Below are 288,358 nucleotides of genomic sequence, written 5' to 3'. Positions count from 1 at the left end.
TTCTGCTTGATAAGTCCACCCTGACAGTGAACTCAACTAACAACTCATCAGAAAGGAGGTGATTGCTCTCTTCCCAATATGAACTCGTCATTTATTTTGAGTAAAATTTGTGTGAACTTGGTGTGAAGAAGGCTAAATTCAGGCTGTGTTTCTTTTGGTGTTTGCATTTTGGTGGTTGGAACCACATGTAAATCCAATGCCTGTTGAATGAAGGAGTGACATATGGGGCATCACTAATGCTACTTAGGAAAACTGTTCATTTTTCTTGGACGTAATTTAATTTCCTTTCAGAAAGCTTTGATATTTATTAGTTCAAAGTCAGTGTTAGACCTCCCTGCCAGCACAGCAGGACACCAACAGCAGGGAAAACGACCTTCTGCTTGCCAATCTGGCATGCAGTATTTGTCCTAATGTCACTAATTATGGATATTGTCAGCTAATGAGTAGATGAAATAGGAGAATTACAGTTCATTGCTAATGAGTTTACCTAATTGGAGCATTCATTAACTCCAGAAGAGGTACGTCAGGGCAGGAACTTTGTTGCACGTGTCGTTTATTAGAGACAGCCAAAATAAAGTTGGGCAGAATGAGAGGGATGCATTAGGATCCTGTGTGACCCCCTTTAACCACACACCTGTTTCCACCTTAATTACTAAGCCACTTTATTAGAAGTACATGTAAATATACAAACAACTGCTTTTAAGATGGTGCTGTCTGTGAACATCATGTGAAGAAGGTGATAAAGGTGCTGTTTAATAGACAACGTTCAGTTGTCAAAGGTTGGTCCTCTTCTATGTAATGACTAAACACTGAATGAGGGAAAATCAAAAGCACAGACTTAAAGCAAAAGCTAGTTTTTTTTTTTCAGATTTAGTTTAGTATCCTCAAAATTAACATAAAAGTTGTGGAAGTTTTTTTTTCTTCCTGACATATTTAGATTCTCTTGAGCGTTTTCACATTTTGTCAAATTAAAACCACAGGCTTAGTATGTTAATTAGCCTTTATCCAAACTAACACATAATTGTGAAGTTTCAGAAGAAAGACAGAAGTTTGCAGGTTTACAACAATTTGATAAAAGTATTTTATGTATTTGTATCTTTAGAACCACACTAAACCATTTCACATCTTGAAACAGTTTTTTTGTCCATCTGCCTTTTCAAAATGGCTCCAGCTCAGTACAGGTTAATGTACAGACTTAGTTTTCCACCACGCAGCATTTTGGTGATTTTGTTCTAGAAGAAGAGCCACACTTTAGCCATGTCTGGCTAAAAATGGGACTTTCTCCTCTCTGGTCTTTAATAAAGATCAGATTTGTAAATTTTAGGTCTTGACATTGATATTTTATTCTGTTTTTAGAAATTTCTGTTAAAAAAAAGAAAACTTTATTCTCTTGAGCAAAACATCACAGGCTTAGACATCTATACAATTTGACAAAAAAGATGCAGAGCTTTCAGACCTCAAATAATGCAAAGTTCATATTCCTTTATAAACAACAAAACTAATGTTTTAACTCAGGAAGACTTCAGAAATCAATATTTGGTGGAATTTACATGAGATTTTCAACGGGGTTCAGTCTCTTAATTTTTTCCAGAGCTTCATATCAAATTAGCGTTTGCATAATTTGTGTGTACAGCCATAATTCCTCCACAATACACATTTATAAACTTGCATAACAATTCGTCAACCCTTTTCTTTGTCTGGAAGGCTTGATAAGTGAGGAAGGATTGCAGATATCGAATGAAGGGTCAACCCTGTTCTATCATTACCCTGGCTTTAATTGAATGGCAAAAAGCAGTTAATTAAATGATCAACACTGAGAACATGGGGGCTATCGCAGAACAAATGCTTCTCTGTTGTTGCCGCTGACCTTCCCTGGGGAAAAACTCTTTCAGCTTCACAACATGCGGGGGTCCGAACCACTGCTGACACCAAAAGAATACCATTCTTCAGATCTCTTTTGTGAAATTTTGATTTAAATTCTAAATGAAATGAAAGAATGAATTTGTTTCTTTCTTACTGTAGGCATGAGTAAAAAAAAAAAAGCTGAAGATTTTAAGTGATCAATAATGCATGACGTCAGGCTAATTTGTGCATTTGATGTATTTGTAGATCAAAGTGTCTTTGTGCTTTTAACTGAGAGCCGACTGAGGTCACTCAGTGCATGATCTTAACTCAGTTTCTCCAAACATGTAAATAAATACAGTCAGAAAAAAAAATCTAATTTTATTAATAAAATCAAAACAAAACAAACAAACAAAAAAACCCAAAACGGTTATAATTTAAAAAGATGGGGCTTAACTAGATTTTTATTTCTGTTTTTGTTTTCCTTCTTTGTGCTCACATTTTCAGACAAAGTAGACAGGACAAAGCTTCAGTAACTCGCTTTAACAGTTGCTGTTGCTGTTAATGGTTGCTTAAAGGTATGACAACTAAAGAACTAAATGAGATTTTAGCAAAACTGCAACTTTTTTCAGCTGTAGTGGGGAAAGTTATGGAGAAATCCTTCAGAAAGTGGGTTTCTCTTCCCTCTCTTTTTCGGACTCAAAGGCAGTGGACTCTTGCTGCAGGCAGTTTTATGCCACTCGCTACATCTCTGTAACAACTGTTGACTAGATGCAATAACCAGACTATAAACTGTTGAGTTCACTGCAAAAAAAAGGTGTGAAAAGCTCATAATAAAAAACCAAACATAAACATTATCTTTGATCACAGGAATAAGTTGAAACTATAATTTTAAATTCAAATTTAACCTATTTTTAAAAGGATAAATGCATATCTAAAAACATAATGTCACCACTTCAGCTTTCTCGTGAAAAATAATACGACATAAACCTGGAAGTGTTTAGATGTGGGAGGAAAGTGGGGCACCCAAAAGGAATCCACGTCAACCCATGAAGAATGCATGAACCCCTGACGGTGAGGTGGCAGTGGGGTTTGAACCCAGGAACTTTATCATGTGAAGCGCTGAGCCACTGTGCTAAAATTAAACCTCAGACATTTACTACAAAGGTCATCCGGAGCAGCAGTGAGAACGCTCTGTTCAGAAAAAGTTTGATGCTACGGAGACACTTTTCGGTAAGCTTTGAAACGCCAGGCAGTTTAACAAACCGTGTCTAGTTAGAAAAGCTGCAAAACACAGATTTTCTTTGTTTTCTTTTTATTTGAATCCTGCAACCAGCTGCTCTAATCAGATCAGTTTGTGTACATCGTGAAATGAACACTTTACACCCAATCTGTTTATATATACATCAAAGGTGACTTTCAGTTTGCTTGTGTTGACTCGCCTGGTTTGAAGTTCACTTTCTATCAGATAAATCATAGTAAATGTAGAGCTGGAGCCACAAAGTAAATGGTTTGCATCAAATTATATTTATATTTAAGTGAGCCAATCAGAGCCCAGACCTAAATTAGCTTGAGAATATTTGGCAAAAACGTAAAAATGAATGAGATAACCTTAACTTAATCTGAGTTACAATGCAAAGTAGAATAGGCAAACAAATCACTTTACATGTTCAAGGCTTGATGAGACATTATAAAAAAGTATTGAGTCAACACAAACCAGCTTGACATCATTCATTTTACTGCAATGTCCAACTTTATGTTGATCTGCCACAACAAATGACATGGATTATATTGAGGTTTGTCCTTTAAATGCAACAAAATGTAGAGTAGAGATAGTTACTGCATGGATAACCAGCTGGCAACTAGTTATTTAACCCTGGATGATGCAATGAGCAGCTTCTCATTTCTACAATCAGTCATTCTGCATGGGATCAAAGAAAAACAAACATCTTTACCATCAAGAACAGCTTGTTAATCCTGCTCCCAGTTGGATCAAATCAAAAACATAGGACTTGCATCATGTGTGTATTTTGACGGGTAATTGAATCGAGTCAACACTGCTGTTGATATAACCAAATAATTGATTGATAGGGCCGTCGTCAGAGAGAATTGCAGCATCAGATCTCATCTGGTTCCTCTCCTCACAGACGTGGTACTGCTTTACTCCGTTGGATTGTAATAGTTCTGTTTTAATGCCAGGTAGAAGAAGACAGCGGGTTGCTGTGAGCTTTTCGGTAGGACACACATGGGGTGCTTGTCGACCCTGGAGCCTGTCACCATAATGAAGCATCAAGAGAGAGGCTGTGATGCCATTATACCAACAGATGTGAGGGATGGGGGGGCGAAACACGCTTTGTGAACATGTGAGGGCGATGGGCGGTGGAGCTGCAGTCTGTTACCAAAATGGCATCAAGCAACCAGTGTGTCAGAGTTGAAAGATTGCATTTGTATTCTCTGTCTGTCATGGAGCTTTCATGACTTACTGTGGGTGGGAAAGAGGCATCGTTATTCGGCAACTAGCTTTGTTCAAAAGAAATATGTCGCTTTTGTTTTATCCTGCTTTGGCATTCAAAGTTTGGTCAAGTTTGTTATCCTGTTTATGTTCAGTTTCTATAGAAAACGGCCGTATTAGTTTGATCAAATTGTGTTCTTTGCTCTTAATTTTGTGAAAATATTCTGTAACAGCCATTGGATAGATTTTTAAGTTTGGTAGCTGTTTGAGTTTTTACTACTACTAAAATATTTGTGTCACAATTTCCCGCAACTCACTATTTTGAGTTATGAGATCATGAAGAGGCGCCCCGACTTGTAAATCCAAAGAACAAGAACTGATTTTTATTTACATTGAAAACCAGGAAAGATGCCACCCACCTAAAGATTTCAGTATTTCCTAATTTGTAAGACTCGATTTAAAACCACAGAATCAGGATTTTTATAGAGCTACAAATACTTTTTCAGCTAAATAGGTGAAATTATTCTGTACTTTTGGACAAATGTTAGCAAGATACACATCATTTAGGGTCATTCATTTAAGCACCATGCAAGCACTCTTCATTTTCCAGAAATCTTTCCCTGTCAAATTTAAAAACATATGCCTATACGTAACCTATAGGTTCTTGGAAAGCACTTTGTAAGTAACAGAAATTTCTTTGTAACTTGTTTTCATGAGAAGTAGCAGATCAGTATCTGAGACGTTTGCTATACTTAGTCTTACAAAAGAAAGAAGTGGCACTAGTTTGTTTCTCTTTTAAAGTGGATTCACACAATCTTTTTTTATGATTTTTACAAACACAACTCCACAAACTCTGTCCATTAGCAGCTTAAGTTCACCAAAAGTTGCAAAACCAGCAGTAAGGCTTCCAGGTCCTGCAGCACATGCAGCGCGTTGTACATCCTCAGACTGAAGGTCACCATGGAGTGACGAGCTGCTTCCGGAGATAAATGTTGGTTCAGAAAGTGACAGTTCTGGTGACAAGTTTCCCTATAAATCAAACTGAGGGGGAAAGTCAAAGCAACAGAGTGTGAAGAGGAAGGACTGATTTTGGAAGTTGGGCTCTAATCATTTTTGTTTGTCAGTTAATTAAATTAGCACCACAAGCTTTTTTATATAAAAAACCCTCACATTTCCTGTTTAGTGAAAATTGTATCACTTCAGTTGAACGTTTGGAAACATTTATGCCAGATGTTCTTCTCGCAGCTGTCAGGAATAGCAATGCCTTATCTGTTTGACCGCATCATTTCTCAACGCATCGCCCTCCTCTCTTCTCTAATGATAATTAATAGAACTCATCCTTCATCCGGCTTTAATTTCTGAGATGATGACGCACACGCCATGCACTTTCCACAAACTTTACTTCACTTTTCCAGCAGCCTGAAGCATGACAGTGACTGATGCTCGTCTTCCTGGCTGTGACTCGCCGTGTTTGATTGACACCTGTATCCTTCAACTGAAAATTCGGTTTCTGGTAAAGCCCGGTTTACATGTATAATTAATTAAGCTCATCTCGCAGCTGAGGCTTGGCAGGTAATTATTAATGACAACTGCTATTCTGGAGCGTTTAGGTGACTGAAGGAGAGGGACTCTGGCACATCACTCGCAAACATTGTACGGATAAATAGGGGGAAAAAAAGCTCAGGGATGAAAGGTGTCATCTTTTTGAAATCATTAAACAAGGTTTTCATTTTGTGCGGATGCTTTTTGGAGAATTTTCTTTTGAGTTGTACTCGGCTCAAACGTTTCACATGACTGGGTGTTGTAGATTAAAATCTCTAACAAGTATTCTCAGGACAGCCTCACATCTTTTGCCAAGCCATCTGAGTGTGGGTGAGCATGTGATGGGGTCTGCCTAATTAGACGGGGAACATCCTATTCATGTTGACTCTAAGCTGGAGCGCCTGTGTCTCTAAATGTCTTACTGAATGTGCATGGGATCTGTGGTGTGAACAAGTTTGACCGCTGTAACACATTTACCCACTAGCAAAGTCCTGTTTGCTCCAACAGATCCAACAAACTCTACAATTACTTCTGTATGTTCTTACAGAACCGCGCAAAAATATTTCACGCCTGTTGAACTTTTTCTCACATAAAAATCAATAACTCCGTTTCCATTGACCATAAAATTGTGGAATTTGGGATTATGAAGATAAATTTGCTTAATGGAAAGACAGCAATTTTGAAAAAAAAAAAAACCTCATGTTTTTATTCTGTTTAATCTGAGGAGACACTCTTAATAGACGGTAAATTTCAAAAATATCATGCTAGATAATGAAAGTTACAGTTGTTATGGATAAATGGACATATATACTTACTCACAGGACATTTAAAGGACTTGGTACAGTTAAAATAAGCAAAAATATCCAGGCAGGGATTTGAAACTTAGGCCTTAAAGGGTTAAGGAGCTTTTCGCTCCAATCGCCTGAATAAGACGCCAACCTCTCCTTTGATGAACGCTATCATGGCTAAAATATGAATACGCCTCATGTAAATGTTTAGATTTTTAATGACTTATCATGTGAACAAGATTGCATTTCTTACTCAATGGAAACCTCACAATTACAAAATTGTGCTTTTTCGACAGTATTCCTGTTGGTTCTCCAACGTTTGTGGACATTTTCATTTCTACTGAACGATTCTTAGGCTGTACTGTGATAAAGTGTGGAAAAACTTCATGAAGTCTGAGTACTTCGACAAGTCTCTGTACATTCATAGCACATGTGAGATAAACATGAGTTGCCATTTAATCACAGGTTCATTGAACATGTGTGGAGCAGCAACTGTTTTTCATGCCGCTGCAATCAAGCGTCCCACAGCGTTGGATCACAAAAAAGAAACTCCATGACTTTATGCAATCTATTAGTGAACTGAAAGGCAGTCTGATATTTGCGATGACATTGTGTGTTGGTGTTTTGCACGGCTGCATCACAGCATGAAAGCTGATGTAAACCCTGACTGGGATCGTTCTCTGTGAAATTAAATTAGCATGTTTTCCCTATGCATGAATATGTTTCTCTCTAGGTAACCTTGCCACTGCACAGAGAACAACAGATCTGGGAGTTATAAAACTAGGAAATGCAAATTTATTTTGTTTCCAACAAAGTATAAACAAAAGAACATAATTTAGAAGGACATAAATTAAAATCAGAACTGTTGAACTCTCTTTGAAGGAGCTGTCAGAGCATAGAGATCAAATTAATTGTAATTTTTCTAATTCTTAGAAAGATTTTATCATTCATATTTATTGGGCAATTATTTTTTTAGGATTTTATTCCCACAAAGTGCTTGAACTACCTGTTCCAACCTTTCCTTTAAGTTAGCGGAATTACCTGCAGGGGATAAAAAAAAAATCTCCCTGCATAACCCCCCCCCCAAAAAAGCCAAATCCAGTTAATTCAAAAATTTTGGTCACAGAAAAAAAAAAAGTTTAGTATCTATTAACACTAACTGTTGCAACAACGGATTTAAAGTAATAATAATAATTTCAAAACTTGAAGCTTCAGTCTGTTCTACAAAGATGCCACCACTCAAGCGAGGATAAATCGAGGTTAAAGGAATTATCTTATACAAGTCTTATCCTTCTTTCATTTTGAGCTATAAATTAATTTCTTTGAGAACAAGGTTTGTTCAGGGTCACACTCCCCTTTTCGTGAATAACAGACGAGTTATTAAATGGCTGCACCACAGAAAAACAGCCCACTCATAAAGGAACTGTTTGAAGTTACATTGTGATGCTCTCTCATTGTTATTTAATGAACTCAGTTCATTTTTCCTCCAGCAAAATCCATTAAAATCAATCATTTTTTTGCTTCATTTTTTTCCCCCCACTGCTCTTTTTCCTCTTGCAAACCAAACTCTGGCACAGGAGATGAGAGAAAACTCTGAGGCACAGAGTCAGTAAATCAACTAATCTAACTGCAGCCTTCATTCAGATCCAATTTATTTGCACATATTGAGAAGAGGGAACACTACGTACATCAACAAGTCCAATCATCACCAACTCAAACACCTATGAATGTGTAAGACGAGGCGATATGAAAGGAGGGTAGATCACAGATACCCTTTACCTTTGTTGTAGATACCAAATGCCATTTGGATAAATGCTTGACACATGGTGCTGTTTTAACCCAAATTACCACCGTGCCTTAGATCTCAGAATTGCCTAATTAACAGAGAGAATCCAAAAGCCTTTCAAGGTTTACACTTTAAACAAAGCCGGTGATCAGCATCAGGAGTCTGTTGTTCTTTTTTTGCACCTGGAGGCCTGAATGAGTGGTGACAGGAACATTGATTGTAGCAAAGCAAAACCTTCTTCCTGTTCACTGCCTCGTTTCCAACCTTTCAGAAGCCAAAATGTGAAACTTAATGGTTCCAGAAAAAGACTCACAAAGACACAAGTAAGATGAGAGCTGGACTTTTGTATCTGTGTAAGTGTTGCAGAATTGCTGAGGAGGTCATGAGAGTATGCTTCTCCGGCGGATTGTGTGCGTTTTGTGGATCAGGAGCAGGCCTACGACCGATCTCTCTGAGGTGTTTAGTTGGGGATCCTGCAGGAGTATGGGGGTATGACACTTGACATTTTGCTATATATACGTCAAAGTCAGTCTAGGCAGGCGTTGAGAGGAGACTCCTTGGCATATGTGTCCCTCAAACTCTTCCACCGTCTCCTGCATATTTTGTCTAAATATTTAACGCTTATTTAACGTGATTCAGCGTTTTTGCTGGGCGGATTTGGATAGATCAAATGCGGGGAAATATTTTCAAATAGTAAAAGTTAGAACTTACTGGACATTCCAACTTCCTCGCTGATCCTCTTCAAAGCAAGATCCTTCCATTCCTGTCTCTGTAGTTGTGACTTGATTGGTCAGAGATTATAGGACCAGAGCAAACAGTGACAATTAGTTTAGCCTCCATAGTGTTTATTTCCCCAGAGGATGTCAGAAAATACAAAACTGCAAGTGGCAAACGTTCAGATTTTCCAACTCCAGTGTTGGACGCATCAAACGCTCCAAATGCTTCAAATCGCACTGCGCTCGACGCACTTCCGCTTTGACTTTGAATGTGAACCAGACGCGCCTGGTGCTCAAAATGCATTCAGGCTGCGTTCACACAGCAGGCTGAAGCGACCCAATTCCGATTTTTTTTTGAGGTAATGCGACCTGTATCTGATCTTTTCATGACAGTCTGAACAGCACAGGTCCGATTTTTTTCGAATGCGACCCGGGTCACTTGGGTATCCGATACGTGTCCGATTCAAACACGACCTAACGACCGAACGTCAGTGACGTTCAGTTCATCCGAACTGAACATCACTGATACTGGACAAATCTCACTATCCTGCGTCCTGGTACACACAAGAGGGAAGAACAACAGCAAACACGACGGACTATAATGATGATTAAGTTGTTAATATGCTGCTCCGGTTGGACAACAACTTCAAATGTGTTGAAGTTAGCCTCCATGTTTACTTCCCCAAACACTTCTTCTTTTTATGGCGGTTGGCAGAACACTGAGAACGCTGACGCTATTGTGCCCTCTACTGCACATGCTGGACACTTTCAGATCGTTTGCCCATTCAGGCTGCAGAACACATACAGGTCGCACATACAGTATGTGGCAGTGTGAACGGCTCCAGCAAAAAAATTTAATTTGACAAAAAATCGGATCATTTCAGGCTACAGTGTGAACACAGCCTTAGTGTGAAAGCACCATCACATTTACTTCCTTTACTGTTGGGTGGAGTAACACCGGTGGGTTAACTTTTACTCCTCATGCCACTTTAGTACTTGTATAAACCATACAGAGATGGCATTAAGACAGCATCTCAGGTCTGTGATGTCTAGTGAAAGAAGCCACTGCCTCAGGTGATATTTTACCTTTTTGGATCAGAGTGCATGTTGAAAAACACACTAGTTTCTCACACAGAGACTGAAATCACTGCATACCTTCTTATTCTTCTGGAATGCAGAGATGAAAAGTGTGAAATGAAAGCGAACAAAGGCAGAGGGTGAAATAAAAGTAAAATACCCCTTGGCTTCAGAGGACACATTTACAAAAAGCTTTGATGTTTGGAAAAAAAAAAAATCTCATTCTCTCATCCTCCTCATCTTTGCTCACCAAGTTCAGATGATTTCTTTTTCAAGTGCTATTATATTTATTCCCTGCACCTTGGTCTCTAGCGGTTTCATCTGATAACAGTCTGGCTTTACCTCAGAGAGAGAAAGAGACGGCATTAAAGTAATCAAAACCAGCCGAGCAATGCATGCAACAATGCGAGAAGAGGTAGAAATCAATCCAGCATTTCAACTCATTCCCCTCAAGGATGTTGGAAAAAAAGAATGACTGGTAGCAGCAGGAGTCTTAACATGGAAGAGCAACCAGTTAATTGAAGGGAGAAAAGCTCAGCACCTAATTCTATTATCAGGCTGTCCCTGTAGCAGACAACGTGTGCGTGAACTTTGAAGTATTGAGGGTGAAAGAGAAACACTTTTTATCACCATCTCAAGACTGAATAGTAATATGTTTTCAACATTAAAGAATCAAATAAATACGTTTTTCTTTGATTGCTTGTGGTTGGATCTTTTTACATACAATTATACTCTTGTGTTTATCTAACTTTCCTCGTGTCTTAACATCTGAAATGGCTGATAAGGAAAATAAACTACAGATGATTAATCAGAGAAAGATTTTCCACCATTTTATATTGGGTCCCATTTGTTGTCAGTTCTGTTGTCTCTGACTAACTGATCCTTCATGAATTTGTTTGTTGGAACCCAACTCCTTGTACTGTATCTTTACAAAACAGCTATCTAAAGCTACTTCTGCTAAGAAGAATGACGAGTGTGTGTGTGTGTGTGTTTCTGCAACAATGTTTAGTTTTACAGTAAAATTTTAAGTAATGTCCAAATGACTTGGTGGGAAGAGGCAGCACTGGTGTAGTCCAAACCCAATGGGAACCAGACCGGTACTTTATCCCACAAATGAACATGTCTCACTGACTTTGGCTATAGCTGACCCTCAACGCTCCACAAAATACATCCAAGGACAGGATGTTTAGTTTTCAACAAAGGGTGGGCTGTCAGACTTCGATGTTTCTATCGACGGTTCAGTGAGAGTAAAAATCTAATCTTCTGTTCTGTGGCCAGGTAAAAAAGCCAAACTGCTTTGTAAGAATTCAGAAGCTCGGTTATTTCTCAAAGTCTCATTCAAGGACAATACAGGAACTTTTCCAGGGAGATTAAAAGTTAGTCTCTGCCATGGTTTACACTTAAATGACCCAGTCATGAAGATTTAAAGGCCTAGTCATGGAAGAACTTCTGGGTTTTGTTGTTTTTTTTCAAGCCATGAACTGAGCATGAAGTGGCTACGATGTCTGTCATCAGCTGCAAGTCTATGGAAACTGGTATGGTTCTCATATGGTAGAATGTGGACTGCTTCCTCCAGAACCAGAACTTGCTGATTGCAACACTGTGGCTAACGGTGTATGTGTAATAAAACATAGTGAGCTTTGATTCCGATTGGACTGAATATCTGCAAATTACTTTCCAATTACTCAAATTCACTCATCAATAAATCCTGCATATATATTAAACTATCAGACATTTGAATATTCTCATCTTCATTTTGACAGGCAAGAATTCAATTCCAATGTCTCAAACATTTGATCTAAAATTATGATTAAATCTTTTCTATTTGATTTAAAATCCATGTGGCACCATAATGAGCCTCGGAGGGTGAAGCTTAAGCTGTGCATAAACATGCATTTTTAATTTTGCAATCTGCTAGAGCTTAATTAAATGTTTTGTTGCTCATTAACACGTCTTACTGCTGACTGGAGTGTTTAATGGTTTCTCAATGCATATTTTAATCATAAGAGTTTCATTTTCAGTTGCAAAGAAATCAGTTCGCCACAATCTAACAACTTTATTCGCCCCACCATAAATTTTACTTGTGGCACTTTAGTCCATATATTTGCAAGTAATATAAACCATTAAAATGAACACATACAAATAAAGAAGATAATATAAAATTTGATCAAAAAAGTGAAGAAAGTTAAGATGCTGTACAACAGCTGTACTTTTTGTCACATTTTGTCACAGTAAAGCCACAAACTTTATTCCAGTTTATTGGAATAAACAACACAAAGAAGCACATAATTTTGATCTGTAAGGAAACAGACTTCAAAAATGGTTATAAGTAAAATGTGGAAGATTTATTTGAATCCAGTAGAACCACTTAAGCCTCCAAGTCATCCAGGACATGACAAGTACTTAAATACGAGTCAACTGTACTTTTTTTCTCTTATCCAAAAGGTTTCTTCAGTTCTTAACATGGTTGGAAATCAAAGGCTAATAATCTGCTCTGCTTCGGCCTCAGAGGTCTGTTGAAGAATAGTAAGCTGCATATCTCACTATGTATGATGGCATTTTAATTGTTTTATGGATCCTGAAGAGGTTTTCCCTATGTAATGATCATATTCTGAGTTGTGCATGTAAACTGGGATCAAATGTTTGTTTTTAAACATACACAGAAGCCGTCTACAGATATTTTCCAGCCTCAATGAGGCCAAGCCATATTTGCAAAGAAGAATCAGGTAAACCTTTCAGTTAAAAGTACAAAGTATTGACTGAATTTTAATAAAATGGCATCAGACGTATGTAGCGCTTTTTTAAGACACTCAAAGATGCCTGACAATAAATTCAGTCATTCACACATAAGAAAAAAAAGATACGATTGTACTAAAAACAACCACTAGGACGCTACTTAATTATTACGATAATCTAAAGTTTTTTGAGTTTTACAAGAGACCACTTTATAACAGAGCCCTCATGACATGTTGTAATAACATAATGCCTCTCACGTTGTGCAGAGCTTTGTGATATAACACAACATTGGCCACATGTGAGTGAGTGCTGACAAAGTAGAGATGACAAAATGTCACACGGAGAGTCACGGTGAAACAGCATCTCTCCATTTCCTCTCTCTCCCTCAAAACAAGCTAAATAAATCCGTAAGCACCATGTTGGAGCTCACTTTTCTACTGTCACCATCATTTTATTCCCCCGTTAATATTTCCCCTCCTTGCGCCTTGTCTCGCTCTCGCTCTCCCTCCCTCCCGCAGGCCCTGCTTGCCACATTTGCTCCACAAGCATAATATCCACCTGGTCCTGTCACAGCGCCTGACATTTCATTCCCACAACGGGGCAGATAGGCAGGTATGGGTCGTAATTTAAATTCCCAACAGAAAAACTGGGCGAAAAGGTGCAGTACAAGTGGAAAAAAATGCCTCTTTATGAGGAGTATTACGCCGGTCACATGACTCCGAATTTATGAAGTATGCAGAGCTTGTGTAGCGTATGCCACCGACTACTTCTCTCTCTTCAGCTGTAGAGAATGGGATGACTCAGCGATGAAGGTTATGAAGCGATCTGCTATGGCAGAGAAGAAAAATGACAAGGAGGCACAAAGCAATCAAGCTGCTTCTCATCAGAAATAGAAACAGAGCTCCAAATAACGTGATCTTTATGGTGCTGCATGATAGAACATGACGCTTTATCAAGTTACATTCAATATTTTGAAGTTCCACTTTGCAAAAAAGGCTGAAGTGGTTATGTGTGTGGATGAACCTTAATAGGATTAGTCCTTAGATTTTCCAAACTAACCTAGTAATGACCCTTTGATCATATTTTAACGTATGGACACATATTAAATATTACATTCACTTTATTAGCTTAATTGACAATCAAGAATGCTGGTTCCAAATAAAAATATAAAAAACTTAACCATGTCTTTACATTGTGGTTATGTTTGTTTTGTCTTGTATTAGATCACTTTTGGAGAAAACTTTTACAATGCTAAATCACTTTTAAAAAAGCACATTGAAGTAACAACACATTACATTTTTCAAAAAATATTTATCAGATTAAACAATTTCAATTAAATGTATTTTATTGGGGGTTTTGTTATAGAACCAAACAGATTTGCACATACTTATGAACTGTTGATGTATAGTGAAAATTGACCAAATCTAATACTGAATAAGGAAATAAAAACAGGCAGTTATACTCTGAGAACAGAAATGGAATAGATTAAAGCTTTCTAATGTCAATTGTCTGTTTTTGTAATGACTAATAACACCTGATTATCCCTGTTTTCACCATTGGTTAATCCCAGACCAGGAGTCCCAGTCAAGTCTCAAGTCTTTAGGGAACAAATCTAAGTCAAGTCTGAAGTTTTATAAAAATAAAACTTGTAACTTAAGCGTTACCTTGAGTCCGATTCTCAAACTCAAGATCTCATGTCGTCTCGTGTAGCGATGGTTTAGCAAGGAACGCTATATTATCATAATCATGGATGAACAATTTGGAGATGTCTAAGAGTTTCACTGGTCTTTTATGCAGTGGCGTTTAAGGGTTTTGCATTTGGGATCCACCTTTTCTTCCTTCGCAAGTTTCTTTCTGCCGTCTTATGGCCTTCTATGTAAAAACCTCTGGAAATGTTTGACATGACTTATTTCAACTGAACAGCTTGTACTTATGTTTAGCATATGCTTAAAATTGAACAGGTATTGATCGGTGTTTTATCTGCAATCCTGAACTGCAGAAATGGCAACTTCTCTGTTTTATGTTTTATTGGCCCAGACATCGTGTCTTTTAAACCACGATGCCGGTGACAGATTTAGGCCTAAACTCTTCTTACACACAGAAAACTTGTGAGGCTGTTAAAAGTATGACTTGTCTCTTAAAAGCACTGAGACCTGACCTTGAAGCAGTTAATTTGACTGATAAGCGCTCCCTCTGGGTTGTGATTGCCTCCTAATCCTTATCATCTCATGTCCACCTGATTGTTTCAAGACGGCTGGTTGCTTTCTGTGATTGAAGGGGAGGGAAAGGAGGGACAGTTATGAGTGAAGCACCTTTAAATAGAAGCACGGCTTTTCATTTCCCTTTTCAAGGAATATTGACGACCACTTGGGTGCACCAGCTGCTGATTTAAGACTTTGAGGTTCATAACATGGCTGGCCAGGATAGAAAATGGCCAGGGCAGAAAATGATGCGTTATTTGGTTTTGTGTATGAGGTAAACAGGTTACAATAAATGCTCATATATTTCTGTAATGCTTTGGAGTTTTATGTCTATTTCAGCAGTTGGTTAACTTGTTTTAAAAAATAGCTTGTGCTTCAGTAGGTCACCATATCAAACAGTAGGTTATTGAGTAAGTTACAAATCAACCCTAAAAAGAATTGGGAAAATACCATCACAACTCTGTCTGTCACTCTTCTTCTGTATTCAAATCCCTGCGACAGTGTTAATATTACATTTATGCAAAAATCACATAAACATAACATCAGTTTTTGCCTGTAACTGTTGTCTTTATACATGTGAAAAACTCAAACAACATAATCAGCACAAAAACAGTAAAAATACCACAAAGATTTTTCTGCACAAGTATAGATTTGTACATTATATGGAATTTTCTAACCGCCCCCCCAAAAAACAAACAAACAAACAAAAAAAAAAAAACAGGTATATGTGTTTTTAAGCTCTAACTGTAATGTGAGGTTAAAGGTCAGATAAAAATGCTTGCAGGCAGAGCCATTTATCAACTTCACTTTTATGACTGCTTAAACAGCTCAAAGGGCCGTGACTTCAAAACAATAAGCATTACCAGTTTGAAACCGCAGTCTGTTGGGAACGAGGCCGACCGGCGAAGCAATGATATTTCATGGAGCTTTTTTTAAAAAATAAGGTTGATGAAAATGCAGGAGCAGGGGTTTAGGAGGCGTAAATTATGTGAACCCCCTCTGGCCTGAGCTGCCATGGCCCAGAGCTAGCTACTCATTACTGTCACCGGATAACACTGGGCAGGAAGAGAGTTTCACAACCTGCACAAATTATTAAAAATAAATCAAGATTCAAAAACACTCCTCTGGCCTTCCAACTGGATAGTTTTTCTAAATACATTCTCCATCTTATGATGCAGAAATCCAGAATCACTGTCCTGTTCCCAGCACACTCTAAACTAACCCGACTGCTTACTTGGAGCTTTGATTGAATCCACGTCTGCACTTTCTAAAGTTAGCTCAACTTCCATTTTCCAATCACAGACGTCTTCGTAGTGGTCTTCACTCAATTTCCTTTCAGACTTTATCTGGTACCATGACAACAGAAAATCATGAAGGTCGGAATAAAATAATACTCTGGGATGTCATTTGGTTGCGCTTTTCGTCCTTGTACACAAAGCTGGGGGAAACGTGCAATACTGTGCAAAAGTTTTAAACCAATCACGGTTTCTTTATGTGTTTTAATTTTAATGAAAGAAACGGTAACCGCTTGTCTATGACGACTAGAGCTCGTCATGTTGGTTTGTGAGAAGAAAACATATTCAATTTGTCAGCAAAAGCAATGAAACCCAACAAAAAAAATACTATTTTGGCTAATTGAGGCACTAAAAAGTTTTATGTCATGGGGCTGACTTAATGTTTTCTACAGCTGTGATTGCAGGTCAAATTTATATTGTTGGATAAACAGAAACTATGGTTCATTGTCTACTAAGGTGTGAATTAGTGGCTCCAGGCTAAAGAAATGTTGCCTGAGACAGCTCAGGTTCCTCAGTAGTAAAATAAAACCAAACATTTTTTGATAAGCTGTGTAAATTCTATTATGTTCTCAATGTTTCATTGTTCTCTCTTATTTAGTCTCTATGAAGACGCTGGAGTGCAGTTCATTATCTGTAAACTCAGCCAGAGATATTTGAAAAACCACGCTTACTGCCGTTCCACAAATCGGTTCAAGGAGCACCAAATTAGCTCCAGCGGCACAACATTCAAGCATCTGATCATGGTTTCGCTAACAAAAACAAACAAATAATAAATCCACCCACAGTAAGTCTGGATTTGGATCCCTACAGCAACACACTGTCTTTCAGACTGCCAACCAATGGAGCTAATCAAACTGTGCCGCCTGAGAAAATGGCTTTCATTTGCCAAGTTGACCTCAGGGATGGTAATGTTCATTCAGAGATATCTAATTGTTGACTTCCCTCCCTGAAGAGTCTGCAGCACTCCTCTAAGAAGAGCACAGGGTTAGCCACAGGCTGAGCTTAGCATATGTATGAAATCACTAATGTGGCAATAAATGCTCTGACTGAAAGTCATGAGAGCAGGAAGTCCTGAGGAAGCAGAAACAGCAGCACCTCTGTGACTGCTACACTCTGTCTGCATGAAATTATTTCACAATGACCGTTTATGGCTCAGCTGTGACTGCAAAAAATACAGCAGCGGCCTCAATCACTCACTGTCTCAGTTTATGGTTTAAAGCATCACAGGAAGTCGCTTTGATCCCTTTTATTGTAGACAGTTGAAACTAAATACGTGAAATTTGTTTTTAAAATTCAGACTAAACATTTTCTCTTAGATCAGTTTGGATGACCCAGATTGCTAAAATAAGGAGTGACTGTATGAGTGAATGTATCACGTCGCTGCTGTGATTGGAGCTTAAAAGCATTTGAACAACTTAACCTTGTTCAGTGGCAGATGAGTTTGTGTGGCATCGAAAAACAGAAAAAGTCAGAAAAGAAGCCAAGTGAGCCATTGGAGATGGAGCGTTTCTGCAACAAAGCAAAACCAGATGTTTTACATTCTCTAAGAGTCACGTTACATAAAACGCTGTTGAGATTTGCAGCTTGAGGTTTTATTTTCCTGTTTAGGTTGCTTATCAAACATACATATGGGCGTCACAAGCAGTTCTGCCTGCAGCTGTTCCAGAGGAACCCATCATACCTGCTACTTGTTTCAATGTGGAAGCCAAGATTGTGACTGTTTCCAGGGTGTGAAAAAGGCCCTGAAGCTTTAAGTTATAGCAGCATTATTCCCTACTTCTTTTACAATCTGTAGATATTTTAGTGCAATTAATGATTCAGCAAGTTCTTGAGAGGACTTTTTTTTAGAGGAGTAGGCATTTATCGTATCATTTATTGTTTTTCATTAGAAAATGTATTTATTTTTGACGAATAAATTCAAATTGATGACGTTTGAAAGTTGAAATGGAGTCAACAAAACCCCCCAGCTCACAATAAGGTTATGTTGAAATAAAAATAATTAACCCCCCACCTTCCAGAAATTCAAAGAAATTCACGACATTATTTTGTTGCTTGATCAACAAGGACACATCAGTTTCACACAGCAGAAACAGACTAAAAGTTTTGAAAGGTTAAGATTCAGTTAATTGTAAGGGATCAGAAGCAGAAGTCGCAGAAAAATTAATTTGAGTTTTTCAGGAAGTGACAAACATAAAACGTCTGCCCCAAAAAGCCCTGCACTCCCAAAATACTAAAACAACATAGTTGACAGTCAGCAGCAGGATTGCTATCGGGGCAAAACATTTTGAGAACGAAGAGATGACAAAGTTAAGTTCAGTAGACCCTACTGCTACTGGACATGGGTAATTGTGATATATTGCATACACTTCTATATTCTAAGATTTTTTTGAAATATTAGCGTTACAAAAATGTCACAATTTTAATCAAACAGCAGTCACTAGTGACCAATGAATGGAGCACTGAGTAATAAACCTTTGGACAAAGCAGTGGAGTGGAAAGCTTCATTTGGCTTCACTAGCGCAGGGAGTCTACAGGAAGAGTTGGCGCCCCCATGAGGAGAACTGCATAGACTGCAACAAGGAGGTGAACACAGAAACACAAACTAACTCCCTGGATCATAGCAGATTTTCATGGTTTATATCTGGAGGGATCATTATTCCCATTGGTTTTAACATGTATAGTCCTGTTTCCAAGCAAACAGAATTTACACTTCAATTATGAGAGAATAAAAGAGCAGAAACACAAGTACATATTCAGAAACAATTATGCAACTCCTGGACCTTCCAAAGTCATTAATGCATTGACCATGAAAGAGTTCATTCAGTTCAGCTCTCAAGTCAAGATTTGTGTAGATGGACATGGAAGTAGGTTGATTATGAAGAATCCTGGTTGTTTGTTCTGAATGATAAATATGCTGAAAGTAAAGCTGTCTGGTTTGAGTCCATTATTGGGACTTTCTAACTGAGGCCCATCGTCTCCATTAACCCGGATCCAATGAGCGCTCATCCTGGCTGCTGTTATGTAAACACAATGAATCAGCGCCATCAGCAGATTCACCTGGTTTTCCTACATACTGCAGTTAGCAGTTGCTAACAGAAACACAATGGACTCAGCAGATTCACTCGACTCGGTTACTGACTGGTTTGCTTGATATTCAGGTAAGGACTTACTGGAAACACTGCTGACTTGGAGTCGGAGCTCTTTTTCCATCTGGATAATTCACTGCATCTTTCAGGGAGCTCAAGAAAAAAAATATACTGATACAAAATACATTTGTTTTGTATTTTTAGTTTTGACTCAATTGATCCAGATCGACACCCTCAAGTTTAAAGACACAATGATGACTTATTTTTGTCACCAGGATTTACTCCTCTGGTATAAAGTTCATGACAGAATTCATGCCAACAAGGTTAATCAAAGTCTTTTATTCAGACACATACCTCACCTTATACACACATTTTCAGTTGTTTAAACTTTGAAACTGCTGATGTGATCGTAAATATGGACAAGTTAAGAAAATTATGGATTTTTTGGTGCTAGATCAACACTCATCTGCCCCACATGAAAGGCATCTCCTCTCATCTTTCCCCATTTTGTATGAGTCTGTTTATACCACAGAAACACCGTCAGCGTTACTAGAAACTCTGATTACTGTAAGAGTTAGAGTATAAACTGGAAAAAAAAAGCTTTGGATATGTTTTGTAGCAGCAGCAGCTGGTGGCGCCAATAATTGTCAAATCAAGTTGATTTGTATAGTATATTTCAGCAACAAGACAATTCAGAGTGCTTTACATAATAATAGTAAAAAAAGAAACATTACATTGTGGAAACATCAGAAACATTTACTTGCTACCACTCAAAATTTTCTCCAATAAAAACTGAAAATGAATTTTTATGAATGCAGATCATAAGATCATGCCAATACAACAAAAGATCAACTTATAACAAGGCTTTTTATACTTATTTACCATTTATGTGTTCCAATAAATGTGGAGAAAGCTGTGCAAACAGAGCATCCAAGTGAATGTGGCTCCTTTAAAAGAGCAGACAAGGAGGGGTAAACCTCCTGAACGACTTCAATAAATAGTTCAGCTGGTTTGGATCGCAGAAAATCTCTTTATACAAAGAACAAGACTGAAAACAAATATTAAACAGCTTCCATATTTGGGCCATTGGGTGGACCTGCAGTAAAATCATAGCATCGTCTCAGGAAAACCATTAAAATTCATTGCAAACTTGGTAAAGTGACTCGAAAAACTATTCATGCTCCATGAAAAGTTTAATGTTTTTGCACATCACAGCCACAAACGACAATGTTTTCATTTGTTAAGGTATATTTTTGACGGTCTAAATGCAAAAGCACAAAGCCAGATAAGGTACAGGTGAGAAATTTAAAGGATATTTTTCCTGACATTTCTGTGTTTTACAAGCATTTGTTCCTGTTCAAACTGCTTTTAGCTCAGCAGAACATTCTCCCACTCAGATATAATTTTCACTACAGCGTCATGGGGGCAATAATGCACTGGTTTATACACCGTCTACTCAGTGAAGAAGAAAAGAATTGAAAAATAGAGACTAAAGTATTTCCTACACAAAATATTGTTGTAGTTTTGTTCCCCTATAGAGATAAATGATCTAAACTGGTAGAAACAGCAAATTTCTCTTCACATTATTTCTGAAAAACAAAACCTTTGGGGTATTTTCTCCTCATATCCGACATGTTTCTGCTGTGCGTTTGGTGCAATTCTTTAACTGGAAAAAGTACTGCCTGTACTAACTAGGAGGTATGACCTATGACCTTTAGGGCTAGGGGCAGCTGAGCTTCATGATGTCCACACAGCCCCAGAAACATTATGGCAATATAATACAATAATCATCTAAAAGTCATTATTTTGCTTTGAAAAAATATACTCTTATTTTGCAACGTATCCCAATTATTGTTCCTTTTTCTGATGTTGAACAATTAATAGAGACTTTCTGGAATTTATGGGTTATATTTTGGATAATTTTATAATTTACTCTAATGTAGAGTAAATTTATGTTCTTACAGAACGTATGTGGAGGTATGTTTGGTTATCAGGTGAGTTTTCACAGAGGAGCAGAAAGTTGTGGAGGAATCCCTCTAAATGAGACGTTCAGATAGAAATGAGGTAAGCAGCCAAAAATAACTGGAAACTTAGTTCCTACAGCACTCAGTTATCACACTATTGACAACTTTCAAGCTGAGTCTGAATGTCCTGCTGCTCCTTTTAAGCAGAGTCCTTGACGAGAGGATAGACTCCAGCTGGAGAGTTTCACAGCAGCAGCCGCCGCCGCCGCCGCCACACCCACAAAGCCAGCAGCATGAAGAAAACACAGACGAAAAAACAAAAAAGGGTTTTTGGGGGGATTTACAGTGACAGATCAGAGTTTTTTTTAATACGTGTCCCCAAAAGCTGTACATGTTTAGTTATATCAAATGAATAGTTATTTAGGCTGATAACTGTGGAGTATGAATCCTGTCAAAATTGGCAATAAATATAGAAATAAATAAATAAATGACTTTATAAAGTAACTAATGAAGAATATTCCCAATGTGTCATTATGCAGTGAAACATAAGTCAATATTTATGGTATTAATTTGACATATTCACAGTTAAATCAATTTCCATTGTATTTTCAAACATATTGTTTTATTAGTTTTTTTTAAAATTCATAATTTATTTATTTAATGGGAATTTATTGCCACATTTCATTTTTTACCTTATACGTTTTAATTTATCGTGACCTGTTTTTAAAATTATACATTGATTTATTTTCTCCTTTAATATTTCCTCTTTGCATTCTCTCCCCTCCTTTTTGTTCCGCTTGTCCATTTATTTGTAGATTTATTCTTACAATATTTGTACGTTCGCAAAACTTCCTTTCTTCTTACTTTTCCAACCTATTTACTATTTATTTTATTTTTACCAGCGCCCCCTTTCTGACCTTTCCTGTTGTGTTCTCACAGGTGAACTTTACTCGCTAATTAAGTTGTTTGCAGTCCATCTTATTCAAGTATATCTTAGTAAAAGCAACTGAAATAAAACAAAATGAAAATTTGATCTATAAAGATGTAAAATGCAGGTAAGATCAACATTTTACTTTAACATAAAACTCATTAACTACTTTGTATTGCAGAGATGCAGTCGTGATCTGCTAGTTAGAAAATGTGTTTCAATGAAATCACCTTCCAACTGAGATCAAAAGCAAAAAAAAAATAAGACAGTCAGAGCTATTGTACTTTTGGATTATTATATCAAAAGCTGTTCATGAAGACTCCCAGACACCAAATGAACTTAACCATAATCCAACTTTTTTTCAATTCCATTCTTTTTTTGATTCATTGGCAGCGAGCACCAATTAACTTCTGGCCTTCAGCAAGTCATGAACAGCATGCTTGAGCCAAATACTTAGTTATGCACCCATATGGTGTCGGGTTTTCCCGTATTATCACCCTGGGGGACAATAGCATTAGCTAAATGCCTTGAAAGCAAATACTGACACCTTCCAGTAAAAAGCTCAGGTCCACAGATTCATAGGGAGAAGGGAGCCAGCTGGAGGGACGGGAAAGGGGCTAGGATGTTAAAAAAAGAAAGCAAGAAGGAAACGTGTGTCAAGTTATTTCCTCAGACTTCATGGAACTGAAGCCAAGATGCTACAGTAACCAGATGGACTTCCTGAGAGCCATATTTTAGACTTCACACCATAACCAGTCGAGTTTATGAAGCACTGCTTTGACAACATCTGGTGGAAAGACTTGACAGTTTGGAATATGTGCAGATTTTGTAAGTACATTCCCAAACTCTGCTCAAGCATCATATGCTGGACTTAAAGTTCACTTTCTGAGCAAAACTTCTTCTTGCTGGCACATCGTCTCACCGAGGGGTTCTATTTCTGTTTTGGTGCAGAAAGCTCACTAAGCTCATCCTGGCTGGTGACATCCTCAGCCTCACCAATTTACCACTGTGGAGCTATATCGAGGTGGACAGACGGTTGGTCAGCACCAACCTGGATGTTTTCTATCGTTCTGATTGGGCAGATGACACAGATTTGGCAGGACCAGTTTCTGACGACCTGGTGAAAGTACATTTTCTGTCTTTTTTCCCCCCATTTTACTTGGTTGGTTTTTCTTTTAAAGACATCATCTAAAGACAAAGGCGAGCTGCTGTCTCAGACATCAACCATAAACTCCTCTTCTGCTGAGATCACCTGCAGGAGTGTTTTGACTTGTTGGAACAATCTGAGTGATGCTTATTTATGCCGACTTTTTAATGTGGCCTTTCCCAGTCATACTGCTTTGGGTTTGCCCTTCCTTCCTTTTTAACCATCATTCGATCTAACAAGAGATATTCTCTTAAAAACAGATCTCTTGGTACAAACTACTGGTTTCAAATAAACAACTACACTGCAGAAAGCAATATAATGAACAACCAAAATACACAAGAACTTGAGACCTCCTCTAAAAACACATAATGGCTTATTTTATAGTTCAAACACCAAATATACCCTATTATGTATTAAAGCTATTTTGACACTTCTGCACTTGAGGGTAAAGCTAATCAGTGATAAGGAAAATGAATAGCAAAAGAAGCATTGTGCCAAAGGATTTTAGATTCACAAAGTGCATTTTTGACACGCTCCATCAAAAAATCCACAAATTTTCCTCAAATAATTCATTATTACGTTCCACAGAAAAATCCTTATACATGTCTTACTATGCAGTCAATGGGATGGAGACTATGTATTGAACTTAAAATGTTTTTTTAAGTATAATTTAGAGATTACTACTTGATGCTAAATGAACTATTTCACTTTCTTTTAAAGAGCATGGGGATCTTTGTACACCTTTAGCTTAAGGTGAGATTTTAAACCAACATACTGAGGTTTCCACAACTTACAGAGCACTTTTCAATCTATCACCTAAAAAAGTTAAGTTTTTCAACTGCAGACCTCGAAGTGCAGGCTATGGGAATGGGTATTTCTTCAACATGAGCTGAGAGGCCAGACAGAAGAAATGAGAAGATGGATGGAGTTAAGTGCAGGGCAATGCTGAAAGAAAACCTGTTAGAAACTGCAACACTGGACACACAACCGAAGCTCACGATTTAAATCAAAGTACAGTAAAACAGTAAAACAGTCCATTCAGTTTGGATCTAAATCCAATGAGAATCTCTCAAAATTGATGTTCATAAATGCTCTCAGTTCAGTCTGACTGACCTTGAGCTGTTATGCAAAAAACAAAAAAGAAAGGATAAAAGTGTCTACTGATGTGCAAAACTGATAAAACAAACCCCAAAAGGACTGGGGTATCGGTGTATTTTTCCTCTAGGTCACACATAAGAACACACAAATTGCTTTCTGTGCTGTTGTAAAATTGACAGAAAGACAACTGTGAGTTAATTTGGTCGGCGGTTTGCTGCTCAGAGGACTTCAATAGATTTTATTATGAAATAGAAACCATAAAAACCTGTACTTATTAATAATAAGCTGCAACTTGAGTTCCATTAAAGCTTCTGATTTGTCTTCTTCAGCAGTTTCATGTCATCTTGTTTGTTACGAAACCTAAAAGCTACAGAACCTAGCAAGGCTTTATGCGGCTCTGATTACTAATAAACTCTTTCTTTCTTACATCTAAACAATGAAAAAGACAGCAGCATTTTTTCTAGCCACCACCAACTGTTCAAAAATCTGTTTGACTTCTTCGGTGCACTGCTGCTTCACTTTCCCCTTCACTTTGCCCACTGATATGGATTATCATGGCGATATATAAAGGCTGTGAAAATATGAGATTCATCTTTCTTCTGCACATTTCTAATAAAAGTTATATGCAAAAAAGCGTTGTTGCTTATGCAAACATGTCCAAAGTCAACATAATAAAGTGTTTTTGAAGCACTTCTCTTGGTTGTTAGAGTGAAATAATTCTAAAAACACATCGGTTGTATCAATAGAAATACTTCCAAAGCTATAATTAAGGTTTAAACCACAAACTGTAATGTTTTGGGGATGCTGGACCACTGCGCTCAGAGTTTATATTTTAAATAAGTCATTTTCTAAAACTATTTTTGCTCCCCAGAACAGTGGTGGAGGCATGCTAATTGTAAATCCTGTGTTCCCACTTAGTTTTGAAGATGAGGGGTTCCGCAGGCAGCTTCCTCTTGCCATATGTTCAGCCGACTCAGCTCCGTCTTGCAGGAGCCGCCTCAGCCCCTCGAGTCTGCAGAGGAAGCCGACATAACAGCCCAAAGTCATAAATGACACAAAAACTCCCCGAAAAAGACAGAAACTCTGCCAAAACCGCTCCCAGCGTCGGAGGGTTTGTCTGCTCATGCCGTTTTCAAGGTGTTGGTGTCCTAAAATACAACGGCATCCAAATACCTTACGAACTATGAGCTTCATTCCAAATGTATCCACACCTCTTGTAATTTTTCACGTTGTCATATCACAGCCACATTCTCCAGTGCATTTTATGCTGGCTCAGTGTGATAAGCCAACGGAAACTGGGAGGAAATTACAGTTTCTTTTTTTACATTCTTCTTGCACAAGTCCCACCTTTTAAAACCGCTTTTACTGCACCAACAGGTCTCAGTGTCTGGGAGTTTGTGCATTTTGAAACCGGAATGTGTGAACACTTCTTTGATAAAGACCTCAAGCTCAGTCTGATCATATGGACAACATTCAATTTCAATTCAACAGCTGTCCTTTCTTTGCTGAAGAAATTGACTAAAAGCTGTCCTGTCAGCAGTTTCTCACACTTGTGCAAGCCTTCTGCAATAAAAAAGCAAACTTAACATAGCAAATTATGAAAAGGAGGCTTCATAGATGCAGATCAGAAAATGTGGAGGGAGTTCAAATCATCATCAACAGTGTCTCCAGTCAGAGGCTTCTTCAGATTTGTCACAAGACCAACAGCTACTGGAGATCCATCGCTATACCCAATGACTCTTTGAAGATACTTTGATTACACAAGTTATGGCAACAGTTGGTTTCCCTGCAGGATATATAAAACATTTTTGACTTGAATTGAAATATTAAGATGGAGATGTTTGGATCTGTCATCTGCCTTCATAACAGGACAGAAGTGTTGCTGAAGGAGTGAATATCAAGAATGGCTGATCATCTTCATGCAGGCCAGATTGCTGGTGAGCTGAGAGGAAAAAATGTGATAAAAACACGCTGGGTAAATTACAAAGCGCGAGCGTCCATTGTTCCATAATTAGCACCAACAGCTGGTGTTACACAAGGAAAAGTATCTATTCACACTTTGCACCACAACAAACAGTAAAACACTCCTGATTCTAATGAGTTTTGAGACTCAGTGTGTATTTGAATTGATTGTTACCTGGAGATCAGAAACACTAAACACAACAAAAGCTTCTTTATCTGATGGCATGAGCCTGTTTTATCTCTCCATACCGAGCTTCCTCATCGCATCTTCTTACACTCTGAATTGAATAATCCTTTATCAACTCCTCTGCTTATCTATTGTCAATCATGAATTTACTGAGCCGCTATAGCAGGTGACTGTTTGCCACAGTAAAATAATAAGGAAAACTTTGCATCTCAGCAGGATGACAAACTGGATGTTAGTGTCCCTGAGATCGTGACAGCTCAGGGGAAACTAAGCCCAGCTAACAGGCAAGACTTCAGCTGCCAGAGCTGCACAGAGGGGAGTAAATGAGTGCTTAGCCTAATTTTGCATCATTTTATGAATGTGAACATTAAACCCATCTGGACTGAATTTCCTAGCTGTAATATCTTGTGAAGTTTCCACACTTGCACAATGCTTCCATCACGTTACAGCTTGGCTTTTAGATGTGATAATTGTTGTGAAGTGAAAGCAAAAACGATTGTTTTTAAACAATTATTTTCCAAAGTCTAAGCTAAGACGTTTTGTGTCCATATCAATTGAAAATATATACATTTTCAATCAATTTAACTAAACATGAGGTAGCATGGACTGAATACAAAATACACACAACCTTCCTGATTTTTAGCCACAAAATTTGAAAACTTGCATCATTTTCATTCTATTTCATAACTTTTCACTGCTGGTTTTGTCTTCCACATGAATCTCTCTGTCACCTTCTTTTATTGTCAAAAATATAAACGTTTAGTTTCCCAGCTTTGCAGCCTGGATCGTCTTTAAAATTCCTCCATTACAGACCCCGACTCTGAGCTGGAGTTGGGGTCGTAACACTGTAATGCAACATTTACAGAACAGAGCAGCCACATTGCATCTGTTCAGAGGAAATATACGGCGGGGAAATGGCTCCGTGAAATAAGGGTGAACGGCAAGAAACTAGAAAATACGACTCATTTGTTCAAGGAGCAGAGTTCTCAGCACTTGCATGTGATTGTGAATTATAAATGAGTCAACTGCACTCCTGCGTAAGTGTTTGCGGGCGCGCGTGTGTGTGTGAGATGATATTCACAGAAAGGCAGCAGTGACTCTTTTAGAGTGATCAGTCCTGCAACTTGGAGACGTATTGCTGACATAGTGAACTCCTCTACTGTAATGAGGATTCTATGTACACAAAAACATAAGCTTACTCAAAGCATAAGTGTATCTTATGCTTTGAGTTGTATGAAATGTCCCATTACCTTGAAGTGACATCGGATTTATGGCTATAAATGTTCAGAAAGTGAAAGATGAGTAAGGAACAGGTTGGTTAATTCTAAAGGGACGGCAGCGCAGGTTGTCTCTGCCACAGAGGAACGCATCTGCCTTTTGGTTGCCATGTTTCACATCCATGGATTCTTCCAGTGTTGTCCTCAGTTTAGTCATTTCCATTCAGGCGTGTACAAAGGATTGATCTCTCTTCTTAACAATTAGAACACAGATCAGTGGAAATCCTGAGCGGTTTGGAGGTTATGCAGGTAAATTTGACCTAAAGTAGAAATGCATCAGCCACCTGAAACCAAACTGTTTCATAAGGCAGCCTTAAGACAATGTGTGTGCATTTGGGCGGCTGTCTTCCCTTCCCTTCTTGGGATCCAGACTGGGCCGATGCAGAGGAAAAGTGTGAGAAATAACGCTGGTAGGCTGAGATGAAGCGTTTGTGTGCAGAGGCCAGTTGGCAGTTTGCTGTAGCTGCTAGATGAAAGCTGAAGAAGACCACTGATCTGCTGTGCAGCACACTGCTGCAGGAGAAGGATAGCTCCCCTCTCTCTTCTATTTTCTCCCACTTTGTGTTTCTCTCCTCCATACCCAGAAGCAAGTGATGCATCAGGGTCAGGCGTGGTTGAGCTTTGGGGGAATCTAACCGGCCGGCGCCTACTCATCGAAGCTCGACACACATAAGGAGCTCAGGAAAGGAGAAAAAGAGCGATGGGATGCCGAAAAAATGAAATCCGAGTAACACATTGTATGTGACTCCATATTTAGCTTTTACATAACACAATTATGAAAGCATTTAAATTATGGTTAGAATCCGACAGTGGCAACCTTTTCACCTTTTCAGCAAGGATGTCCCGACCCGCCGCATGTAACATGTAATATGACTATAATGGTTACTCCACTTACAAAGTGTACAAAGTCTTTACAAAGATTTGAATCGTTGCAGCAGCAATAAGGAGATATAAAAGCTTTTATGCATTCATCCAGTCTTAATAAAATTAAAAACAGACAATAATTGAAGTATTTTTGACACTGAAGTTGAATCAGTTGTCGAAACATGCCTGCTTTAATGTTTAGTCTTTAAACTTGGGCCTTAAAGAGAGTCCTGTCAACGTAAACAATTCATATTCATTCCATCTGCATGTCAGGTAAAATTTCTGCTCTTCAGTTTGGAGCAGTGTGAACTGTATCCTCATCTTCGGGGCGTTTTCCTGCTGCAGCCCCGTTGCTTCAAGGTGCAACATTTGCTTTTGGAGACGGTATTTCACATGCCCTGGATGTAATGACTGCTTATTTGAGCCACTGCTGCTTTTATCATCTCAACCCAGTGGCCATTCTGCTCTGACATCAGGAAGCCGTTTTCCTCCACACAGCTGTTGCACTGCTCTCTGTAAATCAGGGAGATGGCTGTGTCTGAAAATAACCACATAGATCTGGAGTTTCTACAATACTAAAAGCAGCCATGCAACAAAAGTCACTAACATCCCATTCCATGCTTTTTAAATTTCTTTTTAACAAACTTCAGCAAGTTGTCAAATTAACTAGATGTCTCATGTTTGGCTGATTCACTGATAATGTTAACAAGGAACTAAACAGGTGTACCTAAAACAATTCTAGTGAGTGAATGTGGCATTGTAGTTTTAATGTAGTATCTCATTATTTATGGACAAAGTATGGCCAAATGTCAGATTCTAGATGATTTATATAAGTATTTGGTACTAAGAGCCTTGGTGAGGCATTTTTACTTACATCTCTTCTGTGAATCTAGTGTGCAAACATTGTCTTTACTTACAATGCTTGTTTAAATTTAGACAACATAAATGGTTTCATTAACAGACTAGTAAAATTTACAGTTGGGTTTTAAAATAAAATGTTTTTTTTTTTTTTAAATCTTTATTCAATGAGTTTGGTCTTATTAACTTAACTCTACATCCATTATTCAGTGCTGAAACAGTCGACTCCCAATCGCTTCTTATAACCTATTTTTATTCGTTGGCATTTACTTCAGGCTTGATACTGTGCCAGTTTTCTCTTTTCATCAACATATTATTCTATTGTGTTATTATTTTTGGACAGCACTTTGGAGCAGTTTTAGCCTGTTTTTAAAAGTGCTATATAAATAAATTTAACATTAGTAGTGCATTGAGCCATTGGGTTGCTGGTTTGCAAAAAGCTCAATCCTCCAGATGTAATCATTTCTAAAACATTGAGAACAAACTGTTTGTTCCTTGAATGTGTCCTTATTATTTGGCAGTTTGGGAAAAAAACTATGATATCTTCTGGTTTATTTTAGAAATCATTGTATGAACTCATTAGATGGATGATCTTCTCTCTCTGACTCACTGGCCAGGAAGCTCAGCAGAAGGGGAATGCGTCCTTTCAGGAGTTACTCTACAATACCAGCTATCTTTGGAACGACCAACAAGACGAATGGAGAAAGGAAGAGATTTAGCGGCAGAGATTAGAATCTCTGTGGGTTGGCAGAAGAACGACCTTTTTGCTGTTCAATTTAGGCAAGCTCTGTGGACTTTAATATTTACATTCTTATTTTCAGAGCCTTTGACATTTTTATCTCATTCCTCAGCAGGCTTTTAAAAAGGATGACTTTTCTGGAGAGAAACTTTTTCTGTCTGAGTTTACAGGTTTTTCTAATTCTTCAGGGAAAACAAGAAAAAAAACAGTGTTCAGTTTTGCATTTCAAAGCTCCAACAGAAGGGTAATGAACGGTTCACAATGTCATAGGATCGCGAATATCAGTGACAGGGATCTGTCCTTCCTATTGTTTTTCTCCGCTAATGTCATCAGTCACTAATTAGTAAATAAGATCAGTTGACATGCTGCAGCTTGGTGCTAATGAACACAAGAGGTGCTAAACCACAGGAGATTGAGTCGCAGCTATAATGTGGAGATGGGTGATGAAAAAACTAAGTGGTTGTGTTAAAGCATGGATTGTCATCACGCTTTGCTTTTTATGACTGGATGATTCCGCATAATAGTGCGTAATGTGGCTCTAATGCTCCTCCAGGACGTCAGGCTGACAAAAAAACTCTGATTGAGATAATAACTGGTAAACTGTGCCACGTCCAAGGAAGGAATGTCTTTCAGGAAAGGAGAGCGGATGTTACTGGGGAGGAGGCGGAGGGATATGGGCGGGATTTGGGGATCTGTCAGGTGTAGAAGAGCAACACAGCAGTAGCACAGAATGAGGAACAGGGCTGCCTGGGATTTGAGGGAAAGACATCAGTCCTTGGTGACAAGGACAGAGGCCCTTATCAACGGGCTGCATTCTGCAGGACCAGCAGAGACACACACAGGGGAAATGCTCAACACTTTGTCTACCACCAATGAAGAGACTAAAGACTTTGGTGTGGATCACCTTTGTGGGTTTGCTTTGGATTTGTGTTTTTGGTCAAATACACACCCTATTTCAAGCCCAGAACATGTTGGTTTCACTTTGTTACATCTTTTTCATAATCCCCTTGGAAAATGTGTGAAACGAGTTCTGAAGGTTTGTGACTCGCTTCTGTGACTGAAAAAAACTTTGAGAAAAACGGCGAGTGACTGAGGGTCATTGCGCGTAACACAAACCCTGTAAATTCTAGACACTAACAGGTACCATAGAATTGCACAAAAATCCGTGAGGGACAGCGTAGTCCCTGCTCGAAATTCCGTGAAAGAGTACGGAGCCTGGTGCCAGAAGCCCATTAAAATGCTGTCTACATCATTTTAAACTGTGTGATTGTGCGCGTGAGTGGGAATATAAATAGCAGTAGGTATTTTTGTTCCATATAACACAGTAGGAGTGTAACAGGTAAACCTTTTATGGATGCAAACTCGACTAAAAACCCACCTGTTTAGGATTGTATTTGAAACGTAATCAATTACAAATTTATTGATGGAACCTGACTTAATGTCGTGTTTTGATTGTTGATTCTATGTTGCATTGTGTTTCTGTGTTTTATATGATGTAAAGCACTTTGAAATGCCTTGCTGCTGAAATGTGCTATACAAATCAAATTTGATTAGATTTTGATTTGATTTCATAGAAGAGGCAACCACATACCTCTAAAATATCCTTTACGACCTTTTGAACTCTCTGTGATTGCATCAAATCTGAAAAACTTACTTTTAGAGTCAAGTCAATTACTGTGCTCTTAGTACTTCATCCTAACATGCTGCTTCCTCCACAAGTCAGGTCTGCTCCGTTTCCTCCTTATCTCCAGAATTTTCTAATAAGTAGATGAAGAGAATGGAATATTTTTCCCTGCACAAATCAAAACAATGCTTGAAGCACATTTGTCCCAGGATAATAAAAAAAAACTTTTGGCTCCAAGACCCAAAACTGAGGTGATTTCGTGAATGTCCTTTATGAGGTAAAAAAAAAGTCAATGAGTTTTGAGTTTTTTCTTTTACACTCTCTGAGGCATGTCAACAGACTGCTCTCCTTTACTCACACTCAACACGTTTTTCCTCAGTGCCTGAGCTAAATTAATGAGGAAAAATGGAACTGCAGCTGCAGCCTGATTGTGTGGAATTATTTTAAGGTTCCCAACATCAAACATGTTTAGCATTAGCTTGAAGTGTCTTTCTAGAGCCAGACTTATGGAGTTTGACTGCAGTGACAGAAAATATCTATAGAATAATGTCTTACTCAGCATCACAGTAAAACTGTTACAAGCAAAACACAAACTGGTTATATTAGGCACCCTATAGTTTGCCTAATATAAGAAATACTCAATGGTGACACAGATATTGAATCAAACTTGCTTATTCACACCTGTGAATAACCTATGCAACATAGGTGCTTATTTACCTGTGTTTAATAAGCACAGTAGCCAAAACTGCTTGTCAGTTTTGGCTAGCAGTGCTTATTCAGAATGCTACCCACTTTTAATGCTAGCTAGTCAGACTGCTAGCCAAAACTGCTAATTGCTTTTAACTCCCTGGTTGGGGTGCTTGTTGGTCAAGTCTCCAAGAAATTGCATCTTTAAATTTTGTTGTCCAACTTTGGTGTTCTGCACATATCATCTATCTTTATCATTTTTTGTCTTCAAAATCAGTGTTGTTGTGATCCTTTTCTGTAAGTTATGTTTCTCAGTTTGATTATCATAGTTAATTAAAACTATGATATACTGTATATCTTTTAACTTAGAGTTATATGAAACAAATTCCATCCTTAGTCAGTTTGTTGCATTCCTCACAGCGGTTAACACCTTTGCTACTCAAAGTGACTAATCCTTGTTTTGTTAAACAGACAATTATGAGATATATTTGTTTTGCTTTGATCTCAAAAAGAAAATACATGTAGTAAATTAAGTTATCTGAGAACTGCCATTTTGGCAGAGTTTACATCCTAATGGATCAATGGGTAATGTAATCGTCTAAGTGAAGATTTTTTTACTAACTGCTGCAAACACATCCCTAATCCCGTAAGTGATTTTAGTAACAAATAGTGTAAAATGTCCAAATTGATATGAAAAACCATGTTGATCTTCTTAATTATGACTAAAAGGAAAATAAATGGCAGTGCAACCTGCCCGGTCACCGGGTCCTCGCTGAACCATCATCAGTATTTTAGACGGGTACTTGGCCTGTAAACTGAAGAGCAGCCTGTGTCTGTAATCTGCGGTGAAAGCTGAGTGCTATGAAGGAAACATCTCAAGCGTTCAGCGGGTGACGGCTGCCTGCACCTTTTGCTACAGTCAATCTCTCGCTTGACTCTTTCCTCCTGCTCTGATGGTTATAGTATGTGTGCCAGTGTTTCAAAGAAACACGAGTACACCCCGACTGATGGAACACACACACACACAAGTACAGAAAAACTCTGTGAATCATCCATGCAGGGTGAGTAAACCCGCTATGCTGCTGGTGGGAGGGCGCCAGCTGGATGCCCGTAAGTCGGGCTGGGGTGGAGTGTGAGGGTTGTTCGACTGTAATGATTTGCTTTGGCTGACTCGCCCTTTCAAACTGTTTCAACATCTGATTGATCAGCCTTCAAATGGAGCCTTTATGAGGTCTAATAACACTTATTCAGAAAAAGTTTGAAAGAAGTGGCAAACGGAAAACTTGCCTGAGGGCAGATTTGGGGAGATTTTTCTGCTTCATAGATTTTTCTCCTTGAGCTGACACCTGGGCTTTCAAGTTTAGTTTTCCTGAGTGGTGAAAACATGCTGAACTATGGGAAATTGTAAACTGATGTGCTGCATTGTAATGTTTGGATCTGAACCAGCGACATTTCATAACGTATACCGAGAGGTGGATGGTGACTAGGAACATTTAGTCAGATAAAAATAATTGATTAACTTTTCAAAAAAATAAAATGGTCTTTGTAGAAGTTAATTTACTTTACCATACTTTTTACTTTTACCTAAAACTGGAGTAACTGCAATACACATATAAAAAAGTTTACATATTTGTTAAAATTGCTAATATGTCGTAAAAGTACAATATGGGGAAAAAATAGAATCTGGTATCTCCCAGAGATACAGTAATACAACCAATCAGAGCCAGGGGGCGGGTCTTAGCGCTGCCAATCATGCTCATGTATGTGCAGCTCACAACTCCCCATCTGTCTGCTATGCTACAGCTCCTTTCTGATAGAAAAGTCAGCTACAGGCTCAGGCTAGTTAGCCTTAGCAATGATGGCGGATAACAACACTTTCTCCATGTTAGAAGTCAAATAATCTAGTTGAACTGGAACTTTTTCATCAGTATTAAGGAATTATTGAATGAATGAAAGCTCCTACATCTTGCTGAAGTTCAAGTACACTTGAAATAAGACAAAACTAAGATATTTTGCACTAGAAACTCGGCTAAAATACTTGGTGAGATTTTGTTGTTTTGCAGTGAAGTAGTTTGGGAAAACCTGTGCATGAACAGGGAGAAGTGGAAAAACCAAAGCAACATAGCACAACATTTAAAGGTCCATAAAGTCCGACATGCAAAGGGTAGGAACATTTACATATATGCTCAGGTTCTTTGACAGTTTTTAACAATTGGACAGATGAGTTTTCTAGAAAAAAAAAGCAAGCATGCAGAACTCATAAGCGAGAGCCGTTGAAAAACAAATATGCAGGTACTGAGTGTAAACCATGAGGTATGAAACAAATTCAATGCTGCCTGCATGTGTAAAAATGCTGGCCAGCAGAGAGTGTTGGAGACACCCAGGGGGACAGGCAGGACAGCTGGAAGGAGATCACTGTGTTACATTCACAGCGCAGCTTCTAGCAGCTGGCCACCTCTTTGCTATCTGTCTGTCTCACACACACTCGTTGGCACAGAAGTAAGCTGTGTGTATACTCAAGAGCAGGGAGACAATCTTAAGGAATCAAAATGAGAAGGAGCAGAAGATTGCACAATATGCCTTACAGCGGACACAGATGGTGATGCTAGCACTGAGATGAAGTGTCATAGTTTAGCCTTCTGAAGAAAGGTTCAGCTGAAACCAAGATCCTGAGAAGACGGCGAAGACAGGAGGATGTTAAAAGAACAAAAAGCAATAATACTCCACTCCAATTCTCAGCACTAAACTGAGTGGAGTAATGATTTGTTCATGAAACCTCCATGGAGCTGACATACGCAACCACATGCTACTGAAATCACCAAATGGTTTTCTTTCACCTGTCAACCTGATATCAAAGTCAGCTTCCCGTGTTCATCTTGTCTGAAACGATCTCTCTTATTTCAGTAAGAAGACACACAGAGTGAGCAGCATGTGTTCTGTGTCGACCCTGCTGCCATTTTCAATATGCCTCAACGGGAAGCAACTGTAACTGATAACGTAACTCACTGGTCCTGCTGGGTGTAGACTTCATTTCAGAAAGTGGTTTTAATTTAAGTAAACTAAAGAAAAACACTGAAACTAAGTTCCACATTTGGATAATACTGTGAAAGAAATACATGACATTTTTTAAATATATAAATTTGATAAATGACCTGGCGCAGAGTTTTTAAAGTTGACCTGTTGTGTTTCCTTGAGCAGGTTAGGACAGGTCTGTGGGCTTTACAAAATATGTTCATTATATTTTTTGCACAAAATCAGTCAAGATTTTAGTCTGGTCAGTTCTGCCTTCCAGAGTGAGATGTTTTAGGGCGTCTCGTCACTTTAAATTTAAATAATCCCAACTCAACGTTTACACTCGGACATGAAAATGGCTGCAAACAGATGCACAATTATACAACCGCACATCTTTGAAAAGCAGAAGTGGAGCCTAATGCACAACCAACAAGAATGCAGCAAGTGGTTTCTGGATGGTAAGTCAACAACAAAACACTTTTCTCCAGCAGCCATTGTACAGCGCATGCAGCGGTAATCCAGCTGACCAAATGTGCTAGGTTACTAGGCAACAGACTGGAATTGCTGGGGGAGTGGCAGTGCCTGCTGATTTGTGACATTTTTGAAATGAATTATTTTCTAGAGAGCAAAAAACCATCAACTTATTGCCAAAACTGGCTGGGTGTTGTGTTTTTAAGTGATTGGGTTGTATTTAGAAGCAGTAGAAATCAAAATGGAAGAGCATACATGAAAATATGTGAATTTTACGTCATACTTCCTATTTAATCGTTGTGTACACCATTAGACCCTGAAAACATTACATTTTTACTGAAAGGTTATGAAGCCACAAGAATTTCATGAATGCTCATACATACTTCAGACTTCTGTCCAAGTTTGAAAAGTCTCTCAAAAGCATACACTATTTTTGAGTGGGCTGGTTCTTCCATATTTCTGGCAATGTTGCCCGAATAGATTTTTTTTTAAGCACATTGGATGAGTTAGGCGAATTGCTCTCCTGAGAAAGCTTAAACAAAAATATGCTTAAAAAGTAATTCTGGCAGTAGACTTTGTGCTTGTGCTGCTAAAATCAGTGATGAAAGTAAAGAACGGCTTTTGATTGTATCAGATCTTGATTTCTGAGCTCTTCTGTTCTCTTCTGGGTCATAAGATAATTCATAAAAAAATCATCAAGAAACTCTGGCAGACGCTTTGGCTTTTTGTCATAAACTAAAGGTTCATCACTCAATGTTGTTTAAGGACTAAAGAGAAGAGAGTCTGTGCATAACGGCTAACAGAACACTCCAGTTGAAGCAGGATTCAGGTGTAAATCTCTGGCTTGTCTGAAGCAAGAAAAAGGAGGCTGCAGTTTGTGAATTTAAGGCAAATATCTGATTCTGGGAAGGAGAGATTGAGCTGCAAGGTAGGGGAATGGTAAAGTCTCATTGTGAATCTGGGTATTGCAAAATACAGCACAAGGCGAAGGGAGCAAGTTTTTCCTTGTAGACAGAAGCAAGAAAAGAGTATAAATTGAAGAAATGCTGACAGCACTACTGAAAAGCAAAAAAAAAAAAAAAAAGGCTAGCTGGAGGAAGCAAAAGTGGCCAGGAAAGGCTGGATCCCACAATTGCAGAAATATGGTTGAGATGAGGCCAGAATATACAAAGCAGAAAGCAGTAGCTTTCTTTAACTTACGCTGACGTGTGTGTGGGCGTGCGGGCGTGTGCGTGTGCTGCAGTGAAGCCTGAGGCTGTACCCACTGAGAACAGTCAGACTGGGAATCACACTGCTTGTTGGAAGCAGATCAGCACAGACTGCTAGAGATGTATTCATATAGAAGCCTCAGAGAACATGCATCGTATTGCACGACCACTTAACACACAACATGGCAATAATTTCTCCACATCAAGCAGTCATTTACATAAAGCAAAGGTTTTGGACACAGTATTGCTTACTTCTAAAAATACTCTGTGCTGTGTGTCAGCTAGCTAGCTTGGAAACAGATAAAAACAGGGTGAGGGGATGGAAGAGAAGGAGCAGATGGTGTTTTTGCATGCAGGACTGTGTGCGGATTTTGGGGTTTGAGAGTGTGCAACTAAAAATATCTGATGGGGGTCACTGGTAAATGCATTATTAAAAAACGTGAGCATTAACACCTGTCGCACAGCTAAGTGCTGTAACAGATAATTAGACAATGGTTAGATCCCAGGAGAAGGACCAGTAGACGGAGGAAGTGGTTTTGACTGAGGTACAAGTGAAAGATATTTGTTGGAGAGCTTGGAGGTTCCTGGTGCAGCCTGTGTTTTGAAAAAGTCTTCATACCAATGGGCCATTTTGTAATGTTACAACCACAAATATAATTCTTGTTTTGTAAAATGGACCAACAGACAGTTGTTTATTCATGTCTATTATAAAAGACTGCACTGAACCTCCTGGTTATTCCACCAAATACTGATTTCTGAACTCTTCCTGAGTTAAAATATTACTATTGTTTCTAAATGAATATGCACTTGTTTTCTTTACATTATTTAAATTCTGAAAGCCCTGTACCATTGTCGTTATTTTGACCATTTTTCGTTTTCTGCAAATAAATACTAAATTGTTCCTTGGAATTTTGGAGCCATGTTGTCAGTAGTTCATAGAAAAAAATAATGTTTATTTTACTCAAACGTAAACCTATAAAAAGCAAAATCAGAGAAACTGATCATTTTAACTTGTCTTTATATTCTTTTACAGAGCATGCCAATTAACACGCCAATTTTGAATTAAAAAAAAAATCTTGTTTTTCAATAAAAAGTTTTAGTGCTAGGATAAGGTGGTTTTTTTGGCTGTATTTGTTTATTTTGCAATGAAAACATGTTTTTCACATCACACAAGTCATATGACCAACAACTGGATGTTTCCACTGGCACAAACCACAAAGAAAACGACAGAAAGTTCTTGGAGGACCATGGCGCTGCATGTTTTTTGATAACTTATTGTTTAAACTTATTCATGTTTGATTTAAATTGCCACAGCAATTGCAAAACTTTGTTTTTCCACAATAGGGGAATACTGACAAAGTTGTTTACCCATTTCTAATGGTAATGAAACTTGTGACTGACTTTCTTTGTTTATTCTTTTTTGCAAAATACCTGAAGCTCAGTCATTCTAGGTGGAAAACAAATTGTCTGATTCTTAATTTTCCATTCTCTTTGGATTGCATTGCAGCTCTGATATGTCTTGTTAGTTATGTTGTCCTGTTGAAAAGTCTGAAGATTTTCATTGCCTCCAACTGGTTTCCTTTCTAAATTTCCTGTATTGTAGGCTAAAATATTCAGTTTTGTTTCTGGTGACCAGAACATCTTCTTCCACATGTTTGTTGCGTCCCTTATGTGAAGACCTAATCATTCTTTAAAGCTTCTCCCTGATCTGCCTGTTGTGTCCTTTGTTCTTTGCTGTTTGTTCATTAATATTCTCTAAAAAACCAGAGAGGTCTGCTGGATTTATAATATTAGTAAATTAAACAACAGTGGAACAATTTATCTGTGACTTCAGAAGAATACAGATCATTCTCCATATCTTAACAGCAGCATATGGCGTGGAGTTACGAAGCTATTTTGCTTCAAACCTTAATTTATTACACACTATAACAATCTGGCCACCCTTATAAATATTTTATGAGGCTCTCTGAAGGAAAATATAACTATCACAGAATGAGAAAAGGTGTTAGCAGAAATAAAAGTGGAGGCAGCTCCTCTTCTTTATTTTACCGGTAATTCTGTAGAAATAATTACATGTCCCTTGTATTTCTTTCTTGTACCAATTTGTCTCACCTCTGAACTCTCTGTTGAGGCAATGCCAGTGGAAACAGTGACTCACCACAACATAGAGGTTTAAAAAGAAAGGAATACATGTGTAGCAAAGTTGCTCGGAAGTTGGGTTGACGGTAATTTAGGGCTCATAGAAACTGTATTTTTATTCAAATATTTGGGAAATTCACTTAGTTATGCGGAATCATCCAGTCAGTGTGCACAAGCTTTCTAATAAAAGTAATATATATTACTTTGTATTGATATTCTAAGTCAGAATGCGGAGCTGACAAACCAATTACTGAAAAATGTAAGCAATGACATGGTGTGTACATTTCCTTTCTATCAGATTTTGGCTCTGAGGAACAGATATTTATTATATTTATGCTTTTCTACTGTCTGATCTGCTGGAACTCAAAATACGCAGCATTCCTTTTTGTAATGTCATCGTTAATGGATCCCTGTGGGATCACTCATCTCCCATCGTCTGGATTCTTCTAACCAACGTATAAGGCAAGAAACCAACTGACTGGTCATTTGTAGAGTTATGGGACATGAATTAATGAGAAAAACAATAAAAAAAGCAACAAATGATCAACAATGTGATGTCAGAGTTTACTTGTGCTTAGTGAAACACGACTGCAGGTCCAGCTGAGACCCATTAATGAAGTCAGTTGGGTCAAAATCTCAACTTTCACATTTTAAAGTTTAGAGCTCGAAATAGCTGTTAGAGTTTGTTTGACTTTAATCCCAAAACAAACTCAAAAAGTTGTAGACAATTGAGAAGTAATTTCACTTTTCAACAGTGAGACATTTCCAGTTTTTACCTTAATGAAATCTACTTCATAACTTATGCCTCTCAATAAGTTAGAAAGATGACATTTGTCGTCTTTTCTGCTGATGAAAAATGTCACTTCTGGGCATTTTACTTATTTTGTCTAATTAAGAACCAACTCTTTTCACTGTGGGATACAATAATAAAGAAACAATCCACTGTATTAGAGCCTTTGAAATGAAGAAATCGACATCAACTGTGACACTGTTTGGCTCTACCAGTGCTGCTGTCGCTAACATTAGCTCCACTAATAATGCTAGCAGCATTGAGGCTTGAATTGTTGGCTTGAAGTGCCGTAATGATGCTTGTTTCAGAATTTAAACACAACTACGCTCTCCTAAGCTGACATCAGGAAGTTAAAAAAAAAAGTTTCTGCCTAACAAATCCAACAATGTATTCTGATTTATCGTCAACGTTTTACTGAACAAAATTATATGACAAGTAAGTCAGAGGGAAAGTCTGTGACCTGTGACATTTTATGCAACAAAATGCTGCTGCAAATTTGAATTTAACCTGCAAAATAAAATAAAACATCCTATAAATATCCATTTTAATGACAACAATGTCAGTGGCAGTTGGATTACAGCTGTGTTTAAAAGCCGTTTGCCTCCAGCTGTTTGCTAAAAGCCTTATGAGTTTGTGATTCCCAGTGAGGACTGGACTCGGCCTGAAACTGAATTCCCCTCTCTAACTGCGAGCTCCAGGGTAACAGAGAAAACCATGTGATAACTCCACAGCCATGAATGATTTATCAGCGCACACCGACTTGATTTCTGAATGCCTAAGACTTAAACAGCAACGTTGTGGGAAATATTCATAATAGCATTTTTTTTCCCTATCAATAAATCTTTTTTTTTTTAGCTGTATTGCTTTTGTCACATCTTGATTCGTGTTTAGGCTCAATATATGAAATACTCTCCTTGAGACTAGCTTCAGATTCACAGCTGACTCATTTTTGTCATCCTTTATTACTCTGAATGGTTTGGTACTGATTGTTTATCAGAGCAAGATATGAAAAGCCCCTGTCGTTTTTTTTTATCATAGGCTAATATCTCGCAGCATACAGGCATCCAGAATAATATGCCAATTCTGACCATAATACCCGGATTATTAGAGAATGGAGACCAAACAGGAGATTTATGTCTTAAAGGGCTCTTTGAAGGCCTGAAGGCCGCGAGAGTTTGTCAGTTTATATCGCGCCATTTCTACTGCTAGCATGTCAGAGCGCTGGCTGTCCCTGATGGGCAGCAGACGACAGCGGCTGAAGCTCTGCTTCACTTTAGAAATGAGTGAACGAGTGTTACCGTGCAGAACACGTTTACTGAAATGTCACTACCGCTTTTGGAGAACTTGAGCTTCTTAGAAACAGAATCTGTAAGGGTCTCTATGCAAATGTAATGGCTTCCGGGATTCCAAACATTACTTTACTTACCATGTCGTAGTAGAGGGATTGTAGACAGAATTAAAAGTTAATTTACGCCAAAAAAAAAGGAAAAAAAAAAACCCCTCTGAGATTAAGAAGTTTTCCAGGAAAGACAACAAAATTCCTGAGCTCCAAAAGTTGAAAAATTGCAAGAAAAATTCAGAAATGGATCTCAGATTTAAAAAAAAAAGAAATTTCAAAAGTCAAAATTTTGTAAGAAAAATCTCTGAAATTTTGAGATTAATCTCTGAAATTTCTCATTTTTTTCTTGCAGATTTTCAACTTTTGGAGCTCAGAAATGTTTATGTTTTTGCGAGAAAGTTCCTGAGATGAGCGCAAAATTTCTGAGTCTTTTGGTGCACATTTGCGCCGCCTTTTTATTCTCATCTACAATTATCCAAATATGCTGTCATATTTACCAGCAGAAAGAGTGAGGGCTCCATGAAATCATTCATGGAATCACTGCCACAAATGGCAGTGATTCCAGTGAGCACAGATGAAGGATTTCTAACTGACCTTTTCGTCCATATTTAGACCCTTCCAGTGACTTTTTGAATATTCTTCTAATTCATCCCATTTATCCACCTCATCATTCGTTGCTGTACCTGTTTATTTTGGCAGGTGGATGGGAAGTGATGCCTATCTTCAGCAATCACAAAGCAAATAGTGGGTACAACTGGCATTTTGTTCTTTAGTAAACAAGAACGAAGAATATCCAAAGCTAAAGTCTATAATAAATCATTAGTCTTGTTAGATGGAAAAAATGCCCAAAAGCAGAGGGTGGAATAAACTTTCATGTTTTTCTTTCTTATAATGGCTCTAATTCAGTTGAAACTTGCAGAAGCTGCAGGAAAAGTACTTACAGAAGGATGAGCTTTTGCTCTCTTTAAAAAGTCAAAAAGTTTGGAGCCCAAAGAAAAGATTTAAGCACCAGAAAGCTCCAAAGATGACAAGGGAAACAGAACATTTAAAGGTTTGGTGGAGATGTGGATATGAGAGGCAGAATTCTCCAAGGATTGAAAGAAATCGTCTGTAGCTTTCTGCATTCTCTCTGCGGTTTGGAGATCTTTTGCTGCAGTTCACAGATTTATAAATCAAGCTTGAAAAGCGGAGAACACATTAGTCCTTAACGAAACCTTGGAGAGATGAATTGGCCAATTCTGTGTCAAGTTGACTTTGAAATGGCTCACAGACGAGCGGAAGAGAGCTGGTGTTTCTGAACAGCCATCAAGTACAACACAGAGTTCTTCTAAATGACTTACAAACACTTACTGGAGGGATTTTCATCTACCATCAATTTTTACTAATGCTTATGAATAATATATGAACTTTACACCTACAATCTAACTCCAAAAAATAATCAGCCTTGTATTTATTGTAAATCACTTGAAAAAATAAAGTTTACCCAAGCAAAAATGTCCTTTTCTGGAAATTTTTGCAAGTATTTTTTGTCTAGTTGCTAGTGCAAATATCTTAGTTCAGTTCAAATCAGACAAAAGTAACTTACAAGGAACTTTCAAAAGGAGAAAAGAAGCTTGTTTCAGTCAATAAATCCTTAATCTAAATATTTTTTATTGTAGAGTATAAAAGTGACAAGTCTGATGCCATTTCATTAATATTGATGAAAACATCCTAGTTTCACTAGCCGATTATTTCACTTGTAACATGAAGAAAATGTTTTATTAGAAGTTAAATAATCTGCCACTTATAACAACTTTTTCAGTCAATATTAAGGAATTTTCTACTTACATCAAGCCCCCGTATTTTGCTGGAAAGTTCCTTGTAAGTTAGTTTGGTCTTATTTCAAATGTAGCAAAATATTTGCAGTAGAAACTAGAGCAGAAATACTTGGTGACATTTTGCGTTTTTGCAGTGTATACTTAGTAATTCTGTAGAAGTTTCACCCTAGCTGTGGTTTCTCATGATTGAAATGTTTTTACATTACCAAATGGTCTCCCTTGTTTTGAACCAGACCATTGGCTCCATTTTATGTGGGTTTTATGTTTGCAGCCTCCTACTCAGAAACTAATGGATGAGAAGCTGGCTGTTCCCCACCGAGCTGACGGGTCGCCTTGAAAGGAGCCGGCGAACCCAGGCAGCAGGTCTGAGGAAATAAAGATGATGGTCATTATCTCTTCAACACTTGCCGTAATTGGCAGATGTCCAACGACCTGCTCTGACAGGTGCGCTCTGCCTCACCTACTCTCCAGCTCCCAGCTGTGAAGGGAATGAACTGTGCTTTATATAGTCGCCGCGTATCAGAGAGCCACATCAGACAACACGCTTTTTTTTTTTTTTTTTCCCCAAGGCTGCTGTTTTGGCTTTGCACCATTTGAAATTCACCCTACCAGAACTCAAAATAGATCATGTTATTTTTATAATGAGGCAGTTCCTATTCAGATTCACACTGTGCGCGCCTTTTTGATGCTTCACAACAGTGACAATGCAAGCAGGACTATCAGCGGTAAGAAGATTTCCTTTTGGCCCGCTGTGAGGAATAAACGGCCGTGTGCGGGGATTTTTGCTTCTCTGAAGGGAAAATGAGTCACATCGATAGGAGGAGCTTAATTTAAGTGTTTCAAAGCTAATTCTTCTTTTGTTCTTCAGAGGAACAAAATTGAAATGGTAACAAATGGTGTTGCTAGGAGACACCGGTGGTAGTCCACAGATAGTGTGCCAGAGGAAGAAGTGATGAAAGTTGGCACCGACTTCTGACCAGAATCACCAAGTGATGGGTTGGGAGGATTCATGTCCAATAAGGAGTTCATACAATCCTCATGGGAAAGCATTTCATTTTAATTAAAGGCTTTTAGGTATTTAACTAAGCTGTTTTTCAAGGTTGACATCTTGATCTGCATTTTGTGACATATTTCTTCAGTTGTAATTCAACTTGAAGCTGGAAATTGTTTTCTTTTGGTTGAATTATTATTATTATTATTGTTATCCAAACCATTATGTTTGGATAACATAATGGTTATCCAAACATATATAAATATAAATAAAATATATATATGTTCCCTTTGAGATTATTATATTATGTTTTAGCTAAAGTACAAAACCAGCTCAAAAACTGCTTAAAAAGATCGTACTAGGAAATATGTTATATAGGTCAGGTGTCTCAAAGACCAAAAATGCTATTGATATTAAAATGTATAAATAAGTACACATTTAAGGTTGAGAATGTAAGTGTCATTCAATGTGGGAATAACTTCGAACAACTAATGTAAAATTGCACGTCAATGGGCATCATAAATTGTTTTCATGTTTGTTTTTACTTTTTGTCTGTTCAAAACGAATAAGTTCATTAAATTTCATTTTATAGACTCACCACAAAAGCCACGTGTTTAATGAGATGCAAACTTCCAAAAGTGCAAATAAACAGTTTATTTTGGCCACTTTCACTAATTATTCATGCAAACAGCCATATTGGGTACTAAACTGTTGAGTTCCCATTTTCTTGTTGTGATTCCTCCTTTTATGCTATTCTTGCTTCGTTTCTGACTGGGAAACTGTAAAATCCATCGTTCGAATGTGAAGAGAATGCATCATAAAACGCTGCTCCAGCCCTGAACTTGTGCTTATTTGACAGCGCTTATGAAGTTTCTTGGTTGCTACAAAAAGGCAACGGTCAAAGTGCAACTTGCTAAAAAAAAAAGTCCATCTGTATATATGGAAATTAACAGAAATGTTTTAGCTAAAAGGCGATAGAGGCAAGCACCTGAACATAACGAAGCCGATTCCAATATCTCATTGGTTGTTTCTTGCCGACCAGCATCTCTTAAATCCTTCACTCGGAGGAATCAAAACAAAATGACTCACACGTAATCATTTAATGAGATTTCCAGCCATCTTTCTTGTTCCATTATACCTGGGTGAAAATAAATTCCAGTTTTGACCCAAACTATAAACTTACATAACTTAAAGCTTCTGAAATAATTGATAGCAGCTCATTAGATGGATCTTTATATACGTCTCCATAAAAAAAGGAAAAATGCAAAAGCAGATTATTAAATTATAAGAAAATAAAATTAAGACAAATGTTAAAAATCCTGGTTTGTTTCTGTCTAGCTTTGTTTTTTGGCACATTGTGACTGTTTCAAATTCTGAAACAAAGCTGAAACTGAACAAATATTTAGGAGGATAAATAGTTCTTCATGGAACTGTAAAGTTGCCTTCATAAAGAAAAATATGAGAAACTTTTAGCAGCCATCATGTTGCTATAAAATACATTGACTATAATAAAATTTCTGAATTATTTTTCCTCATCTGTCCACCAATAAACCATGTTTCTCAGAGTACCTTTTGCTCTTAGCACATGAGTTATAAAAAATTCTCATATAGAAATTGTTTAGTTATTGACTAGATCCTTATTGTGTTGGTGCAGAAAAAGGCAGAAAATAACCATACGCCACCTCACCCTGGAAAACATCAATGTGAATACGGGAGGCTTCAGTTTGAGGTGGTCTCTTTATGTTGACGCTGTGGGGAAATCTAAATGATTAATCTCATAAAGTGAATGATGCACGATGGTATAAATAAATTTGCTCTGTTCAGTGTGTTGCATAAGGCTCCATAGAAACAAGATGGTCAAAGGTTGTCATTTTTTGTGACCTCAATAGCAGAAAAAACAGCTTTTTTGTGGTTAAAGGTGTGCTTTATATGGAACAAGTTGCAAGCAGAGAAATTGCAAGCAATTATGTCAGGCTTTAGTGACAACCCTTTCCAGTTTTCTCCCTCTCTCTTTTCTTGAGGGAAACATGGAAGCTTCCAGCCACACACTGACAGATGATCCCCTGGTCTGTAGAGGTGAATCTGCAGGTCTCTTCTGACAGGATACTTCTTCAAATGCCTGAGGAAATTTAGTCTTTGCTGGGTTTGTTTTATGATGTGGTCTGGGTTGATCTTCTATTTCAGTGTGTTACTGTGTGAAAGACTCAGGGATGTTTAGAGAGTCTGTCATGTGTGCAGAAAAATCAACAAGAACGTGGACTTTGATGCCTAATCATCTCCCGGGGTCCACAAATTACTGTACATGACAAAATCTGAAAAAATTCTTGCTAAATTCAGGTCTCGGATGCAGCCTTATGGGTAAATATTAAGCAGAAACCGACTTTTGATCCAATTCGACTGAAATTGCCAGAGATGTTGGCAAATAGAGGAGGCGGAGGTTTGGTTCTGATTAGATGGAAACAGATACAGCAGCTCTTGCTCTTAGCTGCGTTCAGTGTGTGGATAAAATCTGAAACCAGGTTCAAACTTGGCTTTAGGCAGGAAAGGATTCTTTCCAAACTTTTGAAATTTTCCGGGGATGTCAGTCAGACATTATTTTCAGGAATGGCATGGAGAGTGATAACGTGTTTACTTGAAAATTAAACCAAAGACTGCATTTTATCAGAACTTACGTTTTTATTAACCAAAGGATGCAGTTGTATTTTCACATAATACCAAGTTGGTTGGGGTAGCTTTTTCTCGTAAGAAAAAAAGTCATTTGAAAACAAAAAAGGTAAAATTTTATCGTTTAAAGAAATTAGTCATTTAAATATTACTTGTAGATGAAATGCGTCTGTAAAAGCATTTAAGTTTTAATTTGTTTGGGGCTGTACAGAAAAAATCTTCACATTTTGGAGGGGAGCTTTTTTCTCATTAAACTAAATCACAAATCAAACTCGAAGCACAGCAGTGTTAAAAGCTTTCAAACTCGTTTCTACGCCAAGTTAACTGTGACTGGGAATCAATAGAAGGACTTCCTGACAACAGCTTCAAAACATTTCAGTAAATAGATGTGAAAGGATTGTAAAGGTTCCCTCATTCTCAACAGCCTGCCATGCAACGCCCCATCTACCAGAATAAAATAAGTTCAGTTCATATGACAAAAAAAGTATGGAAACGTACGAACTCAGAACGGTTCGTAGCGCTCCAGGCTCGTAGGGAGTTTGGAGCAGAGCCTATCAGCAGCCAAATGGTTAAAGGTTAGAGGTCGCTCTGGGCTGGCCATCACTTTATCGTAACAGTGACACTGAGACAATCAGATTGTTTTCTCATGAGTTTTCTGAGTGATCAGGTAAAGCCTTTATGTTAGCATGATGACGGCTCAAAAACTCTAAAAATAGCAAGATGAGAAACAGTAAAAATGCATTTATTTAGCAATAAGGATAAAGTTACTATTTTATAAAGCGCAGAGTATTTCTTATCTTATTTCAGGTCTTGATTCTTAAAGATTTTTTTCTTTTTTACCAGCTGCGGCCGTCCAAGGTGAAGTCTTTCATGATTCCCTACACTACTTTCTTCCCACACACATAAAAATAACTCGGGTTAAACTAACTTTAGATAAATGTCTCTGTTTTACGCTCGTTATGGAACAGTGATGTCACTTCAGGTCGCCCTTTAGGATTAGGCAGGTGCAACTAATCAAAGGGTGGAAATTATGTCGCAGAAAGGTAGCAGCAGGGTTTTTTCTTGAAATGTGTTTTCACTGATATGAAACCATTACCATCTCTTTTTCTCCTTGAGAACGCTACAATTCATTTCTCTTAATTTTCTCCCACCTCGTTCACTCGTACATCTTCTAGGCGCCTCACATCTTCCTTGCTTGTCTTGACATCCTTCATTTAAGCTTCACCTCTGATGTCTTACACGGCCAAATTTGAAATGCATCTAAATGTGCATCTGTAAACAGTTTGTTCTGCCTTTTGTTAATGTAGATAACGAAACTCATTTTTATCATCTCTTGGGCTGCAGCTTCAGAATCATCCTACAGAATAAGAAAGCTTTTTCCTTCTTTCCCATTGTTCTTGTTTTTAAATCGATTGAAACAGTTTCACTTAAAAGAAGTTTTTAAGCCACGTGCATTTCTCACAGGAGAGTGTAGTTTTAGCTTTTGAATTGCTCTAAGATTTTGAAAGAGCAGATGGAAACTATTTTGGAAGAAATGAGGCAGAATACAATGACAGAAGTTCTCATTTTTACCACCAAGGTATTTGTGATTCAAAGGGATTAGAGCCCTACTGACAATGAGCGCTGAGGTCAACATTACATTCCTTATAGTCTGACATTTTTCTCTACCAACAGACAAAGTGATAAGAAACTGAAGCAACAGATTGTATCTATGAACCTTAGAGTGTTTTAACTAAAATTATTTGACATGGCGTAACCAAAATTTGCCACCAAAGCAGCATATAGTGCTGTGGTACACTTAATGGTTAAGACTGCATTCACACCGGCCCCGTTTAGTTCGCTTTAGTCGAACTCTAGTCCGTTTGTCTAGAAAGTCTGGTTTGTTTAAAAAGTTTGGTCTCTGCGTGGTTTGAATGCAAATGTGAATGCCATGTGGACCGGAGCAGGAAGTGGACTACAGCGCAGGGCATTCTGGGTAAATGCAACCAAAGCAAGGTTAGCGTTATTGGAAGAAATGGCTCGTCGACTTTTATCAAAAACAAAAGAGAAATCCTACAACTGCTAAAATCTGATTCTACATTTTGTTAAGGAAGAAGTTGCACTCATGTCTTCTTCAGAGGTTTTTGTGTCATTTCCTTCTGTGGTTTTTGGTGCAGCGCCCCCACAGGCGATGAGGGGTGTGAACTCCAATTGCTGAGACATTGTATGATTATCTATAGATATATTTCTCCATTTTACATTTTAACAGGTGAAAAAATACTGTCACCATGGAAGAGTCCAACAAAATACCCTGAGCTTTAACTGTCCCAACAAACTTTTACTTACACAGTAATTATATTTCATATCCTCCTGAGACCCAGAAGAAAAAAAGTTTTTGAATTTTTTTTTTTTTTCACTACATGACTCTTTGGAGTGAAAAAACATCACTACAATTGAAAAAGTTTCAAAACATGTTATTATTTATTTATTACAGTATGTCCTTTGGAGAGGACATCGGGACTCTCTTGTGGCAAATATGAACACATTTTGAGGCCCAGGATGTCCTCTCTAAGGACCAACAGGATTTAACACAGTGGCATGTATGGTTTCAGAGTTATGAACAAAAAAACCTATGTCCTCCACAGAGGACAAAAATGTATTGCTGGGTCTCAGGAGGATATCCAGCTTTGTTCCTGGATTTGACATCAATAAGATAAGTGAGAAAGAAAAATTGGATTCACTGAACAGGTTTTTATTTGACATCATCAAATTCAGAAGTTATAAATGGTCCACAAGCGGCTTTGTTAATGAACACATAAAATCACTCTAAAAAGATTACATTAAATGTCATTCTATTCAAACCTTTATCCAATAATTAATTAAATTACATAGTTTGTTTCCTGGCTGGCTTTTTAGTTTGTACCTAGAAGGTCAAGTGTGTATTTAGGAAGCCTATTGGTGTAGCTATTCCAGCAGCAGGTTTGCTACCAAATTTATTTTCTGTCAGGCTTTATTTGAAAGTGATGCAAATACAGATAAAATAGCAATCTTGGCGTTCATAGCAAATGCACAAATTTGCTCCTGTTCCTAATTGAAATTAGTTTAATCTATGTAAAACCAACCAGACAATCATGAGAAACATTTTTCAATTGAATTCAAAGTGAAAACAATTTACTGAAAAAAAAATCTGGGATTTCCACAGCCTAAACAATGGTGAGACTGGCTGATCTACGCTCATGTTCTGCAATGAATAAAATAAAATAATGCTTTTGCACTAAGCCAGCTCCATGTTTTTACACTGCGCAGGTACAGACAGAGAATGGCAGATGTATGCTGGCAGAATTTGATTGTATCCCCGGAAGGCCTTTGAACCTCTCAGCTTGCACAAACACACGGTTTTAAAAAGAAAACAGCAACACCGCCCGGGGAATTACAGAGAAAACATATCTGTATTGACGGTGAGTGGAGATAACAGCGGTGAGCAGGAGAGAAAATCCAGCTATTCAGTTTGTCATTGCACTCAAATGTTCCACTCAGGGAGCGCTGAGCTCAGAGACACACGGCGCTCCGGCCAAAACACCAGCTGCTGGAACCCAGCTAAAGATACAGAGACGAAGGAATCCGGCTAATGGCTGCAGAGCAAGTCAAACAAATAAAAAGAGGAGGGAAATGTTTGACATTAAAACAAGACATCTTCATACAACTGCCTTTCCTTTATCTTCACCGACTATCCAATCAACTTGTGTGAAACTTTTTGATTGTTTTTTTGTTTGATTAGAGACTAGTTCCAACCTGGATTCTGTCTCCTCTGCTGTCCTCATTTAAATTCTCCATTCACCTCAAAATCATGACAAGAAATTTTGTTTAGCTGCTAATCAGGGTAGAACAAATTGTATTGATTTTTCTATATGTAGTGCAAGAAAAAACCCAAAGCACTTAGACAAAACCTTCTGAATAAACATTAGTGATAAAACAAGACATTTGTTACTCCATTATGTACGTCTAATCTATTTTTATCCTTTCTTTCTTCTCCAGTAGGATAAGAAACTCAACCACACAACTGTTAACTGTGTTAAACTTGAACAATGCACCAGAAACTCCCAGCTTTGATTTACTGGAAAAATAACACCTATAATTGCAGAGCATAGATTTTTTTTTGGTGCGTGTGTGTGGGTGTGAAAACTCTTTTAATCATTGCACTGCGGTCGCAGAACGTTGCCCGGTTCCCCTCGACACTAATCATGCATGATTAGCTGATGGCCTGCTTGATTGGTTTCTGTGAACATTTCTAAACCCACAAATACAATCTGTGGTGCAATTCCATCCATTCCTACTATCGGTATAGATTCTTCTTGGCTGCTGCAACTCAGTTTTTGCAGTAATCAGACATCAGCCACTGCTGGACACAACGGGAAATAGACTCACACTGCATTAAATCACCCTGGGTATTGAGTTTCTATTGCCCATTAAATGGGAGGAAATGCACTGATATTTTATAGAATATGCTCTAGTGATGCAGTTCTTAGGGTTGACAGTATAATTACAGTAAATTCATTTTATATTGACACAAAACCTGAAAGAAAAACGTAGAGTACAAAGTCAAACGTTGTTCAAATTATTCCATAGTGAAAATCACACAAACTGCTAAGATTCAGATGAACCAGTTTTAGGAATAAGCCAAGTTTTTCCTCTCTGTAAAACGTCATATCACCTCACTGCAGACATTTGACCTGCACTGTAGCATTGAAATCACTCAAGCAGTTTGATCACTCAGCCTGCAAGCCCTAGTGAGCCGACAGAGGTAAGTACAGAACCCCTGGAGCCAAAATTCAGAGATCAATGCAGGCTCCTTCCACTTCTTGCAGTTTCATAATTTGCCAGCCAGGTTTGATGAAGAGAAGTGATCCAAAACGTTTTCATGTTCCTTTGGCTGGCCAAGAAGGTATCGATCGTGAAAATCTGGGCTGGATTCAAGTATAGTTCTTAAAATACTCGCATGTCTGCTTCACATTAAGATCGGACTTTATCAAAACACTGCACTGCAACATATGACACTGTGCAAAAACAAAGACTGCGCAATGTCAAACAGTTTTCTAAGATTTAGAAGTAGATCATTTTCCCCTGTTGTTCCTTTAAATAATACAGGCATGCTACTTACATAGATTTCATACCTTAGTAAATTAAACACTTTTGTGTTTTTGCTTAAATTGCAATAAGATCAAAGGTTTGACTTCATTTACAAAGGCCTGTTACCATGTAACCTGTTAGTGAGAAACAAACCTTATTATTCAGCTCTGGAAAAAATGAAGAGCCCACTGCACTGAACTGCATTGAAAACCTGCTGGTTATTCCACCAGATATTGATTTCTGAACTCTTCCTGAGTTAAAACATTGGTGGTGTTTCTAAATGAATATAAACTTGTTTTCTCTGCATTATTTGAGGTCTGAAAGGACTGCAGCTTTTTGTTATTTTGACCATTTCTCATTTTCCGCAAATGAATACTACATTTTTGCTTGGAATCGCAAACACGCGTCAGTAGTTCATAGAATAAAATAATGTTCATTTTACTCAAACATATAGCTATAAGAAGTAAAATCAGAGAAACTGATCATTTTAAGTGTTCTCTTAATTTTTTCCAGATCTGTACGTTGAGCTGCACTGAATGTTGCCTCTTACAGGAAAGTTTGAAGTCTCTGCAAATCAATTGAAATCTGTCCCAAGTGGTTCTGTTCACACAGGTATACTAACACTTCTGTATTCAGGATTTCTTCATAATAAAAATGTTTCTTTTATTAACCAGAGTTTATAGAGATAAAGAGAATGGAAACATGAGTGTGGCGAGAGGCAGCAGCAACAGAATCCAACTCTAAAATAATCATCATCACAGGTGTGGATAATCAGACCAATTAAGACAATTAAGTCTAAAACTAGGGCTCTTTACATCACAGCTGTTTGTGTCTGTTAGAAATAGGAGAATAAAAACTTTACAAAGGAAGGTCATCAGCTCATACTTTGACACCGTTCTAATCCCTTTGCCTGTGAGTTTGGTTTTTATGAACAACCGTCTCCTTCTCTTATTTTTTCTGACCAAAACAAAAACCTACATGCTCTTTTCAAAACACGGTGAGAAACTCGACGCGCTGAAAAGGCTCAAAATAAAGCTGTATAGAATATTGCCAAAATACTGTCAAACAACCCTTAACATATTTAATTTAATAACAAAGGCCCATTTAGTCTTTCATAAAAATTCATTGAGATGTGCTGAGGCAGTGCTTAGCTGCAGGCCTGAAGGAAAAGCTGGTAGATACATGAATTATAAACACACTGAGATGAGCCATTTTCTCGAAGCTCCGCAAGAAGAAATGTGAGTTAAACAAACTCCTCTATGAGTTTCACTCCTTTCTTCAGGAGCTGGTAAAGCTTGGGATTCACTCAGTGCTGCTTGGTATGCACATGCTATTCTATCACTTTTTATTATTTTTACTGTCCTTCATGCTGGATGCCTGTAGCCCAATAAGACCATCATGGTAAACGCTGCACAGCGTTAATGTTATATAATCTCCTGCTGTGATAAATGCTGACCCACAGGGAAATTTCAGCATAATATCAGTAATATTTTCCTGTATATGCTTCCAAATAATTGAGGCATTCAGTACATATTGTAATATGCTAATGTACTGTTCAGCAAAAAAAAGTTTGGAACATTGTTATGTTTGCATCACCAGGTTTTAGATGATGCTTCCTTTTAGTCTAGGCACATCACTGATAAATGTATCTTCTTAAATAAAAAAAAAAATTAAATACAAGGCAAATTATTTTTAATTTTATCAGCTTGATTTGTTTTTGCTTTCATTTTAATTTTATAGCACAGAGGAATGCAAACATCAAGAGACGTTTTATTTAAAAGAAAGACGCGGGCGTATGGGTTTTCAAAAGAAAGTTTCCCTTGAAGTTTCTGTAAATACTTGAAAGGTGTAGTAGTATGCAATAAAAAAAAAATTCAGAATTACTATATTTGGATCTCCTCTACAAAAATTTTAATTTATATCCCAAACATATTGTGTTTAATTCCTTGTTGAGCATGTAAAAAAAAATAAAAATAATTCACAATAAAATTTCTTATCTTTTGTATTAGGAAAAATGAATATGGCACTGAATACTTACAACTTTTTACTTTGAGGGGAAAAAAGGGACACCACTGCTCTAATGTTTCAAATTTACAGTTGATAATTTTATAAACATTTGTCTATTCAAATGTTGAGTTCACATCATTTTCAGCCTTTTTTATAGGGAGAGACGACTGAAAAAAGGCTTGGCTGAATGGAGTCGACCAGACACACACATCAGCTTTCCAGTGTCAGTTCTAGTTGCTCAGATTTTCTAAGAATTGTTACACATACACACGAATGTTTGCTCTAATTTGACTAGGAAAATATAAGCAGCATCAACATTGGACGTTCCTTGATTGGTGTTGTACGTTGGAATCAAACAATACAGAATCGAGGGATTGCATGAAAAGACATTTTGTTTGATACATTTACAAATTAAAACAGCAGGAGTTTTCAGTGTTGACACATTTAATTACCAGGAAAAATACCCAACAATATTTCAGTGTTTGATGTGCCAACCATGTAGTCACAGCCAAACGAGAAAAATCTAAAAATCCATGGAAAGTCTAATAATACTTGCATCAAACAATGACTACTTCTATTATTTGTTTAACTTCTGACAAATTGTTGAAAACTACAAGACAAAATCAAAGAGAAACCAAAGACAATCATTTCAGTTTAGCAGAGGATCAAAGAAGAACAAGGTGCTAAATGAGAACTATAAAGCCGATGTTTATTTCTAAAGGATGTAATGACACCCAGCATAAGTACAGAAGAACCAAAATCAATTAATCACATTTATGGACTAAGAATTGCATCAGCACAGAATAGGAGATGAAAACTGTTTCCTTGTTCTAGAATATCATAATAATGAAATGAAAGAATTAACCCTTAAACAGACAGCAAGTTTGTTTTTAGTGGTAGGCTCACATTATGTGCAATAGACTGAACAGTTACCTTATCTATAACAGTTTATTAATGTTGAAATATGCCTCAATGATTCCTGTGGGTGCTAAACTAAAGAACTGTCTAATTGTTTACATAATATACCTTTTAAAACCACCAAAATGAGCATTTAGTGATTTTTATTTAGCATCAAGACCACCAAAAGATAAAGACAAGTTTGGAAACGGTGACACTTACACTTACCAAACCATTGACTAAGTTATAATGGAATGATTATAAATTTATTTAAACGTAATTTGTGATGATGGGGTATAGTCATATTCTGTGGGATGGAAAACCTCTGACATTGTGGTTCCAGATTAACTTTCAAAATCCAAATCGTCCAAAACTGTAATCAGCTGAAAAGTACAAATTTACATCAGGCAGTAAAAGGCTCATTTCAGCACCTGATCTTAAATACAAAATATCTTGAATTTTCAACATTAATCATAATATTAAAATGATTGGTGACCCCCCCTCCCCGTCTTCTATATGGCAGAGTACAGTAGAAGTAGAACCAGGTGTAGACAATGGATCATTATTAATGATAATAAAGCATCAGTTTCCTTATTTAAAGCATTAATCAGATGCAAAGTTAGACAAGAGTACTTCTTATGGTGCAGAAACCATTTAGCTGCTTAACTTTCATGGAATCCAGCAAAGTTATTGAGGTAAAAACCTAAGTCTCACTCAGAATCCGTCCTCTGCCATCTTATCTCTACAGAGCGAGAAGAAAAGATGCACGGTTCAGTTTTTAGCCCTTAAACCAGAACTGAAACTGCATCACAACAATTAACTGTTAGGATGACGCTGATCATTAAAAAATATTGACAAAACTTTGGACAAGCTGCATGTTAAGCTGTTATTACTCACCGCGCTGACTGTAATCATGTGGACAAACAGGAACAAATGATACAAAAATCCTGCAAATTCTGAATGCAAATCCTCAGTGCCAAAATAATAGGAGCAATCAAAAGCTACACATCTGAATGTGCTTTTTATTTTACACATTTATAACTACAAATGTAAGAAAATAAGGAGTACATAGTATAGACTTGCTTTTTCATGTTATTCATATTGATGCACAGATACACAAAAGCAGAGTAAAAGCCTCCACATCCAGCTCTACTCAGCCGCTTCTCAGCCAATCAATCACCTCCTTCGCCTCTCAGTGCCGGCGTGTGGGTGTGTGTGTGTGTGGATGTGGGGGTGTGTGTGTGGTGTGTGTGTGTGTGCCTCTGCTTGATTGCTGAACACAAAGCAGACTGTGTTCTTGATGCTGGGCCACTATATTTTCTTCCTTAACTGTAGATGAAAAATCTTGTTTAAACCAGCTCACAGACTTGGAGAATGTATATTTTTAGTGTCCAGTCTGAACAGAGTCCATTGTGTTTTACCATTTTTATTCCCCAACAAAATTTCACATACGGCTTCCATGTTGCTATATTTACAAATAAACAGGAATTGTTTGACAGGGTTCTATGGAGAATTTTAAACACACAAAAAATACTTTATTGGGCTGAATTTTCTGACAACTCAAGTTTTCTGCAAAGCCTTCAAAGGCAAGTAAAACCTACAGTTTGCTTCTGATTCAGACAGATGAACTGCAAAAAGGCAAAATAAAATGATAATATTGTTTTCTTCTAAGAGTTGTCGAAGGAGAGTCACAGAATAAAAGTTTGAAGCTGAAAACAGGGAGATTAGATTCCCTTTCAAACATGGAGCTCTTATTCTTTTTGCCTAATTTCCCCACTTTGGAGTAAATTACACTTTTCAGGCTACATGGGTGATTCATGCTATTAACTTCACTATTTACAAGAAGGAGGGAGATGAGTAAATCTGAAGTGTAGATAATAGCTTTATGTGTTATTAACATTAACACAAGAGGCACAGCCCTTCATGGACTGCTTCAAAATCTGACTTTATAATTAAAGCGTGATCCATTCTGCAATGTTGTGTAGTCGGGGCAGCCATTTTCAATTTTGTAGACTAAAGAAAGTAGACATGATGCTTTGGCTGACTATTTACACATTGAAGTTTGTTGTTGTAACGAGACTAAAATCTTATGAAGATTAATGCAAAAACTGGAAATTAAAACAACAGAAGAAAAACTAATGCTCCTCTGGAGTATCCATATTTACAGTGTATTGTTCTGTTTAGGGTTGCAGAAGGATTGCCGTCTGTCACAGCGGTCAGCAAGAAGTTCGTCCCTGCTTGATGGCCAGAACATCAGAGAAACAAACACAGACACAAGCTAGCTCCTGCATTTAATACAGGGCTGTAACTTAAGCAGACACCAATGCCTTTAGAAAGCAAGAAGCAGTGTGACAATTATCTGGGATCTGAGTTCAGAAATCACTGCCAGAGCACCAAGGAGGCTCATGTGGTCACATAATGTTAAATCATGTATAGAAGGAAGATTGCTACTTTCCTTCACTTTGTTTGCAGTTCAAAAAAATTAGTTTTTTGTATGCACGTGTTACGGATTAGTCAAATTTCATGTGTATACAGCCTCTACTGTTCGAATGTCAATGAGTTACAATCACACGTTTCTCACAGGAAAAGAAAATGTTCTGCTTTTGTGTACAAAATCTCAGCTTTCACAATTCTGATTTACGTTCTATTGTTTGTTTTTAAGATCATTGTTTTAAGATATCGAGTGTGCTAAATCTAAGTTTTATGACATGTATACAGCAACAAATAATTGGAAAAATTGAGGCTAATAAGTTGCAGTTCAGCCTGCTTCCAATTTCTATTAGCAAAATAAAGTTTTTGGTTCTGAATCAGATTAAAGGACCTTCCTGTCATGATGACTATAGTTCACCTTGACTTATTTTACCAGCATGCAAAGTGAGCAGGATGGTAATGAACATTAAAAAAATCCAGCAGTAAGAAATGGGAGCAAAGAGAAGAATAAAATACTTTAAGAAATCCATCGGACGCCATCTGTACAACAACCAGTTGCTGGGGCAGAATGCCAGAAAACAGTATTTTCAGTCCCATCAACCCCAGATGGACATGTTGATTTTTTACTCTGCAGAAGAAGTAACAGATTTCTAGAAAAATAATGATTGGGATCTGTAATTTTAAAAAAAGACAACAGTTCACTCTAATTGCCTGTGTAGGATTCTGCTCAAAGCGGCAAAGCATGTCTAAGTATAGAGACGCAAACGCCAAACGCACCACAGAGAAACCAATCGCCTCTGTGGATCACCATTTTCTTTCCCCTTTCCAACTTGTTAAATGAGACCTGAGAGGTATGACGAGTGGGTGTGCAAAAGAAAGAAAGACTTCCACATACTGATATTAAATAAAAGGAGAAACTCCACACAAGGGCTGCTTCTACTGGGCCTATATAGCTTCGTTCTAAAATAACTAAATAAAAGCGTTGAGGTAGGAAGGTGTGAAAAGGATGGAATGGTGTTTGAGACTTGTTGCAGGAAATTGGTATTTATTGAAAAACTGTGCAACAATATGTGCTTTCACACCTTATTATGCCATCTCACATTCATCACATCCACTGGCTGGTCAAAACATCTGAAACCACAATTATTAAGCAGCTAAAAAGGTAAATAAAATAACAAAATACTTAAATGAAACATGTTGCCGCAAAGTTATGTTAAAGCCAGTTTATAAAAGCAGAATTCAAAGTATATTTTCATCAGCACTGGGTGAAAATAGCGTAGGTATAAGAAGAAAAGACATTTTTCAAGATCAATGAACAGAATTCGAGTAAAAAAAACATCGATGGTGCCGACTTAATCAAATATTTATTGTGACTGTTTCTGAGCCTTTTCCCCCCCCATAGAAAGAGGAGCTTGCACATTTTACTGTAAGTTGTTTTGTATGTTGCCAGTTAAAGCTGGACCTCAATCAAGCAGGGAGACTGGAAAATGGATGAGCTACAGTACAGTAAACAAACGTGGGCGAACACCAAAACAGACCAAAAGCAACCCAGCATGCAAACAGACTCAGCATGCAGACAGAAGCAGGAATGACCCTGGATCTGTTTTTAGACACGGTTTTTAAAAAAAGAGAGAGGATTTGTTGATAGGTCACAGTTAAGCATAAGCAATTTTCAAAAAATTAACAGGATATGAAGAAATAAGAGCAACTTTCTAATAATCCTGAGCCTTGTTGTTTCTAAACAAATAATTTAAATGAATTTTTGATTTTCTGCAAAGTGAAACTACTAACTTAGAATTTTTTAAATACCACAATAATCTGTCAAATGGATTCTAATATAATGAGCTGTAAAAGAAACCTTTGTCTTCTGGTTTGTGCTTCAGGTAATGAGGGTTCGTTTTATGGTTGAGCAGCCAGACCTCAATGCCCAAATTGCCATGCAAAAGCACAGCAAATAAAACTTTGTGATAAAAGAGAAGAAGAAGACATTATTCGATTTTCAGCAGCAATAATTGTTTATTGAATTGGATCAACTTTGTTTCCTTGTGCAGTAATGACAGATATCCAAATGTAACTTTTCTCAAACATTTTAATCTTTTCTAAAACCCTTTAAAATAACTTTGATTGACCTTTTAGACGAATGAAAACATACCACACACCTATGGCATCACTGAATCTATAAAATATGATTTTTAGTGTAAAGAAATCTTTGAATGTCTATCACGTGCGATCACATTACCAATATGCAGATATCGTTAAAAGAGCATGTCATTGGCTAACTTTAGATATTTATATGTTTAACTCTGAAAGGTGAGTTTGTACTTTTATTGAATAAATTCACTGTGTGAGATGAACTTTATTAGTGCTACTATGACTAAAATGCTTTCTGTATCTACAAGCAGACTTGGTTTACACTGTGTTTAAGAAAATGCAGTGAAAAAAGACCAAATATTTAACCTTTTTGATTCGTGGAACAGCAGAACCATTTCCCACAGTCGCTTTCTGATTGGCTGATCAAAGACTCGGACAGAAACGGGAAAAATAAATAGAGCAGGAAGCGGTTTTGTCCAGTTAAATAGGAACAATTTGCTAGATTACATCTATCAATCCGGGGGAGCAAAAGGCCTCAAGTTTATTTTCAACTTATGCGTTTCTTTTTCTCCACGTCTTCAACATGTTCAGCATCCACCAGTGACGTAAAAAGTGTGTCACCTGATTCCAAATCCAAAGCAGTGCTTCAGACAGTATGTATTAAAGAGTTCTTCAGACATTCAAAAAGCCAGCAGAGGAAGAGGATTGCCTTTTTTAGAAGCAATCCGGCGAAAAACAGAGCAGCTACCACCAAAGCCAAGAGCTGGTCTGCATGTCTCATTGAAATTAAGGTGTAAAATTCAGTTGATTAATAAGAAAATAAGTTTTCCTGTCATCACAGCCACTCAAATTATTTATCTGAAGCGATAAATTATTAACTTAGTTATTAATAAATGAATTAGAAATGATTGTTTCCTAATCGTAAACAGAACATCTGCATGACTTAGCATGAGATTGGCTAACACGTTTGGGCCATTGTCTAGCATTTCAAAGCAGTGGTGGACATGTCCACCGTATGAGGCGTCTCCTTACTGCTTTGTTAAGCTCTTGGATTACGATGACATGTCACAAACTGAGGCAGCCCTGCTGAGAGGGAGATTAAAATACATTCAGATTCAGAAAAATAGAAAACGAATACAGAAACATCATTTACTTGAAGCTACTTCCTCACATTTACCATTGAAAAGCAAAGCAGGAATGCAACAGCATAAAGTGTACCTGTGTCTATTTATGGTTCAGTATTCAAGACTAAATTACTGAATTAAATTTACTTTGATGAGATTCTAATTCATTGAGTGTTGTTTTATTTTTTCAAACAAAAAGTGAAGTGATGCAAACCATTTTTTGTCCTACTTCAAGTAAATCTTAAAAGTTGTGTTTGGCAGTAGTCTCCTGCACCTCTGACTCTCTTCCATTGAAGCTCGCAGCTTTCCCATCGATCTTGTTACTGTGTCAAACTGTTTGCACAATAAGCTGATAAATCCTGCTGGAGTTAATAAAGATCAGAGCTCAAATAGACAGACTGAGACGACAATTCATGGTTTCAAATAAATAAGGAACATGGAGGATTGCATAATGCTGAATGTGGCCCAAGCAAACAGTGCGCAGACCGGGATGGTATCAAAGTATTTATTCTCAGCCAGCAGGAAGCAGCTTGTAAATATGTTGTGTTCTTGTCCAACAGTTTAAAGATGCCAGTAAATATATCTGTCAGCAGATTAAAGAGCAGGTTCGTGTGTTATTCTTTTGTCAGTATTTGTTTTTCTTTTAGAGGGATTTCATACACTGTTCTCGTTTTATTGCCTGTATTTTGTGTTTTTTTTAACCAAAGTGTTTTGGCCATTATAACCTGATCTGAGTGTCTTTTAGAATGAAGAAAGATAAAGCTGGAAAAACATGAAAACGAATAAGAGTTTGCCAAAGAAATAGACTGCTGTGATGATGGAAAGCCAGAATTAAGTCTAGAAGCACAAGTGCTGAAAATACACCCAGAGACAACAGGCAGCACCAATTAGCTCGCTGTAAGAATAATGCCTTTCTCTTGAGTTTTCACATTGGCTTCAACCTTTCGGCCGCTCATCTATAACTTAGAAGCCATTAAGTACCTAACTACAGAGAGCCTCCCTTTATCTCACCCTCATTATTCTGAAATATTCATTGTGGTTGGCTTCTAAAAACAGCCATAGGGTAGGTAGACACTTTTTTATGTCTTATCTACAGAAGTAGAGGTTCCCAACTGCTAGCTTTGGCACAAATACTTAGTGATGGACGTGGGATGTAAACAGACTACAGTCCTGGTGAATCATCTCTCAGGAGAAGCTTTGAAACGCTAACATGTGCAGAGCAACGTGAGAAGTTACGTCACAACTAATTTTTTATGTTGATTCTTCAGATATTCTTCTCATCTTAAATCAGAATCTTGACTTTTTTTTCTTACATTTGGTCTGATTAGGAAATGGAGGCATGGTGATATTTGTGAAGATCTCCCTTGGATATTTTTACCAACATGGTCCTTCAGTTTTAAATTTTTCTAACAATTACTTGAGGCTGGTCTATTATCTACAATCCCAACAAAAAAACTCGTTGGCCCATCCCTCCTCCTCTGAAAGGACTTTGAAAGCTTCAATCTGGATTTGGATTCATAAATGTATCCATTTGAATTGATGCAAACTATCAGAAGGCTAAAGTTTTCTATGTAAACAGAAAGTCTGACATGTCCTAAAATAAAACTACAAAACCATCCGATATTCTGTAACAAGTAGAATTTCTTCCCTTTTAGAACCACAAAAAGGTTGACTTTGAAGTAAAACCTTTCATTAACCTTTCATTACAGCTGTCTTAAATCATGCCTCGACTATTTAACAGTTACATCTAGTAAATGATTTATAATACTACTATTAATATTGTAACATATTAAAAGAAAAGCTGCAGTTTAACGGAGGCAATATTTGCCTGCAAGGAAGAGTAAAAATTAATCACCATTTCCTCCCCAGCATATTTTATACTGAACAGCTTGTCTGTATTTTTAGCTGATTAACTCCCTTTAGAGCTTTGCAAAAGGCATCAGGTATGTTTCCCATCTGCAGACTTTAACTTATTGATGTGTGATGCCAAAGTTGGATTTCTTACACCCAAACCACCTTTGCTGGAGTTCCTTGGCAATTCTGGACTGAACCCAACAAAGATTCACCTTCTTTCAGAGTTTCTTCTCAACACTTGCAGCAAAATGCAGTCAGCTTGAGAGTTTCACTCTAGCAGAGTTTCTGTTGACCGAAAAAATTTAACAATTTGATATTTCAAAAATCAATTTATTTAAGGGAAACCCTTGTTTTTCCATTAAAAAAGTTTGGCGCTAAGACGAGGTGGTTCTTTTTGGCTGAATCAAGATTGATTTATTTTGCAAAACTGAAATGAAAAGACATTTTTTGTATCACAGGAGTTACATGATCAACAACCAGATGTTACTACTGGCGCAAACCACAAAGAAGACAACGGGAAGTGGCTGGAGGATCACGGCAAAACGTGTGGTTTTGGGATTTTGATGCGATTTTATTTGCATTTCTTATTTAATGGAAGAACTGCCAGAATATTTGTGCACATTGGTAATAGAGATGCTACTGAATTGAGTCTACAGTGACGTCCAGTCGGTCAGGTTGCTGGTTCCCTTTTTATCCTGTGAGTGTGAGAATGGGATAAACTGAATTTTGGGGTTCTGAAAAAGTATAGGAAGTCTGGCAGTTGACTTCAGTTTGACAATGGAAAAATATTTATAATTCTTCCTACATTTTTTAAGCTATCCATCCCTCACCCCATCCCTTTTTGTATTTGTAGTTTTTGTCTAAAAAGAGTCGCTTGCACTTTGACATTCTGCGTCTGTAAAGGCAGCACTTTTCACTTGGACAGTTTGCTGGAGCCCTGTTCAGAGGATATTTGGGTTTAGCCTCAGAAAGCGCCGATCAGAAGCTGTGAGTCCGGGGCTCCTCTGGATCGGAGGGAGTCAGCTCAGGCATGTGAATTAGGACCCCTGACCTGCATGCAGATCCTGGTGTCCTCCCTTCTCAGGTTGTTAAACATCCCACAGGGTTGGATTCAGGATTCTACGTGTCACTTCTACCCTGGGAAAACTCCAGGAGGCTTTGGACATCACTCCTGTTCCTAGCCCAGGTTAGCAGTTTTTCTTTCAATTGATCATTGTTTTTATATTCAAATTCAAAACGACATGTTTAAACTATCACCTCTTTAGAGATACAGCACTTTCAGCAGCTGGAAGAGCCATTCAATTGCTACATCTGTCCTCTCTGCCAAATATTCAAGCTCCTTTTCTTCCCCTGCGTTGCAGTCGGTGTATTGGCCCTTTGCCAGCCAGCACTTTGCACCGCTGCCTTTCCTCTTCTCCTTTCACAGGAACCTCAATTGAGCCTTGAAAGGCCTTCAGTGGACTCCTACTGAGTACCTTCCACATCTAAAGGAGATCGCAATTACAGTTTATTTTAAACACCCAACAATGTCATTTTCAGGGACATTTAGGGGATAGAATTTGACATCTATCAGATCTTATCAGTTTGAGAAAAGATCTTTAAAAATACATCATACTTTTGCATATCTATACTATATTTTTGCAAAAGATTGTAAAGTCATGAAAGTAGTCCCCGTCAAAATTCTACACTCTCTTTTAGGTTTACAGAGTTATTTGTGTAAAACAAATATTTATTTTCATCATTTTTAATCCTCCCTTGGGTTTTCTTTTTTTGGTATCATAATCACAGGAAGTTCAGCCAGACATTCATCAGCTGTTCTCAGTTACATGGCTTCTTTTCAGATTGGTAAACTTCACCATTGTTATATAAAGGTCTTGCTCCACTTGGCATAATCAATTTCAATTTCTTATTATTCATAAACAAAGGGATCCGCGCTCGACTGATAATCTTTGATCTGGTACCAGTTTACTGCGCAGTCCTTCGTAATTTGCACCAAATTATGAAGACCGGCCTCCCGGCTCCGTCGCTCTCCTCATTTTGTCGCGCCAGCTGACAGCGCTCCTCACAGGGCCGATTTGATTACAAGAATGAGAGGACTTCTATTAGCTGAAATCTCATTTTGTGAACAAAGCGGCATACACAAGCCCGCCTTTTGGAAATATGATGTGCAAGCCTAATTTCCAAACTCGTTATTAGCACAAGAGAAAGGAAAGGAAAAAAACTCAGAAAACATACATTTGTTATTGCTCAAGCTGCCATGTCTCATATAATCCTCCCTAAACTGACAAGTCATTTTTATGAGTTATTTTTTCAATTGTGTTCTGACTTGTAGCTCACAACAGAAGCCAGAAGTTGCAGAAGAATGATAATTTTATGTACCAAAACACCAAACTGTGTGAGCTTTAATGGCTGCTCATCAAAAACGTCCTGACAGCAAAGTCTCCGACATGGAAGCAAATTCATAAAACTGTATTTACCCAAAATATTAATGACTTAATATTCAGATAGAAATATGGCTGGAGAAAAGCAGAGAAGTTCTTACAGGGTAATGCTGCATTCACAGATTTTATGGAGACAAAAACTTCTGCAACCTTGTGACTGTTTTCCATTCTGATGACTTCACAGCTCATACCCACAGAGTTTTAACTATAATCATACTCTAAATGATAAGAGAAGGTTCCTGTCACAATCAAACAGCTAGACTTGCATTTTCAGCAAATTACACTTCATTGGGGATATAGGGGTGGAGCTGCAATTTTCAGATGTGAAAAAGCTTAGGCAAGAAAAAATGTAAGTTTGTAAAACACTGAGGGGGATAAGATGAATGATAGTTAAAGAAACAAATGTTTAACTTTTAAATATCATCCGTCTGCTCACAGGGAATGTATTTCTGTTCGCTCAAAAGATTTAAAACTTTTAATACGAGTATTTTCACCTCAGCTAGAGGTAACAAAAGGTCAAATTGCCTCTTAAGGCGCATTTTCCTTTTAAATCAAAGCAACTGTCCTGATGAGTTATTGCTGCAAAAGGTTTTCAGATGCTACAAAAACCATCAGCAGAAACAAAATGTATCGGCTCATGGCCGGTGCTTTGCAGTCACAGGTGGACACGCTGGGAAAAGGAACCAGAGTATCTTCGACAGCGCAGACCTGGAGGAGAGCCAAACCAGCAGCCTGTGCAGCTAAGACAAGTGTGTCCTGTTTTCTTTGCTAGCCTTTGTTGTGAGAGCAACGAGAAAGTTGGATGGGTTCCAAGAGAGGGATGACTGACCACGTCCATTCACAGGGAGCCGCTTTTTCAGCTCAAAGGTTACAGATCAAAGCGGCGTGTGCTTTAAGCATCAATGCCCATAATTGATGTTAATTTTGTTCCCATTCAGAGTTGTCACCACTAGAAGTGAAGGCAATTTGTCTTGCAAGAATAAATCCAGAGGTATGCCACTTTCTGACTCAGACCAAGTTTTAGCACTATTTATGTTTTAATTGGCTGATCTTGAGCTTCTCTTTCCTTTCAAGCATTTTCTTTCAAATTTTATTTAGCGATTCTCTGATTATGATGAAAAATATCATCAAATTATTGCAAAGTTGAGTCCAGACTTCTTTGAACGCTGAATTCGTGAATGTTGCCCGTCACAAAAAGCTTCAGAGATGCATTGAAATATTCAGACTGCAGTTTTCGGCTTTTGTAGGCAAAATCTTTTGTTGCGAAAAAATCTTTGGTCTAAATGGGCTGAGTGACAGACTGGCTGACAACACATTTTACACTAAATGACTCACAAGGAAAATCTTATGCAGTTTTAGAAATCTAATGAGGAAAAAATATATATCACTTTCTACCTTCATGTCTTAAGTTTTTTTGATCCCACATATGGACACATCTTCAGTGTCATAATTTTAATCTAATGGCGTTAAAACCAGTCTAACTTCAGTTATTCAAATTACATGAAGCAAAATTCATGACATTAGGCTTTTTCAGGGAAACGACGACACAGAAACCAGAAAAGTTTACAAACTATAAACATAAAACAACCCAAAACAGCAATAAACCATGAGATGCTACCAAAGGTTGCAGCAATAAACAAAAACTGTTTGAAAATGAAACAATAACTAATATTTGTTGAAAACAACAGACAGCAAGACAGATAAGAAAAACTTAAAATACAACACAAATAAAAAGAATTTTAATAGTGACAAATCCACAAATAAATTAAGAAAAAGTCCAGCAGTCATAGCAGTTAAAGATTAATTTGTGTCAGTTTGACCAGAAGACAATAGGAGGGTAATCGCTTCGTATATTAATGCACCATAAATCGTAAGGCGGTTATGAAGATACATAAACCATAGAAACAGAAAATGTCCTTACATTTCAATGGAGTATGAAGATGCACCACAGAAACACAACACGTCATGCATTAGTGTGATTGCATATTGGAGTAGTAAATGATTATTATCCTCTTCTAGACGGAGCAGCAGCATTAATGCGTTTTTTTAGTTAAGTTCTTTTATAAATATTGATTCTTGGTACTTTTATAAATATTTGGCTTCGAGTGCGCAGAAACACTTTACAAATATGAATCAACTGAGAAGAAATGTGATTGTTACTCCGACAGATTATATTCACCATCACGAGGTTATGGTACAGGATCATAATTTATTATATTTAATAAGGTCCGACCAGCTAAAGCAGGAACTGCCACCAAAATTAAACAAAATTTGAGATTGTAACATTATTACAGAAAGTAATTTGTGATACTTTTGCATTTGATAATTGGTCAGAAATACTTATTTACCAAAAGTATTCAATTAATTTACCTATGCTGAGGTTAAAATAATTGAAGAGATAGTAATCTTAATATTTCTTGACACTACGTTTCTGTTTCTTTTAAACTCTGCATGTCATTCTGTCTGCGGTTAACTCCCGTCTCCCTGTGAATGAAGCTGGTTCAGCGGAAAGGTTTGGGTCTCTGAGGCGTGACACACCAAGTCAAATCTTGCTAGTTTGCACAATTTTGCCACAGCTTTGCTGCACATCTGCACTCTGGAACAGCATTCAGCGACGTCGCAATTATCCCACTTATCTAAATAACAAAAAGCGTTTCAGGCAAATGTGTGGTGCCCATCTGAAGCCTTCGCACAAAGAGAGGTTGGAGGCTTTTCTTTTTCCTTGAGTGTCACCATTAATGACATATTCATGTATGCTACACCCTGTGCAAAGGTTTTGATGCTTTGTCCACCAATCCACTAATACCATCACTTCACTTAATTACCCTCAATTAAGACACTATAAAAGAATTGCAAAGAATTGCTAATGAACTAATTTGGAGACGTGGAAACATTCAAAAGCAGATCCTGGATTGAGAGCAATTAACCCCAGGCATTTTAGATAAACCACTTTAATCCCTTTGCCCCTTTCTTTATAGAGAAAAGGTGAGTTTAAAAAAAAAAACACATAGAAAACACCTTCCTTACTCAAAGATAGAAAAATACATTTGTTGTAATGAGCATATAAAATGCCCAGTGGATTAAAAGTAACAGATTTTTACTTCTATTTACAGTTACATGTTACTGTTTGGGGAATCAGATTTATTCAGTAAGCGTAAGTCACGATCTCATTTCCATTTTCAGATTCCATCTTTCTTTTATAATAAAAGTGACTATTTCATGAGACCAAAGTGGAAATAATTTGATCTTATTTGCTCTGAAACAAGCACACTGACTAAGAAGTGGTGCACAAAAAAAAACATTCCAGAAAACTCTTTAGCTTCATTACCATCAAATAGTCAATTTTTACTGGCAAAGACAACGATTCCTATTACATGAATGGAACTGAATCAATATTTTAACTCATACTTCATTTCGCCAACACATATAATAAAAGAGCATGTTAGTTACAAAGTGTTGCATCATAATGTCAGTAGTTGATGCCAAAAGAAAGAAAACTGCTTTAATGTCACAAGCTTAAATAGGTGGAGTTTGTCAAATGTTTCTGTCTCCAACACTTCAGGTGAGTTTAGTATGAAACAAAAAATGTATATGTGGCAAAGAAAGAACTTGGTACCGACCTTTAGGTGCAGGAGGTCTGTGGTGTCGTTTCTCTTCTACATACCTGGGATCTTTGTTCAAGTGATCCAAAGCACCTCGTGGAATCAACACAGCACAAAATCAACATTCCTCCATGTAAATCCAACCGAATCCCTTTGGAAAGAGCAGAGAGAAGAATAAGGGAAAACCCAGAACTCAGAGTGACAGAAAGGCAGCACCAGATCATAGGTTTTGTAAAATACTGTTACCTCTTATTATGAGATATTGTTGGCCCATTACAATTCAAGGTGATCAGATTGTAAGGACTTTCACAGATCTATATCACTCTACACATTTCACTGCAGTGGTCACTCTCATTCAACTCAAAACAACGTCTCACCCTCTCCCACTTTTTTATACTTCAGCCGATCAATCAGTGGAAACTTGTCCTTTAAAACAGATTATACTGAGACTTTATAAACATTTGTAATGCACAAATACAGGAGTTCAAGGTTGCTGTATCTCATGGTTTTTTTGTGTGTTTTTTTTTTTTCAAAGGGTTTTTCTTTTGCAAAACAATCCCATTTCTTTGAATTTGGAAATAGTTTTTCCATGTTTGATAACACTATTATTCAATGTTATTTAAATATAGAAATATTTTTTATCATACTAGCTTTGTGCTCATAGGGGCCCCCTGGTGGTGTGAGGGCCCTAAGAAACTCACAGTGCCTTAGGATGGTCTTAGGTCCAAAACAATCGAGTCAAATGAATTGTTCTCTTCCTTAGCCTGCAATCACGTTCTACAGACTCTGTCTAATGACCAAATTATAATCAGAAATGCATCGAAAAAGAGAGGAGAAGGAAACCCTTTCTCCAGAGGTTTTCCAACAAATTTCTCTGCTACAAAACGAGACACAACCACAGACATTTGGACAAAAGCGGACCAGGAAACCAATCAGCTTGATGTTAGAACTGAAAGCTGGGTAGACACGACGCGCTCTGTGCAAACCATCAAAAGACTTCATGAGATTAACAGCAGAAGTCATAACAAGCTGTACTGACATGGTTCAGCTGAAGAGGAATACCCACAAATTGAGAAATTCCACCGTCGTCTGTTATTTGAACAGACCTCTGGTTAGAAATATAGTACAGTGGTGTGAGAAAGTACTCAAACCCAGTTTCACTGTGACCGTGTGGCGCTGCTTTTCTGCGGCTTGCCCTATTTGAAGGAACCATGAATTTCTCTCTTTGTGGGACAAAGACATTCAAGAAGAACCTGAATGTCAGACACACATGGGTTATGCAGCAGGAAAACGATCTGATGGACCTCAGGAAGACCCCACTCTGACTTCAGATTTAAACCCAACTGAGATGTTTTGTCATGCCCTTCAAACTCAAGAACCATCCAATGTGGCTGAACTAAAACTAGAATGGAAAATGGAGTGATTTACTGCTAAGTACTGTAAATAATTGATTACAATTGTTGCCACCAAGATTGAAAAAAAAAAACCCCAACAGTTTTTCTAAATTTGGGATCATAAAAACTTATCTGTATTCAGAGATAAATTAGATTTTATCTGAAACATTTAGGTGTGACATAAAACCAGAAAAGAAATCTGTAAGAAGGTAAATATTTTTTTTTTCACAGCAAAGTACTTAAATGTTTTTTCTGGATTTTTTTTTTATATTAAAAAGTGCTAAAGTGTTTTTTTACACCACATTTGGTTTATAAGTGACAGACCTTTCCTTAGGAACTGATGCAGTTTCTCCTTTTCACAATATGGTTGTTTAATTTGAACAGTTTGCTGCCACCTTGCAGGTGTTTTCACCCAGTTAGAGACAATAAGAAGTCTTTGACTAACATTTCAAGCTAAAGATAGCACTTCTGTGTTATTTAGCCAAAGCAGCAGCAACCCTGTTGGTTGAAACAAAAACTAAAAAGGAAAGAAATAAGAGGGGTTAAAAGTCATCTCTCATGCTAGTTATAAATGACAAATTTCAAATGTATATACAGTCGTGTATTACAAACTTGAGTAATGTGCAATAGTGGGCTAAATTAGTTTTGGTATTGAAAGGAAAAACGGAGGGAAAAAATGCAACGAACAACGTTTTTAGGAATCCTGGGCGTGTCTGGGTGTCGGGTCCTGATGAAGTGGAGCATTTCCCATGCTAATGGGCCTGCCAAACACAAACATTCAAAAGCTCAGCAAATCTTAGACAAGCAGGAGACAAGTCACCACACTTCAAAATGGCTGATGCGTATACAACACTCCCTTCACTCAAAGGACGGCAAACAGGAAACGGAGGTAAGAGGGAAGATTTGCACCCAATGACGAGGAAAACATGTAATTTCTGAGAGCAAACAACGATGATTATGATTCAGAAAAATGAAGACTGTCATTTCATTGTTGAATCAGGAGGGTAATTAATTAGCTTGCGCGTCAAATTGTGTGACAGTTGCTTGGATTGGCTCTTCTGTCGTCTCAATTGGTTTTGTTTATTGTATTTCACCTCCAATATGTCCTCTCTTTTCTGCATCTGTTTTTTGTTACATTTATCCAGAAAGGATTAAAAAGAACGACAAAAGTGATTTGCTAAAAACCAAAGAGCACAAGATGGCCTTATAACAAAAAATTCTACCTTTTTTTAATCGATCAGTGAAGAATGTTTATTGAAAACGTGTGCTTTGAGTGCTGGTGAAGTTAAGAAGATCCATTTCTATTTGAACCTCTCAGTTTTAGTAAGCATAATGAAATTGATTTTAACTGTTCAGCAGCTGAGAAATAAAGCAACTTTTCTTCTGAATCCCTTGCAGCTAAAGTTCCCCTGAGAGTTTGGTAGTTTTGAATGGACGCTGCGAGTGTGTGGACCGCCACAGATATTTTAAAAGGCCATCTGGTCGTTGTGTAACCAGAGCAGCACTCCTCAGCACAAAGTCCAGCTTGTTCCTCAGAGCTGCTCCTCATGACCTGTCCATCCGCTGAGTGGATGGATGAAAAACTATTTAAATAGATCCATTAGGAGTGTATTGTATAATTTTACATCCAGCAAAATTTTCAAGCGAATGTTTCAAAGTTTAACGCACTATTTTCTGGTTGCTAAAATTTTACATTTACCAAGACAAGATGTAGATAACGTCCACCTTAATAGCATGTAAATGTCAAACAAAAAGATAAAAATATATCTTTGATATCCATGTGTCATAATTTGCTAAGTTGTTGTGACGACGCAACATGCAGCCGGATGCTGGTTGCCCGGTTGCTGACCACATGTGGCACGAAAAACGGGTTTCCATTGCAATTTCATTACGGCCAAAAAAATAAATATAAATAAATAAATAAAATACCTCATCTAAGCATCAAAACTTTTTCCAAATTTAGAATGTTTCCAATATGCAAATTTATTTTTCAAATGTCAAATTGTGCAATCATATGGTCAATGGAAATGCAGATAGTGACAAAGGCAAGAACATATATACACACTGGAGCAATCAAGGAGATAACAAACAGCTGGAACTAATTACAGGTGAAGGACAAGACCGAGAGGAAAATAAATAAAAAAAATTAAAAAAAGACAAACACAGAGAAAACACAAAACAACCCAGAACACTAAGCACATCAAATTCTGGTTGTAAAATTCTTCAGAGCTGTTTGGGCTGAAACTGGACGACGTGAAACGGGAAAATCAAGTCCAACTTAATATTTTAATTCAAGCAAAATTTGGAAACGTACATTTCTAACGTACATTTATTGGTACAATGAGGACAATTACTGACCAGTCTGATTTATTTTTTCTCCAACCAAAGATGCTCCTTGCCAGACGTCAGGACACTATACCATTACTGTTGGAGAGCTGCTCCAAGACATCATGAGGATTATTTCCCGGCATTTAATAAACTGGCACTTCATGCTTTTCAGCCTCAAGTCGGAGCCCCTTGACGGCTGTGCATTGATGGACAGCCCAGTAATCAATAAGCGCTCTAAATTGCTCGTTGTGACTGGCAGCAGACTTTAACTTCACTTCAAGTAGTTAAGCTCAAAGATCAGTGACGTTAATGCAGATTTGAAGTGTAACAGCTTAAATGGAAACACTCGGAGGCGGACGACAAAGAACAAAATGAGAAAATAAAAGTTTGAAATTTGGTTGTAGTTTAAAAAAAACCAAAAAAAAACCAGGTGCTCAAATGCAGGTAGCTTTTACACCACATCATGTTTTATCACATTTAAAACCATAAAATGAGACTTAAATTTCACGACACACCCAATGCTAATTTTCCTATTTTATTCTTTATCCACTAACCTCTTTCTCGTTCAAGTCAACGTCCTGAAGGCAACATTCACAGAGAGCAGACATGATGACAGGAAACGAGTTCACCTGAGGGATTCCTCTAACATCCACCTGATTGGTTCAGACCAGTCAGCTAATTATGAGGGTGGAGGTGAACTGAATCTTTGGTTTGATTTCACTCACTTTTTTTTTAAATTATTATCTGTATTAATTTGTAGCCAGTAGATATTGTTTGTGTAAAATAATTACAGTGGCTCATTGTATTTCTTTATTTGTAAATACACTATTCAGGTACTGAAGCTAAACTTTATCAGAGGTATTTTCCACATCTATTGAACTAAAACTTTTGTTTTTGTAAAAAACTGTAATACTGACAGAACTGCTGATGATGTGACGTTGGTGCCAGAGACCTGTTGAAAATACTTTTTCAAAATTAAAAGAAAAATCTTCGGTGCTCTGGAGAGCTGCTGAAGCCTGTTGTCTTTTTATCCATCATGTGATCCTCTTCATGACCGCTTCATGAAATGTCAAACAAACGGCTCTCCGTTTGTTTGACATTTCCCAATGCTTTGAGAAATCTTCCATAAACCAGGTTGCATTATTTATCGTTAATAAGACACAAACATTTTTTGAAAACAACAAAAGACAAAAGAAGTGTTCGGTCTTCTCTCGACTCGTCTTCTAATAAAACTAAAAGTAATTCTTACAAACAGCTCAAACATCCACAAAAAAAATGTGTTTTAACATATTAAGAGTGTTCTTGTTTTTCAGATTTTTGACTTGTGCAGAGTATCTTTTTGATGGGAACCGTTATGTGGCTTATTATGGCGATAATATAAAGAGATTTTAAACTGCTTGGCTAGTAATTTATTGTGAAAACGTGGTTCCATATCAAAAGAAATCTGTTCATTTTGTTTAGCTTTTTGTTCCTCATGAATCATCTTATTTCCAGAATCAAATCTCAGAATTTTTTTTCTGTTTTACAGTAATTTTAGCAAAGGTTTGGATGTCTTTATTAGTTCCAAGCCTGTGAACTTATTGTTTTATCTATAGCGTCTATTTGTGGTGTTTCAATTTGCAAATGTAAAATGATTTCTGTCAAAGACAAATCTCCATCTCCGCGTTGATGAACAATAAAGACATCACTTTGTCCGGGATGGAACGGCTGGAAAAGATCAAAATCTGCAAGTTGTGAGCAAAAAAATAAATAAAATAAAATAAAATAAATGCTGCTGTCAGAGTTTAAAACAAATGTCATCTAATCAGATGAAACAGTAGCCTCAACAATTCTGATGCCATAAAAGAAAAGTACATTAGCACTTATTTTTACATATGCACATATCCGATGTATTTCCCATTTACATGATAGTGCACAAGATGACTCTTTGTTCACCGTGTCCCTTAATTTAGAAAAAATAGAGTCCATTAAAACTGTGATTTTCTCTAACTAATTGCAGTGCACTCAAGCCGGCCTTTGAGGCCCTCATGTTCATCAGCATAACACAGGAGCACATGATCCATCCACGGCCAATCAGGTGACTGTTTTCAGTACCAACATGCACACATACACACACTTATATGAGTAATGAACATTTTGTGTGCCTAAACAGTGAGTCATGTGCTGCAGATGTATTGTGAATAGGATGTGGTGGGTGAATTTGCTGTGTTTTTGGCTCTGGTCTTCAGGTTTCCGAACGCGAGCAGACAGGTCTTTTTGTCATGTTTATAACATTCGGCGTCACCCTTCCTGGAGCTGCTCTAACGCTGTGAAAACACGTCAAAATGCGTCAAACATCTGTGACAAGATGAGAACAACCTGTACTTTGTGCATTATTTAATTCCTCACTTTTCCCGTTTTACATCCAAGCTGTCTTCATTTCAGAAAACTGAAGACTTAGATTTTGCAACTACATTGTTAAATAGTTGAACTAAAGTATACTTGCAAAACTTAAACAACTTCCACTTAATGCATTCTCTTTTACTGCTGACACAGAATGGCACGTTTCAAAAGACACAGTTTTTTTCTCAAATCTGAATGCATATGAATGTATATTTGTCTATATTTTGGAGCACATTCATTAGAATAAAACAGAAATGTCCCTCAGATGAGCTCCGACTGAGAGATTATTAGTTCTGGTGCTTGAAACTGACTAACTGTGAAAGGTGAATATTGTGCTCAGGAAGGCAAAGCCAGAGGTCATCACAGAGCTCAATAAAAAAAGTTATCTGCTCATTGTGAGCCTAGAAAGTTTCCTATTGCTTTTTTTTTTTGTTGCATTAGTTAATGGAGGTTGGAGCTCCCAAATGAGAACATAATGTTTCAGCTGTTCAGAAAACATGAGGCAGGAACTGATCAGTGGCTTTCATCTTTACATAGGGTGAAACATAGTGGTGACAGCATCATGCTATGGGGATCTATCTGCTGTAAAGTGCTCTGGCCCAGCGCACGTGCCCACTCCTCCACTGCTGTTTCTGTTTGACACACACGCATAGGGGAAACAACAGCATTAGGTTCTCCCCCAGTAGATGTCAGTAAAACATTCTGATTATTTTTTCACTACTAATCTCGATTTGAGCAGTTTTTAAAATAATGAAAAGTAAGCGGGAATAAAAAAATCAAAAATTATATATATATGGATGTGGTGGGTGAATTTGCTGTGTTTTTGGCTCTGGTCTTCAGGTTTCCGAACCGAGCAGACAGGTCTTTTTGTCATGTTTATAACATTCGGTGTCACCATATATATATATATGTGTGTGTGTGTGTGTATATTTGACTTTGTCATAACAACTTAATTAATTAAAAGCAATGTGTTTAATCAAACCAGAGGGAACAATAATATCCACTATGGAATAGAAATAATAAAGCATTAGATTTAAGAGCTTTCTTGTTGGGTGCAGTTTTTTTCTCTCTATAAGTTTAATTTCTATTTTAAAAGGTGAGCAGTGATTGTGATTTTGCGGGCAGGATTTTGACCAAATCTACTTCGCCTTTGAATTGGTTTATTTTAATGACGCGCCGTCTCTACTTCCTTAACATAATAACTGACTCATCGCAGTCTTGGAAATGCCTCCTCACTTTTCACATCTCCCCTCTTTTCCATTGCGCTCTCTCTCTCTGCCTCCAACACTCCCCCCCTCCTCCTCCTCGCTACTCTCTCCTGCGCAGCCGACGCGCTTCTCGTCTCCAGAACCTCGTCTCCACAAGCATGTCCTCAGACATGCAGCCACGGTGGCATGAAGCGACCCAAAAGACGACATCGGGACAGCATATGCGCGGGTAAGCTTCGATCTATTCCCCCTCACTCATGTGCAACAGCCGACCTGCATCCTGACGCAACCAGTAACTGGTTCATCTAAAAGCTCCAAATTGAGCGTTTTTTCCCCCTTTCTGACAGATAGCGTGGATCATTTCTACAGAAGGATTTAAGGGTTGAAGCTCAGACTTTTTAGATGCTGACCGCCACATTTCTAGTTTAATTAGCATCCATGGTAACAATGTCGTGAAGAAATCTTGCAGAATTTCATAAAGTTGTTGTTCTTCTCCGTTTCTCGGTTGTAACTTACCTGAAAAAATACACAAAGGTGTGCAAGTTTTTCCTGATCATTTTACTGATCAGATGATCAGAAAAAACGCGGCAGTTTGTTTGTTTAGCGGTGATGTAAGTGAAATATTTGATGCCTGATCCTCAGCTGCCTGTGCCATTCAGAGCATCTCCGGGACTCCAGTGATGGACGTGGTGCATTTTGTGAATCTGTGCAAATGCGAATTTTCTTTGCTTATTATGCCTTTGCGCTCTCAATGCGCTCTGGATACACGCGCCCTCGCATCTCCAAGAAAAACCAACTTATTTTGTCCTGAACCAATTGGATCAGAATCAAGTTTTCATCTTTTTGTTGTCCGCCGTGTCATTAAACCCAAACCCATTAATGTACAGCAGCCGAACACAGACACAGAAAGCTTAGTGGTGTTTAATAAGATCTTGTTTATATATATATATATATATATATATATATATATATATATATATATATATATATCATTCCAAACAGAGGCTTCAAAGAGACGCGCAGACATTATAGTTTCCGTTTATGCAATTGATTAAATCATCCAAATGTTCGGCAGTGATGGTAAATTTTGTACCAAGAATCGTTAAGCGCGTTTTTTTTATTTATTTATTTATTTTTTTTAAAGATGGGATAAATAGGGAAGATTTGCGTCGCAGCCGCGCCAGATGTGCGTAAAACGGCGCCACAGACTGGATTTGGAACAACATGTCTTTCACATTCGGTTGTACTTGTTTATCATAAATATAATTTCTTATGCTCGGATCTTTAAAGTCACGCACTAAAATAGATGACATGTATTTTTTTAATGAATCTAATAGAGAGCAATATTCATTTTCACTTAGATGTATGTTTTCTTCGTAGCGTCATCGTGTTTGGCTCCACCGCGTTTCACTTCTTTTCTAAACAAAACATCAACTTAGAGCAGCTTGGTGGTTTCTGGCGGAAGGGGGCAGATTTTTCGTTTTCAGTGTTGGCTGCGATCATCAGAGCGGTGGGGTAACTAGTGATGGCTGAGGTAGGTTTTAGAGTCTGACCATTTTATTTCTCTGAGATGCTAAAAGAAAATTGAATTTGCATGATTCAGTGGTTTGTATGGAATTGATGACTCTTGTTGCTGTATGGATGGATGGATGTGGAGAGGAAATCATTTCTGCTTCTACTGATAAGAAGGACAATTATTCTGTTACTCCAACAGCTACTCGGGCATCTGACGAAATGTAAATTTGAAGAATTTGAGGTTATAATGCTTTGCTTAGAAGAGCTGTACAGCAGAAGCAACACAGTATGTTCACTTTTATTCAGTGCTGTGTGTTTAGATGAGCTCTCTGGCTTGACTTTGAGTTCCCATCTGTAATTGGACTTGTTTGAAGAGTGGGCTGGTGTCGCCTTGGTGTCTTACGGATGCATGTCATGTGGGAAGGTCGATTCTGAGTTTCAGTTCTGCAATTTCATGAAAGGAATGATGAGACATTTGTGATTGGAATACAAATTTTATGCTGTTAAGCTGGAGTTTATTGTCAAGAAATCCAAGCTGCTGCAATTTAGAACAATGGTTCTAAAGTTGGGGTTGGGGGGCCAATTATGGGTCATGAATCAACAAGTTTGGGACCCTAGGGGCCTCCTCAGAATTTGTACCAAATACAAACGTGAGATGACAGAAAGTATTTGTTTTTACAAAAGTAAATATGTAGTAAAAAAAATCTGCACTTAGCTAAATAAATTCTAAAAAAGTAGTTGTAAAAAAAAAAAGAAACACTAAAAGTGATCACTTTTATGTGTTTCAACAAATGGAATTAAAGTGTCTAAAATTTCTAATTCTGTTTTCAAGAATTTGTAGTAAGCTTAGAATAATCAACTTCTGGTATTTTTGTGTTTGAACTATAGGTTCACAAGAAATCATAGAAAATCTGATACTTATTACTTTAAGTTGGGTGCAGCACAAATAAAGTTTTAATGTACTTTAAAGTTTTAAGAAATTGATAAATCCAGGATTTATAAATTTCTGAGTAATGGTATGGTGAGAATGTAAATGTACTTTTCTGTACTATTTGGTTAATACTCAAATTGTCAGCCACAATTTTTAATTCCCTTAAAGGTCATTTAAGTGCAAAACAAGTAAACTTATCCACTTACTTTATGCAAGTTAAATTTGTAACCAAAATGACTTCATATTGTAATTTCAAAGCCTATTAGCCTAGCGAGGATTAGCTTTACGAGCTAGCACCAAGGAACTCGTTATTGTTGCTGCTCTTCCTAAACCAAGTTCCTGTATTTACAATCAAATAGATGTATAATTATCTATAGCTGGAAGACATTGGCCACCTAAAATATAGTGTTTTTATGTTTAACTTTTTTTTTATCCTAAGTGCAAAATTTTTTAGAAATATTTTCATCTTTCTTTAAAAAGAATTACCCAAAAATGTTGATGCAACTGTACCAGGAAATTTCATCATTCCCAATCAACTTTTAATCTCAGACATTGGTTGATATCTTTGGATGTTCTGGATCTTTTCTGGGTATGTTCAAGAAAAATGTAGCTTTGCTTTGGTTGGGTTAGAGGAAGGGCTTTGACATCATTAACTAAATTGCCTCTTGGCTGTGATCTATTACTTCTGTAAACCTTTGCTAAACTCCAACCCACGTCTCACCACTGCATTTCATCTCTGCTGCTTTCTCTCTGTGTATCTTCCAATACGTATTCTGGACTTTCTGCTGTCTATTTTCACTTATCGTCCTGTCTTCCACGCTGATAGTGATGGATTAGGTTTGCTTACTGCGTGACTGTAGAGCTGTTTGATTAGTTTTCTGTCTTTGTTGTTACAGACTTTGTAAACCTACTCAGGTTTTCCAAGGACAGCTGTGTGATTTGCCCCAATTCAAACCTCCTCCACCGACTCAACTCATATCACTAAACCGATGTTCTACTCTGAAGATACTTGTGTTAAAAATATTTTGGTCATCACTGATCAAAGTAAGGTGACGATTCTCATCATCTGCCTGTTTATGAGCCAAACATGAATAGAGCCTAAATGTGGAGCACATTGCCCCCTGTGGACAGAACACATGCTGGCAGGTTTGAGTTCAGTTTTATGCAGTTCTTATCATATGAAGACGTCAACCGTCATTGTGCTTCATAATAGCCAAACGTGTAAAGAGTGCAAATTACTTGCTTTCTTGGCAACATTCATATGGAATACAGAGAAAAGAGACAGAAGGAGGAGGCTCATGCCAAAGCTGCTACTTACCATGAATGCACATTGAGCACATATTTCTAAATCTGTGTTTTTGGCAGCTGTGGAATCAGTGTTTGAGACCAGGTTGCTTTTTGCAAAAGTTAAATTTAGACATTATTCCATGGACACGGGCATCCCGGTTGTGCTCAGTGCACATTAGCGAATCTTTGTATCTGGCACTCACAGAAAGGAATGTCTAATTATCACGCTTTCAACCACAGCAGGCTTCTCTATTCGCTACCGAGCTCCTGCTCTAATCGCTTTCTTTTCCTGTCATTACACCCCTGTTTTATTTTTTTACATAATTAAAATGTTATTTTTGCCTTGTGTGGATGAGTTGGGGGGGGTCTGTTCGCTGTCGACTGGGTGTTGAATGAAGGTTCACTTTAGCAGAAGCAGAAGAATGGCTTGACTAATGTATGGAAATTCAAAGGGAGAGATGAAAGGCGATTCTGTGAAGTGGTTTACGTAACAGTAAACATACCATTCACATATATGTGGAGAACTGAATGAGGACGATGAATATCTATCTGCAGTTCCACTCGTTTGCATGCAGAGGTTATGATCAAACACACGTGTTTAATAAATTCCAAAATAAATCCTAAAAGAAAGAAATAGATGCAGAAGAAATCACAGAGTGAGGTACATACAAGCTCAAATACAGACATATTTTTCTATTATTATTTGGTTAAATTACCCTTTAAAAAAGTGTACTTAGATCACATGACTATTATATTTGAGATCAAGAATTTCTAAAGGCTTAATGTTCCCTTACTTTATCTTTTCAAAAACAACCATTGTTCTGTTGGAGAGTCCAGTTTTGTCCAAGTTCCAGCTGGAGAGCCGTAGATTTGAGGTAAAGTTAATAAATTAGCCAGCAATCCTTTTATATTCATTATTTCACCTAGTTTGTGTAATTATTAAGTAACACTGGCAATAACACAGTCCCACAGAATGATGCTGCCACTGCCATGCTTGATTAGACGTCAACAGGTGTGAACTGCCTTCTATTGACTTCTTCATACACTCTTCTCCTTATTTCCGCCAAATAACTCAGTCTTGGTTTTGTCTGATCATCCAGAAGACTTTTAGCCTGTCTTTATAAGTAACTGCAAATTTCACCTTAAATGTGTTGATTCTCTTGAACAGGGACTTTTTGATGGTCTTCACCATCTCAGTTCAGGCTGATGTTAAACTCACTTTATGATGGCTAACGGCACTAGAATTTCAGCTTCTTCCATTTTCTGTAATTAGGTTTTGCATTATTCCAAACAGAAAAATGTAACAAAACTGGATTTGGAGCAGAAAAACACAACCAGAATAAGGTTTTTAGAAGCTCTAACTTGTGTACAATGCTTTAAAGTCAGATCAGTGATAGAGGAACCAACTGTGGGAATGAAATTTACAAATTCTGCCAAGGAGGATAATTAATATCTCAGTAGTTTTTTGAGGGGTACAAAAAGTTTGTGTTTGAGGTGCAAGTTGCTGAAGAGTATTCGACTCGCTGGGATGTTGTGTATTTTTGAGCATATTGAATGTGCTCCAGTCTACTTGACTCTGTGAAAAAGTAATGCCTCACTAAATATTTTAGATGATTATGCTAACTTGGTTGCAACAACTGCTTCAAAGATGAAGGGTGTTTTAAATCGCCATGAAATTTTCACCGATTCTTCTTCAAATAATTGTTTTTACTCACATTTTCTGCTAATCCATCTATTACATCAAGTATTCCAGGTCAGGAACAGCAAATCAGTCTAAAATCATGACCTTATCTCCATCATTTGATTGGGGGCACAATATTTTTTGGAATTACCGTGTTAGGTTTGCATCAGATGTTACGATCTGCCAAAAAGTCCCAATTTTGTCTCACCAGTCCACATACTTTCCAAAAAGTCTGGAATTTCACCAGTATTTTTGGCAAATCTTGAGACATGTCTTTTGTTTGTTTTATTCATTTTTTTGGTAAGCAGTTGTTCTTGCCTTAGGTCTCTCCCATTGATGTCATTTCTGCCTGGTTTCTGTTTCTTATTGTTGAATCATAAACACTGAGTTTAACTGGAGCAAATGAAGCCTGCAGTGCTTTGGATGTTGTTCTGGTTTCCTTTTATGGCCTTCTGGCTGAGTTGAGTCATTTTGATATGCCTGTCACTCTTGGAGTGGTTCGCCACCGTTCCATTAGTTTTTCTGTTTTTGCGTTTCACTGCAGTTCCAGAATTACTTTGTTGCACTTTTTTTTGACAGATATACAGTATGTCAAAAACGTTGTTTTTATTTTGGTCTTTAATTTCCTTTGAAGTTTTTATGCGTTTCATTTTGAGATCATTTAGCACGTTGCCAGTAAAGTTTACGTCAATTCTTGATGCTACAGGTTATGGCCTCATCTATAAATTGTATTTTATCTTAACATTTCTTTGATGATTTCAAACATTTAAGTGCCAAAACGTTTTCATATCGCTGTATATTTATGTTCACATGTTCATTCTTGCAATTAATTGCAACTTTTAAGATTAAACTACATTGTCTGCTGTTATCAGTGTAAAATAAATGTCAAATACATAATTTCAAAACCACAATTTAATATGCTTCAATGATAAATGTCAGAACTGCAAATGGTTTTTTAACCCTAAATATTCACATGGTGAAATTTCCTCACTTCAAAGCATTCAGATTTCCGTATGCTGAGGCCGTTTTTTCAGCTGGAAGGACAAGTGGCCACTGTACCCTTTGTTATCCTCCTTATCAGATGCTGAATGACTGCAGAGCTATGCTATATGAGGTGCCGCTAAACCACTGCATGAAGTGGCATTGATTGGGAAGGATGGGAGGAGGGCGATTCTTCCTTAAGGTCATTATCTTGTAGACAGAGAGCGTTAGATGAAACAAACCCAAGTAATTGCATTTGGAACAAAGGACTTGGGATTGGAGGAATAAGAAGTACTTAAGCACTCAGTCAGCATATTTCACCTTCATATGAATGGTTTCAGTGGCGTAAGAATTGCTCATAAAACCTTTTCGCCATCTGATGAAGTTTGCTGTCAGGATGAGCTCATGCGAAAAGACACAAATCCCCAAATACATGAAGCTCACATTTCAAATGCAACATGTAGAGGCATGTTTGCAAAATGGTGCTTAAGACATGATTCACCATCAGCCTGTGAATAAATGTACAGGTAAGGAACTGGCTCTGTGATTAAACTGGCATTCATGGCTCTGGAACCAATTCAGACGTCGTAAATCAATACTTTCTCATTAATTCAGACCCGCGTTAGCAGATACTAATTCCACATGAGAGCAACAGCAGCAAGTTGTAAACAAAGTGGCCCATTTTAAGCCTTAATGTTGCACTTTCAGAATATTCTTGCAAAAAAGAGACCATATGAACACACTGAATACATTTAGAGGTAGTAATTCTGTCCAACTTGTAGATTCAGATTCGATAATAAAACTTAACTTCAAGTAAATTACATTCTACAGTAATACTTATTTTATACTATATTATCTCCAATTGCTGATTCAGTTTCTTCCTAGGGTGTCTAGGAAATCTGCTATTAAGCCCACGTTCACATTTATGGATCACTGTGGATAAAAACATTAGTGGATATTTTACATTTTTTTGCACATTCTTTATTTGATTTTACCACCATCTGCAGGATAAATCAGTTCCAGCTCCATTTTGTTTCAGTAAAGCTACAGAAAAGACTGATGTTGACACTGTGATTTCACTAATTCTCATGGTTTGTGGAGGTTATGGTGGACCCAAATGCAGAGAGAATGGAGTAGTGAGTAGATGGTGATATATTTAAAGAAAAAAATGATTTTTTACAAGAACTTACATACAGCCTGGGTACCAGGAGGAAAATGACAGGATGTAACAGGAGGAACCAGCAAGGAAAACGGAAGAGGAGTATAAATACAACAGACCAAAGGACAAGTGCTGATTAGCTAATGGATTGCAGGTGTGGAGGGAGAGAGCAGAAAGCAGAAAGAGAGGGAGAATGACACCAGGGGGCGAGGGAGAGTAAACAGAAGATTGGGAAATGAATCGAACACTAACAACGAATAAATATTCAAAGGATCATCATAAAACTTAATGAAAGGAAAACAGAAACAAGGCTGATCTAATCAAAGGAACATAGAAATAAACACATGACCAAAACTACCCAAGACCCTTACACTAATTGAGTCTTGAGCTGTAATATGAAAGCTCAACATATTTTATTACAATACAAGTCAAATTCAAATTTTGCTGTTGGTAAAGATTTTCTTTGCTGCCACAGATCAGTCAGTAAAACTAGTTGTTAGGTAGAAATGTGGTAAAGGGACATAAATTACTTGGTAGGTATATGTAGAGGCTCTTAGTTGAACAATGTACCTACTTTTGTTGAGAACATGTTAAAAAATTTTTTAAATTTCAAAATATCACTTGATGGTTATGCATTATTGGAAGCCTGGAAGATTAATGCCTAAACACCAAATATAAAGTATTAAAAAAAGCAAAAATTAAAACAATAAAAAATAACAATGCCAAGCCTGGTGGGGACACAAGCATAGCCTGGTGGCCGGCCAGACTTATAATACACCGAGGGAAACCCTGCTAGTTCTTTGTGTTGGTCTATTCATAGTAACACTAAAGTTTGAGAAATCCTAAAAGTGCTGTATACAACTAACAGTGAATATCGTCAGAAAACACTGGACATCAGTACATCAGTCTCATTCAGCACCATTTCGTAACACAGCAGCTCCACCATTTCCTGCCAAGTCCATTAACCTTTACAATTTTAATTTTCCACATATTGGGATTGTTTCCACAGTGGCAGCCTGCAATTTCAATGAAAAGGCAATCAACTGTCTCACAATGCAACTTTGCATTCAATCAATGTTCTATGTGCTTGAATTGTCTTAAATATTGTATTGAGCTGAAAGGAACTGCATTATCATGTTCTGTGGGATCATTACCACCACTTAATCCATTAACATGATCCATCAGTTAGAAACACTGTCTACTTCCGCACCATTGTTTAACTAGCCTGACAGAAAGAGATAATCACAATCTTCATATTTATTCATGTCTTTAAAAAAGAAACATGTTTCAGAATGTATATATTGTCAATAAATGATAATTCCATAAACAGCTGTAATAAAATAGAAATACATTGTCAAATTCAACCAAATAATTTTTATATTGTCTTCTATGTGCAAATGTTTATAAATGTAAAGGTTTGGCATCTAAAGAGGAATTTAAATGGTTTAATCACCCATTAATGCTTGATAAAACAACTCATACAAACTGTTTATATTTCTAGAGTGGGTTTATAAATGCATGCATATATACTTAAACAAATCAGGGTGGCAATATTTTGAGAGAACTGTTTACATTTCAGATAGGTTACAGTATAGATTTTTGAAGTTATAAATTACAGCTGAAACATTTATTATGAAACACACATATTTGTGTGTGTGTATGTGTATAAAAAATTGTAGATTTGGTAATGGCTCAAAGAAGCATTTATATCAATGATTAGTGCATGACTGTGCTGTGATATTGAATTGCAGGACATGGAGTGAAGATTCTTTAGCGGTGCCTCGTAGACAAGAACGTAAAAATGTCCCAGAGCTACAAAACATTATAATCTGTTTGTCCTTATTATTCACATCACAGAGCGGGGTTTTCTTTTTAATCAAACTTGATGCAGATCGTCCTTGGCGGAGGAACTTTGCTGAACTGGATCGTCCTTTCTCTGCAGCATTTATTTTCTGTATCTACACAGCATCGAAGCAGCAGCAGAGGCAGGATTCATAGCAACATTCTAAAGATCTCTGGAGGTTCCTCCAAATGTGATGCACACTCCAAAAACCTCAGGTGTTCCTCAGTCTTGCCGCTCATCCGGCATTAATGTTGGGCCTCCATTCCCAGTTCCCAATTACTCGGAGCCTCAGTGCCAGAAAATTCCAGACGGCCACTTCGAGTGTTTGGCTGGACTGTTATCATTTGTTCCATGAAGCATTCAGATTTCACTAGACCAATCTACTGTCACCTGTGCTTGACAGGGAGATGCGATTACAAATTGCCAGAGAGCCAACTACCTCCACGCAGAACATTCAAAAACATTTGGGACCAAAATAACAGCACAGTTTTTAAACAAAGAATTTAAACCCACTTAGGCTGCATTCACACAAAAAGTTGTTTTTTAACAGTTCGACAAGAGTTTGGAAATGAGGACACAAACTCAAGAAAGGATTGGGTTAAGATTGGGATGTCTTTCTGATGTCTAATTTTTTTCCGTTTAAATTTCAACAACAGAAACCCCAACTGGTTGTCGCAGACTCTTGTAACGTAAATGGCACAAACATGACAGAGCGCCTTAATATCTCAGTGAGCCGCTGCAGATGATGCGTGCGTGGGCGTTTTTGAAGTAGCCCTGTGTGACTTTTGCTTCCTGTTGGCCAGGAGCACTAACAAGCAATTAGCCAACAGGGAAAGAGCTCGGTATTTCAGGGGACGAAAGCCAATCATAAAAAGACTTTGGTTACTTTTCGTTCCGATTTGACAGAAGCTTTGGAGTTGATCTTGGAAGCAAGAAATGGCATCAGATACAAAAGATGATTCAGAAGGAAAAACAAGGCAGCAAGGAATCTTGTTGCACATAACATTCGATTTACAAATAAGTTTTGATGATTTACCACAGATTGCCTGACAGTATTTGTGACGCATTGCAATTAAACCAACATCAATCAATTTACTTTTAAGTGCAACCAATGAATTGATTTCTTTTGAAAAGGCAATAACAGTCAAACTGTCTTCCTGGAGGTATTGCTGTTGTAATTACCAGCCTGGCAGAAGCCGATAAATAGGAATGATCACCCAATGAAGGCACTTTATGTTTTTAATGCATTTCTAGGTTCTCATCACATAGATTCGCTTGTTCTGCCTGGATTCTATTGATTTCTTTCTTTCTTTCAGACTGGGAATTTAAGTGTCTTTTGGATAAATTGTGATAAATTTCTGTAGGAATGTATGTTCATGAAGGTTTTGTGCTAGCATCTTATTGAAAACATGAAAATACTAAAAAGGGGAGTAGTAAAAGTAGTTAGTTGCAATAGCTCTATGTGCAATGAAACCATGTACATCAAAACCACTGAATGAAATAAAACTGGGGATTTTTGGTTAGTCACTGATACAATACCACATAAAACTCAAGAAGACTCTATTATAACAGATGAACTTGATTTGAGGTTGATCAGATTCTCTTTAATTTAAATAATTGTGTAACAAGAAGACTGAAAGCACAAACTGCATCAGAAGTTGAATTATCAAAGTATTAGCTTAAGGGTGTGCACATTCATGTGCCATCTTGCTCCAAGAGATTTATTTGTTTTTCATTTCAGTTGTACAAGATACAGCAGGCCACAGTAAAGGTGTGAAAATTCTAAAACAATTCATCTTTTGACCAAAACCTGGCATTTGACTGGGCTGTGCACACTTTTTATATCCACTGTAACTTGTTTCTCGCTGCTTTAGATGATCATTAATCCAAAAAAGTTTGTGTCTTTGAAGTTCAAAATAAGCGTGAGAGAAAAAAAAACACACAGTTGAAATTTTTCCAGGCGTTTAGAAATCGCCCAACACAGTGTGAAACAGTTATGCTTTTCACATCTCCAGTGAAACAATGGAGCATGTGTGATATCAAAGCTGAATTAGAGCTGCTGCCTACAAGGCAGATGACTTGACACAAAGCTTAGTACTGTGTACACACACATCAGATTAACTCCCGCTCTGACCTTGGTTATTGCGGATAAAATCAAACGGCAAACATTCCTGTCACCTTGAGACTTTGGTGCATAATCTTAGACATCTGGTGGAGGAGAGATGGGGTTAACATTAATTAGTCCAGCAACAATCACTGTCACTGTTATTGCAAACTGTGTCCGCTCTTCTTTTGCAAATCAAGGACCTGTTTATGCCCCAGGTGTAACCAAGTTCACCCAGTGTTTGTTTAATAGTCTCAGGTTTTATAAACTATAGTTACCTTTTATGTGGTTGGCCGATTTAATTCATTGACTCTGTCAGGACTGTCCTTTTAAAGTAAACTTGAGACAAAATCCAGATGATGGTAGTAAATACCACTGACTTGTTTGATGGCATTTGGTGGAAGTCTGCCTTTTTTCCCCTTATTTGAGGTTCCCTAGGGACAGTTGTAGACATCACTGGAATAAGAAGATGTAGAGTGTTATTTAATAATGCGCAGGAAATAGGGTCAAGCAACGCGTCCACAGGATAAACAGCACTGCATTGTTTACAAGACAAAACATAGCCTGAGATTACTTGCACACTTGCTAAGGCAATGCAACGAAGTCATCTGAGACCTGGATGTCTCACCTTCCCTCAGGCTTCACTGTAAGAAGTCTGTAGACACTGTACTCAATCCGAAGCTTTGTACATAGACGTTGTTTAGTCTGACATTCTCAAAGACAATCCCTGAAGGTCTGTGGAACTCTTTCCAGGTGAATGATTTGACATTTAGAAGAAATGCCAGCAAAAAAGGAAAGTGTGCACTTTTTATTTTTTTATTTTTTATATAGTCTGAGCCTGGACTTGCCTGTGAGCTGTTGAACTTGCAGGGTTTCTATTTGCATTCTGCTGCGGACATACGCTTAGGTTTGGTGCATTTTACAAGCTCTTTTTGAACCCCTTTGGCCCTCTGTTCACCGTGTCAGAGAGAGAAATGCTTTTATTTGACTTGACAGGAACAGGACTCCTGACAGAGTCCAGAGACAGAGCTGTATCAGTGGAACACAAACAGACTGTGGGATGGAATCACTGTGTGAGGCACCCGCCTCCCCTGTGTTCACACTCTCTGATGGCCTTTTTTGACAGCCTTGTCACAAACAAAGCAAAGCAGAAACGAGTCTGATCATATGAAACATCTTAAAGGTTGGAAAACAAAACAATTTCCCACTTTTTTTTTCCTGTACCCGCACTATCGAAATGGAGAGCTTGATTGTCATTGTACACAACAAGCCCAGCTACAAGTGCAATGAAATTATGAAGGCAACATCAGGATGCTGTTCAATATAAATGTATTAAATAACATTTTCAATGTCCTATTGTGTTTTTGGTACTTGTAACATTTCACTGGAAGACTGTTTTTTAATTACACTCTACACTTCATTACCCAAGTGTGCAACATTTTGATTCCCATACATTATCACACACCAGGGGTCTCCAGCTCTCGTTCTCTAGTGCTGCTGCCCTAAAACCTTTGGATCCATCCCTGCTCCAAAGACACCTCTTTGGCATGTCTTCCAAGCTTCCAAAGGTCTGGCCATCAACCATTCACTTGATTCAGGTGTGTTGGAGCAGGAATGTGTCAAAGGAACTGGAAAACTGGAGTTGAGATCCCTTGTCATGCACAATTTTCAAGCAATAATAGGCATGTGGTAGTTAATGCAGTCAATGCATACAAAGGTTTTACAAATGTACAGTTTTCAAAACTGGTTCCTATTTGACTTTCAATGTATTGGTTTAATTTATACTTCCAGAATCACTGCTTGGATAATTTTTTTTTTTTTTTGTAAAATGTGATTCATACTTATAAAACGTTTTCATATGATGTCATCAAGCTGGGTGTGACCGTGTTGAAGGCATAGAAAAAGCAGCCAAACAGCACTCTGTTCCTTCCTGAAGTCTTATTCTTTTCATAAAATTAAACCACAATTTGAACTACATGCACATGTGCTTAGTGCATTTTATGTCATGTAAATGCTGTTAATATTATTTTTTAGGTTTTAAAGGCAAGGCAAGGCTACTTTATTTATATAGCACCTTTCAGCCAAAGACAATTCAAAGTGCTTGTACAAGAAAATTAGAAACATAAAAAAAAAAAAAACTTAAAAGTGTTTAAGTTGTATGTCTTTACCACATACATGATCTGTGATGCCATGCATCCACTGCGGTCTGTACTGTTGCTCTACTCTCTGCTGCAACTTGTGGTTAAAATGTTTCCATCTCATTATGGTCTGCAGAGGACCCTCATTGATGGGCTGAGTTACATCTAATGTGTCGAAGTAGGAAAAATGAATAAATCATGCAGGAAAGTGTGCTCTTCCTTCCCTATGCATACATGCTTGTAACCATTTGTTTTCCCTGCTGGGGCTTTGGACAAAATTCTTGTGTGCACATTGTTCTACTCTCATGGCATACTCACAGTTTTTTACTTTGCATGTCTGATTTATTTGTTTACATTTTAATGGGCTCCCAATTCTTTAATAAATGACTTCAGGTGCTCTGAGGGGTAGGGAGTTATTAAATATTGGTTAACTGGAAGTAACCAATATTTACTTTCAGGAGAGAAGCTCTGAGTCCAATCAATCTTCCCCTCATATGGATCTTTATTTTGGATAAAATGTGGTCTCCATAACACTGCTCCAGGTGCATCTCAGTTAATCTGGTACTTTTGATTTTGAGCATTTTAAAATATCCTAAAAATTGCCAGTAGTCAGTCTGAAGCTGTTTTACTATTCAGCATTATCGTCTCCAACATGGTGGAGTTGATGTGAAAAAACCCCCCAAAACATTTATATATGTTGGAATGAGCCGTTTCTTGCTCAGCCGTTCATAAAGCAAAAGCCACACCTTGGTGTTTAACCAAAACAGAGCTGCACATTATGCAACATTCAAAAAACTCAAACAACATGACAAAGATGGACATGCAATCCCCAGCAACAAATGCACTCAGAAAGTCACATTCTTTTAAAACTGAACACATGAACACATTAAGATGAATTGAAAGTTGTATATAATACATTGGCGTCTAAATAAATAAAATATTAATAATAAGGAGCCTGATCTGGCGTAAACAGACACTTCTGAGCTCTTTGAAAATAATATTTTATTCAGTTTAGGCCTGGCAGCAGTTCTCGTTAGCTGATTTAAAGAGAAAATATTGCCCAACAAGCTGAAGGATACATATGAAGCTGTTTCATGAGGAAAATACAGAAATAAAGTTAACATCTGAATTAAATCTTCTAAATTAACAGCTAAAAAGTGAAGGTGCTCCTAAAATAACCAATTTAAAAGCTAGAAATGGTACTTTGGGCTTGTATGGACAACAGAACATGCATGCTGGCATTATTATTAGGGGAAACTGTACTTGAAGGAAAATCTATGACCTGTCAGCCATTTGTGGTACTTTAGATTTAATTTTGTGACGTCTATTTGAGTGTAAGCCTTTGATATAATTGGTTATAAAGTTACAGCAAATGTTCTGTGCAAATTTCAGCTAAAACGGTTGCCTCATTGATTAAAGTGATATGGGGCCGTCTTATGAGTTTAGATGTCTGTTACTGAATGTTAGTAAAGACAGAGATGTGCCAAAGTCTCCCTCTCCAGACAGATTCTCCAACTCCTGGTTCATTTTGTCTTTAACGCTTTTAACTTGACAGCCTGACAGCTCTAACAGCCTGCATTGCTATGCAGGTACATCAGTCTCGACTTTGTCAATCAGGACCAGCGTACAAGGTCGTCCCACTTCTCCGCACACACTTTTCTGGTTCGATCAATACCGTTAAAAATAGGTGGAGAAAGAAAGATATTGAGCTGCTTTTCACGCTTAAATGTCCAACATATTTTACAGTTTCTGAGTTCATTATCTGCCTTTTCTAAAAATTGTTACACAAGAGATTTGCTAAAATTAAGGAGTGAAATAAATTTTTTAAAGAAAGCGGGTCATTGTTTTTCTTGTTGCATTTAAGATTAAGTGGAAAATTGACAGCAGACAGGGGTAGCTCGATGAAAAAGGCATTTGTTGAAATAATTTTTAGAGGTCATGCAGAACACCTTACATATTGTGACATTGTTTGTCCTTGATTAAGTACAATTAAATAATAACTTACAATGAAGGAAAATGTCACTTGAAGACTCCAGAGCAGTTTAAATCATTTAAATCTGTGACCCAGTGTCCTCTAAAAAGATTTTATGCCCTTCTAAAGAATGACACCTCATGTTAAATATTATCATATGCTTTGATTTTACACAAAAGGACCTGTTGATTGTCTAAAAATCCTAATATAGAAAACTCTACAATGACCAATTTACAATTGGTTGGTAAAAAAAAGGTATAATGATAACAATGATTCCAGGACAGAGTGCTTGGAAATGTCACGTAGCAATTAGCATTACATTGTCAGTAAAGGTCAAAGGAGCCATTTTTTTATTTTAAAGTTACTCTAAATGGCTTCGATTGTTTCCTCTGAGTGTATCAGAGGGTTATAAAAACCTTATGGTGTTGGAAAGCATAAGTCACTGTGCATATTTACATTTATTTTCCTTAATCCACTCCCTAATTCTGTATGCATAACAAAAAGGAGATTTGCCTACATCCCTTAAACACCTATTCTTTAATAAAGCAGTTTTTGTGCTAAAACCAGGACTTGAGCTAATTCTATAAAGCATAGAATAAAATTTAAAATACTCTATTTTCCCACAGTGGGGAAATTAGGTATTCTATTCACATTCATACTGGTAAGAAATATAAAAACTGAAAATAACAGTAAGAGATTGTACAGTGTGGACAAATTTGCAACGCAAGACAAAAAAGTACAGCTTTTAAAAATAACATCCTGATTAGAATGTGCCACTGAGCAGGATCATTAAACACGTAGAAGGTGTATTAGTGCATAAAAAACTATTACAAGAAGTTTAAAAAATTGCATATAAGAACAGGGGTATTATTTGAAATAAAAAAAATAAACTGCGCAAGTTTGTTGGGAGGAGTGGTAGTTATAGGAGGAAGGATATGCGGTAGCAATTTTTTGGGCATCTAAGATGCAGCAGTTTGTCACTGAAGGATCTCTCCAGTTCTCCAACAGTTTCGTGCACGGGATGGGAGACATTGTCCAACGCTGATGCTATTTTACTACAGATCCAACCAACTACACCAAAGAAGATGCCGAGTCAAAAAAGTTTTGAAGATGGCAGAGTGGAGTTTGGTTTTTCTCAAAAAACAGCTTGAAGCTGCTTCATTATCCCTCTTAAAACGTCTCATCTAGTAAATATTTGATCTTCCTCATGTTCATCTAAGTGCAATTAAACTGTTAAACTGCACAAATCACACTATTTAACTCAGTACCCCTGCAAACAGATGCCTGAATAGCACTAAGCTTTTTATAAACGCTGCTTAAATGATAGACATGTTTATAGATGCTCCTTACAGTCCTGACTAAATACAGTTTTAATGTCTTTTACCGGCAACGCTTCAAACAGGAATTACTCTGTTATGAAAACTGACAATATCAACAGCGTTTATGCATGGTTTTATGATTTTTAATTACAAGGGGAAGTGGTTTGAGCACTTTCAGAGCTCACAATTTGAGAACATTTAAAAAGCTTGATGAATACTTGCTTTAAAACACTTGCGTAGGCTTTATGAAGAATGTGAAATCTTAATGAGGTTGGAAGTAAATGCAGGGGCATCTTTACTGCCTTCATCTAGCACAGCTAGCACAGTTAACAGTAATTGCTAAAGTTTCACTTGCATCATTGACATTAAAAAGACTGTGAGCCCTATTGAGGACACAAAACAAAATTCAATGCTTGTTGAGTTACAGTCTCTTCTGATTCAGATTTTATTTGTGTCCTAAATGGGCAATTTATGTCACAGCAAGTATAAAAAATAAAAGACAAAGTATCAAAGTAAAATAAAAAACTATAAATTATTTAGCTTACGATAACATGAAATCATGCACTCTAGTTTATGGATCAAAGATTTTGAAACAAGTCTGTTTCAACATTTGAATAAAATCTAAATATTGTGAATAAAAACACAAATTTTGTAGAATTTAAATAGTTTGTGCATGTCTCTGGCTGAATCTGTTACCATTTCATGAAAGTTGCCCTACTGAGCGCCAGAGCTGCTGCCAGTGGAGGAACTAAATAGGTTGCATGTACGTGAGGAACTGCAAGCGGCTATCAGTCTCACACAGTTCTGGATGGCTTCGAGATCCCATTCTGAATTCCATCAAATTTCAGGGTACATTATCTTCCTGGAAAAAATGAGTGTCACACATGGCCAAGGCTTTTCACCACCGATTGCTGCTGTAGAGGAAGAGAAGCTGACTTTATTATTTCAGGAATAACTACAATATATAATTAAGGTTTGGCATTAGAACATGCTTTGTTGCTCAACATTCTTTAAAATGTGTACATTCCTGTCAGACAAAAAAAAATAAAAAAAGCATTGAAGGGATAGTTTGGATAGTTAATTGACAATATATGGAATTATATAATTAATCTAGTCTTCTCTAAATGATTAACACTTGCTAATTAAGCATTGCAAAACAGTCGGGCTTTACATAAATCAGATCTAACTTGCACTCTGTTCTCAAAATATTCTTCCATGCCAAAGAAGCTGGAGCAAAAACAGAACAAAGACTACCTCAAACTTCTCATCTAATACATCATTTACTTCATGCAATCCCAATGAACATACAAGTCAGAGAATGTTCAGCAAAACACACGAGAGGCACCGTAACTCACTTCTGCATGCTGTTCACTTTGAGAACAGCTCACCAGACAGTTGTCAAAGCTGCCCAAATTGTGAGAGCAGTCCTGTTGCAGTCATAAATGTTAATTGGTCTGTGTCATTAGGTATTCAGCTCCCTCAGATGTTAAGATGATGCAATGACCAGATAGATCGCTGAAGTGCTGCCCCTCTTGATGCTGCCCACTAATTTCAGCCTCTTGAAATGGGAAATTTAGTCCTTACAGAGCAGCACCGTCACATAAGTTAAACGATAATTATATTTCCTCCAGCCCAACAGATTCATTACAGCAAACATCTTGTCAGATATGAAATTCCTGGAAGAAATCCAAAGGGAACAAAATCCCCATTCCACATCTTGCAGTTAATTGCAAATCATGGTGTCACTTTTCATGGTGCAGCAATCCTCCCTTGAGTGCAGCTCGTCCAATTATCTGCCGGCCGGTGATTCATCTGGTGATTCATCTGGTCACCTCGTTTTCCCCTCACTTCCCACACTGGCATCCGTCATTCACTCTTCCATATTCCCTCCCTCTGCTTTATCATTCTACTTATCCCATACCCTTGCCCCTCTCATCTCCCCATCTCCACTCTGCTCACCATGTTTGGTCTCTATCTCTGGAGTGGTAATGGCGTGGTTCACCATGCCGGGCCTCGGTAATGAAGCTGCTGTCCTAGAAAAGCCATGTTAATGTGGACTGTGGGATCAGATTGTGCAGCAAGATACAGACAAGTGACAAATGGATGCATCAGCTTGAGCCAATAGAGTCAAATAAATAACAGGGAGAGAGCCCGAAATGAGACTTGGGAGATGAAATGGTTTGCAGACCGATTAGTGTCACAAAAAAAAAAAAAAACTCTAATTTACCCATCAGGGAATTTCTGACGGAGCTGTTTTCATGTTTGTTGTGAATATGCAACCAGAATGAGCATATTAGGACATGTCCAACTGCTGTAGTACAGCGTGTTAATAATAATAAAAGTAAAATGCTGGATCCCTGAAGTATTGGTCCATCCATCTGATTGTCAGCAGCACTGACAAGCTGTCTGCCTGCTCCTACTCTGCCACTCTGACCTCCATTGACCCCCATGGTCTGATCTGACAGGAAGAGATGTGCTCTGTTCATGAAGAGGTGTGCGCGTCTGTCCGTCGGCCGAGTGCGGATTGGCGTGCCAATGACCCAGGTTGACGTACATAGAAGAAGAAGAGGAGATTCCCGATTCTGTTGTTCCCACGTTCCTGCTGTCAGTCTGGGCCTATCCAAAGACCGCTGAGCAGCCGTGCATGTCTTACCCCCATCGCAGAGACAGTTCCTATCTTCTTTGCCCACTCATGTCTCTGTAACTAAATGTGTAACCAATTGTAAGTGCTTTGAAACTGAATTAGGGCTGTTGGAAATGCAGCTCCTAAGGCAAACCCTAATGCAAAGCTCCACCATAATGGCTGTTTGGAAAACTACAATGTCCTTTTAGGGGGTTTTCACATTTTATTCCATTACAGCCACAAATGTTATTGAAATTTATTGGGATTTCATGTCAAAGACCAACATAAAATAGGAAACTCTGAAGTGGAATGAAAATTATACACACATTTTCAAATATTTTTACGAATGAAAATTTGAAAAGAGTGATGTGCATTTCTATTCACCCCTCTCACTCTGATTAAATGCTACCCAGAGCAACTAACTGTCTTCAGAAGTCACCTAATTAGCAAATAGAGTCTATCTGTGAGTAATTTAACCTCAGTATGAATCCAGCTGTTTGTTGAAAGCTTTAGTGACCAAACAGCATCATGAAAACCAAAGAACACAGCAGACAAATCAGGGAGAAAGTTGCGAAGAAATTCACCATAAACTTAGGTTGTAAAGTAATACTCCAACTTTTGAACATCTAATTAAGCACCAACCCATCCATCATCTGAAGACAAAGAGTACCAAGACATGATTGTCTACCTAAACTGACAAGAATGGCATTCATCAGAAAAGCAGGCAAGAGTCCCAGTAACTCTGGATGTGTAAAGACACACACCTCACACAGATTAAATTGAAAAGACAAACTAGTTCTGCACTCCACAAATGGAAGTGCGGCTAGAACAAATATACATTATGTTGGAAAAAAAGCAATAAACTGTCCTGTTTTAAACTTAGTCACAAGTCGACTCGCAGCAAATGTGAGGATAAAATGCTGAAGTTAGAATAGAACAAAATCAATCTAGTAAATTAAAGTTTGTGGTTGCACCATAAGAAAATGTGGAAAGATTCAAAAGGTAATATCACCTGAACAAAGGATGTTTAAGCTGGCCTTCATGTTTGCACATGGTTTGTTTTGGATGGTGCCTTATCCAAACGGCTCTCAGGATTGGTTCCTAAGCAGCATGTAAATGTATGTTGACCATTTAAATCAGTATTGACTTGCTGACACCACTCTTAAGGTCTCAAAGTCTGAAGATGTACTGCACTTGGACCTTGCTCTATTTTTTGGTTAGTTAAACTAAATGTTCTGAGATGTACATGTTCCACTCCAAACTCATAGGAGGTGATAATGTGCTGGCTTCTGATACTTCGCCTCAGGAAAGAAGAAAGGCAAACTGAAATGCCGATACACGCTGCAGTTACCTTGTGTGTGTTTTCACTAAGAGAAATAGATGCGATCCGAATAGATGACAAAATTTACTGTACTTCTCTTAGACTTTGTGTTACAGCAGACTGGGAGGTGTGAATTTACCTTTTATTTGCAAGTGCACAGCAAAGTGTCAACTGATATTCCGACAGTGGCTTGAAAAGTGTAAGCGAACAGTTTGGTTAGCAACTGTTTTCATTTTAAGGCAAAACATTATGAAAAATGTCATGTAAGGAATTGCTGGTAATTTCCTAAAATAAACCAATACATTTATATTTACAAATTATTGCTAAACTTTTAAGGTTCATTCTTAAAATTTTAGGGAGAAGAATACCTAAGCAGAAGTTGCACCCAAGTTTGGTGCCAGCTGTCATGAGCCCAAAACGATATTGAGTTATTTCTAGCTGCTGCCTTAGATTCCAGATGTCTTTCTTTGGAATGTCAGATAAAAGGATTAGCAATACTTTTACTGTTTAAAACAAAGGAGATGAGTGGCAGATAAGCAATCAAAGCTCCACCTTTTGTCTTTGAAAGAGGTTACCCAGAACTGCAACTATCACTTGGTCCTGGACAATTTCCAAAAAACAAAACAAAAAACATTTAAAGCGCTGTGCACCAGTTGTGTAATTATTCACATTAAAACACTCAAATTAACAGAATAACTGAAAAAAACTGAAGCCAGTAGTTTATTGTGCTGAAAAAAAAAAGAAATGAAACTTGCTGATGCAGAAATGCAGCACACTGTATGACAAAGAAAATGATTTTTGGGGACATGAAAAAGAAATGCCAGCCAAGAGTATCGTCCTAAATTCTGTATGCAGACTTTGCCGTCTCTGTCTCAGCGGTTCACTCTCACAAGAGCTGGCAACCTACTTATTATGAAAGCGGATGTAAGAAAACCCAATCAAATGCAATCCAGACACATGAAACTTATATTATAGGAAAATATATATAAAACATTATGCTGACTTAAATTGATAAACATATTAAGGAAATTAGGATGCATGTTCCACAAAGGCTTGTTTGCGAGATTATAAGTACTTTTTGAAAATAACTTTCAAGCAAGTATTTAGCATGTTTTCAATTGAGCCAACATTTCTGTATTACAATATATTTTTATTGGCCTTATTCTAATATTAAATGTCCTGTTTTCATTACCTGCATTGAAAAAATGAAAAACACAAAGCAGTGCACAAATGGGAAGTGGATAAAAATGGTTTGGTTTTAGAAAGAGATTAGAAAAGTGTGGTTCTTTTCTAATTAAGAGCTTCTTGTTGTGCCTAACTGCATTTGTAGTTTGGTAGATGTGACACAATATCTCATACTTTGTTATTTTTGTTATTTTTAAAGGAGTGTAATTGGTTGAATTTGGTTTTATTTGGTGCTTTCAAAGTAAAGGGGTCTAAATACAAACATATCCCCCACTTTTTTTCAGTTTTATTCATAAAAAAACAGCACAATGCTGCCACCATTATGCTTTTTTTGTGTTAATCTATTACATAAAATCTAAAGAAATTACAGTACACTGTGCATTTTACTGTAGTTGAAAAGTGATAACATTTTCAACTGACTACTAGACTAACCCCAGTTTGAGACACATAGCTTCTGCATAATTTATCAGTCCTTTGGCTTCAATGGGAATGCTTTATTCTAAACCTGGCCGACACATGGGTAACATTTTAGAAATCAATTGCCAACACTTTTTATAGACATAATGAAGAACCAGGAATCCATCGTGGATAAAAGAGCTGTCGGTATTGAGTAGCAGTTTGCTTGGCATCGAAGCATGAAACGTAGATAGGAGCGGCCTGACGTTCCGTGGCATCCACAGCCAAGAGAGCTGCATCCATCATGCAAAGATCATCTCCACCCTGTCTCTTTGAAGTAACGGTTCAGATCTGCTGTGGCAACACAACTTCAGCCACACCATTTTCTACCTCAGAAAAAAACACAAGCATGAAAAGGTTCTGCTCCTCTGGAGCTGCTTACTGTATATACGTCCCTGTCAAGGGGAATGTAAAATGTTATGAAACCAGGTGTAATATGGCCAAGTCAATCAGTTTCCAATTATGCCAAGCTACTCAGTCACCTATAATTCTTTTTAGCAAGTGGCTTTTCATACAGGAGAGGTACTTAACCCATAGTGGCTCAGTGTAAAAGGTCAGCGGGTGCATGAAGAATTAATTAAAAGAGGCAAAATGTCAAATGGATAATGCTGATTTTCTCTTTTCAAAGTATAGAGTTAATGTATTATAATGTAATCTTTATGGTAAAAAATTACTAACTCTTCCATTAACATCCATTCCACTCATTTACTGTAACCAAACTCCAGAGACTCATTGTGTCCCTTCACTTGCCCACGTTCATAATTTATGACTCAATTCTCGCACAAAGCCTAACCGACTCCCAGTGGAGTCTTACAGGCACTTTTTTTGTCTTTGCTGTCTCCGAGTTTGTTCTCTTCTTTTGAGGACTGGATATTTCTGAGTGCTGCTCAGACACATTGCAGGAAAATCCTTTATTCATCCAGACAAACATGTCTTTGGGATTAACATTTTGCGTTCAACAGAAAGGTGGTCACAATTGCAGGAAAACAAACAAATAAACTGTAGCAGTAGCTACTGGGAGCTAATATTTAGGCAATTTAAAAGCCAAACCATGTATATATGAAAAACAAAAACAGCAGTAGCTGCGCAAAGGTTTGTCAATATTCCCTAATGTCAAAAAATTACAATTTCACTATTTCAGTGTCTCTTTTAAATAATGCAATGAAAATAAGATGTGTGAATAAGATTGTCTACATGACAAGCCATTAAAACATGCCAATCCTTGTACCACTTCCTGTCTTCTTCTTCGTATTTCCCGTATTTCCCATCTGTAGTAACATCTGGTTGTTGATCACATTTGAAAATGCCCCCCCAAAAAAGCCCACCTAATCCTATTCTGTAAAAATGTGAAATTGGCCCGTTTCCATTAAGAAAATTTATTTTCCGCTCTTCTATGGTCAAGGAAAACAAAGCTACTGATAATATCAAAGTCAGTTACACTGAGTGAACTCTTCTCTTGTTCCATCAAATTTAGCCCAAAGCAATCAGTTCTGACAATTTCACATCCTTTTGCACTTTTTTCCAGCCTGCAAACATTGCATATATAAGTGGCAATTTCTCTTGCAGAGGCTCATTAAGTTTCTGCAGGTTGTACTGTGTATTAGCTACACATAAATATAGAGACAAGGAGGTAATGAAACAAGCCGATTCCGTTCTGAAGTGAATCATCAACTTTATAATTTTCACTACAAAGCAGATGATTCATTAGAAGCATTTTTTATGAAATTTAACTACAAAATAGCTTTGCTGAGAAAAATGGAAGGGAAAAAATTGTTCACAGGATTTGGATGGATGTATTGAAATGGTTCATTAGTTGTTACCACAGATAACAGAAACAAGGTCTGAGTTAGGTTATAGAGCACCAGTTTTTCGATTTTCTATTTTGAAAGGTTGTCTCTCAGAGAAATGGAAATACATAATGAAAATGGCATCCAACAAATACTAACATGCTTATGGCTCAGAGGAAGATTGGGGAATAGAAGAAAGGAGAGCAAGAAAGCCAGGAAAAGTGACCAATAACCTACTTAGAAAATCAGCATGCAAGCACTTCATGTTTTTTCTTCTGGTAGCAGCAGGTCTGTGTGCCATCCAACAGGCAGTGGAAATGTTTATTTTCAATCATGACTAATTTATAATAAAACCATTTGAGCACCACAATGTTCCCTGTTCTTCTAAAACCTAGAATCTGCTGACAATCTAGAATAATAATCTGTCCCAAATTGGAGGTAAGCTCTGGTTAAGAATTCACTCAGCTCCAATTCAGCATGACCGCTTCAATTTGTTTAAAGGTAGCAACAAAATAAGATCGCCGATAAGGAAAGCTCATCAATCAGGGTCATTGTCAGCCGCATGCCGTTTATTTTCCTTTCCAAGAGTTTTCACTCCTTTGAAAAAAGAAACTCAAAGTCAATTTAGAACAAATATCTGTTTGGGCGGAAACATCGCTGCATGCTTTCATAAAACCAGCTGCCTGAGCACAATGCGTGGTCAAATGCTGAAGTTATCAGTGGAGTGCAGGAGCCCCTCCACCACTTTCCTCTATTCATACCTGCTCTGAAGGATTTCAGCTCACCGGCAAAAGACTTCTGTGACAACTATTCTGCTGGGTTGAGATAAAATGTAACGCTGGAAAAAGAAAAAAAGCTAAATAATCAATTCCAAAGAAACGCCTGGGTATTAATCTAGAGCAGACCACACAATGGTGCCGCCAAGGGGATTGCAAGATGATTTGCAGCGGGATTTCTGAGATGATTCATGGCCTGTAAAAAGCTACAATGTTCTTTAAAATTATTTCTTTTTACTTCATTGTTAAACTTGTGCAATTACAGATGAGCCCTGAGGCTTTTCAAGTGAAACAACTGTAAAAATAAAGAACTTGTTAGCCTCTACTTCAGCTACAAACTCTTCTGCTGTGCTAACAAGCACATATTTAGTTTCACCATTATTATTAGATGAGTTCTCTCATTTAGAACAAGGCAAAAATAGATTTTATAGTGGCATTTAAGTGGAACCTACTCAGCATCAACATAAAAATGGCATGGTGAAGCGAGTCTACTTTAGCATAGTGACGACTTGGGGGTTAATTATACACTGACCTTAAAGGAAAAGCCAACATGTCATATTAGGTTCACAAGAAAAAGGCAAAACAGATATTTATTTTTGAATATATATATATATCACATCTGTTTTGTTTTTAAAAGTAAGGTTTCACAAATCCAAGTTTATGTGGAATTGTTGTTCAACTTTTTATTTGCAAGTATTAACACTTTCTTGAAGTCAGAATTTTACATGCAAGTTGTTTTTCACTAACCCAGAGTGTAAGAACTATAGCAAAAATAAACAAATAAAAAAAGTTATTGCAAAAATGTTTCACTTATGAAGGTTTGTGTCCTATTTAATCTTTTCCAATTACAATATATACAGTACATGTTGCCTCAGTTTCTGAAACTGCATTTTAATCAGCTCGTCCAGTGGATTCATTTAATTAGGGCTTAATCTTATCAAAATGTCAGTTAAGACCAGCTTTTTCCATAGTGCATATACATTTTAACTGCATTGTTCCTATAAAACATGTTCACCCCCTTAGATAGTTTATCCTTTTTGATAATTTTATAAATTAGTCATGAGCAACATTTTTTTTCACAAAAAATGGCAAAACTTTAAAGTGAGACAGAAAAATACAAACATATTCTTACAAAATAATCAGAAATAAAAATATGTGGCATAAAATAAGTGATTGCATAAATATTCAACCACTTTATGGTGACTGACCTAATTCATCAGAGGTCCAGCCAATTGATGGTAGTATTCTCACAGTGAGTGGAATGGATTTTATCTGAGTGCAGTGAATGTGTCTCAAGTGATTGTAGTATGCAGACAGATGTCTGGAATATGCATTCACTGGTTAATCAGGAATCCTGGCTGCCATTACAGCATGAAGATATCAGAACACTCCCTCTATTCAATAGAGGCAGTGTATTAACTTAGGATTAAAAGGATATGAAAGGATTGCATCTTCACAAGCACACAATGCTTAACTGTAGTTTTTTAAAATCCCTTAATAATGTACCAAAAGATCTGAAAATGTAACACTGCAACTCTAACAAAAGACAAACACAGAAAGGAACCCAGTGAAAGTACATACTACCACACCTTTCTATCGATAATGGCTCTGTTCCTTTTCAATAAAACCTAGCAGCAGTTGTTTTGATGCCTAAAAAGCCTCTGCACTGCAATAAGTGCTGAAGTGCTGCCATTTGGCAAATGCTGAGGAAGTAAAACATTAATACAAAACGACTGAGTTAAAAATGGCATTTATGGTTTATTTAGCATGTAGTTAGTTTGCACAACAGCCTTTGTTAAGAAGTAGCAGAACATTTGCAGAGAGAATTCAGAGTTAAAATGTGTTGGAGAGTTTCTCTTAGCCACAGTGTCATATTGAAGCTCAGATATAAAAATGGTAAAAACCATAATTGTCGAAGAAAACAGCCTTCTTTTGAGTAGTTAATGGAAATTATTATTATTCCAGCTAGTCTTGTTTATTTCCTTCTTAATACTCTCCATAAGTTCAGATTTGTTTTCTTTTTGCAGTAAAGTCTCTTGCAAAGCCACTTTTTGATGCTCTGGGTTTTCCAGTATATTACCAGAAATGTATGACTCCAACGTTCAGTGGCCCCATATGAAAAGGTCCAGTCAGTCGTCTGCAGGATTATTGCTAAATCAAAGAACTGTTGAGTTTCATCTGATCCCTGTTTCTTAGGGGCATTTTACTGTGAACCTTTTATCTAAGCAAGCCTTGCTTTGATCCCTGCCTCCGTCTAATATGAGCCTGCCTGTTCTCAGAAGTCTTGCTCTGTTTACTTTGAAACATTGCCCTGCACTTTTTTCCACAGAAATAATTCTCCTCCTTTGATAGAATTTTGTCCTTGACCAGAAGGAAGATGAACTATAGATTTAAGGAATTGACTCTGTGGACTCCTATATAAGAATAAATGATATTTTTACTCTTTTCACTTAGCCTTTTGACAAAATTAAACATCTTTACATATTATATTGGTGTTTTTCTTGCAATTTGACCTTTAATTTAAATCTCTGTACACAGGTCAAGCTAGGTCATTGGAAGAAATTAGTAACAGGGCATTGCCAACTTAACATTTAATCTCCTAAGGAAAACTGCTGTGATAAAAATACAGAGAAACATGTACATGGACTTTTTGAGTCGAGTAAAAGCGACATTTTTGTCTAGAGATGTAGAAAGATAATGTTCTCATGTCCCAAGATGTGATGGTGCCCATTTGCTTGCCTTTTATTTTTAAATAAATGAAAGAGGAGATGAAACAATGGGATTGTTGAACAAAGTTGGTATATCTAGAGGTGAAGTTAAAATGAGCTGGCAGAATTAAAAACAAATCCAGTCGGCAAGAGATGCAGGTATTACACTGTGGAGGAAGAACTGAGGATGATGGTTCCACTGGGAAACCCTATGCAAGCTCATAAAAACTGTTTACACAGAGAATACACTCATAAACATTGACAATTAGACTACTGACCCTATAGTTAATGCAGGAATAACAGTAGTTGCTGGAAGACCTTTAAAGAGCTGTTTGGTTCAAATTCAGCTCCAGTATAATATTAAAATATATAAAAATAATTTAGTATCCAGTTATGTCGTCCTTACAGTTTAATTTGATCAGGAGATCTGAACAGAATTTGGACAAGTTTGCATTATAAATAACTGCAAAATAACTAAATAACAGTGAAAGTACACACAAACACCTTGGGAATATTTTAACATCTGCTAAAATATTCCCCCCCCCCTTGCAAACATCAGATAAATTTTATTTCATTTTTACTAAGATTTTGGACCAAAACTAATTTTCTTACATACAATTGGACTACAAGTCATTTGAATTTCACCTTACCCTCTTTTTGTGTAAATGTTAAAAACTTAATTTGGCTACAATGAGCAGTAAAATTTGCTTCTTAATTTAGTGTAGGATCCACTTGTCTTGGAGACTCGGTTCAAACTCCCTTTTTCGTTTTGCCTCTGAGGTTCCAGAAGTAATTTATCACAGCAGATACTGCAAGTCTGTTTTATGGCACGAGGACAGTCTTCTGTTCTCAAGAGAAAAGGAAAGTGTGAGCAGCGACACTTTCACAAAGGATGTAATAACATTCACAACTCCGAACAAAAATGAAACTTCTACTTTTAAACTGACCTGCAAAAGTTGTCAAACTCAAATTAAAATTTTTAGATTACAAACACAAGCCTCAGTGTATTATACTGGAAATGTATGCATACATTATTTCAAGAAAATCCTGGAGGAGAGGCTGCAGAAGACTTAGGTGGAGGTTTACCATGAACCCACAGCAACAATATAAGGGTTTACAACAAAGCCTATCCTTGTGTTTGAATGGCCTAGTCAAAGTTTGACTCTGAATCCAACTGAGAATCAGTTTCAACTTTCTATTGGTCTCATGGTATCTCAGCAAATACAGGAATGTTTGTAGATGTAAGATGAAAACATATAGATATAATAGATATAAAAATAGTAAAATTGGTGTGGAGTAAGAACAAATTCCAGATTTAAAAGAATGATTTATGAAGCTTCCTTAAGTTTGAGTTGTGAGGACAAAACCCTTTAAGCAATTCATCAAAATTTGCTTTCATTCAGAGCCGAATAATGAGGCTTGTAAGCTCAGAGTCGCTCTGTTGGGACACAATGTTCAGAACTGCTGGGGGGAAAGGACAAGAGGAAGATATCGCTAAACAAATTCAGATTTAATTCCTGGTCGCTCTGATCTGAGGTTAAACAGATCCACTAATCTCTCGCGTGTTCATTTGAGGCTGTGAATCCATCTGTGGATTACTTAGCGCGTTCAAGCAAAACGTCTTCAAATGTCAACCCACTAAAAACACGAGTGATAACCACAATAGTCAAGATATTGATTTAATGCATGTTGGCACTTGTCCATGCATGTGTCGGTGTTTAGATTTCTTGTCACAAGAAGAAATGTAGAAGAAGATCTTGTCGATAGATCAATCCGCAATATTGGAACCATAATTCTCAGACACTCCAAAGAGACGCAGAAGCAGCAGAGCATTGATGCATCGACTCTTACATGGGCAGCCACTCAGACGGTTACATAATCCAGATTTTTTATCCAGACACACGTCCCCCTGCTGGGATGTTAGCTGGGAGCGGATAATGAAAAGCCAGAACCGATGTCCACTGAGATCTATGACCAGGTTCAGGCTTGTATCAGCAATCCCTCCCGCCTCCTGTCATGATGCTGATGTTGCAATAAAGCAGCGGCCCACTCTGGAACGGCGGAGGGGGGCAAAGCAGTCGCAGTCAAGAGACAAAGACTATGAGGAAACTGCATTACAGATGCTCCCTTTGGAGTTTTAAAAATGGAAACAGTGAAAGGCCCGTTATTGCCTATGCTCTCGATGAGCTCTCTCCAAACGCTTTCGACAGTTCGCAGCAGTGTGAACATGTATTTGTTATTAGACGGTTAAAACAGCGCTCTTTGGGAGATCCTTAGGAGATGCGGAAGTCATCATACATAAAACAGCCATTTCACAGAGGAGTATTCTGAGGGGAAGTTGTGATACGTGAAAGAAAAAAATGGTAGGACTGGTTTCATCTCTGTGGATATCACATAGAGCTAGCACGCACCTTTCCTCATTTTCCATTACCTGCATGCCACGTCCTTCTGCTCAGCTCTCTGCTTAATGGAGTTATATTAGATTTCTGTGCACAAAAGTGTGACATATTCATTAAAAAAAAATCCAGAAATATAGCTGAATCTTAGTTTTGCTGACAACCAACTAAAAATCTGACTACTTCTAATAAATGGCTGAAATTAATGATCCAGTAATGTAATCTATTAAGTGTTTGACCACTAATGGAATGCAGATGGAATAGGAAATATTTCAAGCCAACTACATTTATAAATATCCCTTGAAACAAACATAAAAAGGTGAATAACAACATATGTAGCAGGTGACTAAAGTGTAAGAAAAATTGCACCTGGGTTTTACTGTTCCACTGTCATGGTGGGTTTTAGCCAAATTTCAGACGACTGCTGAAGAGTGGCATTAGATTCATTTATTTTCTCAAAAACAGTGCAAACTTAAACAGATTTGACCTTTGCAAGGAACAGACCTGAACTGAGCTAAGGAGAACAGAGAGTTTAGCAGAAAGCAAAGGAACTAACTAGCTGGTGAATCAGGTGAGTGGCATAATTAAGATGGGGAAACATAGGTGGGTTCAATGGGCTTGATTGATGGGACAATTAGCTGAACTGAGAAACTGGAACCAAACAGATGAACAAGCCTGACAACAATGTAAGAAAATAAATACAAGTGTGCAAGAAGCATAAGACTAAGAAAACCAAAACACACAGGATTATTCCAAGGGGAAAAATTTCAATGACCAGAGCTGAAGAGTGAACTATGAAACTAAACATGGACTGGCATGACAAATCCTGATGAGCAAGGAATAAAATAAACAGAATATGAAAAGACTTAATCTAGAATGAACTACATACAAGAGAAACTATTCAGGAAGGTTACCAATGAAACATCAATAACTCATAAGAAACCAACACACCCCAAAATCACGACATCTACAAATTAAAAACAGAAAAGTGTAATGTGCATTATGTCTTTGGCCTCCATCCGTTCTGTCCATTCTGACTGAATTTCACATACTGTGCAAACAACAATGTTCAAATTGCAATAAAATGCATCAGACTTTGTGGTTGTAATGTGAGAAAACTTAAATGGTGTAGGTGGTGTGCATATATTTTCAAAAGACTGTACATTAGTCAAAAAAGGTTTTTCATGCCTGATAATGTTATATAGCTATAAAACATTTGATTAAAAATGTTTTTTGATTCAATGCTAAAGAAAAAATAGTTTTTAAAAGGGAACTTTTGTTTTTAAATGCCTGAATGCCGACTGAAAATAATTTATATTGAGGGTCACCTTTGACAAGCTCTGAAACATTTACTGCAGGCCTTTGTAAAGAAGATTTTAACAACTGATGCAGTAAAGACAAAAGCATTTCATTTCTGAGGTTATAAGATACAATCTGTCCAAAAAAACCACTTCTTTACAGTTTTAAGGCATTTCTAAACTATAATAATTGTATTCAGTCCTCAAAAACTAATTATAAGGACTTTTTAAAAAAATTTGACACCACTTAAAGTTTGTAGAGAGGAAAAGCAGAAATATTTCCAGCGTTAGTAACGTTATGCCACTAAGATGTGCAGCAGCTTCAGATTGTAAATGTCTGAAAACAAAATCATCACGGTTTACCTCTCTTCAACAATATACCATTTTTCCTATTTTTAAGTTTCTGTCATTGAGCTAATTCTTTTAAACAGTTTCCCATCAGTAATTAATTAAACCCACTTTGAAAAACACATCCATAATTTAAAACTGATTTCAATCTGCTCCAAAAATAGATGGATGTTTTTAGCTTTAAAAACATCCATCTTGATACATGATGATGGACATCAGGTAGCATCTTGTTGAACCGTCTCATATGACTCAGGTTTCCTTGTTTGCACCTTTTCACCTCTATCATCTAAACTTCTATATCCTTATACCGATTCATATCTTTTTAGGAAGCCCTATTTGCACCCAAGATCTTACTTTTGAGAGGTATAGAGATATTCAATTTTATTTTTATCAAACCACAAATATGTCTACAAATACTAAGCTCTTTGTCCAAACTACACTGGGAGACATTCCTCCAGATATTAAGATCTTTGTCCAATCTACAATGTGCCCTTTATATTATTTTTGGATGAATAGCTTCTTCCTCTCTGAGTACAAACTCAGTATTCGGTTAAATATTAAAATATTTAAAAGGTACTATCATTTAAAAAACAAAAATATAAAAGAACATGTTAATACAAATAAAAAACAATATTTGTGTAATATCCATGTAGAATTTGATTAAGATTCTAAAACAAAATTAATCTAAAGCAGTATTCTCTTTTGTTTTTACTTTAGTTTAAAGAAAGCTAATAAAGCATTTCTTTCTCATTTTTTCCTCCGAGAAACATTGAAAGTATGAAACATCTTCAGCAAGTTTGTTAGCATGCTCCTCGCCAAACATTTAGTGCTCTTTAGTGATGACAGTCCACAGTGCAGACTGGACACTTTATTAAATAAGACTTCCTCTCCCCAGAGGCCCTCCTCGTAGGAGATTAAGGTGATAGAGTGCAGATAAAGACAGACGCTTGGGCCTGGCTGCGCCATCTGAGAGCAGCTTTTTTTTTTTCTAAACTTGATCTTATGTTTTCCCTTACCATCACACACACACACTAAATCCAGAGTAAATCCACTGCTTGCAGCACAGAAGATACTCATCTCAGGCCGTGCTACCCAACAGCCAATCGGTCTGAAGGATATCTATGAGAATTAGGAGTAAATGCAGCACATTCGGTCATGAGGGAATTAACAGTCGGTTGGAAAAGGAGATTTACATCCGAAGCTACCTATTAGATATTTTAAGTGCTTATCTTTAGAAAACTTGATGAATAATTTTCATCATCTTGCAACAGAATTGCTGGGAGCTTCTACATCATCCTCCTACATGATTAAAACTCTGAAGTACACTTAAGTTTATGCAGTGTCTGATTAGACTGGCAGCTTTGGGACAATAAATGATTTAGCCCGCCAGAGACAAAGATCATTAGTCAAATTTTGCCCAAGAGGAAATCATATGGACAACGTGCAGTCTAGCTATGTGAGACTAAAGTTAAGTTCTTCAAAGTCTGAATGTGTTTAACCTGGAATTGTACTAGTGTGTAGTACAATTCCAGGTTTCTACAAAACCTTTAATACTATTGACACATGTTTTTGTTGGTGTTCTGTAACTTTTTTACTTTTTCGACCACCCAGTAGTGAGTTACATTGTGTAAAGAGCCAACAGCTCCTGTGCCTACACAGAGCAACATGTCATGAGAAGTTGTTATCATGGCAGTAGATCTGTTCGTCAGCACAGGCCAGCTTAATGCAGTGCAACGCTGTGTGGCCTTAGGGTTAGGGATTTATCCCATTATCACCTGCTCCTGTCTCTCCCTCCTCAGCTTTGGCACAACTTATTTCTCAGTTTGTGCTCAAAAGCAGCTGCAACATCAATTTATTATTACTTGTTTGTTGCGTCTGTTTGCTAGTAGTGTTTTTTAATAACGGGGGGGAAAAAAACGTCTCAAAGATTTATTAAGCTCTTGCAAATGACTTAAAATAGCTCTAATACATCAACATCGCCTGTTGGTGCTTCCTCTGTGAAGATGGAGGGCTGCAACTCTCTGGCATTACAGTTAGATGGCTGTTTCCCATCATGCATGGTGTGTGCTTACAGTGAACCTGGCCCACAAGTGAAAGCTTTCACATGAAACTTGCAGTATATTGAGAGCACGGTTATATTTAGAAGACATTGACTTAGTCACTGTAACATATTGTGGCCATAGAAATATACACTAAAGTTGTGTGTCACCAGTGTATGTATTAAAGGGATACTTTAGTACTTCATAATTTCAAGTAGGAGGAATAAAATGACATTGAAAAAAAGTGGTGAAAGAATAGAGCCTTGAGGAAACCCACATTAGTTTTATTTTCTCAAATGTATAATTGCCCGAAAGCAAAAAAAAAATTAAAAAATTGGCAAATACAATCTTAACCATCTAGAGCGGTATCAGACAGTCCAATCCTGCAGCATAATACTTTGTTTGGGTCAAGAAGATTACTTGTTTTACAAACACTTTGGACTTTTTGCTGTCAATATTTATTTGCCGTCACTTTCTCTTAATTATCACCACTTGTGTGTGTCTTTGCAAGCTAGATATGATTTTCTACATCTAATGAAATAAACTATTTCATCTATATATACTCTCTTTTTTTTCAATAATAAAACAATAAATTACTAAAGTTATTAAAAAGTGAAAACCAATTTCAGTTTACATTTTGGCTGTGCAGCCCTGTTCATTTTTTTTAATCTACGTCTACCTGTTTATTTACATAGACTAACTCATGCCGAATCATTTCAGAAAATGTAATTAACAATAACTGCATTTCTAGAGTTTGCACAGCTGTGTTCCACGGGTCCCTAAATGAAAGCGCTCTTTGTAATCATCTGTGAGACAGATGATACAATTCCTACTTTTTGCCCTCTCAGAATTGTCTTACTTCACCATGTCCTCATTTCTAGTGTTTATAGTAGGCTGAACTAACCATCTGCTGGCTGTTTATTATTCAGAGGCTAGATAAAAGAGCGGTATCAACCTTTTCATCTACATTTCAGTAAGAGCTGATAAGGTAGCACTAACGTCCATGTGTCCATTGCTCATGCTGCTTTATCTCCTTTTCTCACAGTGGCCATGGCTATTAACCATGCGGCTGGAGCCAGATACGCCCATCGTTTCCGTCTGTCAGAGAAAAGTCTCTTTGGTGCTACTCGCAGCGCAGGCCCTCTGAATATGCCAGCGAAGCACAAGAAAATCCTGCGGACTGCTTAATGCTCTCTGTAAGTACAAACACTTCACACCAACAGTCTGTTTACTCATGACACTCAGACCAAGTCAAGTCCCACTAGAGATCAACTCAACCTCATTTTTAATTTTTAAATGAATCTTTTCCCCATTAGGCTTATTTCTCAAAATATTTAAGGCATCCACAACATCTCTACGTTCACAATCATGCAAGATTTTAGTTCTAAAATAGCAACATGTTTTTGATGATGAATAATCTTTGCTACAGTGGGTGAAGATGCACAGTTAATTTCAAGAATCATAGATGTAGTTTTGTACTTCAGCTTCTTTCCCTCCAATTCTGCTCTTTTATGCACTTAGCCTGTAAATAGTTTCCTGTAATCACTATTAAGTCATGTGTGTGTCACATCAACCTGGCACTTAAAAGCTGTTACAAGAGCTCATCCCGATCAGTAGATGCAAATGAGCTCTTTATCATTAGGTGTAAAAGTGAGGTGGAAATCCTAAAGGTTTATCATGTGCTAAACAGAGCTAAAGCTTGATGTGAGAATGCAACCGATGCATTCTCACATCAGATATTTTCCTTTTTACTGTTAACTTTCTTCCACAAAACATGACAAATTGCTGCTTAACACTCAGGCCAGACTATGTAATGTTTTTAGGTACAGATTTTCATCCTGAGTGCTGTTAAAATGAGTGTAATATTCCCAATATAATGTATACTAATAAAATAAGCAGCTCCCGAACATTTTGTTACCTTCTCTCTGGAGGTCAGCTGGGGCCTCTCCCAAAGTTCTGCTTTAATTAGTCAGTTGATGGTTCAGAGATCTGCTTGTACTTATTTTAAGAAGAGCCAAACATTTCCAGTGGGAAAACATTTCAAAACTGTTACTTGCTGATGTTAGCAAGTGAAAGTGGAAAAGTCCAGCAAACAAACAAGCTATTTTAGACTCACCGGGTGTGGTTTCACTGGCGTATGGGGGATAAGACTCCCTTCTCGATTTGGGTTTTGTTACATTCACGGTTTCTGGATAACAACTTGCATATTAAAAAAACACCTGAAAGAAAAATAGTCCCTTTAAAAGCAAGAATAGAATATGCCAAGAGCATTTCTAGTGATGTATATTCTTTTGACTGCTTTCAGTTACAAATTTTTATTTAAAATCGACAGGTTCCCATTGATGTCGATATTAATTCGCAAAAACCTCAAAGACTATATTTCTGCCAGCCTGGATCATTTAGCATTTTTGCATATCTGACTTGACATAAATATGTTCCTGACACTGTGCATCAGGTTCAGATGTTTCAAAAGCCATCAGATCAGATGTCACTCTGCTACACCAGACAATCTCTGCAGACAAAAAGGAACACCATGTATAGCTATGAGCAAACACTTGATATGAACAACCTCACTTCTCACTGGAGGATCGTGTCGTGTGTGGACTTTATCAGCACATGTGGCATCTGCACGTACACTCTCACACCACTGTTTGAAGCTGTTCCACCAACAACACTGTCAAGAGCGCTCCCTCTTCATCATACTAATCCTGTCCAGAGTCATATCTCAAATGGAGCTGCTGCTCTTTGAACTGAGATTTTATGTAGATGTGTGTGCGTCAGTGTTTTTTTCTCACTGCATATCTGTGTCTCATTTGCAGTAGGGATAATGTCACTTGTGTATGTGCTGTTGAATCTGAGTGAAAAGATTAATCTAATTTTTTTACCATATTTATATAGAGATTTTTCTTTTTTCAGTGATACCCCAATGAACTGTCTGGCCAGTTCAGCATCTAGCAAATAGAAACTCCTGGCAAAGACTAACACAAGAGAGCAGTGACTGCAAATGAAGGCAAGAGTGGAGAGAAAACAGTCAGAAACTATGATGATGGGGCTAAGTACTCAAGAGAAGAGACACAGAAATGTCTCAGAATAGGTTCACTGCACACTCACTCTTTATCTGGTAGCCAATGCATATGCTCCATTTCACCAAACATGGGCCTGTTGCAGCATGAGGGAGCTAAGTACACTCCTAGAATTAATAAATATACATGTCCTAAATCTCCAGGGCAATTAATACAATCGTTTTCTGAGCCAAGCTCCTGAATTCAACTCGGTCGACGCTCTCTACAGGCTTCTTGGATGTTAAGGTGCATTAATTTTCAGGCACGTTAGTCAGAGGCTTGCTTTTATGGATTGGCTCTCTTGAAGTCAACGATGGGTCTTTGGGATTTCTCCTCACTGATGTACAAAGCTTCTGGGAGTTATATTTGTTGCAGGAGAAACATGCTCAAAAACATAAAACAATATTGGGCAAATTGAAAAAAATTTGCTTAGAATTCTCTTTGTACCTCTTCAGAAATATTCCAGTCCACCTTTCATAGCAGTCACTAACACTGATTAGATGGAGAATGTCTGTAGTCATTTATTTGTCAGTCTTGTCACAGTTTCCCCAGTGCATTTAGGTCCAGATTAAGACAAAGTCACTTAAGCATATAAATATTCTTTGATCTAAATAATTCCATTGTAGCTTTTGGTGTATTTTTAGAGTCTATATGTTTAGAACCTCTGGCCTCTTGTATCCGCAAACAGGTTTTCTTCCTATATTGCCCTGATTTAGGTCAGGCAATCGTCCCGTTAGCTCCAAGCAGCCTTATTATCTCCATTTTAAAAAAGGTATTCTTACAATAAGATGCTACCACCTCTATGTTTAACAGTCGTTATGGTGTCTTCAGAGGAAAGTGCAAGTTTTGTTGTGCCCAGAGAATCGTCCTCCACAAGTTTGCTGTGTTCTTTCCGGACTAGTGACTTTGAAGACTGACTTTTCTCATAACAGTTTTGCATAAAGTTTTTGTTTGAGCCTTCAAAAACTTAAAAAAATATTATTTTCCTTCTACTTCACCATTATCCACCCTTCTCTCTTAGTCTGTTGCATTAAATATTAGTAAAATACCATGATGTCTGTAGCTGGAGTGTGGAAAACGTTTATACTGTCTAATTACTTCTGAAAGGCATACAATTCATTTCTGTTTTCTTGCTTTGCTGCTCCCGCAGAGTTTGTTGTTGTCTTCAGTAAATTGAAAAGCATTTAATTCTTCCTCACTTTTTTTGTTGTTGTTGCCTCTGCTGATGTGTTTGAGCCTACAGTCAAATATTGATCAAAACGTTCAGCCCCGGTGTGAGGAGAGAGATGCAGTGAGGGCGAGGGGCTGATATTCAGAGGCATTCGGTTGGTGGGGAAGCGGTATTGATCGCACTTAAAGTGACAAGATCGAGGAGGCCCACTTTGACACGTTATCCCTGCTGCTGCCAACAGACAAAGCGTGGGCCCGAGGAGCCGGACCGATTGATTTCTGTGATCATGAATGGCCCGAAACCCGTGAATCAGTCATTCAAGCCAATGCAGCTCGAAAAATAAGTCACCAATTTTTCATAGCGCTGTGATAAGGACTGACAGCCTATTTGATTTAAGATGACAAGTAAATGCTACGGTAATGAATCGGCCTCGTGTACCATCTGACAAGCAGAGGAGTCCTCGCAGCTCTGGCAATTATACCCAGCGTGTGAAGCACACAAAGTGGTAGTTTATTTGAGACGGCAGGTATTGCAGGGCAAGTCGATTCAGGCATCTCTGGGATTTTGTTGTGCATAATTCAGCGGTGAGGCATGAAGCTGATATAGCCTCCCCTGGTCTTATGATCATCCATCAGGTAAAATTGCTTTCTTCTTACATTAGGCTGTCAAAGGGAAATAACAAATGTAGCCATGCAGAGCAACACATGATTACAGGGTAATAATGTCCTGAGGTCAGAGGGATGTGACCTGCTTCTCAGCAGCAAGTGAAAATATTCTCTGAATAAGACAGGGAGCCTTTGGAGAAATCCATCGTCTTTATCCGGCTGGCTGTCAGTCAGGCTGCAAAATCCGTTTTTCCATGTTTCATTTAACTAAAAACAGTGATTTTTAGGAAATTATCCAAGGCTGTCATTTGAACTTTTTGACCACTAGTCCAAACCATCCTTTCCCCCGCAACATCCCGGTATCGGAGGAGCATTTCGAGACCCACATTTGCTCTGATTGATATTGTGTAAATCCATCACTATAATCTTGCAGGAAATTGCACCGGCTTTTTCTTGGTGTAATCGAGATATGGGTGCACTCTCCCGCCGAGTTAGAAGTTAGAACGAGGAGGGAAATTAAAGAATGGCAAGACTGAAGGGAGGAAAGCGACTACACCGCCACACAAAAAAGAGAGAGAGATGGTTCGGGAGATCATGATGCATTTTTGAATGGAAAGAAAGCACAAAAATTAATAAATAAATCAGATGCAGTCACTGAATGAAGGAGAGAGGGGAAAAAAGGTCTGACATGCTTCAGTGATTGCAGTTTCTTCCATCCCCGTGTTGCCTGCAGGTCCCTGATTCCATGGGTTGCATAACCAATTACCCATGAAAATAAGATGGGAAAACTCGGCTGCAAATTATTAATACACACAAAAAAACAAGTACACTGGTCACAGAAATGGGGCAGCACTTGAAAAGACGGGTAGTAAATGAATTTTCATAATGGTGAATGGAAAGAATACGAGAGCGACAATAAACCAGGTAACGGCTTTATTGGAAATTACTTTTCTCCACCGAACGTTCAGATTGCCACAAAAGAAGGACCTGTATAGCTTATCTCAACAAGTACAATATTTGCACATGCAGTTACAGACGCGTTGATTGTATTGTGAGATCTTGGGCTTTGCAAGGAAGGACACAAAAGGACATTTGAATAAATAAAGATTACAAAATGGAGTGGCTGCCTCAGCAAAGTGGAGAACATATTGTGTGCATCAAAGAGCTACCATGGACCTCTTGTATGCTTCACTGATTATTGTTTTCTTGCCCAGTCTGCCAATTTAGGTGAATAGCAATGTCTTGCTAGCTTTGATAAGCTCATATGTTGTTTTGTTGGTTAATCATTTCATTGTATTTATTCATTTGCAGCGGTCGAGAATCTACAAACAAATTTTGTAAGTAGGACAACTTTTGTAATCTTTACTGAAATACAATCACAAATAACATTTACGCTTATAGAATGCTTTCTTGCTCTCTAAGGCAGATTTGTTATTATACAATGGTGATTATCTATAGAGCAAACAATTAATAAATCATGCTTTCACAAGAGCTAAAATCCTCTGCAGCTTCACTGCATCTGTAATCTATCATTTGTATGTTTTTTGCGAAATTAGTCAGCACACTGTGAAAGAAAATGACAAATGAGATGTGCAAAACAGCTCATCCTCTAAAAAGTCCTTTACTCTGAAACAGCACCGCTCATGTCCACTGTTTGCCAGCAAAAGTGAAATACTTTGCTAAAAGGCACATCTGTGTTTGATGAGTTCAATGTGACAGCAGCTTGTTCAGCCCTGGGTACCACAATCTGGGCTGCTGAACAAATAACACCCTGATGTGCAAATATACATGTACTATACTGTCTGTATGTTCTGGTTCAAATTCAGCTATGATCATGTATTTTTGGGAGAGCTCTGACATCTCTAAATTCAAGTAGACATGAAAATTAGCAGATTTTCAACTCTGGTGATGCTGTTGCATTATTTTAGTTGAGTTTAACAACCTGTGTCTAGCGAGAATCTGACCCCTTATAGGTCATTTCCTTTCTTGCTTTTAATTAGGTTGTAAATGTCAACATATGAACGCTTCTCTTCCGCCATGTGCAGCATGGGTGAAGGACTGCTGTTTCTAAGCCTTTGTCACATGTTGACTCGGACAATTAGAGAATGTGGATGGCCCAAAGCTAAGGCCAAGAATAGCTACCTGAGGCGATCCTCACTTCCTGACCTTTATCACTCCCTGAGTGCATTGCAACAGAAGTGGCAAAGGCTTGTCGTGGCAACCAGCAGTTAGGACTATATCACCTGGTAATCATGGCCATGTGAGTTTCCATTGCAAAAATCCTGATATAATAGTAGCATGAAACTACTGTGATGTGATTAATCAAGTTTGAATTGTCATCAGGTTGTATTCATTGTGCTTTCAGCTGGAAATGTGTTGCCTAATCCTGCTTTACCTAAACAGACCGATGCATTTTTGTATTTTCCCAGATCTGTGTGAATTGTGTTGCAACAAGTCTAATGAATAGGTTACAAAAGCAATGGGAATTATTCATGTCATATGATATTGCCCTTTTTGTTAGAAAAATGCTAAAAGCATCACTATACAAGATGGTAACACAAGAAGAAGAACACAATGGTTCTCAATTGGAAAAACATTCAAGTCTACTAATTTACAGTACATTATCTTAATTACACAATTAATAAACCCAGTATGATTGCTTTGAGTTGCTTTAAAATTCCAGTGTAGCTACACTGGAGCTTACATATGAAGCTCCAGTGTAGCTTCATATGTAATGTTCATATGTAATTTTTGAGCAGTTCTATTTTGGACAACTGTGGTGCAAGGGCGATGACGACGTACACTTTTTCATCATGTCTTGTTGCTTTATAATAAATTCTCTTCAGCGCTACTCTTAAATTGATTGGGGGGGATGAGGAAAGAGGAAAAAAAATCATAACTGGAAGTTGCTGCCACCACAATTTTGAAGACAGTTTGTCCTTTTTCAAGTTTCCAAAGTGGAATCCGACTTATACATGTGGTGACCAAAACTGGTCCTCAAAGGCCGATATTCTGCATGTTTTAGTTCTTTCCCTGGTCCAACACACCTGAATTCAATAGCATTGTTAGACTCTGTAGAACTTTGGTATGCTCGGGAGGTAGTTGGACCTACTGGCAGGATATTCGCCCTTGAGGACTGCAGCTGGATCCCCATGGCTCACACCCAAGTGCAAAATTAGATTTAAAGAGGAACTGATCTATTGTCCTGGGTACTTTCGTCATAGAGTTTTCATGTTATGTTCAGAAACTCTGGCTTCCTCCCACAGCACAAAAAATCTTTACTACCAGGTTATTTTGTCTTCCTGTTCACCTAATTACTCTTTGACGTGAGTGTGTGAGCACTTTTGCTTGTGTTTGCCATGTGTGACTGATGATCTGTCCAGGATGTAGCCCGCCCGTTGCCCAAAGACAGCTGGAAATAAGCATTCAGACAGAACAATGACACAGACTGCACAAGTATGGCTTGTTTTAAATGGTTGCCAGGAAAAGCCTATTTTCCTTAAAAGAAAATTGCTGCACAGATTACCTTTGAAAGGCTGAATCTGAATCAGGAGACTTAGGGAACAATACCTTTTGGACAGGAGGGATTACAATAGAGATGTTTGGCCATAATGCACAGTGCCATGTTTGGGGAAAAAACAAACTCTGCATCTAGGCACATATAATTTATACTAGCTGTCAAGCATGGGCACCATGAAGGGCACCTTGAAGTTACTGAGATCCCTGAGCGTGACATCCTTTGTATTCCAGAATCAAATTTGAAGCCATCTGTTTGACAGCTAAAGCAAGCTGGATCATGCAGCAGGACAATCCTGAGCATACCACCAAACCTAACACAGAGTGGCTAAAAAAGAAAAGATTCACTATTGCAATGGCCCAACCGGAGTCCACACTCATCAGATTAACAATATGGCAGAACCTTAAAAAGGAAACTTATACCTCAATAGAAAAGGTAATATTGTTGATCAAATTTCAGCTGGTGTGATGTAACAAATGCCCTTTTCTTTCGGCCCTGTTTAGATCTGTAAAATAAATTTACCAGACATCAAATTTCCTACAATGTCCGGAGCCACTCCTGTGAAAAATGCTCCATGAGCATCAACCAGGAGAGGACATTAGCAGCCCATCAATCTGCACTGCATTCTTGTAGTATAATGACAAAAGGTATTATGCTCATACACCATTTGCCTGCAGGGGGGTTAAGAATCACATAATGTGTGACTAGTCATCTGAGCATTAGCAGTAGAAAGAAAATAAGGTTGCTGTCTCAGATCATTACCATTCATGGGGGCTATTATCAGTCAAATAGATATTCTCAGGAAGAGGCACACGTTACACTTCAGTGTACATACAGTACATTATTATGTATACTATACATATATAAAAACAACCAACAATCATTTACTACCAGCCAATGGTAGAAGCAACCCATTTACAAATTTGAAATGGGTTGCTTCCCAAACGGCATTATTTGCATACATGTTGCAGGGAGTTGGTATGCGAGTAAAGTGTAAAAATGCAATTTTCTGCTCTACAAGAACTCGATATCAGAGTGCGTGCCACTCCAGCTGTAATTGCACTGCTGCCGACAAAGCCTATAATTTTTACTGTTGGTGGTAAAGATTTAAATTTGCTTTTTAAAATGGGTCAAACCTCAGTTGAAAAGACAGTTTTTCTTCAAAGTTTGTTTTCGTGAATAAGAAGTTTTACATTCTTCCATCTTCCTTTTTTCTTCCAGAGCACTTGTATGCCTGATATTCTAGCTATAGAGTCATTGTCAATTGGGAAAGCATATTTTATAGGAAGAAAACTTAATCTCTGAAAGAATGACATAAATCACAAATATAGATACATGATTTCAAAATACCACTTTGGTGACACAAAACTAGCCATTAGAGTCACTAAAATGGAAAGACATTCCTATATATAAATGATGGCATGCCATCTGGAACCACAGAATGAAACCGGCTGTTGTAAACATAAAACAGATTGTTTTCCTGACAAAAAAAAAAAAATCTAATGGAAATATATGGAATGGATGTAGCAGCTTAATGGAAGCACAGAAAAAAAATAGACTGAGCACTATTACTTTAACAGTGTCTCTAATTGAAACACTTTTGCAACAGGACAATGAAAGAAAGCAGAATGACCCAAAATTGAAAAATACCAACAATATGACATGTACTTGAATGTGGACATTTTTTTTTATTACTTTCAAAAGCTGTCTTTCACCACTGTGGTGAATTACAGGTAGATTAGTTCACCACAGAAAGAGTTTTGAATGATTATCAAAGAACAGATAATCATTTAAATCTTTATTTTTCTGAACTTACATTAGAATTGGTGACATTATTGTTACTTTTGTCTTGATTTGTCATCCTGTTGTCCTAGACATTCCTTTTTCACACTTTGACATACTTGTTTAGTTCACTCTGTTTTCTCAAAGTTTTAAGGCAAACCTAACTTAATCATGCTCCTTCAATAAATCAACGTTTTTATTACATCATTTAAAAATGTCAATTTAAATTTAATCTTTTGTATTACCCCTGCATTTCCTGCTTTAACTTACTTATTGTCTTGCTAAATTGATGCCCTTCAGTAAAGAATAGATTGTTGCTCTTTACCCTTTCACTCCCTGTCCTCTAACTCTTTCCTGTTTCAATTATGTTCTTGCAGTGATTGCCAAACAAATAAAAAAAGGGGTTCAAATAACAGCAAAAAGTCAAGAGAAGTCAAGAGAAAATGACTGGAATTAGACTAGAGTCACATCTGTCTTTCGATGTGTCCAGATACTCAACCATATGAAAAATTCATACACTTCAAAGTGTTCATGACAACCCCGTAAATGAAGGACCCCTCTTTCACTGAATTACAATACATTTACATCAGTGACAGACTCTGTTCTTGGTGCCGACAAGTCTTTCTGGCTGCTCGTGTTAGATCAATGTTTTGATACGGATACAGACCCACAGAGAGTTGCAGTCAGCCACACTATGTCCAAGATGTTAAAATTTATGACAGCTCTCACCCCTATGAGGGTTTCGATTCCACACATCAATACTACTCAGTAAATTTCTAAACAATGAATGAGTGGAGAGTGGGGAGTCTAGAACAAGAGATAAAGTCACAATAAGCTTTCTCGCCGCATATCCTATTGCATTTCTGCAACACGATTATTTCTGACAGAGCAACACAGTAAAATGTAACTTTCTTTCTTGTGAGAAAGGAAAACTTATAAAAGCACTTCATTAATGCATTTGTAAAAAAAAAAAAATACCTGCAGTGAAATGGCTAATGTTGCAGTTTGATAAGAAGCTTCAACACACAATGAGCAACATCAGGACAATGACTGGGTTTGGTTGGGGAATAAAGGATACATGTCTCTGTTATGAATGTAAGGTGTCAGGATTTGATTAATGTCTGACATCATAATACATTTCAACTTGAGTAAGCAGCTAAACTGTGAGAGATTACTGGCTACCTTCCTCCATGATAGATCCCATTTCTCATCTGAGCATTCAGGTAATCCTGAAACGTCCTGCAGATTGATTTGGACATTAAACCTTTATGTGTATTACGCCCAATGTCTTGGTATCTATTTCACATTAAATTTTCATGGAACAACAAAGACTGGATGAGAGTCAAAATTAAACAACTAATTAGTACAAGACAAATGAGCAAGGTCTTGTTTAAATGTTTGCATACAATCACCATGAGCCTTAGCGTAAGCCATGTTTCAAGATACTTGGGGACTTTTTATAGTCAAAAAAAGGTGATCTATTGTGCTTTATGACAGAAGACTTAAACACCCCTATAGTCCGATGGGAAGTTAAATCAAACATACATACCCTCACCCATTTAATACATCAATATTGGTCAAACAATACAATTTAGGGGGCTGATAAATGGTGCTTGTACTTGGCTAAAATTGGGATTGACATCTCCTAACTTACATTTTTCAGCCTAATTGTGAGAAATTTCCAAATCGGATTTTTATGTTGATCTATAAAAACTAAAACATATTTGGGATGCCACTCCCACCCCTCTACACATTCCAGTCAGCACAAATTTCTCTCAAGAGAACTTACTGTCACTTTCATTTACCCCAAGGGCACGCCCGTGAGGAAGATTTACCTCATTGTGCTGGTACTTGCAACTGATTTATAGTGATTCCTGGTGAAACTGAGCAAATTAACTGTCAACGTGAATGTGTCACGTTAAGAGAAGCTCAGAGTCAGGGTATGGGGTTATAGTAATATCTTAGTTGACTGTCATGTTTGGTGAAACAGCAAGTCAGCCATGCAAGTCTGGGATCTCTGTATTTATTTTTTTAGAGACTTGACTGACGAAAAGAAAAACACACAAAAAAGCGATCGATAGTCCCAATTTTAGTGAAAATTCTTGGACAAATGTAATGTGCTGTAGGTTATGGCCACAGTCTGAAGGCTCATTATGAAAATAAGCACAGTGGGTATGTTTAGGGCTTTACTTGTGCACGGCTCACCACAGTTCTCCTCCCCTTAATCTCTGTCGCACACCTTTCTCATCTGCTCAGTGTAAAATTATGAGCTACATTCAGACAGCTTGATTTGCTGGTAATCGTGTTAAGCAATCCCACAACTGCAGCAGGGCATTGTTCAGGAAGGTTTTCAGAGACGCTTTGGCTGGCAACACGCCACATATGATCCTATTCAAGCTTTTTAATATCCTAATTTTTGGTACTCAATGTCAGTTCACCTTGATCAGGTCTGAGCAAGTTGACAGCTTGTGTGAAAATTCATGGCCTCTTCATCAGGACAATGTTTTAAAAATAGAAAGGGGAGCTTTCTTCAGCCATTTCAGAAAGACTCACATGAAACAGCACTGCAGTGTAATAAATAAGGAAGCTCCTTAACCTCACTAAACTTTGCTTGTCATTTAATAATAAAATGTGACTAAAATGTTGTCATTAATGCACATTTTATTCATTTTATTTTCTTTTGAGAGAAATCTGTATAATTTCTTAGAAGAAACAAACTTCTTGGTTGAATGAGTATTGGATAGTGTGTCAGGTCTGAAGTGTATGACAAGTGCTTTTATGGCATTAAACCTTGATGTCTAAAAACACAAGAAGCATTTCCATTCATAGGGAAATGCTATTACGGTAGTTATTATTAGCTATTATTAATATAATAATTAATATAATATAATAGCTGTTATTAGCACGAGTTCATCTGCTAATTAACATTTTTTAAAATGTACAATCTAATAGGAACCCTGTATCCTTTGTTTGCTGATTTGTTTGTGAGTGGAACAAGTTACATGACCACCTTCCAAATCGCAATTTTACTCACAAACAGCCCGTTTGTAACATACCGCTGGTCATCCACAAAACATCCCACTGAGATCGGCTATAAAAGTACACAAAACTCATTTTCATGTTCAAGGAACCAGCTTTATAGATTTGAGCGTTGTGACATGGTGAATTGTCCTGCTGGAAGTGACCATCAACAGACAAAGACAACAAACAGATAAACAAATTGACATGGTCCCAGGAATTCCACTTTCATAAAGAGCCCAAAGTATGCCAAAGAATTACCCCATCCCATTAAACTATCATTCCCTGCAGCCTGAACTTGAATGGATCCATGCTTTCATGTTATTAAGCCACAATTATTACCTATGCATCTGAATGTTGTGGCCCTAATCAAGATTCAACTGACGGGGCAACATTATTCCAGTCTGTTACTGGTTCCAAGTGTAGCCTCAGTTTCCTGTTCTTAGCTGAGAAGATTGGTCTGTTGTTCAAGTGGCCAAAGTGCTTCAAGGCTGGACTTATTCGTTCATAAATACAATTTTTCCTCATATCTTACTTTTAAGGAGTGGTTATTTGAGACACAGTTGCCTTCCTAGAAACTCGGCCTAGTCTGTCCGTTCTCCTTTCACCTTTGGCATTTTCATCAACACCACTCTGGCTCACCGGATATTTTCTCTTTTCAGACCATTCATTATCAATCTGATAGAATGTTGTGCATGAAAACCAATTAAATAAGCCATTTCTGAAACTTGTGGACCTTACAGTCTGGCACGTAAACCTAATAAAGTGACTCCTGAGTATAAAATAAGAAATTGAGAGATCAAACCTACATAAATGAGAAAGAACCTTGCTCTGTTCATGTGCTAATTCTAAGTTAAATGCTTACATTAAAAAAAGACAAAGGTGAATCTGGACAATGAAGCACATTTTAGTCTCTGACAGACTTAATTATGCTGATTGTTAGAATCATTAAATCTGATGCTAACATTACCAGCTAAATTGGGTATATCTTAATGGAGAGTTTAACACTTAAATCACTGCCTAAAACATTTGTGTTGTTTAGCATGAGAATAGGAATACTGCAGTATTCTTATGCTGCAGAGGATAAGGTATTTCTTGGTGCCGTTTGTTAGATTTCTGCTGCAGTAGGAGGCTTTTAAGGTTTTGCCTATACTAAACGAACAAGCATGCTGCATTAATTAGATGTGATCAACGTTGCCCAGCTTGGTCATTTCTCACAGGCCTTCCTCCCGTCTCTTTCCTTCAGCATAATGTAAATTACGGTTTCCCTGGCCATTATCCTTACACTCCCATTCATCTCAGCCAATTTAAGGGCCAGCAAAGAGAAGAATCTCCTATCTAATCAATATTCCAAGGGAGGCAGAGAGTGCTGTCACATGTCCACATCTCAGACATTCGTCAGAATAACCTAGCCTGACTTTGTGTCCTTTCCTTCAGAGGAATTGAACATGATCATCACTGCATCACCTTTAATTCCCATTTTCAGAATTTAATTCTCTGTATATTTAATAAGCTAGAGTTCAAAAAAAATTTCTGATAAAGTGATTGTTGAGTTCAGAGTTTCAAACAGAAGCCAGAATTATTGCTTACGGTGATTAATCCACCGGCCTTCATTTCAGCTAAAATTACAACCCCCATTATAAACCCTGATTACGCTCCTGTCAACAGGCCAAAAGTGGAGCATATTTCACATCACTTTGTTACCAACAGTTCAGATAATGAACATTTCACTGTCACCCAGCCTCTGTTTTAAAACATGAAGTCCTCCTTTTCTTACTTTAGCTGTCTTTGGGGTGAATAATTCAAACCACAAGCTGATTGGTGACTTTAATCATTCCGTTTCTGTCAAATTAGTATCAGAGGCCACAGACAGAATCATAACACCAGAACCACAGCATAATTGCAAATTATGATCCTAAATGGAACTGTAAAATTGCCTTCTGTCTGTGACAAAATAGCACCAAAGGGGATGAAATGTTATTAGTGGTAATACATCATTTAAGTATACTTTTATTCCTTATGTGTACTTGGGTTTGACACAAAGGTTTAGAGAGGATATTGCTTTGAGAGAGACCCCATGCTGTTGTGTTTCAACTATGTGGATGTAGAATAGTAAATAAAATGGATTCCAAAGATGAATATGTGGTTAGTGTAATAAGTTTAAAAAATTTTGCTCAAGGTTTTACATAAGCTCTCAGTTTTATTTCTAAATTGGACAAGGAATTGCTCTTGTAGCAGCCTCAAACACAGCAGGCGCATAAATGACCAAGGAGAAAGTTATTACTGTTCTACTGCAAAATCTGTGTTAACCATCATAAATTCTAATCTTTTAATACTATACAGCATCCAGTATAGTTTTAAAAATGACTTAAATTAATGTGTTACTTTTGAATATGGATTTACTGGTCACATTATGGGCACATTATGTTTACATGCAAAGAAAACTTTTTTGTGTCCATGTGACCTTGACATTCAGAGATCAGTCAAAGCAAAGTCATATAGATCCACATCATGCATGCTAACCATCACATTTTGTGCCAGAAACTATGACAGCAGTATTTTTGTGGGTTTTTTCCTACAGCTAACGTGACTTGTCCATGGCCGTCTGAAAAATGAAAACACAAGTCAAAAAAAGGTTACCTCGCTAAGAGGTAAAGTTGTTTTAGTAGAGTCCTATAAATCTAGCCTAACACTACTTTAGCAATGCCCTTTTGAATGTTGAGGTCAATATTGATTTAACACCACCTACTGGGACAGCAGAAGTACTACTAAAAATGAGAATAGTTTTGAGAGCAGGTACAGATCAGTGTGTTAGGACACATTTTTGTAACCAGAGAAAATGTTGTTTGAAAGAAAAACAATCTCACCTCCCTCAGCAGATTTATCTAAATCCTGGGTATATTTCATATAGCTATATTACAGACTGTCTCTATAAGTGTACTTATCTCTTTTCTAATGAAAATATGATGACAGAAGACAGAAATGCATATCAGCTGGTTTGGAAGTGCAGATCTTTAGTCCAACTAAAGATGATTGCCAGTATAAAGCAACTGACCCTGAAAGCAAATAACATAAAGAAAGCCCACATCTCTAATTTCAGAATGGCATCCTACTTAAATTCCCCTTTGCCATAGCAATTTTTAAACATATCAAATTTAGCTTTCAGAACCAAATACAGGCGTGAACTTGGTAGCAAGGAAAAACCATCATTAGATGAAGGCAGAAAGGAAGAGAGAATGCACTGAGGAGCGCTCTGCTAAGGCTGTGCATTGACCCATTACTAAAGTTTGGCCTCACTTTCTGCACAGAGCAGCCTCTACTGTCTGAGGCACAACGCTGCTTCTGTTATTACCGAAGGGGTCATAGATAACAGCCCTTTCATGACTTTTTGAGATCTGCTTAATGCTCACAGACAATGTGGTTGTTCATTTCACTTTACTTGCTAACACATGGGGGAGGGATTTGACATGCATAATGAGGCTTTAAATATCATCCTGGCTCTTAGCTAAAAACTTAGTTGCAACTTCGCACAAGTCCTTCTTTAACAGCATCTCTTCAGATGCACAAGAGGAAGACAGCCTCCAGCATTCGATGCAGCTGCTAATCTGGAGCTGTAAATCAAATTGGCAGAGCCACTCCCTCTCATCCTCCGTCCCACATAAAAGCAGCATAGCTGAGTGAAGCATATTGATGCCAGCCCCTGGAGTGTGTTAACAGTCGTCCAACTGGACCAACGCCTAGCAGTGCTTCTGGACGCTTCCTGCCATCGCAGGCACAGAGGGCTTAGCAGCGGCTCATCAAACCCACTGTGCTGTGAAAAGATGACAGCGTGAGGCCTGTAGATTAAAACCACTCAGCGCTCTGACGTCGCAAAAGAAGACCAAACGCACTCCACAACCAAAGATTTAACAAAAATCATCTTTCTGGGCCATGGCCGGTCTGTTTGCGCGACTGAACTCAAAGAAATAACCAAACGGAAATAATATCTGTTCTCGAAACAGTGAGCTCTCATCCATATTTGATAAGTTCTACTTGTAGCATTACCCATTTATTGGACAGCCAAAGCTAAAGTTCTCTGTGAGCATTCATTATTTGAACTTTCACATTTTCTGAGATTCGAACCACAATCTCCTGTGCATATGGACCAATGCAAACTAGCATATAATTGTAAGGTGGAAAAACTACAGTTATCAAATTTTTTGCAAATAAAAATCTGAAAAGTATGATGGGCATTTTTCTCAGCCTTCCTGTAAACTTACTTTTTAAAACTGCAACTTTGCACAAAAACCTCACGTAAGAAAACTTGATGGATTGTTTGTTTGAATATCAATATTCAAATCTTTTCACAGATTCTCAGTTGAGTTTGGATTTTGACTGGGCCATTCACACTGATGCTTATCCTTTGGTCTAAACCATTGCAATGCAGCTCTGGCTGTACGTTTGAGGTTGTTATCATAAGAGTTAACAACTTTCTCTGACCCATTATATTGCCCAATAAACTCTGACTTGGTTCACCATCACTGTTGGTGGAAAGCGTCCCTATTGCATGATACTGCTACCACCTACCTCGTCCATAAATGGCAATTTGTTTGACTAATAGTGATTTTGTTATAAAAGTCTTACATCTGAACTGTGAATCTGTCCAACTGTAGCTTAGACTTGTTCTTAAGAGTTACAAGATAAATCACGTTAGCAAAGTGCTCTTGAGAACTACAGCAGAAGAAGCTAATCAGTTACACAACAGGACTCCAACCTTTTCAGTGAATACTTGTACCCTTTAACAGCTCTTGTATGCTGGCAAGCTCCATTATGTCCCGCCGTCTCATATGGGAGTAAACAGATCAATAGTCTCACCTGAGACGTAGATGCTCACCTTCTCCTAACAGCGGTGATCAAGCAATATCTGTAAATCCCCCTCCTTTCAGCTATAGCCATAATGACACTAATGGGCAGCAATGGTCCCAAGTGACCCTTTATTACAGTGATTAAGCCAGCAACCTCAAATATAATGTTCTAATCTGATTAAGAGATGGACACAGATAAGTGGGAGAAAGGCATGGAGGGGCTTGTAAATCCAGAGTTCAAATTGGAATGATCTGGATGTCCAGCCATTTTGATGGTCAGGAAACTTGTCCTCAAATGTGTGCATTTTAGTATTTGCTACTAAAATTTAGGCCAAAAGTGAATTTTGATTATGTTGATTTCTGCATCACTTTCAAAAAGTGGATGTCATGTTTTCAGATTCTTTCAAACCAAAAGAAATATAAAATATTGCAGCTCGGCTGTGACATTTATATGATGCAGACCAGCCCAAAAATCAATCCTCTCCCCAGAGATGGAAGCTGCAGTGACGGATACCATCCTCCCCCCACGCCTTGCTGTGAGACAAGAGTGCCACTTTGTGTGTGTGCGGTCGTGTATATGTCTGTGTGTGGAGATCTCACTTCATTTAGCACTGCACCACAGGGGAGCCATGGAAAATCACAGAGAGACACGGAGAGAGAATAAACAAACAAATCAAAAGCATTAAACCAAGCAAACACAACATAGGAGGCTTTTTTAGGGACCGTTAAACCTCCATTATCCGCCTGAAATTAAATCTCTTTTTCGGTCTACTCCTGTTTCGGAGGTGTACTGAGTTCAGGTTTCAAATTAGAATGTGAGAGTATCGACAACGATGTTATTCTGCAAAACCCTTGTTTTGCTTTCAAGGTAATGCAGAACAGGTCTGGTCATTTACTTTTAAAAAACAATCTCTCCACTCTAAGCACTTAAGTATTTATTCATTTGCTTGTGCTAGCTGTAATCAGAACACTTTAGCATTTAAACACTTTAACGACACAGTCTACTTCCACCTAAAATAATTCTTTTTTTTTTTTTTTTTTAGATGATTAGCACTTTTTCAAAGAGAAAAAGTCACAAAAATCCATGTCTTTCAAACATTTGGGAAGTTCTGTCCTGGTTTTGTCAACTTTTAATTAACTTGCAGCATTTATCAACAATGAACTTGTATGTAGGCCTGTCACAATAACAAATTTTGCTGAGCGATTGTCTCAAAAATTATTTCGATAAACGATAATATTGTTTGAAGACCTTTTTACACCGATTTAATGGAAATGATGTAATAATTCATGTGATTTCCTGCCAAAGATAGATACACTTTATTTTCAAAAGAACACTAAACACTGGAACTGATAAACAAAATAAACAAAACAACCAAAACCAAAAATAAAATGGATTCTCAGTCTCCATTAATAAGAAATGTACTTGAATAAAAACTAAACAACATAAAGCCAAAGTGGAAATAAATACTGCATTCAACCAAAAAACTGCAGATTATGAAGTCTGTATATTATGTTGCCCTTCAGTAATAATTAGATTTAAATAGAGAAGACGGGCACATCGACTACCTGATGCAATAGTTCACACTACTTTTTTTCCCCCCAGATTTTCCCCCTAATCTTAGAACGTTGGTCGTTCTAAGATTGTCGCTTATGATTTCATTGCTAACATTTTTATACTATACTGTCTAAATTTATTTCCAAATAGAAGCTATTGCCCTGAGATCTGATCTGAATATTTTAATATTTGAGCGAATGTTGATTTTTAAGTATAATTTGGCCTCAGTTTAACTTGCAGCTAAATAAGTGTGTGGAAGGAAGACTCTGCAGACAGATGAGTTTTGCAGCAATCTGTTTCACTACCGAGTCTCCACAACGTAGAATATATTTTGAAAAGGAAATCTTTTTTAAAGAATCTATCTTTTAGCTTCAATAACATGGAACATGTGCAGTCTATGTGACGTTTCTGTTCTGTGGGAAAGTGAAGCTGTGGCTGAGTAGCTCAGGTGCATTTATGTTGTCTCACGCTTTCATGTTCAGCTGGGTTATCTAATGACTGAGTGGCTGCAGCTGTGAAATGGTGGGATCAGATCAGATGTAAGTTGCACACAGAAAAAGCTTGAAAGACATTTGACAAATTTAATTCTTACTGAATTAAAAACATACCTTAAAGAATGAGTTTTTCCTTCTTTGTTATTGTTAGTCATTTTTACTCTAAAGTTATATTTTGTATCGGCATGATGAATATATTCTGCTGTTACACGCAAACCAGAAACCTAAGGCTGAGTTGTTTGTATGCTTCTGTCAGAAAGCAGAGTGCAGCACAGATCTGGTATTCTAGGATGACATTTCAAATGAATAGACTGACAACGACCATAGAAAATGTGAAGGTTACTCTAAAAATAAATAAGAAAAGCTCTCAATCCAGATTGTGGAAGATGAGCAAAGTGCAAAAGTCAGTTAACACATTAAATCACAACTGTAGTTTATTTTTGATTGTAACTAAGAATACTTACAATCAATGAAACAACAAATAAATTGTGACAAAGTAAATGCAAGGCGATGGTAAAAATGAATTAAGATCCATTCTTGTAAAAGATTTACTGGGGCAAAAATATTGCTGAAATATTTCAATAGAACTCAATTCGGTGCAACAGTCACTTTCTCAGAGTTTCATCATTTCTTGCTGCTAACAACTTTTCTCTTTTACAACTAATAAAGAAATGGCTTATAATTATTAAATGTAACAGGCTGCAACACTGACCCAATTGCGTTATATTCTGCTTTCTAAACCCTTTCACTTCATTATTGTTAGTTTATGTGAAAGTTCTGCAAAACAAGACAAAATGAATAAGACTAACTAAAATGGTTTTACTTTAAACACCATGAAAAAAGTGCAAAAACACATGGACACAAGTTCAGAGAGTCTGATTTCAGTGGTAATGCTGGAACATTTTTCTATGACTACTTCTACTCCTTTGCACTTACCTTTTCAATTTGATCGACATTGTGATTGCAGCACTCTGATGAGCTGACAGTTTTGAATCTATTCTCCAGAGACGGGAATATTCTTGGCCTTTCACTTTGATCAATTATCTTTTGAATGTGTGTGTGAATGAGAGAGGAGGAATCTGGTAGCAGTCTGAAAAAAAAATACCACAAAGGGAATAAGAATGAACCTCACTCCTGTAAAAAAACCCAAACATGAAGAATAATCTTTTTTTTTTTAAACTGAGATGAGCTCACGGAAGTTCATCAGAATTTTTTATTGCCGCTGTCAAACCTGGACATTTAAGTACTTGGAGTCTGAGCCAACTCTTTGTCTGGAATTTGAAAGGACTTCTTCTGGTTTTATGATTAGATTTATTCCATTAGTTTATCTTATTTGTACAAGACAAACACAAACATTTGCATTTATTGTTAATGCAGAGGTTTTTATTAGCCCTTTTATGTGGAAAATTGTTTTCACATAACTACTAGCAATTAAGTGTTTCTTACTGAAATAAAAGGTAAAATTTATGTATAAAATTTGTGCCAGACATTATAATCAAACCTAAGCCTCCTAAATCAGTGGTGACAGACTGAGTTATTATACTGCAACTTTTAGATTCATCTCTTCTCCAACACACCTGAATGAATGAATGGCTCGTTACCAGGCCTCTGCAGAGCTGAATGACTGTTGATGAGCGAATTCAGACATTTCGCTCATATTATGGTTCACTGCTCTAATACGTGAACCATAATACGTAATGGTTCACATATTAGAGCAGAGATCTGAAAGTTGCATCCATTAAAACAAGACCGTTATTTAAAGGCGATGATGTCCCTAGCAAATCCCCTCTCTCATTTGAATCAGGGTCAGTTTAACCTTTGGCAAAATGAGCCTGCTAAAAAAAATAGATTGTTCTTGAGAAGTTCATTTATTTCAGTGACTCAGTTCACTAAGTCATAGATTAACTATACACGGTGTTGTTTTCAAGCTTTGATTTTGTGAACTATGACAATTTTCTGTGTATAGCTAATGAAAAAACATTTAAAAAATCAAAATGTTATGCATTACCCAGGCGAATTAAAAAAAAATCAGAGAGATTTATAAGGTATTCTTGAGGCCACTTGGCAGATTCATGCAGTGACTTAATCTTTGATTAAACGTAAATCAATCTGAACTATAACAAGATTTATAATATATGAAAGTAGGAAAACAATTTAATGAAATTGAGACAATGGCTCGATAAGGAACAGAGGATGTCTCTGCAGTCACATTCGTCTTTTTGAATTTTAGGACTCAGATTACAACCAGAATGGTGTTTCTGATCCTTATGATGATCCTTACGATGTTTGCCCACATCTCTACAATTATAGTGGAGTTTTAAATTCTTTCTGACCACAGATTTGAGACATCATTATGGCCATATCAATTCTAAATCTGCTAAGTGCATTTTGTGAGGATCAATTTTGCGTATGCCTGGCTCTTCATGAAGCTTTTTCCTGCTGGCTGGAAACAACATGGATTGTTAAGCAGTTCTCTCTTTTTTGGCAAATAATCCCTTCAATATATCCTCACTTGCTTCATTAAGTTGGACATGTCCAATCAAGATAAGGGGAATTGCTCTGTGGGATCAAAACAAACAAGAGTGCTGCAACAAAGTCCTTTTTGCAATTTAGTTATCAGTGTGTAAGCTTAGAACTTAGCAATTATATTTTAATGACTACAGAAAGCTTTAATATTAAAGAAAATCCAGTCAATTTTAAATTTAAAGGAGTAATTGGATTTGCTATTAAATAATTCCGAACCTAATGTAATTGGGTGGGTAGAAGTGGATTCAGCCAGATTCTGAGAAGGTGTTTCTGAAAAGTAAGGTGCACTGGCAGAATGAGTGTTTTAATTAGGTTGATTTTTTTTATGTAGATGATCAATTTGTAACTGCTTTACAATGATGCTTTTATATGCACCCATTTGACTACATCAGTGGCTGAATCCAACACACAGACCGGAGATGGTTACTGTTCACAGACACCTTGAGAAACGATGCCAGGTTTATCCACCTTGTTCCAGGTGTTGCCATTAAGCATTGCATATGCAATTTATTTTAAGACAGAGAGAGTAAAGTTGGGTGTATTTAAATATGACACCTAGTTGCACTAGCAACTGGCAATGCAACGTGTAGTTGATATCTAGGCCTGTCACGATAGCAAATTTTGCTCAACGATTAATTGTCTCAAAAATTATTGCGATAAACGATAATATTGTTTGAAGACCTTTTTACACTGATTTAATGGAAATGACGTAATAATGCATGCAATTTCCTGCCAAAGATAGATAGACTTTATTTTCAAAAGAATATTTAACACTGGAGCTGATAAACAAAATAAACAAAACAACCAAAAACAAAAATAAAATGGATTCTCAGTCTCCATTAACAAAAAACTCACTTAAAAAAAAACTAAACAACATAAAGCCAAAGTGTAAATAAATACTGCATGCAACCAAAAGATTATGAAGTCTGTATATTATGTTGCCCTTCAGTAATAATTAGATTTAAATAGAGAAAATGGGCACATCGGACTACCTGATGCAATAGTTCACACTACATGATTTGTTTGCGCCTATTTTTCCCCATACAACAATATTAGAACGTTGGTCTTTCTAAGATTGTGTGGTGTGTTATGGTAGATCGTCGTTGCCGCTCCGATCTAAATCAGGGGTTTTTCCCCGACTGGGCGCTTTAACGCAGCCTGTTGAATGTGACAGGTAGCCAATCAGAAAGCGCGGATTCTCCTCCGCGCTTTCTGAGGGGAAATTACGTCGGGGAATCCCAAACAGCTGACACGGCGCAACCCGAAGTCCAGCGGACATTGGAGATAATATGTGGAAACAACATTAATGTTTATTCAACATGCAAAGAATATAGAAATGACAAGAGGAGGAGTTGGAGCGAAATTGCTACCGCAGTTGATAAACCCGGTAACTTTTCAGCTGTTCTTCGTTAACGTGACGTAAATAGTTTATAATGATTTTCATTCAGTCAGGACTTTACGCTGACACTAGCCACATGCATTGCAGGTAGATTGTAGTAAAGCATTGATTAATGCCTGGTTTTAAAATTAGTTCACTGGACTTGTAGCCATTATTTTGTGCCCATTGTTGGACACCACACGGCAGGAACGAACCCGATCGAACCGTTATACCTAGGATTTCTGTCGGCTAATGTGTGGTCTGTCAGGTTTTGAAAATGGGCCGACAATCGGCCGACAGCTGTAAGATCGTGTCGTGTGCGCTGGGCTTTACACTAAGGAAATGAGGAAGGGAGGGTCAGTGGAGAGCACCGGAGTTGAGCCTTTTTTCATTCGGTGTCATCAACAGAAAGTCGATAGTTTTAATTTATCGTACGATTAATTGATTTACCGTTTATCGCGACAGGCCTATCGATATCCAAGCAAAGTTTAACTTGTGAGTTGAACAGGTGTGTGTCGAACATCCACCCAAAGTGAAACTGTTCCTGTGATGTTGTTGAATCAAGATGGATGTGGCTGAAGAATCTACATCTAAACATTGCGTGCTTACTCCAATTCAGTGTCAACAAAAACTCTACAGAGAAGAAAAATCATTTGCCCAAGTTGTGGTTGAGGTGTTAATGACCACAAGAGTAAAAATCTAACTCTATTGAGGAATAGCAGCCCTACTAAGAGTAGACCAATCATGATTTTTGAAGTAATGGGGAATGTAGTTATATTCTTTTATGATCGTAATCTGACATTTTGAGCCTTACTTGCCATTTCAAATACCATTTCTGTAAATCTAAGAAAGCTGGTTCAAAGACTGCATTCATATTTCACACAATTTATAATTGATTTTAGTAATAAAGTGGATAACCAACATTTTAAGCACACATAAATTGGTTGATTTGAGCAAAACTCCATTTTCATGAGGAAAATGCCTATAAATCTTAAATCCAACACGTCTCTTTCTATTAATCTCTTGAAATTTCCATGTTTTAAAGAAAATTTGTCCATGCAGGGAACCAAAACAAGTCGTACTCCAGAGACCCACGGACTTCTAAAGTCTTTCTCACCTGTGGGAGAAAAGTAAGATGTTACCTGGCAACCTTGGATGGGCTGAGGGCAATATTGTTGGTCCTCTCAACGTGTGGTGCTGTGATACAGAAAAGATGAGACACACATGTTGAGCTTCCATTAGCATTTAACACCTGACCAACAGCCAAGCAAGTTAAACTTTGCTTGGCTGTCGGTGCAGCTTCAAACAACTAGCAATCATGTTCAAACACACCCGACTTTACACAGAACTTCACTTCTGTGTAGTGAACATGTTCGATATACAATACTTCATACACAATCAAATACTTCAGGTAACTTCAATAGAGCCCTTAGATCTATTGCATCACAAATGGCCATATTATCTGTTTAAACCAAAAAAAAGAATTCTCTTAACATGCTCCATTTAACATTATGAATTTTATCAAATGACAAATCTGTTCACAAGTGGCTTTTAATTCTTTAAACTATAGTAGGTTGTGTAGTTAGTGCTTTAACAAAAATACATTGTTCCTTTATCGCAGATATTTTTCTGAGATAAATTTAGATAGATTTTTATTTTTATCAAAATAAAAATACATGAATTTGTTTATAGCTATTTTAAATAGCTTTAGAAATGTTTATTCTTCACAAATAAAATATACTTTATTTTTTAAGCATTTTAGCTTTTATTTGTGTCACTGTTTTAACAAAGAAATATTTTACCCTTCACACAAAAAACTAAGCACAAAACTGAAATATATGCAACGCTCCTTTACTGCTAGGTCTCTTTACTAAGATGCTCACATATGGTTCCTCTGGTTTTTGCAATAACCCACAAAGATATGTCCATTTTACAAATAAAGAGACCAAAACAATGTCCTTTGTGTGAGAACAACTTCAAAATGTGCACAAAAAAACCAGTAAGTTCAAAATGAATTCAGTAGTCGTTCAGCTGTTTCTCAGCTAGCATAGCACACATGTGCAAAGTCGTTCAGCTGTTTCTCAGCTAGCTTAGCACACATGTGCAAAGTCCGCTAGCATTAGCATCAACTAGTCTCCAGAAATATCTCCTGTTTTCTGCACAATACTGATCAGAAACAGTATCAGGTGACTCACTAGTTGACTCTCCAGTCTACAACCTCTTCATCTCCAAAAGGTAATCAATAAATATTAATCATAATACATTTTTACTGACCTGTGATACAGAAAAGACAAGCTTCCATTAGCACCTAACAGGAAGGTTTATTCTTCCTCTGTGTGCCCAACATTCCATATGCCACCACTTCGACCGGTGCCCCTAGTGGCTATATGTGGAATCACACTGAATAACTGAAATGACACTAAAGAACTTATTACAATGATAAATTAAGGACAGAAAAAGAAAAATAATGTTGGGGAGACTATTTATGCTTAGTGTTTTTATTTACTTATAACTTGTCTTCACCCCTTTACAAATACATCAGCATTAAAATGTATTTCCAGTCAACCAGTAAACTCTTTTTGACCCATTTTGACACAATGACTACATGGAGAGTTGTTCATGCTTTGGTGAGAGTCAGAAAATTAATGCACAATTTGCAGCTTTAGCTTCAAAGAATAAATAGATATACTGTATTTTTAAGCTATCGACCCAAAAAAATTAATCATTTGTACTGAAACATTGAATTTTAACGTGTTTGTCATGTGATTGTATTATTTTAATGGTGACAATACAAAGTGCTTAAAGATCATGTAAACTAGAAATAAAATGGTTTAAAAAAAACATTTTCTTTTACAAAAGTCAAGACACATTTATATTCTAACTTTTTTATTTTACAATTTGATTAAAATATTGTCTGTTCAGTTTCATCATATTATAATGGATGAAGATTTTCAGACATTTTATGTTTCCATAGATTTTGGTTACAGGCAAGAGATGGAATTCAAAAAATAATGAAGTCGAAACTGATACCAGATTTTTCGGGGGCTTCTTTCCTTTTCATAAGTTATTATCAACCAAATAGCCATTATGGTGGCAGGTCTGCTAATGAATGCTTATTTGAGGGGATCTGATTTGCTCAAGGCGCAGTGTTTTCATGAGATGCGGGGTGAGGTGCAGTGTTTCTGCTGAACTAGATGAGAAACACCAATTAGCCATGTTTTAATGGCAGAGAGAATAGCTTTTGAGAACAAAAGTCCAGCGGCATGCTTTCCACAAAAAATAAAGCTGTCAGTCAGGGCGCATGGGAATAAAACGCTGGAAGTTCAGGGAGGACATACTAAACAGGGCTAATTGCATAGCTGACATTTCTTCCCTTCACACATCCCTTTGCAAAGCAATTTTTCCACATTTTTTTTCCTCAATAAATCCACAATAGTGTTTTTGTTTGGATTTTCAAAAAAGTATGTGATATTTAACAAACAATGCAAAGTTAAGCTATTTCCTTTGAGAACAATGCAAAAAGGATCAATGCGTGATCAATCCCATTTCAAGACCTGTTAAAACATCTTTAAGAATGCCTCATTAATTTTCTCTCTAAAAAAATACAAATCTTTGACAGCATGCCAGCAGCACTTACTGTGGTCCTTTAGTAGGAAAATCAGAACATTAATTATTATTTTAAACATCACTGACATAATTTAAGTGAGCAGCTACACTCATGACTCCAGGTGGGAAATCTTCCTATGGTAATGAAAGAGTCAATCAGGAGTATTTAACATACAATACAGAATGTATAATGGATGTCTACAGCATGGAAAGAAGTAAGTGAATGGGAGAGTATTACAATTTCCATTTTGATAGAAACTACGGGTTTATAATAACATTCATCCATCTATTGTTATCTTCTTATCCGACATCGTGCCACACTTGTTTTGGGGTAAAACTCTTTCTTTGCTCCAAGCATTCTATCTGTCTTGCAGTTCCATCATGCCATTCCTCATATCCAAGAAACTTGAACTCTTCCACTTGAGGCATGGACAAACCTTGCATGGCAGAAGCTATGTGCCTTGAGTTCCTGTTCATAAATACCAAAATAGGATTGGTGACAAGATTCAGCGCTAGTGGAATCCAATCTACAAAAGGGTCTAGCTTGATTTTCTTTGCCAAGAATTAGTGTACAAAATGTCCTGAAATATTTGTTGAAGTTCAACATTAGGCGCCGGCCTTTATTTCGGTCTTGGAAGAACCGGTCTTGACTCCCTTCTTGGCTAAAGCCTCTCAAGGTCTGAAGTTGTAGACCACATTCAGAGCTTACCCAGAAATGTTAAGAATAGTTGAATCAAATATTTAAGTCCCCTTTCTTAAAAATTCTGGAGCACTGCATTGGTCTGCCAATCAATAGGTATAGCACTTCAATCACAAAGATAATGTGAAAAGCTGTCAGAATAGCATAGACTCTCTTTAGAGAGGATATTAGGGTGAGACAAGAGATGAAATATCACAAGTCAGATATCATATTACATCGAACACTAATCCCCTTCCATCAGCATACAAATGAAAGAAGCTGACATCCTCATCTAATCAGGAAAGCCACATAAGTGAATCCTGTTGAAATTCCCTGTCTCTATAACAGCCCGGTTTGACAGGTTGTCAGGTTTGAACACCACCAGTTTTGGCCATGATGCATCTGTTACTGGGATCAAGGTTGACTTTCATGGATTAGCATCTGTCAGCTTTATTTTGAGCGACACCATGAGGCTTCAGAACCCCGATTACTGCCTGCGATGCTGATGGCCTCTTGTGACTGGCTCTGGCATCCTTGTCTCATCTGACAGAGCTGAAGTTGCCTCTTTTACAGGCAAGTGAAAAACCACATAGTGTCTTCATACATCAGTGGTTCGAGGACTGCAAGTCCCATAACACCCCCCTGAATTTGACAGTTTGTTAGAGTCTTGTGGCTTTTTGCTCAGCGCTTCATTTCAGAAACACAGAAATGTGGAGAAATACTCATCTCCCATTTAATTGTTGGTGCTCAAATGAATGTATCTTTATGTAAATGGCGTAAGGTGAAAATCTAAAACACTAACTGTAAATTGAACAACCTGTCCAAAAGTGACAAGGCTCTGCTTTTTTATTGATAAACCCTGAATCACAGGAGAAAGGGGGACAGAATGGGGAATGTAGGAAGGAGAGGACAGAGGAATACAAAAACAATGAAGTGGAACAAATCCAACAGGCACATGGCTTTATCTCATTCCCTCCGCTTTCGCCGCCTTTTTTTCATTTTTGCTATCTTTCCTTATCTTAATGAGCACCACAGCTTTCTATCTAGGGATGGGGCCAGTGTGATACATCACAGGCGGGACACATACAGAGGAGCGAGGACAGGACAGTAGCAGGGTGACAGTGATGGTGCCATGGCGATTAAGAGTGCTTAGGTAGTCCCACTGATTCAGTGAGGGCAAAAGAGCACCACAATGCTTACCGAAATGGCAGAGGTGAACGTTCTTTTGTCGAAAACGTGGAGTGCATGCGTGTTCAGAAAAACAATTATAAAGACAAAAGACTGACTGAATAAAAATGAGAAAGCAAAGGAGGCTTGGTGTTATGAAAAGCCGCAAACTAAACTGACACCTAACTCCTACCTGAATTCCCGACTGGAAAACCACTACAAACATTCTTTTTTATCTTTTATGAACGTACTGGTTAAATTCGATGAATTAGTTTACACATTGCACCAATTTAGAACAAATGTCCTCACAAGCTTATAATTTGTATATATAAAAAAAGAAAAAATCAATTTAGTACACATTCAATGATGTAAAGTCAATTAATTTAAATTCCAATCCAATCTTTCTCAATTCGGATCCACCGACAAACTGTCTAATTCTTTTTAATCACAATACAATAACACCAAGCCATCCCAAAAATAAAAGGTTGGCCTGTCCAAGGACGCTCAGCTAATTGCATTGAGACATTGACATGGCTGCCATCCCTCACTTTGGGAAAACAGTAGTGTAGCGAAAACATTTAATTGTTCTAAAGGAAGGAACTTCAGGCTCAGATTGAATGACCATCTGGAAAATCCAGCTGGGGGGAATGGAGATGAGTGGAAGGAGATATATTAAAAAAACACAGGGTTAGCAGTATTTTCTAGGGAAAAGGCAGGAGCGCTTTCTATGAGGCAACAACAAAAAAACAGAGTAAACAAAGTTAATGCGAGCACTTGCTACACCAGTAATTACATCTTCGAAAGGGACAAGGCTACACTCAGTAGCACATTCCTTGGATCATGAGTATGAAACCCTATGTTGTTATTATTATTATTATTATTATTATTATTATTATTATTATTATTATTATTATTATGTATTTTAACACCATTGGAACTTTTGTGTGAACCTACAAATCTTGTTGCTGCTGTTGCACTTGAATTTCTGCTCTGTAGGATAATAAATCCTATTTATATTCTATTATATTCTATTGTATTTTGAAAGAGAACAGGACCAGGGGTAATGTCTATGGAAAAATATAAAGTAGGGAGAATACAACAAGTAAATGGCATGGGTACTTTTAAGCCCTTCCGAAGCTGCTATCGGTCTAAGCAATGTTCTTCTTAAGGTTTGGGCTAGTGTCGTTGCTTTGGCCAAAACAACGACACAAGATACTTGCTAAAGGGCAGAAACATAAAGAGGACACAAAGAAAGTGATCATCTGTCAGAGACAGAAAGGAGACAAGGCTAAACAAAGACATATTACGTCAGAAGTACTTTCTATCTTGTGGAAAACACACAAGGACTGTCAGAATAAGCTTTGTCTGCCTCCACACACGTTAGAGACACAGCTTGAAACAAAATCAATGGGTATATTTAACAATGTCTATAAGAAGCATCCATCCTCTTGGATGTTTTATCCTTTTAATTGCTTTTACAAAACAGTCATGATCAACAAAATATGGCTTTATTAAAAAAAAAAAAACATTTAATGTGAAAGTGAAAAATTATTTCTACAAAAGGACAAAATATTTCATATAAAATAAGCGTCTTCATAAATATCCACACTTGTCACACACACTCAAAGTTGAATAGCCTTTGTATCATCACATGGAATATCCTCAACTACCCAATTTGTATGACATATGACCCTCTAAACTATTGAGAGTGACATGAGTGACATTATGTTTATACAGCTGAGTACACTTTAGTGGTAGAGCTGGCTATAATTGCTTATTGGCCGGAGTTAAAATTGTCTGGTCATAAAGTCAGAACCACTCACTGCCCAAAGTCTGAGTGTTCACTTGCATAATGCGATCTCATTACTCAGAGGCGACATCGCACTACATTAATAAAAGGTGACCTTTCCATTTGTTTGCAGATGATTCAGCCTGGCATAATTTCTCTAATTCATTCATGCAGTCTCAAAATCTCCAACAGATTAAAACTGAAGTGTGCATATCCGTCCTTTTCTTTGATTTAAATAACTGCAGCTGAAGTAGTGTTCCCTAAAAGCTCCAAAACAGAAACCTTAAAAACTTAAAAACTAACAGACAAGAGTTCCACAGAAAACATTCATTTGAAGGGAATATTTACATGTTTAAAACAAAACGGAGGATTTTTTTTCTTTGGGATTATCTCTTCATTCTGACAACTGTTTGTGAGGGAATCTTATGTGACAGCAAGTGAACATGGTGTCCTCAAACTTGTTGTGGTAGAAGCAGAAAAAAATGTCCAAGAATAACGAGCTGAGCTGGTTGTGACAAGGCACAAAGTGTGACTGCAAGTTGACTGGATCATAGCATCTCCAAAACTTTATTTTGTTTGGTATTTCCAGCCTGTGGTCAGTCATTGTGTATCAGAAGCAGACCAACAAAGCAACAATGATGGACCAGTGACAGGGACATAGGTTGTCTTGGCTTGTAAGATGTTTCTGTTTGCACAATTCATGACATGCTGATGGGCTAGTGGTTTTCACCAACAGACTGAAACCATTGGAGAAGCTAAAGTTCTTTCTGAGAAATATGTTCGCGTGGCGCTTTGTAGCAACACATGTCAGGATACCCATTTTGGTCATTATGTTATGACTGGTGAGTCTATCACCCAAGACTGGGTCAAATGTGCTATAAAGTTACACAAATGAGACCTTCTTAAGTCGCATAGAAACACAACTACTCCAGTTTACTGGTGCCACTTTACAAGCAGATTTTAATTAAACGAAATGTCCAAATGCAGCCGCAGTATACATTGTGCCTCAACATGATCCAACTTAGACGATTAATGAAGCATTATTTAAATTAGCCAACTCTGAAGAGCACTTTTATGCATTCAGTTTCATGGGAAATTGGTGGAGTGCCAGAAACCGCCAGATGAAACAAGCCAGTCCTCATCTCATCATGGAAAGATTAATGAAATGAGGACAAAAAAAGAGCTCTTACTGAGTCCGTACAACCTGGTTTACTGTTTTCAAAACTTGGAAAAAAATCTTGGTCTGCAGAAACAGCAAGAAATGCATTATGCTATACTATCATGCTTACAGTTGTTCTCCTGGCTAAGAAACGCCAGAAACGAATTACTAAGGTTTCTTAAAAGTATTGTGAGTCAGAGCTTTGAGTGTTGCACCATGGACAGTAAGGCTGCACTGTGCAACAACAATCGTTGCTGTTCTATTTTTTCCCACAAGACTTAGATTAGATAATCAAAAGTGGGCACGTCTTTATGGTACAACAAATGGAAATGCCAATACACTTATTCATGCTCAAAGGATTTTTGTATGCACTATAAAGAATAATGGAAAATAGTAATTCAGACAGAGAGGACTGGAGACTTTTTTTAACCTGATCAGATCATTTAAATGCCTTTAGGCTCACACAAATATGCAGGCTGTTGCAAACTGCTGTTGTTCCGAAGAATTTCTCCAGAGACGTTACTCTGACGAGCAGATGTTGCTCAATGTGTTTGTCTGATCATGAACATGCTTCAAGGTTGCTGCAAATGTCCTTGTGTGCCAAGTAAGAAAAAACATTTGTCATATATCAGCTTGGATAAATTCCTCAAAGCTAAAAAATAAAAAATAAAAAATGTTTTGATAAGCAGGAGACATGGATAATGTTAGAAATACATCTGATATGCTTTTTAAAAAATCTATAAAAAGATCCACACTAATCAGAAGGTTATAAGGTCATACCACTTAGCTTTAGTTTGAGAAACAGTTCAGATAGAAAATGAAAACCTGCTAAAAAAGGCCAATGAATATGAACAGGATCAGAAAATGTTTTTTTTATGTGTATGAAATAAAGTCTTTAATGTGAAGTGAGAGGGAAAAGTGTGCACTTTGAGGAGGCAGCATGGAGGCGTTTGTCAAGTCACATAGAAGCTGCAGGCTCTCTCTTCCTTGTCAAGGGAAAATTGACTCGTCCCCCCTTTACCTTATCCCAGCTAACTTGAGGACATCGTACATTCATTACTGGCTGAACTCCAGTTTTCCTTTTTTTTTCTTTACTTTTTGCATCCCAGAAGGCCTGTGATGTTTTCCAGACAGGGTGGTTTCTGAACTGTCAGCTGCAGTTACGACAATATATGATCTTTTCGTTGAGCTGGATCTGTTCAAAAACAAGTTGGCTCACGTGGCTATTTTAATCTCTCCTCCACAGATAGCTAGAACATATCTTCAGACATGTTTATACAACAGCTTTCTACAACAGCAGCAGTTGAATGCAACACTTAAGATGTGTAGAGTTCACTATTACAAAACTCAAAAATTAATAGAGAATTTGATCAACATTCTCTAAAGGTTTATAAGAGGGACTTTAAAATGATATTCCTGGGGATCTTAAGTTAACTGACTTTAAATAAGCATGCACAGTCACTGGAAAAAGTGTGGATCCTATAAATGGACACTGAAGGATAAATAAATAAACTGTCTTGTGTTCACCAGATAAACTTTCGCGTGCACACTAGGTAACTCGTGGGATCTTTCAGATTATTTGGGACTAGCTGTGTTTACCGAAATGGAAATATGTAGTATACTTGTCCAACAAATTGCTTGCTTGCTGAATTGTCAGAGGTGACCGAGATGCAGAGATTGACATAAATGAAAAGCAACTATCTGCTGTGCACAGAAAAGTATCTAGTGCAGAAAGTTTATCTGGTGCTCACAAGATAGTATGTGGTGCGCACAAGATACTATCAGGTGCACATGAGATACTATCTGGTGTGCAGCAGAAAGTTAGGTTTTTTTTTCAATGTCCCTTAAGGGCCTCCATAGAAAAGTACTCTTTAGCATTGCCATCAATGTTCCTTGCAATTTTCCACATTTTTTAAAGTAAAGAATTAAATTTATTTAATTCAAGAGTTTGTGAAATGGAAGTAAAATTATGCACGGCGTTCACAATTTCCGACATAAAACACTCAAATGTGTGGCACTGTCAGATATTGTGACTTTGTAGCTGGACAAAAATTCGAACAAGAGCTTGGGAACTGTATGTTAGAGGGTTTGGTAACGAAGACAACAGAAAATTAGAGCACGAGGGAAACAGGACTAGGAACTGGAAGCTCCCAGTCCTTACATTCACAAGAGATGGGATTAATGACATAAACAGGTGAGTCTTATTTTGGACAATGTTGAGCAAGAACTAAGCAGTGGAGACTGAGGGGAGGGAACTAAAATACTAAGATATCTAAACCTAAACACAAAGAAATGACAAAACTGAAACTAACAGAGAATAATTTAAATGCACAAACAGAACATCAGAATTAAGAAGCTAAACTTAAAGAAATGAATAAAATTACAGGCTGAGATGAAAAGAAAGCCTTTCAGAGGTTACCAATAGTGGTAGCAAAATAAATCGGGATGAAAACTGTATTATTATCTTCCACTTCACAATGCTCTGAAAACTTCAAGAGTTACATAAATCACTTTTGACAGACATTTTTTATATAATTCATGTATGGTGGCATCTAACGGTGAAAAGATGATCTGCATTCATATGTTCTAGCAATATAATTTTATTCTGAAAGAAGTGTGTTTATGACAGTGTCATTGTTTGCACTTGGGGCACAGTGACACATGGCCACCTACAGGCTCTCAAGGGAATCCAACTCTTTGGCTCTGCGGATTAAAGCTTGTTTTTCTCCACCTGCTTGAATGTCATTTCCTGCTTGTTAACTCTCCATTATCGTCTGTTACCTCATACCCACTTGACACGAGCACGAAAGAGAGCTCAGGCTTTTTCAAGGATTTGTCACACCTGCGCAAGAGAGGGTTTTACCATTAATTATGTCATGTCAGGCAGAAGGTTTCCATCCGAAATGTTGATTAAAGTCCACTGTGACATTCATTTCTGAGAGCTCACATCGATAGTGTGTCACATTATTTGTGTGCATCTCTCTGACAGTAGTTTAAGTAAATGGTTTTGCGCCGATATACAGTCTTTAGGACCCGCTTCATCCAACTTCTTTTAGTAAGGGTGAGCTTAAAATGTTGTGCTTTCACTAATATAAGTACATACAAAATTCAAATAAAAAGAAAAGAAATTAAGAAGTTAAAGGCTCCAGTTGCAGAAACTCTAACTGATAACTGGGCGCACTAAACGGTAAAAACAATCCACACCTCCCAGAAGAGAGAGCTCGAGGAAATTAATGCAAATTCATAATTACTCTCCACCTCAAGACTCAGATTGTTTAGCCATGTTTCATCACCTCACAGAGATGGGTAGAGTATTGGTTGGATACGTAAGAATCTCTCTCTGCTTTGATGGTTGTCAGGACAGTTTTAATTTCCTGTCACGTTTTTTTTGTTGTTGTTTTTTTCAGAATATTTGCACAAACTTGGATGCCTCAGCGCCGCTCCTTTAGGATTTTGTTACAATCCCTGTCTGGATGACAGGCCAACAGCAGAGTAGCTTATAAGCATTTTAAAAATAATGAAACAATATCCTGCAAGCGGGAATGTAAAAGGTTTTAGGTTATTGTGCCAAAAAATAGTTACATCAATTTGTTTACAACCCATTATTCTTATTCTTATTATACATCTAATTTAATTTTAACTTTGAAACAATGCAGTATTCTGCTTTGTCTAATGAATTAAATCCTTAAAAATGGAAAAAAAATTTCCAAGACACTCTCTTCATTGGACACCAAACTGAAATATATACTTTTGGTATTACGTGTAAGTCTTGAGCCAATGTTGTGTAAGTAATGATTAACACCATTCAAGTGAAATGTAAAAATCATTCAGAGGTTCCCCTACAGAGATCCTGTGCAGCAGCAATGATTTGTTTTGCATCACAAACACAAGCTAGATGAGGGCCCTAAGCCTGCACACTCCTGTGGAGCCTGCCAGCAGGGAAAATGCATGTAATCATCAAAAGCACTGGCAGGTGCTTTGGGCGTTACCTGTTCAACAATGACAGATAGGATATGAAAGGCAATGAAGTGCATACGGCAAAGTGAAAAAACACAGATGCCACTAGTGAAAATGTAACACCTATACATACTTAAAGCAACATCATTTGAAACGTCTAGCTTTTTGACTCAACTGCTGATATGTGGTTTTTAAAAAAAGTGAGCTTGCTGGATGTTCTTGTCCATCTGACCAGCGTGGAATCCATTACAATAGACAGAGTCAGGACAGAAGTCGTGAAAAATGGTGAAGTTGGCCTTCTCCGTTTCCCTGAGGGCATAGGCAATTTTCAGCTCTAGTGAGCCTGCTCCAGCAATACCCAACACTGAACACAGAACAATATTCAAGCTCATTTATTCACATCCTCCCCTGGCAGAGAGTGACTGTCACAATTTTTACTCAAAACAAAAAAGCTGAATTTAGGATTACTGTATGGAGGGTCTTAAATTCAATTAAATGATTTTTTTTTTGGAGTGAAATGTTTGTAGGATGGATGGTTAAGGAAAACATTCAACTGTTTGTGTTTCATAAACTCTACTGAATTCTGTGTTATTCAATGAAAGGTGAATATTAATGGTGACGCCACTCATTCTCTGATAGTGCTCTGCCAGATGCAGAGGCACCGACTGCAGTTGTCCTAAAACTTTCAGCTTCATGATTGATAGCTACACTAAGAATGCCTCTGCTGCTGCTCTCTGCAGGTGATTACAATTGCACTCAAGCTCAGCAGGTTTCAGTGCCAAAGTTAAAGTGAGGATGATTTTGTTTAGCGCCAGTAAAACAGCTTTGCAACTTGCAGAATCATAGGCAAAACAGGGCTTGACGGCTATGGAAAATCAAAGCACTGACTTCCCATGTCGACTGCTTGTATTTTCCCGTTACATCAATGAAACATAGAGTAAATATTCTCCACACTTTTTGCACATTTACAGCTGTCTACAGTTAGCTTAAATAGGATTGGCGTGTTAAAGCTTTCTCTGACTTGTGGCAGAAATCTCAGGTGTGGGACAAAGCTTATGGAAGTCAGACTTGGACGAAGAGCTGTTAAGGGACAAAATGATCCACTTCACTTCTCTAATCCATGCGTCTCATTGGTATTGTTCATGTTTTTGTATGTTAATCAGTGGATTTATGCTTTTTATGGGGATTAGGCCAGTTTAGCTCCATGGCTAATGCAATGATAAGGGATTTCTGGCTCAGCAGATAAGTGAATGCTCACTAGTTACTCAGCAACTAGGCTCTTTGGTTTAAGACTTTGTGTCAAAATGGCAAAACCAAGCCACAGAACAATCCTTCTTTTACTTTGATTTCATGAAATGTTCACTGGGAAGCTAATATCACTCTGGGAGTATCATTACTTTTAAATCAAATAATTTAAAATAAAGGTAATCTTGGAGAAATATGCAAAATCACCAGAAGACCCTGTCATGTGATGCTCTGCTTTGAAAACTGTCTTTTCAAAGACGTGACTTGCAGTTTTCTTTAAGCTGCTAGAGGAGTTTCCCACAGATTGTTTCTGAGTCCTCCTCCATTTCATCTTGTATGCAAATGATTTTCTCTTCATTCCTTTTTTATGCAGATGTTGCTGCGATACCATCATAATAAACAAATTAGAATGTTATTAGAAAGTTAATTTAGAGTAATCATTCAATTTATTAAGAGAAACAGATTATATAGATTATTTACACACACACTGATGTTTTCAGGCCATTTTTTCTGTTAATTACAAGGATCTTCTGTTTACAGTTAATGAAAACACAATATTCAAGATTAGAATATTACATAAAACCAATGAAAACGATATAATAATTTGGGTTTAGTGAAAAGTAGGCTTAATACCTGGTTAAAGGTACCTTTAATCTGATAAACAAGCTTCATTGGAAGACATATTGTAGTTTACTAAATAGGATTATATGTATAATCTGTTGAATCACATCTTTTTTTATATTTAAAAGGGCATGCTACAGATTATTACCAGAAAGGTAGAAGATAAGACATAATCAAAACAGTTATACTTGAGTGACAGGATTACATTTTGATTAAAAATTATGTTTTTGTTTTTCTTTTTTAAGTTTCAAGTCCAAATATTTGGTCTTTAGATGTGAGCCACAACCTAAAATCATAAATCTGGTCTGGACTTCTGCAAGTAACTCAGATTGTTGTATTTGAGAAATAAATCCCTGTCGGAACACGACCTTACAGGAATTTATGTTCACTTTGAGCTCATGTTGAATGGCTCTCTTAACAGAATAAAGCTTATCTAGGAGTGAAAGGAGCGAAATGAAAATAACTAATCTTTCAACAAGATGATATTTATGGCAAGTAGGAGTGTGATAAGTCTCCACAACAACTAAATAGCTCAGCGTTTTGACCATACTCAGGGCAAACCACATCAAAAGCTTCACTGCTGACATCAAAGAAGTCAGTGGTAAATAAACACAGCAGTACTTCTTAAACTGAAGGCTTATTACACATTGGTAGGGTTTCAAGTAGACCTGCAGTGATCACTCTCCTTTTATAGATCAATTGGCTTCCAATGTTGTAATCTAATATCTGACAAACAAGCCCAATTTGACCCATTTTCTAATTTATCCAATTGTCCAATAAATGAAAAACTAGATTTTCTAGAAGGATGAAATACATTTTGTGTTCAGATGTGATGTAAAATGTCGAGACCATTAATTTAAATATGACCGGATGTTTTAAATTGTTTTACATGACTTTTTAAAAAATCATGTAATTATCTGTTATCTGTTTAGATGATAACCTTTTAGTTTTTAGTTTCCTTTAATTTGTTTTTGCTTTAAATGACGCAGCTGCCTAATGGCGAGATGTTGATTGCAGTGATTCTAAAAATGTGCCAGATAAAGGTGCCTCTAATCGTCATCGTCATTACTAATTTAAAGGCCAAATTTATTATTGTTATTTGGTGAATTAAATGACTAAAAGCCCAAAGCAGAACAAGGTACAATGCTGATTCAAGTGGATTGATGTAACTCTAGGTTTTTTTGTTTTTTTGCCCTTTTGTTGAAGATGATTTTACTTACACCATTTCCTGTCATGTGTTACTATGAATAGATTCACTACAAGTATTCCCAGTTAGAAAAGCTCATAGTGTTGTTTTATCTTAACCTCAACATTTTAGCTATATGTAGAATTTTGTGGGTTGTGTCACAGTCTTGAGCTTTTTCTAAGAAATTCTTGTGTCTGTTGCTCTCTTTCAGGTTCCATCCGAGTTGTACGTGGCAACAAAGAAACCAAATGCCATGGATGTCTTTAATTTTACATCCTGGAATGCCTCTGAAGGCAATGAGACAGAAGTCGTGGAAGAGAGAGACAGTCCTTACAAGACCGTGGAGGTAGTGTTCATCGTGCTGGTGGCTGGTTCCCTGAGTTTGGTCACCATTATCGGCAATATCCTGGTCATGCTTTCCATCAAAGTGAACAGGAACCTACAAACTGTCAACAACTATTTTTTATTTAGCCTTGCATGTGCTGACCTAATTATTGGACTGTGCTCTATGAACTTGTACACAGTATATATAGTAATAGGCTACTGGCCCCTGGGGCCAGTCGTGTGCGACTTGTGGTTGGCTTTGGACTATGTTGTCAGTAATGCATCTGTCATGAATCTCCTCATAATAAGCTTCGACAGATACTTCTGTGTCACCAAGCCCCTGAGCTACCCTGTAAAGAGAACCACCAAAATGGCAGGAATGATGATTGCTGCTGCCTGGGTCCTTTCTTTCATCCTCTGGGCACCTGCTATCCTCTTCTGGCAGTTCATTGTTGGTGGGCGGACTGTGCCTGAGAAAGAGTGCTACATTCAGTTCTTTTCCAATGCCGCTGTTACTTTTGGAACTGCCATTGCCGCCTTTTACCTGCCTGTCATTATCATGATTCAGCTGTACTGGCAAATCTCGCGAGCGAGCAAAAGTCGAGTGAAGAAGGACAACCGCAAGCCATCAGGATCAAACCCAGAACCTTTGTTACCGGGCCAGAGGAGAGAGAGCACTCCGAAACCCAACAATAACAATGTTCCTGGGGAAGATGGAGCGCATTCCCAGAACCAGAGTGCAGATGATGGAGCCAACCAGCATGATGGAAAACTGCAGAATGGTAAAGGGCCTTCATCATCTACTGCTGACGTAGAAATGGAGGGTGACAGTGTTGCAAAGGAGAACTGTGCTCCTGCAGAAGAGAAGGACAGCTCAAATGACTCCACATCCGGCAGTGTGGCGGCTTCCAATCAGAAGGATGAAGAACCAGTCGCCTCTGCAGTAAACTCCTGTTCTGAGGCTACACAGCAGCTTCCACGGCAACGAGCCAAAGCTGGGGGCTCCAAACTGACCTGCATCAAGATCAAGACAAAGTCCCCAAAGGGTGACTACTACACACCATCAAATGCCACAGTTGAGATTGTGCCAACCACAGAACGTCAGAACCACGTGGCAAGGAAGATCGTGAAGATGACGAAGCAACCACCAAACAAGAAGAAGAAAGGAGCCCCGTCGCGGGAGAAAAAAGTTACCCGCACGATAATGGCCATCCTGGTGGCTTTCGTAGCCACCTGGACTCCGTATAACGTGATGGTGCTCATTAATACTTTTTGTTCCAGTTGCATTCCCAACACTGTTTGGACTATTGGTTACTGGCTGTGCTACATCAACAGCACCATCAATCCAGCCTGCTATGCTCTGTGTAATGTCACGTTCAAAAAGACATTCAAACATCTCCTCCTCTGCCAATACAGAAACATTCGATCAGCCAGATAAATACAAGCCCCCACTGGAGGAAGCACTGAAATGTGTATATGTCGTACGTATGGGTGTTGCGTGTTATCCATGTGTACATGTTTATGTGAAAAGTGTGTGAGAATGAGACAAGAACATTTCAAAATCACTTTCTACCATTTCATCATTCGTTTTCCTATTTCTCTCAATAAGCTGTTGTAGCACTTTACTCTTATTCAACTGAATTCAGTTGCTGTCACTTGTGTTGTGCAGGAGCAATGTATAAAACGAGGGTTGTAAAAACGTATTTAGATTTGAAACCTTGAAAAAAAGATCAGCTAACATAAGGAGTGTAACAGAGAGGGATGCTGAGCTGATTGAAAAGAAAGCAGGCTAAAAGGCAGAAGACGATCTGTGCCGTATGGAAAACGCTTCAAAATGGGAAAATAGGGCTGACTGAATTTTCAAAGCTTTCCAGTTTGAAATTCAGTAAAGATATTTGTAGATATCTGTATATAAATGGTGTATATTCTATTTGTGCGTGCACATGTGGGTGTGTGCTAGCTTAGTGTCTGTGTTCACACCCACTTGTGCTTCTTTGCTTGCCTTCTTTCGATGTGTGATCATCCTCATCACAGCTCTTCCTACCAGCAATATATAGAAAACTGAGTGTTTTGTTTAGGTTTTCACTGACAGGTTCTCATCCTGATTGGTAGTCATCCAATTTAACAAAAAGCCTCAGTAAAAATCAATAGGCAAAACTTCATGAAATATTAATGCAATAAAGTTTCACTTGTCAAATTTGCACACAAAAGAGAAGAACTGAAAATATTGCTTCAAATAGCTATTGTGATTTCAGAATAGCTGAAAAGAAGTCTATTTCACTTCAACATTTAATCAATATTGTTCACATTTGTGAGGTGTTTGGAAAATTACTATACAAAGTTCCTAATAAGTCTCCTAACTTTTATCTCATTTTCGTTGTTAAAATGACACTAAGCATTTTGCCACGTTAAAGGGACATCTTGAGAATCGTGGGTGGTACAAAAACATCCAATTTTATGGTTTCAAAACCACTTTCTGATGATGGTTCAAGACAATCAACATTAGGGATGCAGCAAGAAATCAGCCAGTGACTGAAATTTGAACATTTTTTCATTTGACCGCTGTTCAAATCCCATCCCTGGGGCAAGGAGCCCAGCATGCTAGAAACGCTCTAACACAGCAAAATCACATGGCTAGATGACCTTCTTAGCATGATATCAGGTTCTGTATTGGTCCAGTAATGACCCAATTGGTTCAATCACATGTTGAAGTAGGAAAACATCTAAAAGATGCAACACTGCTGGAGCTAAGCGACTGGAAATGGCCAATCTGCCCTAAAGGTTATCTGGGATGTTATCTCTAGATGGGCACAGCATGCACACCTGTAAAATATGCCATTTGTAAAGTGAAGTCCCGAATTTCTGTATCATACTGAAAATGTGTGAACTGTGGATAAAAACATATGAAGTTCTTATTTGCATGATCCGCCATTTAGGGCATACTCAACCAAATCTCACAATTTGGACCTATCAAATTAAGTATAGTGAGGATTATAGTAAGAGATTATGATTATATTACCGCCTCATCATATTTCCTGCAAAGAATCTAGCTAATACAACTTGTCATGCACTATTAAAGTGAAAGTCGAAGTGAATAAATGAAAACATATTGACCAGACAACCGAAGAGGAAAAAAATAATATTTATATACGGCATGAAATCGTTCAGTCACACTTTTTCATTTGCCGCAGTCCTCGTCACTTCAGCTTTTACTGCTGACAGGATGTCAGGTGTTGATTTTTATGGCAGCTATTAAGATATTTATGTTTGCTGTCAGGTTGCTAAGAACTCAGTGAGTCAAACAGGAGGTAGGAGCTCAGAGCTGTCCTGTATTAGGGTCTGTGGGAGGGCATTTTGTGGTGTGTGATGTGTGTGAGCATGCAGAGTGGATAACTTTATTTGATCTTTCTGATTCATTGATGGACGTCGCAGCACGTATCGCAAGGATGAAATTCGTGAACTGCTGGATGCGTGTGGGTAAACCTGCTGATGTATGCTTGTGTGCTCCAAGTGTGGAGTTTACTTCTGATCACAGGCCTCAGCCTCGTGATTTCAAAAAGGGCTATTTTTATGTCTCCATACGCTTGTTGCGACTCCTCTCCATTTGATCTCGTAACTGATTCCGAGTCATCGTAGTTAAATTAAAAGTGATAAGTTGCTGTGTTTACTTTAGCGCCAGAAGAAATGAGCAAAATATCAATTTACCAAGAGGCATGTTCCGTGTTTTCATGCATGTCATCCATCATTTCAGCCTATTAGACCATTCTCAGTTACAGTAATGCGGCTTGCTCATTGGAGTGATGAATATGCAGCAGCGTTTGCCATCAGGAGGTTGCCACAGTGGCTGGTAGGGGGGCTTTGCTGAGATTTACGCCTGCACCGGATAGCTCCTTGAGGCTGTCGGCTTTAAAGAGAGATCTGGGACAGATCCTATAATGAAAACTCACCATGAGGCTGATCAGATTACGGGCCAATGTGGAACACCTACATTTTAGATTAAAGGCTGCCCATTACACGCTCAGCTTGTGGTTGCATGCTGCAATCCAGTGCCCCACTTATAGCATGGTTCTTCTCAGACATTATCTTTGTATGGTCTCTAATTTTCATAAGGTCACGAGTGTAACATAAATATCACATGTACAATTGTGTTGAGCACCCTGTTACTTGTTAATGCTTAGCCCCTAAAGTCCCTCTCCCAGCTAGATAACGCTAGAAATACTATTTCTAGAGTAAGTGTTTAGTCTGAGCTTTTCATTGAGGTTCAGTCCATTTATATTTTCAAGTCAACTCCAGCATATTGTATGGTATAATAAATATTACTCTTTAGTTTTTGTTACTTCTGTCACATTACAACCACAAACTGTTGTTTAAGAGGAAAATGTATGTTTTGAACATCAAGAGAAATGGCTACCCACTGTTCTATGAAAAATAGAACAAAATAAAACATTTAAGCGTAATCAGACTGAATGGAGAGCAACATGGAGAACATCGATTTCCAAGTCTGGCTTCAGATTCTCAGTTAGATTTTGCTCTGGTCGTGACTCGACTACTCAAACACATGAACATGCTTTGATCCAACTCATTCTGTTGAACTCCTGACTGCATGTTTAGGGTCGTTGTGCTGCTGAAAGGCGAACCTCTGATTCAGCGGCTAGTTGGTTGCGACCTGAAGTAGGTTTACTCTGTATTTAGCTCCGTCCACCTTCCTGTCAACTCTGACTATCTTAAACAGCTCTGCTTGGCCTTATCTAACTAGAGCACCTTCCTCCATATTTGCTGTGTCCCCTGCATGACTTATGGCACGCTGCAGATAGTCACTTGTTATGATGTTCTCATAAAAGGCCAGATGAGTGAAGTGTAGCTATAGTTGTGCTATAAAAAGGATTTCCTCACTGCTGCGGCTCCTCGTGAAATACCACTGGGCTTTTGACTGTATACATTTCAAATTTACACACAGGTGGACTTTTTTTTTTTTTTTTTTTACTAATTGAGTGAACTCTAAAAATGATTTTATTCGGGTGTATCACAATAATTGTATTATTTATTTGACAAAAATTCACAACCATATAAATTTTGTTCAAACAAATAAATAGAAGTTTGTGGTTGTAATCTGACAAAATGTGAAAAATTACGTATAATGTCATATAAGAGAATGAGAGGATTATTTTAGCTATATGCATCAAGATGAATGAAAGGGGTCGGAGAGGGAATTATTTTGTCTTTTTCTTTTACAGATTTTATATTTCCGTTTGCCTCCACTGTTTCAAAAATATCTATAGTGATGTCGATGAATTACACACAAGTGTATTGCCAGTCTTACTGATCTTGGGAAGAAGATGGCTTGATTTCAACTGAGTATAACTGAGTTACTTCCTCCTTGGAAAACATAGAACGGAGCAACTTTGCTAGATTGTTAATTACTGACTGAGAAAGTGACTCATTAGTTTCAAAACCATGATTATTGGTTATTCAAGTGGATGGAAAGGAGATGTTAAATAAATTCCCCTGTGAATTTACGTCCTTCACATGGAGGAGTGGAGCTCTGTCTTTCTGTCCGTCATCTGTCACACATCCAAATAGAGACTAAAAAGCTTTCCGAAAACATTCGATTAATCTCAGCCTAGCTGTTGCTTGACAGATACCAGCAGGAGAGTAAGTGGTGGTCGGAGGGTCTCGGTCCGAGGGACGCGTGATGAAAAGCGATGGCATTTTATCACTTCCTGCGACGGTGCAAGGGGGCCAGGCTGCATCAAAAAAAATAGCAATGCTCACAGCAGGGACCGACACTCTTGTAAACTATTTTGTTCACTTTGTGGTGAAGGTGAAGACAAAGAGGTCTTGTGTCGAACTGACTTTGAAAGACGTGCTCTGATGGCAAAAGATGAGAGTAGATGTTTGGCGATGGTAAAAATGGCTCCCATCCATACAAAGGAGAAACTATGTATATAACATTTTGTTGTATTATAAGTACAAACTGTAATATATTTTATTATTGTTTGGGGGCCAACGAACACAAAGTAGTGCTTAGCTGAATTGGAAAACATGGCGGTACGTTTGGGGTTTTGTTACTTATAAAAGGCAAATGTCCACACAGGTTTTCTTCCAGGATGTCCTGTGGACCCTTGAATCGGAGTTCAGTTTGCAAATTCACCAATTTGCAGATTTGTCTGTGGAACTCTAAATGATCTGTGGATCTTTTCATAGAACATATCCAAGATAATCAGGATAAAAATTAAAGAGCCAAATTTAGGTGCAACTGACATTTGCAAAGCAGCCAATCCAGAAGAGGCAGTTATTTTCCTTGGTGCAGATTGGCTGTACCCCTGCCTGTGTACCAAATTACACACAAGCAGACTCTTTTGATGAATTAGGTGACTTCTCAATGCAATGGGTTAGATTTTTGTTCAGAGATAGTTGATAAAATAGATATGTTGATTACAATTTTTGGAATTTTATTTTGCTAAAAAAATGCAAAACCCTTTGTATGTTTTCTTTTACTTCAGTTATGAACTACATTGCGCTGGTCTACCACATAAAATCCTAGTAAAGTGAAACAAAGTACACAGGAGGCCGGAGTTATGAAATGACAAATTGTGAAAATGGGATGTGAATACTTTTGCAAGGCACAGATGAGCAGGAAATGTGTAGAGAAGTGCAGTTTGTCAGAAACTTTTTCCAACTCTAAAGGCAAGTGGACCATGTTTGGAGAAGCCTTAGCTCCGCCTTTAGAGGGGTCAGCCAAGAATTTTAATGTTCCAGGCAAATTCTTCCATCTGGCGTATGTTACACAGTTGTTTACCGTCCCTCATGCTCTTTTTACTGAGGCTCCTGCAAACAGAATTTCCTTTTTTGTGGTTTTATGGTCACAAGCTTCGCATTTTATGATTCCATAAAAATGTCCATACATTCGTTTGTCTGTCAAATAGTACTGAAATAAACATAGTGTGTGTAGTCATCAGATCATAATGTGCCGTGAGAGCTAGCTGGGCTCCTGTTCGTACGGCTTATGTCAAAGGGCTACTGCACCCCTTTTATGGAGAACCTGTGACACTAGCGTTAATCAGAGACAACTTTCTCTGGCTTTTGTTCTAGAAGAAGTGGGTGTTGCTGAGAATATCCTCAACAATCTTGGATAGAGAAGCACTTTCTCCAAACTTGGAGATTTCTTTTTTTTTTTTAACGTTTAACAATGGTATATCGCCGGATTGTACAGAGCAATTTCAAGTGCCTTATCAAGAGTGACAAGAATAAATTGCTCCTTTTATCTTCCAATTGTTGTGGCATTTTTTAGTGTGAGTTTGCTGAGACGTTTGCTGAGCATTTAGGAAAATTCAAATCCAGTCTTCCTGAATATAACCTAAAGAGTTGTTTTTTTTTTTTTCCTGTTCCAGCTCTGAGCTCCTATTATTTAGTGTTAATTTAAGTCAATGCTGAGGAAATGAAAAGATGAAACTGAACTAGAATAATAATCGCAATGGATTTAGATTTATCATCATTAAAACTATAAACAGTCATGGGGTGAAGAATATCAGTAATATACAGGGCTGGTTTGGTCGTGTTCACAAGGGGTGCACTTGAAAATGTGCAGGTTAGTCGGGGTGTGTGTGTGTGTGTCATCATTACAGATCCCTTTGAGATGTTTGTGGTTGGGTGTGAAAATTGTTTGCTGTAAAATATTTTTAGACTTCTTCAGTTTTGGTCATTTTTTCATAAATGGCACCCAGTGTATGAAAACATCAGATTGGATAAAATAAGACACAAATCAAGAAAGATCTCCAATTTATCCTCATTCTTTTCCGCTGTAAAATAATGTCGCAGTAGTAAAAAAGCTTCCAAAGACTCAGTTTTCTGTGCTACATGTATGTAGTTACACAATATTGTACATTTTCTATCACATTTTGTAAATCTGCGACTTTTATCATTGTATAGAGTGGAATCGTAGTATTGAAATTATATCTGTGTACAACCTGTTTGTTGCTTCTGTTTTTTTTTTTTTTTTTTTTTTTTTTTTAGAGAATGTTATTTTGAATTTATGAATATTGTGAAATATGAACGATATAAAGACAGAGGGTATAATTATATGTGCATTTCTAGAGTTTCATGACTTGCAAAGAAAAAAAACCAAACATTCTTGCTGTGCAATATGAAAACTGTACCGTAACTTTTCCACGTGAGCGCAGGAGTCCAGGGGATTTGAAGAATGATTTCTGCAGTCAGAAAAGAAGTGTGAGAGCGAGAGAAAACCCTGGAGGATGACAGAAGCTAAAACTAGTTTCAGTGTGGCTGAAAAGCCCAGAGGCGATGGCTTTCATTTTGATTTTCACCTGTAAATTTATGAGTCTTCACCCTCACCCTGGGAAGAAGCCGGTTCACTCAATGGGCACACTATATAACTTTTTGCAATTTCACAACCTTTTTTTTTTCCATAAGTGGTTGTGTGCCCTGGTCTGAACTTCAAGGGGGAGGGGGTGACAGAACCCACCTGCGTTTCAAATAAAACTTATCAAATAAATCCATAGCCTGCTGCAGATGTTCAGCACACATTCAAGTGTTAATTTTACATTTTTCTTACATATTTGGATGTTCATTGTGTATTCAATCACTGTGGCTTGTGGCTTCTATTGCAATAGGAAAAAATAATTCAGCAGTTTGTAGTCTGCCTTGTATATATATATATCTTTATGACAGTACATTATATGTAACTCTGATGCGGTACATTTTATATGTACATACACGTGGTATAGCTACTATCTGAATGTCCCCCTCTCCTCCGCTATTAATACTTTCTGTACAGTAACATTGGTATTGATTTCTGTTTTAATGCATTCTTGATTATTTGTTCTGAACAATGAATCTGGAGTGTTTTTAATCACTCGCCACCTATAAAACTGTAAGATGAACTGCATTAAGTGGTTACATTGTATAATAACCTCTTCAAATAAAATTGACATTAAAATATTTATGTTCTCAAGACAGTTGTTTTTTAAAGTTCTGTTTGACTTACAAACAGCCACACTGTGAACGTGTAATGCTTGTATGTTTATTTTTTTATTTATTTTAAAATTCTCTAGAGGAAGGGATATTTGATCATCTGTATTTAATGCAATTTGCATTCAATTAATGTTAATAATAAAAGGAAATGAATAAAAAGGCCTGCAGCCTGTGATAGGCTGATTTTCAGTCAATTTGACATCAGCGCTGAGCTGATTTCCACAGCATGACGTTGCCACCATCGTGCTTCACAGTGGGAATTTAAGTTAACCTGTACACACATTGCATTTTACAAGCATGTCTAATCTGACCAAATATCACAATGTATAACAAGCTCTTCAGATAAGTTAAAATGAACCATGTATGCATTCCTTAAGAGATTCTAATTTAAAGTTACGTTATAAAGACGTAATGCCGTTGGTGCTTCTCAAATTTTGTTTTGTTTTTTTATAAGCAGCAATTATGCATTCAGGACTGAGCTAACAATGTACGTAAATCTTCCCACATGTTCTCTGTTGGATTTAGGCCCAGACTTTGACTTGGCCGTTCTGACACATCAACATACTTCAATCAAAAACATTTCATTTTAGCTGTATCCTGATGTTCAGGCTCGTCGTGCTGCTGGAACGCTGAACCTCCTTTTTGTTTTGTTTTCCAGTATTGCATGTATGCTACACCAGCCATCTTCTCCATGTTGCTGCCACTACCACACCTTACAGTGGGGCCTAAATAAAACATTATTTATCACAAATTTCAACTGATCTCATCTGACATATGATTTTGAGTTTAAATAAAATCTGGGTAAAATATGCGTGTTTTGAGATGTTTATTTTTTTTATTTGCATTATGTTGACAGAGGTGACATCAGGAAGTTTAAAAGCTTTTGGTATTTTTTTTTTTCTCTACATTTTATTCACTTTTTTAGTCTTGGAAATGTAACAGGAAGCAAAGGAAGGGATAACCTCAAGCAGTCCCGATATATTAGAGGAGAGAGTTAATAATATATGTGAATTAAGGTACAATAGAGGAAAAAGACATTTTATATGCTCATGGCGAAGTTCTTAGACTAAATTATAGATGGAAATTTACCACAGACTAAAAAACATTCAGTTAAATTGGGATTGCTAAACATTGAAAAAGCTGATTTATTTATTTTTTGGCAACTCAAATTAATTAGGTGAAAATGTTTGAGGACTTTCTTTAACAAACTGCCTCATTAGAGCACAGACCAAAGTTGTTCTTTTGTTTTTTTGAAATTCAAATTAGAGTTGGGGTGTGGAACAGTAAAACAAATTGTGGGCAATTTGTACATCAGAAAGTAATCCAAGAGATAACATAATTAGGTGTAAGCACTAGTAAACAAATCATCTCATTATCCGTCCCTAGCACATTGTATTATGTCTACTACAGCAATATACAAGATGATTCTTATTGGGTGCTAGAAAAGAAAAAAAAAAAGTACAACATGGCTCTAAAATTCATGTTTTTACTGGTTTCATCAAAACTACAGAGTGTCCTAAAGTCAGCCTACAGTACAGATAAACAGGAAGCAGGTTGGAACGGGACAGTGGACGTCTTCCCACAGTCCTCTTCCATTTTGCTGGCATGAAATAAAAACAAATCTCAGTCCATTGGGGTGCGCTCTCGCTTCTTCCCTTCCTTCTTTTGCTTCTTTGCATCTGCAAGAAAAGACAAATAGAGTAAATGTAGTTATAGTCCTTCCCATAACAGCTTCACAGCCAGAGGTGACACCTTTGAAATGAGAAAAATCCTATTGTCTCCATGAAGAGAAGCCATGCTCCGTCTCTGATCGTAATAACCATACAGGTTTTAATCAGCTAGTTTGCCTCTGTGAATGTTTGTACTGTGACCCACTTTACACTGATGAGACGGATCTACTGGGTTTATGTAAAATAGAGGTTTAGTGTTGAGTGGCACCTGGCAGCCATGTCTTTTACTTTGTGAGCTCTCTGTTCAAGTAAACAGATAGTGACCTTCAAGTCATTACCTTTAAGTTTGTTACTACATGAAGTTTTTTGCATGTCATCTTATTCCAATTTCTAAAGATTAGTTTATCTAGAGGCAGGTGATTTTATTACCAGAGAAATATAAAAAGGGATATGTAAAAAGTTTAAGTCCTGTACGTCCAATCTTAAAAAACACACAGACATTTTGTGGATGGGAAAATGACGTGCATTAAAAATAAATCCACTTTTTTAAAGTTTACTGGTTCTGATCTCATGAAACAAAAATATCTGACTGCAGTACAAAGGTTTTACCACAATACATCAGTAAAATTAAGTAAAATATTATAAACACTGTTGAGTGGTGCTTGAAGAGTGCTCTCTGTTTTGTTAGTGGCGCAAATAAAAGATTCAAAATGGTCAAAAAAATATTTGTAGTTCAACTGATTTAAATAAATTGGCAGTTTTATCAGCAAACTCAAAGAGTTTTATTTTGGAAAACAAAAGGCTATTCATTTTTCTATGCATTTCTGAGTTTCCACCAGTAGTAAGAACTCATCAATTGGAAAGCTAAATTACAACATAGAACTTTGTGAAATCCCCACTTACAACATTAATCTATACATTTTCTACTGCAATGTTGGCATTGCAACGTTAAGGAAGGACTGGTGTCTGTATCCAGTAGCTACACTCTGAACTAATCATCAGGCAACAACAGACAAATAACAAATAGGACCAACAACTATGAGGACACCTGTGGGGATTTAGAGTGGTCTGACCCGACTGCCATGTTTTTGGACTGAGAGCAGCGCAGGTGAGAAAGCCTGAAAGGTCTCAGCTAGCACTCTGAGAACGGAGGACCTTCCTGCTGCGAGGAAACAGTGATAACTGTGCTACTGCGCAGCATCATGGAAATTGTTTCTGCATCCTCTCCCCTCTTTCTCCTTCCACAGGGAAGAAGGGCATCTTCGCACACCAGAAGGTGCGCACTAGTTCTGGACTAACATGCAAATAAGCAACGGAAAACTTGTTCAATTAAGGGCGAGTCATAAATCACGTTGAACAGTTGATTTTCTTTTTCCCAGCACTCACATCACCCGTGAGAAGGGAGATGGCGAGTAATATTGCCCTCGTTCAGGACCATCACTGCAACAGAGTGTCACTTTGTAAACTGAATGCAACAAGAAAGTCAAGCACAGAGACAAAGACGGGACAAAAGCAAATGAAAAAAATAAGAAAAACACTAACGTTCTCCATTTGGAGATCTGGATACGACTTTAGGCAAGTTTGGTTACGGTTGTTGCACAAAGCAGCTACTTGAAACAACGTTAACTTATGACAAAGCCAGTGAGAAAGACCTTCTACTTCAGAAACTGTCATGGCGTCGCTGAGGCTGCCTCTCCTAACACAGGTGTCATCAGATTTCTGTCTGGAAGCTTTTGGTGTCAAGACTGTCACCTCATAAAGATCCACCGTGTTAATGCTCTTCGATCGACTTCAGAGACGTCCAAAGTCAGTCCTGGGTCGGTGTGCTGGATGTTTCAGTGGTTTCTATGGTCTGGGTCATTAGCAGTTCCCTGCAGAACTTGACGATGATTTAAATGGCTGAGAAGTTCCTGCAGCCATTTAAATCAAAGTTTGAAGTGGCTTATAAAACATGGAGAACACTGCAGCTTCACACCACAATCTTTTTGAATTCCTTCACCATACTAACATTTTTTTTATAATGATTAATCCTTAAATCGCATCTTCCCTCTTTAATAATTTTTTTACCAAAGCTAGCACAAACCACTGGCAGATGAGTGAAATGCCAAATGAGGCACTGTGTAGTACTTCCATTAAGGTCTTTTAAAGTTCCAACTGGCAGTGGAATAAATTGAGCGGATCTAATTAATGAGTTTCAATCTCTAATGAAAGAAGATGATGTATGGAATCATCTGGAAACACGGTCGTAATATATAAATACTTAAATCCTAAATTAATGTTCATATGCAGGGATTATGTTGAAAGGACACCTTCACAACTAGCAAATCCTGTCATAACATGCTAGCAGGCAGTTAGGAACTGCAACAACTTATGCTCCGTCAGTGAGATTTAAGCAGTGGTGCCTCCACCTTTTAACATTCTCAGCCTGCGTCGCTCAGAAAATCTCCAGGAAATCTTTTCTTTTCGGCTGCCAACTTTCCGCGGGGAGCAGAATTTAGATGCACAAGGTGCTCTGGAGCATGCAAATACTAAAATTGCTACGGCGTCCCGTTTGATTGCTTGCTTTAATTTGTTGGAATGTTTTCAGTACCTTTCTTCCCCCCTCTCGTTTTTTTGTGTCAGCATATTCTGCTCCCCGGAGAGGGAAAGGATTCGCTCTCACTCGTTCTCTCCACTCCGTGTGAGATAGGGACTCTCACTCAGGAGGCTCGAGTGCATTCTGCCACATTTGCAAGTCGGATGTCACAGCTCCTCTTTGCTTTTCAAAGTGGGAGTCAAGATGGTGTTACCTTTTACAGCTCAAACATGTCCGAAGCCAGACATTTTCCTCCTGTCGTTTCAGAAAGACAAAAGTAAAAACTGGACATCGTTTACTTGAATACAAACTATTTTATGTAGACTAAAATTCTTTGAAAAGTGGCTCCATCTTATTCAAATGGTTTTTGAGAAATATCTTATAAAGTTCTTTATAAAATCTTGATTAACTTTGATTGGACTGATAAAACAACATGTGCCAACACCTCCAGAAATCGTCAGTGACTCTGAAATTACTGACAACCTCAAGCAAATTAGATTCTGTGCTTCTTGACTCTTGTCTTTCCTAATCCTCTCAAGGCTAAATGTTATCTTTGCACCTTTTTCTTCCACCTAACTTTCCTTGGCTCAGCAATCTGAACCCCTTGTTTTAATGGAGTTTGTCTGCTGGAACACACATATTGACCAGTTTTCAAAATTACTGTGTGCTACAACAAAACATTCCTATATTCATAGTTTCTTTATTGGTAATAAACAATATTTTTGTTGACGTGTGAGCTACTAATCAACTAAATTGAGAAAAAAATAAACCCTTAACGTGTCACTTTTTGTATACTGATTTAATATGTTCCACTTTTTGAATCACTGAAATCTATTCATTTTCAATATTTAAACTTACAGATTTTTTTTATTACTAGAATGTTGGTTTTCATAACTTTAAACCAATCATCCATTCACATTATAGACAGTTTAAAATATGAACATTCAAAGATAAAATTATGAAGTCTTCTGGGGATATTAAATGTCCATTCTCATCTGTTGGTCATTTCTTTTCCTATAAACCCAGTTGAAGTGCTAAAAAAGATCTATTTAAGATAACATGAACCATTTAAATGAGCAGACACGTGCTATAGCTGCAGTTGCTGTATTTTATGTTGATCACCACTAGGCTGTCACAGTGAGGCAGGAGATTAGAGCTAAACCTAAGTGCCAAATATAATTAAAGGCCAATTTAACTGATTTATAAATGTAAAGTGGAAACATTTGAGCCTGAACTTTGCCTTAACAGGAGCTTTATTTCCCCCCCAATGGTTCCTTGGCTCTGTAACTGGAACATCACATCTATTCGTTACAATAAAAATGCTTTAAATGATGTAAAAAGAAGTTTTCTAAAATTGATTACAATTAAACTTGAGCTTTTATTCTCCCTCTTGGCAGTTTCCAGGGCCATGGCTCACTACCTTCTGTAACCAGGTGCTCTGTAAGCAATGATACAATGTGCATTGGTTGTGAAAGCATGTCTTTGACTTTTAAAGTCTGAGCACCACCTGCTTATTCAGAAGGAGGCACAAGTGTGCTCTGCACAATTTTAAGATTGCCATAGTTATCCAAACAAAGACTTTAGTTAAATCTAAAACCAAATCTGGTGTCCAAATGTTCTCCCCCACCCCATGCTGTGCGCTCTCCTGTTCAGCTGAATGAGAAGAAATTTCTTCAGGAACTCATGTCTCATTTCTGTCAGTGTCTGTTCCTTGTTTTTTCTCCATGTGGTCTCTCTTTCACCTGGAACGGACAGGAAAGATGTGCAACTCTGGGTCTCATACGACTCCCATGGGACACTCAAGCATATTCTCCTTTGGAGTGTGCAAATGACAAATTTTGCCCCCTTTCACAGCAACCTGCTGCTATCTCAAAAACCCCAAAGTTGATGCTTAGAATCGCTGGTTTTGAGCAGCAGATCTGTCCAGCTGTGGGTAAGGCAAACATTTCATTCTCTTTTTCTGATCCCACTGCCAAAGATTATATTTGTAATATCGTCACACTCTCTTTTTTTTTTCTTCTTTTTTAAACAAGTAGCCTTTCCGCTTCCCATAGCTTATCTTCCAACAGGCAGTTACAAGAAATCACACTTCCTGCAGACAGCTTCCCACCAACTGCATCTCTTCGTCTGGACCTCTGTCATCCCTGCTTTGCTTCTCCTTTCACCTCCGCTCTCACACCTCTAAGATTGTCACTTTGCATCCAGGCAGTCGGCTCTCACGAGAAGTGATGTAAACAGGTGAACCTGGAGTGTAGCACAAACTCAAACTCAGTCTGATCTTCAGTCACACTTACGGGCATAAAGAAAGGTTTACCTTTTCTTTTCCCAAGATCCAGTGCATTACAATATCCTGAATATGCTCCTCTGTAATTTAGATGGAAAAATAGGTGCATTCTCAATTCATGTATTAAATCTAACTCTGTGTTCCACTTCAGACCAATCTATTTACATAGATACATTGGAGAAACTAAGAACCTCCTTGCTCCCACTGGCTTTAAGTAAAAAAGTAGCAGTCAGGTGCTGCTTATGAAAGGATTTAGTAACCCTAAAAACATTTTTTTGTTTCCTTTTTTCTTTCGCAGTTTGAGAAACTGTTACCAAGCAGGAAAGACATCAGCAATGATCTCAGAAAGGCAATAAAAAAAACTTTCCACCAATCTGTGACAAGTTATGAGATCATTGAGAACTTGGCGAGAAGGAAAAGTAACAGTATTTTGGGACTGCATGAAAAAATAAAATAAGGCTTACAAAGTCAAACCAGGATTCTACAAGCTACTTAGTTTTTGGGGGTTTTTTTCCACAGAAACTTTTTCATGCTAAAGTTTGCCATATGTTGCATTTTTATGAAAAGAAAAAGGGAAATTACACAGATGGCAAGTAGATCAAATTTCCTCAAAAGCATCTCAAACAACATGGCCATAAAACCCAACCCATCTGAACCCAAAGAGGACAGCCGTTAAATGGCTCACAGCTCTGCAAACTGCCACAGAAGATTTCACATCACCTCGGATTTGAAATGAACCTCCCTGATTGTGGTTATTTGATGAAGCGACAGTAAGGTTAGGCAAACTCTTTGTGCAAACTTTGTGTCCGCTCTCGTCAGCTGCTGAGCGTGATAAACCCGGCTTATTGCCGTTGGCAACATTTCCAGACTCATAATAATTCTGTTTAGACAATGGGGCATTGGCAGTGGCTAATTTACATCCTTGTTTGCAGAATTTACAAGCAGCACTGACCCACAGTGAATCAACTGCTTCTAATGTTTCCTACGAGTGTTCACATGATTGCATTTTTACCCATTAGGTCAATACTTCTGGCTACTTAAGTTTTTTTGATTACTCTCCATTTACCACAGAAAATCACAAGTAGAAACTCACATTGTTCCAGAGTTCAGTGACTTTGACATGGCTGAGGAAAGTTAAAAGCCTGTAATTACAGCTGAATAGTGAGTTAACTATCTCAGTCCGGGTTTAATCCTGTCACTCAAAGCTTCAGCTTCACAGTAAAGAAGGAGGATTTCCTTCTGCGTGACGGAGAATTGAATGTGAATGCAAATCACACATGACATTGCCTGAGATTAAATCATTTGCAAGGGTTTGTTGGATTTAGCAAAGATGCAATCAGCATGCGATGTCTGAGGAGACAAGGCGAGAATCTACTGAACTCGCACAGTAATTATCAGGAGAGATGATGGAGGTTCAGTCCTGATGCAAGTTGCTACATATTCTGATGCATAATCATTCTAATTAAAAAGAAATTCAGGAACCTTTTGACCGACGTGTGACGAGCAAAACAAAACCTCGTCATTAACACGTCATCAGCAGCCGTTGCTCAGCACTTTGGTGGAAGAAAGAGAGAAAAACAAACAGCAAACCCACTGACCTAACATTTAAAATCAACTACAAAATGTGGAAAATCTACTATATTGAAACTTAATAGAGATTCATTCATTGTATTGATATATTCACCTAGAATCTAATTCAATGAAAAAAGAGATTTATATAGTTATGTATTATCCTATATGTCAAAAGAGCTTCAGTCAGGCAGTGTCCTTTGTTCCTGTTTGAAGTGTTGCTCAAAGTAAGAGTGATGCAACACTGTGGTAAACATTGAACAGTCTCATATTTTTTAATGTGTTGTTGACAAAAATATAGAGTAGGAAAATATTTTCACAAGAAAAACAACAAAATTTCTTAGTTTCAACATTGACTATGTCTATTGAAGTTCACAGATTTTAAACAACTTCCAAATCATCTGTTTGATACTCTTATGATTTAACCCTTTTTGATAAAATGAATAAATGTAATTTAAGAAATAGATTCTCGTTCAGATTAAACACAATGCTGGACTTTCACTCTTTTTAAAAAGGTGCAAATTTGCTTTATTGTGGAACAACCTTTTTCATGTGGTCCAGTGTAAGTTGACAACCAGTGGCGCTTCTAGACCAAATTTTCAAGCAGGGGCCAGCAATAATTTTTCCTATTATTCATAGGAAAAAAGAATAATAATAAAAAAAACTACCAGAGCTGTAGGTTGCAGACCTCTGATCTCACTGGTAAAATCTCAATACAGCTGCAGCTAAAAGTGTAACAACGTCATTTTTAATTTGATGTTAAATTAGAACTGTGAAGCTAAAAATGAAATTGATCCATGGAATTATGGTTTCTGTGCCAGCGCAAATAATCACAAGAGAATGATTTAGTATCATCTCTTCAGTACAGAGGCTGTAAGTGGGGTCAGGACAGATTCTACAGGGGATAGTGGCCCCTGTTGGCCCCCAGCCAGGACCGCTCGTGTTGACAACTGATGCTACCAGCACATATTTTTGATCCATTTAAAAAGTAGCATGATAAGACTTCAGAAGTTCATTCCAATTGTGTTACCTCTTGATTAGCTCTCAATAAAACAGACCCATAATTATCCAGCTCTGGACAATCCCATAGTTCTCCATACTTTTCCTACTTGTACAGGATGCCTGTAATTTTTATATCACTGGAGACTGAAGACCTGCAAGATGCTATAGAAGAAATGCAAATAATCTTGCACAGTTTGATCAATTGTTTTGCCAAGTCAGGTTTCTGCAAAAGTTCCTTCATTAATACATTCATTTAGATTCCACCCAAGCTTCGTTTTTGCTTTTGAAACTCAGCAGTAACCTAATTTTCTTTTCTGCCAGAGACAGACATTTGTTCCACATGATTTCTGAGAATCATTATAGCTTCTGACAGGCTCATCGTGTCCAGCGAGGGCTCCCATTTTATCCAGCAATCATTTCTTCGCTTCCCCAGCTTACCTTGCAGCTTGGGCTTGGAAATTTTCCCGCATGGCTTGGTCGCCGTGACGGTGGCAGTGCAGGTCGCATCCATGAGCGCTCGCTTCAGTACCCCGGTCCTGTTCTTCTTCCCCGACGCCAGGTCACACTCCCCCCAGTCCTGGAACTCGTACTTGCATTCCCCTGAAGCAAAAACGCAGGAATCGGATCTCAACATTTCAAAGAGCAAATAAGGGAGAAAATCTGGTAAAATAAAATGAATTTGATTGAAAGAACCTCTCAGAGCTCGTGGATTTGTGTTTAATGGCTGCTTAATGAGTGAACTGGTCCAGAGTGACCTCGTGGAGCTCTTCTCGACAACAAAAGATGATTCCCAGTGCAGAAGCAGACGGGACCTCTGCGTTTTGATATTAGATTTGCTATATGATGAAACCTAACAACAGATGGATGTAATCAAAAGCAACCTGGCTCCACCTGGAGAAATAACACAGATGAAATCTATAGCTACAGCCCTGTGAAAGCCTCTTTCTATGAAAGCAAAAATATTTGAGGGACCGTTTAAAGATGCAAGATTGCTTCTGAAAATGCCATTAGCTGCTGGTGTGTGTTGTAAAAGTGGGCATACAGAGGATGTGTGTGTGCGCAGTGTGCACATAAGTGTTTGTGTTCTATAAGGCCAAGCTTCTCATCTCTCCTCTTGCATTATTTTGCTGCCAGTCCAGCCAGGCTCCCTTGAGGCTGTGACACTCATTCGTCAGCTTCCTCTCACATGAAAGGCCGTGTCACCGCAGCCGAAATCCCAGAGTGCTCATCAGAGCGGGGGGGAGGCGGGAGGAGAGGAGAGGCGAGGCAGCGCAGGGCAGGAGAGCAGAGAGAGGGAGTGACAGGGCCATTGTTGCAGGAATCCAACAGGGACTTCCTGAGCAACCAACTTTGAAAGCCGTGTTCCCCTCACAACCATAATTTATGTCAGAGACAGACAGAGATATCCCACTTGTACCGAATTTATCAGGAAGCTGTGCGACATTCTGAAGTGCCACGTGCAGAATGCTGGGTTGCAAAGGTATTCACACCTCTAGAACGTTTTGACTTTTTTTTTTAAATAGTGCAAAAATGTGCACTGAGAGGAAATCTGTAAATTGTTTAATTTTCATTTATACGCCCCTGCCGTTCTTCTGGGCTTGTCTCTATAAGCTTTGCACATTTTGAGGTTTTTCTTCCTATTTTATTTACGTACTTATTTTTTTTTGCATAATAGCTCAGATTGCAAGAAGACTGTCTCTGGAGAAATCAGTTTTCAAGCCCTGGTCTAGATTCTCAAATTCATTTAGCTCTGAACTTTCACAGAGCCAAAATAAGACATGAATCAAAAAGAGAGTAATTTATTTACAGTCATTTTACGACTGAAAGATGGCGTCCTTCCGAATCTCAAGTCTTTTAGATCTTGTAAAAGCTTTCACTTGAACTCTGAACAGCTTCCCTGTCTCTGCTGATGAAAATCCTCCCCACAGCATGACGCTGCCACCACCAGTGTCACCATAGAGATAGGGTGGAGGCAGCATCATAATTATGGTCTCTACTAAGCGAGGCATCTTCTGTCATACATTTGCTTTGTCATATTACCGTTTATAAAAACTTTGTGGTGGTGGCAGGGTCATGCTCAGTTTCTAAGAATCATATACCCATCATTTAAATCAAAGATATTGGCAAAGATACACTGCTATTTCTGAATATAAGCTTCATAACGCTGCCTGTTTTTTCAATAAAGAAATGAATTAAAGGTTTGAAAATTATTAAATATGATTTGTTGAGTATTCTTGTTGTTCTTTACATGCCCGTATAGTTCTTTATTTTACCTTCATAAATGTAAAATATGAATGCAAATGTTTTTCTACAGTTTTCTGACAAGTACTTTAATATTTCTGTTGTGCCAAAGAGTTTCTATACCTCTGCCTCTAAATCAGTGAGTAATAAACCTTTTCTCTGTATGTAATTATTTAGCTTTGCTGATCTAATCTCAAATTTAAAAAAATTCCATTATCTTGTTTTAACTATTATATATCATAAAAAGTGAAATTGAAGTCTATGAATGAATGTTTGTCATATGTACATAATTAAATGTTGGGGTTAGGAAGTTTGTGTTCACTTTATATTCATAGATATCTTACAAAAAAATACAAACCAGGAATACATAAATATCATTAAGTTTAAACTTTGTTTTTAAAATTCATAGAGTGGCTGCGGTGCATTGTGTGAGCGGTTTCTCTCTGTACGATGCATTGAGAGTGTTTGTAACCTCTGTCAGTAGTCCCAAAGGTGACTCCTTATTTTGGGCTCACTTAATGAAAACAACGACTCTGCAGAATTATTAACAGCTACCTCTTTTGACTTTATGTCGTGTTGTACTTTTAAAAACTTTAAAAGCTTTCATAAAAGCTGTGGAGGTAATTAGAAAAACTAGAACCAGAAGCTTAAAAATAAAAAACAGCTGCCATACAGCAGGCAATAAAAAAGGCAATAAAATATCTAATAAAAGAAAAGCAAAAACATTAAAGTGGATATTTATAACAAATAGGCCAACGGGGGTAAGATGAGATGTTCTGCTTGTTTTAAATAGTAAATATGTTGATTGAAATGGACAGAAAGTCAATAAAACTGATTATATTTTTGCCGCTGCTCCTTTGTAAACGACTTTTCCTCAAAGTTGATATGTTAAAATAAAAAAATTAACCAGCCTTTGCATTGGAGTGATTTTGACAAAAGGTAAATGTCAATGGCCTGACAGCTGGTCAGTATCTCCGAAAATGCAGGTCAAACTGCAGTTTTGGAGATCCTGTTTAATAAATTAAGTTCAGATTTTCATTGTCAGACAGGTTAAAGACAAGTTTTTTTTTGCTTTTTATTCTGTCGTATCTGGTTATGCATGCAGAAGAACTTAAAGTGACTAGCGTTAACCTTAAAAGGCCAAAGCCCATCTGAAATAAGACTTTCCCAGGGGTTTATTCATCCAGGAAACCACCACCCCTTGAAGGCACAATGAAAAGAAATTATGATGGTTTAAAACTTTTGCACATATTACACTCTGACGAGAATAATTTGCTTAGCAGCACAGAATCTAAATGCTGCTCCAGGCTCCACGGTGGAATTGCTGACTCCATATGTATTTTTTTGTGCAAGCAGGACTGGAATGTTGTAGTATATCAGAGTAAGTGGTGATAGTTTCACCTTCTGTATGTGTGTGGCGTTAACATAATGGTAAATCCTGACCCTGCAGGCACTTCCAGTTCAGGCCAGGTTGTTTTAAAAAACCTTTAAAATCCAAATGTGTCCGTGGACAAACTTTGTCAAAGTGACAGCATCACAGCCGTGTTGAACAGAGCTGCAAACGTTCCAGGTCAGGATGCCGCCATGTTGACAGGCCTTCCAGCTGGGGTGACCCCAGTGCCACACACTGGTTTTCATCATAGATATGTTCCAGTAACTGCAGGAACTTTACCACAAACATGGGAATGTTGATCTACATCCACTTCATTCTCTCAAGCAACCTTCCTCTGAAGTCTGGATCTATGTAACTTTGTGCTATCCTTTCAAAACTTTTGCTACTCTGTTCATTTCTGATGGTTTGCTTGCAAAGCCTTACAGGTTTTACTTTGGGAACAAAAGTCTCCCAAGGTTGTCACTGTTAAGAGATTTCAGCTTCAGAAATCTCACACCGAGATCTCCCTTGGTGTAAAAACGATGTGTTGGACAAATTCCACTTTAGAAACTGCTGTTTAGACGAGCTAGAACTATGAAAAGGTGAGTGAATGTCCCTTCCACAGCGGCGACACTTGTGGATTGACAAAATTTGTCCAGAGATTTATGAACCTGCCAAACCCTATTCATGGTGGTTCCATTTACACGCCCCCACAAACAAGGTAAAAACAATGCCTGCTACTCTGTTGTGCTGGCAATGACGATGTTGGATGGTTATTTCCATGACAATGTATCATATTCTCAGCAGACATTTCTGTTCTACCTCTAATTAGCTAGCTTATGCATTCCTGTTCTGAAAATGAGGCCATTGTTTGTCTGAATGACACGCAACAATGGATTATGAGGAGGAGTGGAGCAACAAATGGAAATCATGTACTTGTACAAGGGTGGAATTCTCTGGGTATGGTAGTCAATAACTAAAATACTATGAATATTAAGCTGTTTTTTTCTCCACAATTTTTAGATTTGATGCCAACACAAGTAAAAGGTTGTGGAAAAAAGCCTTTAAAAGAAAAAATCTTATATTTTGCTTGTATTTTCTCAAAATAAAAATCAACAGAAAATTAATTGAGCAGAAAATACAAACAAAAATCCCTTGTGGCCAACGTGTTAGTATTCTTAATAATGTCATAGTAGGTTCTCAATGATGAACAATAAGTCAAGATAACAGCAGATTATTATGATTATTATTATTTACAGACATAAACATGAAAGGACCCAGCGATTAGGCGCATATAGGACAACACGTGCAATAGCAAACAGCAGGAACTGAGGAAGAGGAAGTTCATAAAAGCTGTGGAGGTAATTAGAAAAACTAGAACCAGTTGAGTCTAATCAAACGGCTGCAGCTGAGTGAGAGGTAAAAAAACAACAACAAAAAAAACAAAACAAATGGACGACAGAATGAACAAAAAGGGAATCTAAGAAATATACAAAAAGGAGTAAAGAAAAAACAGACACAATAAAATACAAAAACCAAAATACTTGAAATAAATAGCTGAATATCAAAAGTTAATTTAAAGTATAATTCTTACTGAGGCATTTTTAAATTTATATTTTACTTTAACTAAGTTGATCCAAATTTCCCAAGGTAGCCTATGACTTTTACAATTTCCCCAGCCTCCATCCATCCATCCATCTTCTTCCGCTTATCCGAGGTCGGGTCGCGGGGGTAGCAGCTTCAGAAGGGAGGCCCAGACTTCCCTCTCCCCAGCCACTTCTTCTAGCTCCTCCGGGGGAATCCCGAGGCGTTCCCAGGCCAGCCGAGAGACATAGTCCCTCCAGCGTGTCCTGGGTCTTCCCCGGGGCCTCCTCCCGGTGGGACGTGCCCGGAACACCTCACCAGGGAGGCGTCTAGGAGGCATCCTGACCAGATGCCCGAGCCACCTCAACTGGCTCCTCTCGATGTGAAGGAGCAGCGGCTCTACTCTGAGTCCCTCCCGGATGACTGAGCTTCTCACCCTATCTCTAAGGGAGAGCCCAGCCACCCTACGGAGAAAACCCATTTCGGCCGCTTGTATCCGCGATCTCGTTCTTTCGGTCATGACCCAAAGCTCATGACCATAGATGAGGGTGGGAACGTAGATCGACCGGTAAATCGAGAGCTTCGCTTTTTGGCTCAGCTCTCTCTTCACCACGACGGACCGGTACAGCGCCCGCTTGACAGCAGACGCTGCGCCAATCCGCCTGTCGATCTCCCGCTCCCTTCTTCCCCCATTCGTGAACAAGATCCCGAGATACTTAAACTCCTCCACTTGGGGCAGGACACCCCCCCTGACCCGGAGAAGGCACTCTACCCTTTTCCGGCTCAAGACCATGGCCTCGGATTTGGAGGCACTGATCCTCATCCCGGCCGCGTCACACTCGGCTGCGAACCGCTCCAGCGAGAGCTGCAGATCACGATCTGATGAAGCCAAAAGGACCACATCGTCTGCAAAAAGCAGAGATGAGATCCTAAGGCCACCAAATCGGATCCCCTCAACACCTTGGCTGCGCCTAGAAATTCTGTCCATGAAAGTGATGAACAGAATCGGTGACCCCAGCCTGTCAGAGCATATTCTGATTTATAACTAAATATTATAAGGTCTAAAAAAACTCTGCTGGGACTGCAAATTGATTTCTTTGCTCAGGTAAGACGAATAATTTTGTGGGAAAGCACTTCAGGCCCTCTTTTAAGGGCCTTTTTTCATAATCTTATTAGATTTGGATCCACTATTCCCTGTCCATGTAGTAACAGCAGAATTGTAAGCAATTATTTTTTTAAAAGCAATTATTTCTCAGCAAAGAACTGAACAAATGTGCGCAAAGTAATAATTGCATTTTTCTAAATGTATTGGCGTGAGATAACATTTCTGCAATTAAAGATTATTCCATTGTAGGGCCTTACATGTCTTTTCCACTGATGCTAACAAAACTGTCCACATCTCTAGACTCTGAAGAAGAAATATTTCACCTCCAAACTTCTTCTTCCAGTTGCAGGGGATCTTGCAGCGTTGGGTCTTGATGGTCTGCTTGCAGTCAGTTCCTGTGCGCGTTCCTTCCCTGGTGCCCAGGCCGCAGTCGCCCTCGTTGGCGACGCACACGCTCCACTGCCAATCCCCACAGTCAGATTTGCGTTCCTTCTTTCCTGTACGAATAACAGATGTTGGAGACGCAGATATTCTAAACTCTGAGTAGCTTCTCGTCTGAATTATTTTGTGGCACAGTGCAACAAAGCAGGAGAAATCAGATTCAAGTCTCATTTACAGTTTTGAAGTAAGTAGTTTTTAAATTGTATATTTTTGTCCATGTCCCTTCTAAATAAATGCACTTATTTCAGCTTTTAATTTGTTTATTTTTAGCAAAAAAAAAGATGTTCTTTGACATTTTTTTACAAAAAGTTATCCAAGTTCTCCTTCTTGTTCATCTCTAACTTTCTTCTTACAATGTTTTTAATGCTCATGTTTTAAAATGAAAATAAAAACAACATTAATTTCCTCTGTTGTATTTTTGTAATTGCTTCAGGTTTTTGCACTAATTTCCAATGCAAATAAACTTTTTCCCTCTAATTTAAACCAGCTTAAATTTATTTCCTTTCCCAGGAGGAACATTTCAGACTTATTTCCGCTTTGTTGCAAATTACGATTTATTGTAAACTTTCACAAGAGACCAATTACCTCAACCTAAAACTTTTTGGGGATTTTTTTTTTAAGTTGTGCCCTGGTAAATTAATCACCCAGGAAGTGGAAGCCCTGCATGTGTATTTCTTAATTTGAAGTTGCTCGGTCCAAATTGCTTCGTTATAACACAAGTGTGCTGACAGGTTGCAGTAATCACCTTGTTTTTCTGCTTTCCCTCCTACGGCTGCCATCACCGTTAGCACCAGGAGGGCCAGTACAGCCACCCGTGTCCACAGTTTCTGTCCAGGCATTCTTGAAAACAGATACATAAAAAAGTATTTTAACAGCCTCCCCAAAGACAAACATGGACTTTAGAGGGTCGATGTTTTGGAGGAACATGGAGGTGAGCAGAGAAGCGATAGTTGTCCAAAGTCTTTAGAGATCAGAGGAAAGCCTGGAGCGTTTCCAGCTCTCCGTCTTATCTGGAGCCACCGCCACTGTGCCAGCCTCTAACATCAACATTTTGATTGTCTGCACAGCAGTCGCAATGACAGTCACATGTGCGTGTTTGTGTGTGTGTGCTGTCGATCCGAGCTTGTCGCTGTCAAATAAAGCCATCACACCAGTCCCATTACAAACCTTCGCCTGCCCTCAGGCTAAATGGAATGTAAGAGTTTAAAAACTGCATGAAGCTTTGGATTGTATCGGTTTTAATCCGGTGATGTTGGAGGCGGCTGGGTGGAGGCTCGGTGGTTAGCACTACTGCCTTACAGCAGGACTGATTCTGCAGGGACATAACATGCTCTCTCCATGTACCTGAGCTCCTCGCACAGCCCGGAAACACAACGGCTAAGCTAACCAGTTAGCGTAGTGGAACATTTTACACAGACATGAACCATTTAACCATTTTACAAAGACGAGAATATTAATAGTGAATATTAATAGCCATCTATCAGCATGACTGATGGATGGCTATATAACTTCTTAAGGAAATAAAAACAATAATGAACTATTTTCAGTACCAGAACCAAAAAACTTTTAGGTCTTTGTACAACCAATTCAAATCGAAGATGTGTTATTACGGAATATTCAACTAACAGAAATACACTTCATTTCCCTCACTGACAAAATTATATCCTGGGCTGATCACAAGCGTCAGATCAAGTTTCTAACCACAGCATTCTTTAAACTGATTGGTAAATTAGTTTTTTAAAAGAACTCAGAAAACTCTCAATCCTTGTTCCTCCTACTGCTGTCAGTCACTTAGACTTACAACTGTATTTTTTTAAAGCCTTGCCTAGTTTTGTGTGCACCATTTGCAAAATCGCATCGCAGGCCAGGTGGGATATCTTGCTGTTTAAAAGAATATGAGCTTTCTGACCTTTACGATGATTTTTATTGTGAAAGAGAGACTTCAGAGATGTTAGAAGCTTCAAAAGATTTCAGTTTGTGGCAGAGTTTCAACTTCCAGCACCTAAACATACAGCAACAGCTACTGTGCAATGCTTTAGATCAGGGGTGTCGAACTCCAGTCCTCAAGGGCCGGTGTCCTGCAACTTTTAGATGTGCCTCTGCTGCACCACACCTGAATAGAATAATTAGGTCATTAAGGCTCTGGAGAACTGATCTACACAAGGAGGAGGTAATTAAGCAATTTCATTCCAGTGTTTTGTACTTGTGGCACATCTAAAAACTGCAGGACAGTGGCTCTTGAGGACTGGAGTTTGACACCTGTGCTTTAGATCGAAATATATTCATGTGTTAGAATAACCCACTCAAAGCTCAGACTTAAATTTGATCAAAAATCTTTAGCTAAGACTTCACAAATGCCATCTATCCAGTTTGACTGAGTTTGAGGTGTTTTGCAAAGAAAAATGAAACCATTAAACAGGAGTGTGAATTATTGTTGTGGTAGTTTAAGATATGGTACATTTAATATGTATATTCCTTTACCAATAATCAAACCTAATGACTTGCCCGTCTTGGCTTATTGCATAGAACAAAGTGCAAAGTAGCCGTGAGGTTTAAGTATGTCGGGAGATTTCACAGGTTTGGCGTCCAAAAGGCTCACTGACCCGTTCTGCTTTTGCTCCAGGAAAAATTCTACTGCCACGGCGATGACGACAGAACCAGAAACATTGAGGAAAAAGCAGAACGCATTTGGATTTATGTCCCCTAGTTATCCATCAGCCAGGATTACTCATTTACAATCCGTCAATTAAGGATTCAGAAATGAAAACTGCAGTAAATCCCTTACCTTTCTTGATTCTTCTGTTGATTTTGAGAACGCCAGGAAGCTGCTAACCGGGACTGCCAGAAAGAATCTGCTGCCTCTGTACGTACTGCCCTTTCCTTTTTCCTTATTTGTTCTTTTCTTAGTAAGATTCTCTGGCAGACAGGGCTCTCTGAGAGGGAGACAGCATGGGACTCAGGCAATTACCAAAAATGCTCTTTTCCTTTCATGTTCTTGTAGAACAGTTGAGCCTTGCAGGGAAATAATGTGCATTTGTCATTTTTAATCTGTCAAGAGCTGGGTCTCAGTCCTTTGTGATTTCATTCTAGCATTTGAATAGACATTTGACTTTTTGTTTCAAAGATTTAGTCTGACTATGCGTATATTTAAACCTCAAATTCAATTATTGCCAGCTCTTTAAGCACACATTCTCATTAGAACTCAGGAAACTCATATTGCGCTGTAAGGTGGCGCCGGTACTTTTTCTGCTCCTGAAAAGCCATTTGAATCCTCCGTATGATGGAATTTATTCTTTTCTATTTTTGGCAGCTCACAGGAAAATCCAACTTTGATTAAATATTCAGGCTCTGTCTCCTGCTCTTACTTTAATATTGACTGTAACGTAGTCCAAACTGTTCTTCTTCATAAGCAACAACAAAAAAAGGAAGCATTAAACTCCAGTGGAAAGAAGTATATACAATGACTTCTAAGAGTTTCATATAAAAAAATCCAATAAAAGACTCCAGATAAGGATCCATTTCTATGAAAAAGGAATTTAGTCTTTCAGAAGATAAGAAAGCTTTTCCTCAGTTAGTCACAAGCAGAGCGACAGAGGAGGAACAGTAAGGGACGACAAATAATGACTTTAAATGAAGAGAGTGAGTTCTGCATATTACTGCTGCAGCTGGAGAGTCCCTCAAGGTTACAAGGTCTCCTTCTCAATAAATTAGGTGAAAGTCACCAGATAGTTTCCATCTGCAGCTTTACCACCGCAATAAAGGAGGAGTGAGTGAGATGACATATTTATTTAAATTTTACTTCACCATCAGAAACTCCTACTACCTGTCAAGCAGGTGGCATCAGGCTGCTTTCACGGCTGTTATTATAGCCACTTTAGTGAAAAAAGGCAGTTTTTCTAAAGCATTTAACAAAGTTGGTGTTCGGATCACACAATGTGCTGAAATATATCGAAGTGCCTCTCAGAAAGGAAAAAGGCAAGAAACCAAACTGTGTGTACAGATTAACCTATATGATATTTCCTGTAATCTACACAAAATTATGTTTTTAATAGTAAACAAGAAAAATCAAATTATGATTGATGCTGAATGGTACCTAGAAGAGGAAGAATAATTTGTTTATTTTGAAAAACCTAAATAAACACCCAAGACATTTTCCTGATTTATAGCTGGAAGTTTTTTTTTAGTTTGTCCAGAGTTTCAGCCAAGATTCTGATCTAAATCATAACTTGCTAAGATATCCTAATGACCTGCCTTATTTGATACCCAACAAGCATGACACAAGATAACCACACTCATTAATCATGACTAAGCTTTCCGTGGATCCCAAAAAAATATAGGAAATTGCTGCAGCTGAAGGTGTAGCAAAGTGAAACACTCATAAGTAAATGTCATTGAGTTTCCTGAAGATTGCAGGAAGAGAGAAAACTTTGGAAGAATTTTCAGAGTTTATGTAGATTTTTTTTTTCTTCAAAAGATTTTCAGAAAGTCAACCTTTTGTTCAGAAAGATAAGACGCTCTGTATTCAGGTGTATATATATTACACATTACGATGGTCTGAGGCAGATCCAAGCAAAAACCCAGAGCTCATTAAAGGAAACACTGATAGCATGACTCCTGGGGATGTTCTGATCACAATCTGTTGCAAAACAAATTGCAAAAACTAAAAAAAAAAGGAAAGAAAAACAAAATGTTGCCTCTCCTGCTAACTCTGAAAGTAGGAGCCACAGTCTGAAACCTAATAAATAGTGTTTACATGCCACAAGCACCGGAGGCTGAGACATTAGTTTTGCGCTGTTCATCTGTGGCCAATCGACCGGACTTGCAGGAGAAAAAGCACACTTGCACATCTGAGTTATACTCTCCCTCTGCAGAAGTTCATTCTATTTTTCTTTCTCGCCTTTTGAACCTAATCTAAAACATTTTCGTGACGCTTTCAGTACAACAGAGCTCTAAATTACAGGAGGTGGATTTTGGCTGACACTTGCTCCCAATGCAAAAATCTTGACCATATTTTGCCATTTTAGTGACTTCAGGTCAAAATTGAGATGCCCGTGAAAGAAAACTGTTCTTTTTCTGTCTGGTGAATCACTTCTGTGTTGGTTTGACCATTTTCCCCTAATTTTAAAAATTCTGTTTGCTGCTTAGCAAGCTGTGCATATGGTGAACAACCTACAGGATCGGCACCATTACTATTCTGAAATCTGCTAAGATCCAGCTTGAAAAGAACGCCCTCAACCACCTGGCTTCTTCACTACAACAGCTGCGTTGATGCAGTGCAACAATGTAATATTAGATATTATTAGCAATGTCTGAAGAGACAACAATCAGTAAAGACTGAAATGTCTCTGTTGCTCTGAGGAAAGCAAAGTCATCGTTCTAAAACTGAACAGAATCAAAATGTAATATTCAGTGATCATTAGGTCGTTGCTCATCAAAGTGTCTTCTCTCCTCCTGGATCATTCTCAGCGTTGCTTTAGGGAACATGGAAAACGACAAGAGGGACAACTCACAAGCCAAACTCTTCAAAATGAACAAGGACTGCCAACAGCAATAGATATTACACTGATCTGATTTAGACTACGTTATGACTCGAGACACGATAATTGATTGAAGAGTTGGAAAAAAAGCGAAATACATGAGTCGCCTGCTAATTCACAGTTCTGATGCATCACTAAAATAAAGCAATAAAACTGATAAAACAGGCCAGATTCTTTTTATTGAGCACAATAGATAAATCATTCCAAATGATCAGTGACAGGTGTCAAGAAATGCTGCAGCAATTTAACAAAAGCTCATAAAATCTTCTGTTTATGACAAATCTAAAGTTAAACATCCTGTTTTTTTTATTAAGAAATCCTGGATGGCAGATCTCCACACTAGTTCTTAACTTTAGGAAACTGGTGTGCTGAGATTTTATGATATTAAGTCACTCAGTGGATCATATTTTATTCCTGCCAAGCAAATCTTTATGATTTGTTGTCAGGCTTTAAAGCTTTTAAATGGATAACAGTAGTGGGGAATATATTCTCTTTGGGAAATCAAGAATTTCAACAATGTGTTTGTGTCCATGTCTGTTACTGTCTCATTATCTTGATCATTAAAACATGCAACTGTTTTAGATCTTAAATATAAGTATATATTTGTTTGATGACTGAACTTTCTTTAACATTTTTGGTGGGTGTTCTCGGTAGACTTGGAAAGAATCATCATATTCACATGTATTTTAATAGCAGAGCCTCGTCTGTTCGCCTTCTTTTACCTTTGGAATGTATTTTCTGCAAAATATCCTAACAATAAGTCTTACACCCAAATTAAATCACAAAAATACTCCACAGTCGATTTTTACAAACCATTTCTTTGACAAAATCCAGATAAATAATATTTCGGGCACAAAATCTAAAACTTCAAGCACTAACAGATCTAGTCAGCAGTGAAAGCATTTCACTTGAAAACAGCAGCAATGTTTTCCACCAACTTAAGTCTGTATAGATGTTTCAGGTACACTTGGCCAGTCATTGTCCATCCATCCATTGTCTTTGTTTTTAAGTTGTAGGTAACCTGGAGTCTTGCCTAAAGAGTCACTATTAAGAGGATTATCAGAGACGCTCTGACTCATTCTGAGGAACCCGAGGCGCTCTCGTGTCAGAATATTTAGTACCTCCAGTGAGTTCTGAAGAAACCTCCCTGTCACTGTCAGCGTAAAAGGCTGGGCCACCTCCAACGGGTGACATCCAGAGGTCATCATGATCAGAGACTAAAACCATTTAGCTTATTCCTTTGGATGCAGAGGAGCAACAGTTCTGCTCCAAACACATCCTGGATGATCAAGCTCCCTCCCTTATCTGTAAAGCTTCAGCCAGTCTACCAGCTTCTGCTTCATTGTAACAGAGATTGCAGTGCCTGCATTACGGTAGACAAGCTTCCCATCCATTCACCCACTTCTCACTTAATCCTAGGCTGAGTGTGAACAAAGATCCAGGATACTGGAACTTGACTTGAGGTAAATGTTCACCCCCGACCAGGAAGGACCAGTCTACATTTTCTGGTGTGATTTTTGTGAACCAGATGAATATAAACTTCCATCACCTTCCAGAATCTCTTGGGGGTTAAAGATCAGGGTCATTTTCCCACAGGAAGCATGTGAAGTTCACTGCTCCTCCTGAATCCAGCTTTCTAACAAACTACTGTAAACCTTTCCAAAGTGTTTAGAAAAAAGAAGTAATGATTGTCAAGAAAACTGGCATAGGGTGTGAGATCTTTCCGGGTGCATGCAGAAAAGGTACATAGAGGCCTGAGAAAAAAATAAGTAATCTTGTAGTTTGATTAAAAGTTGATTAAGTTGAATATGAATGAATATAATTAGTAAAATGACTACACATAATCACGTAATAACCTTCTGAAATGTATTTTCTGAACTATGATCTGTAATAATTCCTGTAATGGTTTAACTATGGAATGATTATGGTAAATGATTTATAATACAGGTTAAATGTGTTTAATGATTGTAACAGATGGAACAGTGAGTTAGAGAAAGAAGAGGAATGTATGGGTGAGGTCCTGATAACAGGAAATGTCGCAAGCAGTTCTGAACAGATGGCCAGAGCGCACAGGAGGGGTGGTGCGGTGAGTTTGGCTGAGGCAACGGGGAATGGGGAAGTACGGGAACTTCCATTACGGTCAGCAAAAACAGGTTGGGAAATGTGGGGACTTTTTCATGAGAGACAGCAGATGTGAAGAAAGTCACGTAGACCAAACCCCCCCATACACATACAGGGTGGAGAAATGTATAAAAACGGGCTGAAAAGAGGAACCAGTTGTTCCCAGTCCGGCGGCGCAGAAGAAGAGACAACCTGCAGGAGCAGATTGAGCTACGGACCGCACTTCAGAACCACGGGGGAGCTCGGACTTCACACCGCTAAGAAAGGACTGGGTCCCATCGCCCCATCTCTGGTTCTTTATTCGACCGTTGGTCTCGTCTCAACCCAGCAATTTCAAACTCTGCAACAAGACTTGGAGGAAGGACAAAGGTCCCTCAGGGATGAGAAACTGGGTTTTGCAAAAGGATTCGGACCCGTTCTGCTTTGTTTCCTTTCTAAGGAGGGTTTTCCACACAAGGCAAAGACCTCAACCAAGGATGCTAGAAATTCCTGTTGCCAAAAGATCCACCATCGTCTGGGTATGAGTTGAATCTGCTCATTGAAATTCCATTTCAGAAAGTGCGACTTGAGTTAGGGAAAGGAGACAGGGTAGTAGGATTGTACATGTAAATTTTATTACACTGTTTTTGAACTATATACGATTGATTATTGATTTGTATGTCGCATATCCTTGCTTAAGCTTGCTTAATAAATTTATACTACAAAATTCTAATGAGGTTGGTGGACATTGGAATTAATAGAGTCATTTAATCTTTGTCCAGTTCTTTTAATTAAGGTAAAACCAATATACATGATTCCAGTTAATAGGAGGCTTCGTAATTTCCTTTGGTGAGAGTAAATAATGACCCTGGGACTTACATCTAAGTCACTAAACATAATCTAGCCGGTTCCAAGTGCAAGTTATGATTTAGAAAGTGGGCTACCGTTAACAGAAGTGGTTATTGGAATTATGCAGCTGCGAGGGCTACTCAGCTGATTGTTTCTTAACTGTAAAGGGTCATAACTTCTGGATTGGAGGTAGTTAGAGCTAGACGAATCACTTTCGCCACCAGTTTAAACAGATTATCTCTTATAGAGTACTTTTAGGGTAATACCCAGGTCTCAGAGATTTTCCGGACCTGTTAGACGGAGAACTGGTCAGTAGGCAGCCCTGGGGAGTAGTGAGGAGTGGGCGGGGCTGACTATTGCAGGATAACCTTCATGATGCAAAAATGCATAAACTGTTAGGGTAACAGCTGCACATTTGTTACACTCAGGAAGGCATTGGCCTTCTAAACAGAAAAGAAGGTTGCATCTTCTGACGGCATAAAACCAAATGTGGCAAACCAAACAACCAACATGATTTACTGAGGCATCCCTCCAAATCATTTAACTTTTGTGATCCAATCAATTCAATGGCCAGAGGTATAAAAGTTATACCCCGAATGCAAAACGCTTCTACAAACTCAGTGACTGTAAGTGTTGCACCTTTATAGGATGTGAGTAACCTGCATTTTGTTTTGTCTCCTACTTGAACGATAAATTAATCGACCAACTTATTTGCTTTTGCTCTAAAATTCTCCACCCTTATTTTCTAAAACATTCTTATTCACCATCTAGGAATCTAAATGCAAGTCTTCTAAATAATGCAAACACTGAAATAAGCAATTTTAATATAAAAATGTTTGTTATATGTTTAGTGTGCAATAATTCAGCATAATCACTGTCTACTTTTGTCTCTGCTATAACAGTTTTAATTACAGTGCATAGCAATGGAAAAAGATAAATAATAGATTTGATGTGTGTGCTGTAAAAAGGATATTAATGCTTTACTTAATGCACGGCTGTTTATTTGCTGAATAAATTGCAGAATTCCCTTGTTTTATGACGCCCGTGTGTCACATGAGAAATTACACTTGCCTAAGGGTGCTTACGATCAGAAGATGGATTAGTAAAAGGCAAAATAGAAATGTTGGTGTAGCGTTTATTGCTGTTGAAAAACAAAGGTCTTTGGATTGACGTGGGAGTTGATTGTTTTCTCCTCGACAGGTAATTTAGCCAAACAATATTGATTCAATTTGTAGCAAGATGGTGGTTGACATTTGAGATGGTTGTTATCTCCAAGCTGACTGCTAGATGTGATAATTGTTACACATCGTCTATTTAAGCTATTTTTTTTCTTTTTTTTTGTATGTTAGTGTTGCCGTGGCTCATTAAAATGTCAACTGGACAAGCATTTATCTTCTTTTGTGAGGATTTTTCAACCTTTAGAGAGTGATGATTAAATTAATGTGGATAACTTTGGGGGGGACAAAAAGGAAAAGTTATTTCTTTGGATGGCGATGATTTGTTTTTGGACCCCAGCATCTTGAAAAGTCACCTCTGATGTGCTGAAAAATCAAAATGAAAAGAAATCATTCATGCTAACTCGTGTTTTTCTGTGGTTCATTGTTTATCTTCATTTACAAGGAAGACAACAGTAAGTTCTCAGGGAAAAGTCAGGCAGAAACCTCTAGTTATGAACAGCTCTCCCATCTCAGCTGTTGTGACTCAGAAGAAGAAAGAAAAAGTCTCAAAGATGTACAGCAGCAGGAACACTTATGAGACTTATTCTGTAGTTTTTTCTGCCTGTGTCTTTTCTGAACAGAGCCAGCTCAGATGAAACGGAAAGAATATTGACGACAGAAACGTGGAGGGTCTTTTGAAAAAAGCAGAGGCGAGTAAAGTTGGGGGGAAAAAAATAGAAAAAAGAGCAAAATAAAAACGGCTGCATGCAGAGGCATAGGGCAGAAATATAAATAACCATATGTATCATCATGTGAGAGAAAGCAAAGAAAACGCTGCTGAGTCCACTAACGCCTCCAGGCTTCATAATGACTGTCATTGAAGAAAACAATCCCACATGGGGCCGAGGGATTCCTTAATTGAGGCGCAGCACCATTTCTCATGTGTTTAGGTGCAGATGATTAGAGCAAAATGCCACACATTTCTGACTTGTGTTTTGTAAAGGTCAGACAGTGGGGGGGTGGATGTGTGGAGAGGGTCCCCGCTATCTCTCAGAACAGCCCCTGAGGAGCCCCCAGGGAGTCACGCTCTGGAACAAAAACACCATGTGTGGCACGCTTTGTGTGGCACGGCGTGTATCGGTGTGCGTTTGTTTCTAATACCTTGTGGGGACCATTTTCCTGACACATACTACGTTGTGGGGACACACTGCTCCTTGTGGGGACCGAAGCCTGGTTCCCACAAGGGGAAACGATGTTTTTGGGTCAGGGGTCAGATTTTGGACTAAGGTGTGAATTGAGTTTTGGTTAGGGTTAGGGTTAGGTATATAATGGATAGGGTTAGGATAAGGGTAAGAGTAAGGTTTAGGCTGTAGAAATGAATGGAAGTCAATGGAAAGTCCCCCCTAAGATAGCAGCCCAAACATGAGTGTGTGTGAGTGTGTTTAAGAAGGCCAGGTGCTGAGAACAGAACTAAGTTTGAACAGCAGTGCTGGGCCTCTATAATGATGAAAACATATTAATAATGACGAAAAGAAGTCGGTCTGTGAGAGCATCGGAGCTGAAACGGCTGAAATTGAAAAGAGCTGGGTTTAAACATGAATGCCTCCATTTCACTTATCACATTATCCAAACCTCCAAACCTCTTGTTTGTTTATCCTCACACTCATCTCAATGCATTTTTTTTATTCCCAGCTCTATCAAGTTTTTAAACTTGCACTTTGTCTAATTTTGTATTGTGAACGCCATATCATACAGTTGAAACAAAAGTTTATTTAGACCCATTTCTTTTGTTTTAGGTCAAGTAAAAATACCAAAATTATTTATATTTGCTAAATGCCACAATTTTATCAAAGATTTATTTAATAATGTCTTCAGAATCAGAAGTTTACATACTTTTCCTCAGTATTTAGAATTGCCTTTGAGCTATATGACTTGGGTCAAATGTTTAAGATTTCCTCATAAAAGCTTCTCATATTTGTTTGTTGGAGTTCTGGACAATTCCTGCTGCCAGAACTGGACTAACTGGGTGAGTCTGCAGGCCACCTCAGTCACACACACACGTCTTGTCAGATCTGTTCATAAATCGTCTGGGATTGACATCAGGATTTTGTCATGGTGATGCCTAAACATTTACTTTGCTGTTCTTTAGACACTTTGTAACCACTTTGGTTGTATGTTTTATCCAAATGTGTCACATCTACAACACATGCTGTCTGTGAACACACTTTTTAAACCTTAAAGGTTTATTCTGTTACTCTGATCTGAATCTATGTCTGACTTTGGCTCGTCCAGTTTTTGTCAAACTCTGTTCCACTCGAGTCTTTTGCATCCTATAATTTTCCAACCTATATTCAGCTACATTCACGACCTCTGACCCGTTTTTTTCTTTTGTCGATGCTGCCACGTTTCACCATGGAGGCTATGTTTAACGATAGCAGTTGTGCATGTAGGGCATTGATCTGATCTGATCAGAGCACCTTCTTTCGCCAACTCTTTATTTTCCATCACAGAAAATGTCCATGAAATGCACCGAAAAAGAAACGAATACATTTGTGACTGCAATCTACTTCACTTTAAGTACAAGCCATCAAATAAATTTAAGAAGAAGATCATTAAGTAAAGATGATAAAAACTTGTTAGTCAGACATTGGCGGTTTCTGTTACATTGCAGACGCTGCTGCTTCTACTGGCTCCATGCACATCATGCACCAAGTTCATCTAAGACTGGCACAAAGGACCACTGTCCAAATGTCCTTGTGGGAAATGTTGAGAGTTTCAATTTCTTGAACTAATTTAAAAAATGCAAATATTCCTCCATTATTCTTCCTCAAGGAAAAGTATTCATTGGCAATCAACACGCCTCAGTTGGAGATCTTTTTTTAAAAAAACAAACAGGATTCAGTCACAATCAACACATAAAATTTAAAAGCTACTCACAAGTTCTTCCCTCTGCACACATGGAGCATGGAGCCACTGCAGCGTTTCTGCCTGAAACTTTGACGATGTTAGATAACTGACATAGATGTGCCGCTTTTCACAGTCGCCTATTTTCATCCTATCTATTAATCTGCATTCCTCTCAGTGAAGACAGCCACAGAGAGACACCTGTGTAGCACCTGGCTTCAGGGGACGTCTTATCACCGCTCTTTGTCCTCTTTCCGCCCTCCGCCCCGTCTCCCTCACCATTTGGATGCTCTTTGTTTGCTAGAAATAGCCGGGCTTGTTCCCTTCAGATGCTGGCAGGCCGGCTGGTGGACCTGCGCAGCCTTGATCCCCCCTGGCAGCGCGCTGACAGCCCAGAAACAGAACTCCATCCCACTCTTTTCCTAAAGCCCCCTCGCTGTTAGCATCAACAGTCACCACCCCCGTCTCTCCTCTCCGAGACGCTCTCTCCTGCCTGTTCTCCAAAGGCGCCAATTTAGAGGTGTCTGTTTAATTGAGTGGGCAAAGTTTATCCATAAGTGTATGTGTGCACGTTCCTCCCAGGAACCAACTGAAAGCACCTTGAGTCACTTGTTCATTAAAGAATGCTGGACGAGAAAGCTTTTTCACACAGCGTGGGCAGTCCTGTCCGCCTTTTGATTAAGCCGTCCGACCTCCCTCTCCTCATGTCTGCCTCCCCCTCTCCGGCTTCTGTCTCTTCAGTTCCTCAAATCTTGGGAACAAATTTAGCTGAGAATCATACATCAGCTGTCGCCTTCTCCACTTGGGCGCTGCAATGCAGATGTCTAATAAATGCTACCAGTAAATACACTCATGTTATTCATAGTCCTCTTGAAGGTTGGAACAGACCAATTGCGGCTGCGAACATTTCTCCCATGAATAAAGACAGTGGCAGGCATATTTATTGGCATCCCTGGTAAACATGGGGAAAAAGTTGCAATCTAAGGTTTAGGAGGTGTACATGTATGCAGTGGAAAATATAAATCATAGTATCATGAGAATTAAGATCATATACTTGGTCCAACACACTCTGAATCCCCTCATCAGCGTTTCTTTAGCTCTGCTGAGGTTTGATAACAAACCATTCGTTTGATTCTGGTGTGTTGGGGAGGGGATGCGTCTGAAAGTTACAGGATGGACCAGACCTGGGCACCTCCGCTCTGAGATATACATATGATATGATACAGACTCCTACCTCCCTTATGCTCAATGCAGAACCCGCATTTACCTCATCAAAATGCACACAGAGGAGGATGGAAGGATGGATACGAGAAAAATAGTGAAGGAAAAAGACACGAACCAGGCAGGAAGGAAGGTAGCATGAATGGATGAAGAAGTGGCAAAGAGGAAGAAAGAAGAAAGGGATGAAAGAAGGACAAACAAAGAAGTAATAAATGTACAAAATAAAGAAAGAAAGGAGGAAAAGTATAAAGAAAAGAAGAACAAAGAAAGTAAGGAAGCACAAGTAGAAAGGGACACAAAAAAGAAAGGAAATACACAGGAAAGGAAGGAAGAACAATGGCTGTCCTAATCCACACTTAGACAATAATTAATTTAACATTCAGACTTTTCCAGACTGCACAACTAAATGTCATCTACCTGGTGTAGAAAAATGGTTTGTGTCCTATTATCACAAATGTAAACTTTTGGATTTTAATCAACACTAAAGGGTTGATTATGTGTAAAACTAGGTAATGAGTGATAGGAAAACACCTCAACTCTGTCTGCATGGTGGAAGATTTGTGACGTCATGGGTTAGTTTCTCTTCCATCATTAGGAAACTTACATGATGTACTCTACATTTTAAATAAATCTCTGGTTGCCTGCCAGTAAATGTCATGCTGAGATTTGGTGAAGGGCACAAACAGGAAGAGACATTGCAAAGGTGGAAAGTAGCTGATTAAATAAAAACATGCATAAATTCCAGGAAATAAAAAAATCCAAACAAGCTAGCATATAGTAAGGTTAAAATAAACAGGAGTCGTACATAATAAGAGGAACAGACCGTTGAATGAATGACCTTAAAGAATATGAATGATTGATTATTGGTTTGAAGTGGTGAATGTGGCTAAAGAGCTAATGGCAGACAACTGAGGAGAAAAACACAAAGGGAAAACACAGGGATATGAAAAAACTAAAGCAATAACAAAACATGGCCAAAACAAAAATTACCAAATGTAAAACTTAAAAACAAAGACTAAAAGACAAACACAAGCAATATGACTAAACTGCAAATTCTACAAAAAAAGTCAAAATAAAGAACTGTAATGTATCAAAACCTATTCAAGAGCAATATTATGTAAAACATGTTTTAATGTAGTCAAGTGTTTCAAAGTGTTTACAGTGGTACCATACTATTGTAATAAAAAAGGAACTGCAATGCAATTTGTTTTTTTTACATATCTTTACAAGTACTGCAAATGCATGTGTTCAGCTCTGCAGGAATGTTTTATTTTTCCAGCAGCCGTCAACAGTCTGGCTGTTCATTTGAAGAGGTCAGTTTCAAGTATCCGAGTAAAACCTCAGCAGGAGCATGAGAGGAAGAAAAGGCCACTGAGCTGAGATTTTCATTCAGTAAATTTTAGAATCACGATTTCTGTCAAATTTCCTGATTTCATCATCCATAGAAGGATTTGCTTGGCTCCGCAGAAAACAAAAGCTTTGTTTCAAACGGCTGAAGCGTGCCTCAATCCCCGGCTGCTGCCGTCCGAGGCCTAATGTTCTGCCTCACTCCTACGCTTTACGGAGAATGGAGGTTTATGTGATTACCTCCAGTTTGTGTCACCTCGTTCCAACAGGCTTCACTTTTTTCCACGTTCAGATTTCAAATTGGTCTCAATGAAACTCGGCGTTAGCAGCCGACGCAGCACTGCCACACATCATAATACGCTGTTATTTCATTCATTACAGCACTTTTGAAGCTAACATGTAAGTCTTTGCATGGGAATGTGCAATAACTCCCAGCTTGGAAATTTTGTGAAAAACTTTCCTCTGGATTTGACCTGGAGATGAAAACCTGTTCAGATGAAGCTGACAGAGATCAAAAGTAAGGATTACTCAGATCTTTGGTAGATCATTAGCCACAGAGGTGTGTGTGGCCCCAGGAGAGTACACACCCTCAGTGGTTATATCAAACTATCACAACTTGCATCAGTTTAATAAAATACTGGGCTGGAAAACAGTGGCAGATAAAGCAGGTTTTGCTACAGTTTCTGAATTCTTTTGCATAGCATTATCTATACCTACTTGTTCTTGTAGGGTTAGTGGGATTTGTCATTTAAACTAAAGAAAACAACTTTGCTATAATTTATTCTGTTACAAACTTTTGGATTTGCCTCTTATAAAACCAATCAAAATTTGATTTATTTGGGTTGTATGCCAAGGAGCTATTCACGCTTCTCTCTCTGCAGTCAGTAAATAACCTTTAAATGCAGGACGTTTCACCAAAACATCTTAAGTCACTACACCTGGGTAGACTCATTCATACTGAGTGATATGTTTTGTTTTTCCATCTCATTATCTGGGAAAAAATATAGTTTGTCGTACAGTTACGCAAAAAAACTTACAATGCTAAACTGTCAAAGAATTCAAAAATGTTGCAATTTGCCTGCAGAACTTCTCGTGTGTTTGCAGCGAAGCCAGGCAGGCAGTCGATGAGGCTAAACAGAGACGTGTACTTGATGAGACGCTTTTTTTTTCTACGTCGTGACGCGAGAGGAGGAAAAAAAAAAGAGAGAAAAAGTGAGGGTGGATTACGCTCGTTCACTTTAGCAAAACAAATGCTGTTGGACAGATTTGACAGCTCTTCCAGCTGTGTCAAGGAGAAGAAATGTTGACAATATTATTGTCACTGCAGGGAAAGACTTTAGAGAACGTGGGTGTTGTGCTTCATATATCTATCATTAAGACAATTTTCTTCTGAGACACACTGTGGTGCGTGTTGGAAGTATTTCTTTACATCGTCATCGGTTCAATCGGACGGTCTTCTACAGTGACTATCATTCTGTATTCTTTGCTCTTTTTTTCTGAAGCACCATAACCTCGTGGCCCGCTTTTAGATCGTGTGGTAGCAGAACAAAGCCTGACTGAGCATTACAAAACCTGGACAGAGGCAAACAGGAGTAAACTTTCCTCCAGGCTAAGGCTCACCTCAGATCACACGGCACCAGCAGGAAGAGGGGGGAGAAAAAACCCCAAAAACCTAACAGCTCAACATCTGTGAAATGCACGTCACACATGCCTGACCTGTCGGACGCCCCGCATGTGGAGTCGAAAACACCCTATTGATTTTAAAACTACAGCGATGCATGCTCTCTGCAGCGGCGTGACAAGCTACATTATCTGAAAATCCGTTACATTTCAGGGATGGCCGCTGCGGAGTAAAACCTTTTAATGACTAACTTCAGTGATTTGGTGAGAGGAGCTTTTTCTTTTTACATTTGCACTTTTGTCCTCTTCTGTTCAGATTTTTGTACAGATAGAAAGAAGTCATAACCTGGGTAAAATGTCAGGGACCATTTTGAATTCTAAAAGAAAATAAAAGTGACAAAAAAACATGCTAATGCTATAAAAATAATTGAGTTAAAATACCACATGGTTTGTAAGGATCCTGGTCCTAACTAAAACTGGTATATAGTGAGGCAAGATGAGAGCCAATCAGAAGTAAAGATCAGTCCTGTGTTATAAATCTTTGTTTTAAATTGCCTTAAAAAGGACAAATTATGTTAAATATTGGGCAGACCAGCTCGACTAGAGGAAAAATTAGTTGAAGGTGAAAGATATTTCAGCAAATATATAAAATAAATAAAATGTATTAAATACATAGAATCATGTTGCAATCATGAGTAACCATTTCAATATTTATTTAAATAGTCTATTTTTTAACTGTGCTACAGTTAAGTATAAGTAAATGGTTAAGGATAAGTTAAGGTGATGTCAAATTGATGTTAAAGACTGCAGTTGGACTCCTCTGGGTTAACCAATCAGATGTTAAGCGTCGTGTCCTGCAGGTTTTAGACGTGTTATTTGTCCCCACAGAGTTCATTTAAATGGCTACATTACCTCCTCAACATGTCTTCAGGTTCTACAGAGGACGGGTAATGAATCAATCACTTGATTCAGGTGTGTTGTACCAATGTGACAACTAAAACCTGAAGGGCACCCGCTGGACACCACTGGGTTAGCCTGTGCTAACTGCAACTGCAGCTGCAGACCAATCACTTTGTCTGAGGTTGTGTTATTCTGCCGACTGACTACTGGTAGGTTCAGCTGACAAATACATTAAAAGTACAATGTCCTGCTGTACTGTACAACATGATATTAGCTCCATTATTCACTGGTTTTAATCTAATTTGCATTTTTTGGTATCAAGATAATTAGCATCTGTTTGGACTTAGTAACATGTAGCTAACAGATTCATTTAGACTAAATCTGTTCTGACAAACTCTCAGAACAGTTGAATCCATTCACACAAGTCTGTATCAAAACTGGCCTCTTTTCAGAAGTGCACACTCTTTCGTGCTTCAAGGTCAGCAAATAATTTTATTTAAAATTTCTACCTAGTTTTACTCAAATTGAATACTAAATATGTAAGGACTCTCAAAGTTAAAGGAAACCTTCAGTAGATAAGGGTCTAATTTTAAGGCAGAGACATTTTTTTATAGCAGAAAATCAGTTACATTTGAAATGAAAGCTGTAAAGCTGCTCAGGTTCAGCTAATAAATGGTAAGAAATGACTAACTGGTCACTTGTGAAGACAAAATAAAAAATTTGAGCCTGTTCTCACTGTTACCTTCATCCTGTTATCTTCATCACCTCCACACCTCTCCAGATCAGTAAATCATTATTTCATTTCTTTTACAACACTGGGTGGGGGAAGTTAATAACTTCGCAGTCCTACCCCCAATTCTTCTGATGAAAGGTGAGAAAGCAACTAACTTTAGACAACTTAATGATGCAGAATTATCACACATGTCGAGTAAAATCTACTTTTCTTATTAATGTAGAGCAGGCATTTTACTATGAGGGGAGCTGGTTGGGATGTTCACTGCACTGGTCTCCTTAGATTTAGCTGTCAGCAGAGGGCTCTCATGATCTATCTGTAATGCCTCTGACCTCTTCTGTAGTAAGAGTATTGAACAGCACACACCGTCCAACATGCACACTTTCCCTTTCCCTGCTCATACAGAGCACTATAAAAAGTAATTTCTAAGAGTATTAATCATTTTGGTTTTATTTGACATGAAAGGTTCAAAAATAGTTAAAATCTAGCTGGTTTAATTTTGTAACAAATCCTGTCTAAACATTTTTTATCATATTTTAACATGTTGGTTTAGTCAAAAAAAATAATTTTCCATTCATTTTGTGTGTTGTTGGGCAGTGGGGATGATATTTCTTATATTTACCGAGTTATTTTTTTGCAAACATTCACTGGTATTTTAAAAATTGTATTGCACTGACCACAACCCTGATCTGTTGCTACTCCAAATTAAATCTGCAAGGTACAAGAATAATTTATTATTATAAGTTTGTGTCCAGTTTTAATTGCTTAGCTACAGCAGCGATGCTAAAGCTTGAACATGTTAGCATGCTAGTAAGTTTAACAGCTAACAAGTTCTTACTCCATAAGGCTCCTACGTACTCAGACGTACTGTCCGTTTTTTTTATGTCTATATTTGGAGTCTGTTCTGTTGATCAAAGTCCCAATGGCTACAATATTTTTTATTTATTTATTTTTCTTTATGTCATTCTGCTTCAGGTGTGCTAAATCTTAGTTTGGTTGAAGTGTCGAAATCAAACTCACTCAGTGACCTCATCAGCTACATACTGGCCTCCACTGGGGGAAAATAGTTACTGGCTGAGGGTGAAAAGCAGAGGAAATGCAGAACTGATTTTTAAGGGAGATTTTAAAAGGTAATTCCATCTGGTCTTTGTCGATGGAAGATGTCAGGCATATTAGGGCTTCATTTGAAAGTCTCCTCCATGTTGACAGGTAGTTTTAGGGTGTGCATCTGCACAGAAATGAGAAAACCGAGATCCTCTATTACTTCTTGTGAACCTGTGCATCTTCTCATCTTCCCCCCAAAACACCCCTTTTGGCAGGCTTTGAATTATCTACACTCATCCCTGCCTAAATTGCTAAAATATGTTAGAAGTTGATCAAACAGAAACAGGTTTTCTTGGAGCACACAGCCAGCAGAGTTTCCTCAATGGGCTGGCGGGGATCAGACATGAAAACAGAGAAAGAACAAAGGCTTCCTTGCGGTGTTAAAGATGCCCAGACCACAGCAGCCCATCACAATTTATTCCATGAAAGACATGAAACACCTGCAAAGCGCAAAAACCTCTCAAATGTCAACAATTCAGACTCTTTCACAAATGGTGTCAAAAAGGAGCCATTCTTATATTTGAGGCATGAAGCCTCCACTTTACTTAATCTTTATTCTCAAACTAAAATTCCAGAAATCACAAATTATACATCAAATTATTTAAATTAAGTCACTTAATGTTTCATGTACTATAGGTTTTGTTTTGGATTCTTATTTATACTTTTTAGTTTCCAGCTGGAGCATCATAACCAACTTATCAAGAGATTATCAAAGTGATGCATATTTTTATGTCAAAGTTCATTTTCTCCAGCCCCATACGTTACTATTTTTTTTTTTTTGGCTGATGTTTCTGTTTGGTATTGACCAATGGATGGAGACATAGATGGACAAGTAGCTCACCGATAAATAGAGTTGATTGAGGGATGAACGGACAGATGGACCAGGAGGTACAATCATCCTCATCTATTCACAGTTCAGTCTGTGAATAGACTGAAATCCTCTATGATTCTTTTCATAGAGGAAATCTGAAATACTAAAAGGAAAATGTAGCTTGGAAAAGGTGAGATACTTTATTGCCATTAGCTGGCATTTGCAAAGCAGCCAATCCAGGAGCTGCATTTTGCTCCTAGGCTCTGATTGGTTGCATGTCTAACATGGATGACTGTAGATATCGTCTTCTGAAGGTTTCCACTGTCCATATTAATGCATATTGAGGTATTTTAGGTGTTTGAATTATTAAAACAGGCACTTTTCCGTTTTTCATCAATTGAGACTGATCATCACAAATGTCAAGGGCATTAATTATTTTTACTTTTTTAGTTTTTGGACAAAGAAAATCCCCCACTAGCGCATTTTCTTTTGTTCTGTTTAAACCAGCAGGATCAAACTCGGATGCCAGCATGGTCTTTTGCCTCGCTCTCAGACTTTTCCTGCCGTCCACTTTATAACCTGAAAAGTCCCAAATGCCAACAGGATCTGCAAGGAAGCTGCTAACGCTGACTAAAACAACCAGTGAGCGACAATGCACTCATCAAATCTGCAAACGACCTTAACACGCTGCTTTAAAACGCGGTGCTGTCTGTGTGTTTGCGTGTTTGTGAGCGTGTGGAAGCGGTCGGAGCGGTCACCCAGGAGGGCATGTGCAGCACCGCAGACATCAACCGCCTGAGGTCTTCTGACGTCAGCTGGACCGGCTGATGGGAATCCAATACAATGCCTCCACACTGCCTAATATATTCAACAATGAAATTGCCTGCCTCATTTTTGCTTGCCATTACACTGATTGCTAGAGGTGATAAATTTAACAACAAGTTAGGCAAATAAGATGTTGGAGGTAGAAGAGTATTCCTGGCTCCTGAACTTTACATCACTTTGTAGATTAGAACCACAAAACTCAGTGGACTTTAATGGAACTGTATTGGATAAACCCAAACTAAGTGCATAATTGTGAAATGGAAGCAAACTAAGGCATTTTTAATTTCTTTCTTGGTGGAGTTTAAATACTTACTGACTACTGAAGTGAATCAATAACCCTCAAGATTTTAAGATAAAGGAGTTGTACACAAATTGTCAATCTTTTCAAATGTTTCCTTGTAAATAAATTTAAAAATGATATATCAACTCCAATCCATGTGCCTCTTTCTATTTAACCATCACATAAAATTCAGATGAAAGTTTAAAATCTTATGCTGGAAAAGAGGATAAAATGATTTTCAAAGGCACTGTATCTCTTTTGATTCTCCCAAATAATTATTCCTCCACTTAAAGAGCCTATTAAGCATTTAAGAGTTAAAAAGTCTAATCTTTAAACCCCATTTTACATTGTAATTCTGAACCTTTAAAATTAGCATGTACAATGAGGCATGGCTTATTCTCTGTGAGCCAACTACTTTGCTCACACAGTCCATTTCATTGTTTGGAAAATTACACCTCACAGATGGAAACTATTCACCATTACCTTTCCTCTGGAAAAGCCCATTTCCTCTCATAAGTAACACTAACGGCCATATTCATCTGTCCAAAAAATATATTTGCTCCAGCTTTATTTACCAGACCATCAGTGAGCTCATGTTTAATGTGACAGAAAATCTAAATAAGTTGGGGAGCTTACTTTGCAGCAGGGACAGATCCAATCACTTTCATAGTAAAAGCAGCAGTTTCACTGTGTGGAAACTCTGAGGAGTTTCAAAACCTGACACGCACTGGATGGGGGTTCAAATGGTAGTCTGGATGGTAGTTTTATTATAAAACCTAGCATCCAGTAGATAATCAGGACAATGATGATGTCCATGTGTCAGATCTTTGTGTATTATTTCAGTACTTCTTTTGTCCACAAAAATAAGTGAAAAAGCAGCCAAACCACAACCAGTAAATCTAAATTACTATTGATCAAGCCCACTTTGAATGCCTGCAGCAAAACCTGACCCCTTGGAGCTAAAGTGTAATAAAGTATAATTTTAGCACAGGCAATTTTTTTTTTCTAAAGTCTCGAGAGGGGGTAGTTTGTCTTGCAGTCCAAAAAGTTGTGGATTTGATTGCAGTTTCCGCCTGCCACATGCCACTGAACCCCAACTGTCCAACTTATCTGTGAATGAATGTGTGTGTAACTGGGATAAAGTGGCTCTGGTGTAGAGAGCTGAGAGTGATCGGTGTGACCAGAAAAGAGCTGAATAAATTCAGTCAATTTGCCAATAACTCAGAGTGGAGAGAAAACATTTCAATCTGCCCCAATAAACCAGCAAAGTCATTAAAAAGCATTAAGTCAGTAAATCTTTGAATAATGCATCATGAACAGAGGGGGGTTCACGCAGTAAAGTCACCGGGTTCAATTCCCCACAGGAATGCAGTCTGCATGCTGGTAGCTGGAGAGCATTGATGTCCTTGTCACAGTCCTGACATGTTCTTCTGGTTGGTCAGTTTATTGTCTCCTGAAGCCAAACATGGAAGAAAGAAGGACCACAAGGGCTGGGAGCCCTTCAGATTTATGCTGAACTCAGATTAGCTTCTGTATTTTCAGATGATAAGGTCACTTTGCTACTAAATTGAACTTTTTAATTCTGCAAATGAAGATTTTTTAAAAAAAGTTCACTTTGGTGGAAAAAAGAGCTGTAATGTTGCTGCTCATTTAGTGATATTTGTTCCAATGTTCACATGTATTTTCTGCACAAATCTTTGTAAAAAAATAATCAAACTTAAATGGACGACTTTCACCACAACATGAGCAGTTCAGTCCCAGAGGGGAGAATCCATGTTTATGTGAAAACACTACAGCAGGGCAGAAGGGACACTTGTCCTTTTGGACACAAATGCTATCAGAGATTGGAGGGATGCCAAACAAATACTTGTCGTGGTCTCATGTACATTTTCATGTAAAAGCACCAAAGGCCAATTGATTAACATTTTTCTCTGCAGGCCTTTTCAGTATAACATCTGCAAATACTGTCAAAGTTTATGTAGAAACTTTATACAACTCCTTAAAGGTGGAAAGATGTCATCACCATCAGATAACATATTACACTGCTGGGGATGCGTATGGAAAAACTGCATTTTAAATATAAATGAAGCGGCGGTGAAATCTGACATTTGGCTGTTTACATCTTCGTTTTAGGATGAACACGAGAAAATGACCTTTTGAGCAAGGATGTGTTAAGGATTCCATGTCCTTCAGTAATAGCAAAATTGTTCAATCAGAAGCATTCTTACACAGTCCATCTTCAAGACATATTAGCTTTGTACAGTAAAAGCAGGAAGTTTAATGAAAAGATTAGCAAAGATGCGACCAGAATGGACGACTGGAAGAAAGGCAACATGGCAGAAGGAAACAGTGAAGCAGTAAAGAGGATAGATAAGCTTTTATATTGAGGGAGGATTGGAGAATGAAATGAGAACCAGACTAGTCAGAGAAAATAGTGCACAGCTGAGGAAGAATGCAGTCAGAGGCAAATGAGGAGATGAATAACAGCTGTGCAGCGAAGTAAAGTTCATTTATAAAGCACTTTTCACTGAGTTCACAAAGGTCCCAAAGTGCTGTGCAACATAAATCACAGTTAAGATATACAAAGTACTAAACTGAAAGGTGAAAGGTCGAACAGATGAGGTAAAGAAATATAAAAGGTCTCAAACTAACTTTAATAACAGAAAGAAACGCTAAACTAAGGAAGCAAATGCAAAACAGAAGCGATGAAACACAAGAGAAAAATCTAAAATGGCGAGATCAATGAAAGCCCAAGTTCAAACACCAGCATTCAAACAGAAACCTACAAAAAAATCTCATCAATTTTTCCTTTTATTTTTCACTCTTTTTTCCATCTCCTCATGGCCATAAATGTAAAAATGCTTGGTTTCATTGCAGCCATTATTCCTGGCTTTATGTGTCAGTTTGTTGATTTCTGGAGTCTATTTTAATCATCTCTCCTGAGGTTTGTGAGTGTGTTTGTGATTTATTTATTTATTTTTTTTCATTTTTTTAACTAATATGCTCCTCATACACATTAGGAACTGGTCTGAAAGTAAAACTACATAGTGCCCTGTAAAAGTATTGATGCCACAGTCACATGTTGGCATGTTACAACCACAAACTTCAATGTATTTAGTGTGATATTATTTGTTAATTATGAAAATAAATTTAGAACTTTTTTTTTTACTTTTACAAAAATGTAATATTAGAAGTCACCTTTGTGGATATTTCCGTATATATCCTGCTGTTTTCTAAAGCTCTTAAGGCAGATCGAAGCACAAGCAATAGCTTGGCAGATGCATGATGATTTGATAAAGTTTAAACGCATGAAGGGTAAAGCATGACTAGATGAAGGAGAGGACTCAATAGAACAGTGACAAAGGTGAGAACAAATACACACAGGACTAATGAAGGGGATGAGGAACAGTTGGAACGACATCCAGAAGAGACAAATGAGATAATGACTGGAGTAAATAAGGAAATAATCAAAATTCAAACACTGCTGAAACCCAAACACCCCTGAACTGTGACATGTGTACTACTTTCAGGTAAGAATATTTTTGCAAGGGAATGTAACTCCTTCAAAGTTTTACTAAATGGGAATAAGTTTTAAAAACCCAATTTTGATGGTAGTAGCTTATAGGAATTACTTGGTTTTTGAGTCAGGTCTAAATGGACATTTAAGCTATTACCTATGGGAATATTGTGGTCAGATTCATTTATCATCCCTTTTGGTTACCCCCGCCGAGTGCAGACCTAAAATGATTCAAGGACTCAATAATAGAAATTTATAATATGTTTTTGCTTCCCTCTCCCAGGCTGCTGCACAGCCGTCGGCATGGACTCAACAGCATGTGAACCGCAGCTTTCCTTGCTTCGTACAACTCTAAGCTCCAGCATAGACACAGGGCAAGGTCGCAGCTCCGGCCCAGTGTTTATGGTCAGATGGAATGTGAACTCTGGGTGAAACAAAACGGAGAAGTTATAATGAGGCATCCCCCCTCTGTTTGCTGTTTGTTTGGACAGACCGGCTGTCTCACAGCACAAGCTGTGGAAGGAATACTAATGCACATGAGTAATGATTCGCTCTCCATTTCTCCAAAATCTTATTTGCCTTTCCTCTCATACTACTTACTCTCTTTCTTTTTACCTTTTTCTTTCTCATGAATAAAGTGTTTACAAGTGAAGAACTCAAAATACATAACTTACCCATGACTATGTTGTGACATGCATGCACATTTAAGGGTATTTAGTCCAAGCCGATAACACACTTCTGCTAGATGGTCCTGTTCTCTGATCACTCACTGGTGGGTGGACATGAAGCAATCCTTTCTGTCTGGAATCAACGGCCCATCTAATCCTCTCTGCATCCATCATAGGTGTTTAACTAATCAAATCCTGGTGTCTCATTATCTGTGCTGCCCCACAGGAATAAGAAAACATCCCACAGCAACAGCAATTCCCCCAACAGGGATGATTAAAACCAGCTGAGACTTAAACAAGTATTACACCCCAGAGAGGAGGAATTAACTGTTTTTAATCTTTTTGTTATTAACTACTTCAGATTTGCCCCTTGAATGTGCCTTGAAAAAACTGTCCAGATTATTTTTAAAAAGTAAAAGGAGGGAAAGAAAGGTTTGAATTTTTGTTAAATTAGCAATCATATTTACATTACATGTGTTAATTGTGACAAGAAAAATGTTGCAGTAGAGTGGAACATTATTGGTTAAAGAGGAACTATTTATATCATGTAATAATTGTCATTTCCTTTAACCTCAGCTTCGTGCGCATGTGCTCTTTGTGTGCACGTGTGTGTATATACAAGCATGCAAATGGCTAAAAGAGATGGAGGAAAACACAGAATTATTTACAGAATTGTTATTGCATGATCAAAAATACATTTTGTCTTGCTTTGATTTTTTCCTGCAAGTTTGAGAAATTCTTGAATCTGCCATGGCAACCATTGAAATGTACCTAAACACTTGCTCTCACAAAGCACCACCTCTTTCCACAAAGATATTCCTTCTAGCTGCAGTCTCCAACTGAGCTTTCACCACACAAAACACCTCTCACCCATGCATTCCCCTGTCAGCTCCTTCAGACTAGTGGCAGCAGCAATTGGCACCTGATGGAACTGCACATCTGCTGTGCTCATCATACAAACTGCTCCTGTAAGAACGGTTGTAAACAACACAACTCAAGATAACAGTTACTTGATTATGCTATAAAATGGCACTACATATCTGGAAAATACTTAATCCCATCCTTTTAATACAATCTGGTCATTTTTGTGATTTTTAATCTGTCTGTCTAGAAGCTCAAGAGGTAGAATTTTATCAGTAGGCACTGCATCTCAGTCTGAACAGCTTCAATATGAATAGCTCCGTTTTGTTTTTGCCTCTTTTATAGCCCACGCAAATTTTGACGCCTTGTGAGGTTAAAAATCTCTCTGCAGAAACAATTATAATATCACTAAAACTCTGCTGGTGGGCTGCTGCTCACTCCCACCTAAAAAGCAGTCACATTCTCCAAATTAAACAAGGGTGCATTGATTGTGCCGATAGAGTGCAGCAGCTATGCGGAGCTTTGGCAGCATATTGGCTTTATGAGGTTTAATACCTTTAGGGTTTACTTGTGAACAATTTAGCAGGGTTCTGCATTAGGAATTGCTGCATGCTTCCAAGTCAATGTCTTTGCAGCCTTTTAACAAGAGCTGTATTCACAGAGGAAAGATCACGTGTCCCATTAAACTGACTGTTGCAGTTAATTTACTCTTACTCTTGGAATACAGATGTTTTAAAAGTGATCTCTTACTGTATTCTTTGGTACCTTCTGTATCCCAGGTGTTTCCCACACTAAGTCTTAACCCTCACAAACAATATGGTAGCCCCTTCAGTACTTATATTACCCCCAGGACAGTTTTGCTAAAAATATAGCCCTATTACAGCCATGTGCGGTACTCATACTGCACGTTTGCTTATCTCAAACAGTTTGGATGTGGGCCCACATGAACAATATCACATCTTTGGCTGATATCTAAGTAGAAATTCAGCATATATTATTAAAAACATGGATCAGTGAATATGTCAAGAGTCAAGTATGCCCTGCTGTGTTCGATTGCAGAGCTTCACCTGTGCAGGCTCACCGTTTTGTTTTTACAGCACTTCTGTTTGACCTCACTATTCTTATTTTCAGCAGTAACAAGTATTCAACAAAATAGTCTCTGAACCCCTACCTCCGCCTGCCAGTTATTTTGCCACAACCAAACAACACAAAGAAAAGTAAGTCCAAAAAGCCCAAATAGCAGTTTGCAACTTTATATTTGATTCCAAAGCTTAAACTTTGGACATAGAATATTTCTGCATGTTCTGATATAAAGTACAGACAGTTCAGATACAGTCCTACCATGCTTTCTTATATCAAACTTCTCAAGATGTAGGAATGAATAAATATGGAATACTTTAGTGCTATCTAGTTGCTCTTCCAACAACACTTTTCAGTGCTCCTAGGTTGCATCTTCATTATTGGTTTTCTGTTTTTAAGAACAGAGAGACAACGTAATCACCTCATTTCAAACTAAACGACAGCCAATCCCTTAACCATCCAATACATTCAGATCGTGTTTACAATTTTTTAAATACTGCTTTTTCAGTATGCTCAATAGGTGATTACGCTCAATAGAGCATACTGAAAAAGCATGAATTTTCGACCAGCACAGTGTTTCTCTGGTTAAAACAAATTAAACTTTCCCAATTCACTTCAAGCAGCTACAGATGGACCCCACATGGGGAATCTCTGAAAACCCTTTAAAACTCTTTCAACACACAGTCAGCTGTAGCTGAATGAGTATTTTGTGTCGAGACTGATGTCAGTGCCCAGAGCAAGTAACTGATTTTTAAAATCTAACAAGGAATCACTCCTTTAAAAGTTATGCAAACCTGTAAATATAATGCATGCAAGTCTTCCAAAATGTCTCCACCAGGTTTATAAAGACAAGGAGTGAGAGAGAAACTGTAAATTTCACCAGTGCAGTAGCCACTGATCTAGCTTTCTATAAATGTCTCCACCATCAAATCTATAGAAGCAAAGAATGAGACAGAAACCTTTACTTCATCCATCTTCTGGCAAAAAGAAATACAAAATTGCAATCCCAGATCACCCCAATGAAAAAAATCAATCAAAAAAGATAACAAGGGACTACAAGCCATTGTCTTTCCAGATTGAAAGCTTATATCAGTCGACCTTTGTTTTGAGTTGCAAGAAATACCAAAAAAGGGAATCTATTATCCTGGTCTTAAAGCTTGCTCTCAATAAAGAGAAGTCTGAGAGAAGTCCTTCCATTAAATGAAATTATACCAGTCTTAAACTAGGTTTGTCTGATATTGTTGGAAATGAGCGTTCTAATGTAACAGAAAAATCTAATATATTAACTAAATATTACATTGCAGCAATATGTGCACTTCTTTGGTAGTACCGAACCTTACATGCAGTCTTGAGACTTTTACCCTCCCTCTTTTTTAGTCATTTATTGGGAGGTCTGGGAAGTGTTTATCTGGATCTGGGCATGTGTATAGGTATGGGGCTGCAGAATGAACCACTAATGAGCTGACTCATTACAGAGGAAAGGAGACATGACAGGGGGTGGGGGGAAAGCACCCTGGAGCTAATCCAGAGAGGTGAGGGGGTTAGCTGTGGGTGAGTTGGTGAAGGTTGATTACACATACTCAGTAGAATGCATCTATTCTAATAGGTGAAAACCTATGATAAAGCACTAGATATGATTAAAAAATGGGAAAAGTGGAAAAACTGAAGATATTCTACAAAAAAAATTAAGTTGAGAGATAGCAGAGACTTACTTCAACAGGTACCCTTTACAAACACCTACTTCATGTGATTTTAAAAAAAGTCCAAGCATTCTCACATTACAGCTTAAGACAATAGGAGATCAACAAGACAGCTTTTGTGGTTCAAGACACTCATTGTGTCACACTTGAGCGTAATGATCAGCTGCTTAATTCATCTCTGAGAACGTCTAATTTTGACATTATTGTTAAATGCTTTAACAAATGTTCTTCAAATCAGTTCAGCTGTTTATTTTTAAAAGCACCTTTAAAAGCATAGGAAAGAAGATAAAGTGCACACATTAAAAATTTGAACATGCTAATGAACCACAACTCTGTTTTTAAAACCCCTTTATAAGAACACTTAGCTAGCACTTAGCAATCCTTTTGAATTTTTACCCTTTTACAATTGGAGAATTTGCTTTTATTTTGGCCAAATGAACACAAAAAAGCAAAGAGCTGAAATATATTGTCAAATATTCTTTTAGTTCACAAAGCTTGCTTTTCCAACCCTGCTATTCTGTCATTTCTGCAGCATGTCTTTGGGAACTGGGTGCTAGATGGATGGCTCATTGACAGGTCTCTTCTTTGGATTTTTTCACCTCCTCCTTTCTTCCATTTCTCTCTTTTTCCCATCCTCCTTTTCGGTGGAGGCCCTCTACACCCCATTCTGTTCATCTCACATGTGAAGGGTCAGCGCTTACCTCACAAAAAAATAAACCAGTCTCTCAATGTGAGGACCTTTGTGTATGTCTGGAGTCCGCCTACCCTTCTTCCTCTCTCTTTTTCACTTACTTATGCCCTATAGAGAAGAACTGGCTCCTTTCATGGTGCCTCCCTCCCCCCTGGAGTGGCCTTCTGTGGCCCCTAACAGCACAATTCTATGCCTTATTGCTCCGGCTTCTCCATGAAGACCAGTTCAATCAAAGGGGTTGTGAGAACACAGAAGGAAATGAACTGACTTTGTGCTTAAACACATTGACATATAGGCACGATCATGTGGTGAGGTATGTGGGGCAAGCTATTAACAAGAGAATAGACAAGAATGTGCAAAATGTCACTTAAAGGGCTCTGAGAGACCATCATGGAGGAAAAATGCCAGGACCTGCTTGGTAGTAAAGCGGTTTTATAAGGTAGAACCTGCTGGTTGTCATCCAGCTTAATCCACATTGTGCTCCAACTTCCTGTGGACCAAAGCAGGTTTTTCAATCTCATCTCCACTTCATGTTTAATCTCTCCCTGGCCTTTCATTAGGACCACACCATGTGTTGATTGTAAAGAAATGAAGCGAACACTTCATTTTAAGCAAGAATGAACAAGAGAAAGCTTTTGTCCCCTGAAGGAACGCTCATAAGACAGAGAGGAACCCTGTTTGGTCTGACTTTGGTTGTTTTACAAGGCATTGAATAACGCCATGGCAACGCAAGCAGAAGGTCTCCTGGATCACATGGCGCTGATGCAATTCAGAAGAGAAGGGTTTGTCATTCTAGTCAGGCCTGACCCAAATTACAATATCCTGAGAAAATAAAAGTGGTCTTCATCTACCAGCTTACATGCACAAACCGACTTAATTGGGTTTGCATATTTTTTGGCTGATAGCAATAATAAACAAACATATGGATGTTTGAAGTCTAATCACTGAGAAAAAGGGCCTGTTAATGATTTAACACAACACTCTTTAGCCCATGGCTGCCGGATTATTAGCTCTTTCCAATTGTTTACCCGGTTTGTCTACAAGCCATTCTCCATCTGCGACCGTAATTCTCAACATTTAAGCTTAATAATCTTTTATTTTCATGTGTTTATTATCTTGTATCAACAGCCTCAAGGATAAATTAAGCACGGACTAACAGCAAAAACCAATTAGCAGCATGTCCACACAGTTGACCAAAAGGCGAGACATCAGTACAGATCCACAAGAGAAACTTTCCTTGTTTAGATTTGGTTAAAGTTTTTTTTTAAGTAATTCCGGACACGGTTGGAACATTGAAAATCTAAAAGTTTGAACACCAAGATCCAGATGGGGAGCCTTGAAACCATTTGCAAGAACCAAGACTTGCACAAACTCTTACACTTAGAACTTTTCTGCTTCTGTGGCTGGTCAAGTAACAATCTCACCAGCTCATCATACCTGTAAAAGCAACGTCTCTCTGTGTGCATCTAAAAGAAAAACAGAATCCACTTACTTTGCTCTAGAGGTCTGGTAGTTGTATGTCAGGGTTTTAAAGCAATAGTTTCTCAAGACTCTTTATCTGCACCTCTGTCCTGCTGTCCTTTCTCTCCAATACTATTTCCCTTTGTGGGCTGAGCACACAATGGCTGTGCAGTCTTTTTTCTTTTTTTTGGTTAGTACTGCTTGGGTTGAGGGGAGGGTTCTGGTGTGGGGTGTTAAACTCTGGGTTTCCTGACTCGTGATCAAGAGCTCATTACCCCCCAAGGTCACTCCAGGGACACCCTGCCTGACACTCACCGAGACACCGGAGAGAAGACGGGAGAGGCAGGATGAGAGTAAAAACGGCAGCGAGAGAAAAAGGGCAGCTATGAGCCCGAGTGCACAGGGAGATCCATGGGGACCAGGAAGAAGGAGCTGGCAGAGAAGAGACGCAGATAAGCAGAGGGAAAAGTGAGACAATGAGCGACACTGATCCAAATGCCAATGGAGAGGGCAGATTGTCAGCAGGCGTGAGCAAACACAACAAAATGCTGCACGAAACAGTGGAGTCAAACCGCGCTGTTACATAAAATATGGTGTTGATCCATGGACAAGTGGGTGCCAGTCAATCAATAGAATATTGACCAAACAAAGAAAAAAAAACTGAGCAAATCTCTGGGTTTGTCTATGGATGGTCAGCACGAAACAAATACTTTGTCAAGTCATATCATTTTTAGTCTTTTTCTTAAAATACAGATTCATAATTTTGAATTTTACATCAAGTCTCTTACAGGCACATATCCTGCAAAGTCTTGTCCCACTTTCTCATTTCTCAGGTTCGTTGATGGCGAACCTCGGCTCTCAGGTGTTGACTGTTGGGACAGGCCTCATATAAGCAATAAGTGAGCAGGTGATTAAACAGAAATCTAGCATTAGATGTGATTTAGATCTAGCAGATGTTAGCAACTTAAATCAGTTAATTAAGTGAAATTGTGTTCAGTTAGTCTCATACTTTGAGCTGCTTATTAAATGATCTAAATTTGCTGCTTTCATATATTTCCTGTTCTACTCCTCTCTTATTCCTTCCCAAAGATCTTGTAAAAGAAGCATGTCAATAAATACAGGATGCTCTCAAGGTGTTGGGAACGGCAGATGGCTGGAAATGGCCCTATAGAGCTTTTTGTTACAGCTGTGAAAGCCTTGATTGACAGATTACGACACACCCAATCAATAACATGTGCCATTAGCTCTGTCCACAAAGCCCAGTATACTGATGTCGGTTTGCCTTCATAAACTCTCTGAAGTCCACACAAAGAGGAACGGCCTCGTATACGGCATGATAAGGCTGTCTCGCCACCCTTGGGGTATTGATTGAGTGCTTTGGATGTTTTAATTCTGTAGTGGATTAGGATGCCTCTAAGAGTCATAAAACACACCTCTTTAGGACTGAAAAATCAATACTGGCTAAGATTGCTCTTTAGAAGCTATGCACAGCTGTTCATAATGTAAATATTGATCACTATTGGAATTTGTTGTAATATTTACTGAAGTTGGTCTAAGATTTGAGACATACTGTACATCACTCCCCACAATTAAAAATGGATTGTTATTTTAAAACAATAATCTTACAGTTGAAATATAATATATTTATTAAATGAGAAAAATTGCCACAATAGAAGATAATTTCTTTAAAAGCCACAAGTGCAGCAATTCTGGTAGCTCCTAAAAAACAAAAAGTTGTGTAATGGAAGCATTTCTGTGTGTTGTTATTAAAGTGATTTAGAGTTGGGTAATTCTTAATAAACTTGGTAAAAAGTACTATGATGTACAGGTCCATTTATTCTGCTCACTCTTCATAATAGGAAAGAGAAAATGTAAGGCATTAGTGTGTTGATGTTTCTACAAAGTCCTGCAACAGAATTTATGCCCCTATGGAGTTTCTTTTCAGTTTCTGCCATGTTAGATCTAAAAACATCCACATATTTTATTGCTGTTGTCTGTAACAATTACAGTGCAGCAGAGTGGCATCTAGGATATCACCAAATCTTTAGTCATTTTTTTTTTCCAAGGGTGTCAATAATTGTGAAGACACTGCATTTTTTTTTAGCAAACTCAGGTGAGAATATTCTGAAGCCTTGATAACACCACAAAGTGTACACTAACAGAAATATTGTCATCAACTATTGTCACCTATTCCATCGGCCATCGAAGATATTGAGTTTTAACCACTTCTCAACTTTGTTTAAAAAACTTCTCAACAAAAAGATCCAACTGAGCCAATACGCTGTAAAATAAAATGTAAGTTCTCATCACATAACCTACAGCAAACAGATTGTCAGTGAAAATTTTCAGCTTTATTTAAATCAGTATTTAAATCAGTTTTTTTCCCATGTTTATTTTTTATTTTTTGTGATTATTTAATGTGAAAAGGATTTAAAATATGATCGCATTAAAGTGGATTCTATTTCTCTTTCCAAGTCCTATTTTCTGATATGTAATTTTGCTGCTTTTACTATAAAAAAGTTTGAGGATGTTTGGGGTGAAAGTTGACGCCACGTATTTCAAGAGGCTTGGACTCACACATAAAAAATAAAAAAAACATTAAGTAAAAAAAAACATGAGTCACACTAGCTTTTTCCCCCTCAGAAATAAAAATGTAATTTTGAAAGAGAGTAAAACAGGTGCAAAGTTGAAAAAAATGTAATTACTTGGCAAAAGGGCAGTGTCACAAAAATGGTGAGTAAGAAGGTGCATCCAAACAAGACCGCCCTTAACTAAACATAAAATGAAAGCAGAAACCAGGGTTAAACTGAAAGAGCTTCTGACAAGATGACACAGATGATCAAATGGCAACAAAAAATAAATTTTTAGAACTTCCTGAAATACAGAATGACAGCTACTCGCCGTCTAGCTACAAAATCCATAACTGTTTACGTCCATCTCTAGAATCAACACAAAAGATTTTTGTTGGGTGTAAATTGTGAAGTTGAGCTGTGAAAAGTGTTGGGAAGTGGAGAATCATATTGCACTGCTGGGGATTCCACCATCAACTCCATGATGGTCAGTAATTAGTATGACTCATACCCTCCTGCTGATAAACCCACAATCATCCACATTTCCTGTCAACTCATACATTATAGATTTTAAAACCCCACTCAGCCCCACCAACATACACAGAGCATCTCAGGCGATATTTTACCCCGACTGGGAATCCCTGCTTTCTATTCACGCCGCCTTTTCAGACCAAGGTAAATTACAAACACAAACTTAAATGTACTTTTTGAGGTTGTAGAAAGTGGGCTGATTTCACACAGACTTAAAAACCAACCACTTACTCTCTCAGGCCTGCAGTTATGCAATTGCTTGGATTCTCTCTTTTATGATAATTAACTTAGCTAATGTAGGTTCCTGGCACCAGTATATCATGAGGCTTACAAAGTAAATCATAGAGAATATGCAGTATATATCTCAGATAAAGTGGTTTGCTATATCCAGGTCCAAAGAGAAAAGAAAGGCAAAACAAGAAAATCAGAGCATTATATCAAAATGACACTGCTAAGTTGGCAAAGATGCATCAGAAGCAAGAATTCAACCATCTTTTCCAAATCAGTGTCTGATGGATCACTTCATAAATTACCAACAATAGTCAATACATTCAACTAAATTTTAACAGCGTTTAATTTGAACACTACACACTATAAAGTGTACCTATGGGAAAGCTTTTCTTCAGCAGGGGCAGAGGTGCTTGGAATGATTGGGAAACTAATGGAGCTAAATATAAGGTGATTTCAGAAGAAACTAGTTTTAAGTTGTATAAACAACTTAAAACAGAACTTCATTTTCTGGAAGGACAACAATCCTGAAGCTGCAATGCAGTGGTTCAAATCAAAGCAAATGTTAGAATGGCCATGAAAATGGAACAATCAAAGCCCAAACTAAAGACTCTTGAGAGCACTTCAAATTTAGCTATCAATTTTTCAAACAATGGTGTAAACTTTCAGTCTCTGGTTGTGTGACAGTGACAGAAACATAAGACTTGTAGTTATATTATTTTCATTTCCTTTTGCAAATATGTACTACTTAATATTTAAATCTAGACTAAAAACCCACTTGTTTAAAGTTGCTTTTGAAATATAATCAATGAAAAATTTAATGATGGCTTTTAACTAAATGTAATGTTTCAATTGTTGACTGTGTTCTAAAACGTTGCATTTTTGTGTTTTTATGATGCAAAGCACTTTGAAATGCCTTTTGCTGAAATCTTCTATCAATAAAATTAGATTTGATTTCTGTGAAAGGGTTTTCCTTTTTAGTCACAGAATGACAATGTGAAAAAGTTCACACTGTTTATGAATATGTATGCTGGGCACTGCATGGAAATGACAGTAAATTCATGAATAGTTACCATTATCTGCCTTTTTTAGTGTTTTTCTTGTATCAAAAGATCAAAGAAAGCTCCACCAGACGCTTTAGAAATAAAACTAAATACAGAAACAATCTTTATATTAAGTCCAACTGCTGCCTCACTTTTATTCACCCTAACTGGCTGCTGTCATTATGAGTCTGAACAGAGCGGAGGACGGAGCGTCTGTTAGGCTTCAGAAGCGCCTTTCATCCAGTACATGTCCACTGGCAGTTCAATAACAGGAATGGCAGTGACTGGGCTCCTCTTTGGTACGAGTCTGATGAAACAGAATGAAATCAGCCTGTCAAAGTCGCTCACCACATTCCAACTACAGATTCCGACGGCTCTCCCTCTTCATCCCATCCTTCCCTAACACAACACACAGATGAGAGTGCCAGGAATTGGCAGAAAAGTCATTTTTCTGTACCCTTTTTTTAAGAAAAAAAAGCAAGTATTCAATTTGTGCAACATGTCTGGGAGGAAATGAAGATTGAATTTATGACTTCAAGAGAAAGGGAAAATAACTGGTTGAGAATCAAAAAAATGTTCCGTTGTGAGACAATCAAACACAGCATATTGGCACCTCTTATAATATCATGCTTCTGTGGGATTCATTCACCGTAAGAACATTGTGCACAAGCAACAAATAGAGCAGCAAATGTCTTGATAGTTTGCCTCAAAGAAAGTAACATGCTGCGCTTCAAAGTACAGACGGTGACACACACACACACAAACACACACACTGATTATCTGCAGTGCCCTAACCGGCATTTAAATCATATGTCAACCATATTCTGGCTTAATAAGACGAGTCAAACGCATTTATTTTGACTTTGATCGAAAGTTAATACTGAAGGGAGTTTTTGACTTGTAACATTTAAAGCAGTGGTCCCCAACCTTTTTACCACCATGGACTGGTCAAGGGTTGGCAATCTTACTGCGGCCCGAGGGGGGGGGGGTGGGGGGGGGGTGCATTATCGCAAGCGACCAACTGATCCTCCTGTACTGTGCGGCGTGTCACGACTGATCTGGTCCAGTCGGTAGAACGTTGGGACCGCTCCGATCTAAAATCGGGCTTCAATAAAATAAAATCTTATTCAACATTGTTTAGGCCCGACTATCGCAGCCTGTGGGGTTTTCCCTGACAGTGAACGCAGCCTGTTAAGTGTGACAGGTAGCCAATCAGACAGCGCAGTGACGTAAGAACGGAGGGGAATCCCAAACAGCTGACGTGGCACAACTGAGAGCCCGTTCTAGTGCAACAACCAGATTTAAGACTCACAAGCTCTACTCCTCTCCTCTCATCTCGACCACTGCCCTAACGCTCTCTGACTCTGGTCGCTATGGTAACATTTACACATCCCGTCAAAATAAGATACAGATGCGCCACAAAAACGAACATTTTACTTTCATGAAAATTTTAACTCTCGATAACGACAAACCAATGGGAACCCTGAGCTTATTTGTCTGCAAAGAGACGGACCCATCTGGGAGTGATGAGAGACGATGACACCCGAGGTGTTGCTTGAGCACAGGGTGCTTGGTCTCTACATGGCGAAGCAGTTTGAAGCTTCATTGCCTCATCATCGAGCCGGTCGCCGCAAATCATGCAGAGCGGGCTTGGAATGTGGGAATCACATACCGGGATAAATCCATTCTCCTGTCTCTTCTCTGAGCCGTTTCCCTTTCGCAAATAAACTTTCCAAGGAAATCTGATCTGTTTCTTACTCATTTTGCTGCTTGTGGGCTCATTGTTGGCATACGTCTTGCTGGTTAAAGGATTTTCAAAATAAAAGATCCTTCCGACTCAGATAATACATTAAACGGAAATATTTAATTATTTCTTGTGCGGCCCGGTACCAATTGGTCCACGGACCGGTACCAGTCCGCGGCCCAGGGGTTGGGAACCACTGGTTTAAAGGATGGAAAAGCAATTCTCAAAGTTCAGACTTCAATCTGGACCCGAATCAAATTCAAGCTTTATTTTCAAGGCACACTTACAGGGAAAAAAACTGGAAACGTCTACCTGCTTTATTATGACATGTAGTGAGAAAGGATTCAAGAAGTTTATGTAAATCATGTACCACTGAGTCTTTTTAAATGGAAAAAATTGTTTTCATATTATGCATAAACAGTACTGTGATAATGTACATGCCACCTTACAGATTTCTGCAGTTTTTGCTTTATTTAAAGTACACTTCAATGTTCCAAATCAGACTATTTTTTTATATTAAACAAAGATAGGCTAAGTAAATAAGCAATGTCATTTTTAAATGTATATTCCATTCATTAAAAGAAAACTGAACAGCTCAGTCATGCATGAAATTAATTAAAATGATGGATATAAGAAATCATGAACCGACTGATGAAGGGATTAGTTTTTATTTCAGGTTAATGAGATTCACTAGATTTGATGGCACACATAAACTCAACTGATTATCTGTCAAAGTATTAGTTTGAGGATGTAAGAGGTTGCATTTATTTTCTTAAAATTTCTCCAGAAATTGTTTTTATTATTATCTTTAGCTAAACTATTAAAAAATTTAATTGCATTTAAAATTGGGGGGGAATGATCAGGTCTTTCAAGGAACTATAGATGTATTGAGAAGTGTGCAGTCAAACTGTATCAGCCTCAGTGTTTGTTGTGCCAGTAACTAATTTCCTACTCATTAAACCCTTTAGTGATATTTTACTTTTGTACAGTTTCATAACAATTACAGTTTTATGCCTATGATTTATAATTTGACTTGATTTCTTCAACTAATAATGCATAATAACTAAAAAACACCTCAGTAAATGTGATATCCATCACAGCATAATAATTCTGAGCTCACACTCTTTATCTCCGCCTATAGTCTAACACCTTCATCTAATCAGTAACAAACCCATTCCATTGTGTTCATTCAACTTCACAAAATCCTGAGTTTCATTAATAAATCACAAGCTTTTGATTAAAAACATGCATCTTTGTTGGGTCCTTGCAAATAACAGCAAATTGATTGTTTTTCCAAATAATCTTTTCTGTTTTGTTTTTTTACATCCATCACTATATTTTGCAAAGTCAAAGACAATTAGATGTTGCAAACTATGACGCAATGAATCACCTTTTGTTCATTCAGAACTGCACGTACATTTATAATAAAATCTTTATGGGATATTTAACCTCATTTAAAAACAATTTAATGGTTATTAGCAATGACACACTTGCAACAGGTTTGCAATGGTGAACACCTAGTGCTTAGAAAGACAATCAGACTGAAACTAAATGACTGTTTGAGTACAAGAACGTTTCTTTTTAAATGTCAGAGTCTGAAAACTTGTACCAGTCAAACTAATACAAAATCAATTCATGGTTCAATTTTCAGTCCACGCCTCAGGACTTTCTTAGCTGAATAATAATGCAGCTCAGACCAGATAAATCAAACTCAGACTCTCCCTGTACTTGTGTATAAGAATGTCAGTAAAGAAACCCTGTCCTGGTGAAGCCCCATTAAAAGAACACAGAACTTAATTTATGACTGACAATTAATCTGAAGGACCCAAAAAACACTCCAGCACGGGCGATGGAGCATGACGGCGCCGGCGAAAACGTCCCTTACCCGATTCGTCTCCAAGCCAACACTCTGGCCCCGTCGCCCAGCATTTATCTGCCTCCATACGCTTCCTCGAAAAACTCATTAATCTCTAATGGCTTAATTTCGTGTTCCCAGTATGGCTTGCGTATGTTTTCATTAATGATTTTTCAATCTTACGGTGTGGAGCAGAGGCAAGATTAGAAAATGTCTTTTTTTAATTTTATTTTATAAAGTCATTCTGTCTAAAGAGAGTTTGTTCTGTATGCGAGGTTTCTTGGACATAATGATGATGTTGCAGAAATGAAGATAATCAGTGTGATTTAGTAGCCTTGTAGAAAAAAAATGAAAAATTTGAAAAGTAGGACCATATTATAAATATTACATTCTTACTGTTTAACAGGAGTTATTGGAGAACATAATAGGACATTTTTATGTGACACACAGTTATAGTCTTGTCCTCAACTGTTGTTGGGAATATGGATCCTAACTAACCTGTGTGGCATGTTTTTTGTTTTTTTTTCTGTATTCCATATTTTATTTCATTCTGTCCAATTCAGAATTTCAGTTGTCAAAACAACCCGGCACCTCAAAAATGAAAGAAAGTGCGTGTACTTGAATGGATCTCAGATGGCAGGTGCACAATGGCTTTGAGGCCTATTAGCGAGGGAATCGCTGTGAAAGAAAACACTACACAGACGGCATGACGTGGGCGACACTAAGAGGGAGGTGAAGAAAAACCTAAGTGACATATCATTTTCCCAGCTCTTTAAGAGTAACTTTATGTCATTCAAAAATAAGAAAAAAACATGGAGCTCTGTTCTTAAGCTCAAAGCGCTTTGTGTGTTCTCGGCAGTCACCTTTAACAATAGGATTAGTGCCAAGCTGGATAGTGGGGAAAAAAAATAAAAAGGCAGGGGAGTCGAGGATGAAGAAAAGGGCCAGGGATCACTGCTATCACTGATGGAGCCTGAGCCCCTCAGGGTGCTCTTCTCTCTCTTTTTGATTTGTTTTCTTGTCATCCAGTCTGTAGCCAGTGGGCTGCGATATGTTTGCTTGGCACTGGCTCCGGCCTTTTATCTGCCGATTGAGAGACAGAAGTAAGAGAAATAGCTCTGTGACCATGCACTGAACCTGCTTTGTCCAAAGTGGCTCTGACAAGAGATCCAGTTTGGTTGCTACAAATCTGATGTTCCTGAACCTTTGTGATGATGATGGGAGTTTTTCCTCTCACACATGCAGCGCTTTGTGTTTGTATCCCTTCGAAACCATTTGCATTTTGTCATATTTCTGTGTATCTTTTGGGGATTTTTGCAGTAAATCAACACAAGTAGTACCTCATTCATGACACCGCAACAAAAACCACTGAAGGAAACAACATGAAAACCTTTGAACGCAACTCCCTTCTACACAAAATGTATACAATAAAGGAGTGGCATCAACTTTTAGCAATTGTGCAATTTTCAAGAGTCATTTCTCTCACAAGTGCTGGAATCGCACGCTTGTTTGGTTGTATTTGCCCAGAATTCCCTGCACTACAGTCCATTTCCCGGTCTCCATTCTGCTTGACATCCAGATATCCATTCGAATCCCACCAGAGTTCACATCAACCAAATTGAGTTTGGCGGACCAGAGTTTGTTCTTTTGGATCTGCATCAATGCACATTTACACCTCCTTAAAAAAACAGACTTTCCACACAAACAAACTAGAGTTTGATTAAAGCAGACTAAACAGGGCTGGTGTGAATGTACCCTAAATTACACACAGGTGGATTTATTTAGGGGTATCTGAGTTAATAATGCACACAAACATTTATCATTTTTATTTGCAGAAAACTTTCTTTACACTTCACAACACGTCTCTAGTTTATGTTTGCCTCTCACAGAGATAATTGTGGTTTAAATTTGATAAAATCTTAAGTTAAAGGAGTATAAATACTTCTGTGAGCACTTTATACCCAGTTCTGTGGGATGGAACTTGTTCTTACTGTGGCTTTCTTTTGTGAATTAAAGAAGCAGCAAATAACGTCAGAGTAAAATACCTCTCTCACTCACCCTGATCTCATTTTTTAAGTGCAAGGACGGCCATGCAATCTCAATCGATTGGAAAATAAATTACCAGCGACACCCTGAGCAGAGGGCTGAAGATTAACTGTAACTGCAGCTCAATCTTCGCACAAACATACGCAACTTTGAAGAAAAATAACTCAGTTTTGTATCAGAAAGTGTTTGACTGATAGGAACTTTATGCATTTGTCTCAATTTTTGACTTTCTCTTGTAAGAAACATTTAGTGAGACAGCTTAAAGGTTTGTGAATGGCAGGGGGCCCTCTGCCTCATTTCTCCACTTGTGCGCTTCTCTGCAAATCATCCAAGCGTTTAAACACACATCAGCTTAGCAGACGCTTGTCCTGCCCTTTGCAGGTGCTCACTGTCGGTTCAGGAAGAGGTAAAGTAAATAAAAGTCCACATGACAACAGAGCTCAGACCATCTGCAGCCAGCACTCTGCAGACTGAAGCCTTACTGTTCGTCCTTAGCTACACGCATGATGACATAGTGCGTCATCATCAAGTGAAGTGCATGATTAGAAAACAAAAACAGCAGGGAAGTGTCGCAAGCTATTAAAATTCCACAATGCATGCACGTCACGTCTACCTGCAGCATTTCAAATGATTTCCTCTAGTTGATCAAATATAATCAGTCTTGATTGAATGTTGTTTTCTTGTTTGTTAATTAGGAGTATGTTTATCAGCTCACAAGGCTTAATGATGATGCAAAGAGGAGGCCCTAAAGCAGCACAAAAATGATCACCAAATAACTACCCAGCAACATTTCAGAAAACTTCAAACAAGTGAGCACATGCATGAACATTTGAGAAAACAAGATAAATTCTGGAAGACATGAATGAACTAGGTAATACAAAATATGACGCTGCAAGAGGAAGCCAGAGTACCCTGTGAACTGCGATGGAGGCTGGAGATTCAGACTGGATACCGTCACTTTTCTGATAAGCCCATCACATCAGATGTGTGTTGCATCTGCACAGTGTTTGAGTAACCTGTCTGTAGTCAGCCCCTTAACAGGCATGCTACTTGTAGCTTGCTAACTGCATTTTAAAACAGTGTTACACTGATGAAAGTGACTAGTGTTGAACCAATCCTGCTTATTTAAGTGATCACACAAAACCTGAAAGTTTACTTGAACCTCTACCAGAAAGACAGAGTTAACTTGGAAATTCCCCTGAAAAACTTAAGTTGGGCTTTTTTTATTTCATATAGAAAGAAAAGGCAAAGAAGAATTATAAAGCATAGTTTTGGGCAACAATTAAGGGATTAAAATATATAGATAAAGTCATACTTGACCAAAAGTAATTGATTTTCAAACAAAAAGTTAACATTCAGAAAAGATACAAAATGTGTGGTGGGTAACAAACTTGTGAACTCTTGGTAAATGATAAACATCTACAGCTTTCTTCACTCCTTAAAGAAGAAAGCAGACAGCTTTGAAGTAAGAACAGCTTTCTGTAATGATGCGGAAGCTTCTCAGACAAGTTCAAACAGATTGACCAAATTTCTAAAGAGAAACAGAAGGTGCTCTGCCACCTTACTGCCTTAAGTGGAGAAATTAAAGTCTTGTTCAGAATAGAGGGTAGAACAGACCAAGTTTAATTTAATGGGGGGTCAGATTCCAAAGTCTTCCATTTTTAATGGGTCCTCCTGAAGAGAATTTAGCCCTGCACTAAGGGGGTTCATCATCATTTGAAGTGGACGTCTTAAAATGGTCATTTCAGTGGTGATTTGGCTTTGACTGCAAAGTTAATTCAAGTTAATGCAGTGGTGCATGTTAAAGCTATTCCTCCTAAATGTAGCTTATGTTATTGAACTGCCTCATCTGGCAACAAAAGCATTTAGGTCACTTTCTGTTTCTTTATTTGTTTCTGCCTGAATGTGTGCAAGTGTTTAGTTCGTAAGTCTTATTTCTAAGTTCTGTCATGCACATGAATATTGATCCCAGGATGAAAAATTAACCACCGTACGCTACTTGCACTCAGACGTGACATTTTCTGATTGCCTATATTTGAAAAATGGCCCAAACAAAGCAGCTGCAGGGATCTATGTTTCAGTCATGTTTTAGTTAGCTGGATTTTCAGCTGAGCAGAAAGAGGGGAGCGCCAGCCACATCAACGCCTCCCAGAATACAGATGAGAATGTGTCTGGTCTGAGCAGGAGCTCTGTGATTCTCTCTTAATGAGGTTCAGCAAAGCCCAAGTCCAAGCAGGTTAAGCTGGTCTTGTTGACCTTTACACCTCATAACCATCAGTCACTGCAGCCTGACAGACTGCAAAGAGCAGACCAACGCTCCAGACCGCTCTGTCCAGAGGCTTAATTGTGCTGATTTGAGGATAACCCAGATTCCATTGGATTTTACAATTTTCATATGCCTTAAGTTTTTTTCTGCAAATAAAAAGCTGAAAACTGTGGTGCGAATGTTTTTTCCATCTTCCCTGGGTCAGTAGTTTGTAAAACCAACTTTCATTTTAATTACATTGCCAGCTTAAATCAGGAACTGTGGTACCTTTAAAAGCACTCTGATACTGTATATGGATTGAAAACCAAAGAGAGGTTACTTTGGATTGTTATGGTTTCTTATCCTTATTGTAACTTCATGTTGTTTGTGTTATGTTATATGGGTGACGTCTGTATTATAGTCTTTGCTTTCCTTTGTGGGACGATTCTTGTTCTTTTACGTGCCTTAAGACAACGGATGAAAATTAGCTGTTGAACTAACTCTTACATATTTACATTGCGGACATGTTGATTAATGTGCATTGAGTTTTTATCTTGCAGTTCTCTCTGTTTAGCAAATGAATCACATGATGGTTGATTAGATAGAAATTCATTGAAGTAAGCCTCTCAATTCTGGTGCAATGCCTTGACAAACTTGTAGTCTTCCATTCTTACCTCAGCATCTATGATTCGCTCAGGCGCAGTCCACACAGACGGCTGCCTCAGGCGTCGACTGCTGGAGGGGGCACTGCTGCAACAACGAGAAGAAATAAGTAAATAGAATGAAATAACTAATAGCAGAAATGTGCAGTCCTAACTGATGTCCTTTTCTCATAGTCTGTATTGAAAATAAAACATTTAAATAATAAAACCTGCCTCCCAATGCTTCTGTTATTCCTATCTGATGGACCTCCCACAGCTGGTAATTAAAAGCGGTGAAAACTGAACCTCTACCCATCATGACAAACCTGAAACAGCTGTGAACTGATGATATCATCCGAGTTTAGTTCTTGTAGAGTGTTTCCTCTGTGAATAGACTGAGAAGAAGCAACACCAGGCCTGAAATAAATTAGTCTGAACAGCATGTGAGTCTGCTTAGCTTTTCTGTCAGTCAACCTCCTTCATTTCCTCCCTTTGCATAGAAATGTCTGAATAAAATGTTCACATCTTTAGACGTGTGATCCTATGTTGTCCTTTTATTTATGTACATCATCACAGAAACCTGCAAAGAATTATTTTTATTTCGGAGTTCTCTTTAGCATTAGTCTGTGTTTAATCTGCCAGTCTGATGAATAGTCATTGATAATGTTACTTTATGCATTCCCAGGATAGAAATGTATACACTAGAAACAGTCTAGTTCTAAACTGTAATCAATAATTAAAGAATCCCTCTAGTATCATTTTTTATGAATATTTTTCTTCACAAATGTTTAAAACAACAAATACCGTCAGACGTCTTTAAAAACAAAAAAACATAGACACTTTTCCAACTCTGGGATTTATGATGAAATCAGTGAGCAGGAATGAAGGTCTGAAGGGTTATGTAGTTTAAAGTATTAGTCTAGACTGCCTCATTCATTGATTCTTTATCTGACTGATGTTTGTGCAAGTTGTAGTCCATGACCCCAGTCATGGTGCAGATACTCTAATCCTTACTGGGCTCTGTATTGATAAATCTTTTGCACTGTCTATAGTTGTGCAAAAGCAACCATTTATTGGATTTTGCATATTGCCATGTTTCATCCTAATGTTGCTGTTGTTAAGTAAATAATTTTGTCTTTGGTTTCCTAGTTAAACCCAATTGTAAGAAGACCAGAAGTGGTGTTATGTTAAAGAGGATTTAATAATAAAAACTAGATAAAATACATCAGACCAGGAAAGTCTAAAAGGAGAAACTGGAAACAAATGAGCTTATAATTTAGATGAAAACGAGGTGAATATGATCCAGAGATGCAGAACAGCTGTGGAAGAGAGAAAAGCAGGAAGACAGAAGGAGCTGGACTGAGACACCAACATAAGAGAATAAACCAAAATGTACAGAGAAAATAAAATGACTAAGATACAAAACAATTCATGCATATCACATGTCCAAATGACAATGAACAACACAGACAAGTGGACAGCTGCTGAGGGGATAGAGCAGACACAAACAAGGAACACAGAGTTACTGAAGATGGCTGTCACAGTAATGGAGGAAAAGAAGCTAAATTTGTTTGTGCTTTCCACATTTCACTTAAATGGAGCAAATCGGTTCTCAAGGCAGAGACGATGCCTCCACATTGATCCCAGATTCTGCTTAATTATGTCATGTTCAGTTGCAGAGTTTTAGCTCTAAGGCTCACTTTTAAAAGTAGATATTTTTTTCGGCTTTTTCTAAAATCCGTGACTGTAATGGTGCTGATAAAATAAACTTATCAAGATAAACAGATCAGCAAGCATCCCCCCGCCCCATTTTAAATTGGGATAAAAATATTCGTAAAACCTTTAGCTAAAGTGAAAAATGTACTGTTTATGGTTGAATAAAAAATGCATTTTTGCAATAAGGGAACCAACAGAAAAAGATTAATATTCTTTTAACTGAAAACGTCTCCAAGTTATTAAACAGGAAAAAATAAAACCCAACTCTGACACTGTTGTACCAAGTCTGAAAACTAAAAAGAACATCTAAGTGATATGAAGTTATCAAACTTAATTTAAATTTAACATAAAACTTGCAAGAATAATCTGTTTATTCTTAGACATAAAACCCATACAAATCTGTTTTATTATCCGTTTATATTCAAATGAAATAGACAAAAAAAAATTGCAGCTTTGTTTGCAGATAGTTTTATTAGCAAATAGTTTTGAGCTAATTTAACAAACGTTGCAGCTGGACAAAAACAAAGTACGGTAATTCAGATTGCAATAGATTTAGGTTATAAAATTTACCAGTCCTCCATTGTCTTCCCCCCATTTATTTCAAAATAAGATACTTCTTAAGTATAGTACATGCAGACACATGCAAAATTCACAGCTGGAGCACCACATTCAGCCATGATCAATAGCACTGCAGCACTGCTGTTGCAGAGCTGCAGTCAACCAAACACTCAATAAGTCATGACACATGTCCGAAGTGTATCGTCCTGGAGCGGTGAAACCAACACATTGATTCCACTTGGTCGCTCATCATGCCTTACAGTTTCATCAAAATGAATACAGCCACAAATATCTCCTTTGTCCGTGGATCAATGGACAATTACAGACCCTGCTGTGGTTTAAGCACCTCTCCCTGGACGACAAGTCCACTCCTTGCTGTAAGAGTCATAAGTAGATTGTGTGTATTATAGACTAAACTAAAGCTACGATATTAATGCAGCTGTAGGTCTATCAACGGCTATTTCACTTTAAAAGATGCCAGGTAAACTGCTGTGGTGGTATTTTTAGAAAGATGTAATGCAGAACAGAGAAGCCTCCTTCAACTAGATGTGACATTCATTAGGCTTAGGCTGCCATGCTGTTAATAATCTTTGAAGAGAAGAAGAAAAAAAAGAGGGACCTCAAAGACTTTCAATTGTTCCACCTCGCCCATGATAAACCTGTGATGTTTCAAGCCGAGCTCTCAGGAAAGCCTCAGGATAGCCTCATTATGCAATTTATTTCATCAAATGCTCTCAGTCAGGGCTTCTGTTAAAGAGTTGCTGTTTCTCTTTGCCTTGAAAGAAACCGCAATAAAAAAAAACAAAAGTCTCATCAGCTTCTCCGCTTGCCCTACAATCCACGATTTCCGAAACCATTTTTTTTCCACTGTTTCATAAGCGTATTAAAAGATGTCAAGACATGAAAATCATTAGCCCTTGCTGTCTGATATTTAAATGCAGCGAGTTCTCTGAGTCAGCCAAGGACACCGTCTTCTTCTTGTCGAAATGTCAGACTAATAAGGCACAAAGAGCCACTATAATCCAATTTAGTGCTCATCTTTAAGCAAAGGATGCAATCAATACATTCAGGACATTCGTATCACAACAACAAACTTCTTGTCTTGTGTCTTCAAATGGTTTTTGTGTTTTTGTTGGTTGCTGGGGAAAACATTTCTTTATTTATATCAAAACACTTTAAAGCAGAACTGTTTAGAAATTACTGGGTTGCTTTAGGAAGTCAAGACCAGACAAGAGAATAAGTCAAAACTCGCTCAGAAAAAGGTACGTTGTACACATTCTTATGAGATTTAAAAGATTACATAACCTTTTGGCTGTTTGTTTGTAGCAGTTTTCAGTGCTACGTCTATGATGGCAAATTTGATGTCCCAATTGTATCTTACTTTCACTGTAGTGAAAGTAAGATACCTGGTTGGAAACATGTATCCATGTCCAGTACTCAATTACTGCACATATTTTCTGGCTGTTAGAGATTACTTTCCATAACTGCCAAGTACTTTCTGAAACCTTCCTAGCACGTTTACAGAAATCACTAGTTACCCTCTGGGACTTTGAAGTGACACTCCAGGATTCAACTATTGCCTTAGAAAATTTTCCTGCTACTTTTCTGGACATTCATGGAACTTGCTGGTTACTTTCCTGGAACTGATTATGTGCATTCAAGAACTGGATTGTTCTCTGTGGTAACTTACAGCTGAGCATTTTTAAGGAGATTACCAGGGACTTTCCTAAAACTTACCAACTAATTTTCAGAACTTACCAAATATAATTTTTGGAAGTTTCACAACACTTTCTAGGTATTTTAAACATTCAAGGAACATACATCTTGCCCATCTTTTATTGTTACAGTTTTAAAAGTTTTAACATTTCAATTATTGTCCTGTCTGATGGTTTAATAATACTCTAGGAAAACAGCAGGTCATGGTTTGCAAATGAAAAGTACCAAGACACTCTGATCAACCTAAAAACAACGTATGTTTAAAATGTTTCAGCAATTCCAATAATTCTATAGGAAGTAATGTTTTTTTCTAAATATATTAGTGTGTGTTTGTGATGCTGCACTTCAAAAAGGAATTTATTTTAAACAGCAATAAATATGGATGGTGTTGTATTCATTTAAGAAAACGAAAGGCGTGTAGCGTATTATAAATAAATATGGGTGAAAAGTCGTGTAGTCCTTTATAAAAAGGCAGATTTTTTTTTTTTTTTTTTAACTAACCTCTCAGTGTAATAAAATATGATTTTGGCTGCAAACAAAAGGTTGCTGGGATCAAGGTGCGAAATGTGAGTAGGTGGGATCTGATGACAGATGAGATGTGGGTGGTGGAGCTGCTGGTCGCAGCTGTGGCCTTAATGGCAGGTCAGTGAGGCGGCATTACTTCTCTGTTAGGTCCGTCTTGTACAGCAATAAGGATCTTTACAGTGCTGCTGACTGCCCAGATTACAGGATTACTTCTGTCGTGGACTGTTTGACACCTTTAAGTCGGGAAGGGGGAAAGCTCCAATCCTATTTCTGGCAATGGAGATTTATATTAGCCAAATCCTCCTTGCGGCTCAGATAAAATACGTAAATATAATCTTATAGACGTGACATTGGCAGAAATCCTTCTGATGTGTGTCGCTTCTCAGAAATGTTGTCAGGCAATGCCAACCAAGACAGATGTTTGATTTATTTTGAAGAGCTCTCCGTCCTCTCTCCATGTGGATTTCATGACCATTAGGTCACTTATTGACACAATGATGTGCATCACATGCTCTTCTGTATGTTGCCACATGCTTTTCCTTCTCCCCATCAGTGACATGTGAGCATATGTTCACTCATAGCGGACTACGAGGGGTCAGTCGACAGTGGGAGTGTGTGGCCTCCAGCCAGCAATCCATATCTTATAATTTACACCGCACGGTGCCATGTGGAGATGGGAATCCATCCCATAAATGATCTTATAATCATGTGACAGAGCACCTTTGGCTATGTTGCTTGGAAAGGAAGCACATCCATACTAAGAAACCCTCACAGAATTTTGTGGAAATCAACAAGTTTATGAATTTAATGTGGCTGGATATTTGTGTCATTTATGGACTCAAATTACAGTCGTACTAAGAGATACACATGGATCAGAAAAGGGCAAATGGATAAAAAGTGAAAAACTTACAGCACATGAGAAGATGGAATTTAAAATCAGCAGTCACATTCAGCAGAGAATGACAGAAAGTGGGAGATTTAAGCACTAGGGAGAGTGATGACTGAACAAGGAGCAGGTGGTTGATTAGAAATCAGGTGCAGCTGGGAGGGAAGGCAGGTAACTGAAGTTCAGCTGAGGAGATGAAGGAAATGAATGATAGAAACACAGAGGGAATCAGGGATGTCAGGATGTTAGGTTGCTTTGATTTTATGATGACTCATTTTTCGCATCAGTGTTGACAAGTCTACCCCGATCTGAGCCTTATGATCCTCATAAACCCATATAATCAGCACAATTTTCATGTGTTCAGCACTGCCTTGTGTGGTTTTGAAAATATTCAAGTTAAAAGTTAAAACCGACTGCTTCACCAAGATAACATAAAATACAGAGAACAGACACTTTCTCGACTATCACTAGAAATATTCTTCGAAATATACCACCAGAAAAAAATAAATAACAAAAATTTGGGTCATCCTCATCAACAGATTCATCCGGCTAAAACATAATTGTCATCACTTTGCTTTGCTGAGTTGGCGTTAAGAAGGAAGCCAGGAAGGGAAATGGGTTAGCAAAGAGATGCAGGGAGCAGCTGTGTTGTGGTGCGCTGCTCTGTCCCTGATAGGCTGGGCTTATTGGATTGATGTCACTCCTGAAAATTTCAGTGGGCTGGCCTATTGTGTGCAGGTGTTTATGTTTGTTAGCGGTGTGGGCACGACTTAGCGGAGGTTTTCCTGCAAAATCTGGAGGGCTTGGCGACCTTCCAGAGACTCAAGGAGCCTTCTGAGACCCCAGCAGCCTCTCCAAAAAGATCAAATTTACCTCCAATTCAGTACACATTTGCGTTTGTGGAAATGTCAGGGTATTTCTGCGTGTGTGTGTGTATTGACGTGTGTACTTTCACGTGTGGGTGTGTGTGTGAGCAACATGCAAAGTGTGTCTTTTCAGGCTCCCACATGCCTCCAAATAGATGCTGAAAATAGCTTGGAGGAAAAAGGCCTAAACTCTCATACTTCATCACACATGCCTGGCAGTGACTACATGAGCCTTAACTAAGGGGGGAAATCAATGTGCCCAAACATAAAAAAAACATTACCTGGTCTTCAAGATGGCCTCGCAAGCTTTTGTGAAATTGTGCATTTAATCCAATTTGTACCGGGAACTCAATTAAAGTGTGAAAGCAGAGACAAAATGAAAGCCTCCTCTGATGAAATGGATGTGCAGTGAAGAGGCTCGCCGCTCATGAGTCATGTTGTGAAGAGCATGTAAATGACTTAGGTCTGTCACATTTTAATCTGAAAGGATCAAATATACGAAAAAAAAAACAAATTCCCTTCTTTCTTCTCTCGCGGGTGGCAATTACAGTTGTGACTAAAATCTGAGATTAATCTTATAAAGTCTTCTCTACACTCCGCTCTGACTCAGCTGATGCCTACTGGCTGTAATTGTTTGCACTGCAGTGTTTCAGTGTTCGGTGAAATGTTAATATCTAACACATATTTGTGAATCTAATTTCCTCAAGCGGCACTGTTTGGGAATAACTTGTGGCGCTGTGTGAAATATAGATTATTACAAAAAGCAATGATTGTGACTCTTAATAAATACATTTAAAAAAATTATAAGAAGTGTTCATTTGTAAGATTTCTGGCTGGGTGTCGCTAGGTGAAAAAAGTTGAAAAAGTTGGTCAACGATTAAAAATAAATTGACATTAATTAGCAACAAGTTAGCACTAATACTGAATATAAAAACTGCTTTGGAAAACATTTTACCTCAGTAGCATAAGCCAGTTCGTTCCTGCCTCCATAAACAGTTTAAATGAATGTTGATACATTTTTCCTACATTTATTCCTGATTTTTTAGGCTACAGCATAATATTTATTTCACATATTACCCATTTATTATGTTGCGCTCTTTTGGACCTCCATAAGTCCCACTGCTAGCTGGTAGCAGCCATGTCACACACTCGAGCTGCAACAAGCATTGATCCTCACACAGAGCTGCTCATACGGAGCTGAGAAAACCTGACTTGGCAAGTGAGCGACACGGCAGCCTCCTCCTCCTCACTGCTTCAGTCCTATCAGGACACAAACATAGATGCTAAAAGGCGCCTAAGCCCCTCCGAGAATGGTTTTGTGAAAATTGTTAATGGATGCAAATTGGTAAATTTAGATTTATTCACATGTCATCCAAGACATTTATTAATGTAACCAGAGAAACACGAAACAGACTAACGACATGAGGCAGGCAAAAACAATAAGGCAATAGCCCAGGGTGGTATGAAACTCTTCCTATATTTCTTTTCTTTACCTTTAAGCATTATCCTAAGCTCTGCTTTATTTATTATGCTCGACATATAAAGTTTTCATCTAGATGCACCTGGTGATAACCAATCAGCTGCTGCTGTCGAATGTGAACAGATGGTATAAACAGGAAACAGTTAGCTTTAGGGTGTATAAAATAAACTGGAGAAAACTTTCAATTAAAACATGTTCTTAGAAAAACTAGATATCAGAATGACTATGTTTTTAAGTTGGCTGGAGTTGATTATGTTGCTTTAAAGTAAATAATATTTAGTTAGAGAAACAAGGTTACCTGGTGCCCCCAAGAGGCCACTGCAGGAATTACAAAAGCTGATTTATTTATTTATTTATTAAAATTAGAGGAAATCTAAATGTGCAGGACTGAGATACCATGTTGACACAAACCACGTGTACTCATCAAGACAATAGGACAACAGTTTGTTGGCGAGAGACTAAAAAAATTAAAGTGTTTTGACTTTGAAAATGTGCTTTTTTAAGTTGGAATGAGAAGATTAGCAGCTATGCTGGTGCTGCTCCTCCCTCCTTGTGGACCTTCAGGCGGAGAGGCAGGTCTCACACAGGTTGTCCGTCTTGTTTGTTTTCCTGCCTGTCCTCATTAGATGCTGAGAGATTGACACGGTCATCCCTTACGCCCCCATCCCCTCCCGTTCGGCTCACCCACTCCCCACAACTGAGACAGACCTCTCTGGCTCGGCGTAGGCAATAATGAATCACTATTAGCGCAGGTCAAACCAGCTGACAACCAATTTACGGGGTAGAAGAAGCTTGACCTCCAGATAAATGTTGGGGTTTAAGCACTTCATCCTGAGGTGATGCAGATGCATTTTTAAAGTAAGTTCAGATAAGAGGTGAAGATTTCATCTCTCCATATTTACCTTCACCTCAGGCTATTAAGAAGCCCTCAGCATAAATCCTTCAAATAACTTCAGCAACACAATCTACTCTTTCTCACTGTTTGACGCTTTTGCCACAAGTGAGAACATTCTGACACCTAGTGGTGTTAAATGCTTAAAACAGTTTTTACAACCAATTATTCATTCTCCTTGAATCTTTTTTCTCTTTTGACCAGAAACAAAAGAGAAAAAATGTCATAGACATATGACATCCATGTCTTAATGTCATAGATCAAAACAAGCTAGTGAGGAAAGCTGAAAGTTATTTACATCTAGACTGAAACTTCTTCATATCATTTTTTACAAGATGGCTGAATCAGATTGGATGTATATTGTCTGTAAATGATCACTTTCAAAGCAGTTCATTGATTAAAAGTAGGTCTGGACTTTGACTAGGTCATTTAAATACAGTTTAAAGTTTTTGCAGCATTGAACAGGTTTCTTTCCAGGACTGCTGGGTATTTATCTCCAGGCCAGGGTCAATAGAAAGAGGGGATGTGTGCTCATTATCTCTAGCACCTTAAACCGACACTAGATGGCTATTTACAGTTGGTGTTAGTGGCCAATTGGGAAACATCCTCAGACGTTTGGCACATATTGAGGGGCAGAGCAAATGGGTTTGCTTGTTTTTATTTAGGGGTATTATAGCAAAAAGGGGTGTGATTCAAGCAAACAGCACACGTTTTTGTATTATTGGTAAAATAAATAAATAAAACCATTTCTCAATTTTCTCCCACTCCTCTCCTTATAAAAGACAATAGCATTTGTGACTGTAATGTGATAAAAAAATTTAATAATTATGGCACTGTCTAATGATGTTTGTTTGATTAAAGATGAATTCATTTCACACTAATATGAAAGGATGTAGTTGACACATCAGAGAAAATATTATGTTGCACTTGACATATGGCTCATAAAGATAACTATAACCTTATTTACTATATGTAATAAAAGATTTGCTAAAGTTTTCTGTCATCCGCATGCGATAATGCAAATAGGGTTGTAAAGACATGACAGTTTGCTTGTCGCATCCAAATCTTAGACAGCCTACCAATAAAGTTACCAGTTTTAGTGGCCAGCTGAAGTTAAGTTCAGTCTGTCTCAAAAGCAAAAAAAAAAAAAAAGTCATACTTGGAGGGAGAACGGGAAGCAGAACATCTGCTGCAAAAATCAAACTCTCCTGTACGGTGACAAACAAGCCATCTGTGCTGCTTGTTTCAAGTCCAAAAACCACATATTTCCCATCATCACCAACTGAACCAACAAAGCATAGTTAACAGAACTTCTGGTGAGCTGAATGTGATGGCAGAGTTTTACTTTACTGTAAAGAGAGCTCCTTCATAGACAAGTTTAAGGGAAATGGTAGGTTATGGTCTGCATATTTGGATCAAAATTTCACATGAAAAATAGCAACAAAACACCAAAATTTGCTATCTACTCATTGCTAATCTTTGTGGTTCTTGAAATTAAAACAAACACTTGCAATTTCATTTCAATTCATCACTTATTTGTGTTTTTAACTTTACTAAATTTGGATTACAGTAAATAATGGAATGTTATCATAACTTTGTCATCCAGTAGGTTTCTATTGCTCTGGACATGTTGAATAAAACATGAATTGAGAAATGAAACATCTGAACTGCTAACAAATTCAGTATCCTGATTGTTTAAATCATATTGAGCCTGAATAAGTTATTTACACCTCAGATTTATCCTGCAACTTATTCTGCCAGACCCCTGTAGAACCTGGACCTCTAAAACACAAAGCCAGCTCTTATATTTCAGCAAATATTGGCACATATTCGCTGTAAGACCGTTCACTGTAACTCAAGTGATTGTGGGGCTTACCTGTTGAGGAGTGAGCGGCGCTAATCAGACGCCTGTGAGGGAAAACGGGAACGCAGCACAGCAGGTTCATCAGGCCTCAACTCAGCGACGGTGGCAATCAGAAGGAGTTCCTTCTGCTTTCACTGATGGGTGGGGGAAGTGAAACTGGACTCCTACCTGAGGAAAATGTAAAACAAAGACAGACACATTCAGCTCTGAGATTTTACCACACATTTATCAGACTTTAACTACACAAAGCTATTTGGTACCAATTTATAACACAATGTTTCTTCTAAGGCAGGGGTGTCAAACTCCAGTCCTCAAGGGCCACTGTCCTGCAGTTTTTAGATGTGCCACAGGTACAAAACACTGGAATGAAATGGCTTAATTACCTTCTTCTGGTGTAAAGGCCTGCTAATGACCTAATTATTCTATTCAGGTGTGGTGCAGCAGAGGCACATCTAAAAGTTGCATGGCAGTGGCCCTCCAGGACTGGAGTTTGAGACCTGTGTTCTAAGGAGTAAACCAGTAATTGCTGAAGTTGTAAAAACTTTATCAAATATTAAAATGGAGCTAGAGAGTATTATTTGGAGAATGAGGGAGAAAGAAATGAAAAGGGACTAAAGCCTTGCCAGTGACATGAGAAGACAGTTATATCTACATTTATCACTAATTATTCATTGACATATTATTAATAATAACAGGAAAGTAAACATTTTTACTCAAATTTTAAAGTTCCTTTAGAGAGTCACTGTAGATGGTGTTGGCTGTAGGTAGGAAGGATAGCAGTCAGTATTACAGTAAGTCTGAAAAAGCTTCTGACTGAAGACACTCTGTTGTTGCGTGACAAAGTCATAACAAGGATGCTCATTTTATGAAGAATAATTCTTTGTAAAATCAGAGGAAGTCTGAAGAGACTGAACTCTCCACAGCAGACTTACTGTTCAGAAGATACTTCTGAACGTAATGTCTGCTCTCTCCATACTTGTGGAAAGCTTCACCAGAATCTATTAATGATTTTTTTTTTTAAATGTCTCGACAGTTTATTCAGTAGCAAAATCATGAATTATTTATCATGAATTATTTATAAGGAGAGTCTGATTGTAAAGTGGTAGCAGTTATTTATGCTCCATTGTTGCAATAATGAGATCAGCCAGGGAAAGAAACAGAGTACATGTGCAGTCTTACAACATGTTAGGATAGTATTCTCTCAGCCTTTATGTTTGGATTTTGCTGTTTTTTACTGCTCATGCCTACATGTCTTTTCTGCAAGCAGTTTTCCTTCAAAAGTCTAAAACAAATATTAATAGGCTGATATCAGAATGTCATGGCAGGATGATCTAGAGTTGCTATTCTATAAGAATCTTACTGTGTTCCAGGAAACCTGAAATTTGTGGTTGTGGTTGTCTTATAAGCAAAGTGAGAATGTAAAAGCCTTTTTTCAGTCAGCTGACAAACCATGTAGTTATGGGGAAAATCCTGTGAATTAAACACACTTCCTGGCATCTCATTAAAATGAATTTAGAAACAGTATGACAAAAAACTGAAATTTTTCCCATCTTAGTATCTCTTCATACCAGTAACCGATCCATGCCTGGCACACAGTTCTTTTTTCTGTCTCCTTGACAACTCTGTGACTGACTGACGAGTTGCCTCCAGAGTGCGCCGCGCCTCTTACTGGGTGACAGCTGGAGTAGGCTTCAACCTTCCCATTACCAACAGTGGGACAAAGCAGGTGGAAAGACAGGTGACTTAAGCTCATGCTGAATCTTCCCTCTTTACGCCATGATTTGATTGCTAAACGCTGAGAACGTTCTGCTTGTCACCGTCTACATATTTTCCATGTTTAAAATTTCAGACTTTTTAAAAAATATACACACAATATTTTACATTTCAGGTAACTATTTTTTGCATTTTTATTTTAAATAAGGAACTTGGAAAAACAAGAGGGTGCAATGTTTAGAAAGGTTAAAAGGGAGGATGAAAACAAGATTGGAGGAAAAAATAAGAAGGAAGGAAATGGACATACATTGAATTCCATATTTTTCAAGATTATGCATAAACCCAGAGATAATGAATGCAAGATCAGCTTCTAGGTGTTTCATTTTTTCCTGTTGAGACTGAACAGAATGAGATAAGGTAGTAAAGGGTTAAACTGCCTCCTCTCTCTATCTGACTCCACCTTCTGGGGTGACTCAGCACAACAGGAAGCAGGAAGTGCTTACAGTCAGACTCGTACTTCTGTCAGTTTTTCCTTTTTCTTGATTTGTTTTTGCCTGTTTGTGAATCTTCATTTACTCTGTAAGGGCTACTGCCTCTGACGTAGCTTCATCTCTTTTCCCTGCAGGCAGCTAACACTTTGCAGCTGCTGCCTCTGACTCTCCTGTGTTTGATCACTTTCTGCACCTTTGCCCTACTTTCTCTTTCAGGGTAAACAAGGAGTAGAGAGTCAGAATGGCAGGCAGGCTGTCTCTGCCCGAGGAGGACCTGACCTGTCCCATATGCTGCGCCATCTTCAGGGACCCGGTGGTCCTCAAGTGCACCCACAGCTTCTGTGCTCCCTGCCTGCAACAGTACTGGACTGGAAGGGGACGAAGACGGGACTGCCCGCTGTGCAGAACCCAGAACCTGGACGACCCCGTGCCCAGTCTGACCCTGAAGAACCTGTGTGAGTCGTGTGTGCAGGAGGAGAGCCTCCCTGTGGAGGAGACAGGAGGGGAGCTGTACTGTGATCCAGGAGAGATGTGCCCTGCCCACAACGAGAAGCTCAAGCTGTATTGCTTGTTGGACAAAGAGCCCATCTGTGTGGTCTGCCACACCTCAAGGAAACACAAGCAGCACGACTGCTGTCCTATCAGCGAAGCAGTTCTGGATGTGAAGGTAAATACTGGCTTTAGGTTCCACTGCAAACATGTTTCCTCCTAATATTATAAGGTATTGCTTAAGGAACCCATTAGAAGCTTCATTATTGCTATTTTAATTATTCATGCAGGAGAAAATGAAGACGGCTATTAGCTCACTGCAGGACAAGAGGGAAGCGTTTGACAAAATGAAGAAAAACTGTGAGGACACAGTCACACACATTCAGGTGCAGTACCTCATCTTCCCAACTGAAAATATTCTCTCAGCATGATGCTGCCACCACCATGATATGATAATTTCGTGCATTAACATGATATGATAATGCACATTCTTAGTTTTCCTCCATGTAAAGTTTTGCATATATCCTATCTGGGTTGTGGTAAATTACCAATGGGTTTCTTTAAATAATAACTTCTTGCAATTCTTCCTTAGCAGTCAGATTTCTACTCAGTAGGTGACTTTTGATTAACAAAAATGGTTGTACTGGTGTCAGGCTAACTGTAGCTGAACAGATATTTTTGATTTTTTTTGAAAAACAAAAAATCCAAAACTATATAGAAGCCCCAAATTACACTCAAGCTTGTGGTTGTAGTGTGAAAATGTAAAAAACCTTTTAAAGTACTTGTGCCGCTGTAGTGACAGAATATTTTCTTTCAGGTTCAGGCTCGATTCGTGGAAAGACGGACTCATGAAGAGTTTGAAAAACTCCACAACTTTCTTCGTGTGGAGGAGGAATCCCGGATGGAGATGCTGCGGAGGGAGGAAGAGCAGAAGACAGGACAGATGAGGCAGATGATGGAGGAAATCGAGAGAAGTATATCGTCCATGTCTGAAACTATCAGAGTTTTGGAGGAGGAGATGGCTCTGGAGGACCTCTCTGTCCTTCATGTAAGCTAGTTTATGATAAGAATAGGTGTGCAGGCATGCATGCATATTGCTTTCAAATCCTAAATGACTTTTTTTCTTTTTTCAGAAATGCAAACGTACACTTGCAAGGTAAAAAGAAACATTTTCTGCTTAAATGTTTCCCTTTCTGTTATTGCGCTACATTCGCATAAAAAAACAACAACTAATTGTATCTTTTGCAGGGCAAATGTTCCAGTAGAAGAGCCAGTCATGGCTCCGGCAGCACTAATAGATGTGGCCAAATACGTCGGCTCTTTAACATTCCAGGTGTGGGAGAAGATGCATAAAATCGCCAAGTACAGTGAGTCTATGCAGATGTATTAAACCATTCTGACACTACTCTTGGAAAAGCAGCTTCCTTTGGATATATTCCTGAGGTGGGACTATTACCTGAACTCTGCCATGTTCTCTTCAGCTCCAGTCACCCTGGATCCCAACACGGCGGCCCCATGGCTTGTCCTGTCAGATGACCTCACCACCGTCCATGACAGCGATGAGAAACAGAGGCTGCCCAACAATCCGGAGAGGTTCGACCCGGACACCGCCGTTCTGGGCCGAAACGGCCTGACCTCAGGCAAACACGCCTGGGAGGTGAACGTGGGAGACAACACGGCGTGGGTCGTCGGCGTTGCAAAGGAGTTCATCAAAAGGAAGGAGAAAGTGTCTTCGGTCCTGAACAATGGCTACCTGTGTGTGTACTTTTACCACAAAATGTACTTTGCCGGTACTTCTCCTTTGACTCGGCTGAATCTGAAAAGAAATCCGCAGAGGATCAGAGTGCAGCTGGATTGTGAAAAGGGCAAAGTGTCGTTCTATGACCCGCATAACAACACGCACATCTACACCTTCAAACACACCATCACTGAGGCGGTGTTTCCTTACCTCTGGGTAGGCTGTCAGAAGTGCCCTTTGACGGTTGAACCAGTGGATGTTTTCCTGAAACTTGCTGATTTTTGTTAAGATCTCAACTTAGGTGACAGTTTCTTTAACTCTAACTTTTGTTGATCTAAACTGTCTGTCATTCAGTTTAATGTTTTCAGGGTAAATTTACTCAAAAAACTAATTTCGTAACAGTGTTTTCAAAGAAATGATGATTTGGATTTCTCTTTCTAACGATGGTGATAGTGTCATGTGCAAATAAATCACCTGAAAGATTACAGTTCATGTATGTATGAACTGTATGTATGATTAGTCAGATGGGCTGCATAATCATGTTTGGGTTTGTGTTAACGCCAATCAAACTTCATTTGCAAATGCTAATCATATATTTATCAATAAAATTCTTATAATAATGCTTTATTTGATGTTGCATTTACTTTTTAAGACAAAACTGAATAAAGTTAGTAAATGTTTATTATTAAGGAGGTTGGAAATGTTTTACTTTATAATGACCAACAAATAAAATGCAAGTAATTTACCTATTCTGTGTCTAAATTTGGATAAATAAAATTTTTTATTATTTTTTATTTTATTTTCAAAATAATAAAAATAATCACATTTAAAAGAAAAAGAAAAATGGGCCCTTTTTAAAGAAATTATCTCAGGCAGTGACCTAATTCTATGGCAGACATGCAATATGAACGTAGGAGGCGCCTTTTCTTATATAAAAATCTCTTCTATAGAACATGCTGAGGTTTTAAGAGTCTATATTTAATTACTTTTTGCCGGCAATTTTGTGTTTTTATTCTGGTTTCAACTCTAAAAACCAAACTCAAAATAAACTTAAGTGCCTTCCCAACAGTTTGATAACACAAAAAAGAAAAACAACGTGTATTTCCATGCTTTACTTTTACTTTATATTTTGAAACAAAAACAAACCCACAACTTGTTCTTTTTTGTTGTTGTTGTTTTTCATTACACGTACTGAAAAATTTAATTACCAGAACGCGCAGATAATTTCTAATTTTCCACCTTTAAAACAAAGGGCGGATTTCTTTAAGTGGCAATCAAATTAATACAAATAGGAAAAAAAAACCCTGCACGTTTGAGGTAACAACTACACTATAATTTAAAATATGTCTTTAAATATTTAAACATCGCATGTGCATTAGTTTCATATTATTTTGTAGACTTGTTTATTTTACGTCTTTTTTGTGAAAAAGTTTTTCCATACTCGCCTGATTAGAATAAAGGTCGTCGTCATTAACCTTCTGGAAAGTTACCTTTCAACAATAAAAACCTCGGGAGTTTTTTCTTAACAGAGACGCGTTGACTTCTCAATACTTCATCCACGACAAGGTGCTAACGGTAGGTTAATTAATTATTACCGTGTGTGTATCTTATTTAGCTATCTCCAGCAACAGCTCGTGCTACATTGTAGCTATTAGCTTAATTAGAAATTTGTGCAGCTCATACATTTATTTTGCTGATGCTACATTTATATTATTTCATGAGCTAACTCGAAGTCATTCACTGCAAAACAAGATAAAAATTTGTTTTATATTTATCCAAGAACTCTTCCTAAATTATTCATCACATCTTTTAACTATTTCTACTGTTTATTCCAAAATGAATTTCTCCAGTGTCAAATAGGAAATCCAAGATGACTGATGTTTCAAGTGGAAGAAAAAAAAGAAAGTTGGCACCCAAAGCCCCAAAGGGCCCATCTGACAGTCCCAAAGCCATAATGCTCAATTCATCCCTTCTCCTCCTGGAAGTACCTGCAGATACCAACACCAGCCTCCCGGTGTGGGATGCCCTGAGATCCCTGAAAGTCGGCATCACCTGGACGGTCAAACCTTATGGCATCAGTATCAACATAACACCTCATACTGTGAAGCAGGAAGACATCACCGCTTCCTGTGAGAGAGAAAACGCATCCAGCGTGGCGGAAACCTCCAGCCTTCAGCTACAGATCCAGAACACCTCCTGTGTGTTGCTGACTTTCTCCCACAACTCCCTGCCAACACTGCCCCACACATATCAACCAAACCAGAGTCTTGTCAACCCGATTTCTGTGTCACTGCCTCTCATCATCACTCATTCTCCACAAGGATATCAGCCTGGCACCATGGCAACCATAAAGCTCCCACCTGCTGTCCAAGCACCTACAAGTGTTTCCGGTGACCTAGATGTTGAACCCAAGAAACCTAATCTCTCATCATTTCACACAAAGGTCTCCCATGACATCCTCATCTGTGACAACTTCCTTCTGGGTACATGTGATGCAGGGGTAAAGTGTAAGATGCACCACACACCTTACCCATTTCACTGGCAGCTGCGGTCTATAAAGACCCACCAATGGATCGACCTATCACCTCATGCTCAAGTCTTACTAGAGAGGAGCTACTGTTGTGCTGAACAGAGCAATGTTACCCTCATAGACAAGTGAGTTTTAGTTCATCCATCCATCCATCCATTTTCTGTACACCTTTATCCCTTAGAGGGGTCGGGAAGGGTGCTGGTGCCTTTCTCCAGCTTACATTCAACAACAGGTCGCCAGTCTGTCGCAGAGTTTTAGTTCAATTACCAATAATTAAGACATCAATCTATGGATTCTAATGAATGTGATTGTTTTGAATATCCTTTTAGGCAAACATGCTATGTCCTGGACTTTGATACAATGGACTTGGATGATCGCTCAGAGTATGATGCAGTTAGGCGACTTACTAACTCGGAGAGCATAGAAAAAAATCCTCACTTTCCGAGCAGGAGCAAAATCTACTGGTGTGAGGGCATCAACTACAAAGAGTACAGTGCGGTAACTTTTGCTTTATTTGTTTCATTAATTCTCATTTGATTTAAGTTTGCAGTGAATCAAAACCACATTGATACAGTAGACTTTCAAACAGTTAATGGCTGTCCAAAACAGCTGTGCATGAGGTAGGGAAACGTTGAGCTGCCATTCATTTACCTCTGAAGTCGCAACTTGGATGTGGGAATGACTCTTATTTTACAAGTAACTGGTAAAATAAACATGTATTTGTCACAGCTTACTGTAGTTGAAGTGACAATTTGTGGATTGATCAATATGAGGAACCCACTTTGGAAGATAAAATCCTCATTAAAGGAGCTACAGCATAAGGTTAGCAGAGAAGGACACTAACCACTCAAGTTAGAAGACTGGCTTCCTGAAGATTGCGACATTAATTTCCATTCAGTATTTGTCTTTTTAAAGTCAGCTTTTCAAGATTTTGAATGCAATTTTATTCATTTACAGAGGGATATAAATTTGAAAGTCCTCAACAAGAAAATGAAAAGGAACATACTTAAAAAAAATTACACCAGGGGTAGAGTATATCCAGAAAACCCAAAGGGCCTAAAATAGAATCCTGAGGGATGTCATGTTGTAATCCAACTGCTGCTGAAAAGCACTGACTTATACATACGTACACAGATATGATTGGACGCTCTTAAGAGCAGAACATTTAAAGCATAGCATCAGGTTTTTCTGCTGTAGATTTTCACCACTGACCTGCTCCAGTTTTGAGTTACAGCTATTTCAACTACAGCTTAATTTCCCCGTCGCTGTGTGAATTACTGAACTTGAAGTATGCTCATGTTCCTCTCTTTGTAGGATTTGTCTGCCCTACTCCTGAAAAAGATGAGTGAAAAGGAGCTAAAATGTTTCTTCAACATCGGTGTGCAGAAGTACGAGGTGGACTTCACCAATATGACCCAGACCAGAATCATCTCTGGCTACCAGAGACAAATTTGTTGCAGGCCTGCCTACCGCTCACCAGAGTCCATGTATCCTCACCTAAAGTTTGTATTTTGGATCCTTCCCTTTCCGTCTACGGCATCTTTGTTTTTTCATAGACAAAGCATTACATTTGATTTAAAAATACCAGCAAAATACAAGCTAAAATGGAGATGAGTTTGGAAGTACTTTCTTATACTTGTCTTACTATATTTTACTGTTTCACAGATGTAAAAACAAACTATTAATGCAACAATTAGAGTTAAGAAGGAACCATAAATGTAGTAATTCTTCCTGTATACTTGCCATTCGTAAGTTTCCACATAATTTTCCAAACACTAAATATTTCAGCACGAAATCTTTACAACCTTCTGCATGTTCCACAAATCCTAAAACACAATGCTTGGTCTCTGATTTGACAAAATGATAAATGATGATAAAAATGGCCTTCTTAAAACAATGTTTTTTGATCGGTAATGCTATTGAGTTTAAGGAAAAGTGCTTTTTTGCATAGATCCAGATTGTCTATGATACGAAAAAGTATTAATTGTTCCCAATAAGGAAATTTAAGTGTAAAAAAAAGTCGATTTACTGATCAAAACTGGTTAAAGATCAGAGAATCCTCCTGGTGCTTAGCTCCGCTTGCCATCATGTCTGTTTTGAAAATTCCAGGAGCTGAAAGTAAGGAAATTTGACATATATTTATATTTTCCAAATCTTTTCTTGCTTTTAGGAGTGGAATCCAGTCTGACTTTGCTAATTGTGACCCCAACGCTGCTGCGGCTAACTTCACCATAGATCCTCTACAGGAGTTCAGCTCCTGGTACCCTCCGGTCTGGCTTCAAGGCTCAGAGGAGGATTACCGCCTGGTTGATGTTCCGGCCGGGACTCAGGCTTACCGGAGCATCAAAAAGTTCTTCCACGAAAACCTGCCAGAGACCAAGATCGACATCATCAGCCTCCAGCAGATCCAGAACCTGCTGCACTGGGACAAGTACCAAAGGTACTGATCAAAACTGTACTCAATTAATATTTAAATAAAAAAATAACAAACCTGCGCTGTCATCACAGACAGAAAACACACATGCAGAAACACACCAAAGCCGAGGGACCTCTGGAGAGACATCTCTTCCATGGGACCAGGAAGGTCGCCTCAGAGAGCATCTGCCTCCACGGGTTTGACCCCCGAGTGGCCAGCCTCAACGGACACTCTCACGGGTTTGGCTCTTACTTCGCTACCAACGCGCTCATGTCCCACGAGTATACAGAAGCAAACGAGTCCGATGAGGTTGGTTACATGTTTCTGGCCAAAGTCCTGGTGGGAAGAGTTTGCTTGGGAAAACATTACTACCGGCGACCACCCAACACCAAGGTCAGTCTCTACGATGCCTGCGTCGACAACAAGCAAAGCCCTCGGATGTTTATAGTGTTTGACAACTGCCAGTGCTACCCATACTACCTGATCAAGTACAAAAAGTTATCTGAAGAGATTAGTATTCATGACTGATGACAATTAAATCAGAAATAGTCTGTCAGAAAGTGTTCATGATAATATGCAGCATTTTGAAATGTTAGAAAATGTTCTGGTTAACATACAATATACAGTTCTGCAATGAAGTTTTCACCAAAAAGGATTGACAAAAAGCATCTTTAGAAACCTTTGATTTGTTTTTACAAGTTCTTTATTTTGTCTTCTTTAAAAGACCGTACATCAGTGGAAATAAGCACTTTTGAGTTTCCTTTTCAAATTCTCCAGAATCAAATTGAAATGTTTCTGAAAAGTTTTCAGTCAATAAAATTCTTTTTCACACATAATATAAAAACAGGAATTGAGCAATTGTTATATTTGCATTGGTTCTAATAAAACCGTACATCTGACTGCGTTTGTCAAATATTTCAGACTGGAAAATGTTTCACTAAACTCACTTTGCAGGAACAGAGAAACATGATTGTAAATTTTTATGGAAATCTATATTCTTCCAACAGTTTATTGCACAATCCACCATTTAGAGAGTTTGGACAAAAGGGATTTTTGAAATATTTGTAACAAACTATGTAGCACATGAGGAGTGTAAGAGGTGGAGAGTTCCAGTAGGCCATTTGAGACATTATTTCAGGAGAGAATAATACAATATAGACCTAACATTTTTTAAACAAAGAATTAAAGTTTGAACTTCTTAAAAAGTCTTCTGTGGTCCACGATTAAAATTGTAAATATATGCTCAAATATACTGTAACTGTACACCCCAATAATATTAGCTAAATTAGTCTTGACTAATTAGCCATTTAAAGTAAACTTAAAATTCTGCTGAGCAGAGCGGTCAAATATGAAGTCAAGATGTATGTATATATTTGAGCCTGTATGTGTAGTTTCGATAATCTTTGTGGATTTGTGTGAAATTCTTATTTCTTTTTCAGAAATAAGTGAGGCACCTACACATGGCTGATTACCATGTAGAGAGAAATTATATATGGGCAGTAGAAATTTTCATTTAACTTCTGTTTGGCTTTTCTAATTAATACAAAATAAAAAAAATCACAGTTTGTGCATCTGTTCACCAAAATAACAGCTCACCAGTGTTTTAACAGGAATAATAAAAAAAATATTGTCTTTATAGTCTATTCTGTTTAAAGGTGTAAATCAATCCAAAAAAAAAAAAAAACAACACAAAAACTATTCATGTGTATTGTATGTTTTAAAATGTGCAATGTTGCATTTAGGTGTTTGTGACGCCAAGACTAACATTTCAGTCACAAAAATAAAACATCCATGCGTAGAAATGCACTTTAGACACAGTGGGGGGGGGGGGATTAAAATAGGTGGTAATAATAATATTAATTATAATGTTTGAATTTGTAAACAATATAAAAGCAAACAAAAAATAACTGACCACTCTTCTATTTAGGGGATTAAACTTTGTACCTGCAGATGGCGCCAGAGGAAACATGATTAAATAGAGTAAAACAGAACCAGAAACGAAAGATCAGTTCATATATCTTTACATGAGGTTATAAGCATGACATCAGCTCTTCTTGTACATGGTGTCTCATAAGATGGAATGAGTTTTCTCCTGTAGCCTGTACATTTTTTACATATTAACAGCAGCTGAACACAGATGGTTCAAATCATATGAAACTACCCGTGTAAAGCTATTTTACAGCATGAAAAACAAAAAGAAAGACGAGTGAAACACACCAGGTGGTTTGCTTGCAGGACACCCTCCCATTACTCACAGGCCAGCTTGTTGTCAAAGCTCGACAGACCAATGGCAAAAGCTTGAAGAGCACACATGGGATAGTTGTAGTCAAGGGTGAAGATGTCTTCGGCAACTCTTCCAAACTGCATAATGATGTAGTCAGCTGTGGTTAGAGGAAACAACGTGTTCAGTCGACGGTCACAAAAAACGACTCAACAGCGATGTCACGTATTGAAGTAAACACTCACGGTCGTTGTCGTGTACTATCTGGAAGTTTTTCACTGAAGCTTGTGTTACGCGACCGTGGAAGTTCAGAACATAAGACTGGGTGTCTTCGTTCCAAACGGGGGCCTTGTTGTGCAACTCAATCAGGTTTTCCATCACGTTGCTCTGCCACCTGTTCACCAGGCTCTCTTGTTCCTGCCACACAAACACAAACATGCTTCAGAGCCTTAGAAAATATGCATACCCCTCACTATCATAAATTAATAAATAATATCCTGTGCAACAATTTGTCTTTACAAGACATCTAATCAGCAAATTGTTCTAGAATTGCACCATTCATGGTTGCAGCCTGGTGGCAACGTAACAGAACTCCTTTAGGTAGTTCATTCTGATCTGTTCCTTTTGGTTGAGGCGTTGCTTTAATGGGCAGTTATTTCCTCAGTTTCGGATGCTGGATGGAAGAATTGTTGCTCTCACTTTTTGTTTACTTTCAGACAGTTGTCATAATGCATATCCATGGTAACAAGTGTTTTTAAAAGTGGGAGCAGCTGATTCAAATGTTAAAAGCAGTGTTATAAAACAACATCCTCAATTCACTATGTATGACACAACTGCAAATTTAGTAAGATACTTTAGGTGGTCGTCCACCTAAAGTAACAGGTCAGGCGAGGAGAATTAAAGATGATTAACAACACAGCCAACACTTCAGAGTTGAGAGGAAATTTTTTTGTTGGACTCACATTTTGAGGCCTTACAGGGATCCGCTCATGGTTCATGTTCATCCCTGGAAGGACAACGGTCATTTTACGTGGCCCCTTGAATCCCAGCAGGTTGGTATCCTGACACAAAAAAAGATTGGAAAAAGAATGTGATAATTTCACCTTAAAGGACACGCTCAACAGCATCTTGGTTTTTTGCCACTGGCTCACATAGCAGATTGCAGCCAGCTCCTGTCGTGTGTTGCTTTCTTCCAGCAGCGTCCCGAGGTTTTTGCCAGGATTGATGCCGTTGTCGTACACTGTGAATTTAGTGCCCGTGTAGTTGGACCTGATTAAGGAGAAAACACACAACTTTTATGAATGGTTTGCAGGTTTACTTCTTATATTTTAAAACTATTCCTGTTAAACCAACATGCCCACATTGTAAAAAAAAATTTTTATGTAATCATTGTCTTCATGTTCCGGTCTCATCCTCCCTCATTCATTTTACTGTTTAGACCTTCCCTACTTCTCCCTCTATGTTACAGCTTTTTCATCACACTTGTTTCAGATCAATACTAAAAGCAGTTGCATGTTATGTAACACTTTTATCGTATCAGTCCACATAATATTTTGCCTAAAGTATCAAGGATCATCAAGATGTTTTTAGCAAATGTGTTCTTTTAGGTCAGCAGTGGTTCTAGCCTTGAAACTTTCCCGTGGCGGCCATTTTGCCCAGTTGCTCTTTTATTGTTAGATCATGAACTCTGACCTTAACTTTAGAGCTTTGGATGTTATTCTGGGATGTTTTGAGACTTCCTGGTAAAATTGTTAATGTGCTTTTGGAGCATTTAATTGTTGACTCAATTGCTAAGGGGTTATTTCACCTTTATAAGAAATCAGGACTGCAGTTGTGCATTCAGAGAGAACAAACCTGAACAGGATGATTCCCAAATTTTTTAGAAAGTTTTTAAAATTCATTCCCTCTTAATTCCAAATCAATAAGCAGCATCTTAAAATTAAATGGACTAAAAAAACACATACCTGACTTTTATCAATCTACATCTATTTGGTTATCTAAGAAACAATTTATAATGTTTAAAACTATATACTCTATTTGTGAAAACTAAGAAAAAGAATTCGGCTCACCTCAGTTTGCCGATGAAGCTCTCTCCGTCTCGTGACAGATCCGTGGCATCCACTGAAATCAAGTAGTTGGATGTTTTGCTCTTCTTTCTCTTTCTTCCAGCCAACAAAAACGCCTGCAGAGACAAAGACATTGTAAGATTAAAAATAGGGACCCGACTTCATGAGTAACAGAAATAAGCAAATTTGTCTGGATTTCACCTTTCTTTCTTCGTCTCGCTCCATGTGCATATAGTAGGTGGGGTAGAGGCCACGGTCCATGCCCTTCTTGTCCCGAGTAATCCTGCATTTAAAGATGACGCCACGAGGAGCCGGCAGCAGCACAAACTCCTCCAGGTTGGCAGCATCTGCAAGGACACTTTCTGCAGAAAGTGATCCGGGAATTACTGCCTCCTGGGATAAAAAGGGAGCAATGCAGCACTTAAATTTCCTGGAATTATCTGAATGAGATGGTAAGTGAGTGGTATAAGTTGGTGAAAAATTCACAGGAATGTTTTTGCCACTGGAAGCCGATGCGGGTCTGAGTGCGTCGGCGTTGGAGAACAGAGAACCCGTCCGTTCCTCATTTGCCTCGTCTCCGTGTTCGCTGGCTTCATCAAAGTTCATGCTTCCACACAGACCTGTTGAACGACATGAGGGAAAAAGCATCGGCACAGATCGGTAAAACGGGAATTCCTATTGGGAAGCTTTTTCACCCAAGACAAGAAGGCAGAAAATGTGGTGGAAATCCTCCAGCACAAGATTTCTTTTTAAATAAATCTCTGGAGAGGATTAAAGAAGACGGTTCGTTCTGCTCTTCGATATATAAAAAAATATTTCTATGTATTATGCAACACTTGGGAAATGACTGACTTGTTTCTCTGGAATGATCTACTGGGCATTTCTTCTTCCACAGAGAGATGGCTGCCTGCTCTTCTATGCAAAAAAAATCTAATAATTCAAATAATTACTGAATCATTTCAAATCACAAACAGGATGAATATGACTCAGCTCTGCTTACTCTGCAAATGCCAGAGTTTTTTGTTATGAGGCTTAACACTGGGAGCCAGGCAGTCATGCAGATGTAAAATGATTCCAGCAGACGGAAGGCCTCAGGCATCTGTCTGCTCATTGATAATTGGATTTATCAGCCAAGATGTAGCTCTTGGCTGCTTCTAGACCCAACTTTAATTCACTGCTAGAAAGAAGTGGTGGTCCACTGGTGCTAAAGCATCTCAGGAAAGGACAGAAATTATAATACAGACAGATACAGTACTTGTAGCTCAGCGAATATTCTAACTCGCTATAGCATTTAAAAGTGATAAATAAGTTAGCTCAATTCAGTTCAAAAATATCTTATTTATCCCAAAGGGAAATTAAATGTCATAATTTATATAATCAAAGAAGCTATAAAGAATCTTTGTGGATTTGGGCTGGAAGGGTCTGTAGTAGCAGTCTGTCTTCCAACAAATCTGAAGAATCCTCTGACTTAAGACTGCTGCTGTATGACAGTCTCATGGCAGAGAAGCATTGGAATCTGGGATACGATCTGGTTAATGGAAGACCTGGTTCAAGGATCACTTCTAAACACTGGCTATGAGTTCAGATTAAAACATCATACACAAAGAGCTAACAACGTAAAAAAAATATAATAGTTCAAATCTTTCAAAAAAGTAACCAACCAAACAAAATCCATTGTTTTACTGAGAAAACCGAATGAAAGGAGACCTTTTGGCACCAAGCTGACCTTCTTTCTGTAGCAGCTGGTGGATGTCTGCCTTGGGCTCCAGCAGAGTGGCGGTGTCGCCGTCTTGTTCCGTTTCTTCGGCTGCAGGACTCTGCGGCTGAGGCGGAGACTGATGGCGGGGCTGCGGCGACGAGGGCTTGCTCACTGACCGAACTTGGATTTTCGTTCCCAGATCGCCGGCTTCTGATCCCAGGAAAGCTGCCGGTCCATCAATACCTACAACAGGGGAACGTTATTATTATTCTGTTATCTTTACATCGAGAGACTCTATTCTCTGCTTATAGAGAATAGAGGGAAACTCTATTCTCTGTTTTCCATTAATCATTGATTAATGGAAACTAGCATTAATCAATGATTAAAAGATAACTTTTCACTGGACATGTTGATTCGATCAATTGGAATATATGTGTGATTATACAAATAAATTGAATTGATCTAACCAATAATCTCCAGGTCAAATACTAAAAAATGGTTCATTTATTTTTTTAATGCATCAAAGCAGAAACTGGATAATCGTACTGGCATCAACAACCAGTACGAACATCACTTTATTTTGTATTTATTGATGAATGACAGGGTTATTCTGTAATCCTTTCATTTTATATTGGATTTAAAGAACCTGCAGGATTTATTTTCTTTTGACATTTGGAATCTGCATTTGTTGAATTACAATAAAACTAACGAAATTGAGTTTGGAATGTGGCGCAGTCCTTAGGAAAAAATAATCTGAATCATCAAGTCGGTGCATGTAAATATAAAATGGAAGCTTGCATTACTTTATGTCCTTAATGATTGAATAGCTCAAAAGAAGTTTATGTAATTTATGCTGCTTTTTATTTCAAAAAAACGCTCTTATGCGACACTGACCACATAAAAACGTTATTTAAGAGATTCCTGCGTTTGATTCTCTCACCATCAAGGATGACATCGTTGCTGACGCAGAGTTGAGACTCCACCAGTGGGTCCTGCTCATCGCAGTGCTGGGTCCTGTTGCGGCGGGGCCGATTCTCGGTGTTGGGCTGGACCATCATGGGCTCCTGTCGTTTCCGCCGCTGCTTCTGCTCCAGCAGCGCCCGCTGTGAACGCAAGGCATCACGGAACCTCAGGCTTTCAGATAACGTTCAGCATGACCTTCCCCAAACAGCTGATCACGTGCTCATAAAAAAAAAAAAACCCAACTAATTATTCAATGTTTGATGTGAAGAGGTTGAATGCAGTTGTGGTGGAAAACATTACACAGTGGAAGGTAATTACATCTACATGCATGATGAGATGCAACCTGTGTCTCCCAGTAAGTGCTGCAAATAGCCTGCCTAATAAAAAAAAATTAAAACTGGTCTGCATTGCACCTGCTACTTATCTGTGATGGAAAATAGAGATATTTAATGCAGAGTGCTCCTGAAAACTCCTTGTGGTTATGATGTACATACGGAACCTCTGCTCTCCTTACCCAACTGTGATCAGAGCAGCCAATGGGATTACGCAAGCAGATTAATTAGTGTGCCAAACGCACAACAACACATCCTGATGAGTGATTCTGTTCAGTGAGCTGGACGACACCAGGAAGCCTTGTGTCAGATTTGGCTAACCAAAAACAGGGCTTTCATAATTCATCAGTCAAAAACTAGACGACATCTGTTTAACCGTTTTCCCTTTTAGTGAACTAAAAAGGCATCAGTTACACATCTCACGTGTTCATTAGGGTAACAAAATGATCAAATTTAATAATAAAATTTCATTTAGAATAAATCTACAGAAGCATTTTATTATTTTGTACAGATTTATAAAAATTATAGTTTTTTTCAGCCACTGGCCACTATAGGCTGGAGGATTCAAGTTTATTTCGGCACTACGAACAATTCGATAGGATTTTAAAGGAAGTAAAAAGAAACTGCCAAATTTCACTGAGTACTACTAAAATATTGGAATCACCAATATTTCCTAAATGCATTTTACACACCAGGTACCAACAAAGTTGTTCATAACGGTTTGTGATGTTTTGCTACTTTAGCACAGTTACATTCAAAAAATGTTTTTAAATGTGTGGAAGATCTTACCTTGACATTCACTACAGAAAATGTCAAGGATTCTACAGTTTATTTAAGAAATCAATATGAAAATAAATCTCAAAAACTATTATTATAAATCAATCTGTCACTGTGCTTGTTATTCAACAACAGTAAAGCGTTTTAAAGAAGCGATGAAGACTCAGTAGTTTATTTTGCCATTCTGGAGCTATTTTGAACTAATCCGGGCATTTACAGATCAGGAAGTGACTTAAGGCGTTCACAGTCCTCCCTGTGCGAATGAAAACATCAGGAAAATGAAAACACTGGACAGAGTTTAAAGCAGATACTGAGCATGAGTTTAGTTTGGGTTTTTTTAAGTCCAATTCAAGGAACATACTTGCCTAAACTTTTCTGGATAAAAGAGGAGACTGTTCAAAACCCCACAATGAAACACTAAAGTAATGTTGGTAAAATTGCTGCCTGCAAAGCGCAGCCTTCTCCTGTTAGACACAGATAAGCAAAAACAAAGATTAAATGTACAAACCTGTTCCATTGTGCCAAACTTATTGATCCTTTAGAGCAAAAAATGACACAGAGTCCATCTTTTCCAGAAGGTCAGACAATAAAGGAAGGAGACCAAATGAATGCTGGCTTTCCTTTGTCTCCTTTTCTGAAGCTCACAATCGAAAAGTTGATGGCCTCGTCTGCATAATGTGCTCCTCTGACAGAAAAGGCCTATCTCACTATGACAAGCAGCAGAGTGTGTCTGTGCAGTCACCGTTGCTAACTGAATGAGCGGTCATTAGGGTTGGAAGGAGGGGACAGATAAAGGGGGCTCTGAGTGAAAAATGCTTTCTTAGTTTTGTCTATATGAAAATGGATTCAGGACTTTTTCACATAACATGTATCTAACAAGTACCTTTTTTTTCGTTTTTTTACATATCATTCATTTATCATAATTTTCATGTATTCACATTTAAGCAAAGCAGTTCATATGTTTTCTTATACAAGTCTGTAGACCAGAACTGGTCTGCAGTGAGTCAATGAAATGAAATCCTTCATTCGTTTTGAACTGTATGCTCAGGGCAAAGTCTGAGAAAGCAGAGAGCAGATTCCATGTTAAATAAAATCTCTGAACTGTAACTTTACAGTTTGGTTATGAAGACTTTGGCAGTGGCTCAGAAGGGAAAGAAGGAAAAGGAATAGTTACATTTGTATGAAATGTTTGTGAAGGGACACAATGCATTGCCAGGAATGAGGAAGCATTAAAAGTTTAAAGAAACAAAGTGAAATATCTCAAAGTAAGAAAATTATTGTAAAGCACTTTAATATGCTTTACCATATTCAATACAATATTACAGAACACAGGAAGGCAATCTCTGCCAATCGAAAACGTTGTTCTAAAGAGAACGTGCAGAGGATGAATCCAATCATTTTCCACACAGTAAAGAACTGAGTCAACTCTCTTAACATTCCCAAAATCCCTAAATATGTAGGAAAAGGTATTGTGATATTTGTGAAACAAAAGAAAATCTTTCCTTAGCCACCAAAAGCCGTGTTTTTATCTAAAACATTTCTTGCCAAACAACTGACACAGAAAACATTCCTTCAAAAGAAGAAGCTAACACACGGCGGATAGGCTGCCACCAGTAATGCCACAGTGAGCAGAAAGCTCTGGTGGAGTTAGTCTGTGGGCAATAAAGTGTTTCAAGTGGGAAATGTGTCACTTTTTATTTGCCCTTTGTAACTACAGCATTTCTGCTGACGTTTAGGTAATGCATAAAACTGTAAATCAGTTATCCTGGCGAGACAGTTGTTTGAGAAATGAGAGCTCTGAACAAACCTGTTCACATCAGAGCACAGCTTTGTGAGTCACAATGCTGGTCAGAACCAGATCAGAAATCACAACGTCACACAACGTCAACCTGAATGCTGCCAGAATCTGTTTTTCTACTCAGCTAGAATCACAGCCACAATCAACCCAACATACAATATGAGCTACACTGCAAGAAAACAACAAACAGAAATCATGTGACTGGTCAACCGTTGTTATTTTATGAAGAAAATTCCAGTTCCCACCTGTCTTTCCAGCTTCTGTTGCATTAAACTGCTGCCGTCATCTTCAATGCCACTGTAGAAGAAAAGCAAACATGAATGATTTACACATTTTTCAACAGAAAAAGAATTAATGTAATGTCCTACTTCAGCAGCTTTTTTTGCAAAGTAAGACTTACTTTTATTAATTAAGCATTATTTAAAATTACTGAGCAGAAAGACATTTATCATGTTCTGAAAAATCTAATCCTGAAAAGAGGAATCTGTATGAAGAGAAAGTGAAAACAACCTGCAATGTAGGAGCTGGTGTGCATTTACATTCAGCACCTTTCTAAAGGGACATGTTGCTAAGCTACAGTGGTGAGAGAGCAGAACAATAGCAGAAGTCACTACTGTCAACCCCAACTCTAAGACCTAAACAGACCCAAATCAAAACTCAGTCAAACTCACAAGAGTGATTCACAAATCAGGCTGATGTCCTATGACGCTCATTTCTCTTTCATCTGTTCCTGTTGAGTAAACCTTTAAATGTCACACGTTCTAGTGGAGTGAAATGACTTTATTTGTAGAGAGGGATCAAAGCCACATGTTCAAATACAGCATGATGTGAACTCATCAGATACACTGAATTTCCAACTATTTTTATTTTCATACATTTCCTCCAGCTGCACATTTCAGCTGATGACTGACATCACAGAAGGGCTCTGGATGGCCATTTCTGAACGTACAAAACAGACATGAGTGCTTTGATAAGGCTGTCTCCCTCAGCACAACGTGGAGCCTCGTCAGCACAGGCATGACTCATACAGTCATTATGCTACCCTTTGCCAAAATTGATCATCTTGCACAAGTGAGTGCCATGTATTGACTAATAAATCCCTCAGTGTTGTTACAGGTAAGCAGATGGGTCACCTGGGAGGTCCATCTGGGATCTGAGACGGAGGGAAGGGAGTGGAGACTGATAGTAGTTCTTAATTACACATATGAGAATACTATTTAAAGGGAAGGAGTCGGGATTAAGACCTGCAAGTAGACAAAGTAGTGAGATGTTGGCCAACTCATTAGCAAGTCATTACGACTGTCTGCGAAACTTGTTTCCTGTAGTAAAAACGAGTATTATCAAATTTCTGGGTTCCAAATGTGTAATTCGATATCTCTGAAGAGAATTTTAAGTGGTTTCTAATATATGCTTTGATACTTTTTCAGTTTTTGACCTACAAAACAGTAGAAGTGTCACATAATAATAATTACTAACGGTTAGATTTAAAAAAACACAGTTTTCACAACAAATTTAATTGCTCAATCCATTTAGGCCAACAAATTTTATCTCTTCTAACAATTATGGCAAAACATTATTTGAAGCCATTTCTCAAGTTATTTTGATTTCTGGAAAGAACCAAAAACGTTTAGCCATGTCTGCTCTGGATATCCATAATCCTAATTTCTTGTTTCATACTGAAAGCTGTTAAAGATAAAGGCTTATGTTAAAAGTTTGCCATGTGGATTGTGGTTTACCTGGATGTGGAGTTGGAAGAGAAGCTGGTAGAGCTGGAAGGTCTTCAGCAAAAAAGGGAAGAAAGGATTATGTGAAGAAAAAAATACACAAGTCAGTTCAACAACATAGTAAAAAATAATTCTAGAAAAGTGAATAAAAGGCCAAATTCACAAAGTAATTGGCATTAAATGAGTCTAACTCTCCTAAAGGACACTACCTGGCAAACACTTAAATGTGTTGTGCGTATAATTAGAGGAAAATACTCTATGAGTATATTTGTATCTGTCAGCCAGAGCAAAGACCATTCCATTTTGAAAGACTAGGACTGTTTGTGATAATCTGTGAAATCGATACGTCTGCTAAAACTGGTCATTTTGATGAAGGAGAAAAGGGGAAAAGGGAAAGGAGATAATGACTAAATACACAAAACAGTAAATATCATACGTTTTATCTTTAATTCAATCATTTAAAGACATACATCCTGTTACATGCCGTGGTGGCTGCATGTACGTAGGATTACGTAGGTACGTAGGATATTTTAAAAAAATATTAATTTAGAAATGTCTTTCCAAAAGGGATTCCAAAAAGGCCAAGAAGCACAACCTTCCTCAGCATTTTTTTTATTACAAGTTAAACTGGTTGACATTTAGTAAAAATCTCTTATCCATACAAAGTCAGACGGAGCCTCATCAGCGCGGGAAGTGATCAATGTTTCATTAGTCTCTCACAGCTTGGGTGACAGGAGAAGGACAAGCAACTCTTGTACCTTCATCATGTGTCAGACCACGGTAACCATGGAGATTGTAGCTCCATCAGCAGAACACCTCCAGCAGCATTGACTAAAACCTCACGTCACATCTTGTACTTTACAGTAATTGGAGGCCTTTAGCACTTTGCTGTAAAGACTTACAGACTTGAGTTGTGAGGATGTGTCCAGAAATGAAACGCGTAACCAGGCAACCTGTAGCAAGACGACTTTTAATTAAATATTAAATGTAAACAAATGGCATTGAGAGTGAAGTCTGGAAATATATCTTTAACAAACTGGTAAATAAACATCTAATCTAAATAGGGGTGTACAATTCACTGCACTGTCTAATAGACAAATAAATGCATAATTGATTTTCTTCAGAAATTTCTAGCAGTACTTGAACCCATTTCCATATGCTGTCACCACAGACTGTGACTGTGGACTAGAAAAATGTGATATAAAATCTTTCCCCACATGAAAAGCAAAGTAGTTTAATACAAGCAGTCTAAATTGCTGTGAACAAAGATGTCAAATTAATAATAAATTTGTTCAATAATCAGATTTTTACATGGTATTATATCTGGAACAGGAGCTAATCTTTGCTGTATTACTAGCATCCACCATTTCTTTGAAGACACATTTAAAGGTCACTGAGAATGTTGTTAGTTACATGCCTGTTCAAATCAGCCAGCCAACAGCACATACACACCCACACACACACCGACGACTGGACAGACACAAATCACCAACTCTAGTTACAACAAGCACAGTCACCAGCTGATGCTTTGAATAAGTAACGACATGGTGGCAGAAACACGAGCAAGAAGTACAAGAGCGAACTGCAAGGAGCTCTGACCACCTGCCAGCTGATTGGTCAGGAAGATAAGGCAACGCATGGACAAAACAATGCTTTAGCTCTGCTAAAGGCTACTTTGTATTCTAGTCGTCTGTTACAAAAGACAGAAAACACCGTAGTTGGACAGGAGAGTGGTTAGAATGTCACTTCTACCACATCTCTATAGAAACAGAAATTTCAAATGGAAAACAAAGCTAAGAGTCGCTCTTTTATCTGTCAGTATGAGCAGCTACCTGTACGACCAGCGGCTGTAGACCGGATGAGATCCTTCAGTCTTCATAGACTCCATGGTGGCAAATGTCTGAATGCTAATTCAGGTATTTTCCTCCAATGGTGAAGAAACTTTCCCTCAAACTTGTGGTTAAACTTTCTGCTCTGCCCAACCCACATACACACACACACACACACTCGACCTCCACGCTCCAAGATCTCTGGCAGATATTACAAAGAAACAGCAGCTCTGCTATCTTCCACCCATGGGAGTGACAGTTACCCAGCACTAAGGTAGACTGAGGTTGTGAGGCTTGTGCTGTTACCATGGCTTCACACTTCAGACAATGCACAAGAAGCCAAGACAGAATTTGTACAGAAGTGACAGCGCTAAATGTCAATGTACTGAAAAAACCCACCCCGTAAAAGACAGAACGTGCCTCAGCAAAATTCTTTCAAGTATAGATGCCTATAAAAGGATAAAAACATAAATTAGCTTATAATTGTGAAGAGAAAGGAAAAGTATAGATACTGTAAGTTTCTGACAGATTCTAGTGCATCTATCAAAGAACAGATTCTGAGTCTGTCTGGCATCTTTTAAAAATGCTATATTTGAAAGTCGGGCTGGAACAATTAATTGCATGAATCATGATTAATTGATTACTGAAATAATTGTCAACTAATTTAGTAATCAAGTAATCATTAACTGTTTTATAAAAACTCTGAAAACATGGAATTTGCTTAAAGTTCGACACATGACCAACCCATACTAAAGGAATGCTAAATTATTTGCATTTTAGGAAGAAAAACATTTATTTTCTTATTTAAATAAGGAATTGAAATTAGCATTTTTAATCCTTTACAAAATAAGCTTCGGTGGTTTAATGAAAAATCTGCAGAAATTGATCATTTTTTATCCAGTCAATCGTCAGAATAAATTGATTAACTGCAGCACTATTGGAAAGTTGTGGCACTTTAAAACTACAAATGTCTCCAAAAAATGTTTCCCCTTTCAATATTTTTATAGCTCAACTGCCTGCAGAAGGTTTTCAGGTCGGTCATTGTGACGCTGGAAAAGTGCATGCATGGTTTTTAAAGGGAATGCAACTGACAGATTCCCCTTTTCTAAAAAACATGATGTATAACCATAATCTAGTTGCTAGGAAACCAGCGTCTCCCTATTTTGACACCTATTTACCAAAGTAAGAAAATGGGAGTACGTTGTGTGTGTTTGTCTAAAACTGTATATACGTCTAGTGATGATAAGCGTGGGACTCTTTCACCAGAGGGAGTAATTATTGAGCTCCAAACAAACGATGGAAAGAAGCTGCAAGAGCTGATAGTAATACCGGTTCCCACGGGAACCCAGAAGCATCACCTTCCACCACCGACTCTCCAGCAGCGATCCTTTGCTGTGTTTCAGCGAAACCCAAGAAATGTAAGCTGCTGATTACCGACGGCGCTCTTTGCAAAGTCCTTCCTGGAACAGTGACTCACCGCGGCAGGGAACCAAAAATGTTTAACAAAATTTACATAGTTTTCCAGCAGTATGCATAAGAAAAATACCCCAAATTTACACAACTCCCCAGGCATTTGAGAATGAGCTTCGTCGGGTTAAATGTGTGTGGGGTTTGCATAAATAAACCACTCGACCACAAGTCATGGTTCCAGCTGCCGAGGTACACCACTGTCCGAGTTCAGATATTTCAAAATGATTTACACAGTGGTGCAGTTTAAATTTTGAGGATAAATGGAAGAAACTGTTCAATGCAGAGGCCTTTTTACTTCACTTTTTTTTTCTTAAACTGCAATCTAACCAACAACACAAACAAACTACACCAACCTTCCACTTTCATCTCTTGACTGATGTAAGAGATGCATAGGCATGCTGTTATGAAAACTGTCGCTCTTTAACCAGCTCATACCAGCATGCACAGCGTGGGATCTGTAACAGCAGAAAATCTGCCAAGTTTCTCAGCATTCAGCAGCTTAAACGTAAGAACCCCAGATTCAGAGTCAAATATTTCACACTGAATATCAGAGAACCATCGATGGCGCGCTTGTTTTGAGACTCTATGACTGGTATGCAAGAGTTGGAATGAAAAGCAACATCCATCCTCTTCTTCTGGAAATACTGAATCAGCAATTTGTGAATCATCACACAAGCTGACTAGTTTGGGTGAGTCCGCAGAGCGGTGTGACGCTCTGAGCGATCCAGCTGGTATGCTGATGGTATGCAAAAAACAGAAAATAATATCCAAGATGGTAGCCTATGTATGTCAGGCATATAGCAAAAGTATTCCTGAAGAGATTAAATTACAAACTTGTTTGAATCCTAAACTGGACTGGCATTGCAACAGAAAACGATTTGAAATTACTTTGATTTCTATCAGGAAAATAAAAGATGTGAGACTTGTGCTCCACAGCTTTAATTGCATACAGCTCTCAAAACAAAACCAAGCTCTCATCACAAACTTTCTAACTCATCCCAAAACTTCCCTTCAAGTTTTGGGATTTTAATCAAAATCATCACAGTATCAATGTGTGCATTATCATCACAACTGCAAAGGAGTCCTTGGATGCGATATTTATTAGATTTTAAAATTTCAGATGCCTTGCATTCAAACTTGTCTAGCCAATAATATATTTAGCCAGTTGAATGAAGTTTCAATGACCTTTATGCCCACATCTGATAGACTTCACCAACAGAGATGCCAAAAACTCAGCAAGAGTTTGTGGACATCGAAACAATGGAAAGGAAAGGGAGGAGGGACAAAAAAAGTGGCTTAAATGTAAACAATATTATCAATGTAGTGTTTAGCAATCATATTGTGCAGCCTAATTAATCCTGATTAAATAATTTTAATATCAACCACACAAACTATCAAAACAAAATTGACCTAGATAATAATTTGTGAATTTAACAGCTTACTGTTGTTTACAACAAAGAAAAAAAAACTAAGAAAAACCCTGCTGTACTCATAGGCATGTTCAGACATGACAAGATTCTTTTCTCTCGAAATCAAAGCTATGCAGAACTTTGAGGATGTTTTCATATCATCTCTTGCAAAATGCATTTACACGCAGTAGGTAATCAGAAAGTGACTGAAATATGAAGCTGTGAATCAAAATTTCTTCCCAAAAATAAAAAATAGATCCACTCTTTAGTTTAAACGAACTAGTAACAACATTCTTGCTTCTTACTTTTGTCAAGTAGTTCAACAATCAAAACACAATGTACAGTAGGGTATGTACCTTAATGTTTGCACTTTTTATAGTTCTTCCTTCATTTTGTACAATAAAGAGGTGTTTTTTTCTTCTCTTCTTTCTTGTCAATAATGCTACAGGAGCGATTTTACGGGTAAATATTGCTCACTCGGCAAAAAATATCCCTCTATTGACTACAACTATTGATTAAAATAAGATATATTCACACAGAAAAAAAACGCGACTGTCTTAAAAAGCCAGTGGCAGGATGTTAGATATTGCTGGTTACCGTTACAAGCTAACGTTAGCTGTTTCTGTCTCCACTATACGCGGTGCTGTTTATGGAAAAGTTGAAGGCGACTATTAAGTTTTTTGTGCCGATGCAAATGTGTTACCAACACTCGGATTCAGATCTTACATTTGAAAACACAGAAGGCCTCCGAACACCAACCCGAAAGCAACATTATGAATTCTGCTCACCTTATACTGTAGTAACTCATGTTTGAGCACTGTTGCTAAGGGAAGACCATCCGGAGAAACTGCACTTTTTCTTGGACGCTGTTGTCGAGAGCACTTACCCTGTCCTTAGTTACCCAGCATAACAAGAACCTGCCTTCTTATTGGTCCGCTCTTTCTTTAGGTGGGATTTAATTGGATGACATTCTGAAGAGGGGCGCGACGTCACGCCTGGTTTCTTATTTTGATTTTATTATGAAATATTCGACAGACAAGTCAAAGGTGAGTCACGAACTCAAAAAAAGAAGATGTCTCCTAAGGAAATGATCATTTTAGCGTGAGTTGGGTTGTTGGAGGAACAAGTGCAGTTTTAAAAACTTTATCTCTGAAATGTTTACAAAATCTTTAGACTACAAGCATACATTAGAATAACCAAATAACAGTAATATTAAAAATTTGGGATCATTCAAAAATAAGTAACAATTTTAACCGTACTTTTGAAAACAATGAGTAGAATTTTATTCGTATCAAAATTGTATATTTCATACCGATTTTAATAGTGTAGCTTTGCACAAGGTTGCACATTTAATAGCCGTTATAATGCATTTTAAATCAACAATGCCTTAAATAAAATATATATTTTATATAATTAAAATCATAATTAATTTAATAATGATACATTGCCTAAAATGGAAAATAAAGCTGTGTCTTTCACTTGTACCCCTTTATTTTATATTCTGTTCTGCAACAGTTGAATAAGATTTATGACAGTCACCAAAGAAAAATGTTCTTTAAAAAATTATGTATTATGAGTTATATTTGGAGTGGGCAAAATATTAGTATATTTGACAGTAAAATCTGAAAGTAAACATAGTTATATGTAGATAATAGATTTAATCAGTGCTGTGTGTATTTTGCAGTTTGTAAAATAAGAGTATGCTTTATCTTGATTTATTACAGTAATATACAACAGTAATCTATACAATAAATCAGAATGTATTAAAAAAATGACAAAAAAAATTATCAATGAATTAGTACATCTGAGTCAGAAAGGAGTCCCCTTTCTTTTAACATCAACATCAGCCCTTTTCTCCTCCTCCATGTCACCTTCACCCCATAGTCCCTCTGTGGTGTGTCGGCCACCAAGGTTTCAGGTGGGCCGCTGCATGGTGATGTACATGGCTGAGCAAACAGTAAAAATCTAGGGGAAGAAGAGGAACGGTTTACCTCTTCCCACATCCTTTCCATAGTGTCCACATCAGGTGGTGGGCAAACACTGCTGACTTCTGTGGTTATCAACTTGGTGGAGGTAGGTATTGAAGCTCCCTCTGCTGGAATTCTGCATCTACTTGTCACTTCTTTAGATTGAATTCCAAGCTTATCCAAACTTCTACTGTGGGAGGCAGTGCCATCAGGATGTGCTTCAGCATTCCTTTTTCCAGCTGTGACCAACTGCCTTTCTGGACTGTCTGAGTAAGCCGAATTTGCAGTCGTTTTGCTGTGGCAAACGGATGCAGGAGGTTGATTTTTGACTTTTGATACTGCACCTTTTGTTGTGGTTGTGGTCCTTGACTGTTTCTGAGACTGGTCCTTTAACCGAATGCAAAATGACAATGAGGGGTATTTGCGTGTGTTGTTTTTTCTGGACAACTGACTACATCGGTCAAGTAAACTTGAGGTTTTCTGCCCGTTTCTCCTCCCTCGTCTCTTTGGAGGTGCAGCTGCAGATGAGCAGTCAAACTGTGGGTTTACCTGAAATTTTGAAACACCAAGTTAAATAAATGATACAATAAGAGTCGCAGTAATCTTATACAGCTAGTACTAACATGGCCATGGGTTCTACATCAAAATTCTGTGTCCAAACTCAAATTACCAGAGAACCAAGTTCACTATGAATTTATAGTGGATATTTCAGCAGTGATGAAGATTTAAATATGAAAACTTATTTAAAAAAACGTGTCTAGATCTAAAATATCCCAGACTTTTCCATACCTGTGCAGGCAATGTAAAAACCCAGGCAGCTATAAATATCTTTTGCTTTATTTTGCAATCTCCAGGATCAATCTGCTTTTTATATTGATTTAACAAATCAAATCCCCTGTGGCCCCATATGATCATTTGTAGTTACACAAAATGAATTGTTTAACTACAAACTATGCAGAGAAAAAAAAAAGTGATATTAGTGAGAGTTCATAACAAAGCAATTGACTTTGATTTGGATGCATTTTTTCCATCACAAAAAGTGCATCTTTTAAAAGAATAAACAACAGAACTTACCCACGAATTAAGATCTGAGCTGTTATGTGTTAGTGACTCCGGAAAAAATCCCTTGGGGTTGACTGCAGCTCGGACTTCAGGCGCATGTTGAAGTTCGCTTCCTCCTACAGGCCGTTCGATAAATTGCAGGGCAGGCTTATCCGCCTTTATGGCTTTGCGGGGCATTAATATAAATCATTCCTGAACATCTGGAGGAAGATATGTCACAGAAAGTAAGCCTGAGTAAAAGTCCACACGGAAATACCAAAAGTTAACGTTTTAGAGTACCAATTAAGAAGTATACATTCAAATGTTTTCATTTCAAGCGCCTACTTTCTATAGTCTTCTTTCTGTCACGTTGTTCTTTGCGTAAGACATCGTCTTCATAATTAACATATGCAAATAAACCTCAGTTATACAATTTATCTGTCCTGCTCTTTTTTCTTGTTGTCTTGATAGGCATTGTTGTATTTCCCGGTTTTCTTCTTTTTCTTCCTCTGGTTCGATTAGAACGCCAACCTGCAGTTACATTACTGCCCCCTAGCGATGGTATCCCCTGGCTCCTTATTGGTCAATATTTACCACGTGATCAAAGTGACGGAAGGAGGCAGCGCCCACAGCGCCAAAATTCAAAAACGTCTCTAAAACGAGCTGAAGATATGTAAATAACACTTCATTATATGGTTTTACAGTGGATTAATCAAAAACAACAACTATGAACGCAATGTTTCAACTTCGACTCGGGGTTCAGCCAAGTGGGATCGCCTGAGACTTTGCAGTAATATGAAGGTTTGGATTCATTTTATGAAAATAGCCTATTTAATGCTCCGCTACCCTGGGAGTTATGATAATCGGTGCTTTAAAAAGAGACATATCCTCCGGAAATTTAATTGTATGTGCATAAACTATTAACTAATGAACATAAACTTTAAATGTATTCCAATTAAACGGTAAAAAATGTGAAATTAAGAAACGGCTGTTCTAGAAGGCGCAGGTCGCTAAGGAAACAGCGATTGCAACTGAGCAGTTATTGAGCGACTGAGTCAACATAGCGACAAAAGGGGTTTGAATTTCACACAAAAAACACATATCTTGTTTAATTATTGTGACTCCTAGCGTATTTACGAAAGTGCGTTTGTTTTTTTTTTTTGTTTGTTTTATTAATGTGGAACGGTTATTATCCAGCCTGAACTAAGCCCACTGACTACCTCGATGTTGTCAGTTTTCTTCCGGTAGTATTGAACGTTGATCTAGCGGTGATTTTAGGTAGGAGTAATATTAAAAAAATGAAATGTTTATTTTTAGAAAACATACTGATCGTGTTTTATGTATGTTTTTACTTACATGTCTAATTTACTGTGTGCTCTTTTTGCACAGCAATCCTGTGAAGGGTAATTTTAGCGATCTGACCATGAGACGGAGCCCAAGGAGACCCCTGATTCTGAAAAGAAGAAAACTTCCATTTCTGCAAAATGAACCAACTCAGGCTGACAAGCAAACCCAGCAAGGTGCAGCAGGCACCGGGGAGCCGACTAAACCAGCAGCCAGCCAGTGCCTCCCTCATGGCATCCCCATCATGAATCACCCCTCCATGTCTGACACTCAGGTGGTTGTCATCCCCAAAGAAGCAGATCTGCAAAGCATCATCGGTGTGCTCACTGCAAAGGGCAAAGAGAGTGGCGTCCAAGGCCCAAACAAGTTCATCCTTCTCAGTGAGAGTGGCAGCAGGGGCAATGGAGCTTTCTGCCAGGCTACTGTCAAAGAGGAGTCATCTCCTGCAGGAAGTACAGCTACACAACCAGTGAAGTCAGATACTATCCACAATATGCCAGATGCTAAACCTCTCACTGGAAATCAGTCAAGTATGTATGAATTAAGAGCTGTAGCACCCTCATCAATAGCTCCCCCCCCCCATTAATATTCCGTTTTAAGGTGTCAATTACGTAAAGCGTTCTCTCTCCTTTACGCATCAATGAACATAGGTGCAAGTTGCAGTCCTCTAGATGACAGCCTCACCAATATCCAGTGGCTGGGCAAAATGAATACCAGTGCCTTGGAGCCACACCTTGCAAATCAGACAATTGACAAGGAGAAGAAGCTTCAAGCACCGCAGATTTTACAGGTCAGCCTTGTTTCTGTTATTTACTTTTTCACTGTTGAAGTGCAAACAGAGCAATTGTTAGGAAACCTAGATGTAAAAGCACATAAGTCAAATGCCACAAAACACAAATGTGATTATCTTTGACTTGTTAAGGTTTTTAACTAAGCTTATAAGTTTATTTTTATTCATACTGGTCTTTAAAAGACTTCAAAATGTCTTACATTTTTAGAAACGTGCAAAAGCAACACATCTGTGTAATTAAAAATATTTTTACTATGACTTATACTATATAACTACAGGATCAAGGTCCAGATTATGGTGTTTGATTTGAAATTCATTTTAAAATTTGATTTTAGTTGCATTTCATTAGAGCTGCACAACATACCAAATTGCAAACATCAATCTGACATCAGTGAATGCAATATCGTCATCACAAAAAACAGTCTGGAAGTATATGAGTGTATTTTTAGTGGCTGAGAGGTTCAAGCTCACAAATTAGCCGCTAAGTATCTTCAATAAATGGACATGAACCTTTGCAAAAGGAATATCCTGCACAGACGAACACCTTAAACTACTGATCTGGTCCTTTTACTAATAAGTAAAGCAAAGATCTTTTGGGGTTTTTTGGGATTGCATTCTGAATTTCATCCTTTCACATTCTGGTTTTTCGCACAACATGTTCATTTTAAAACTTAGCAACAACAATCAATGTTTTTATTAAAGTCTTAACAATATGACAAAAATAGACTCAAATGTACATGTTAAAGTCTGGAATTATTATCCTTCAGTAGTTATTGGGTCTGTCTATCACTCTCTTTGCCTTCTTCCAGACCCACAATACAAATTCAAACCCAGAAGGTTCTCATCAGCCCACGTTACAGAGACCGCCGTACTCCTACACGGCCATGATCCAGTTCGCCATCAACAGCAGGAAGAACCGAGGCATGACGCTGAAAGAAATTTACACATGGATCGAGGACCATTTCCCTTATTACAGAGAAGTGGCCAAACCAGGATGGAAGGTGATTCAGAAAACTAACAGAGTAAATTAGATTGGATCTCAAAGCAAAACTATGAAGGATTTCACTGGTTTTGTTCCTTTGCAGAATTCAATCCGCCACAATCTTTCTCTGCACGACATGTTCATCCGTGAGCGGTCGCCAGATGGTAAAACCTCTTTCTGGACAATTCGACCCGATATCAATCGATGCCTGACCCTTGATCAGGTTTACAGGGTGAGTATCACTATTTTCACGTACATGTTGCTTTTATTAAATACATAAAGCTCTTTTTCTCATCTTCCATTGCCTTTTTTCTTCTTTCCCCATAGTCCTCTCTGATTTTGTAATACAACTGCTGTCTGATTCGTTGAGTTTCTGTTCTTTCTGTAGCCTTGTTGTGATCCGGGGACCGTTTCTTCTCCTGTGCCGTTGCTTCCATGTCCCCACCAAGTAAGACCGATTCACCTCTTGTTGAAGAACTATTTTCATCCCACAGTTAGGCCGCAGAGGGCTAAACAGCATGGAAAGTCAAATGTTTAATATCTTCTGAGACCTGATTAACAACTTGTGTTTTTAGGTTCAAAGTATAGCTGCAGCTGAAGAACTGAGATCTTGTTTTATAGGCAGAAGAAAAAACTGAAGTCATCTGAACACTTCATGTTTTGTCTTGTTACAATGACATACCTCTATATTTTATTGTCCTAGACCAAAATTAAGTACTGTTTGACAGACATGTTGAAGGACAGTTGATTTTCAACATTTGTTACCAATAAATCTCTGAAAAGTGTGGCATGCATTTGAAAAAAGCCCTTTTAAAATGCAGCTCCCTTCACAGACTGAACTGTGTACTCTGGTTGCTCAGTAAAGAAATGCATGCCACGCTTTTCAGATATGTTGTTCTGTCATAATAAAAAAAAATCTAACACATTTCATAGATATTCGTAGTTGTGATGTGACAAACTGAAAAAGTTCAAGAGATCTTAAAGCTTTTGTGAGGCACTGCATGAAATGTTGAGTGTTTTTCTGTCAAACTAAAGCTGTTTTGTCTAAAGTGATCCTCTGTGTTGCTTTCGCAGCATGAAAAGAAGAATATATCTGCTGTAAGAAAAGTGCCAGCTTCCACTGGTGAGTTCCACACAACTTAACAGAAATGTTTGTTTTTTAGTGTAACTGTATGTTTCTTAAAGTGTTTTTCTGTTTGTTTTCAGAGAGGAGGATGAAACCACTGCTGCCCCGTACAGACTCTTACTTGGTTCCTATCCAGCTGCCCATTGCCTCCTCTGCGTATCTGCCGTCGTTGTCTGGTTCTTATTGCCCATCTGGCTCCAAGCACAAACAAAATGCTTCACGCGGGACCAAGAGAGTCCGCATTGCCCCCAAGGTACACATTCGGTCAGGTGTAGCTACTGAAAAACTACTTCAAGTCATGCTGAACATAGATACTGGACCATATGACTTAAAAATAACATTTCAGGTTTTTAATGCAAAATTTGATCTCCAATTTTAAGTAATTGTTTTTTTCTTTGCTTTTTTTCTTAAAAAATACAAATGATAGAATATATCTTTAAAAAACTGACTTTTGTTTGAATAATTTCTTCTGGATTTTCCTTAATTCCTTCCCTTTTTTTCCTTACATTCACAGTAAACTATAGTTGAAACGTCTTCTACGTAAAAAATGTGACATAGCTAAATTTTCACGTGAAAAGTTTGGGATTCTTCTACTGTTCTTGTCGTCTCCCAGGTGACGGAGGGCGACAGTCCAGCCGTGGCTGTGGCTCCTCAGGTCGACCTGAAGGTCGAACCCGTAAATGTTCCGACAAAACGCGAGACACGTAAACCTCCTCCGAAGAGGCAGTCCAGCAGCTCCCGCCGTAAGCAGAGCCTGGTGAACTCTCTGCAGGACGAGCCCATCCTCCTCTGCCCCGACAACAGCTTCTTTGACTCTGGCGTCGTCTCGGACGCGTCCACCTCCCAGGACGTGAGAGAAGCTGACAGCACAGAGCAGCAGCAGCACTTCCAGGGCAGCCCTGAGCGGGAACTCTACTTCAAGACGCCCATAAAGAGTCATAGCCACTTGAGCTCCTCCACGCCGAGCAAGCCATCTCCCAACGTCACACTTGAACCCTGGAAGGTGACGCCCGTCGGCAAAGACAGCCAAGGCGTCCTGGACTTCAGTCCTATCCGCACACCGGGCGGTCCCGTTGTCACGCCCCGACAGGAGTACACCACCTTCAGCTTCAGCAGCACTCCCTTCAAAGAGCTGCCGCTGTTCAGCTCCCCCAGGGAGCTGCTCACACCGGCCCCCTGCAGAGCCCCGTCGACGGATTCCCCCACCGAGGCGCAGCTGGCAGAGGCGCCCGCCGCTTCGCCGTCCAACCGCTCCATCACGGAGGGCCTCATCCTGGACACCATGAACGACAGCCTGAGCAAGATCCTGGTGGACATCAGCTTCTCCGCGCTGGACGACGAAGACCTGGGCATCGCTAACATCAGCCTGTCAGAGTTTCTCGGTCAGTTCATGTAGCCCGAAGGCTAAAACGCTAGAAATCCGTTGTTGAACACTAAAGCACGCACGCGCCGACTCAGCAAAACAGACATATTTCTCGTCTGGTCATGATCCACCTGTTGTGTGTTTTTGATGGTTATTGCTGGAGGTGTGTGATCAATCTCAGTTTGTGGTTAGTTTGATTTCTGTCTGAATATAATTTATTAATTTCACTCCAGCACAAATAACACAATAGGATATTCAGAAGGCTTCACCAAGGTCTCACATGATGCTTTAATTGGCAAAGAGACTGCACTCATTCATCTTCCACTTTGTATTTGCCTGTTTTTTTTTTTTTTTGGAACTTTCTCATGTTTGCACTTGCTTTTACTGTTCTGTGTCAAATTCTTCTCTTGCATGTGGCTCTCCTCTTTTGTCTTATCTTTCAGCCGCTCTGCATCGCTGTCATTTATAGGAGCTGCATGAGAAGAGAAATATTTAAGTGTATACATATGTTGATTTGCACATTATAATATATGACTTACAGTTGTACAATAGATTATTTGATCACTTGGTAAACTCTGTTGTCGGGTCCCAAAGTCTTACTAGCAATTAAAAAAAAGTATTACAAGTAGCACTAACAGCAATAGGATTTTCTGATTGTAGAACTGTTTTCAGAAATCTTCACTGTAATTATTGGATGTGCCGTTGTCAACTGAAGGGCACTTTATCTGAACAGAGGAATTTTTGCGAACTGTTCTTTTTACCTCTTAAGGCAGAAAATACAGAATATTTAGTATATGTCTTCAGTAAGAAAGATTATTTGCAGTATCATCTTTGAGGTTGAGATGTGACCTATTTCTGTACCACTGAATAATGTGTGTTTTTAAGAACAGGTCCTTCTGTTGTCTCAGCTTTTTAATCTCAGCACTATGAATCCATCTGTTTATGAAGAAAGGTTGTTTTCTGAAGTAAGACTACAATAAATTCCTTAGATCCTCATAAAATTGAAGGATTTTTCTATTTAATTTTATTGCTGTAACTGTGTGGTCTTTATAACATGGCATTTGCAAGGTGTGGATGGATAACCTTTGTTTTAAATACAACTCTTTGTGTAACCTAAGCTTTATTTCATGTTGTAGAAATGTAAAACATTGCCATCTTGGGCAAGATGTTTTTTAAAGATACGCCATTGTTTTATTACTAATTCTAAGGTCAGCAAAGGTTTTTGTTTGGCTTACCGTGCTTATAAAATTCTGCAAATTTTTGATTTCAGCATAAACATTTTTTAAGATTTCTTAGGGGTTGTTGATGCTTTTTCAATGTTCTTCATACTGGAAGAAAATGTATCTTGGTAAAGCAGCAGACAAATGCACATATATCTGTTACAAATATTCTTTTTAATGTTTTCTTGTACAAAAAGAAGTATTTTAGTTAGTTAGTTTGGACTCTCTCAGAAAGGTGTAATCCACAAAGATTGTCAGTGGAAACTTAAATGTCTTAACTGTCTTCAGTATGTCTGGACGTCTTGTTGAGCCACTTCCAGTAGGATCTGCAGCTGCTTACTGCAATAATCTGGGAAAATGAGACATATGCACCAGTCAGATCTTTTTTATTAAACTCTGACATGCTGAACACTCTTATTTCAAGTCACATATATTCAAAGTTGAGTCACTGTGACCTACAAATGGCATGACTTACTGAAAATGTGCGTTAATCTATGTGGCACCCGAAAGCGATGGACAGTCACGTAGTAAACTGGAACTCCTGTTAGAGTGAGGGCACAGCTCCGCCCCGTGTTCCAGGGGTCCGAATAAAGCGAGAAACCCACAATGAAGAAGCAAACCACTGTGAAGGTGACCGCAATGACCAAAGGGACCTTAAGGTGGGTGAGCAAGCAGGATAGATGATCAGAGTCATGTAATGTGAAAGAAGAAAAGCTGAAAGACTCAGAAAAACACACTAACCTTGAAGGGCCGTGGGTGGTGGGGGAAGCGGTATCGATGGATGAGCATGCCCAAGGTTGCCAGGGCGATGAAGAACCAGCGTGAAAAAGAGGCAAAGTTGATGAGCTGGTAGATTTCCCCAGTGATTAACATCACCACCACCAATGGATACTGGAGACACACACAATGCAGCTTTAATCGCATGCTGCTACAGCGGCCAACACACAAACACTGTCAGCAACCCAGCTTTCTACAGCTCTCTGGGATGCACTTCTTTTTTCCAGACCCTTCACATGTTCCTACTCCAGTTTAGTACAAACTTTCACAATGGTTTAGTGAAATATCTTAGGTGCTGAGACACTAACATTGAGTCTGCCTTTGTTTTTAGAGAAGACAGATCAGAGGTCTTCTAGAGGGAGATTGTAAAGCCACACTGTGGCTGTGTGTTGATAGGAGGATAAAGCTGCCAGACCAAGACAAGCATACAACATCCAATGGTGATTCAGTTCTAAGTGCTCTGTCCAGGGTGTGCAGACAGTGCAATGAAGCATGCATATTAATGCAAACTGTCTTTCTTTGTTGACAGGAAAGGAAAAAAGTTGTACTTATTTTAAAAAAATACCCTTTTTGCTTCAGCAGATGCAGAATGAACTAATAAAAATTCCAAATCAGAGACACTTAAGTATTTGGAAGAGAAGGAGTTTTACAACTGGAGAGACTCGAGATGAGCTTACATTGTAACGCATGTTAATTGGAGCAAAGTGCTGTAAAACAGGAAATAAGTCAAAAAACATGTCACTAAAAACAATAAGAAAAAATCAATCAAATGTCATTTTAAGCTTGACAAAAAACGACATGTAAATAAATGTCACATTGTGTTTATATTGGCTGATGACGATTAATAAATTAAAATGAGATTCATTCTAAAAGCGCCACACCAAGAAATATAACAAGACTCTTCAGAGTAAAAGAAATAGAAGAATGATAATAGGCAGTTGTTGCTGTTCATCATCTGTTATGGTGTAACAGTTTTGTTTGATTCGTGGTCTTTGGACGGTACTGACCAGGAGGAGCACTGCAGGTAAAGGTGTGCGTTGTCGGATATGAATCATGGAAAAGATCGGCGGCCAGTGGCCTTCTCTGGCACCCACAAACAGCATCCTGCAGCCACAAATCTCACAAGTTCAGAATTGCACAGAAAGCATTAAGAACAGCCAGCTTTTGCTCTCATAATACCTGGGTGACCCGAAGAAGCCGCCATTGAGAGCTCCAAGGCAAGATAGAGCGACCAGAATGGGAATCACTGAGGCCAGGCCCTGAAGAGCACAGTTTGCAAACGTCTGCAGGCAAACAAACGTCACATCAGAACACAGCTGTGCTAACATATTCTCTCTACATTCTTCGTCTGTGGAACATTTTGCTCTTTGCTGACCACAGCCACTGCGTCAGACAGCAGCAGCTCAGCGGGCGTCATCACGGTGTAGTAGGCCACATTTACAAGCACGTAAAACACTGTCACCGTCACCATGGAGCAGATTATTGCCAAAGGGATGTTTCTGAAAGCATATGATTCACACAGAACATATGAACGTTTACTTTTCAACTCACTCAAAAGAATTATCTCAATCTGAGGCAAATATACAAAATACCTATTTGGATTTATTACTTCTTCTGTGACAAAGTTCAGATAAAACCTAGGAGAAGAAGGAGAAACTGAACTTTACTCTGATACCCCTAAAGAAAAACTACTACAGTCAACCATTATTTGTGCACCACATAAATCTGGCCTTTAAAGTGACAAGAAGAAAACCATTGCTGGAAGAAACCCACCCATGTTTTCTCACAGGCCATGCAGCAAACATGTGGAAGACATTGCTTCGATCAAATGAGAGCAAAATGTTATTGTTTGTTATGTGTGGTGGAAAACTACTTTGGCACTTCACCCTCAACACATTCACTGCAGGTTGAAACATAGTGTTGGCAGTATCATGCTGTGGGAAAGGTTTTTTTTCACCAGGGAGAGTATATGCAGAGTTAATAGGAAAACAGATGGAGGAAATGCAGAGCAATCCTGAAAGAAACACATCACAGTTATGTGCTACTTTCTGTCAGTCCAACCCATAAAATCCCATCAAATGTGTTAACATTTGTATATATAACTTGACAAAATATAAACTGTGCTGACTTACCATCCACCGTATGCATATAAACCATTATAGAAAGCCAGTGGAAGCCTGTCCAGAGTTATGGACTCCAACTCAAATCCATTCTGGAAATTTTCTGTCTTTCCTGCAAAGACCAGTTGAAAAGTTAAAATGTTCCCAGGAACTCCATCTTATTCAGTATTACTGCTTCCATCGTCATACCTTTTGCTAGAGCTACGACCCCAGGAATAATTATGAGTACCAGCGCAAACATCTTAATGAAGGTCAAGGTGACCTGAGTGCGGGAGGCCATGCTTACACTCCAGCAGTTAACGGCAACAACAAACGCTACAGAAACACAAATCACAAATTATGTCTCTACTGAATGGGAAATAATGATCCAAATATAAAGTAGACAAGAAGGCGTGGAATACCACTCACTCACTCCGAGGATACTGACGAGTTTGATTAGCGCTGAAGGAGCAGGACAAGGTGCAAATAAAGGTTCAACAACGTAACGTCCAAAAGCTAGGGAGACATAGGACGCCACAGCTGGTCTGAAAAAAAAAAAAGAGTACTTATACTTTAAAGGCGTCTGTTATTCTGATTTTTCTTCAGTTACCCCAACAAAGCAAAAAAAAACTTATACCTTATAAAGAGGAACTCAACCCAGAGTCTTAAGAAGGCCGGTAGGGGTCCCAGTGTCTCCAGCAGATAAGTGTAGTGACCTCCGGATTTTGTGAAAGTGGTTCCTAGTTCAGCATAACATAAGGCCCCTGGGAGGAAACAGGAAAACAAAGATTCATATTTACTTGTAGTTCAGTTAATCTTTTCTTTTTTTTTTTTTTTTAGAAAGAATAGATTTTAAAATACTTGTTTTAGTTTATAACTCACTGAAAGCTTCAGCACCAAAATATATGAAAGATCTGCTGATCTTTTACTCAAGCCTTCTGGTTCTGCTCTACTCTGGATCCCAGAACCAGAACCAAACATAGAGAAGCTGCATTCAGCTTCTATCCTCCACTAGTCTGGAACAAACCTCCAGAAAACTGCAAAACAGCTGAAACACTGAGTTCCTTTAAATCAGTGCTTAAAACCCACCTGTTTAGAGTTGCCTTTGACTAGTACTAAGTGGAACATCGATCAGCATATTTCATATTTAATTTGATCATTTCAATGATGACATTTGACAAAATGCAATATTGATTGTTTGTTTCATAACCGATGACGGTATGGTGTTTTTGTGATGTAAAGCACTTTGAACTGCCTTGTTGCTGAAATGTTCTATATTGTAGATATTTTGATAATATCTTGCTTTGCTACTTGTTTCCCTGCTATAAATGACTTTTGTCCCACTGAAAATATAAACTGCAGATTAATTCAGCTCCTTCAAAATTTCATATGACTTGTAAAATGCAGACAAAATTACTAGTGCAAAGGACAAGCAGGACAATATGACATTAGATATTATTTGGATACAAAAAAATTATGCAATACGCCTTAACTTTCATGCAATAGTTTCCTTGTAGGTATATTATTATAGATATAGAAGAGCATGGTCTTACCAAACAGGGACAGGATGCCACACAGCGCCCACACCAGCAGAGACAGCCCCACGCTGCCACTGTTCATCAACACTCCCTTCGGAGCGATAAAGATCCCACTGCCAACCACCGTCCCGATGATGAAGGACACAGCAGGCAGCAGCCCAATCTCCCTCCGAAGGCGCACCGCCTCCTCCTCCGTCTTCCCCTTATCTTGCTCTTTCTTTATCGGTGTCCTCTCCATTTTTGTGTGTGTCTGTAGGTCACTGAGTGAAACTGTAGTGGGAGCACACTGTGTAGGCCAGAACTTTTCCCACTCTCCCCCCCTCGTTCTCCTCTCATTGGCTCTTGGCTCACCCGCCCCGGGTGCAGAAAACAAAGCCGGCACTCTTCCAAGCACCAGGAATTATTTAAAGCGGTTCAAGTGCTTGACACTTTCCTGTAGAGTAATGTTTGTCTGGGTAAATATGCCTTTAACGTGGGTGTGGACTTTTGGACTCTGAGAAAAAAAGGTGTAAAAGCAACTGCACAGATAGCAGGAGAGCCAATTCGTGCAGCATTCACACCGTGTGACATTTTCCTAATTCAAAAAAGTGTTTTAAAGCTGATTTCATTTATGACATTACTTTTTTTCCCTGACAAACTCTAAAAATACAATGCAGATTTCATGTCGAGGCCTCAGAACAGCTCAGCTGATAAACAGAAGCCACGTGATTAGCTTGTTTTGCCTCTTTTCACTCGATTGAACACTGTATGGATGTCAGCTTCATCTTATCAACAGGAGGCCCGCTTGTTAAAATTCCTGCACAGTATGAACCTAGAGGCTCCTTCAGAGGAGGGAATGCTATCTGCTATTTGAACATGAAAGTAACAAGAGAGAAAAAGACGATATACTGTCATGGTGGGATACATAGCTTAGCCGTTTTATTGAATTCAAAGTGATATAAAACAAAGTACTTATTCTGACAAAGGGAGTTTTCTGACCTTTTATTTGAAAACGTATAAGTCTTCAAGTATAATGTCAGACACTTGGCTTTCTGAAAGCATAGTGCACATTTAGCCCCCTATAATGTTAATACCCTTAAATAAAATCTAGTGCAACCAATAGAGAAGAATAAATGAAAAATCTCATTTGAAGTTTGAGAAAGTCATGCAACAAAGACAAGACCAAAGTTGAACCTATTGGGTTACATTTAAAATGCAAATGAGCTATGTTTTGGTCCATGTTCCGGCACTTTTGTCATTTTCAACTCCTTGCTGTGGCAGAGCAACATGAAACAAGATACCATTTGTATTTATTTCATTCTATTTTTTAAAGTGCTATAAAATGAGAATGCAAAATGATTTAGTCACTTATTGTATTGCATCTTTAGAGAATTTTCTGCTGTCAAATTATGTTACTCTTTCTCTCTTTGCCCAGCAGATGGAGCTAAAGTCTCATCTAAGAAATGTTGCCATGTTCAGAATTGTCATATATATAAACAGCTTTTTATATATATATATATATATATATATATATATATATATATATATATATATATATATATATATATATATATATATATATATATATAAATAAAAAGCTGTAGTTCTGTGACCATGAGGCCTGGTGACATATTTGGTATCTCAGTGTGAAATCCCAGGACAGCTCTCAGTTGAGCCTCTCTTTTTCTCTTTTTACTTTGAAACAAGCAGACATCCTACAAAGTGAATGAAAATCCATCTCCACCTTGTGTTTCTTCAGATGTCTTGGCATGTCAAGGCCAAACCGGTCTTAACCTTTCCTTAGAGTCTATGTCTCCCACAAGCTAAACCTGCACGGAACATAACAAAAAGTGAATGAAATAGTATTCCCCATGAGGCATTCGCATGAAACTGAAGATGTAAAGGAAGAAAAACTAAGCAAGAGAAATATTTTTAAAAAGAACAGAAACAATAACACGATAAAACTGATTTTGATAAATTTAGTATTTTTTGTTTTTTTAATTTAGTGTTTCGATTCAGAATTTTCCTTAAAATAGAGTTGATTATTATATTATTATATAGGAAAGTCATGCTCCACGTAGCCGTCATAGAAACATCGCCCTTGGCAACCAGCTGAGGTCTTTGCATGCGCGGTACAAGATCTGGCAGCTTGAATCCCCCATTTACAAACCTATTATTATGAAAGGCCTGTTTATGTGTGTGTGCTGCTGTCCTGGGAATTAATTAACCTTCACACACAGATGCGCACATATACCACATAAGGGTGTAATATCCACGCATAAACAAGTGCATGTTTACTCAAAATACACACATCAGGTAGCGCACAGACCAAGGTGGGAACAAGTTGGGGAAGATAAGATGGATCATTTGAATTTTAAATAGACAAGAAAACAAAAAGAGTATCTAAACGAGATTACAAATTAACTTACAGGTTTAGTCAACACTCACTCGATTTGAACGATGTATTTAGCTGCTGCAAAGGAATCGACTAATTTACATAAGGTTCCTAAGGAGACTGGAAAAAGTCTGAAATTTGATATGAAGGCTTCATTTGATCCAGTAGAGGATGAGATTTTGTACGCAAACTTTTATTGAGATCATTTGAAACTTCAGTCTGGAAATGTATGGAATTTGTACATGAAAAATGTGTGGAAAGCCCATTAGCCTTTCCCAATACAGATCCTCAAAGCTCAAAGCAGTAACTCTTTATACTTTAAAAATGGATTCTTGCAGTAGATTATGATCAGTAAAAGATGTTACTGGCAGAAGATAAGGTACTCCATTTGCATCTCGAGTTTGATTAAATATGCATTCAGAAGCTACTTTTATCTTTTCTTTTTACCTTGATATTATTTTAAACTGTTTACAGCTATCCACACTTCATTATTTGCAGATTCACCTCTGTACTGAATTCTTTTGTGGAACTCAGAATTCCAAAATATTCATGGAAAATTAAACTATTCATGGATTTTTTTTTTCACAGAACATATCTAAAATATTCAACTGTGTGTATTCCTTCACGTGTATTAATGCACATTAATTGTACATTTGATGTTTGAACTACTAAAACAGGAAGTTATTTGACTGATTTTGCTAATAATTCTGCAAACTAATGTGAAGCTCTCTGGTATCTACTTAACTACAAGGTGGACAAGATTCAAATGAAACTGGAGAGATTTGTTTTCACAACAGTTGTTCATTAGAGTTCATTATATAATTCTAGCAAACTTATTCCATGCTAAAGTCACCCAAATTTGATTTTTGCCAGTTGATGGAACAGTCTTTAGCAGCAGTCTGTTCAGTATATATCAATATTTATAAAAATGACTAATCACATCCTCACTTTTTTCTTGTTTGAATATAAAAAAGCTGTCAGGGTTCACAATAAATAACTTTTCATTTGCATTTAGATCAGATCTGACCTTAGTGACCTTTACCACTGACTCTGACCCACCTGAGAAAGAAACACACACTAAAACCCACAGAGCCGTTCAGCTATGACTCGTGCAGCAGGTTCCAGCAAGATCATTACATGAGATGAAAATCCAGTGAACTACACTTGATGGATAGTGGTGGTTGATACTACATGGATAAACCCAATCGACAGGTTACGGCAGAGTGCTCAAGCATGCAGTTTGATTGAGTGTCTTACGGCCCATTCTCAGATTACATGTCTGCTCCTGAGAGGAAGACATCCATTCATAGGAATGTGGAAGAGGCCAAATGCAACTATGATGCCATGGGGTTTTTCTCTACTCGGAGGATCTCAAAGCCTTTGGGATTTGAGGTATTAAGACTATTTGAAGTGTAAATAAACAATCCCGGCTCTGCAGCTTGATGATACAGACCCTACTGTCTGGAAGCCAAGACACACAAAAAACCCTGCTTTAAAAGAAAGCGGGCATGGAGGGGAGAGCAATGCGTCATGCTAGTCTGACTCAGGATCTCCCAGAAGACAATGTCTGCTGCTCTGAATTTTTTCTCTCTGTTTATTCCTTACTTCTTCCCTTTACTTTAGGGCATACAGACACATTCTGGATCTATAGAGTCTTAGACATTCACAAATTGAATTTAAAAAATGTTAAATAATTTTGAAATTCAATTATTTAAAAACTGTCTATTTGAAGCAAATTTAAAGGAGACCTAATTTGAGTGAAACTGTAATTCTTGTTACTTTAAAGTAACAAGAGCAAAGTGACAAGGGTCAAAATAGTTATTCAGTTTGTTAATAGTGATGTTAAAACTAGCAATGATATATTTTTCCAAATATACTGTGATAAAACCTCAGTAAGGCTTCAGATGTGTAAGATTATTTTTAACAGGTCTCTGAATCTTCCCATGTGCATTACATTGTACATTGTAGAAAAACATACGCATTCACCAACAATTATTGGATTGTGATTATACCAGTGATTATTTACTGCTGTGAACACAATAGAAGTTTTTGCAACATTTCTCTGTGAAGTAGTATCAGTATCTTTCAGTCACTGATTAAGCAACAATCTCCAGAATGTAACTGGAGTGGACTGCAATCAGTGTGCATCAAACATAATGAGTACAAACAGCAGTTAATCACATTCACAATCGGCAATTATTTCCATGGAACATCCACCATCAATTATGCATTTACTTGTGTCAGTGTTTGCTCTGTTTTGAGCCACCATCAGCCTGTTTAATCAGTCAAGACACTATAGTATGACACTGACAGCTGTTCAGGATCATTTTGTACTGACATATCGGTGGAGCCAACCCTAGCATTCAACAGGCACACACACACCATGAGCTCTCACGGTAAAATTGATGATGACGCAGTGTTATAAATAGAAAAAGAAAAATCATCAAAAATATTTCACAATTAAAAGGATACTTTCAGCAGCCACTCTTCTCAGTGTGCGCTTTAAGGCTTCTGTTATGCCACCACACCTGCAAATATACAAAACCTTAAAACCTTTTCCATTAAAGCGCTTTAGAACATCTTTAGCTCTGTATGGTCAACTTATCATAAAACACTTTTTTTTTTTTTTTAAATACAGCCTTCTTTTCATCTGGAGTTTTACATTTACTAGAGTTTCACAAATTCCTACGTATTCATTAACTGCATTTCAATGGACCGTATATACCTGCGCAATTTGACGTTCCAAGAATAAATGGCAACACGCCATTTTTGAAACACTTTTGATTTTAAACAGTTTTTGCGCTAGGATGAAGTGATTTTTTTTAGCCGTATCTATTTTTGCAAAACTACAACGGTAACACTTTTTTCACATCATACAAGTCACACGATCAACAACCGGATGTTGCAATTAGCGCAAACCACGAAGAAGAAGACAACAGGAAGTAGCTAGAGGATCTTGGCTCTTCATGTTTTTAATTTCTTATCTGCGAACAAACCTGTTCACGGCTGCTTTTAATTGCGTCTCCTATTGTTGTTGGCGGAATATTAACAAAGTTTCATGCACATTTGCAATAGAAACAGAGTTACTGCCGGTCAGAACCCAGTCTTCTTGGTTCTGTAGCTTCCCATTTCCCCCACAGCTGCGTTAGTAATCATTTACCTGGTTTGCATTCCAATAATTAACATTCCCAGCCTCTCTATTCAGCCTTTCGTTCCCTTGTCAGACCCTTCCGTTGTCATGCCTCTTGCTTCAAGCATCTCCATAACTTGCTGATGCAGTCACACGTGCTTCTAAGTTTTCTGTGGATTTGTTGTTGCTGCTCTTCAACTCACACTGGTAAGTTTTGTTTTCGTACATCAAAACGAGTTTAGTGGAACAAACGCCTGCCTTTCTGCAATTTGGTCTTCATCTAACCTAAATGTCAAGACAAAACCGAGCCAAATTTACATGTATTTGAGGGTATTTTTTCCTTATTTGGTCTTTGGCTCCATATTAAAAAATAAGTACCGTATTTTCTGGATTATAAATCGCGCCGGAGTACAAGTCGCACCAGTCATAAGATGCATAATAAAGAAGGAAAAGACATATATAAGTCGCATTTTTGGGGGAAACTCACGGAAACTGTCGACCTTGACTTGGAAGTCTGCTGGCAGTTTTTGGGACATAGAGAGGCGATTGCGTTGCATGAAGCGATAACACCAAGAAGGTCCTCCTGCAAAGTCATTTATATTCATCTCCTTGGCAAATACCTGGGCGTGGAGACGCAACTGCACTGTTGACCAGCCTCTCCCGGCGGCACGTTGTTCAAGCACCCATGTGCGAACTCCTTCCTCTAGCTGTGGCCACCTAGCTTTTAGCCCGCGATTGGCTTTTTTTTTGTTTTCTTCATTTCAGTAAGAGTAACCTCCGCTTTTCGCCAGTCCCTTACAAGTTTCTCGCTAACTCAAACTTTCTTTCTGCTGCTCGATTACCGTTTTCGGCTGCATATTTTACTACTTGCAGCTTGTAATCTACAGAATATGAGTTTCTTTTTGGTGCCATTGTTGTTAAGCCCGTCTCAGTTGTTTTTATTAGTTATATTATCAACACAGGCCTAGAGCGCCCTCTTTCGGTTTAGTGTGAAAATAACATGTGGTATGATATACCGCAATAATGTGTTAATAATTTCACACAAGTATAAGTCGCACCCCCGGCCAAACTATGAAAAAACTGCGATTTATAGTCCGGAAAATACGGTAATGTAAATGAATTTTGTGAATGTTTGCCTGTTCCCAAATTACATGTTTATGTTGTTAGAAATTAACGATTCATTTGGCTTCTTTAACAACTTATTAAGAAACTGCTACGTCAAATATACAACATGAGTGAAGATGGGTCTAATTGTACTTTACTGCTTTTACTAAATGTTGTCAGTCTTCAAAGTATTTCTCATAAGACTACTTAATTACTCTACAAGAGCATTTTAAAAGCAACTGTGAACCCACAGTGACTATTTCATTGCAGCACAATAAATGGCTCATTCAGCAGATATTGATTTAGTCTAAGGGAAGCATTAATGGGAATGTATTAACCTACATTGTAATAAAATGTGGGGAGCTGCAAGAGTAAAACATAGTAATAAAAACTGACTCAAAGTGTAAGCAGTGTGTTTAGAGAGGAAAGGTAAAGGTTAGGAAACCAAGAAATCCAAAGTTCATGTTTTTATTATTTTTTGAGAAGCTGAAATTGGTGGAAACAATCTAGTTACCCATTATGGGGATGTACTATATACAGTACAGACCAAAGGTTTGGACACACCTTCTAATTCAATGGGTTTTCTTTATTTTCATGACTATTTATAAGGCAAGAAATCCCACTTATTAACCTGACAGGGCACACCTTTGAAGTGAAAACCATTTCAGGTGACTACCTCTTGAAGCTCATCAAGAAAATGCAGAGTGTGTACAAAGCAGTAATCACAGCAAAAGGTTGCTACTTTGAAGAAACTAGAATATAAGGGCTATTTTCAGTTGTTTTACACTTTTTTGTTTAGTGCATATTTCCACATGTGTTATTCATAGTTTTGATGCCTTCAGTGTGAATCTACAATGTCAATAGTCATGAAAATAAAGGAAACTCATTGAATTTAAAGGTGTGTCCAAACTTTTGGTCTGTACTGTATATATATGAAAGCTTCACTCCATTGTCTTGCATACTGGATAGTGCATACCTATATTCTAAAGTTAACTGTACATGGGTTAAGGCCTTATACTAGGTACTACCTTCTTCTCTATCCCCCCCGTTTAACAATTAAACATGGAAGTTGGATGTTCTGCAGTTTGTTGTTCCTACATTTTGAACTGAACTGGACAAGAAAACTTTTAGAATAAGTAATAATTTAAGCTCCAACTTCAAATCCTTGATGCTTTAAATGTGTTATTATTGCAGTTTATGTTGTCTGTGGACGAGTCTTTTCTGTGTGAAAACCTGCAGAAAAAACGTATTTTTGATTTTCAAAACTATGTGCTCCTATATTATTTTTCTGCATCCCTAAGAAAAGATTTAATTAGTCCCTCTTCCATTTCTTTTCAGTGTGTGTATGTAAACATTTTGTTGAATCTGTCTGTAAAAGGAAAAAAGTAGGATCTTTATCCTTCCCACTAAAATCAAAAATTTTAATAAAATTTTAGCTGCGTTGTCTGCGTGTTAAGTACTATCCTCCTCAGTTTGGATGTGCCGAGTTGGACTGACTCCTTTTCGATTTCTGCTTAGATTACATGCAGAAAAACTGTCTACAAGTTTAAAACAAAATATTGCTGTAATCTAAATTCAGCAAAAATAATGACCTGAAACTACAAGTTACAAGCAGTAACTTTCTCTAGCCGGACACAAACCATCATTTCTAGAGTGAAAATCTACAAGTTATTTTCAATAGTTGCTATTTAGCATCTTTATGAGCACTCTCTCACTTGCTCTATTGATATTAGAATAAAAAGTGGATGTTGAGAACATATCGAGCTCTTCTATGAGATTCAAATGGTGTTTTATAACTGAACCTCATCAAAGACATCGGTTGTGTATTTTCCATTATTGCTCAATGAAGCTCTGCATCCTATCTTCCTCAAACATAGGTCAATTTTCCCAACCTCAGCCCTCCATCCTCGCATCCATTCCCCCCAGGCTTTGTATTCCTCTCATTTTGCATAGGCCAACTCATCAGTGGACAGCTTGTTGAGGAACCTGCTGGATAGGCCGAGGTGGCAGGAATACAGCTGCACTGAGAGTCTGATGGGTGATTGACTGTGGCACTTTATTACCTAAAGGGGCGTGCTCTGCTCATCTCTGTATGCTCAATCAATGTAAATCTGTCCAGCTAGGGAATTTATGTCCCCCATGATGAAGTGCTTTTCTTTACTGCTCTGCATTAATTTGTCAGGGCTATGATGTAGTCAGCGACACCATTTTCACCATCAAGAAGTGAGACATAAGTCATTCCAAATTACTTAGTCCAGTGTTTCTGTTGCCAATTGTTGTACTTGGAAGGTCTAATGCTGATCTTATTATGCCTTTCAAAAACGCTCGATTTATACCCAATTAACTATACACGCATACTTCCCCACACACACACCGGTGAAATTAATCTCTGTTTTATGTTAGTTCATAAATCCATCACCATGCTGTGCCAAGTTACTCTACCACTCCACAAAACTCTAGCTGGCAAAATTCTGTAGAGAAAAAAATGCAGTTGCAGTTGCTAGGATACAGCATCTCCCTGCCCACTGGGTACCTGGAGTGTCCATTGTAAAAATGTGAGTGTGTGTATAGTAATTTGACAGATTTGGTTTAATTTCATGTGCTGAAACCCACCTGGTGTTAAATGTGTTAATTTAACAGCTTGTTATTTTCCTTTTCATATCTTTCCAAAAAAGACTGTGGAACATTGAGTGGAGGGGCCCGACATGTAGTCACTAAAGCAAGTTCTAGTTCTGCCTAGAGTTAAGTGAAATGTGATCAGAAACATTTCCTTATGAATGATCTTTGCTGACTTGTGTTGATGTAGAAGACCAGCAGTGCTACTGCTGTACCTATAATCAGACTAAAGCTAAAGTTTGAGCTGAAGTAGCCATGTGTTCAACATGCACCCAAAGGGTATCAAGATTATTCCTCCAATCAGTGGAGTATTTTCCATCAGTTTTCAAAAGACAACAAGTTGAGACAAATGTCGTTTTAAATTATTTATGCTTTTCATTTTTAATTCTGATCATTTTTCTACATGTGGAAAAAAAACATGAAACGTACAAAATTAACCATAAAGTGTAGGTTGAACAATGTCACCCAAGGATTTTGTAAACATAAGGTCATTTATATTGCTGTATAAATAATTTATTTGAGCATGCTAGTATGAGTTGCCTTACTCTTGTAGCCCATTTTGTTTTAAGAAAATTGAGGTTGTAATTGAAGCAACAACTGAAATCCTGCATGTTTGTTTCTTTCATTTTGTCAATAAGAGCCCACAGAGAAACTCTACATCCTGATTGGGATTTTACCAACCACTGGGGAAGAAACAAGATGAAAAAGATTAAAGGCACAGCTGAGAGAGGATCAGGTATGACTTTACATTCAAATAAACATCAAATTTAATGATTTATGTTCTGTAATAATTCATAAATGTATGACAGCATAATCTTTTTTTTTCCTGACGTGTTCTCAGTCTACAAAAAAATCTGCCAATTAAAAATGCCAGATCAATATCTAATTAAATTGTGTTTTTTTTAACCTCTGTACCAGTGGAGTTAATGAAGCATCTAAATATTAGTGTAAATAATCAGAGGTTCTTTTTTCATGACATTTTTCCAATCTTTGAAGGGTGAACATGCAGCTGTGGTTGACTTACGCTTTTAAAAGCATCATTGGTTTAAGATTTAAGGTGGATCTCTTCACCTCAGGACACTGAAGGCATCACCTATTTCGTTGACTAATCTGACTAGGTAATTATCTGACCAGTTGTGAGAACTCATAGAGCACCAATTTATATATTTTTTTTCAAATGTTAGTTGATCTTTTACTATTAAAAAAAAGAAATTAAACAAGGTGTGGATGTCACAGAAAATCAGTTTATTTGGTAGATCAGATTTTTTTTTCCTCTGTGGTGACCTTGCTCCCTCCATGTCTTCACCTTTCCTGAGGTCAAGACCAGGTACACAGCCTCAGTTTCTGTTTGTGAACAGTAAGGCTACCTTTTATTCTGTTGATGATCTCTGCAGAATGAACTGTAATAAAGGTTTTCCTGCAGCCAGAACAGTTTAAAGTGATCTTGCCTGAAGAAAGTGTGGGCAGAGGGAGGAGACGCATGTGGGCAGTTAATGTTGAATTCAGTAAGTGACCTCTTGAGTCATTCCCTGCCCATAAAGAACCAAGAGCAGTCTTCCTTTGCAATTTGCAGGCAATTATAATGATGTCACGCCTGAGATGAAGAAGTGATTTAATTACTTTATATTCTGAATTGAGGGCAACAGTTTAAGGCTAAAACTACACAAAGCCACATGTGAATAAACAAGAAAAAGATTTGATACATGTTCTGCGTGGCTTCTATATCATATTGCAGGTATAGACAGCATATTTACATTCTGATGTAATTTGCAAGTTGTAATATTTTGGTGAGAGAGGTGGCTGAAGAGCACTCTGCTCATAAACAGAGCAGCTTTATCAGACATGTTTCATTATTGAGTTACAATCGGTTTCCCTGCTGAAGAGAAATCATCACTTCTTTTGCTAACATGCTATTAATATCAGGTGATCAGTGGGATGAGAGAAGTTGGTCTTTACGTCAAACATGACGTTATTCTTTGTTTCCCCCCCCACGAACAGTCAAGGCAAATATATTTATTCTGATTTAGAAAATAAACCACTTGCTACAGCATGAGCATTTCTCTGGTAGATCTTTTGAGTTTGGTGCAGAAGGCTCAGCAGGAAAATAGTGAGTCAGGTTTTGACTCCTTGAATGTTGTTTGTTTCTATATATGATGTGTATTCTAAAGGGAGGATAGTGATCTGTGAAAGGAAGGTGACACACTCAAGTGTGAATGTGTGACAGACTTAGGAGGATGAGGAAGCATCATTTGTATTCATGTTTTATCTTTCTTTAAAGCACATTATTACATGTTTCTGTGTGTGCTAGAAACTACTTTACAACACCAGATTTAAGACGTTTTAGAGGAAAGCTGATTTTGTTGCTCAAGAAAAACTGCAAAAACCTTTTGTTATTATTAGGTTCAATTGGATTTCTATAAAGATTAAATGGTGAAAAAACAAATCAAAGTTGAGTAAATGAAGATGTGAGTTGAGAGGAACTTGACTAATTGTGATAGACTCTACATACTATTACACTCTTTAATGTGAAAGTATAAATGTTTCAGTTCCCCACCTTAATATAATTAAATAAGACTTGCAGAAGGCTGAGGTCTTTCCTCAAAGCAGCCTTTAACCACATGGTGGTCGTACAGACCGACCATCCGTCATTGATCTGTTTCAGATCGATAGCAGTGTTGAACTTCATCGCTGTCTTCCTGACCAACGTCCTGCCAGTGCACTCATTACTGAAAATATTCACAACAGATTTAAAATGTGAACAGGTTGTCTTTCAGCAACTGAATTATTTAATATTAGACCAAATGGCCTGCTTTACTTTTTTTATATATATAATTTAAAAAATAAAATAAAATACAGCCCCATAACATAAAATAATGATTCGCTTTTTGTTTGTGATGATTTACAATAATTTTCCAGCACATTCAGCGTCAGGTTGCCAAATATGCCAAAATGCAGCAACTCTGCGTGACTAACAAAGTTATGGAGAAAAACAACAATTACTTCATGTTCAACTTCAAATCTCCTTCAATCCACTCTTCTATTATTATGGGATGGACACATTTTGTTTCCTTGTAAAAACTGGTAAAATGCTTGTTCAACCTTATTGATAACCCGCAAAACTAAGTCATACACAGGAATGAAAAAGAGAATATATTTTCGTTTGGAGAGATTTTTATTTGGCCTCTATTGATTCTCTTCCAGGCATATCTATGAAGATGCTCGGAACAGCAAGAAGTCATGAATAAACCATTGGGCAGCAAGGCATGAAAAGAAAATCGAAATGAGGACTTGAATATCTACAGGTGAGCAGAAACCTCTAGATCTTCTTCTATGGTACGCTCACAGAAGACTTTGAGCACAGAATATTGATCTTCCTAAAAACCACCATGTTTTGTTCTGGTTTCTTCAATGGGCTCAGCTGGTTAGATAGTTTCCTCTGGGACTGAATTTGTCTTTTCACTCATTCTTATGCTATATATGTTTTTGTTTTGTTGTTTTTATTGGTAATACTGAATTGTTCTGCTGGCAGCTTTATGCTGATAGATTGTCAGTCAAATTGGTTGCAACAGCTGACCTTTGCTGCTCCATATGTTATGCTAGTTTTAATGAGAAGGAAGTCGATTTTTAGCTCATTTGTTTTCATATGATGAGCTGTGATCTCTGCACACAACTATGGAAGTATGATATGCAAACCAACAAGAAAATAAAAAAAATTTAAGACATGAATCCTTCAAACAGATGCTTATTTAGATTAGCTTAATTTAAGCATTGAAACAAAAATATTTTTGTTTAAGTGTAACGCTAGGTTACACTTAAAACATTTTAGAACTACTTAAAAAACATGTCTTTTTTTTTTTTAGGGCTGTTTATAAATTCAATATAAAACATATGCAGAGAGTAAGAGACTGTCACTTTTTGCCAAATGTCCACATCTATTGTGAGCATGTGAGCAGCTTTCTAACAAGATGCTGATAGCAGCTCACTAAACAGTTCACATTCTCATTAAAAACAGATTTTCTGATAGACGCACTCCTAATCTAATGAATTTTGTAATTAAGTCATTACTCAGTATTTTTCCTTTGTTTTTTCACTTCCTAGTGCTTTCACTTGACTTATTTCAAAGATTTATGTCTTGACCCTTCTTTGAAAACCATTCTCAATTGTCCCTTAGAAAAATAAAGAGACTCAATTTCAGAGGTTCAGTTAGAAAACGCCTTTCATCCGAATGCTGCTCAAAGTTCCTCTCAGCACTCTCAATCTTGTACTGGAAATCCTTTTGTTGAGTACATTTTGTATCTGTTAACAAAGCTTTCTATCATGCTCTGTTTTACCACCAAGTTTCAACTAGAATTACAGCCTTTATTGCACTAAGGTAGCATAACATGTCTCCCATTTTTCTGTAGTTTAGCTTCCTAATAACCAACCAAGCGTTGATACTTTTTGTTTGTTTAGATATTTTTTAGGGGGAGTTTCCAATTATCCAATAAGTATTCAGCTCTTGCAACCATGTCTCTAAATTATTAATGCCTTCTGCCTGTTTGGCCCCTCAGCAAAGCTTAGGCAAGTGGCCCAGGAAATATAAAGAAAAGAACCTTCAGGAAGAAATGATACAACACTGCAGGATGGTAGCGGTTTTAAAATGAAAATCAATTGTATATCAGCTGAATTTGTAACGTCTTTCTGAATAAAAAATTATACACGTACTACTCAGAAATGTACCATCCAACTTTAGTAGGACAAAATGTTTCTTCCATATCATATTTCCATTCAGAAGCAGACATTTCTTCTCCAGTGGTTGCCATAGCAAAGTGTAATAAGGGTCTTCCTCCTCCCTGGAAGTTAGTTTACAGGTGAGAACAGGACACCTGCAGGGCTTTTGGTCGTTGATTTTAACTTAGCTTCTTTAGCCACAGTTGTCCTAATTCCTCATCTGATTGCAGGTATAACCTCAGTGTCTCTTTGTGTATCAACAAACTCAACCTGTGGCCAAAGATTAAATTTTGTCTGATAAATGGTGAAACAGGAAACAAGCTCTGGAAGTAATAATTTCAGGATATGTTGAAGCTTCAAAAGGACATGTCCTTTAATGTGTGATTATTATAAAATACAAGCTAGATCAGTTATTTAAAAAATACAGATTACTATGACTGAATACTAAAACATGCAGCTTTACTGCAGCTGCCAATTTCATACCTGGCATACCTGATATGATCTATCAGCAGCACTGGCAGGAATAACATAGATAACTGGTACTTTACGTATCATCATATACGGATATGTTGACCACATCACTGGATACGTTGCTGCAGTAAAGTTATTAAAGTGACAGTGCTTTACAGAAAAATAAAGATTTTTTTTACATTCATAAACAGAAATGTGAAAAGTGTTGTGCATTTTTATTCAGCCCCCTTTACTATGATTACCCTAAATAAAATCCAGCAAAACTATCTATATGCCTTTTTCTAAAAAAGCTAAAACACTTGATGATGTAGGCATGTGTTTATCAAGTACAAACTGACAAACACAGCATTTAAAATCTTGAATAAAGTGCAGTTTGGAGAGAGATACAAGCTTTGCTTTGGACGTATCGCAGCCAGGCGGAGCAACCAGTTGCTTCTCAGCGGAGTTGTTCCACTGGCAGCACATTAGCTGCTCAACTGCTCAGCGGAGAGACATTGTGAAGCTACATTAAGAGCGAATAAGTGGTCCATTTCATGAGGGAGCTCCAAAATGTGTGAAAGCAACATGTAGAGCAGGAAGACTACATGCTCCAGCTGCCCCGACTTAGCAGAAAATTGCCATGCTCTACCTTTCTTTTAAACAGCCCAACTGTTAAATGTGAAAGAATGAGGGGAAAAGTAGCGATACATGGCCATGGCTTTCATTCAGTGTGTCCAGACAGATCGGGTGGGACGCTCACACTGCGCAGGATCTGTATGTGTGACCTGAGTGTGAGTCATGCGCAGCCATCACCACTCTGCAGCGCGGCTGCCGTGGTTGCATCGCTGCCATCTGTTTCTTTACACTTCCATTTCCAAAATAAGCAAAGCCCCTACTCTGAAGCCCTCTGTAATCCGTCCTTGTTTTACTGTATACATATTAATCAGAGGGGTGTTTCGGGGGGACGCCAGTGAGAAATGACTGTATTCATGGAGTGGGTGTTTGGGTGGCGGCTCGTGGATGTGAGCAGCAGCAGCAGGTTCCAGGGATGTGTTAAGCATGAGAAAGAGAGGCTGTGTTGCCCTTTTCTGCAGCGTGCTCCCTCTACCTACAACCCAGGCTTCATTAGCAGCTGTCTGTCAGCAAGGCCGCTGGATGGTTGCCTGGCAACTGGGACCTCATTCGGCCAATCAGGACCGGGTGCAACAGGACTTCTCTCCTTGACACATAAAAGAGAGAAACAGACTTGTGCTCCACTTCAATTGATTTCGCTTCAGTGCTATTCTCTTCAAGGGCAAAAGAGATGCAGAGTCCTACAGCAGAGCCAGGGACTCAGTCGATATGAGCGAGCTGCTGAGGAGAACTTTCCCTTCCAAGTTGGCTCTCGTAACCTTCAGGAAATGACCCGCTCTGTCCCAAACGGAGCAGAGAAAGCTGTGGAGCCACCTGCTGCTCCAATCACCAAAGGAATGAGAAATGCAAGGCAATCCGGCAAGAAGACCCGTTAGGGGCTGCAGATTATTTGAGACTGAGGTGGAGATTCACTGTCCATCAGGACAACAATCCAAAACACACAGTGAACCACAGTGTGATGGTTTAGGTCAGAGTTGTGCAAATATGAGCCAAAATCAGCAAATGAAAGTACTGAAATGCCACTTTTTAAAATTGATTTAGGAAATTGAAAAAAATCTTTGTTGTGAATTATTTGTTGTATTTTTGTAAATTTTAATGAAACAAATAAAGTTTTTGTTGTTGATCTAAAAAGGGCCACAGAAATCACAAAATAAAAAGGCTCTGATATGTTTGTCTTATTTTTTTTAACCCTCCAGGGGTCTTTTGTGGGCTCTAGTGTCCCTTATATGAAAGTAGGATGACAGGAAAGGGGGAAAGACATGCAGCAAATATCGTCGGGTCCGGGAGTCGAACCCGCGACGAGGACTCAAGGCCTCCAAACGTGGGTCGCGCTATCCCCTACGCCACCACGGCACGCCCATGTTTTCTTATTAAGACATGCATTCAGTTTCCTAAATTGTTCTCATCTCAGGAAAAGGAAATAGTTGTTGTTTGGGTTATGATTGACATTCTGGTATGAAACACATTTAATGAAAAAGTGAGCCCAAGTCTGGTTTTGAGTAAAAGTCACTGGATATTTGTGGTTCTATTTACTTCAAAATTAAAATAAAAGCAAAATAAAGTAAATGAATAACTAATATTTTGCATTCCACCTAAATGTTATGAGATCAGACGATCAATGCATTAAATGATTCCAGTTTGGAGACGCCTGGTTTAGGTGAAAGCATTGACAGATTTGTTCTTCTTCCTCTGACTCACTGTAGGTGTTTCTCTTGATTCTTTTTAAACTTTGCTCAAATCTTTCTCTATACATCTATTCCCAGCGTGTTGCTCCGCTTCTTCTATGATACATTTAGGACATGAACAGTCGCTTTGCTGCATGAACAAATGTTCCAGTGTTCTAAGCGCTGCAGCATTAAAAATAGATTAGAGTTTGAACAGAAATGCGGTGGCATAAAAGACTGTAATTGCTTCTGGCAAACGCTACGCCGTGCCAGGAGGCCGCTGTTATCTCAAAGCTCCTTCAGTGTCTCTGCACTTCAAGCAGGAGCTGCCTCTTCTGATGCCGAGAAACACAATTCTTCTTCCTCCATCTTGTTAACCTGGCAGGAAAACAAAAGCTTGATTCCAGATGATCATCACTTCCCATGTAGCTTAGTCCTTAAAAATACAAGGAACATCAGTAGTATAAGACGGTTGAACTTCTGAAAGCATTTAGTGCTCAATATTGCCTAGATTCAGTACTGCAGAATTAATTAAACATTTTCTAATCACAATGAAAAACGTTTTTGAACATGGTGTGAGCCACATTTGACACCCCAGAAAAGGGTTTAAAAGTCGATAAGTAAATTCATCCTTATTTACTTCAACCCCACACTGATTTTTTTAAGCCTTTTTTTTCTTATAGAAAAAGTCCATTCTTTAATTTGACTATGTTAAAATTGTTTAACACTCATTTAACCATAGTTACTCATAGTTGCCTTAAAATACTGTATTCTGCATGACTGTCCATTCTGGTTGTTGTTATTTATTTTAATGAGCTTAATATAACAAGAAAGTCCCTCCTTTATCTCATTAAATAATTTTTGTTTTTTAGTTTTATGTTGTGCAAATCACATCCTTTATATTTTGATGGTATTCTAATATGGGAGCTCCAGCAAAAAGACAAAAAAAATGAAACAAAAAAACAAAAAAAACACAAGATGTGCTAGTTTAGCATTTACTTTAATTGGAGCTTTAATGAGGGTTGTAATTAACCATGACATAAAATAAAAAGTTGCAACTAAATTCTGAATTATGTTGGCTCAATTGGGAATTTTATGCTCCAGATTCCTGAAGACCTGAAGAGTCTTTTGAATTCCTAACCCTGTTTTCTTACATGATGGCAATCCTGAAAAACTATCTGGAGAAAGAAAAAGGAATATATCCAAACAAAATTAGATTAACAAACTAAATTATCTAGAATAATATGCTGTAATGTGAATGTTTAATAAAGACACAGCAGGTTTTAATTGTAGGGATAAAGAGTCTTTAAATGAGTATCACAGAAAAGATCTGAGTAAAACAGTAAATGGTTCAACCATTCATTATCCCAAATGGATGTTTTGTTTTTATTTTTTGTCAGCTCATGATGTCAGACAAATATTTGTGTGATAAAATGCAGTATCTTCACTTCTGTGATGGTGGGCCAGGCAGATATGAGGAGGAGAGGAACTCCAGCCACCTGTAATCCCTCTAAGTTTTCTCTTTCTGCTGCATCTCGCCGTGCGACCAAAACTCATCTCGTTTATCAGTGTATCAAACAGCGTGAGCTTGGCAGCCCGCTTTACCTTGGATTCCACACAGTCGCAGGTTTAAAAGAGTCAAAGCGATAGCGAGCCTCTGGCAGCCCTCAAACGGTAACAGACTGCTGCTCTGATATGTATTCAGGTTTCTATTTTCTGGGAGGGCCAAATAATAAGGATGGGTTTCAAACCCCTGCAGGAGTAGCACCAGGCGGCATATAGACAGAGGTGATGGGCTGTCAAATAGTGATGTCGGCAAAGACATGAAAACAAAGGAGAAAGCGTGCTATCAGATGCTGGAAATGTCAGGCTTGCGATGCACACTTGCTTTCATCTTCAGTGAAACAACCAGGAGCAGCAGAGCGACCTGTTAAACAACACTTCCATGTCTCTGCCTGGGTGTGATGGGAGCAGCTTCCCTTCTGCCACAGCCGACTGGTTGTTTAAGCTTTTTATGCGGCCTTACAAAGCTACTCTGTTTATGTAGTCACATTCACAAAGTTTGTTTAATTAAACAAACTTTTCTCATTTCTATCCCTGTGCTTTATTCTCAGCTCCCCCAGCTGCTGTACATCAAGTTAATTAGTCACACCTGTTGTTTTTACAGTAATTACTTCCTCCTAGTTTGTGTGTAAACCCTCCATCTTCTCTCAGTCTCTCTCAGGCCCTCCTTTTTCCTTGCCTTTTTAAATTTATGCCTTTCCTGGTTGTCTTCATTTTGCATTTTCCATTATCAAAAAACATCTTTTTTTTCCTGTTAGCTTAAAAAAAAAAGTCAGTCAAACATGTTTTGTTAAAGAATAGCTTGAATATACACTGATAAGTATCCATAAACATGGGAAGTCTTACTACATATTATAAATGAATGGATGGATGTCTGGACTTTGACTTGGCCA

The 288,358-nt window shown here is 38.0% G+C and overlaps 8 protein-coding genes across 14 annotated transcripts; 4 read left to right on the top strand and 4 right to left on the bottom strand.

The window, feature by feature from the left end:
• Window positions 1-76,163: 76,163 nt before the first annotated feature.
• On the top strand, window positions 76,164-158,663 carry chrm2a (cholinergic receptor, muscarinic 2a). Of its 2 annotated transcripts, XM_032588834.1 has the most exons (4): window positions 76,164-76,380; window positions 111,064-111,214; window positions 116,168-116,193; window positions 149,591-158,663. In XM_032588834.1, the coding sequence occupies exon 4, from the start codon at window positions 149,633-149,635 to the stop codon at window positions 151,139-151,141; it is 1,509 nt and encodes a 502-aa protein (XP_032444725.1). In that variant the 5' UTR covers window positions 76,164-76,380; window positions 111,064-111,214; window positions 116,168-116,193; window positions 149,591-149,632; the 3' UTR covers window positions 151,142-158,663. The 2 variants fall into 2 exon arrangements, with proteins under 2 accessions (XP_032444725.1, XP_032444724.1); XM_032588833.1 differs by lacking the exon at window positions 116,168-116,193.
• An 840-nt stretch (window positions 158,664-159,503) lies between these two features.
• Window positions 159,504-206,102, bottom strand: ptn (pleiotrophin). Of its 2 annotated transcripts, none has more exons than XM_032588835.1 (5): window positions 205,935-206,102; window positions 175,283-175,377; window positions 174,420-174,593; window positions 168,233-168,394; window positions 159,504-160,373 (listed from the first exon to the last, which is right to left on the bottom strand). In XM_032588835.1, the coding sequence occupies exons 2-5, from the start codon at window positions 175,374-175,376 to the stop codon at window positions 160,318-160,320; spliced, it is 486 nt and encodes a 161-aa protein (XP_032444726.1). In that variant the 5' UTR covers window position 175,377; window positions 205,935-206,102; the 3' UTR covers window positions 159,504-160,317. The 2 variants fall into 2 exon arrangements, with proteins under 2 accessions (XP_032444726.1, XP_032444727.1); XM_032588836.1 differs by lacking the exon at window positions 205,935-206,102 and adding an exon at window positions 177,323-177,344.
• Window positions 206,103-231,477: 25,375 nt separating this feature from the next.
• On the top strand, window positions 231,478-234,365 carry LOC116737111 (tripartite motif-containing protein 35-like). 3 transcript variants are annotated; one of them, XM_032590102.1, is made up of 7 exons: window positions 231,478-231,601; window positions 231,730-232,180; window positions 232,293-232,388; window positions 232,820-233,050; window positions 233,136-233,158; window positions 233,251-233,369; window positions 233,484-234,365. In XM_032590102.1, exons 2-7 carry the CDS (start codon window positions 231,755-231,757, stop codon window positions 234,026-234,028), a joined length of 1,440 nt encoding a protein of 479 aa, XP_032445993.1. In that variant the 5' UTR covers window positions 231,478-231,601; window positions 231,730-231,754; the 3' UTR covers window positions 234,029-234,365. The 3 variants fall into 3 exon arrangements, with proteins under 3 accessions (XP_032445993.1, XP_032445994.1, XP_032445995.1); XM_032590104.1 differs by having other exon boundaries at window positions 231,503-231,543; XM_032590103.1 differs by having other exon boundaries at window positions 231,494-232,180.
• A 2,942-nt stretch (window positions 234,366-237,307) lies between these two features.
• LOC116736972 (protein mono-ADP-ribosyltransferase TIPARP) lies at window positions 237,308-239,528 on the top strand. The gene is made up of 2 exons (XM_032589886.1): window positions 237,308-238,710; window positions 238,779-239,528. Exon 2 carries the CDS (start codon window positions 238,792-238,794, stop codon window positions 239,212-239,214), a length of 423 nt encoding a protein of 140 aa, XP_032445777.1. The 5' UTR covers window positions 237,308-238,710; window positions 238,779-238,791; the 3' UTR covers window positions 239,215-239,528.
• Window positions 239,372-255,865, bottom strand: tulp3 (TUB like protein 3). Of its 2 annotated transcripts, none has more exons than XM_032589885.1 (12): window positions 255,763-255,865; window positions 250,279-250,320; window positions 248,788-248,839; window positions 245,613-245,775; window positions 244,700-244,915; window positions 243,460-243,593; window positions 243,175-243,366; window positions 242,977-243,089; window positions 242,059-242,176; window positions 241,870-241,968; window positions 241,153-241,324; window positions 239,372-241,067 (listed from the first exon to the last, which is right to left on the bottom strand). In XM_032589885.1, exons 1-12 carry the CDS (start codon window positions 255,780-255,782, stop codon window positions 240,934-240,936), a joined length of 1,455 nt encoding a protein of 484 aa, XP_032445776.1. In that variant the 5' UTR covers window positions 255,783-255,865; the 3' UTR covers window positions 239,372-240,933. The 2 variants fall into 2 exon arrangements, with proteins under 2 accessions (XP_032445776.1, XP_032445775.1); XM_032589884.1 differs by lacking the exon at window positions 255,763-255,865 and adding an exon at window positions 252,099-252,898.
• A 365-nt stretch (window positions 255,866-256,230) lies between these two features.
• On the bottom strand, window positions 256,231-258,501 carry rhno1 (RAD9-HUS1-RAD1 interacting nuclear orphan 1). 2 transcript variants are annotated; one of them, XM_032588856.1, is made up of 3 exons: window positions 258,328-258,501; window positions 258,016-258,203; window positions 256,448-257,490 (listed from the first exon to the last, which is right to left on the bottom strand). In XM_032588856.1, exons 2-3 carry the CDS (start codon window positions 258,178-258,180, stop codon window positions 256,762-256,764), a joined length of 894 nt encoding a protein of 297 aa, XP_032444747.1. In that variant the 5' UTR covers window positions 258,181-258,203; window positions 258,328-258,501; the 3' UTR covers window positions 256,448-256,761. The 2 variants fall into 2 exon arrangements, with proteins under 2 accessions (XP_032444748.1, XP_032444747.1); XM_032588857.1 differs by lacking the exon at window positions 258,328-258,501 and having other exon boundaries at window positions 256,231-257,490; window positions 258,016-258,319.
• A 107-nt stretch (window positions 258,502-258,608) lies between these two features.
• Window positions 258,609-264,880, top strand: foxm1 (forkhead box M1). The gene is made up of 9 exons (XM_032590054.1): window positions 258,609-258,783; window positions 259,372-259,856; window positions 259,977-260,116; window positions 260,926-261,117; window positions 261,202-261,330; window positions 261,487-261,546; window positions 262,173-262,221; window positions 262,305-262,477; window positions 262,838-264,880. The coding sequence occupies exons 2-9, from the start codon at window positions 259,406-259,408 to the stop codon at window positions 263,618-263,620; spliced, it is 1,977 nt and encodes a 658-aa protein (XP_032445945.1). The 5' UTR covers window positions 258,609-258,783; window positions 259,372-259,405; the 3' UTR covers window positions 263,621-264,880.
• Window positions 263,923-269,758, bottom strand: LOC116737085 (cystine/glutamate transporter). Its single transcript, XM_032590055.1, has 13 exons — window positions 269,237-269,758; window positions 268,321-268,447; window positions 268,113-268,228; window positions 267,894-268,019; window positions 267,717-267,816; window positions 267,177-267,221; window positions 266,960-267,083; window positions 266,764-266,867; window positions 266,592-266,688; window positions 265,549-265,698; window positions 265,283-265,460; window positions 265,087-265,156; window positions 263,923-264,059 (listed from the first exon to the last, which is right to left on the bottom strand). Exons 1-12 carry the CDS (start codon window positions 269,457-269,459, stop codon window positions 265,092-265,094), a joined length of 1,455 nt encoding a protein of 484 aa, XP_032445946.1. The 5' UTR covers window positions 269,460-269,758; the 3' UTR covers window positions 263,923-264,059; window positions 265,087-265,091.
• Window positions 269,759-288,358: the final 18,600 nt, after the last annotated feature.

Source organism: Xiphophorus hellerii, chromosome 17 (assembly GCF_003331165.1).
Source record: "Xiphophorus hellerii strain 12219 chromosome 17, Xiphophorus_hellerii-4.1, whole genome shotgun sequence".
Taxonomy (NCBI): domain Eukaryota; kingdom Metazoa; phylum Chordata; class Actinopteri; order Cyprinodontiformes; family Poeciliidae; genus Xiphophorus; species Xiphophorus hellerii.
Note: the sequence above shows the minus strand (reverse complement) of the source record. Positions and strands in the feature narration are given on the sequence as shown.

Coding starts and splice junctions, on each gene's coding strand:
- ptn (XM_032588835.1), bottom strand. CDS start 175,376: ATGCCTGGACAGAAACTGTGGACACGGGTGGCTGTACTGGCCCTCCTG. Junction 174,594..175,282: donor AGGGAAAGCAGAAAAACAAG/GTGATTACTGCA, acceptor TTATTCGTACAG/GAAAGAAGGAACGCAAATCT. Junction 168,395..174,419: donor CTGGAAGAAGAAGTTTGGAG/GTGAAATATTTC, acceptor TTTTTGCTTCAG/GGGAATGCAAGTACGAGTTC.
- LOC116737111 (XM_032590102.1), top strand. CDS start 231,755: ATGGCAGGCAGGCTGTCTCTGCCCGAGGAGGACCTGACCTGTCCCATA. Junction 232,389..232,819: donor ACACAGTCACACACATTCAG/GTGCAGTACCTC, acceptor ATTTTCTTTCAG/GTTCAGGCTCGATTCGTGGA. Junction 233,370..233,483: donor GCATAAAATCGCCAAGTACA/GTGAGTCTATGC, acceptor TGTTCTCTTCAG/CTCCAGTCACCCTGGATCCC.
- LOC116736972 (XM_032589886.1), top strand. CDS start 238,792: ATGCAGAAACACACCAAAGCCGAGGGACCTCTGGAGAGACATCTCTTC.
- tulp3 (XM_032589884.1), bottom strand. CDS start 252,154: ATGGAGTCTATGAAGACTGAAGGATCTCATCCGGTCTACAGCCGCTGG. Junction 243,594..244,699: donor CCAGCTGCTACAGAAAGAAG/GTCAGCTTGGTG, acceptor GTCGTTCAACAG/GTCTGTGTGGAAGCATGAAC. Junction 241,068..241,152: donor GATAGTACACGACAACGACC/GTGAGTGTTTAC, acceptor CTCTAACCACAG/CTGACTACATCATTATGCAG.
- rhno1 (XM_032588856.1), bottom strand. CDS start 258,180: ATGCCCCGCAAAGCCATAAAGGCGGATAAGCCTGCCCTGCAATTTATC. Junction 257,491..258,015: donor GCTCAGATCTTAATTCGTGG/GTAAGTTCTGTT, acceptor TCAAAATTTCAG/GTAAACCCACAGTTTGACTG.
- foxm1 (XM_032590054.1), top strand. CDS start 259,406: ATGAGACGGAGCCCAAGGAGACCCCTGATTCTGAAAAGAAGAAAACTT. Junction 261,118..261,201: donor TGGCCAAACCAGGATGGAAG/GTGATTCAGAAA, acceptor GTTCCTTTGCAG/AATTCAATCCGCCACAATCT. Junction 261,547..262,172: donor TGCTTCCATGTCCCCACCAA/GTAAGACCGATT, acceptor TTGCTTTCGCAG/CATGAAAAGAAGAATATATC.
- LOC116737085 (XM_032590055.1), bottom strand. CDS start 269,459: ATGGAGAGGACACCGATAAAGAAAGAGCAAGATAAGGGGAAGACGGAG. Junction 267,222..267,716: donor TTATATGCATACGGTGGATG/GTAAGTCAGCAC, acceptor TTCTTCTCCTAG/GTTTTATCTGAACTTTGTCA. Junction 267,084..267,176: donor GAAGTAATAAATCCAAATAG/GTATTTTGTATA, acceptor ATATGCTTTCAG/AAACATCCCTTTGGCAATAA.